Below are 288,358 nucleotides of genomic sequence, written 5' to 3' on the forward strand. Positions count from 1 at the left end.
TCACGCTTGGAAAGGCTTTGGACGTCAAAGTATGAACCGACAAAGCGCAAGAAATGTGAACACTTGCAAGGAAAGACGGAGAATGCGCTTTTACGCGTGACCAACATGTTTACTGCTGTCGGGATGAAAGGCATCTATAACATACTGTAGCAATATATCTCTGTCCAAACTGGCGACGCTTCAGAAATTGTAAAACTCAAACAGTTGTCTCGTCAAACGTGAGTCGAAAGTCAATTTAAGCGGGGAGTCAAAAGTCACTTAACCACAAGAAAATAATACAAAAGTAGTGATGCTGAGGTTGGTTCATTTCTCATAAAGGTCAGCAAGAAAAGCTTTTACTTTCATATTGTTTTTTCCCTTTCTTTCTTGGTTCATCCTTGCAGTTTTTTTATTTATTTTTCCCACCTTGTGATGCACTACTGCTAGGTTTAAGTTTTCAGAGTCAACCCCACCCACTAGGCTCCTGCATTAATTGCTCTCTAGAAAACACATCTTTTTGGAAATCAAATGCTTCTCCGTACATACAGTAATAGATGCATACTACTACGACTATTAATACTAATCAAAATAAACGTCATCCTCGCCTTTTATTTTTCTGTGGATATAGAAAGGTCTTCATTGAGTCAACAGCCACCTGTATCGAAGGGGTGGGTTTGTGCCACATGCTTGTTTGGCCAGTAATTAAGAGCTGCTGGAGTGAAGGATGGCTGCTCGCCTCTGACGTGGTTCCTCCTTGGACTTGGTGAGAAAGTGGGTCCACTCCTCCGTGGGACAGGACAGGACTGTGAATCAGTCTCAGCTTCACTCGCAACTTTACAAGGTGAGCAGAATTCAGTTTGTTGGGGGGTTAAGGAAGGGAGGGATTGTTGTACAGCAAAAAGCGACTTTTCTTTTTTTAAGGGGCATTTAGAAGCTGATTTACAACTGTGATTGTTTTACTGTCGCTTGTCATTTGGTTTGCAGAAATTACAATCGGGTTTAGGGTCACACTGTCCGGTGTGCAAGATGGGAACTAGCATGTGAAACTAGATTTGTTTTGCTTATGCACTTAAAAAAAAAAAAAAAAAAAAAAAAAAGCAAGAAAGGTACCGTGTGAGGGTCTTAATTGGGGCACTATTCGCCTTTTTGGATATATGGTGCCATGTACTTTTTGGGACCCTTGAGGGAACTTACTAATAGATTTATTTTTAAATAAATGATGAGCATGCTGGTGCTGCTTATTATTATTATTATTATTATTATTATTATTATTATTTGGGCAATATGGTAAAATCTCACTGCATGCTCAGTTTTGTGCGTCTTAGGCTATTTTCTCTTGCAGAACTCAGTGGATAATTCTAGAGGGTCGTGCGTAATTGTTTTAGTTATTTATTTCATATCGTACAAAATGGTTACACATGGTGGGAGCTGAAGAAACTGCTCATGAGATCTTGGACTCTCTGTCTTTGGGGATGATGTCATGATCAGTCCAGGACCTGTGAGACACTTTTCCTGGAACATGTCTAGAGTAAACGATACCAAGTTGCCAACGGGGAGTGTGTATTCTTTTTTTATATCTCCGATCAATACTATCCAGCGAGATTGTGCAGAATACACCATTGTACTGGTTAGCGCCTAATCTGGCCACCAGTTCATACAGAGTATAACTCAAGCCAAATCCGTCTGTCTTTCAAAATAATTACAGTATCACTTCTTTCGAAATGGCGAGACTGTTAACACATATTTCAGCTAAATAAAGAAAGCTTTTATGACCAATGCAAATAGGAGGTCTTAATAACCGAGTTTCAGAAAGTGATTCACAACTGTATGAAAACGTTCAGGGTTCTTATTCATCTTAAATACTCTGTAGTTTGCAATGTTTTATTTGTATTGGCATTTAAACTTGGATGCAACATGTGAACAAGATTCTTTAGATGTTGGGGTTTCACCAAACAGCTTTTGGAAAAGTAAAACATGTACTAGATTTGGTAACTGATAAAAACACATGAATTAGACTATTTTTTGTTTCAAAATACTGAAGAGGTTTGTGATTCCAGAAATGTATGAGTTTCTGAACATTTCTAGTTTCCCCCAATTACCTGGGAGTTCAAAAAGTGAGAGTCCAATTAATATAGACCCTTTTCAGCTCTCAGTTTGCTTCTGTTGATATGCAATGAATTGTGGGACTGTCTGGCTCCAGAGAAACCAGCACTGTATCTCACAGTCCAGTAACTGAAAAGACTGCTTGTAGTCCTTACGTTGAAATGTTCTTTTGGGGAGGATGGTCTTGGACAGCATTTACATAAGGCCCACTTCTATAAAGTTGAAGGAGTACTGGAGGAAACAGCTGACTAAACAAATATGGGGCAGAGCGTATGTAATGGTATAAATTAATAATGCAGTTCTTTATTTACTCTATGAATGGGGCATTTTGTGGTGTTAAGTGGGCTTAGTTTGCCATCTACTGGTTTGTAACAGGATCGCAATGCCTCATAGATTGTGCCTTGAATTGCAGTTTATCTGTGTGCGTGCATGTTGTGTGGATTTGCTGTGTAATTGGCAGCAAAAAAAAAGGCATTTTTTTTAAAAGGCGTTGCAGTTAAGACTCAGCTGGGCTGTAAAATATTACACAAGGACACACTGCACTTGAGCAAAGTCAGTTAAGGGTCCAATCTGTCAAAACTCTCATAATTATAACTATTAAAGAGTACTATTGTGTAACTGTGAAGTGTTTTTTCTTCTTCTTCTCCTTAGTCAAGACTAATTACAGATTTAAGGAAACAAATCATCCAGTGTAAGCAATTATCTAATTTAAACATGATTTTGTGAATGGACAATGTTGTTAAGTGGGTGTATCTCTGAATCTCTTAGTAAACACACATACACACACATATGTAAATGCTTGTGTAACACTCTGATTTTCCAGTAAATTAATTAACCTGTGACTTTTCCTTTTCAGCTATAAATACATTACAGAAATCAGTTATTATTAACAAAAGGTCTTATTTTTCCTCCTGATTAACGTAACGAGTGGAGTAGGTAGTGCAGCCAACAGAACAGCTTACTTTGGCACTTTTTCCTAATTGAATCAATTGTGCCCTCCAATGGAAATAAAGCTCTTACTGTACTGCTTTCTACTTCTGTAACGTATTTTTCCTTGTAACCGTCTTCTTCACCGCCTTGTGCCTTCAGGTTCTTGAGAACAATATTCAACAGTGTTCCCCTTTTACATATAATACTTCGCTCCATCGGCCAACTACCTGAAAATAAAATGTGTAAGTTGATAAATACACATAGGCGTACATATGTTTCCTTATATTGTATATTAAATGAATAACCTAATAAAAGTTACATTTTGTCATTTATAACTTGAGAAGAAGTACAATTATGTATGCCAGTTAATATGACTTACTTTCAGAGATACATGATATATGTTTCTCATGATCTTACAAAGTTTCACCAACATTGCCTTGACGGGGCAGTACCGTTCCCACAAGTTCTTGGCATTTGCATTTCAAGGGATACAAACTTCCCCAAATGAAGTGCCTGTAGCAATTCATGCAGGCATTTAACTGAGCTTGAAATCTGAGTTTTAAATTGAAAGTAAATCTCTTGAAAGATTAGAATTCGATAACCTGAGCTTATACAATCAATGGTGGGCAGAAACCTTGGGTTACTTTTTGTATTTGCTTGACAAATAGTCCAAATTGAGCTCAAAGCAACAGCCTGATCCTGGAACCCTTGAGCCTATAGACAAGCATCTACCAGGTGAGCCAATTGAGGATGCCTAGGTGACCTGTCATAGATTAGCATCTTCACCAGGTCCAGGAAAGTGTGTACGAGGCAAATCCCAATAGTCTAATGGTAAGAGTAATAATGCTTGTCTAGGCATGCTGGGAACAGCAGTAGGTAACAGCAGACTCATGTTCTGAGCTCTGAAATCTGAGCAGAAGAAGTAGTTAATCCATGGCCCAGAGTTTTAAAACCCTTGCAATATTATTAGACACAATGATTGTGGATAACCCTATAGTGCAGTATTGCAAAAAATCTAAACCAAAAACATGTACTGTGAAAGTATGTTGATAGTCTCTTGCATACTGGCAAATCTTTATCTATAAATGAACATGCTATATATGTGAGTATCTGATACCTTTCTGTCTATATTGAGATTATATCAGGCCAGTAACTGTATTGTCATGAGTTTTTTTAGTTCAGATTGATAATTTTTAAATTCACAGACTCCTCAGTCTGAAGGCTTACTGAAGTACACCTTGTTAGCGCTTGATCAGATCAGAGCCCCCATTCAAAAGATTACGTCCTGTCATTGTTAATGTAACGAGGTGTAGGTGGCCACTCTAGGTGTGTTTATTGAAACTATTTGTATGCATATTTTTGCCATTGAAGAGCCATTCCCAGCAGATAGTCTGTTTCAACACACTGCAGAGTATTATAGTCTTTCTGTAGTGTTGAACTCAGGTCAGGTCGTCCGTCCACCTGTGTAAACCCAGCTCCTCAGTCAGGGTTTAGCATTCTCGAGCATCAGATTATGAAGATTGCCTCTTTAACATCAGATAACATTGTTTGTTTTAAGATTGTGTCTTTGCCTCCTCTGATAAAACCATACTGCCTTCGTGAAATGACCTGGAGTCAAACCACTACAGGGTTGGCTGTTATTAGGTCTCAGAAATATCAGCTGGAATATGTCACAGCAGAGCCCTTAGGAAAGTTTCAATAAAAAGTTGAAAAAAGCTAAATTCCATTATCTACACCCAAAGCTATGTGGTTAGCAGGAAGTGCAGACAATGTGTGATGAAAATGCCAGCACAGGTTAAATTGCAATATTAAAAAATGCATAATACATATATAAAACCAAAATAAATAACTCCTAAACTTATGTATTATTATTATTATTATTATTATTATTATTATTATTATTATTGTTTTAACTTTTTAAATTTGTGAAAAAACTTGGGAAATTGTACTCAATGGGTGCTTATACACTGTCATATCTGAGCATCAGTAGCATTTGATCCGGATCAGGAATGGCAGTGTAAATGCACCAATTTAGATTGTAGTGCTGTAGGAGTCATTCAATCTTGGAACAAGAATGTAAATACACTCCACAAACATACCTGTATACATTGCTCTTCCCATGATCGAGTCTTCAAAATCAAGGTTTAAAGAACCTGGGAACCAAAAGAACAAGCTTTTTTCTTTTCTTTCTTTTCCACCCATCCTACTGAAGCTAAGAATAGTATTTTATATAATCATATATGTTTGTATTAAAGGCAAGGAAAGCAGTTAAAATGTCAAGCAAGAATCCATTAGTATAAACCAAGCCCAACTGAACCCCTTTCTTAATATCCTGGACAATGTATGCTGTTAACTTTCTGCAAGACATTGTAGTTGTTAGCTTCCCTCCAAGCCCAGTATTTCAGTATTTACAAGTTTAAAAGGACACTAGAAGGCTGTTTCAATTAATCTTAACGTGGGTGGTTTTCTTTTTAAGTAGTCCTTGAACTTGAGACTTGTAACCTTGCTGTGGCTGTCATTCTATCAAAGTACATTTGGTTACCCTGTAGTACATGGGGCCCACATACTTTTAATGGCACTATAGAGGATAATGCAGCTCAAGAGCAATATACTACGATGCAATTCCAATTAAAATGAGAGATAGAACAAAAGCACAGTGCGATGCTAGAGGCCTGTGCTATCAAAAGATCTGTAAGAATGAACTCATTGTTATTAATGTTATTTCCTTTATTCCCTGCTGATGTAATACTGGGGACAAAAATCTTGGATTAGAGGTTAGGCCTCTGGACACTTGAGAACAGGGTCGTGGGTTCAATCCCAGGTGGGAGACACTGCTGTTGTACCTTGATTGCTCCAGTAAAAATGCAGCTGTATAAATGGGTAATTGTATGTAAAAATACAACTTTAACAATTGTAATTTGCCCTGGATAAAGGTGTCAGCTAATTTATATCATAATAATAAATAAATCATTCCAGAATTGTACATTTCTGATAGCCAGTGTAGACCAACTATGTATAAATAAACCATACTATGTACTTCTTGCTTGGCCCCAGATAGAATCCTACAGGCACATGAACAACAGCAGCAGCTTTAGGAAATAGCTTAGCTGTCTCCTTTCTTTTAATTTTATCTTCTTCAAATCTATAAAGCTGGCGTTCACAGGCCCCCACCAAGACATTCTTTGTAGCAAATTGGCCTTTGGAAGCTGTTCTTGTACCAATTGGAGTCAGTTGATAGACTGTAATTGGAGTGTAGTTAAAAACACTGATTTAGACAGCCACTATTTTCTACTGTATGCATTTAGTGTATGTAGGCTACTTAAATACACAGTATATGAAATTTTGCATGTTAATTATGCTCAATACACTATTGCTTCGAGTTCCACTTAAAAATACATAAACATTGCAGAGGCACACAGTGTAAATAAACAGCAAGTAACTTGACAGGAAAACCACAGTCTGAAATCAAATGCACATAAACATATTTACAGTTAATGAAAAGCCCCTGAGACTGGGAGACTGCAGGAATTCCAATTAATCAAATTCTTCCTGAATGGACTGCTGTGGTTTTGTTTTCATAATAGTGGGAAAATAGATCTAAATAGCTTGGAACCCCCTTCTAAGGTTTTGAGGTTGCATTTACCCTGATTAAAAGTACCCAGGGTAATTTTAAATTAAGACATTGGCTTAATTGGCATCTAGCATCTAAATCCCCTACTGATTGTAACTTTTCTGCTGTTATTGTTTTCTTACAATTAAAAAGTGATTCTCAAGTATGAAAAAAAGTCTGCAAATGAATGAGCTCATAGAAAACCACTGAGAAAATACTTCTGTATTATATCCTACCAAAAATGACTGTTATACTCATTGCGATTTCTAGGTCATACTTCCAAGCCATTTATTTCATAACTTTATTCACATATTCAGTGTAGATGTTTAGTTTATATTATAATATATATCATAAGTTTTGTGACCATACAATTTAGCATTGGACATATATTTGCTACATATCTAAGGGGCAGCCAAGGATGCATACTGTAAAGTGGATCTCTGTTATCTATTAGGATGAGTATATTCTAAGAATAGTGTCATTGGGGATGTGAGAGGCAGAGAGACTCCAGATACCTAAATAGTTTTAAAGTAGAAAGACAATTTTGCTTTGTTGTTCTCTGAGTGTAGTGTATGTGTCTTTTTAGTGTGAGAAAGATGTTCAAAGATTGTGAAACCTAGCATCAGTATTATAACTTCCTATGGAGTTCATCTTGGTAAGGGCATGTTTTTTCTTTAAAGCATTTCATGGCTAAAAAATCATTACATTTCAAGTTGATACTTTCGTATTATCCAAGACATCTGTCGTGTTTGTTTTTGTTTTTGATCTGTCATAAACCTTTGTATATACTTAATATAAATTAAATATTGTTCATATACATTTTAAAATTAACATCAACATTATAGAACTGGAAAAACAACTGAAATTAAAAGTCATAGGCTTTCGACTTATTCAGTTAATGTAATGCAATGAATGTAAAAATCATTCAAATCTGGACAATGTTGCTTTGCAGAAAGCATGAAATGTGTGAGAATGGTAATACATGTTCTTTTGTTTAGAATTGAAGCATTAAAGACATTCTTTAAAGTTTCTTTTAAATCAAGTTATATACTTGATGGCAATTGATTCTGGAGGGAAGTGTGTGTAAAAGTCCAAGATAGCTGGTTTACCGAGTAAAACGTTATTTAAGTCAGTAATGGGGATAACATGAGAAGACAAACAATTAGTTAAATATCCAATGATAAACACCAAGAAAATCTGATAAGAATATATATTTTTAACTTTTTTGTAATCTGTCTGCAGATTCTGATGGAGTATTGTAAGAAGAGTGACATCTGTGTGGGAATGTCTTAAACACAATGGTGTTTATGTGCACCTGAATCCACCAACTTATGTGTTATAATGTAGGAGTTGAAAGTGCTGGAGTGTAAGTAGTAACTTCCATCCGACTGCTGTTTTATATCTGCCTTCATAAGTATTTTTTATACCTGTGCTGTACGAAACCATGAAAAGGTTTGAGGCCGTATGGTTTTAGAAGAATGTGAAATTCTTCAATTGGATTTGATTAATAAAATCTGCAGCTGGGTTTGTTGTTAAAGTAAACATGGATTTGCTTCCCAAAATGCATACCCTGTGCTCAGTGTTTAAATTGGCATTTCTAGCTTAACAGCTAAACACATGTAGTCCTGTTTTTGGGTTCTATTTTTAACATAAAGGGACGGAGATGTTTTCTTGCAAATAGGAATTTATGTAAGATTCTCATTAGCAGTTATTGTATGCCCACACATTTTTTTATGGGTACTGTCAAGCTTTTTTGTAAGGAAAGAAAAGCATACATATGTGAATTACACTTTACAAAACAGTGACCATTTGTGCTGGGTTTCTTTTTCGAGATTAACGAAATGCATTTGTGGTGTTCATACGCAAATATACAGTTTGTCAAAGAGTCTGCAGTTACATGCCTCACTTGACCGTGAGGCAATTTACTTTCATACTGTATTTCTTCAAGGTAGGGCTTTGTTTGTCTCTACCCTAAAATGGGAGTGGGACTGTTTTGAGAGGAAACTGAAAATGTACAGTGAACAAGACTGTAATGGTGCAAACTGTACGCTTAATGTTTTTAGAACAGTAGTCTTTATAAAATATGGAAATTTTAAATAGTGTCTTACAGTTTGTATTTAACTTGAAAGCAGTGGGATGGGATGTATTAAAAACTTGTTTTAATGAAATTCATTCAGATAAGATTGTAGACCTCTATTTACTTAAGAGACTGCTAGCCTTCCATAATAAAATTGGATTTATGTTTTTTTTTTCTGTGTTATGATATATATATGATATATACATATAAGAAGTTATCTTATCAGTGGATGGTTCTGGGAACCATAAGCATTTCCATATATCAACAGGAGCAAACATCTTTTTTTTTAAATCCACTCTTAAACATACAGAGTGAATTTATGTAGTAAGTGCCCTTGATGGATTGGATATACAGTTGTACTATAGGCCCTGTTTTCACATAAAGGCAGTTCTCATAAAGGTACAGTTGCGCCACATTATGATTAACTGCTATTATGACAAAACTGTTTACAAGAACTTTGGAACAGAACTTAATACATGAATAAATAAAATGATGAGAATATCTAGTTTGGTCGCTTTGGGACCAAGTTTAACTTCCTCAGAATGTCTTTCCCCATCACCAGTCTTCCAAAACCAAATCTGGGAGCAATTTAGATTTTCATTTCTCCCTTGAGAACAACTATCCTCGCAGTTTTATTCTCTCCTCTGATACAAATTGATTGCAAACATCCCTGTTTGTCACTGTAAGTAAACATGAATCAAATGTAATGTGTTGTCATCAAGCAGATAGGAATCTCTTTGCTTAGTTAGGGGACAAAAACAAAACTTAATTTGGTTAATTTGGTTTGCCAATATATTTAAAAGCAATTAGAAGTAACTTCTTTGTCCTTCCCCCTTTTTCACCCAAAATATTTGACCATTCATATATATTTTTTTCAATTATAATGTGTAGTTCTGCATCTCTCCAGTAAGCAATTTAAATAAAGTCTTAAAATAACTGTATTTTCTTGTTTCTTTATATATGGAAAAGGACTCGACCACTTTAAAGGGTTATGAATGAAATCAGGGCTCACAATTGATTTCTCCAAATATTAAAGGTGATTTGATATCCTCTCTGTATGTACAATTAGCTATGCTGTATAAGAATATTTCTCAAATTAAACATGACAAAACCAAGCAAAGCAATGCAAGGCAAGACTTTTCAGAGAACTCTATGTGAGCTTTCATCGGCTTCTCCTGATCTCTCAACAGTGCATAGTGTTAGAGCCCATTCCACTTCAGTGGAGTTCCCAAAAAGGCAGAGTTGAAGATTAAATCCCTGTTGTCTAGTACTCCATAGATTACATAGTGTTCCCATACACCAGCACCCCTCCACATGATATCTCTGCATCGTTTGACTTTGTTTTTAAATCAGTGTCCGGAACATGTGAACAGATGTTAACAGCTTGTTTGTATACCTTTGTTTTTTTCATTTCCTACAATGAATTTAAATTCCAGTCCAATCACAATCAAATGGGGGTAGTGTAAAGTTTTGCCCCTTTTCCCATTAGAAATAAATAAGAAACAGATTTTCTGGTGCTTTTTTAAAATATTGAATCTAAATATATTTTAAAAACACTGAACTAAATAAAAGTGATGCCAAAATCCAAACTGTCTTCTGACTTTCAAGTGGCAGCCAGGGTAATATCGAATAGGATGATGATGGTCTGCCTTTACTCGGCTTGAATCTGAGCCTTTGTCTTCCTGGGCCTTTACAGTGTTCATGTTGTTCCCATAGAAAACTTTAATCTAATACATGTGACATACTGTGATAATATCTCCCAAGAGCACTATCCTTCCTTTAATTACCAATAATGTGCCATTTTCAAAGGAAAGAAACTGAAAACATATTATTAACTAATGGGGAGAGAATTAAAAAAGGGACACGACCTTGAAGAGAACCATAAAATAAGCCCTTTGCGGGGCCCGCAAGACTGACATTGTTTACTATGAAACACTAATTGTTTATCTCTTGATTAGAAGTTGAATTTGAAATGTTTAGATGACACAAAGCTCTAAGTTAAGGGGTAGGCAATTTCAGACCTCGAGGGCCGGGATCCTGTAGGTTTTAGAGCTACCTTTCAATTAGCAACTGATTAAGACTTGGGATAAACAGATTATTTCACTTCTTATCCTAATAATGAGTTCAATTAAGTCATTTAGACTTAAGGTGGAATGAAAAGCCAAGCCACTGTGGCCCTTGATGATCGGAATTGTAATCTGATTTTAGCTCTATGTAATTGGGTCATTTGTTATGCTAACTAAAATCGCTGTACACCGAGTATTTAAAAAAACAAAACAAAAACACTTAGGTTCTATTTTGTCCTCAACCCAGACCAGCATTCCCCTACAGATTTACATTGGTGTCTGAAGTTGGGTTCAGCATAGAGAAGCTACCATGTATCTAGAACATGCAGTATACAAGAACATATATTAGAATGGTTAATTTGATTTTTTTTTTTTTTTTTAAGGATCAGTTCATATATCCTACAATGGGTAAGAATTATGGGATTTAAAAATGTCCCCCATTTCTAAACCACCGTGCACAACATTTGAGTACTTTGTAGTCCACTTCTGATTCTGAAAAATAAAACATTTTAAGCTACAGTCCATGAACATTTCATTCTACTGGCTCCAGAGTTGTGTAACTGTTGAATAGTTCCACCTGCTTCAGCTGGATATCACTAAATAGTCTGGATATCACTGGTTAGAATCTGGATTCTGTAAGAGTTAAACAAGAGCCAGATTGCCCAAGGGGTGGTGTACAATTGGCAGAGTATAGGTGGAGTTGAGTGATCTATAAAGGCAGCCATGGTTCCTTCAGCTTGTCATGCAAGAGCAAACTCTTTGGCTTACTGGGCTCATGTGAGCTGGCAGTGTTACCAGTGAGAGCTACAATACAGTTAGTACAGTCCAATAAATGTTTGGACAGAGACACAATTGTCATCATTTTGGCTCTGTATGCCACCACAATGGATTTGAAAGGAAACAATCAAGATGTCCTTTAAGTGTAGACTTTCTTCTTTAATTTGAGCATAGATACATCCAAATTGGGTGAACAATGTAGGAATTACATCAATTTTTATATGTGCCCCCCCCCAATTTTAGGGGCTCAAAAGTATTTGGACAAACTAACATAATCATGATTAAATTGTGAGTTTCAATACTTGGTTGCAAATCCTTTGCATTCAATGACTGCCTGAAGTCTGGAACCCATAGACATCACCAGATGCTGGGTTTCTTCCCTGGTGCTGCTCTGCCAGGCCTGCACTGCAGCTGTCTTTAGTTCCTGCTTGTTCTTGACTTCAGTTTTGCCCTCAGCAAGTGAAATGCATGCTTAATTGGATTCAGGTCAAGTGATTGACTTGGCCATTGCAGAACATTCCACTTCCACTGTCTTGGGTTGCTTTCACAGTATGCTTCGGGTCATTGTCCATCTGCACTGTGAAGCGCCGTCCAATTAGTTTTTAAGCATTTGGCTGAATCTAAGCAGATAATATAGCCCTAAACACTTCAGAATTCATCCTGCTGCTTTTGTCAGCAGTCAGATCATCAATAAATACAAGGGAACCAGTTCCCTTGGCAGCCATACATGCCAAATTCTCAATTTAAATCATTTGATCTCCTGTTTGTGCTTTGGGCTCGAATTGTGAAAAGAAGTTGATATGTCACCACTGGACATATTGAAGGATGGGACATTGCTTTAATCTCTCCCATACTGCTCTGTTCAAAACACTCTCTAAAATAAACATCTGCCATCATACCATAGTGCAATACTAATCTTGAAGATCTAACACATAAATATGTGTGCTTTTCCTGGACTATATTAAAACAAAAATTAGTATTACCAAATGGAAGAGTCTTATTGAGTCCAAGTACTGTTTCTGTCTGACTGAGGACTGAAACCTCTCCCAAGGTGTAAACATTATAAAAGATGGTTCTCTAGCTTCTTCTTTTTTTGTGGTTATTATAATGTAAAAATGTAGTGTAACATGATATATTCTGTTAACATTTAAACAGATACATTTGTACCTAGGTCCTTTTCCATTGTGTGCTTATGTTTGGGTACCTACAGAAGTGAATATTTTAATTTCAGTTTGGACAGAACGTGATATCGCTTCCAGTGGAAAATGTTTGTGTGCATTGGTATGCCAAAATACTGGAAGAAGAAACGGGTACTTCACTGCCATTAACGTTGACTTAATAATGACTTGCATTGCCTCGGGGAAGATGAATCCGGTGCTTTTGTATTTTTTCCGCTATGTTTCTGCTATCCAGGAAGTTATAACACGCTGAAAGAGCAGGTTTTTGACATCCGCCATTATTTGGTCAGTTTTAAATGTTAAAAATGTAAAAGTGCGATAGAAAATTATTACTCGAAACTGCTCTAGTTATCCATTAAAAAGCATCTACATATGGAACAATGGGTTAATCAAAAGCAACCTACAATGTGCTGAAAATAAATGGCAAACCTTCTCCTGTAGCTGTCACTTACTTGGATTTAGAGCTGTGTGAGGCAAGCCATAATTGCATAAGAGATTTATTTAATATGTTATTTTCTATATTAAATCTTTCCATTGCTGATCTTTATTCATCTCTCAGCCTAGTGCAGGGATAACTATTCTCTAGCTTGGCTGTTTTTGCATATTGTTGTTCTTCTCATATTTGCCAGAAAGATCAAACAAGATGTAATTGAAAATTCATGAACCAGGCCAAAGCAAATAAGTATTTGCTAGGATATAACCACCAATTTGCTTTTGTAAAATCACTAGAAATTTTTGTGATTTTCTTTATACAACAGCCCTATTATTGCATTACACCACAGCAAAAGCAATGTTATACAGCGTTTGCAATTTTTCTTGTATTTGACACAATAAAAGCACTTTGGTGTCTAAATTGAACTGAAATGAAACACAGCTTCACTTGTTTTTCAAAGTCTTTCCCTGTTCTGTTATTCTTGGCTGGCAACTCGCCGTATGATGTAATTAGGTCCAATTATAAAGTGCACCATGAAAACAGATTTGACAATTAAAACACTCCACTAGAAATCAGTCACTTTTCTGCTTGTAAAAAATAACCCCTGACCCTCAGAGAGTTGACCATTACATAAAACAGTCAACATGCTCTTCTGGTTAACATCACCAGAGTTGGGTGACACCTGTGTTTTAGCTTCGTCAAAGATTTATATTTGCATTGTAGTCTGGACCTATGTAACAGTAAAAAGCTTTTTACGGGTATTAAAATACTGAAATGGTAGAGCAGAATGAAGATTTGGGCTGGGTATTGTATATCCTTAGAACTGTACAAGTTACTGAAATGGAAGCTTCTGGTCTTTTTGAGTACATTTAGGATTTAATCCCTTGGTTTTATGAGCACTTCATTGTATTAGCAGATACTTTACAGTCAGACATATAGAAAACAGATGTGAATCCGTGCTTTTCTTAATCATTTTATGAAATACACAGAATTTATTTCAGGACTTTGGAGCAGTGCAGTAAGCTGCAGGTTCTGCACATGTAAGGAATGTCCTCAGACAACCTCCATGTGATCTGCCTTCTTTCTTTCCATCAATATATGGCACTGACCCAGGGAACAGCCATGCACAGGGATGATCAATACCCCCTGTGATGCTGTGCCAAGCCTACAGTGCCATGTAATAACAATTCTCAGTTCCCAGACATATTAGCTGTAGGTCCAGGGCTTTGTTCTACTTGATCAAAAATAAATGTTGTCTGTTTTTGGTTTTGGTTGATTAGCAAGGCATTCAAATACGTGGTGTAGTGTAAACATGCAATGGTTATTCCTCACCACAGTGAAACGTGGATAACAGAACGGGTACATTCTCTTCTGTATGAAGTCATGACCCCATCTATCCAAGCTTCAATCCAAGTGACATCTTCCCCATAGTCTGTAAGAGTCACAGACTGCACAAAGACTCGATTGGCATTGAAGGGAACCCAACCTAAACTGACTCAGCAGTGCAACAGTACACCTCGTTCTACACAGTGCTGGGCCTGAGCGAAGACCAGAGAGAACGTAATCCTCCCCGAGGAAGATTACTCAGCCAATTGGCCTCTTGAAAGAAGCTGCTCTGCAGTTTTAAGGAGGGGTAACCCTGCAAGAATATTTCTGCAGGAGTTTCACATCCTTTAAGGTCTCTCTGAACCACCTACTTTCTTTGACTTTGATAACTAATTAACTCCTAGAATCTCTGAAGGAGGTTTGTGTCACAATGGACCCACCCAATATTTAAAAGTACTGATTTTCGAATAAGGTTCCTGGAATTCCCCATTTGGATTTCTGTTCTGGTTTGTTATCACACAAGATCTCTCTCTCTCTGTTATATTTTATTATATTATTCACCCTGGCAGCAGGTCCTGTCTGATATATTTTTTTTGTGATTTTTCCAAAAACTTGCACTCTTCTGAGAATGACAGCTGTACTGAGTATTGCATTTTTTTATTTTTTTATTTTTTTCATGGAACATTTACCTGAAAATAAATCCTTACCATAAAAAGGCATATACTCTCTCAGCTGCAAAAAACTCTCTGTCATAAAGGGACACCTAAGGTTTATTTAATTGTGTAAATCAATGCAGTGTCCTCCCTCACTCTGCCTAATCTTGCATAGAATCAGTTTATTGATAGTGGAGGGAAATTCTGCATTGCCTGGTGTTGCAAAGAACTGTCATAAGATCCTCACATAAAGGGCACTGAACATAGGAAATTCCTTCTATAACTTTCAGTTTCCCAGACGAAAGAACATTTTTTTCTGTGTCCTTTTCTTATCTATTTTGGATCCTCATTTGCCTAATTACTATTCGCTGTCTGAAGAGTCGCTGTTCTGCAGCGCGCAGTTCTGCTGACTGCAGAAACACTACCTGGCACACTGAGTTAGTGCGTCAGCATTCTAGGTAGAAATGAATGAAAAATCAATCAGTGTGACTGCAGTGCGAGCCCTCACAACTCTAACCTAGTTTGTGCATGGCTCTCAACATACACCGGTCAGGTGCAAGTCCTCTTTAAGATGGTAAGTTTATATTTAGATATGTACATATTGCAGTTTAACATCAGGGGGGATATAATAGCGTAATGTGTAATGAGAGACTGTGCTTTGCAAGTTTTCTTTAGATTTACAAACTGACAAACATCAAATTAGTGTTGGTTGTTATTTGGTTATGTGTTTTCTTGCAGTAATGTTTTGGCAAAAATGTGCATAGTTGTACTGCTTTATGCTGCATAAAAGATGTTGTTTTGCCACAGCTTAAAGAGGGAACAAAAAAGATTTTTAAGCTTAGGATTTAACTTGAAAGTTTAATAGCTTTATTCATGTTAGATGTCAAAAGATAAGATAACATTGCTGTGGTGTTAATTTATCTTTGGCTCACTGTTTTGCTTCTTCCATATTATGACAGATTATGACAGTCGTTGAAGGACACAGTAAGGACTGCATTCTATCGCAAACCCGTAGTGCACTGGGATGATACTGCAGTTGAGTGTGTGTGTGTGTGTGTGTGTACATACGTATGTGTGTGTGTGTGCATTTTATACATAGCTGTGTAATATACAGAATGCAGTCTCACACCCTAAAGGTCTTGCTGTAATCAAGACCCATTTAAAAGGGGGACTATTCAAATGAAGTTGAAGAATGTGAAAACTTTTAAGTGTCCAAACAATGCTACTGGGATTAATGTGATACAAAAGTGGATATGTTAAAAGATACAATGCATTTTTTAGCTTTTTTTTCTTTCTTTGCAGTGAAGAAGACCCTTGGTGCTAAAATGAACTCCCTGCTTTTGTTAGCTTTGGTTTCCCTCTGCCTGGCTGATAGCTTTGATCAACAATTCTCAAACCTGGTGAATTACAGAACCATCTACATATCAGGTAGGATTATAATTGTATTTAATATATAGATTAATTCCATGTGTGCAAGACTGCAGTAAAGGACTAGTAGACTAATGCATCAAGCTCGAAGAGCAATCATTTAACTACTTACGCATGATACGGGTTGGGCTGTTGTCATCAAAGGGTTATAAAATAATTCCTCACCATAGAGAAACATCTGTTGCCTCTGATACCTTTTGCAAGAGTCTAAAGAAGGTATTGTGGCAAATGTTAAAAGCAAGAATTCTGAATTATCAAATTAATTATCAAACAAAACCAGACATCAATCCATGTAACTGTGCATTTTATATTATTCCGTTTGCCAGTTTGTTTCCCAGTCCATCTGCTTGAAAAGAAGAAGGGGGAAAAGCTATAGAAAACTTTGTGGAGGTATCAGATTATGTTAAACTGATGCATATCTATCTAATTTATATATCCATCTGTCGATCTATCTTTCTAATATTATCAGCATTTCTCTGACTATTTATACAAGACGCCCATGCTTCTTGGCTGCCTCCTGCCCTCCTCCTGGGTAATGGTGAGGTCATAGCAGTTCGGCTGGCCTGTGACACCGATACGCCCAGGTGGCCGTGGAACATGTGCCCTGCATGACTTCCTGATTCACTGAGGCTGGTATCTAGAAAAATAGACCGTCCATGTATTGGTGATAGCCTGGCAGAGCTGGCACGTCTTTCTCTATCGTGTTATTATGACTTTAATCCAGAGGAGCATCATTTAATTCTATACTGATGCACTCCAATTGACTTCAGATGCATTGTTGGATTTGCTTTATGTGGCTTTATAAAACAATCATGGTAGTTCAGCAGAAATGCCTGGTGTATAGAGGCAGAGGGGATGCTTCAGTGAAGTGTGGAGCTGTGTGTATTGTACCGAGTTTTTCTGTGGATTCTGTGGAGTTCTGTTGGTTAAGGGTGCAGACATGATGTTGGTATGCAGATGTGGAAATAGTGAGACCCTTGAATGATAACAAACCAAAAATGTTGCTACGATATAATACATACAAATTCTGTATTCAAATGTGTTATATATATATTTACATTTCTTCCTGTGTGTGGAATGTGTACATGTTATAAATATGATAGGTGTATATTTCCACAGGATTCAGTGAATTGTGAGCTGTGAACCTTCACCCAAAATGGCCGGAATTGCCCTCTCAGCTTGCATAATGAGGGAAAATCACATATGCCACATTCCCCTGTATTCTTATTAATGTTGAAACTGTGCTATTAGTGGACACTGAAAAGGCACCACAGCATTACATTATTCTGTTGACAATCCAAGTTTCCAAAAGTTGCATTAGGATATTTTGGTTAATGTCCAGTCTGACTTGGCTTGTAGAAACTTCACGCCCAATTCTCTCCAGTGAGGTGACTACCCCAAATGTTGGCTTGGGCTATTTGCAAAAAAACAAACAAAACAAAACAAAAAACTGATGATTTCTGAGAATCTGTAATTTAATTCTCACCATAGAAACATCATGATTTCAACAGCCATTAGACTGTCACAAAACCATTCTTCCAACAGGATGCCAGCAAAGAGTGAAGGTCCTGCAAAATATCTACAGGCATTCTGACAAAAGGTTTATTTAGAATATTTTAACAAATATTGTATAACTGTGATCTGTAGGTTAGCTTAGTGATTGATTGTCATCACTTCTATTCTTATTGAGTTTATTTAAAACAAGCAGTTGTTTTGAAATTAAGTTCCAAAATTTTACAGGAGCAAGATAATAATTTTCACTGAATAACATTAGAATCACTTTTCTGTTCTTTAGATATAATCAAAATATGCATATACAATATCAGAACTTTGAAATCATTATTAAGTTGTAACCAGCATTGAGTATTGTGACCATTACACATAGCACATTGCACCATAGAAAAGTAGCACAGAGTATTGTTCAGCTGATGATTAAATAAATGAGAAGTTTCAGTATCGTACCAAAAAGTCTCTTGTCCAGAGAGTCTGAGAAAGCATCTCAGGAGGAGTTTAGAGAAGTGTTGAATGTCCAGTGACACACTGGGGCTAGGATTTTGAACTGCAGGCATTAGAGTCTGGGACTGCACTGCTCTGCATTGCACCGTTACTCAGGGTTTTATTTTCTCCTGTAACATGCTCAGTGTTCATCTAGGAACCTCTAAAGAAGAATATGTTACTCTTCAGCTGAGATTAATACTGAAAGTTGTTCAGGATGTGAAAAATAAAGATTCCCACAATAGTATACCAAAACTGACATAGTGACGCTGCACTCCACATGAAGCACTACTGCACTGCAGTTATTTCACGGTTTCATGTACATTTAAAGGAACAGCTGTATAGGATGAATTATCAGTCTGAATATATTATTTTTTTAAGTATGGATGCCTGGTGTATAACATTTTCAACAGATATATTGTTCCTTATGTCTCATTTTTTTTTTTTTTACTTTAATATCGAATTCTTTTTTGGCTGACATATATTGACAATGTCTATCATCTTGCAAGAAATTTAAAGGATCTCTGTTTTATAATAATGCAGAAAATGTCCTATTTATTTCAGCTCTTCAAAATAAATGTGTGGAATTGTCTGACTTTATTCAAACTCCACTGATGTTTGAATATGATTTCGAAAACATATTTATACATGGAATGTATTTCAGGGAACCCAAGGACACTGTACACAGGGAATAAAAAAAAAGTAAAACAAAATAACTTGAACTACTATGTTAACTTAAGCTAGAGCTGAAAAAGGCTGAGCTAAACTGACGGGAAAGCCAGACTGAACAAGTCAGTTTTTAATCTTTTATTAAAGGTAGTAATAGAGTAAGAATTTCAGGTAACTAGAGTCAATATTAAAATTGCCAATTCAACATCGAATTACATACTGACTAAATTCAACATTTATTTCTGCTAAATAGCATTGTTAACTTCCCTGAAATCAAAGAGATTTGATCATGAATTTGGTATCTATAAATAATTCAGTTTCATTAAAATGCAGTGAGGTCTAATGAACAAATTATTCAGTGTGTCCTGCCTTAATTCTATGACATTTTGTTAGCCGAGATGTTTTTTGGGGAACAACTCAAGAGAGTTTTCACTGGAAGCATTATGCCAGGACACACGGACTTACTAGTTAAGTATTCTGCATTATGTCATTGCATTTTAATGGAAAGCCAGTATCAATAATCATCAAATCTCTGTTGTTTGGAAGTTTTTGGTTCATATTAATAATATGAGTAACATTAGAGGCTTAATTTGACTATACTCCAAATCTAGATTGAATCATTCAAGGGCTTTCAAAATTAATAAATTTAATAGGTAAACAAGCAGACCGATCAGAACAAAATCGCTGACTAAGGGCCAGATTAAATCAAAACTTTGACCCACCCGCTAATAGCAAACTACATACCTGTACATAATAGTGGTAACAAAGTTTGGATTTAAATCAGGATGGGTCCTATGGGGTAGTAGTTTCAGACCAACATTATGCCAGTAAGCAGCAGTGGTAGAGGAGCACACAATTAGTCAGTTGTTTCTGGGTCTGGGTGGAGTGGAGACAGTTGGCAAATGATCACCTAACTATGTTCCAAAGAGCCCTGTTTCTGGTCAGACATCCGTGAGGCTGGGCATTATGAGTAAGGGAGATCCTTCCTCTGGGTGACATTCCTCTGGTGTTTGCGTTCCTGGTTGGCAGTGCTTAAAACAGAAATTAAGGGCCTGGATATATATTCCCAACCTGATACATACGTTCAAGGAAATGAAACATCACTGCCTATCTGGTGATTAGTGTCTGTTTGAAAGGAGGTCCAAATACAGGTCAAGTGGGTTTCTGTTAGATGAGAAGTAGAAGAAATGTTGCATAAATGTTGAATAAAGTTAATTCATTATCTAAAAAAAAAAACTTGGAAGAGTAAATTCCATGAAATCCATGAAAGGCAGGTTTAACCAACTGTCAATGCTTACATTTAATAGAGACATTTTCTGTCATGAAACAATAAATGACACTTTTTCATTTCTTTTTTGTAAGCAGCACACTGATATTACTGATATAAAGTAAAGGAAAAAAACAACATAAAGTGTGTTTGGCACCACGAGCCGCCAGAACAGCTTCAATGCTCTTGGCACAGATTCTCAGAGTCTCTGAACTCTACTGGAGGGATGAACACCATTCTTCCAAAAGATATTCCCTCATTTGGGGTTTTGATGATGGTGGTGGAGAGCTCTCAGTCCAAAATCTCCCATAGGTGTTCAATTGGGTTGAGATCTGGTGACTGTGAAGGCCATAGCATATGATTCAAATCATTTTCAAACTCATGAAACCATTCAGTGCCCCCTTGTACCCTGTGGATGGGGCATTGTCATCCTGGAAGAGACCACTCCCATCAGGATAGAAGTGTTTCACCATAGGATAAAGGTGATCACTATGAAGAACATTGTAATGATTTGCAGTGACCCTTTCCCTCTAAGGGGACAAGTGGACCTAAACCATGCCAGGAAAATGCCCCCACAGCATAACAGAGCCTCCGGACCCCCTCACTGTAGGGGTCAACAGTCAGGCCTGTACCGTTCTCTTGGTGTCGCCACACATACACTCGCCCACTTGTCGAGAACACTATAGCCAGTTGAGCGTCTTTGTGACTGAAGCTCCTGCCATTCGTGCCCCAATAATGACCTCTCTTTCAAAGTCACCAAAATCGAGGTCAACTGGGCCTCCTCAGCATTTTTATACATGCCACAGAGCATGATAGGATGTGAATTGCTTAATTGTATCATGCAGTACACCTCTCTGGAGGCACCTGCATTCGTTATGTTCCTCGACTCATTTATTCAGCTTTTTCCATTAATTTGTCACCCCTCTGTGTATATGTTACAATTTATATTTTTCTGTGAATTCTTTATTTTTAACTCTTGTCAACTAATTATGCGTTCCACCTAGTTAACTAAAATGTTTAATTGATTTACATAGTCTAAGACATATTATTTAATAAAACATATTACAGATGTAATATGCACACCTATGCCCTAAATTGTTTTGCATATCTAGCATTTTACATGCAAAAAATGCCAGTTCAACATACCCATGAATATATTTTATTACTGGTGTTAGGTGGTATGCATTCCATGTTTTAATGTGAGCCGTGCTTGGTTATTCTTGTTGGAAATTGATTCTCCTTGCACTGATGGGTGCTAACATAAAATACATTGTGTTTGTTGAGAAACGCTGAGTAAGCCACTTAACTCCTCAGAAAATCCTACTGTATATTGTTTTCAAATGGATATCAAACGTTTGCCTAAGCCAGTGATTTTTTTGCAATTGAAGATTTCAGTATTAAATGCTGAGATATGCTTAGAATATTAGAATGGTGAATCCATTGTACTGTGTATTTACTTTTGAGTAAATGCTTTGTTCCCTTATAAATAAACGGCTGCTGTGGTCTGTTTAAATATAAATTATGAAAGTTTGGCTGATGTCCAGTGTTACATTTGTATCAGGGCCAAGGAAACATTTGGATGACAGAAAGCGTACAGCAGGGATATATTAATTCTGATTAATTTTATTATCAAAATATTTACAGATTTGTTGTGTGTGTGAATCATAACTGTTTTTCTTTTCCATGTTTAATAAATAATAGAACTTGACCTTACACTTTCACTTTTAGTTTCCATTTCCAGATACTGCAGTTCAAGTCTTTTCCAAACACCTGCTGTCCTTGGTGTAATTCTTACTGCAGGTGCTGCAAACACAAGAGCCATTCACAAAGCATGCAGCCCTGGAGCTAATGCTGTGCTAACTGGGGATTATGCACTGACAGACAAAATAACTTGTCTTTATTAGTAGCATGTCCGCAGTTCTTATTAAGATCTAACCCTGGAGTGTACTGGCAGCCATGATGTCAAGATTATAGCATGTGCATAGCTCCTTATCCACTGTGTGACCTGATTGATGTTGGGTAACCAAAGTGGGCTTTCTGCCTAAAATTCCTACAGATAAACCCAAATCTCAGTGTTAGTCTTATCAGCTGTTATACACACGTCATTGTGGTGCAATATAGTTGCTAATCCTGAATGTATTTTCATTGGAATTCCTCCTTTTTTAAGAGGGAAAGAACAGTATATCCTTTGTGATATGTATTCAATCATATATTTATGATTTTTATCACTCAGAGGCTCTTTCCCTCTACCTACTAAAAACTGCCATCAAGTCTTTCAATTGTGATTGAAGGCCGTGGGTCGAAGTTCTGACCTGGTTCAGGCACGGTGCTAAAGTGACGGCAAGCAATGCTAATAACAATAAGTCTTGTTTCCATTTCAGAAAATGGGCCTCGCCTGTCAGTGGTGACAGAGCAATCCAAAGTCATCTCTCATCGTGGTGGCAATGTCACCCTGCCTTGCAAGTTCTTCCGTGATTCCCAAGCGGCCCCCAACCCTAACCAAAAGATGAGGATCAAATGGACTAAGCTCACATCAGATTACCTCAAGGAGATCGATGTCTTTGTTTCCATGGGATACCACAAAAAGAGTTATGGCAGTTACCATGGCAGGGTGTTTCTCCAGCAGGCCAGTGACAATGACGCCTCCCTCGTCATCACTGACGTCACATTGGATGACTATGGGAAGTACAAGTGTGAAATCATAGATGGCCTCGAAGATGATACGGGTGTCGTAGCACTGGATCTGGAAGGTAATGTTTGTTTGGATTTTTTTGAAGTATAGGATTCAAACATATGTGACGTGTTCAGCACTGCAGAACCTATATAATATATTTCCAGAAATATTATTCTAAATCTTCCTGGAATCTTTGTGAAAATGTCATTTGTTTGCACTAGCTGTTGTATTGTTTAATTGCAATCCACTATCTTTGCATCCACAAAATGATTATATTCCAGTATGTGATAATATACACTCACCTAAAGGATTTTTAGGAACACCTGTTCAATTTCTCATTAATGCAATTATCTAACCAACCAATCACATGGCAGTTGCTTCAATGCATTTAGGGGTGTGGTCCTGGTCAAGACAATCTCCTGAACTCCAAACTGAATGTCTGAATGGGAAAGAAAGGTGATTTAAGCAATTTTGAGCGTGGCATGGTTGTTGGTGCCAGACGGGCCGGTCTGAGTATTTCACAATCTGCTCAGTTACTGGGATTTTCACACACAACCATTTCTAGGGTTTACAAAGAATGGTGTGAAAAGGGAAAAACATCCAGTATGCGGCAGTCCTGTGGGCGAAAATGCCTTGTTGATGCTAGAGGTCAGAGGAGAATGGGTCGACTGATTCAAGCTGATAGAAGAGCAACTTTGACTGAAATAACCACTCGTTACAACCGAGGTATGCAGCAAAGCATTTGTGAAGCCACAACACGTACAACCTTGAGGCGGATGGGCTACAACAGCAGAAGACCCCACCGGGTACCACTCATCTCCACTACAAATAGGAAAAAGAGGCTACAATTTGCACAAGCTCACCAAAATTGGACAGTTGAATACTGGAAAAATGTTGCCTGGTCTGATGAGTCTCGATTTCTGTTGAGACATTCAGATGGTAGAGTCAGAATTTGGCGTAAACAGAATGAGAACACGGATCCATCATGCCTGGTTACCACTGTGCAGGCTGGTGGTGGTGGTGTAATGGTGTGGGGGATGTTTTCTTGGCACACTTTAGGCCCCTTAGTGCCAATTGGGCATCGTTTAAATGCCACGGCCTACCTGAGCATTGTTTCTGACCATGTCCATCCCTTTATGACCACCATGTACCCATCCTCTGATGGCTACTTCCAGCAGGATAATGCACCATGTCACAAAGGTCGAATCATTTCAAATTGGTTTCTTGAACATGACAATGAGTTCACTGTACTAAACTGGCCCCCACAGTCACCAGATCTCAACCCAATAGAGCATCTTTGGGATGTGGTGGAACGGGAGCTTCGTGCCCTGGATGTGCATCCCACAAATCTCCATCAACTGCAAGATGCTATCCTATCAATATGGGCCAACATTTCTAAAGAATGCTTTCAGCACCTTGTTGAATCAATGCCACGTAGAATTAAGGCAGTTCTGAAGGTGAAAGGGGGTCAAACACAGTATTAGTATGGTGTTCCTAATAATCCTTTAGGTGAGTGTATAAAGAATAGCAGGATCAACATATTCTGAGTTCTGATTGGCTCGAGACAGTATGTTTAATGTTTGCCTTACAAAGAGGCCATTTGATTCCTAAAAAATCAGCTATATGGCTATAAACTTCTCTTTGTTTTTAGTTCTCTTTTTCCCAAACCCAAGGAGTACCTAAAAGCATCTGCCTTATTCAGTTTCTTCATTTCTTGCTTGATCCGTACTCTGTATATGTTCAGCTTTACTGCTGTTATACATATCTTCTCAAAAGAGCTCTTGATTCTGATGAATGAACTGAGTTGGAAAGGCAAGTTAATATTATACCGTATAGCAGAGAAAGCTGGATAAAACTAATATTGCTGCACAATATCCTAGATCCACTTACATCCTCAGGGAATTTCCAAACCATTTTCTTTACAATGTCAAGTAACAATCTAAACAAAAGACATATTTTATCAAAATAAAAAAGAAATACCCAGAATCCCCCGGAGTTCTGTTTTATTAGCACGTATTTCCCATTTCATAAACACTAGTCCGAATTACTAGATGTCTGCAAAGTACATCTCACCCTTAGTCTTTGCACCGATCTTTGCTAAATAAGGAGATTTATAAACCTCCTCTACTCAGGGTATAGACTTAAGTGATCAAAATGATTAGTGGCAGGAAATCCGATCCAATAAAAAATGTAGTGTGGCTCCACAATGTTGGCAGAACTGCCGGGCTAGTTTGGCAAAGAGGCGACCAAGGCAGCGCTCGGGATGAAAGTAGAAGTTAGAAATAGCTCAGACTATGACAATTAGGCTTTTTAAATATTGATATTAGATCCATCATTTTAATGAGATCCTTTTTTTAGACCTTCAGCGTTCAGTTCAAAGACGTGATTTAACAGTAAAGGGAAGAAAACTTTTTTTGGAAAATGACTAGGCTTGGATTTGCTTGGCTATTGCATTTAGTTATAGTATAGCGATCTGAGACTTTTAGGTGGATAGAGGGACTGCCGTAAGTGTGTGTCTGTCAGTTTGTTGTGTTGGAGGCTGGGGATCTGATTATTAAAGGGAATTATTGTAGCTTCCAGAGTTGAAAGTTAACCTGGCATGGTAACAGGGGGGACAAGGAGATACATAGAGGTTCCCCTGGTTTCCGTCAAGCTGAAGTACTTTAGACAGAGACAAAGTTCTGTGTGGTTCGTAAACTGCCTGAGAATAAAAACTGTTCCTTGCACCCCCGATTTTGTTCTCATTATTTGTTGTTTTGTTGGCACCGGTCAATCCAGTATCAAAAAGACTAAAATGCTACAATGGGGAGAGCCAAACTCTGACTAAGGAAAGGGTGGTATTGGGTTGGTCTCAATTCCAGCTCTTTAACAGTGTGGGATTAAACATTAAGGGGAGGAAACCTTGAGGGAATTAAATGATCGTCTATGTATTCAAAGCCTAAATTCCAATCAACCATAGATTGGCTTGTTTTTAAAATTCAGAATCAACTTGATGATGTTGTGTAATAATAACCTCTAGCTTCTTAACTGAAGTTTAACCTGGTACATTTTGTTTTTTGGTTCAGACCCAACAGTCTGAACAAACATCGAATGCATCCAAATAAACGACTAATTTAGCTTAAGAACAGAATATAGTTTTATCAGTCAAAGAAAATGGAAAGTCTCCACTGTTATATATGTGTTTGAATTTATAATAACAGAAAAAAGCTGAAGGCTAGTATGGCTTAGTTTATTTAGTTTTAAGAGTATTGTAAAACTTTGCCTTCTTTCAAGTTAGTAATAAGTAAATAACAGTTTGAACAGTCCTATTTCAATTATTATTTGTTGTACGTGATATCAACATTTTTCATGCTTTCATGACTAGAATCTCACTATTATCCTTAACATGCATTTGAGTGCATATGAGTAATGATCATAAAATATTGTTCATTTAAAAACCATTCATTTGTTCATTTTAAAAATTTAAAAATGTTCAAGTAGTGTCATATCATGTTGGAAGTGCTTGTGCTGATCCAGCTGGTGTCACATTTCCCTCAGCATCAGATAGTCCAAACCAGGGGTAGTCAATTATTTAGTGTCAGGGTCCAAATTTCTTGGTCAAGGTATAGTCAAGGTCCAGGCATCAGAGGGGGGGGGATCACACCTTCAATTGACCCTTTCCAACACATACACACAATTATGTGAATTAGTAATATACCTAGTTGCTTATATTTAGTATTCAACTGACTAATAAATGAAAATTTTAGTATTAAAATGGTTTCAGACCACTTTTAATTTTAATTTGTTAAAGATTATTGTAGGCATATAGATAAACATAATATGAACTTTTCAAGCATTTTGTGTCTTATTAGATTCAAGTCTTTACCATTCCCCTTCGCCCCACTATGCACTGCACAAAATTAATTTTGAAAAATGAGGGCAAAGAGGATTGAGAAATTGAGGGCAGGGGGTCTGGGGGTCCCCCACAAGATTTTGACAATTGGAGACCTAAAATGCGAAATTCTGTGTCATTTCGAAGTTGAAAAACATAGCTCAAAATCTCCATGAAATCAGGCAGATTTGGACTCAAACATATCTTTGCTTCACAACCACATATCACCAGCGTAAAATCACATATCAACCGACATTATGCAGGCAAACTAGATGCGGTTTCTGGTGCTTGTCAATCACAGAGATCTATTTCGGTGGAGCTCTGTAACTGAAACGGGTGAGGATGCACAATTCTCGATTTGTGAAATATGCATCTTCATTGGAAATCGTCTGTTTCTGCCGCTGATATAGGAGTTTCTAGATGAATACAAGCTATGTAACCGTTACCCCCCATTGGTCATGTGTTTGCACTTTTATATTTTGGAGGCAAGGTTGAAATATGTCCACATGACAAATGATCCGCAGTTTAGCTGTTTATTCATAGAAATCAGGAAAACAAACCGAATACCTGTGTTTTTGATGAGTATAAAGTGACACTCTTGCCCCAGTCCATAACGTGTATAGAAACGCCCAAACCGGGAATCTGTGAGCAATCAATCAACTAACTAACGGGAATACGAGCTCTATATAGGACATCCCATATTAATACGTAACATCCTATTGGCTAATAACCAGGAAGGGATGCTATTAAGTTCCACATAATAATACACACTGAGTGTAACAAACCTCCGTAACATTACATAAAAAAAAAAAAAATTATGATAATAAGTTAATTGAAATTATTCTCGCGGTCCAGTCGAAAGCGTCTGGCGGTCCGGATTTGGCCCGCGGTCCCCCTATTGACTACCCCTGGTCCAAACCAATGCTCCATTACATGCATAATGGTCAATATGATTAATTAATTAATTAATCAAATCCCCATTCTAAGTAAAAATTTGCTTCTTACTTTCTGTATTTCACCACATAGACAAATACATCCCACTATAATTTAGCTTGAAAGCGGTGGTATATTAGTCACCTGAAAACAAGGTTAAGACCTTTAAACATACCCTGCCACTGCAGAACAATAAAACGACTAAAGTAATGCTCCCTGTGCAGCACTGTTCATTCCCTTGTGTTTGGTCTAGAGATATTGAATGAATTATAATACGAAATATATATATATATATATATATAGATAGATATTAATTTATTTAAGGCTTTCTCATTAGAGATGCATCTGGTCTTTTTTGTATTTAAAGCAACACATTGAAAGGAGTCTTTCAATTTTTACTTACATGACAAATAAAAAGGTACATTTTTTATTCCAGAGAAATGCTAAAAGAGAAGTGTTATGCTCCAAGTTGACATTTCTGTTCAGCAATGGCAATGCTTTTGAGATTTGCTTTCTTATTAGCATTGCCCTATATTTCCCTTCTGATGCTCTAAACTGCTTTGTATTTCAGTGTCCTTAAGTTAACACACCAATTCTAATCAAAGCGCTTTACAATGTCTCTGTTAAAAAGGTTGCTTGCAAAAGTTTTTAATACAATTCTGAACATATTATAATACTGTTTAATGCACTTGTACTTTGTGAAAAATATTAGGGACTGCAGTATTTTCTGCTTCACTATAGATAAGATACAGTCTATTTCCCTGAGGAACTGCAGATAAAAGCGTGTATTTGGGCCAACACAAGGACAATGAGAAGGATGACGGCACAGCAGTCCACCTCACATTGGTTGACTGGAATATACCTGAATCCTTGAGAGTTTTTTTACTTCCAAATGTTCAAGTTTTCTTCTAAAAATCAGCAATGGCAAAGATCCTGCTGTGTAGGAAGGCATAGCTACGTCCCCAGTAACGTATCTCATCATTTTATTTCAACATCTGCTTACAAATCTCAAAGTCCCTTCCTACAGATTTCAGAAAAGACAAATGAATTAGTTTGTAATTCTGGCTTAATTTCAGCTGTAGCATTAGATCACTTGTATTTACACATGGGGCACCCTTTCCTCAAGTACTATCCTTAACAATTAAGCGACAAATCCGGGGATTTAAGCGACAAAAGCGACAAATCAGGGCATAATCATTTGTATTAAAAATATATCATAGTTAACTAAATAAATAATGATAAAATGTTTGTGCTTGTTCTTCCATATATTGCTGAAACTGTATCCTTACTTTGGAACAACCTGTTCATTAAAACGACACTTTCATCCGCAGGAGTCGTGTTTCCCTTTTTTCTCCGCATCGGGCGCTACAACCTGAACTTCGCTGATGCCGAGAAGGCTTGCTTGGATCAAGATGCCCGAGTGGCCTCCTTTGACCAGCTCTATGACGCATGGAGATCGGGCTTGGACTGGTGCAATGCAGGCTGGCTCAGTGATGGGTCTGTGCAGTACCCCATCACCCAACCCCGAGAACCCTGCGGAGGCAAAGATACGGTTCCCGGTGTGAGGAACTACGGCTTTCGCGATAGAGAGAAGAGCCGATATGATGTGTTCTGCTTTACATCAAACTACAAAGGTAAGAAGTACTTTGGAACACGAATTTGGTTTTGATATGCTGTTTGTTGAGCAGTATTTGCTGTTGAACCAATACTTTAGACTACTTGCATTCTTTATTGTAAAGCTACAGACTTAGATTATCTTTGCATGCATGCTGTTCTTTTTATCCCTTTCTTATTGCCATTTCAGCTGATAAAATGCAAACCCTGAGTAGATGCTTAGACTGAAACTCCACCGTGTTGCTTTGCAGGCCGTTTTTATTACTTAATACACCCAACCAAGTTCACCTATGATGAGGCCGTCCAGGCGTGCCAGAAGGATGGATCTGAGATTGCTAAAGTTGGCCAGATGTATGCCGCATGGAAACTGATGGGATACGACCGCTGCGATGGAGGCTGGCTTGCTGACGGCAGTGTCCGGTACCCCATCTCCAGGCCTCGCCGACGCTGCAGTCCCACCGAGGCAGCTGTGCGCTTTGTGGGCTTCCCCGACAAGAAACACAAGCTCTATGGCGTTTACTGCTTCAGAGCTTACAACTGAGAATTAATCTGAAAACCGATTCATTTACAAAACACATGTGGGACTTTCTCTTAACTAGTACGAACTCATAAAGTTACCAAAACTGTGATAACCTTTTTTTTTATTACTGTAAGAGAAAAATAAACCATTTTCATACAATAACAAACAAACAAACAAACAAAAAACATTTGATTTATTATTTGTTTGTCATAATGTTTATGTTTTGTAAACTTTACCAACATTATTTCATTTTTAATCATTCTCAGAAATTTTAAATTAATATAATTCTGGAGCTCTATATATAAAAAATGCATTATAGTAGAAAATAAAAAATAAAAAAACTATATAAAAACTAAAAAAAAAGATGAGTTTCATCATCCCAACAAAGATATACTTCCATTAATCAGAGGGGCATGCAGTTGCTGGGATCGCTAAAACAGTAAAGCTTCTCAAATAGGAAACTGATATTTTTTAAGGCGCTTAACCCTATTCAATGTAAAACTGCAGCATTAAGAGATTGAACTATCAGCTTATGATAAACGTAGTGCTATCTGAATACTTTTTATTACTGTCTTGTGGCCTGCATTAGCAATATCACTTAAAACTGCTGATGTGAATTACTGTTTTCATTCTGTGTTGCTTTTTAAATGGAAAAAAATCAAAGGGCTTTATGAGTTACTTAGCGCAGATACTTTTCCCCCATATTTTAGAGAAACTATATATATATATATATATATATATATATAATTCTAATGGGAGTAACGATAGCTACTCTTTTCATCAATTTGCTATTCGAGGTGCTAAACTACATACTAACCCCCCAGAATTTCCTGTATTACACAGAACTTAATTCTTAGGGACCAAACTGCCATCACCAAACTTACATCAAACAGATTTTGGAGGAAAAAAACAATCCTACATTATATATTGCTGTGATACAAATATGTGAAATGTATATGGTTTACACAAAAATAGAAATATTATATCACATGAATCTGTCAAATTCGGATGACAGTGGCAGTACTTTTTTTTCTGATACTTGATGTTTGTTTGTTTTTTATGTTCAGGTGAGGTCTTTCCCAGGTGTTAGGATGTGTTTGGTGCTCAGACGAATATTGGCCCTGAAATTGCTACAATAAATTGATTGTTTTAGTTTGAGAGGGAAGGGAAAAGGTGGTTAACCTGCCAACAGGGAGTATAGTGTCAATACCACCTGTGTTTGGAATGGTACTGTTACACAATGGGAAAGAAAAAATATTATTCAGAGCTGATCTTCATTTTAAACACCAGCAGCTGTGTAAAGAACTGGAACTAACTGTATATAGTCAATCTCTACAAAATGCTGCTGATCAAATATTTAAAGACACCTATTGACTGAACAACAGAGTGGATACACGAAAAATGCATACACTGAAAATATATAACCCTCATTCAGCAGAAAATCAAGCTCAAAAGCAAAACACAGTCTTATAACTGATCTCCTGGTAAAGCCTGAAAAGTATCCAGTTACCTTAGAGTAGCTTTTCTGTGATTATTTAAAACTTATCACAAAAAAAGGTAAAATATATAATAATAATTATATTAATAATAGCATTTGTTACGCAGCATCATCTACTCAGGGCAGTTACCACAAAGAACTGCTGGACAGAGAAAGTGTAAAATTAAGCAGCTTGGTTTTTAAGTTAGCCTTAAAAACTTGATAATCTTACCAAATATGTAACTATAGTATTTAATGTTTCTTTGCATCAGAATACTGTGAAGGTCACAGATTGGGAGATAAGGGCATGATCAAATAGCAATGCTCTCTGATGATTTTAGAACAATAGCCACTAAACTAGACATTAGGACATTATATTAACCAGAACAGGAACCTAGTAGCCAAATGACATTGCTGGCAATATCATGCATAATTATTGATAGGCATATTCATATTGCTTTGTTTTGCTGGTTTTGCTGTGGCAACTATACAGACAGTTAACTGGTTAATTGGCTAATAGGTACAGAAATCCCAAGTACAGGAAATAAAATGTCAAGTCATGGTCAAATTTGAAAACTGTGATCTAAGCTACATCAGATGTCAAACATAAGTTTCCCTATTTGGTTTGTGTACATAAAACCATTACTCTATGGAAGTATTGTTTGTATCTATATTTAAAATACTTTTTGACCCAAATTCCCAAAAGAAAATAAAAAGTTCGAAAAGAGAAAGCTTTATGTTTTTTTGTTTGTTTTAGTCTTTTTCCCCAGATGCATAATATTCAGAAATTATAGCCTATACTTTTGTTTTCTTGCAATCTTGGACAAATGTTTGCACACCCTTAGAAGAAGAGGTGTGCAAATGTTCTCTTCTTCTCATAGGAAACTATTAAATACTTTGTTAGGTTTAAATTGAGTTGTTTTCCTGTCTATTTGTTTGGTTTGTTTGTTTATTTGCTTTTTAGTTTTTCTGAGTGTGCAAACTGTTGTCCTTGAGTGTATTTATGAATGAATGTGGGTTCGAGAGAGAACAACTACAGCTCTGAAAAAAATTAAAAAGTTCAGAAATCAATGTTAAGTTGTCTCTTAATTATTTCCAGAGCTGTATATTAAGCTAAAATTAAAAAAGTAGATTAAATCCATTTGCTTTTGCAAATCAAAGGGGCATTGAGTTTTACCATATTTTACTGTGATAGTCTTTCACAACTATTTTCAAGACCTTCTTTGCTGAGAACTAAAAAAATGACATATTTGTTTGAGAACAAATTATAATTTTGTATTGACATAAATATCATGGTGTCCTATAAAGGAAATTCATAGATTACTGATTTTAAAATTATTAATTATGATTTTGAAATTCGTAGATTACCAGATTACTATATTTTTTCTTACCAGCAAAATTATATAAACAATATTTTAAGTTGTATACTTTCATTGTATTTTGCCACAATATAACACAATACTTTGATCCATGTTCTGTCTTTTTTTATTTGATTGTTTTTATTTATTATTATTTTCATGGGGGTAGGGGGAAACTGAGATGTCTTGGCTGACTGATGAATATGCAGTAAGGAAAGTATTCAATCACAATTAATAATTTTCATCACATTATTTTATCTAAAAAAACAGAACATCACATTGGAGCAGATGAAACCAGAGGAGAGTTTCTTTCAAATCTCTCCATATATTTCTAAAGCTATATGTGAAATACTTTTTACTTATTTTGATTTCATCATGTTCCTACTATACATTACATGCATAATACTTTTCCAGTGGGATAACACTGCTAGATACCAATACTACCAATATCTCCCTCACCCTCACATTCCCGGTGATAGTATGATTATCACAGGTAATTGTTGTACTGTAATGTACTGATTAAACTGCACATTTCTATTTATTGGACGGTTGTATAGTGAAAGTGACTTTTTGAAAGCAGAAGGTTGAGTACACACTACGGATGTCCCCAGGGTTGGCTGTGCGTCAGGGCTTTGATTTGAATAAATGCAGCTCAGTGTTGGAATTCAAGAGTGTCACTGTGGTGGGAGTTGCAGAATGTGACGCAGTTTGCAGGCCAAAATAAACAATTTCTCCAAGACCTTGTTATCCACTTCAACCAATCACAAATTCTACAGAGAGGGAGTCTCCCACAGAGCTTAATAGCTGGTTGTCCTGGTGAAATGGGTCATGTTTGGTCAGATTTGGTCCTAGTTTACATTATGTGTCATGTAATTCCACTCAAATGAAGCCACACACCGATTACTAATGATTATTCTAATTATAGACATTGTTTTCTCATCTTTTTTAAAAAAATCTAAAGGGTCTGTTTCAGGTGTTTAAGGGAGTGAAGAGCATTTTCCTATCAACAGCATTTCCTTTCCAAGTTTGAGCACATTCACAAACTGGTCCTACACAAATACAACCAGCTTTGATGCTTTAAGTCTCAAATACATAGCAAGGAAATACAGGTGAATCATTATCCGCCTTTAGAATAATAATTTAAAATGATGAGCACATTTGTAATTGAAGACAAATATATTTTGCCAGAAGATATTTTGAATGTATAAAAACAGGTTTGTACTACACATTCCCAATTAAATGTCCTTATTGAGACATTTGTATTGACTATATAACCAAGTGCAGCACTCCTTATTAGCATTCATTGGCAGATAAGCCACTGGGATCCTGATATAACAAAAAAAAATGCCAGCTGCTTGTGTCTAACCAGAGCCAAGATTTGCTGCATCAATCCTTCTCAAAGGGAGCAAGCTTTTACTTTTTTGCTGACTTCCAAACTTAGTCCATAGCACAGTATTAGTCCGATAACCACATGAGAACCCATTCTGAGCTAATACATATGCAATAATTTGCACATTAATAAAAGGGGAGGGATGGGGAGGAGTTTAAAAGTGTTAAAAGCAACTTCCACATGGGCATACTTGACCTGGACCCTCTCACAATCTCAGCCTTGTAGAAGACTTCCAATCTGTCTTACAACATCAGATCCAAACACGGCCAAGATAATTCTGTTCACATACACTTTCAAATTCTGTCCTTAGTTGAAAGTGAAAGGATTAATGGAAATTAAGAAATAATTACCTCTCACCAGTAGGTTGTTGCCAGTTCCTTCAGGCAAGAGTCTATTTGAAGGACAAAGTATGACAACTAGCAATGAATGACTTTCAACACAAATTCTGGAAGTCAAAAATGTAGTATTTACTTCAAGATACTTCTGAGAGGTCCCATGATACGAAATCCTGTAGCTTAGGCGAACTGTCTTTTTGAAAAAGAAACAGTACACAACTTAAAATACATATATTACAGGTTTTTTGCAATTGGTTACACACGTCTCAATTCTGAGTTCACTTTTTCAAAACTCTTCACGCAGTTCTCTTTACCAACATGCAGCTTGGCACAACAGTTAATCTCACATCCAAAATGCAGAAAAACTACCAAAACACTTCATACATGTCTCACAAACTAATTCTACCATAACAGTAGCAAAAGTTTTCTCCCAACAATAACACTTTGTCACTCACAATGACCGAAAAAACACTAACAACATTCCTTTACAAAATGGCACCTCTTTACTGGATAGACTGTACTGCAGTATGTGTTACAGGAATGAATCAGAAATGCTGCAGTATGCTTCAATATGTTTAATTTTTGCAGTTTTTTATTTTTATTTTTTGCATATAGTAATTCCAAAATACACAAAATGAAACTACAGTAATTCCAGTACTGTAATACCAAAAAATGTGTACACTATACATATACATAGGATATCTACCAATTGATAGAGATCTAGATTTAAAGCAATGCTAGTCAACCCTGTGTTCTCATCCACATCACACCTTATGTCCTCTCTTGCAATACACTGGGGAAAGAATGTCTTTGCATGCCTGATCCATCCCTGGCAATCTTCTGCAGATATCTCCAGGCATCCAGCATTCATTGCATCCAGGAGGGACATCTGATCATGTGGACAGTGGTCATAAACTTTCCACCTCCATGAGGAAAATAATTCCTCTATGGGTTTAAGGAATGGAGAGTAAGGTGGGAGGAAAAGTGACACCATCCTGGGATGGGCTGCAAACCACTCTGTGACTGCAAGGGAGTGGTGAAATGCCACAAAGATGATTCCAAAGACATTACAAAGATGTCCGCTTTTGTATAGATGGTAATGAACTTGAAAAACAAAACACATGGGTAGGTCTTCAGCTAAAATGGAAATCAGCTGTTGGTTGGTCAAATTTTTTAGATTTTAAATATATTTAAATATGGTATTACTGTAGAAATGTAGCAAATTGCTTTTTTTTGTGTTATGTTAAATTTATGTTTTGAAAGGAATATGTAAACGTGCAAAATTATGGAAGCTTTCTAGTGCCAAAATAAAAAACAATTCAATAGAAACATTATCGGCGTATTGCTTTACAGGATGTTGCAAATTTGTTGTGCCATAATTAAATACAATGCACAAATTTTTAAGCAATACAAACTTATGTCACAGGTGGGGTGTGACGGGCAATTTAGCACTTAATTGATTGCACCTCATTGATTTATTACAATTTATTTCGCTTATTTATTTAGACGTGTAAGAACAAAATAAAGTTTACAAACGAGAGGAGGCCATTCGACCCATCATGCTCTTTTGGTGTCCATTAATAAGTGAGTGATCCAAGGATCCTATCCAGTCTATTTTTAAATGTTCCCAAATTTTCAGCTTCAGCCACATTACACTTTGTTCCAGATTGTGACAACTCTCTGTGTGAAGAAGTGTCTCCTATTTTCAATTTTGAATGCCTTGAAGACCAATTTCCATTTGTGTCCCCGGGTATGTGTGTCCCTGCTGATCTGGAAAAGCTCCTCTGGTTTGATGTGGTCGATGCCTTTCATGATTTTGAAGACTTGAATCAAGTCCCCACGTAGTCTCTTCTGTTCCAGGGTGAAAAGGTTCATTTCCTCAGTCTCTCAGTAGGACATTCCCTTCAGACCTGGAATAAGTCTGGTTGCTCTCCTCTGCCTCTAGAGCAGCGATATCTTTCTTGAAGTGTGGAGTCCAGAACTGTCCACAGTATCCAGATGAGCTCTAACTAGTGCATTGTACAGTCTGAACATTACTGCCCTTGTTCTTAATTCTACACTTTTGACAATATACCCTAACATTCTGTTTGCCTTTTTTATTGCTTCCCCAAATTGTTTGGATGGAGAAAGTGAGGAGTCCATGTAGACTCCTAGGTCTTTCTCATGTGTTACTTCATCTAGTTCTATTCCTCCCATAGTGTAATTATAGTGGACATTTTTGTTACCTGCATGTAATACCTTGCACTTAACCAAGGTAGATCCACATTGAATTTCATCTGCCAGGTGTCAGCCCACAACTGAATATTATCTAAGTCCCTCTGAACAGCCTGTGCTGCCGAGATTGTATCTGCTGAGCCACCAATTTTAGTATCATCTGACAAGTTTGACGTTTGCTAACTATCCCTGTGTGCACTTATTATTTTTTTAAATCACAGTTGTCTTTTTCACTTATGAATTGTGTTTTCTTACTTCCTTATATTGTTGTTTACTTTTCTTTTGTATGATTGGGGTTGGGATTGGTTTATTGTTCTTATTGCCAAGCGCACGCCACCGGCTACATTCTCACCTGGACTTACCTGCATGTCTTCTCTTGATTGCCTTCACCTGGACCCCTGCCTCTTTGTTTTTAGTAATTAAGCGCAGAGACAGTGTTATTCGAGAGAGAAGCAACTGATCGAGCACACGGAGAGGATATATGGGGCGCAGCAAGCCCCTGACCGATATCCAAACCAGAAGGCACAGGGCTGGAGGGAAGTAAACAGGTTGATGTGGCAAAAGAATCTCTTCTGTTGGGTTGAGGAAAGGGCTGTACGGTAAGAAGTTCAGTGTTATATGGTTCCATGGCTGCATGATGGTGGAGAACCCCACAATTGCTTATGGCTGCACAAAGGGTGACATTGCCACCATGCTGGCCAGGGACTTCCACAATGGCATGTTGGCCAATTATGTTCCTGCCTCTCCTTCTCCTCTTTGCCAGATTGAACTATGCTTCAGCTACAAAAATGTATTCATGGTGCCTTTCCATGGAATCCAGTTCAAACACTCTCTCTCTATAAAAAAGATAAATAAGTAGTTTAGTAAGTGATACAGAAAGACTTCTGCAATAGTGTATTTGTATGCACTCCTGATTTACATACACTATGATATGGTGCAGTTTACAGTAACAGTAGGCTAGTAGCATAGAATTGTGCTGTAAGCATCACCGCTGAAAGTGTTATAAATTGTAGATCTTTGACCCTTTCTGAGTTGCGTTCAGAGGGTACTCTTTACACTTGCTTAATGCGTACCCTGTTGCGTTGGAGGACACGGTCAATGGTAGAAAGGCTGACACTGTTGATTCCTTCTAAGTTTACATTGTGTTCAACAACTCTTTGCTGTATTTCATGCAGTCGGATGGCATTGTTTTGAAGGACCATATCAACAATGAGAGCCTCTTGCTGTTGGGAGAACATAGTAGTCCTTCCACCCTCATGTGGTAGTCTTGCAATCCTCCATAAGGGAAGATGCATTTAAAAACGTATACATATATTAAAAATAGTAATGGGCATTACTAATATATGTAAAATGTTGTATGGTAAGAAAGGTTTTCTTTTTTCCCCAGTCCCCTTTCTATTGACAAAGTGATGTACTGAATCAAATGTATACAGTAAACTTTCAATGACCAAAATAAAAATAAACAATTACCTGTTCTCTTCTCTGAATGTCCTGATTATGGTGGCCACAGAGAATCTGCTCAAATTGGGTTGTACTCTTTGTCCTGCTTCCCTCATTGTCATTCCATGAACAAGAACATGTTCTATCACAGTTGCCCAAATTTAATCTGAAATTACTGTTCTTGGTCTTGGTCTTTCTCGTCCTCGTATTCTTCCCCCTCATCCATCACCTCTAACACGTACTCTTCCTCCTCTGCCTCTCAGATTGTTTCCATCCATTGTTGGTATCAACATTCAACACACGTGTGCCACCTGTGCACTCTGAACTGGCTTGTACACCGATCAGCCATAACATTATGACCACCTGCCTAATATTTGTAGGTCCCTCTTTTGCCACCAAAACAGCCCAGGCATGGACTCCACTAGACCTCTGAAGGTGTGCTGTAGTATCTGGCACCAAGACATTAGCAGCAGATCCTTTAAGTCCTGTAAGTTGTGAGGTGGGGCCTCCATGGATCGGACTTGTTTGTCCAGCACATCCCACAGATGCTCGATTGGATTGAGATCTGGGGAATTTGGAGGCCAAGTCAACACCTTGAACTCGTGATTCATCAGACCAGGCCACCTTCTTCCATTGCTCTGTGGTCCAGTTCTGATGCTCACGTGCCCATTGTAGGCGCTGTGGACAGGGGTCAGCATGGACACCCTGACTGGTCTACGGCTACGCAGCCCCATACGCAACAAACTGCGATGCACTGTGTGTTCTGACACCTTTCTATCAGAACCAGCATTAACTTTTTCAGCAATTTGAGCTACAGTAGCTCGTCTGTTGGATCGGACCACACGGGCCAGCCTTCGCTCCCCACGTGCATCAATGAGCCTTGGCCGCCCATGACCCTGTCGCCGGTTCACCGCTTTTCCTTCCTTGGACCACTTTTGATAGGTACTGACCACTGCAGACCGGGGACACCCCACAAGAGCTGCAGTTGTGGAGAGGCTCTGACCCAGTCGTCTAGCCATCACAATTTGGCCCTTGTCAAAGTCGCTCAGATCCTTACGCTTGCCCATTTTTCCTGCTTCTAACACATCAACTTTGAGGACAAAATGTTCACTTGCTGCCTAATATATCCCACCCACTGACAGGTTCCATGATAACGAGATTATCAGTGTTATTCACTTCACCTGTCAGTGGTCATAATGTTATGGCTGATCGGTGTATTCTGTACAATTGGTTTGATCACATCATTAGAAACAAGTGTGAACAGTTTTGAGTCAAGCTATAGTAGTGCTGCTATATATATGTATATATAAAGTTTATTTATTTCCAATAGTAAGTTGTAAATCAATCAGCGCATCACAATGGTTCAGCTTTGCGTTCAACGCAGGCAGCTATAACAAACACAAGCGAGCGCACCAGTTTCGAAAATAGCTCCAAAACTTTATTAAAATGACTTCTTTAATTATTTCCAGGCAACCCATACTGATATTGAGTGTTGCTTGTCTAAAACCCAAAGTACAGATTCCCTGAAAACTTAATTTTGATAGCGCTGAGATTCCGGGGTGAACCACACCTATAGCCCCACCCCCATATGCTAATCACATGCAGTCTCCATCCCTACATTGTATTTAATTTAGTCTCTCTTCACACGGAGCCATTGTGTAAAACAAAACACTGACGTGCTGCAATGCAATGTGTGTATTAGTGTGCAAAATTTGTGACCCGAATTATATTTCGGTTTGTCTGGGGGAGCAAAATGGAGAGGCTGAAAAGAGTGCAGATGGTGAAGGGTACCCTGGATGGAGGCAGGGGGGTCCCGGACGTTGTGCGGCTGATAAAGGCGCAGGGGCTGGCCTATGTGGTCAAGAACATCCAGGCTGCTGGCAAGAAAGTGAGTTTCATGAACCGCTTTTATTTTGCCAGCAGCCTGAGACCATTCGGCCTCTGCGCCATGGATAACACCAGGCCGCACTCGTGGGATCCCCCGCCGTTCTACAGGGCGCTCCGAGCCTTTGCGCTCGAAGTAGGCCTCCATAAAGTCGTGCTGGCCTCCTGGGATTATAAGACCATCTGTAGTCAGATGAGATCTACCCAGGAGACCAGCCAGATAGAAGATTTCCCTCCCGAAACCTGCCGGTTTATCTGGGCTAACGCTACGCACGTTTGCCTCACGAATACGCAGAAAGATGTCTCCTGGATGGCTGTGAGTCGCTGTCTCCCCACCCGAGTGTTCATGCACAGAAGGGGCATAGCTCCTTATGACACCTGCCCCTATAAGGGTTGCCTGGGGAAGGAGACGGAGGCTCACATCTTTAGAGATTGCCCATCCGCCTACAGGGTCTGGCTCCTGTTTTCTCCGTTCCTCCACAGGTTTGCCGTCCCTGCGCGGGTGACCGCCCAGCAGATCTTATATGGTCCTACCAGGGGATTAACATCTTCCACCCTGAGGTGCTGGTGGCGTGTCGTCTGCGCAGTGAAGCAGGCCCTGTGGGAGGGACGGAATATCTGTCTATTCAATAAGCAGGAGCTGGACCCGATTGTCATCGCGCGGAGGGGCATGGTGCTCGTGAGGGACTACGTCAATCTGGAGGTCCATCAGAGGGGCAAGGAGGAAGCCTATAAGAACTGGCATATACAAGATCTAGGGGAACTCAGGATCCCATGATGGGACCCACCTCCGGGGACGGTCAGTTCCCCCTGCTGGAGCCCGAGTCCAAGATCTTTTAACTATTTTATGAATGATTGATTTTAAAATGACTTTTAAAAATGAATTTTAACTGTTTTTAAAGATTTAGTTGTTTTTAAAACACTCATTGTTTAGGGTTTTTTTGGTTTAGTTTTGTTCTATTTTTTTGTCAAATACATTGTCCGTTTTGGATTTAATTTTAAATGCATTGGACCTTTTTTGTTTGTTTTTTATTTTTACCTTTTTAATTGTTTTTTTATTTTGTCCAGTGCATTTTCAGTTATTATCAATGTATTTGACCTTTTGTTGGTAGCAGTTTTGCTTTAATCACGTTTGTTTTGTTGTTTTGTGCACTTGTTTATTTGAAGATAAGTATTTTGTTTTCGTTAAATCACAAAGATTTTAAAAATTTTAAGTGATCTTAAGAATTGTTTATTTTTTTAATCATAAGTATTAAAAATTGAAATGTTTTTATTTGAAAATGTAAAATACTTTAAACAATAAAACAGTATTTAATGCAGTCACTGCCATCATGCTGCTTTAAGCAATGCAAAACATTAGTATTACATTTAATTGTGGCATTCAAACACTACGATGCTATGAAGCAAATTCAGCAGGGATAAAACACACAAACAAGCTTGTATTGTTTTACAACATGTGCATTGTATTTAATTATGGCACGACACATTCACAACATCCTGTAAAGCAATATTGATATACACTGATACTTTTTCTATTTCAACATATGTATTGTTTTGTATTTTGGCACTAGAAAGCTTCCATACAAAATGGGCTGTAGATACATAGAGTTTTGTTGATGGTGGTTTGAGTGAGAAAATAATTCATGAATTTAGAAAGATGTGGTCATTGAATGCATTTTGTGTGAAAGCAATGAAAAATGATCTACAGTTTAGTCCACATAGACTGCTGTTGTGCGAACTGTGCGAAGATTTTTGAAAAAGTTAACTAAAAGTATTGAGAACCAGGTATAAAAACTGTAAAAATAACTATTTCCAGTAACTGAAAATAACATATACATGTTCTTTGTTTACCTTAATATGAATTACAATCAGGGATGGGCAAAGATACATCAAAATGTATTTTAAAATAAGATACCAAATACCTTAATTTGAAGTGTATCAAAATAAACTACAAAATACAGCAGCCACACCATGTATCAAAATAAACTACTGTATTTTTGTGTTTTAAAAATATTAAAAATACTTTTACACAGGAGCATGAATTCACTTTGCAAACCTTCCTTCTATCAGCCTATTTGATCTATCCCAGTACAGTGACTCGGCTGATTAAGTAAACAATGTTTGATAGCAACAGCTTTCCTCTGCTTAGCGATAAATCTGACATATACAACCAGTTAACAGATCAAATATTCACATATACCTGTGATCACCCAGATGAAGGTTAGTTTTAAAGTAACCAACAGTTTAATGTTTAACTAACAGTTTGCTAATGACTCATAATTGTATCCTAATTTAGTTACTTAGGGTTTGGTAATGAAGGCCCTACTTTTCATCAGCAACACTGACTCAATGACAAACAAGTAATTCATAAGAAGACAACTGATGGCACCTTTATTCATAGCAACTAGTTTCTAAGTAATTAATCATTTGATTGTTAATCATAAATATAATAAATTATTATAGGATCCTTGGATCACTTAGTTATTAATGGACACCAAACAAGCATGATGGGTCGAATGACCTCCTCTTTCTTATGTTCTTATGTTCTATGTGTCAGGTAGTCATTCATGCAATGGTATGCAAAATCATGATCCTACTAAACAGCTACTTCAATTAGGGTACAATCATTTAGCATTCAATTATTTATTTATCAATCATTGGACACCTATTTCGAGGTTGAAAACAAATATTTTAGCACTTTGTCAACAATTATTAAATGTTCAATATGTTTTGATTTTAAATGTAGCCAAAAACGTAATCAGAAAGTAGCAACAGAGATTGCCAAGGAGTGGTGGATGGGTTGACAACCTGCTCTTTAATGGCGTTGCAGCACAACGTTGTTAATGACAATAAGGCACACGTGTGTGCATTTAACAAGTTACACCATATCGTGGCATTATAATGTAGTAGTGTACAAAACTGAAACGCTTTTATTTTTTTCGTGCACAACCAACAAAAACGTAACATAGGCTGAAAGTAGCAAGCTAACGTTAACCATGAGGGCTGCTACTCGGGTCAAATAGTTAGCTAGAACATTACGTAAATTGGTAAATTATTTAGCCTAGGCTACTAAAACGAACACCAAAACTTAACTTGAACTGTTATAAATTGTAGCAATTTATGCAAAAAAATCGATGGAAAGCTGGCAACCTACACGTTTCTCACCTTGACCTTCTTCTTCAGGTATGGATCAATTTTCTGTTCTGATCTCAACAAGTCTGGGCAAGTAGGCACCAATCAGAGGCAGCATTTTTATGATGTCATCATGTAGACTTCTCACAAAGTATTTTACAGTATTTTTAAACTACAAAATACAAAACACTAAAGTATTTTGATACAAAATATGAAGCCATTTCCATCAACCCTATCAAATACAAATTACAAAATACTATTTTGTATTTGAAATACGTATTTTAAATACATGTATTATAAATACTGCCCATCCCTGAATGTTGGGTTACATTTTTTTCCAGGCCAGTGTTCGGGTTAGAGTCCCCATTAAACTTGGACTTTCGTTGAGGTCATGGTTGTTTTTCTACTGGTTTAACTGAATTGGGTGTAGATTTATATGAGCTCAGTTTGACATTTTGGCACTGGCTAGGGCTGGGGTTCAGGCTGGTATTTGGGCCTAAAATGAGGCCCGTACCCTGTTGTTGTAATACAGTGGGTTATGGTGAATTGTCTCCTCTCCGCACTGTAATGGAGGCTAACGATTGAGCATGACTTGGAACTTAAGCTGATTCATTCCCGTATCAGCATCAACTGAAAATTTAGATGTTTAAGAAAACAATCACAATAAAAAAGGGAACATTGAAAATGATGAAAATTGCCCAACCAGTTAAAATCAGTTTAGTTTTAATATGCCATATACATGAAGATAGGAAAGGTCCAAATCCTGCATTATGATTGGCCAGAGCGAAATAGAGTTACATCACTGCCTTACTGTAACATGGTGCATTGTGACACATGCGGTATCCATGACAACAACTTTAGAATCCTTCACATGCATTCTAATGGTCAACCAGTCCATACAGAGAGAGCCACACCTTCTCATTGTTAACCAGACCATACAGAGAACCTAAAGAGAGCGCCAAGATGTGTAGAGTTTTTGTAACACAGAAAGTTAAAGATTTTCTTGGCCAATTCCATAAAAAACAGGCCCAGATGGCTACAGAAGTACCCATGGAGATCGATGAAATGGAAGAAGAACCCATGGAGATTGGTTTTAAATTTCCTGTAGATGTGGAAATGTTGACTGTGGCTCCCCTGGCTATTCCACTCAAGTACAAGTCCAGGAGAAGATGGAGCCACAGAATGCGCCCATACTGACACCGTTAACTGGGCATGGTCCTCTCCTTCAAGGCCAGGTCCATCTGCTGGCCTCCCTCCTCCATCCCCGAGGCTGTGCTGCTGGAGGCTCAGCCGGAGGGCTTCACGGAGGAGGAGGAGATGAAGATCTGGACCTCAATGTGCAGGCAGACAGCAACCTCCTGCTCATGCTCCTATCCTTCAAGGCCAGTCCCATCTGCTGGTCTCTCTCCTCCGTCCCCGAGGCTGTGCTGCTGGAGGCTCAGCCGGAGGGCTTCACGGAGGAGGAGGAGAAGAAGATCTTGACCTCACTGTGGAGGCAGACAGCAGCTTCCTTCTCTCCTTCAATGCCAGGCCCAGCTGCTGCCCTCCCTCCTCCGTCCCCGAGGCTGTGCAGCTGGAGGCTCAGCCGGAGGGCTTCACAGAGGAGGAGGAGATGAAGATCTGGACCTCACTGTGCAGGCAGACAGCAGCCTCCTGCCTTTTTCCAAGTCCAAGTGTATTCGACCCATGCTTTCTCTTTTGATGACACCTTTAGGATTTCCTTGATTGTCTTGTTCGTTCGATCGCCTGACCTGCCGACTGTGACTCCACTACGCCTCTTGCCTAGCCCTATTGTACCACGCACCGGATTCCTGACCCTCAGTCAGTTTTCTGACATATTCTCACTACCTGCACTTCAATCCCTTCTCCTGTCAATCGTGATCCCCAAGAGTGACAGAGGGGACGAGGGCTTCCTGGTGATGGCCTCTGCACTGCCTAACACCCTGATTGCCACCATTTGGCGGGCAGCACCTCCTGGATCTAGGCACTAGACATGTGCATGGGGCCCATGCTGCGGGGCTTCCTGCAGCAGAAGTGGAGTGCCTGTTTGGGGCAATAAATAGAAAAAACTAATGGAAAATCAAATCTCTAATAAAAGAGTAATATATATATATATATATTGTGGTTCTTGTTTTCCATCTTTGTTATTCCATTTTCTTGAACTGGTTTGATTACAAATGCATCCAACTATGTGTCCATAACCTGATTTTTAAAGGGGAATTTCAAAAGGTTTGTATTTTACATTTTATTTGTGTGTGGGGGGAGAAGGTGAGGATGGAACTGAACGGGCCTGTATTTACAAAAATCTCTTATACTTTTTATGCCTTCCTAGCGCATCCTGCCCCGATTCTTGTAACTTGTTGCGAGGTTCAATTTTGGAGTAAACATCTCAGTTTAGCACTAATTATGTTGTCCTGTGCAGTAGGGTAGGCAATGCTCCAGGTTTGCTGGCTCCGGCTCCGGGGTGGCTCCACGGTCTCAGTTCTAGCTCCAGGCTGGCTTAAATCAAATGGCGACATTTGCAAAAGTCAACACTGAGATCCCATCATTTGAAAAAACTGCTCCCCTGAACCCATATGAGTAATTTTACAAGTATGTGCCAGCTAAGATGATGGCATAGATCAGCAGTTCACAGCTCACAGCTCACTCCCACCCCCCATGTCTCACACGGTCATATTTATATTAACATTTATTTTTTGAAAGCCCTAATGCTTAACAAGGATGAATACACTTTAATACTTGTTTGCATTTCACAATTTATTTGGCCATTTACATTGGAATCTCTCTGCATGAACCTATTCTTACTCCATCTAGTGCTGCTCACTTGAATTAATGAGACGGGTGAGCCTGAAGATACAGTAACGCCCTCTTTCCATTTTGTATGATTTTACCCATTTTATATATATTTTCGACTGTTCAGTCTCATCCCTAATTTGATCCCCTGCTGATTTTGTAAGTTTGCCCACTGACAAAGAAATGATCAGTCTATAATTTTAATGGTAGGTGTATTTTTACAGTAAGAGACAGAATAACAACAAAAAAATCCAGAAGAACGCATTTCAAAAAAGTTATCAATTGATTTGCATGTTAATGAGGGAAATAAGTATTTGACCTCTTCGACTTAGTACTTGGTGGCAAAACCCTTCTTGGCAATCACAGAGGTCAGACGTTTCTTGTAGTTGGCCACCAGGTTTGCACACATCTCAGCAGGGATTTTGTCCCACTCCTCTTTGCAGATCCTCTCCAAGTCATTAAGGTTTCGAGGCTGACGTTTGGCAACTCGAACCTTCAGCTCCCTCCACAGATTTTCTATGGAATTAAGGTCTGGAGACTGGCTAGGCCACTCCAGGACCTTAATGTGCTTCTTCTTAAACCACTCCTTTGTTGCCTTGGCTGTGTGTTTTGGGTCATTGTCATGCTGGAATACCCATCCACGACCCATTTTCAATGCCCTGTCTGAGGGAAGGAGGTTCTCACCCAAGATTTGACGGTACTTGGCCCTGTCTATCGTCCCTTTGATGCGGTGCAGTTGTCCTGTCCCCTTAGCAGAAAAACACCCCCAAAGCATAATGTTTCCACCTCCATGATTTGATTTCAGTGGAGGGAAGCATTTTTGCAGTGTCCCAAGTGCTGCTCAATCAACATCAATGACAATAATTAGGAATATAATTATAATTGTTTCAAAATATTTCCTAATTCTCAAATTGTCTTAATTAAATGTTATCTTATGTATAGTAGTTTTATGTTAAATGCTGCACTTTTTATAAGTTGACTATTTTCTGTATGTCCTCAAAGTCACTGTCCACCCTGTTACATTGTGGTTACTGGCAAATCCCTTTTCTGCAATGACATGAAATGAAATATAATATTTTTAATATTAATAGTAGTTTACAGAATTAATGAATGAATATCCAAAATTAGAAATACATTGATAGTTGTACTTATTAATAAGTAACTGATTAAGGTCGGAATGGTCCGATGTTTATATTTAGTATTATGGTGAGTAATTTAGCTACATTATGCACTGAAATTAATTTTATTGACAAGTAATACTGGAAAGGTGTAATCTGGAATGGTTTTCAGTTTAAATCCAATATTCAAATACTTAACCTTAAAGTTAATGTATATCTATACATTAGTTGCTCACACTTTACAATAACGGGCACACAATTCAATTGATGTATGAAGAGTTCACAGCAAAACATTATAAGGAAGTGTAACAGTGGGCATGTCAAAAAAGCAGGAGAGAACAAGGTGGCAGAACCCTAATCAACAGTTGTGTAAGTACTAACTGACTTGTATCTTATTTTTTTACTATTCACAACACAAGGCAAAGAAGTCCCATATGTTCAGTCAACAAATTATACAAATAAGAAAACATGTTTGATATGAATACTTGTTGGCTTGTTTGTTTGTTTGACTTCCCAGTAGTTTGTAATCAGCATGCAAGCATTCCTTGATTACAGGGCAATAACCAACATTCAGTCAGGCAGTTTCTTGGAGTTCAGCTAATGAGGCAAATATAATTACCACACCCATACTGTAGAGACAAGCGCTCACAAAGAAATTAACTTTTCTGCTTAACTTTTCGGCTGCCAAAACAGTTATCTCTTGCCTGCGCTGTCCACCATTTCCCCCAGCATTAACTGTCCACTTCACTTTCCAAAAGCCGCCAGATCTGAGGCATTAAAAACTAATTACTCTCTTTACAATCTACTCTGGCAATAAATCCAACAAGGAATGGGCAGGTTTCCATATAAAGTAATCTAGAGTGCTCTGGAAAGCCACAGGGAAACAACTAATGGCAGCTCAATTGCTCATAACCTTTGAAATAATTTAGGCCCAAGAACCAAGCAACTGTGCCTACTTTCTCATTTGCAAAATTAAAGTGCACACTTTCTGGGAAATGTAAGACATTCTGTTACTGATGGAGGTGTGAAATTCATATGGGACGAAATCTGGCTTCATAATGGAAAATGTGAATATTCTTCACATGAATCAAATTGTTTATGCCGTATTCAGATTACACAACTATGTAACACAAGCCTATTTAATTTTGGTAAAGTAGTCAATCGCTTGAATAGTCAGGAAAACATTTGGTTAATTAATTAATATTTCTTAGAAAGTCTTACAGCTGTCACAAATTATACAAATACATACATACAAATACATACAATTAAATAAATACAATAACACATGACAGGGAAAATTGCATGTAAGATTAAGCCTTATGCAGCTAAACATTATGGATGAAACCTTGTGATTATATCAGTACTGATACTGTGAATATTTATGTGCATTTGGAACTGACAAATATTTGATTGTTGTGAATAAGTTGTATATGTCTTTAGTCTGTCACACTTGAACAGAAATCAAGATGGAAAATAGGAAAGAAAAGTAGATCAGTAAATGAATGTGTAACCCTTGGCCATTCCATTCACATTTTATGGACCATGTCCCCAAAACTCAAAAGGGACTTAACTGTGTAACTGAATTAAAGATTTGAGAAACCTCCCCTTCCATGTCAGGTTTAATCAGATTACAAAATAATGTAATATGCTTTCTGGCAACTGGAAACTATTAGGTGAGAGCACCACTAAATTATTTTAAATTGCAAATAAGTTCCTAAATCTTTGTTCCAACATTAGAAAGCAATTTGAAAATGATGAAGGTATATATACTGTGTCGAACAAATGCAAACTCAGTGACTGTAACAACATCTGAATGAGTGAACATGGTTTAAGTCAGGGGTTATGAAAGCCTAAATTATGCATGTAAACAGCCCTGCATAGCAACGAATGCAATACTTATACAAACGCGACAGTCTACATTTAATAAAAAATAAGCTTCTGTCAGGTCTGTCAGGAAGAATTGATCCCCCTTGACATCTTGACAGTGAATCTACAGGAACTCAGGCTGCAGAGAGATGTGATTGTCAGTGGAGAAATTAAATTAATTCCACAGAACATCTGTTTGTGCTACAGATCACAAAGCATTTAATCATCATATCTGGGGGTAACAAACCACTGTGCATTTAAATAAACCTAAAAAACATATAGGTTTGCACTATTAGAAAAATAAAAAAAACAGATGTATGTGTATCTTTATCTGGTAAATAAATAAATTAATTCAGTTTATAGAAAAGATATACGGTAGTCTTGAAACCTACTAATATGTAAGTGGGACACGTCTGGGTAACCTGATAGCTTCAACATGTAATAAGAAATAATTTACGAGTAGTTGTTGGGACTGTCCAACACGACAGTAGTAAGTAATGCTGGGTTTCTACTATGAACGTGCAGTGTTTTGGTTTGGATTGGATGATTGTCTTTATTAATTTGATGTCTCTGGAGTTTAATATTTATGTTAATATCACCCAGCTACTGGCACCAGTTGTATAAACAGCAGTGCACTTACAGAACCATCCTTTTAATGCCACAGGTCCCATGAAATCGAATGTACTAAATATGTGAAATTAAGTTTCACTGTGCCGGCTAAAACTCTTAGGATTTTGCTTCCAAAATGCCAAGACATTTAAAGTCTGGTCTCATGTGTAACATTCAACAGCACCATCTACTGCCATTAGTGTTTGTAGCACCCTGCGCCACCATCACTATTCTGTAACAAGAAAGGAAATATTTTCTGCTGATGTCTATTTTAGTAGCCTTAGAGCATAAAATAGAACAAAGTACAAAATTGATTTAAAGGTAAATATAGTCCAGTTTTTGGTTGGTTTCGTTTTCATATAAAATATAGGTTAACAAAATCACACCCTTTCAAATTGTGAGGAGTGTATATAAAATGTATAGTGTCTTTTCTGGAAGTGTGCTGCAATACATGCTATGCTCCATTTGCATGGCATCCTGAAAGTATTGTCATTAAAAACATGTAGATAAGGTACAATGTAACTGAAACATACAATATATTATCACACAATTCATGCAAGTGTGTTAAACATGGTTTTACTCCGGTTATAGTAGTTCTAATGTACTTTCACTGGGCTTAGTAAACAGTAATATATTTAATGGTATACCATGGTATTCCCAATATGCAGTTAAGTAAAATACAGTAAAAGCAGTTTGAACCTTTAGTAACCCACTGTAAAACTATGATAAAACCCTAGCAAAACACTTTATATAGACAGGGTAAATTTACATGAAGGACGTACTTAGACAACATACGAAATAGCAATAGGAAGCTACTGAAAATGTATTCAACAGCATGCCTGTCTTAAAGACTGTTGCGTTCATGGATGACTGGAGCAAGACAGTGACTTTTCATTGACTCTCGTTGTGCAGTGGACACCCTTGCAGACACACCTTGAGGTCGTTGGTCTCCTGAGTATTGGCTTTTAGGACAGACATTCACTTTGTCTACACCGCACATTTCCCAGTTTCGCTGTACATGATTCATGTTGTATTTGTATTTTAAGCCTTGCCCATTGAAACCCTGGTAACTAAAGCATCTATTAATACATGTTCTCTTGCAAATGTGTCTTAAAACAAGGTGGGCAGGAAAATAACTTTATTGCTCTATTCTAAGAGAGGGAAAACATTTTAGGCTCCTAGCGCCAAATATAGAAAAATGTTAAAGTATGATATCATTTTAAGTCTCTATAAATGTTTTGAGAATGCTCCACAGAATGACCATGAATGGAAAACAGTATTTGCCTGTTCCTTTTTGTGTAATCTTCCAAAAATGCACTTTCTTCAAAACACGTTTAAAAGTACCAGTAAACATTTTTGAAAATGTATTCAGTTTGTGATATATGGATTGTAAAATTTCACATATAGACACTGAAGCACTTATAAACCATTCATTTTGATGATTTATTTTCATTTTCATTTATTCAAAATCAAGCAGAAGTAGTAAACTGTATATTCATAAATAAATCATATGTAAAAATAATTTATCTGCGAATGGAAATATGTGATGTGGGTTTTACATGGTTGGGTTGTGTAAGATCACCGTGCTGAACACCCCTGCATAAGAGTAGAGCTGAATATTTGTCTGTGCCTTTATAACAGCAATGTGTCATAAATCATAAATCATAAATTAATATTATAATTTGTATTATCCGTATATTGACGTTGATGTATGAAACTGGATATTGATGCGTTTAAACAAATGGATATCACTTTTGGACTTCTGATTAACCAATTTTAATTTTCAGTTTGAATAAATAAGGATTCAACACTATTGCTATCTTGAGACATCCGACAACTTGGTCCCATTAAAGCTGAATAACATTGAGATGAAGATTAGTGCTAATCTGGGTCAGTTAAACTAGCCCTTTAATATTTGACTGAATGCTATCTTTGTGATGTTAAGGGTCACTTCTGCAGCCTTTCAGTGAGTGGCTGAGATTAGGTAACAGCTGTAAAAGGAGGTTGGTGGATGCAATCATCAATGAAACTGAGATTATTATTATTTTTTAAACTGCCCCTTCTATGTCAAGATGGAGGAGTTATTTTGTGATATTAACCACGAGGTCCCACAAAAAGCTCTTATGAATGGTTCACATCTATTTCACAATTTGGTTTCTATGTGGTCATATAAAGGTACCGTTCATATTTTTTAAAAGGATCTTTTATTTTTTATTGAAAACAAAAACCTACTTTTCAGACAGCTGATGCATTTACTATGATTTGGACAGTTTGCCAAAGGAAACAGAAGGACTAGGTTGAGCATGTATTATTATTATAGTTCTTAGCAGACACCCTTATTCCAGGGCAATTTACAATACATCACAATATTGTATACATACAATGTACTCAGCTGGGTTTTTACTGGACTGAATCCACAACCCCCCACTCAGGAGTCCAGAGCCCTGGATTACCATAAATGTCATTAGGATGTAGTTTAATTAACCAGAAGCTTATACGCATCAACTGACACTACCTTAATAAATACCCACACAGAATAATAGCATATAATTGATTTGACAATGTCTAAAAAGCCATTTAAAAAACATTCAATTTTTAAAAACCTTTGTGTGATTTTCCTATGAATTACTATTACTATTATTATTATTATTATTATTATTATTATTATTATTATTATTATTATTATTGATGCTGATGTTGAGGAATAGAAAAGAGACAAGACACAAAAGGATGTAGTAAAACTTTTTTGGTTTCTTTGGTGAAACATAGCATGTATAAAAAGTTTAAAAAGTTTAAAAAATAATAATAATAATAAAAAGAAATAATTCACAAACTTCCCAAACATTCACATTATACAATAAAAAGTTATAATATAAATATTTTTCAAAAATGTATTATGTGCATTTTAATGATAAAAAACAGAGAACAAAAAAAAAAGAAACAAACAAAAAAAAAAGGATCATAAAAAATGAGAAAAGAACAGATTTTCTACTTGGTATTTGACAATTTGGTGGTCTGTATAGAAAACACAATGTTTCAGTGGAGCCATAGCAGTGTTAACTGATGGATATCATATGTGCTGGTCCATTACCTTCCCCTGAATGCCTTCATATTTCCTATAAGTATTTCAGAGTAAATATAATACGATCCTCTTCATCACATTGAACAATGCTTTGCTTGTGTCATTCTCCTGCAATGCATATATAAATACTGCAAAAGAAACATTCGCAATGTTGTAGTGCGATTGCATCTCAGAATATGTAGCCATGTGAAAAAATAGAGCAGTTTAAAATAAATTATTTGAATCATCTTTCAAAAAGGCAATCATTCAAGTCTTTTGTAATGTTTCACATAGTACATTCTTTAAGTAGTAGTTTTAAGTTATGCGAATAGCACGAAAGCATAAGCAAAGGCAAGGTCTACACTGGGAATTGGAATTTATTGCCACAGATTAGGGAGAAAAGTAATCTAAGGTTGTCTGTAAACATATCAAGGAACTCAGGGGCCAAGTGTGGACATGAATAAGGTACATTTTCTCTTTCAGAAACCACCTTTCACTTCTGTAGGTCAACAGAATATATCCAGGAAATTAATTCTCTATGGCTTTTCTCATTCTCTTAATTTTTTTCTTTTCCAGGAAATCTTTCTAGCCGGAGCACTCAGACACACACATTCATCAACTTTTTTTTTTTTTTTTAACATTTTAATATATTTAAAAACAAAAGGATTAAAATGGTTATATATACAAAAATTAATTTATTTTTTACAATAAAAGTATCATTTAAAATGCAGTTCTCTAATTACATTTTAGTATGTGCTGGTGAGCTATTCAAAGCTGCCGTTTCAGAAATATGACTGTAAAAGCACTTTGACTTCCTGTGAATAAATCACACCCCATGTTAGATCCTCCTTTCAGTCTCAGAAATTTGTCTGGTTGATGTTGGCCTCTTTAAAGGAATAGCTCCTTGTTGCAGTCCTCAGCTCTGTCCTAATCCTATATTCCCATTTTGTTTTATTAAAAGAAAAAAATGTGCTTCAAAACGTATTGCATGGAAGGCTTCTGCATGCTTGATACAATTTCTGAAGGGAAAAAACCCTCAATTGAAAGCTAAATTACTCCCTTTCATTTACCTTGACATCAAACATTCAAGGATCTTAGCTCCTGGAATGTTTGATATATTTTTCCCACAATGCCTTGCTATTTTAAATATCCTTTCCTATAAAATGTAATTGCAGCTTTTCAAACAATTTCCAGCCTATACAAGGAGCAGCATAAACATTGGCTTTTAGACCTTTTGAATTCCAAAGTCTAATAAACCAGTATTAAACATCTGCTTAAATCTGATTATTTATTTACATTATTTAAGCATTAAACTGACACCTATTTACATGTTGTTGTTGTTGTTGTTGTTGTTGTTGTTGATGTCGAACCTTTTCGTTATTGTTGTTGCTTGCTGTTGTTTTCCCTCCCCGCTGAACATTTTTAATACAGTATTCATATGTGCTACTGGAGGCCAGCACAGGGACAGTGTCTTAGGCTGGAAATATGTTTACCAACTTAAATATGTTTACCAAAGTAAATACAAGAAAGAAGAAGAAAAAAAAAAAAGCAATGTTAAAAACCAAAACCAAAAGCAATGTTTATATCTATCAGCAAATGGATCTTGTCAGTCATCCAGATTGACAGGAGACAGATTTGTCAGTGACCAGCTGATTGTATTTTTCTTTTTTGTTTTGTTTTCCTTAATAAAGACAGTCTCTATCATTTAGAAAAATAAACACAAAAACAATTTAAACATGTTGAACATTTTACAGGCACTCATTTGTGGGGTGTTCCTTTTGCACTGAAAATGCTTCTTTTTTTTCTTTTCTTTTTTGAAAGACTCCCGGTATACGCTATTAAAGGCACTGTTCTCAAGGGCTTTGGCTGGATATGCATTGAGATGTTGTCTTCAGATGGTATGAGGGACCTCTGTGAGGCTCAGGGCCTGCTCTTTTCCGCCGTACTGACCCAACGATGGATGTGTCTCGGAGAGTCATTGGGATTCCTCTTGGCATTGTTGATGAAGTTGTTGTAATAGTATCTCTGGGAATAAGCCTTCTGGTATGTTGATGCTACAAAACAAAATGTGTACGTTAGGTAAATCAGTTAGTGAGTAAATAAATAAATATCACAGTGTAGTAAACTTTATTAATTAACTGGCTGTAAAACATTTTTACTCTTGGAACCAAAGCATCCGATTACTGCCTCCCTGTCATCACTTTATTTATATGCACATTCATATAATAAAGTCACATATAATGAGGCATATGCATCCCTATGCTGACCAGTTTTAAAATGCCCCCCTATGAAACTCGATAAACACCCGTGTCATTCTGGGATTCAAAACTTACGGCTCAGGCAGGAGATTTTGGGTTCGTCCCATATCCCGTCGCCTCTGCACTTAATGATCGGGACGTGTCGCTGGATGAACCCTTCTTTGCAGTGGTATCTCACAAGAGCGTTGATTTCATAGCGAGGCCTCATCCTGCCGAAGGTGTGAGCGTTTTGTACAATCGGGGGCTGACCACAGGCAACTGTGAGAAATGACACAGAAGACCCCTTAAAGCGACATACAAGAAGTTCCTGTTTTCTTTTGAGTTAATTTAATCTGTACCCTAATACAATCCATGGTTAACAAAATACAGATGTTTGTAATTTTTATCTTCAGTGCTACAATAAGAAACCTATGACTCATAATCGGGTGTAAATCCTAGCAGTAAGATATATTTATATTTAAATTCTCTTTTTGTTGCTCACTCGTATTCTTGCATTTTCTGAGATATAGTTGCCTGAAAGTAGATTTCACTCCTTAAATGTTGACATAAACCTACTGATGTACCATTTTTATTCACTTCATTTAATTACACCCCCCCACCCGCAAAAAATGTATTACATAAATAAATAAATAATATAATCTGATTACAATAGTAATAGTAAACACTTTTAGTGCAGTCTTTTCTGAACAATGGGAAGGATGGCTTGTGTGGAAGATACGAAGACAGTAAACAATAGATAATGTGGCCTATTTTTATACAGTGCATAGCAGATGCGTCAGGTCATGTATAGTTTAGAGAATTATTCATATTAAAATCATTTCAATATCAATTTCACTCATATTATTTTATTTTGGAGTGGTCCACATTTGTATTTGGAAAGACTATATTCAATTCCTCGATGACTCATAGGTTTTCGTTTAAAAAAAAAAAAAGAATTACAGCAAGTGCTTTACCTGTGCCCTTCTTGCAGGTATAGGTGAGGTGATAATTACACGGCACGTCATTCCACTGGCCGTTCTCGTGCCAGATCATCACCACACAGTCCTCTCCAGACGAGAAGAAGCTGTCAGGTTGGTTCGGTCTCCAGTTCTCATATTGCTGAAGAAAAAGTCAAAAGAGAAATGAAGGTTAATTACAACACCAGTATTTTGTTAATGGTTCAGATTCCCACTTTTGTTTTCCATTGTTTATTGTTATATAGTTTCTAACAGAGCACTTTATGACCAAAACAAGACTAACACATTTCTGAGATAAGAATATCTTTAATACGCTGTTCTGGTACTTCCACGGCGTAATAAATGTTAAATTACTGCAGAATCAATTTCCTCTCATTAACTCGATGTGATCAATATCACACTGCAGTTTTCTAAAATTAGACATTTGAATAATAGCCATTATAAGACTGTGCACTGCAAAGTCATGGGAACTCTAAAATATTTAACTGTGGTGCAGAGGTGAACACATTTCGCTAGGCTGTGGTTTGGCAGGAGACTTGAGTATCTCAAGGCATGACAAAACTGCTATGTTGGATCTGATAACTTCATTAAGTTGATTTGTTTTGGCGGGCTGTGAGAGTGAGTTCAATCTGAAATAGAAAAATTTGCTTCACTGGAATAAGTTCCATGTTTATAAGTAGTGCAACAGCGCTTCTTCTAGTTTGTCTAAGCTTTCTTAAAGCCTTATTTAGATACTGGGTTAAAGGTGGTAAATTCAATTGCAATAACTCTTCAACCCCTTTCCATTGGTGCAAATCTTTGAACCACCCATGTGAAAGACGCAGATGTGCCTTTTTTCGCAGACTGAGCAAGACTGCAGGAATTCTGCATGTAATATAAACGTCACAGTCTGATGACTAGCTTCTGTCACAGTCCTTTCTTTGAGGAATGTGCAGATGTCTGGATTTCAGATTGCCACGTTTCTTTAACCCGTGAGTGATATCTTTCTTCAATTACGAGAAGGAATCAAAAAAAAAAATGTTTTAAACAGTCAACTGCTGCTAGATAACCATCTCAAAACACACACCAGAAAGTACTCTTTTTCTATAATTTAAAGCTACGTGCTTATATGATTCCACCAGAATCCAGCACAAACTTCAGTATCATTATTAATAATACCAATACTATAAAACACACTTTTCTACTTTTGTTACACTTGCCAGACTGTTTAAATAGAATCCCCCTCCCCTGCCCTCTGCCAAATCTATGTCCTTCTCTATATAACCATTTAACACAGTTGACTAGATGTTAGCAACTCTGTGGGATTGCATATACAGATTACTGATCCACTGTGTTAATTACAGGGAGCTGCGCTGCAGAAACAGTTTTATGGTGTGTAGATTACTTTCAGCACCAGTTTCACACTGACAGTGGCCTTATCTCCCTCCAGCAGCCAGCAACCCGTATATTAATTCTAAAGAGCCCATTAAACTGCAGAGGCATTGCATTTAATAACCATACACCACCATACTACGGCACTGAAACGAGGATATGAGATTCTATTAACAGCTTTGGAAATGTAGTTGTTTATTTGAGAGAACAAGAGTCAAGAAATAAGACTATTTGAATCTTTACAGTGCTTTTAACTTTGCAATAGGAGTAGTTTAAAAAGTAATTTAATAAAAGAGGCTATGACTGCTTTTATTTCTTTCTATTTCCTGTTCCAAGAGTACTTTGAATTTAAGCAGGTTTCAAATTGAACCTATTACGTTCAGACTCTCTATACAGTTTGAACGAAGGAGGTAGGTTTAAACAGTTTTGGTATGTACATTTTCTAAAATACAACTTCCACCACTTCATGATGAACAATGTAGGATGGCAATCTATCCAGAAAAGATTTTAAAACAGCCACTTTCAGATGTATTCATAAGATGTTTGTCTTGTATAGAGCAAAATAAAATATTATACTACTACTCCATAACATGGATGCAGTAGATTGAAAACGTATTCTATTTCTATCAAATATTAAACATAAGACTACTTCATTCTGAATGCAGATTGATGAAGTTAATCTATATTAAGATCGCTACATACTTTAATTAAGTCTTTGGACATCAGGGTTGATGAAGGAAGATTTATTTCGTCAAGACGGCCACTTTAAGCAATTGATGATTTATTCATGCAAAGCATTACTTTCAACTTGATGCAGGCTCTCTTTTTTGGAGAACCTACAATACCAATAAGAAAGTAAAGCCAAAGCTAATATTCTGCTGCAGCAAATGCCCATTTCTTTTACAAGGCAGCAGTGAATTGTAAGGTATATGGGACACTTTAATATCATTATACAGCATAAAAGCACAAAGCTATAGAGATATATTTAAAATAAAGTCACAAATGCCTAAAATGCATGGTTAAAATACTATACAACCCCTCAGCATTCCACATGGGTGCGCTATTTCCTTATAAGTATGTATATTTTTATCTAAAAGCATTTATCTAAAGGTGTGTGAAAATTATGAGGTTTGGTCTCATTTACCAGCTCTAATTATTAAAGGGATATTTAAGAGACTTGAAGGTCATTGTTTTTCTGTTGTAAAACATCTTGGAGTATAATTCAGTTATTAGCAAAACCATGCACACTTTATTCCAATGTGGATACTTTTCTTCTGATAAATGAACACTTACTATGTGATGGATGCAAGTTATTCTAAAAGATGTATTGTGTAGAAAAAAAGGGAATCTATGAACCGATTGAGTGGATTTCCCAAAGACTGCAAAGATGGCATTTAACCCCTGCCCTTCCCTGGCAGTCCAACAATATGTGTCACAGATTTAAAATATTTCAATGTACTAGACAATCAGTCCATCCTAATGACATTGAAAAAGACAGGACACTCCAGCTGCTTGGGCCTTGGTTGCACTGCCCCACCTATGTAGTGAGGCTGTGTCTCATCCTTGTAAATATATTCTTTTCATATGGAAAAAAGAGAAGGAGCTAAATGAGAGTTTGGCAGCAGGAACTCAATGGAAGAGTGCCCAGATGTTCTCCTCTGTAGGCCTATGCATAGGACAGGCCAGTTGGCCATCACTGCTGGCTCAGACCCATGAGAAATGTCATTTCAGGTCTCTGAGGACTTGAAAGAGCCGACTTCACCACAACGCAACTGCAAAATTACTTCCAGAAGCCGTCCGGGCACTAACTCCCCTCTCAAGACTGCATATTACTGCACAGATCCAGAGCAGATGCAGGAATGATATCAGGTTGGAATTTCTCTGGAACAATTCCCAGGGAGAGAAATCTATTTAATGCTGCCGCAAAATGGTATATAGGCTTCTTTTAAAAGTTTAATTGAATTGATCAAATCTCTAACTAGACAATTACAAAAGCAAAACGTGAAAAAAGTAAAATATTTTTTTAAATCCTACGCTGCGTACTAATATCACAACATCACTCATATAATAAGGTAGCAACTGCTTCCCACAAATTGTCGATTCTGATGATGTTTCAGCTGGTAAGGGCAACATTAATATCGGAGTGAGAGAACAATGCCACTCCTTGCAATCTCAGCACCTCAAGCCAAATTTGCGGTTTGTTGTTGTAGTTGTCGTTGGGATTCTTCGACAAATTATACCAGCTGTGTGCCATTTTCCTCAGACCTGGGCTTAGAAATCAAGCTATCTCTAGCATTCTCACCAAGCCTGGGTGGTTCCTCTATGTCCACATGTCAACACAAGGCGTGTGACTTTACTGGCCTCCAGGGATGACTCATCATCTGCCTTTAGAATAACACACTGGGGCGTCTAGCACTTTTGTGGATGTTAAAATAAGCTCTTCCCCTAGTATATTTTCAGAAAACATTCTTCATGTGAAATTTGGCATTTGGTCTGCAAGCCTCCATTTAACTGTGTTGTGCATATTTGACAGGGCTGGGTTAATAAGAGAGAGTCCCTATAAGTGAAGGGTTTAGAGTTCCAGATCGGTTGGTGGCCATGAGAGAAAGTCTGCCAAACCTTTGCAAAGAATGGTAAAAAAACTGAGATATCTCATTTAATATCAAGACCCCCCACAAATATGGAAAAGGAAGGGACTGCTCATATGAAAAGTGTTAAAAAATGATATTAAGCAAGAGTTATGATGAGATTCTTGGTAGGTCTTCAGCTGCGTACTATTGCTTTTTTTTTTGCTTTTTGTTTTTTTTTACTTCTGAAGGAAACTGATGGCTTTTCCGTTGCTCTGCAGGGACTGTTTAAACGGCAGTTATTCCAAGCTTACTGCTGATGATTTTCAGCATGACAGGTGTTGTTCATCTGCTATGGCCATTTGTGCATTACTCTAACAAGCAACTCCTTAAACAGTCCCAGCGTACCTGTCCACACATGTCCTGTCTTTCCTGTTGACTAATTTATTTATTTGGATGGCGAGCTGAACTAACAGGCAGCAGATGGGTCCTGAGGCTTATCTCTGAGCCCTTAGGCCTTTTGTGTTGTTTCAACTTGTAACAACCAGATCCGAACTGCAGGCCATGAGCAGTAATTAGCCACTTTCCTGCTTACTTTAAGGAACTCTCATGTCAGGATGTTCTCTACTCCTGCTGGTCTGTTTGACAGGGAGCACTCAAATGGGTATTTGACACCAGGGGTCAATAGCATACTCTCTCTCACACACACACTAATACTCTCTCAGACAGATAAAGGTCCTGACTTTAGAGTTTTGACAGGCTCCACAAATCTCTTAATAATGAACATATTTCCATATTTCTACAAAGCTTCTTTCCTCTTTTATTGGCTCTTTCGCTGTTGTTTTGTATTGTAGCATAGCAACTTGTGTTCTCATACCTTTTGCATTCCCATTTTCCACACTGCAGTGTATCCTCTCCACAATGTTTGGAAGTGTATAAGTATTGGAAACCACCATTACCATGAGCAAACCGCTTTAGTGGACATGATTTTAGGTAAACAGATTTAATTGTATTTCTCATTTGGGGTATTTAGGAAATTGTGTGATGAAGTGATTTCAGATTTCCTACAGTGTATTTCTTTTGTGGTACACATCCAGTAAAAACAGCCTGGAACAATTTTATAATCATAGTATGTTTGTTTAACTACAATAAGATACACCCCACATTTTGTTAATAATTCAGAAAATACCACATTTAACCTAATAATTTTTAGAATTACAGCATCACAGTGAGAGCTTAACAGACTGAAAGGAAATAGCTTAAGTAATTTATATTATTGATCTATTTTTCTTTCATCAATCTAATAAATAAGGTGTTTCCCAGTGCCCTTTTAAAGTAGGCACCACACAAGTCACATAAGGCTATCTGTTACACACAGTATGATCATTTGCAATGTTTATAATCATTAAACATTTAAAAGGTATTTTTTGCTTCCTACATTGACTTACCAAAGTCTTGCCATCAGTCCAGCGGAAGTCCTGCTCAAACATCTTATCATTCAATCCAATCCATTGATAGTCATGTCCCAGACCTGGAGAGAAATTGTAGGCACAAGTAAAGCCTTTAATTCTTCTACCATATTAGGCTTTCAGTTGAATATAGAAAAATAAAAAAGAGAGACATTTTTATACTCATGAATCATGTTTCCTGTTCCCAAAGCCTGCGTTCTAACAGTATGTGCAATTTAGCAGACATCTTTTTTTGCCAAAATGTAGTCATTAACTCCAAAGTCTCATCTAGTTCATTTTAAATTATAATTGGAGATTAAGGAATACTGATCCTCCAGGAATCCTATTTGATGTTTGGGAAATGAGCATTGCTTAAGAAATCAGCTAGGATAGTTAGTTTTGGCACTACCTTATATCTTTGATGAATAGCAAGCAGTTTCGGGGAAGATTTCTAGCACAGAATTGAGAATTGTCTCAACGATCTTTATAAATTAAACAGCAATCAGCAATCAATCAATCGAACACGGCTATCCATGTGGTAGAGGTGAGAATCAAAGTTATCTGTTATTTGTTTGTTTTGTTAGAAAGTAGGCCAACAAGCTCTCTGAAGTTTCTCTCTGCTGTTTTGGTTTAAGTAGCTCACACAGCAGACCTCACCATGACTTTTCACTACTGGATAAAACAAACGCAGTCAGCACAGTAGCTCTGTCAACACCGTTGGATGGGTTTTGCTTCGCAGTGTTAGGCAAACGGATAAGACTCAGATTATCTCCACACATTATGTATATCTGAGCCCATCAGCCTCCAGGGTGAGAGTCTCCCTTTTGCTTTAAATTAGAAGCAGCCCCATGCTGCCTTCCTGTCAGCCCTGTGAACTAGAGCTAATAGCAGCACTTACGGTTCACGAACAGCTGCTCCTCATGTGAAAGAATGCTGGTCAGGTGAGCGCCCTGCAGACGGCATTCCCGCTCCGCCGTGTCCCACGTGCGCCGATGCGCGAAGTACTTATAGCAATGGCCCTGGAACTTGTGCCAGCCGTAATCACACGTCTCTGTATCTGTAAACAAAAGAAAGGCCATTTACAATCATCTCCTTTAATTAAAAGACTGAATTACATTTAAGCTTAAGCACCTTGAATTCAACTGGTAGCTTAAGGGTCCTCATGGTCCCATTGCTTTCTGATGTAATAATTATAAAAAGATATGTGTTTATATTGTATATTAGTGTAGCCCTCGATCTTGGTCCTCCTGTTTTTCCACCTGGGAACCTAACTAGCCAATTGTTAACAAATTATGAACTAATAATTATTGTCTTCAATGAACCAATTTAACTACTCTTCCCAGTTCTGATATTGTTAGTGATTTAAAGAGAGCTAGCAAACCTGCTGCAATATAGCCATTCTGTACCAAAGTATTATTGGGAATTAGTCAAAAATCTGCTTTAAGTCTACAAGGAAAACCTATACACAAAATCAATTGCAATCACATAAATTATCTGAAAGAGCCATTTTAATGCACAAAATCAAAATGACAGATGTGTGTGTGTTTTATACACATGGTTTAATTTACCATTTTAAGAACCAGAACTCCTCTTACATTCTTGGCAATCAGCTATTCTGCTTTTTTCTTTTTTAAACTAGTCACAACATTACTAAGATAAGGGATTTTTCTTTCTATTTTCATATAATATGTACGTAATCATGCTGGAGGGGAACCTATAAAAGCATTGGCTACAAATTGCAACTCTAACAGTAATCTTTTCAATTTTGGCAGCTTGAATTTAGCTCTTGGTTTAAAAAGGGAAAAAAAATGTTGACCTTTCTACAAAATGGAGACACTGACAGAAACTGGATTTTAATCCCCGCCTCAGGGAGACAAATCAAATGGGATACCCCAATACGAATAATAGGTTTCTGTTAATGAAGACAAACAAATGTATGGTAATTGAACCTATCAGAACAGAACAGGTTGGTGAAGACCTAATATTAAGACCATAATGACGCACTTCAGGAAAAACTAATTATATAGTAATCAGGCATTTGCTATTATTGTGTTCTGTGATGGGAATCTACATTTTTTGCTGATTTGATTGAATATTGTGTTTAAAGAGATTTCTCTGAAAGAGCAGTGTAATTACATGCCATAGCTGTTGAGTGATGGCAGCTTTCTTTATGTAAAACACAACACAACAACAGGCCAGCAGGGTGCAGTGTGTGCTTGTCTGTGCTGGTGTAGAAGCTATAGTAATGTACATAATGAAAACTTGAAGTGAAAACAGAATTTGTATTCAAAACATTTCTGTGGGATATGAGGGGATCACATATCTCTCCCTTGAAGCAGCATTTCTGTTCTTCCACTAGGTATGTACTCTGTATTAATGGACATCAGACTGAACGATTATTGGAATTTCTGAATTAGAGTATATCATTTGAAAAATAACTGGCGTTTGTGCATGGAAATGTAAGACATACGATGACACAGTGTACCAGGATGAACGTGTCACAAACCCCAGCGATGTGGTTGAAGACAACAATTTGGAAACATGAGGATAGGATCCTTGGATCACTTAGTTAATAATGGACACCAAACAAGCACCATGGGTCGAATGTCCTCCTCTCATTTGTAAACTTTCTTATGTTCTTCCGTGTAAACAGAGAAACAATGAAAGTCAAATCGAAAGAAACCAAATAGAATGTGTTTTTCCTGCATTAACTTAACAGCAAACTTTTCCCACAAAACTTCATGTACCTGAAACCACGCGAAGGGAGAGGGCGTGCTTGGAACACTTCACACCGAATATGACTTGCAGAGGGGATTCTCTGGTTAACTGAGCCTCTCTCACTGGAGGCTTTCGATTTTATAGCTGGGGACCTCCTGTTCTCACAGGAAGTCTGGAGTTGATGTGAGAGGGGTGGGACCGAAGGGGGACTGTACCTTGCTTGTGAATGTCCTGGGAGAGCCAACAGAAGTCTAGGAGAGGCCTAGCTCAATCCAAAATCAAGAGCAATTATATAAGAAATCTCAGATTGTTGATCTCATGACGAACGTCTGTAAAAGCCTAAAACAACAACACATGTATGTTTGCTGAACTACAGGCGGCTTGCCAGGAATCTATGGGTCATTAAAGATTTACTGCACTGTATTACACACTAAGTGCAGCTATTATAGGACTCTAGTAAGTCGCTTAAACAATAGGGAAAAACTTAGGTTCAGTCTACAAATACAGTGAAAGACCTCCACATTGTTTCTATAGTATTGCCAAGGCTCATTTACTATTTTAATGTCCTTGAAATTTGCTGTTAATGTTATCTGAAATATATTGTATTATTTATTCCTTTATTTTGAAATGCATGTCCAGTTGGGTTTCTGTGTCTTTTTGGTTTTGTTACTTCTGAAAATACTGTATTATTATTATTATTATTATTATAGTAAAAGTAACACAGAAATTATGGAAAACGCCCAATGTTGCCAATCAATACTTGTGGTTTAAGAATGGTCTTTTTTCATGCCCACAGTTGAATCTTCTTTAACTCACTCTCTGCTTTTTTGAAAGAAAAATGATGGTAACTGCCAAAGTTTCAACAAAAATTCACACAAAGCCCCTCAGAGAGCCACTCTTCTGAATCAGTGAGTATTGATATTCATAGAAGGAATGCCTCCAATGGAAGAAATACATCTAATTGTTTCCTCTTCCTACAGTACCACATGCATTAATAAGAAAACATTTGCTTTTAATGCAGATCTCTTTTTATTCATTAACCCTCACCACAGCTGCACCAGACTTGTTCTGATAAAAAAAGCTCCCCCCCTCTCTTGGCAGACAAGCCTGAGAACACAGCTGCATTGATGCAGTTAGAGACAGGGGGTGATCCGTTGCTGAGTAATTGTAAGGATTTTCTGGAAACTATTAGCTGGATTAAAAATGACCGGCATCACTGCATTGGAGGTCAGACAGATTTTAGGTACAGTAGACTGCCATCCATTGCTGTCCAGCAAGCTCCCATGTATTTGTTAAAGGAATTGACCAGACACAGTCCTATGTGTTGCATGAGCCAAACCATGACAAAAAAAAAAGAATTACATGGTTGTGAAAATGTGAAAACTAAGCTAAAGTTGTAAAGTGTGTGTGTGTGTGTGTGTGATCATCAGGTAACAAGAATATAGTTACCATAACCCACCAAAAAACAAACTTCTGCATTCCAGCAGCCAAGGTAAGATTGATTTAAACATTAACAATGTTCTCAAATTGATACCAGCTGGTTCATTACAGCAGACTGTGAACAATTGTATTCTTGAGGGTCTGAGAGACTTGGTCTCCTGGGAAAGTCCAGTTCACAAATACTTACCATCAATCAAAACCATTTACAGCCATACACAAGCCACAACTGAGGAATATTTTTATTGAATTAAATTCAGAAAAGCAGTGATTTATAATAGTGTATAAACAGTTTGGTCACTGTTTTCAATTTGTTTTGTGTTTCCTAGGGAAAAAACTAACAAATCCTGTATCTCTCTCTCTCTCTCTCTCTCTCTCTCTCTCTCTCTCTCTCTCTCTCTCTCTCTCTATCTATCTATCTATCTATGTATAAGCTATATAACCATGATAACAATATTCAATACTGACATGGCAATAAAGTCCTTAAACTCGGGGACCTGACAATTCTGTAATATTTAGTAAAACTTAAAATCATAAAATCTTGAAAGGTCTTTTCATTTCACACAAATGTTTTACAAAGAGCTCATTATTAGGACTGTGCAAAGCATAACATACTAATTAGCCCAGGCTTGTCATTTATGAAGGAGAATTCCCAGCACAACAGAAGTGGGATATTTATTGGATGTTCTATACGTTTCGACATACTGTGTTGCCATTTTTATACTGCAACCTTGTGGCAAAGATGAAAGAGCATATACTTTGCTAATGAATTAAATAAGATTTGTAGTGATTTAATAATGTATACTCAGAGAAGAACCCTTTCCACTGTAATGAAGATAGATTTTAAACAAACAATATTTAGATGTTTGTTGTTTACACAATCTGAAAAGAGGCATGATTTTATAGCCCTGCTTTTAAGGTTAATATCAAGGCCTTCTTTCAAAATTGCTGCAAAGGATAAGTTTCTAATAACAAGAATATGCATAGGGATAAACAATAACGCCCAAACATAGAACCACTCCCCTGTACACAGAGCCCTGTTTTACCAATTACCAGGGTTTTCTGTACATTATGCCCTGCTGTTAACTCCCATGAATTTAAGACCTTTGCCAGACGCATGTTAAACTGTGAGACACATGTGTCTGGATCTCTGGAAAGTTTGCCTATAGCACTTTTTTCCACAGGTCGGAAAAAAACCCTGAAAATATTAGTCTGGAAAATTCAAATGCTGAGTTCCATATTAGACCACCATCTGATCTGATAATACAGGAAACTATCACATTTTTGATTTAAGGATGACCTTTCAAGTGGAAGTCTATTAAAAAAATGAGAAACCTTTGTGTTATTACTCCAGGAATGTGCACTTGAGTGACTTGAGCCAACAAATAACAGTCCCATAACAATTTCAATGCAGATGTCTAGTACAGGGAATTATATATATAGTTTTTCTCAGCCATGTAAAATTACCTACTATAAAAACAAGCTCTTGGCTGAGGTTTAACCAACAATTAGCCAGATGATAAGGCACAAATGATTTACTTTTACAGTGTGTGCAGAAGGTTTTTCATTTGCTAAAACCACTATTAAAAAAGTTTCAATGTTGGATTGGTTCAGTGACTTAAAATAAATGTCAACATTTTGAAACATTTAAAAGGAAATGACAGACATGAAGCATCCCATAATCTTACCTTGTTCACAGAGTGCTCCGGCATAGCTAGGCAGGCACACACACGTATAGGAATTGAAGCTGTCAATGCAAGTGCCACCGTTGCGACAGGGGTTCGAGTGGCATTCATCAACATCTGTACTCCATAGAGAGACACAACATGGGTCAACGATCAATTCAAACTGAAACTAATTTGTGCAAACAAAACAGGTATATGTGATATAGAGGCACCGTACATCTCTGCATTAGAGAAACCAATATTTCCTTTTATAGTTCCTTATTACATTATTGTTAGGATAGTAAGAATACTACATTTCTAGAATAGTACATTTCTCTTAATTCCATGCACACCTATGAGTGCCTCGCAGCCTCAGCAGCAGAAAGACTCTGGACACTCTATCAGGATTTCGGTGATGATGTCACCATAACGAGCTCATACGCGATGGGCAACTTATTAATAATTGGAAAGGAAAACAACCTCATATTTTCCATTTGACGTCAACTGGGAGATTATCCCTGTTTTAAGTGGTAGCATACCTATTTCGCAGTGCTCTCCACTGTAACCTGCTGCACATGTGCACACGTAGGTGGAGTCCCTTGGGTAGCAAGATCCTCCATTTTGGCACAAATGTTCCTCACACGAATCCGGGCCTGCAGTCAGAAAGAACTACATTAGAAATAAACACATATGCAGACTGATCTTGCTGTGATTCTGTATCTGTAGGGTCAAATATGTGACATTTAACAACATACATAATATGATTTTTTTTCTCTACTATGTTGCCATGTTAACTTTCAAGTATTTGAGCAATGTTTTCACTTAAGAATGTAATTATTAATCCATACCTGGGACATGGACTAGTGGGTCATCAGTGGGTTGTCCTGAGTGTGTCTCCATCTCTGTTTCAGTGCCATTGTATTTTTTTCCTTTGGGAGGATCTACATGAACCGATATTTGTTCATCATAATGACCTTCCTCTGACACTGTGCTGGTGGCTAAAGTCTGCAACTGCTGGTCTACAGAGGACGTCATGGCAATGGATTCTGTTACTGAGGGAGTCTGAGTGGGTTTGAGATCCACATCATAAGCAGTGGTGAAAGGACCTTCTAGAATTTTTCCCTCAGGAGCTGTAGTGGATTTATCCATGGTTGCTGCTTTTTCTATGATGTACCTATCATCGGTGGGTGGCTCATGAATAATATCTTCTGTTTTAGATGATGTGGTATCAGACTTTGGCAAAATTGTGGTGCTTAAGTTAATCATTAGTTTAGGTTGTAGTGATGAATCACTTGTTGGATGGGAGTCAAGGTCAGTTTCTGTAGATGTATGTTCTTCCTTTGCTGAGGAAGATGGTGATGGAGCTATTTCTTTGTCATGGAATGTGGTGCCTGTCTCAGGGAGCTCATCTGTAGGAAGACTGCTTCCTGATGATGAAGTTGTTACTTTTGATTCTTCAAAGGGTAAGGATGGGGATGGGGTAATTAGTCCATCTTTCTCTTCAGTTGTATCAGATGGTTGTTCAGAAGTCAAACTTGGCATTGTTGTCTCATCTTCACTGGTGCCTGTTACCTTCACGCCCTCAGATGCTGTCTCCTCGGATGCTTGTACAGGAGCAGCTGTTGCTCCAAAAGTAACTGGGGTGTCTGGAGTGAAAGAAGCCAATGGATCTTCCCCAGATCCTTCAGGACCTGACATGGGTGGAGTAAATGTTACAGCTGTTACACCACTGACTTCTTCAGTCAGGATAGCTGGAGAATAAGGTGGGGAGGATTCCACAACTGGCGCCTGAGATCTATTATCAACATCGATGATGGTCTCTTCAGTTAAAATAACCATAGAACTTGTATGATCTACTATTGCACTATGTGTCACCGTTGAAAACAGTTCATCTTCATTCTGTCTTTCTTCAGTGAATATAATAACAGAAGGGGTAGCTTGTTTCTTTTCGTATGTCCCTGTGGTGGCTGAAAATTCCTCAATACTGGTTTTTGCTTGGCTGCTGGTTGGGCTTGGTAGTAAAACTTGATGCTCATCAATCTGCTGGTACACTACAGAAGGAGCCGGTGAAGCCACAGAGCTCTTTGTAACATCAGGAGAAGATGTTAGAATAACACTTCCATGTTCTGCCTCTGCAGAAATATGAGTCTGACTAGAAACAGCAGTACTCCCAATATCTGTAACAGAGGTTACATGATCCTCATCTGTGTGAATTGTACTAGGGACTGTTGGTTGAGGTACAACAGTAGTTAACACTACAACAGATTCAGTGTGTACTGGATCTTCACCAGACCCAACACTAGCTTCTGTGAAGTCTGTTTTTTCTTGTGCTTCTGTGTAGGTCTCTGAGATTTCAACTGGTGAAATAGATGAAGCAGTGCTTTTCACAGGAACACCTTCAATTCTAAGAACTGTGACTGTCTCCACACTTTCCAAACTTCCAATGGTAGTTTCTTTTGGTTGTCTAACCTCACTTTTGGTACTTACTTCTTGCATGGCATCAGCGGTAGCTTTTACGGATGGGAATGTTGCAACTAATGTTTTTTCACCTTTACTGGAAGACTCTGCTGTTTCACCCTCAGCAGAACCTTCAGTCCATGCAGTCAAGGAATCCAATGCAGTTACAGTGACTACAGCTCTCTTTTCATCTCCAGTAGCTGTCTGTGGAGAAGCTGTACTTGGCTCTTCTGTTTTGCCCTCAGATTTGATGGCAGGTTCATCTATTTTATCAGCAGAACCTTCAGTCACTGCTACAACGGATTCCTCTGAAGTAACAGTTCCTGCAGATTCTGTGAAATCTACCATCTTTTCATCTCCAGTAGTTGCCTGTGGAGAAGCTGTACTTGGCTCTTCTGTTTTGTGCTCAGATTTGATGGCAAGTTCATCTATTTTATCAGCAGAACCTTCAGTCACTGCTACAACGGATTCCTCTGAAGTAACAGTTCCTGCAGATTCTGTGACATCTACCATCTTTTCATCTCCAGTAGTTGCCTGTGGAGAAGCTGTACTTGGCTCTTCTGTTTTGTGCTCAGATTTGATGGCAAGTTCATCTATTTTATCAGCAGAACCTTCAGTCACTGCTACAACGGATTCCTCTGAAGTAACAGTTCCTGCAGATACTGTGACATCTAGCATCTTTTCATCTCCAGTAGTTGCCTGTGGAGAAGCTGTACTTGGCTCTTCTGTTTTGCCTGCAGATTTGATGGCAGGTTCATATATTTTATCAGCAGAACCTTCAGTCACTTCTACAATGGATTCCTCTGAAGTAACAGTTCCTGCAGATTCTGTGACATCTACCATCTTTTCATCTCCAGTAGTTGCCTGTGGAGAAGCTGTACTTGGCTCTTCTGTTTTGTGCTCAGATTTGATGGCAAGTTCATCTATTTTATCAGCAGAACCTTCAGTCACTGCTACAACGGATTCCTCTGAAGTAACAGTTCCTGCAGATTCTGTGACATCTACCATCTTTTCATCTCCAGTAGTTGCCTGTGGAGAAGCTGTACTTGGCTCTTCTGTTTTGTGCTCAGATTTGATGGCAAGTTCATCTATTTTATCAGCAGAACCTTCAGTCACTTCTACAATGGATTCCTCTGAAGTAACAGTTCCTGCAGATACTGTGACATCTAGCATCTTTTCATCTCCAGTAGTTGCCTGTGGAGAAGCTGTACTTGTAACTTTAGGTTCATCAATAGCTGGCTGTTCCTCATGGCCAGAACTTTCTTCTGTTGGAAACATAAATTCAGGTTTAAATGCAGTTGCGCTTTCCACTCTTACAGATAGAGTTGCTGATACATCTGATACAGCACTTGTTATGAATGTAGGAGATAAAGTGGTGCTTTGTAGAATGTCAGTACTTGATACTTCCAGTCCAGATCTTTCATCAACCACTCTAGCTGAAATAGAAATGGCTGTGCCCTCTCCACTATATTCATCTTTTACATCGCCAACTGGGGAAACAGTAATAGTATCCACTGAGGTTTCAGTATGAGTCCCCATTCCCAAACCATCTTCACCTGAAGTCTTCTCTGTGTCTGTAGTACCTGTGATTTGGCTGGATGATGTAGGTGCATGAGATGTTTCTTCTCCTGAGCCTTCTAGTTCTGTGAGAATGGAAGTTGTGCTCATACCAACATCAGGTGAAACTGTAACAGATGAAGCGGTCGCTTCAACATCTAGTTTGTGTGTTACTTCCTCCACCCCAGGTGTAAGGTGCATGTCTCCTTTTTCTTTGTCTCCTGGGGTAACACTGCTTACAGTTGGGAGCAGAGTGGTCTGGATATGTTGCACAAAATCAGTAACCTTCATTCCAGAGCCATCTTCCCCTGTTGACTCACTCGTATCTTTATCAGAGAGTAGGTCTTGAGAAACAGTTGTCTTTACATCAGAGGAGAAGTCTCCAGAGACCTCTTCATCAACTGTTCTACTTGCAGCTTCTGTTACTGAGGCAAAAACTGTGGTTGACACAACTGGCGGCTGGCTCTGTGTTTCTGAAAGGATGTCATTATCGGTGGTTGCTGTGGAAGACACAGTGAAAGGCAAAGTCATGCCCATTCCAGAAGTTTCTTCATGTGACTCTTCTTTCTGCAAATGAGTGCTATGGACTGATTCAACCCCAGTGCTTTCTCTAGAATCCACATAATCAGGTTCAGCTGATGGTGTGGAATCCTCTATGGCTTTGTATATTTCAAGAAGACTGTAGTCAGGCGTTGGTGATGTTGTTTTCTCAAGGATACAGTTTTCAGTTCCCAAAGCTGATAAATCACTTTCTGAATGGGAAATTTGAGGGGTAACACTTTCAAATTGTTTGCCTTGTAATTCTGCTACCCCTCCATGCGGTGATTCAAGTGTCACTTGTTGCTTTCCATTGATGAAACTAAGTGTTGGGGTATGGGTCACAGATGTAGAAGAAAATACATCTGGTTCTCCACTATAGTATGATACAATTTCACCATCTACAGGACTGGGAATAGGCTCATTGGAAACTGTTGGCACCATGGTCTCAGGAATCTGGGGTGGGAATTTTACATCTGGAGATCTTGAAGATTCATCATCAAAGGTTTTCCCAAGGATCTCTATTAGGGGTTCAACTGTAAGAAAGAAAAAATACAAAAGCATTTACAAAAATGTTCCCCCCCCCATAGGAAAGGGGTAAAGATCAAATCAGGTAAAGATTTCAAGCAAAGCTGTAGAAAATATACCATACAGGGTACCAGCAAGAAACATTATTTACCAAGTTAGACAGAGCACTTAGAATAACCACTGAACATTGTAACCTCAAGCTGTATGATTAAGCATTTGACTATTAGTTTTAGATGTAAGACAGCAGTTCTGGAAGGTTAAAGTGGAAATCCACATATGTCTAAGTTGGTTGTCTAGAAAACCCACACAGACATGGAGAGAACTTGAAAACTGCATGCAGAAAGACACCAGAAGTCAGAATTCAAGTGGGCTGCTGTGCAACTATATTTTAAGTTAGTACATATAGAACACAAACATAAAACTACATATGATTTATTTGTTTGCTTCTTTTATTTATAAAAAATAAAAAAATATAGCTAGAATATACAGAGAAACACTTTGGTTTTCATATAACAATCCATCACATTTGATAGAGCATAATTTGAGTATCTAAAATGGTTGAATTAATCCATGTCTTAGCAGAACCCTTATCCAGGGTTATCACATTATTATTATTGAATCTTGCTACCCGTCTCTGGTTAATAATAATAATAATAATAATAATAATAATAATAATAATAATAATAATAATAATAATAATAATAATAATAATAATAATAATAATAATAATAATAATAATAATAATAATAAGTATTATTATTATTAACCAGAGACGGGTAGCAAGATTCAATAATTTTGAAAGGAAAGATAATTAGTCAGTCCACATAGACAATCAAACTTTTGTGAAGTAAAATACAATGTCAATTGTTGCAGGCCAATGTATAATATCTGAATAACAGTATATCAACTGGGATAACCTTCTCTGACCTCTGTTTCAATCACTTGCAAATATTTAACTACCCAGGGCCAATGCTACTTATATCTTTTTTTCAGTTACCATGCTGTTTGGCTGATTTGGGGCACTGTGGCCGCATACACATAAAGGCTGCAATTGTTTAACTAAATGTTAAGTATAAAATTAAATGTGCAATTGGTATGGTTCTTTCTTTCTAAAAAAAACTGCAATAAAAGTCATTATTTTAATAGAAACACAGAGTAACCCCTAAGCATCATCCACCTGGTAACTCAATCCTCCAAGAGTGAAAGTTAGGCAGAAGTAATTAGCTGGGGTGATTAGGTCGTTGATTGATGTTTGAAGGGGATTGCCATTTGCCCTCAGGTTGTTTCTTCCTGCTGGAGCTAAGTCTCAGAAAGGCTTTTGTTCAAGTAGCCACCCAGGGCAGTCCTGTGACCTTAAGCCCCTCAGATAACAAATCTGTTTTAATGTGATTCTATAGCTCTCCTTCTCACCAGATAGTCACTATCATACATGATAACATTGAGTGGCGTTGGCATGTGCTTACACAATACAAGCTGCATTAGCATACTGACACGCCTCTTGTCTCCTCATACAATCTCAAAATATGTTGCCGATGTATTTATATAGTAAGCTTATTGAAACACTCCATGTAGTACCAGATGTTTCTGAAGGAAACAGTCTTCCAAGTATAGTAAAATTACTCCTCGGTGTCTTATCAGTTTAGCAAGTTATCTGTTGTGCCAAATGTTCTGGGGGAAGTTGAAACTGCACAGAAAAACAGGGGAGTTGAACAGTAATGTCTCCAGAGGTTCAGAAGAAAACAAAGAACACTTCAGTACAGAAAGATCCAATTTAATGTGTTTCACTGCCACCTTTATGTAATTGTTAACTGGAACTGAATTAAGAACGTATATATGCTCAACGTTCTCTACTACAAAGGCCCACCCACATATAAGAGGGTCACCTGGGGACACAGGAATAATTGGCATTATGCTGTTTCCATATTTTTATGTTCAATATTTTGTAAAGCCATTTTACATATAATGACAATCCAATTTAAAAATCAATATATGAAGAGCAGGGTTGATAAAAGGAAAATGTGTTATATTGTGGACGAACACAATCTCCCAAGTAACAGGCATGGTGGGTCACGAAATTTTCTTCCTATGCTGATGTATATCTTTATAGCTATCCCGAAGTGGGTGGCAACCGCTGGGACACACAGACTGAAATCTGGCTTTATATTCCCAAACAAGCCCCCATCTGTGTTCCCAATTCACTAACAATGGTTATTTACTAGCTACAATTAAATTGCATTCAATTATTGATGTGTAAATGCCTTCCCACAAGCTGTAGCCTGAAAAGATTAGTGATTCCAAATCGCAACACCTGCATTGATGGATTTTACAGGGGCGGACACCTGTTTCTGGTTGTGCTAGCCAGGGAACAGCTAAGAAGAGACCCCAATGATTACAAATGGCCAAAGTTCCTAGTGCCATATTAAGCATCTGTTAAATAAAAACAAGTTAGGGCACGATCTAAAAGGAAACTGAAGGTGTTCTGCCCCTCACAATAACCCTGTATTTGCAAATATTACCTCAACCACAGCAATCGCTACCCTTCAGAAAAATTCCAGTAGCTCTAAGGGAGAGCTTAAAGTCTTTTCTTCTCAGTTTGAGTAATTATTCTCATATATGTATATATGTATATGGTTTCAGAATTTACATTTCAAATTTGTTTTAAGCTGATACTAATATCTGTCCAAGGCTTATAAGAGGGATCATTTCAACAGGGAAAAGCCCAAACAGTCATCATACCTGAAATTGCACAAAAGCACATTTTCAGCTCATGCTTTCTTAATCACAGCAGTAGGTGTTTCATATTGGACACCTGACATGTATTTTGGTAAGCAATCCTATTAAGAGCGTGCAGCAGAAGTTATCATAGAATAAATCTGCCATGCTTTGCATCACACCTTTTGGGAATTATGCTTTGAATTATATTTACAAATCCAGCAGGATCATTTGGCATTATAAATTATATTTATAAATTATGTAGCAAGTAGTTATACTATTATACTACTCTCTGATAGTATAGATTATACTACATTATTATTGCTTGTAACAACATATCCTGTGTGAATCCTTCCTCATGTGACTGTTTCTTTCAAAGCTAAGTAAAAATTTATACGTTAATACGTAAAATAAAGATTAACACACAACTAGTACTTACAGTTACTAAAACACAGCACCTAGATATGAACCAAATGTTCATCAAATGTGGCAGCTGATGTACCATTTCCTTTTGTATCAATGAAATGACAAGTCGTTTGAGCAATGTGTTATTTCTCTTCACACAATGCAAAACACGGTGTTATAAGAGGAGCATCTGAGCAGCAGCAGGGAATGCATGGAGACTTGAAGAGACAAGATAGACATGTGCTCATTGTTACTGACAAATAGTTATGTTCCTTAAGTCTTTGTTCAGGAAAAACCTTTAGAGACACTTAGCAAGGGTTCAAATAATAACTACCGCGTAACATGCAACAGATATTTGTTCTGTTTCTAAAAAGAAAAAAGCATTAAAGGTAATGTCATATTTTCCAGAGGTTTTCCTTTTTGTAACAGGCTCCAGCAGGTCGGAGCAGTACCTAAGGATTTCATCAGTACATTCTCAGCTATACAACAGAAACTGATGCACTAACATACATATAAAAAGTCACTTTCTTGGCACCTTTCCAGCTGGTAAGCAGTCTTCACAGAGGCTGGCGGTTCCAAATGACATCATTTTCTGATGTGGCATCCTGCCTGCAGTGCCAATAGACATCTATATTTACACAGGTAAGAAGCCAACGTTTCTGAAGGCCGGCTGAGGGCCAGACTAAACAAAGAGAGGCAGTAGGTCATTATTTCTGTACAACCAGGCGATAATTGCACCAGTCTCAACACCAGCTAGTCCAAGACGTGCCACGATTGCTGCAGTCGCTTTTGATACAAACTGTCCCGAAGGCAGAGACAACGAGGAGGTGGGGCAGCTCTGACTGCAGCACAGCCCTCAAACAAAGAAACAAGTAATGCTCTGTGGTGTGCTTAACTGTTTTTATAGCGTAGGAATCTGTGATTCAACACTTTAACTGGTACATCTGATGCAACCATTACAACTGGAGCACTAGATCTGGGAATACACTAAGCAGACATAACTGTGACCCCCTCCCCACCCGCACATACACAAACACCCCAGCACTGCAACACTGCGCTCACACAACCCTCAGTCTGCAGACTCATGCGAAAAGCACGTAAGCTCTCTTGCTCCATCTTGCTTAAAATTCTGCACATCCGAAATGTTCAGGGTAAGGATGTTTAGGGACAACGTAGATGACAGAAGTCATAAAACTGAAAGATTTCAAATTCAAGTTAAAAGCTTATTCACATTTCCACAGAGACTATGTTTTTGTAAATGTTTCCAAATTTCCTAGATATTTTATTCCCCCAGTCTGGCAATTAATTTTATTTTCAGCATAATTTCAAAAAGTAATTCAAAGGATATGCATGCGGTCATAGCAAGCTTTCTTTTAGAAATGTGTTTTAACACTGAAACTTAAATGGGTGTCTTTAATCTTTCAGAAAACAACTAACAAATCAAACCTACTTATATATTACAATAGTCATTTTTGGAAAGGTCTAATTTAATAGCTGTCAGAAAGCCAAAAGACTGAATCATTTCTTTGTGAAAGCTAAAGAGCTTTGCTATAGGACTGAGCTATCTTTTGATGACATATTTTAACTGATTACCACAAGGTATCATGTAGACAAGTCTATTGCTTGCAGATTTCTGGACCATGCGCCAGTTTATGAGCACTTAATGAAATAAAATAACAAAGACCTGAAAGCCATGACTTGTTTTGCTGACCTAAAAATCGGTTAACTGAATGAGCAGCTGTTTGCAAAGTTCCACTTCTATTTCCTCTTTTCTTGTTTGTTTTATTGTTCATCCTCATGTGTCTGCATCTGTATAAACTAGGGTGGTCCTTGCAACTGAGCCTACTTTCCCAGAAGTTGTACAGAGCATATTTGGTGAAGAGATACAGATGAGCACAGAAAAACAGACCTCAAGCACAGGATACCAAGTTAAAAAAATTGGGGTCAAATGAATGTTCAAGTCCCGTCATCAGGAATTCTGTAGGGGCTTCCTAAGACTATACCTTTTTGTTTGCATTCCCTTTTCATTTGTAGACGTTTACTGAAATATACTCCAAGGAAGCTTAACATTACAAGATTTTTAATTTTCATTGAACTTTAAAAGTTTATTATCTGCGTTTTAAACTTATTATTTATTATTAAACTGCTTACTGTTTTAACAAGGCCAGCCTGCTATATAGTGCACTTAACTTATTTTTCAGGTTATCATTGTCATTGGAAACTTTGCTGAGCTGAGATAGCTAGGTAAATATTGACAGGACTGATTTAGCAAGGATAATACATGTATGTTTAAGAAACAATTCACATGTTAGAAGCACCTGGGGACTAAATTAAGACGTATTCATAAGTACTGCCCAAGCTGGAGGGAAATGTGAAGACAAAGAATTGAATCATGGGAAACAGATTGTTAATCTCTGTGAGTCTGGAAAAGAATGTGCTTCTTCAGAAATGTACACAATGAGGCTATACCGAGCTATCTTCTATCAGCTATATAACCCTTCAGTGATTCTTCAGTGATTTAAACATCTCATTTTGTCCTTGTTTGTTCAAGCCCCAAGGCATGTCTGTGTCTTGCTCAAGTAAGCCACTGAACTGACTGTACAGCTGCTTTCTTTCTTTATTCACCTTTCATTCCGAGTTTGTTACATATATATAAAAATAAATCTTAAGCTCAACTTTTAGACAATGACTATTCTGTGAAACTCCTGTTTCTTCTGACTCAGAACATGTGTCTCACAAATCTTACTCCACCCACCCAATAAAGTATGACATCGTGAAAAAGAACACTGTTTTAAAGAGAATTACAGAATGACATGTTCTAAATCCCGTGGCCTGGGAAAAATGTGTTTGCCTTAAACTTACTGCTGTAGTAAAATGGTTGTTCAAGTGTTGAGATTTATTACCTAAAGCAGAATTAGGTCACCCTAAAACAAGACTGTTCCCATAGTTACCAGTTATATCCAATAACTGTATTAGGATTTTATTAATTTAGTAGTCCAGAAGGATTACAAACTTACACTTACTATTAGTCCCTTTTCGTAAAAGCCAAAGTCATTTTAATTTTCCATCTTACTAGTGCAGTTCATAACCATTTGAGGGATTAGTCTTATGTGTATTGCGAGTAACTTTAAAGTCCCTAAACCAGCCAGCCTACTTATATGTGAAAAACTAATTTTGAGACTTCAATCTCTCATGGCATGCAATTTATCTTAATTCAAAACCTGTGAAATTGAAGCTTAACTTGCAGCACTGACAATCTGAATACATTTCAATAAATTTAAATAAATCTGAATATTAATGGACCGTGTACAGACATTTTTTTTAAGTGATAAACTAATAGCATCTGGTAGCCAATTCAAATTGAGAAGAGGCAAGACAGACAGAAAGAAAGAAAGAAAATGGTTCTTATAAAAGATGGTTGCGTACTTCAGCTCAATGGTATAAATGGATATTGATGGATGTGGATGGCTGGATATGAATATAATTGGCCAAAGGCTCTTTTCTTCTTCAAGACTGTCCTATGTTCTTCAAATCAGAGACTTTCTTGTGTAGAAAAACAAACTGATATCAGATTAGGAGTTTTGTGTATTTGTGCTTGCCTCACTATACAAGCCTGGCTCCAAATTCAGCACCTTGGACAGAGCCAAACCTTACAAAGTGGTAAACCATCAAAGCAGGATCTCCCATACTTGCATGGTCCACATTTATTGTCTTCTTATTAAAATGATTGGAGTATAGCACCTGATCATAAAATTAGACATTTGTAATTACTGTATTGTACTGTAATGCCCCGTGAATAAAAAACAACAGCTCTTTCTTTCTAGCATAGACCACAATCCCTATTAGATCTTATTCTCTCATTAGCTCTGCAGGGTTCTCAAAATAGTTGTTCCACAGTAACATAATTTAGATGAACCACAAAACAATTCCAAAATAAGGTGCACAGATGCATGCTCCCTCAACATATATTTCACTATACTGGCAGCTTGTTCTTAGAACTTGAATGTGCCAATATTTGTCCATTTCAGTGTTCCCTTCACCTCATAAGAATCTAAGCTGCTCCTGAAAAAAACAATTAAAGGCCTCCTACAGTTCAAGCTGGTGAGACAAGGGCCAACAGTCTGACCCAGTTGCTGTACACATGACCATGTAATCCTGTTTGGAACTGATCTTGGTTTCTTAAGGTGAAGGAATCTGTTTTCTAAAAAAAATATTCTCTTTTGAACCATGATAAATTGGCATGCTGGACAAACCAACTTGTGATGTGCTACTTACACTACTAATTAAGTGTTCAGTTCAGTCTGCTTTGAACTCAAAAAGGAGCAAGTTCTGGACAGAAAATGGTGTATGAAATCCTTTAGCTCAGAAATGTATGAATTTTAATAGGTGTATTTATATTGGATCAATGGGTCTGAAGAAAATACATGTATACCACAAATGTTTTCTGGTTCTGAAAAGACTACAATTTCACTGATTATGTGAGATTGTCTACAAAACTCTTTAAACTTTATAGCTCATAAGTGAATGAATACACCTGGTCATAGCTCTTTGAAGGATACAGTCAGAATAGTATTCTTGAATATAAAATATAAAAACAGAAATTAAACTATTATATTGAATAAGCAGCTCTTATCCTTAACCTATTTACCCTCCTTATACAGCATACATTTATTTACAGTAGTACAATTAAGAAAAAGTAAAAACTGCTCAGCAATCTCATGAACCTTTCGATTTGTTATGTTGTTGTCGTGAATAACGTAACCAAACAAATCAGAAAACGAGAATGAGGACCAAAGAACCAAACTCTGAAAATAGATCTAAGTCCAAAGTAAAAAAAAAAAAAAGGAATAAACTTACTTGATGCATTCTTCCCATGGATGGAGACAATGATGACATTTATCTGCCCACTGGGTTCAACCTGTATGCTGGTTTCATTTTCAGAAAGATGTTGTAACACAGGCGTTCCAGTAGGTTCCACTGCCTGTGGAAGCTGAGGTGGTTTCTCCACTGTATAGGGCCTGGTTGCTGTCGTAAAAAACTCAGTGTCAATTTCTGATATAGGTTCCTTTTCCATTTTGTCATCAAGGGGTGGCGATGTCATCATTGCAGACTCTTCGATTATGACTATGTCCTTTGTGGTGTCTTCGTCAATTTCACTTTCAGGGAGTACAGGGGTTCTTTCAGTCACTGCTGTTGTTTTGGGACGTGTGTCACTGCTGGTTACGGAAAGCGTAGCTGTCGGTGGGATCACAGACCCTGTTGAGCCTTCAGATGGATCTTTGAAAACAATTACAGGTTCTCCTGCATGTTGGACTGAAGCAGTGGGTTCTTTTTTAGCTACAGATTGTAGTTCAAGAGAGGGGCTTGTTGTTGGAGAGTGTGATTCAATTACAGAGCTGGTGGTTTGTAACATTATGTCTTTTCCATCAGCAGATGGTTTTGTTTCTACATATTCTGGAGCAGTGTGCCCCATACCCTGATCCTCTGTAGAAGTTAATGATGGCGGTTTTGAAACAGATGTCGTGCTTTCTCCTTGAGAAGTAGACTTGATTTCAGCAGCCTCTGTGATATCTGCAGGTTTTGATACAGTGATACTTGTACTTGTAGCAGTGAGAACCTCTTCAGAACCTGCTGCTGACCCATCTGTCTGTAATTCTTGAAGAGAAGTATAAACCGAATCAGGGAAAGGAGTTACATGTGCAAGTGTACTGGTTTCAGATATAGCAGAATCTTCCTCTTTTTCTCCTGTTTCTTTAATAAGAACAGATGAAGTAATGCTTTCAGGAGATGACCACACTTTTCCTGTTGTATACATAGCAGACCCTTCTGATACATATGTTCCTTCAGTGGGTTGTTCATCTCCTGGAATGAGAGGATGCTTACTTGGATCCACTTTAGAAGGTTCTGACACACTGGTGATAGCCTCTTCAGAAACACCAGATCCATCTTCATCAGAAATGCAATCTTCTGTGGTCTCTCCTGAATAAACAATTTGCTCTGTAGTATCTCTCTCGCTTGTGGTTGCAGAGCTAGATTCAGCATCCACCATTGGAACAGTGACTGTGGATGTCACATCTTCTGGAGAAGTTGTACTAGGAAGGATGTCCTCTCCCTGGGGAGGTCGGCCGGGTGGTTGTCCCTCCACCTGCAATATTGTTTCTACTTCATCCGCTGGAATAGTGGTCTCTTCCTGATCAACTTCTGGGACTGGTGTAGACTTAAAGTCTCTCTCCACAATTGTTTGAACTGTTGTGGGAAGTACTGATTCAGTCAATTGGCCTGTGGTACTTCGTTCTACATCTAAATAGTCTGCTGTGGTCATGATTTGCTTTTTCACATCTGCTGTCAGTGTGACCACAATTTCCTGTGGGGCCACTGTTGATGGAGACTCATCCACTCCTTTGGAAACATGCTCATCGGTCTCAGTTGAAGGTATCTTGGAATCAATGTGTTCGTGAGGTGCAGCAGTAGTTCCAGCTGCATCTTCAGGTCTACTGCCCAGTGCTGACTCCGTTACTATCTTGAATGTTGTAGAACCAGTAGGGCCTGCTGCTGAACTTAACTCAGAAGGTGTTTCTGGACTCATGCCACTGCCTTCCACACTAAAGGAAACTGGCTCCATCTTTGTGGCAGTAGGTATAATTTCCAATATGAATGATGATGGTGTATAAGAAATATGTGCAGGCTCAGAAAAAGCTCCTGTACTTATGGCTGATTCCTCAGGTTCTTCTTTGAGAAAACTTTCTTTAGTTGAAAGTTTGGTAGTAGTTTCATCTGTAGAGATCAGTACTGGGGATTTGGTTGCATCTGCTTCCAAACTAGACTTTTCAGTCATAGACACAGATTGGGTTGAAATTCTTGTGCTTGTTTTTTCGTTTTCTTGGGTGGATACAAGTTCAAATATAGTAGATGATTCTTCAGGTCGTACATAAACTGCTTTTGTTTCCTGTGGTGTTACTGTAGGGGATGCAGAAGATGTTTGCATTCCACTTCCTTCCACATCTGACAGGTCAGGTTTTGCCCATGCCGTTGTTTCCTCTGCCTCTCTGTCTGAAGCTATAGGTGATGTGCTATATGAATCTGTATATGAAACAGTAGGTTTAGTTGTGTCTTCTGTATACATAGCTGAACCTTCTACACTTTCAATAGATTTCTCTTCTACCTCAGTGCTTGGAGGCTGTGATACAGTGATAACTGTGGAAAAACTAGTGCTAGTGCTTTCGCTGGGTAAACCCACACCACTAGAGTCAGTCAGGAATTCATCAGTGGTCTGGAAAGAACTGACTGCATGTGATACCGGCAAAGTTGTAACATACTCATCGCTTTTGCCTTGCTGTTGTTCTTCTGTGGTTTCATCTCCATGAAGGATATCTTTAGTCCCAGTGACAAACGATACAACATCAGAGGAGTCAGTCTGAGCTGTTACATGATCAATTCTATCAGTCTGGGTCTCTGGGGCTGTTTCAGTGGTGAACATAGGGATTACTGGTGTTGTCTCCATTCTGATCTCTCCACTGATCTCTTTAGAACTGCCATCCTCTCCATCTTCTTGAGTTGAAGGAGAGGTAGGCAAGGAAGGCACTTCAGAAACTGTTGCAGTTTCATCTTCTTTCACAGAAGACAATGGGAGTGGCTGTGTTGTTAACTCATCAGAATAATCTGTTTTAGGCGTACTGACAGAATAAAATGTGTCACCTCTTGGGACAGCATGTACGTCACTTATCTTAGTATCTAACTCATAGTCTAAATCAGAAGATGTGGTGCCCATAGAAACCATATCTGTAGCTTGGGTTGGGGGCAGCACTGTCACAGTCTCAATAACTGTATCCAGTTCAACAGAGTCGGAAGGGACTGGTTTAAATGGACTAGCCATGCTTGTTGAGAACATTGAGGGATATTCCGTGGTAGTTTCTTCAGTAATGTCTACCTGTTTGGTTTTGGCCTCCTCCAAAATCTGCTGAGTGCCGTCTACAATTCCAGGTGCTAGGGTCCTGTCTGTTCTGCTCTCTGGAGTGACAGAAAACACTAAGATGTCTTTGTCAGAGATAACACTTGTCTTTTCTGAACTCTGAGGTGATCTAGGCTGGAACGTAGTAACAATGAAGCTGGCCTGTAAATTCTGAACACTTTCAGTTTCAATTATACTTTCAGGGTCTGCAGGTTTTGAACTTGGAGCCTTTGTTGTGCTGTCCTCAATCAATAAGTGTGTTGAACTAGGTTTCCCGGTGGTTTGCGATCCTTGTGGCAAGTCCATCCTTGGTAAAGCCGGAGTAACACCTTCCAGTGATACTTCAATATCAGTTAACTTTATTACAGAGTCTTTACCTGGGGAAAAAAAAGAATAGCATCCATTAATGTTCCATTCAACTGCACATGGACACTAAGCAAGGTTTAAAAAACTGATTAATAACTGGAGGACTCGCAAGTGTGTGCTCTTTGGCCTCTTTCACCAAAGGAATAACTAAAATAAATGCGTCATGTCTTTTGATAGGTACAACCAAATTAAAGCACTTCTTGGATACATTTGTTTACCTTCTTTTCTGAAAGGTAAAAGAGCATACCAGAGAATGGTGCCACTGGCATTGAAAACACAGCACATTGGCGAAGACATATTAACAAAAAAGAGTGAGATGGAAATTACCTATATGGAGAAAATATGACAGAAATATTACATAAACAGCTGCAGCAATGCATATAATGCCACATGTTTTGCAACCAACTGCTAGCTTATTAAGTGCACACTTGCACAAAACATTTTAGAATTTCGATTATTATATTCAGTTGCTGAGTTAAGGATTTTTCAAATACAAAGAAATAAACCAGTTGCTAGCAAATTATACATTTTTAGACATGCAATCAAGTAATGAAAACCTAATGCAGAAAACTCCAAATACAACAAGCTTCCCAAAGAATATGTGATCAAGCTTTGGTTCTTTTACTTTCTGAGAGCTAAGATTGCCTTTGAAGTCAGAATGGTGAGAGAAATGCTGAACAAGCAAATCTCCTTTGGCAGCAGAGTCTTATTTAAAGACGAGGCAATGATACATGATACAGCTTGGTTTTCAATTGTATTAAACCTCCCATTTTCCTTTTCTCAGGTATGAAATCTGCTGGAAAAGCAACCTGCACCTTGAAATCACACTGGACAGCCAGTCTTACTTTATTTCACACATGCAATACATACAACACTTTCTACTGTTGTATATCAAATATTAAAACAATAAAGCATACTTGTTGCAGTGAAGGAATATCCCTGTGTTTCAATACACTTTGACATTTTCTAGAAGCTCAGGTAAGAATCTGCATTCATAAACACAACATGCTATGACATACTTTCATAATCACAGATTTTGGACTTGGTTTTCACCTACAAACTAATAAAATATCGATCCCCTCTATGACCGCTTTCAACCTGCCAAACCTATAGTCCAAACAAACACTGGCTGACAACTGTAGTTAACTTGGTGTGTGACCACTGAAACAATTCCTGACAGAAACAAAAAAACATACTCTCTCAGGTAGGAGAGACTAAGGCTTTTTGAATGTTAAAGCACCAGAGAAACTTTTGACCATTTCCCCCATAGAAAGGATCTTGAATAAATCTAATTTTAGAAGCTTTTCTCAGTGGAAATTTACCTTTCAGCAACATTTTAGTAGTAGTATGCAATACACCGATCAACCATAACATTATGACCACCTGCCTAATATTGTGTAGGTCCCCCTTTTGCCACCAAACAGCCCTGACCCATCGAGGCATGGACTCCACTAGACCTCTGAAGGTGTGCTGTGGTATCTGGCATCAACACGTTAGCAGCAGATCCTTTAAGTCCTGTAAGTTGCGAGGTGGGATCTCCATGGATCGGACTTGTTTGTCCAGCACATCCCACAGATGCTCGATTGGATTGAGATCTGGGGAATTTGGAGGCCAAGTCAACACCTTGAGCTTGTGATTCATCAGACCAGGCCACCTTCTTCCATTGCTCCGTGGTCCAGTTCTGATGCTCACGGACCCATTGTAGGCGCTTTCGGCAGTGGACAAGGGATCAGCATGGGCACCCTGACTGGTCTGCGGCTACGCAGCCCCATACGCAACAAACTGCGATGCACTGTGTGTTCTGACACCTTTCTATCAGAACCAGCATTCACTTTTTCAGCAATTTGAGCTACAGTAGCTCGTCTGTTGGATCGGACCACACGGGCCAGCCTTCGCTCCCCACGTGCATCAATGAGCCTTGGCCGCCCATGACCCTGTCGCTGGTTCACCGCTTTTCCTTCCTTGGACCACTTTTGATAGGTACTGACCACGGCAGACTGGGAACACCCCACAAGAGCTGCAGTTTTGGAGATGCTCTGACCCAGTTGTCTAGCCATCACAATTTGTCCCTTGTCAAAGTCGCTCAGATCCTTACGCTTGCCCATTTTTCCTGCTTCTAACACATCAACTTTGAGGACAAAATGTTCACTTGCTGCCTAATATATCCCACCCACTGACAAGGTGCCATGATAACGAGATTATCAGTGTTATTCACTTCACCTGTCAGTGGTCATAATGTTATGGCTGATCGGTGTATAGCCTATTGAATGTACTGAAAAAAGGTAGTACTATATTAGATATTTTAAATGTATTTCAGTTTTGTTCCACAGCTTTTCAAACACTTCAGCAATACATCGTCTAATGAAGAATGTTAAGTCATTAATGCCTTTTCCATTACTTTTTGTTTTAGTCCATCCTGCTGTAATAATAATATTTTTCTAAAATTCTTTCAGCCATAAATGTCATACCATGTATGTGTTTATACTTTGTCAGTGAGACAATTAAGCTTTCATACAGATTGAGAGAGAGCCATGTATAAATTATGAAATTATGTCATATTTCTTGAAGTATTATATTGAAATTTTAGAACACTGCCAAAACAAGCATTTCCAGGGGGGGAACCATTTCCAGGTCTCAAGACTCCTTTTTGTGTCATATATATATATATTTTTTTTCCCATTGAATGGAAACACATAGGCCCCAGCCATTATTGTGGGTATTGTGTCAGTGAAATATGAAAAATAAACACGATGCCAATGATGCCGATGCATTTATGGCATTGAAAAAGCTAGTGCTGCATACAGACGTCCAGCACAACAGTATCAAGATCTATTTTATGCAGGAATACAATCCAACTTCTGTTTCATGTAACTTTTTAGTTCCTCAAACACCAGTGTGCAGTTGGTGTGCAGTTTTCATGTTCATTTCTAACATGTTATAGAACAACCTGTGTTTCCTCCATTCTATATAATACATATAAACTAAACATGTTTCTCACCAGGACCAACGGAGCTTAAATGTCTTGGGAACATAACAGAAAAACTTAAAATGTTTGTTCAGCTTAGGATGATTTCCTCCCAAAGATTTGTGCTTCACACCTTTATCCCACATAATTCAAATCATCTGCTTTCTTTAACTAAGGAAAATAATAATTAATTGTTTTGTGTAATTTTCATCTTCCTCTCTTTCACTTCTAACTTAAGAATTTTCTACTTTGAATTTTGTAATTTGTTTGGCTTTAAAAATGGAAAAGATTAAAGTGATGATGTATTGCCAATGGCTTTCAAACAAACAAATGCATGATGTTGGCTTGTCCTTTCTTCTATCTAATTCTCCATGTCAGCTGAATTACATAGTGACTTAACAATGCAATTGCCCTGATTCAGCTATTTAAGATCTGTAAGAAACATGTATACACATTGTTCATGTAGATCAAACACTCAGTTATATCACCTAAAACTGACCGAAAAGAGCTCTCTAGGTTGAGCTACTGCTGTCAATTATTTGAGGTGGTCAATCTAACCCTCTCCCCATAGTAGCATCCCATTCACTTTTGTGGTATGTCCACTTAAGATACATTCCTATCTGACTTAATAGGCTATCCGGATCCACAGCCAGCTGTTAGACATTAGAGAATTGCCTCCTTCTTTCTCGCAGCAGCTATCTCTGATGTAAGCCATGAGGCACATTTTCCTAATAAAAGTACAAGGATCTATTAACTGTGGAGAAAGCACATTATCTCAGCAGTGTCTGTGTGCTGTAAAGAGTCTTTGTTTTCTTTAGATCTTAGTAAAATCATTATCTTTTTTTGTTTTATTAACACTTAGCTTTATTTATTACTGTTGTGTTTTACTTTTTAGAGACACAGATAATCACCGGGCATAAAAAAGAGATTGCTCAATTGGAAAAACATTTGGAAGAAATAATCAAATTAATGGAATAGCCAGATACAAAGAAAGGGAAGACAGAAAAGTCATACCCTATTCAAAATTAGACTAAGTGTGTTATTTAGGACATGTGTAGGGATTAACAGGGAGGTCACTAAGCGATGTAGGCTGTATTTCTTTCCAGACAGGACTAGTTGGGCCCGAGTCTTAAGTAGGAATAGGAAGCTCAAATTCTGTAAACTATGCACAGATTCAGACTGTGAGAAGAAACTCAGACCAAATCCTGCCAAGTATGCTTCAGCTTTAAAAGTGAAAGAGAGAACAGTTAACTTCATATCCTCTGAAGTGTGGAATAAATCAACAAGCTTCGCCCAATCCCAGGATGTCTCTTCTTGGGGAAAAGAATAAGAAAAAAGTGTCCTACCAAGCTTTAGCAAATGTCCACTTGAAATGTAGTGATGCATACAAATTCATTTACATTTATGGAGGACTATCCATGCCAAAATGAAAAATACACAGAGAGAATAATAAATAAATACACGTTGAAATACATACACGAATACATAATATATGTTGAAATAAATAATACATGGACATTTATCTATTTATTTCAACATTTATTTATTTAGTCATGTATTTATTTCAACATCGATTTTGTTCCCTGGAACAGGGCGGTGGGACAATCTTTCTATGGCCAATAGCATACTTGATACCGCCCACTAGCTGACAGAGGGGTGGTTGTCACAGTGAAATGTAAAAAGAAATAGAGAACACGCTTCAAAATGTAAAAGCGCACTGAGAAATGTAAAAAGCAAAGAGGCAAACAGGAAATAAATAAATGTTGAAATAAATGAATACATACTTGTTGAAATAAATACATTAATAAATTAATATGTTTATATTTAGCATGGACCATCCTCCATATAAATAGATGAAGTTAAGAAAAATTAAGGTGGAAAATGTAAAGTGAGAGAAGCTGACACATAATTTTAGAAAGCTCACTACTGAATCAGAACTCTGTTTATCCAAGACATGCTATGATGTCATACTTGAGTCGTGTTATTTCATTCCTTTGGAATACCAAAAACACACCCTGTCCTAAACTGCAGTCATTTTAAATTCTGCTCCATGGCTTAACGCTCTGACCTTTTTTTCAGGCAAAACCATCTACTTATTAAGACTGTGTTAAAGATATCCTATAAAGCAATGTGCCAATAATGTAAAAAGCATTTTTTCAAGTTTATAATCTATAACCATATGTTCTTGTTTATGATATATTTGTACTATGAAACTTAACAACAAGGAGACATTAGGGTTTTACAGGAGACATTCTGGCAATGCTCCTAAGTTCTTTGTCTGCAATTGAGCACTGCCTTATTTAAAGGGATTTTATGTGTTCTACATTTTCTTGATTTTCTTAATTTTCTTAGTAAGCCCATAGGCTTCCATATATTTTCTTAATAATTCATAAAATGTACTGTAGATCCCTGCAACTGTCACTGGACCATTATTTGGCATGCAAAAGATTTAAATTACTCGACAAGTATGAGATTTAAAAAACATTTAAAAGTGTTTTTTTAATTTATTTTATGATATTTACTGGAAGAATCATCAAAATATGAATTTACGAAAATAAATGTAAAAGGTCATTCTCACTGAACTGAAAAAGAGAGTTTCTGAGATTCAATAGCTCCTAATCCATTAGATTCAAGTGATAAGATCCAGAGATATTGTCTGCAGCAGCCTCATATAATTTAGCTTTCCTGTCTAAGCTGGTTTCTACGGAAACGTCTCTAACCCCAGAGAGAATCAAAATGATGTCAGCGGACCACCAGGGAATGTATACACACCACAAGCGATATAGACTTGAACTCTCAGGGCAAGAGGATTTGTCTCACAAAAAAAAAGACATAGCATGAGCCATAAGATAAAATGTTTAACAGCAGCAGTGAAAAGAAATACAGATAGCAAATTGCTGGGCTGTTTTATGTCAAGTGGGTGTGCATGAGAACATGAGCAGTAAACGCAGGAGGAGGAAAATCTGGTTCCAGCAGGAGGTAAAGGAAACCCAAAGATGTGAAATCATTCACACTCTCTGGTCCGAACATGTGTTCTCCAGGACCCCAGACATGAAGTACCTGCTAATTCAATGCCAGACAAGATCACGTTGACGTGGAAAGTTCCCACTCTGCTGTTGTAACTGCACCTTCGTAAGACCCCCCCACCCACAATACAGACATTATTTCCAAGCCTCCAAACTATGGGACAGCTTCCAGACATGATTCTCAATTAAACTGCATCTTTTAGTGTTGGTAAATTTATAGATACTTGTATTGATATGTTGATTCCTTCTCCTCGCTATTCCCGCCACTGCCAAACTCTCTTGCACCAGCTGAGCTGATAAAAAGGGCCAAGTGCAGGTCCATGACAAGCAAAAGGCATGGTGAGTAAACAGCAAACAGCAATGGAGTCTTTCAAGAAAAGCAAACACCTGACATGATTCAAGAAAGCCCTGGAGGAATTTCTACACTGTGTGCATATTTAAGTGAGACAAAGAAGCTGATGTCAACAAACTGTTTGTTCAGAGGAGGGTCCACACGATCAGATCCCAGCTGCGATTGTAATTCCCTTGCACACCAGCTGAGCTCCTTATGTTACACTGCTCTCCTCCTCCTCAGCAATAACCAAAGTTCATGAATCCACCTTAAAATCTATTAGAAAGGCTTATCTGATACAAAACCCAACAGCAGTCTAAGTGGTCCCAATACACACAAAAGCATGACTCTCTCAGATCAATATATCTTCATCCACTTGGAAACCTTTACGTTCACACAATTAGCTTTTACTTTATATTACATAATTGGACTTTGCATGCACTTTGACAGCTCAGAGTATTTCTACTTCCAAATGGCATCCATTGACATGTTTCACACACAAACAGTATTGCTTCACAGGGAGCATGCCTGGATGGATTACCTCTGAAGCAGTAGGCACCAAACTTTTCCATGGCCCCAGGAAAGCCAGTTTGATTCCGGAAGCGGTAGAGGGTCCGGACTCCAAGCAGTCCTCCTCCGCACTGGGTCCTGGCCACCGCGATGGGATAGCGCACACTTCCATCTGAAAGCCATCCATAGTCACATCTGTCCAGACCTTTTCTCCAGGCTGAGTGCAAGTGCCCCGGGGTGGCCAGCACTGCCTTCTGACGGCTACACTCCCCTTTAGCCTCTTCGAGAGTCAGAGTGGAAGGGGCTGATGCAAAAAAGACTTCACCTGAAAATAAATAAATCTTCAGTGTCATGTACTCCACTGGTGCAATATTTCTTTAATTACTTCAGAAACAGTGTAGAAAGCACTGATTTAATAGCGTAGTAACAAAGTACTATATTTCAGGAACATTTTAATTTTAGAGTTTGGCTTTTGCATCTTAGAAATGTTATTTTTCCATTTTAATAATTAGATTTTCTATAATTATGCAATACTTCATAGACAAAATGTGTTAGCCTTCGTTTGAAACGAGCCACGATGTTCCACAGAGAGTCGAATGTAAACAAGTGATGACAACAGTCTTGAAAGCACAGCTAATGACTGCAGTAAGTGTTTTATTTTCATCATTTCTGTTAACTAGATTTGGGCGTCGCTTAGAGAATAACCACTAAACTTTCCACAATATTGAAGGGTTTACAATCTAATGATTTAAATATCCCATCATCTCTTATTGCACTTTAACAGGCTCGATACATATTTAACATATTGACTTACAAAAGAGCATTTGTATTTTGATAGCAACATCAGAGCCAAGAAAATACTGCAGTTAGCTAAGCATTTATCAAGTCTGTGACAGCGGCACACTTTAAAGGCATATACTTAGCATTTTCTTATTCTTGTTTGTTATTATTGCTGCTCTGCGTGATTTCTTTGTCACTTTTTCTGGTAAGGTTGTCAATGTCACAGACAGGAAGTGTATAGGAAAAAGTACAGGAATTCCATGATTTTGGAAGTCTCCTTTAATTGAAATTAATTGCAGCGCTGCCTGCTAATTGATAGAAGATCATCAAATAGGAATAAGGGGAGATTAAGATTCCAATGCACAGATGTCTTGAATGCTAAATTAACATTATTCTTCAGGTGGAGGGATGTCAGATTATTAACCATCCAACAGATGCTGCAAGAATTTCCGAGATTCTAGAAATGCCTTGTTCAAAAGATCTACTGCCGTTAGATATGCAGATGTAATTTTGGTTTGTTGTTTTCACTTTAGTTAGGATGGTTTGGGTTTCGTAGAAAATAAATAATGTTGCATGTGCACAAGGAATTTAACATTAAAACATCTATCCAATCAGTGTGAAATATCTTGCTTGGGATTTAATGTAAAAATATATCAGTTAAAGACTAAACTGTTTTGTACCTGAACAGCATCTATCTTCTTGTCCTGCATGGGCTTTAATTCACACTGTACAGCCATAGAATTGGCTTCATTTACAGTATACCCTTCAGTTATCTTTGGCCTAGATAGCTGGTTTTAATTAAGGCTGTTATTATTGTGTTCCCTTTCTGAAAGCCACATGTTGAGTTGAGCTTAGCGACTCAGTAAAGTCAACATCATGGAGAAAAAAACAAAGCGATAAATTGTTTGCCCATAAAGCTTTTCTTTATGGTGCCAGAAACAGTTAAAGCCTTCATTATCACATATTCATATGTATTTTTAAAGACTTTGGTATATTGAATTATAAAATGCTGCTCAGGAGATATTCAGTTTGTCTAGGTCTTGGTATGAGAGCGATTTTCTGGTGACCGCTCTTGTCAACTCTTATTATAATTATTATTATTTATTTCATAGCAGACGCCCTAGCCTATACCGACATGTAGTTGTCACAAAGTGTACTTATTTCAGAAAACACAGTGTAGTCAGAGCAAGAATATACAAAGGGCTGCTTTGATATGCGTAACGATTTATGACGATTTGTCGATGTAAAAAACCTAAACTCATAATTTCGATTCTGACACGGGGAGCCCCCTTTGAGCTAGCAGGGAGCCATCATCTTACCTTCCAATTTGTCTACATAACAATAGACATCATAGGTCTCTTTGGGGTTTCTGGTTCCATATGTTCTGACACCAGGCCGTCCCATTTTATCTCCATAGCAACCTGCCCTAGGTCGGGTGATGGGGTACCTACATGAGAAACAAAAATGTAAACATACTTTCATCCTTTATGGACTTACGCTATCATAGTCCCTTTGGAAATGTTGGTATATATGTACTGGCTAAGATATATCCTAAGAAACTCGTCAAGCTGTCTCTTGAGGGTTCCCACAGAACTGCAATCCAGACATTCACACACCACTCTCTATGTAAAGAGATTTCCCCTTCTATCAGTGCAGAATATGTATGTACTTAACGGCCATGTTTTGAGTTTGAAATATTTTGCTCGGTTGAATGGATGAATCCCTTCAAGTCCATGAATGGAATCTCCCCAATGCTTTATTTACATTAATACAGCAAAAATTTAAGGATTTACCTGACAGTCTGGTCAGCCATCCAGCCAGCATCACACTGGTCAAACCCATCTTCGTACGCAGCTCTGAGCTGGTCCACTGTGGCAATAGATGCTCCCACATCCTGACAGGTTTGCTTGGCCTCCTCAAAGTTCAGGGTGTATCTGCTGTGGGAGGCCCGGTAATGAAACACAACACCTACAGAAAACACAAAGCCACTTTCAGATTAAGATATTATAGTAAAATATTTTAAATTAGCCTTGTATGGTCTGGATTGTTAATCATTACTGATACGACTATATATTGAATGGGAAGCATTTGAAATGCGAGTGTGAATAGTTTATTCCTCTTGTTTGTAGTATTGTGCATATAACCTGTTCAGATGGACTCTTTTATTCAGTTGATTTTTTTTAATTGTATTATTAAAATGTACTTTGCAGGACAATGAATTAATAAATACAAATAATAAGATATACTGTCTGTATCATGAATGGATAAAAAAATGTAGGACTAATACCAGATGATGGGAAATGCATATTCAAGATGGTTTGAGTTTAAATACATGGGAATAACTCCTAATCACTATAGTAAGCTGACAAAAAACTAATGATCAAGTACTTATAATATAAATATGTTTATAACACTTCAGCAGTACCACAAAACTAATGGGTTTGTAAAGATGGTTACAAAAAAACGATTTTGATAGCTTAACCCAGAGAACTGCAACTTTTGTTTTGGTGAACATCCCCCCTTACATGAAAAAAAACTGTCCCAAAAAAGTTGTAAGCTGTAATGCAGCCCAACAGGGCATTTCATAGATTTAATAATGCCTGTTGGTGAAAATGTGTAAACTGTACTTTAATTGACCAATAAAAGTGTGGAAGTGCAGCCATTGTTCACAAATTGTATATGGAAACCTGAATGAAATGACCGATGTTTCAACATTGCCAAGCTTCCATACCATCTTAAATGCGCAGGATATACTGTCACATGCTCTCCGCCTGGTTACAAATGCCTGGTCTTTGCACTGTACATCTTCCCCAAGAATTGTATAGTACAGCATTGTGCCCCTGCTTTTCATTTCCCTATGTAACCAGTTGCCTCAGCAAATATTTTATCCTGGAACTACATTTTCCAGAGATCTAATGTTAACTGAATTCCTAACGATATTTGCAGAAAGCTAGGTGTTGGTCCAAGCAAGTAACTTCAATAAAAATACTAAAAATAAGTTGGTCTGTCACAGTATTTACAGTTTATGTCTTTGACCTAAAAGGAAATATAATTTGGCCTCTTTAAAAACAGCCACTGAAGTAAAGCAGTAAACATATTTCCATACCAGAGTACAGTCTCATTTTTCATTGTTTCAGCAGGCACTTCCTCGGATATCAGGCAAACTCGTTCAAATTAAGTTGTAAAGTGCCAAAAAGGCAAATGTAATAACTAGACCATGATGTTGAACTTTAGGCCAGGACTGCAGAGCGTTTGCATTAAATGGGAGTAATCGGAAACACGTGTACAGCTTTGATCATAATTTCAGGACAAATGTTAAAGAATCAAAAAGTTATCGCTGAGTCTGTTTTGCTAGTTTCCCCACTTTATATCTAAAGGTTTGTACTGCATCTTAAATTCAAGACCTTTTTTCGAATAAGTGTGCAGGGCATTGAAATGATTAATAGAGTAAAAACATTAATTATCCAGATTGAGTCCACTGCATGCTCATGTGTATGTATTGAATATAACTTTGTATTTTTTCTTCAATCGTTAAACGCTTCTGAAAAATGAAAAGGCTACATTACTCTTCAAATGATTTTCCTGATTTGATTACTGTAATAGCTTTACCAGCAGCACGCAAGTTGCCATGCTTCTCCTCAGTTGCCGTTCCCAGAAATAAAATCGTTCTACTTCCAATATCACTTCCCCAACCCTCCTCGCGGTGCACTAGTGTGTCTGTGTTCACAGTGTATAAATCTGGAAAGGGGACTGTAACTCACAGCAGGAGGACGCTCTGTTAACATTTAAGCCATTAGAGCTTGCTTACATTTGTCAGAATGCAAGAACGTCTCTAACATTTGCCATGAAAAAATGAAATCTCATGAACCAAACACACATCTGAAAAACAATGTCACTTCTTGAGAGCCCAGTCTAACAGCGGCAGTGTATAGCATTTGTAATTTCTTGATATTTAGTTGTTTTTTTGTACTTTGTTCTGTGTTCTGTGTGGGCACATCTTTTGCTTATAATGATATTCACTATCATTATAATAAAAGCCGCTTCTGAAAATAATTGTAAATGTCTTCGAATGTCTGCAGTGTAAGCCTTTTACCAAACCTAGTCTGTATGTGATTCCTTCCCACACATTTTGCTTTGAGATGTCATCTTAGCCTTGGTCGGTTGTGCACTTCTTTTTTTGCTGTGCTGGAATACTTTGGGAGCATGTCATGTTGAATAATCAGATTTGTATGCGTTTCATTTTCTTTGGCATGTTTGTTCCTTTGGGTTCCAAGGCCAAATAGAAGCACAATGTAAACTGGGATCTTTAAATATGCATTCCTCACCATTTGCTGAATCAGTGCATTCCCGTTTCACTAAAACCAGTTTACTCACATGGCCAGAGAATCCAGTTTCATGCTTTAACCGTAGGCATAGGTTTAGGGGTGGGGGTTGGCCTCCTATATTGACAGAGCGTCAATTTGTCCCCCTCAATCATAGACGCCGCCCCCCCCGCATTTGAATTCAAAGATGTTATTTATGAGGTTTACTGGTGAAATTGTCCTTCCCTCATAGACCCCCTCCAGCTCAACAAATTGGTAGCACCCCACCCCCACTCAAAAACTCAGCAGCACCCCTACCCCCACCGTTTGATTTGCAATAAACGCCCCCCAACCTTTTGAAATGATAGTTACAATGGATAGGATCCTTCATTATTAATGGACACCAAACGAGCACGATGGGTAGAATGGCCTTCTCTCATTTTTATACTTTCTTATATTCTTACATTATTTTTCTTTGCTACAACGTTAGGAGACTGTAGGAGGCACCAGCCAGCAGATTTTTTTCGAGCAAATCCTCCCAGGGTTTTTCAAATGTGTAAATGGATCTGGTTTAAATCCATATAATTGGGACCACAAACAAGTCATAAGACACAGTTTTTGTCACGGGAACCACCCCAAAAGCTCTGATGCTCCAGTTTGAAGTGCTGCTCAAAAGACAGTCTCATCACAATGAAGGCTTAAGAACCAGGCCTGTTTTTATCCAAATCAAATGACCACAATTAAGACATGTAAGTAAATGGCCTGGAACCGAATAGAAGCATTTGAAAACTGTGCTTCAGATTGTTATCTTCAGGAAACGTATCTTTTTTGTTATAAAGGAAATGCAATGTTTAACATTGTGGTCCATGTTGAATATTTACAAAGTCAACATTGGGAGAAAGACACATGGTCTCAGAATTTAACCCTCCAATAAGGGATGGACCTACCATGAGACAAACTTACCATTAACATCTAGTGTCACTGTGTCCTGTGTGTCTTCAATCCCATACATAACCTCGCAGCGGTAGGTGCCGGCATCACTAGCTCGTAGTTTAACAACGGTCAAGGAGGCGTCCCCGATGTCTTCAGGGTGGCTAGGAACTGACACCCTGTTCTTGTATCCTGCACCGATTTTAATCACACCATTCTGGGCGACCAGTACTGTCGTCTCTGCTTCATTCTCAATTTTGGTCCACTTAATTCTCAGATAGTCTGTGGTGGTGTTTTGGCTGGGGGACGTGGTGGGCATCGTTGAGAAATGGCACGGCAGCACCACTCTTCCAGACAGAGAACCACTGACGGGTGGACTCTTCTCTACTTTCAGTAACACTGACGTATCTGAGAAGAAAAAGAAAAAATGCATAATGTGTCGGAATCTATGGAGTTAGAAAATAAAGCTGATGTGTCAAAAAAGGAATGTTATGCATCATTTCCGTGACGGATGTTTGTTTAAGTGCGTACTTTGGGTTTGAAGGCTGAACCTTGTTTCCCTTATAAATACAAGCCTGGGTGATGAATTCCCAAGAAATATGCTCTCATGAGTTCATGCACTAAATATCCATATCATTTTATATTGTTGCAAAAGCAGTTATTAGTTACAGTGGAGCGCTGTTACTAATGATGCATGTGCTGCCCTCCTGGCCTGAGAGAACACCTATTTTCCCATTAATAGGATTACATGCATACGTGTTCAGTATGACATTTGTAAAGGATACCCAAAAAGTTTCTCATTTGCTGGAGCACACAGATGCCATAAAGTGTGAGAATGAAGTGGCGCAGCAGAAGTCATGGGAAATGTCATAGTTCTGTGGTGCTTTACAACCAGCACCACAATAACTCAAAACATCGGCCAGTCATAAATTAAAAACCCTCTATTTGAAGGCAGCTTTTTCCTCTGCCAAGCACTGACCAAGCAGCTTGCAATTTGTGCATGGGTTGAAGTATTCATTTAATCCACACTAGTCAGTTTAACTCCCCTAATGTTAGCTAATACATAATCTTACATGGACAGCCACTCTTACCTTGATGTTCTGCAGAGGATGTCACAATCACAGTGCTTGTGCAGCATAACCACAGGATGTGTTTGATATTAAACAACATTTTGAAGCTGAAAACATACAAAATGAAAGGGGGAAAAAGGGTTATTCTCTTGATCTCGAGAGCAAACGTCAAGTTTTAAAATATGCAGGAACCTTTACGAAAATGAGTCATTGTATGTAAACATAACACTTTTTCCCACAGCAATGTATATACTGCACAGCTGTATTCGATTGCTTTCCAATTGTCAGCTGCACTGAAAAAAGCTAAACAGCAGCTCTCTCTAATAAGAAAAACAGATTTCAATTAGTTTTAAAAAATGACCCCCTCATTTCCTTATTTGGCAGTGCTTCAAGCCCAGGGCTTCTCTCGGTGGTTACTCCAGTGCTCTTGATCATCTGGTGATCTTGGGCAATTTGTCATTTCCTCTAAGTGGGTGGTGAAATAAAGGACTCCAATTAATGTGCCGCTATGAGGTCAGTTCATAGAAGTGTGGGGCAGAGGGACAATGAACAGACATCAGACTGGCTTTTTCGCCCTGTGGAGATTTAGAAACTGCAGTGTTTCGAGTGACTCCCATAGTTAGGACAGAAGTATATGAATCTATACCTTGGTAATAAATATACTTTTAATATTGCTCTGATTGGAATTCTTTTCCTGTTCACCTATCTTTGTCTCAGTCAAGTGTCTTTTTGTCTTTTTAAAACCAATTGCACAGTTCTGTGTTTTACAGCATAATAAACATGCTCTTCTTATTCTTAGAAATATTATTGAGTAAAAAAATAAGTATACTGAATAAAAGCACTGAACAATTAATTCAAAAATGAATTTCAGAATTACCAGGGGCACTAAACAGGTTTCTTTAGGCCAACTGTGCTACTGCCTTATTGTTTATATGTTAATTAGTGAATGTATACTTAATTGACCATTGGAAAAATAAAACAAAAGGTTCAATTAAACTTTAAATGTTGTGCAAGATGGTTCATCAAGAGAAAATACACTCAAAATAGAGGCTACACCATTTATGTGAGTCTCTAAATAGAGAACACAAGCGCAGTAGTAACATAATAAGAGTGTATTTTCTAATTTAGGGTCTGAGTCTGTGTTATGAAGCCCATATGTCCGTCACACCTAGTACCTAGGACTCCCTCCCACCAGGACCCCAGCCAGGGTCTCTTCTGCTCAGTCCAATCTGTTGACACTAACCTGAAATGCGATCCAATGCAAAAGCTTCAAACTTCTGGCTGCTGGTGATTTTAATGGCCAGTGAATTTCACGCACGTCCTGGCAGTGTTTGCTTTCTTTTCTCACTTTTGATGGTGATTCCCTTTGAAAAGCGTCAACTCTGGCAGCAGACAGCAGACCCTGGATACCTGCAATCAATTCCCACCGTCATTTCCACAGTACAGCCATCCGCGTCAAAGGATTGACATGAGCCATGCTATATAGCTTCATGGTTTTCCTCAATGATAAGTTGGGTCAGTCCAACATAATACAAATAGAACACTAATCAATAACTGTATTAATAATACATACAGCCAAGTTTTAAAACTAATATATTGTTTTTGAATACAGCCAAAAAAGACGGATTAGTCATTTATCAAAATCAGAAGAGTCAATTACATTCTATGTCATTGTTAAAAATTCAAATGACTTGGTGCCCTAACACCGGCACTACACATTGTACATCGCTAGGGGGCGATATCCCAAGTGAGGCAAGATTAACACCAACAGGACAGCTTTCGGATGTATTGATAGTCCACAATACACCACCTATTCATTGTGCAAAAGACCTGTTACTGTTACTCAGTGAAAATGAAAACTGAATGTTTAATCAAAATTACACATACACATATACATACACATACATACATAAACACATACAGACATATAGATTGTACTCATTATAACTCATTATTATTCTTCATTTAAATATTATATGTTTATTTTAATATATATATATATTTTTTTTTATTTTCTTTTTTTTTTCTTTTAAGGTTTATTCTTGTAAATGTGCAATCAGTATCTTGTATTATGTTTTGTACTTAAGCTATGTTACCTTTGCTGTAAAGGCTTTGTCTAATCTTGTCATGCCAATAAAGCTCCTTTGAATTTATTTTAATTTAATGTATAGTTAGATAGATATAGAGATAGAGACAGATATATGGATGTCCATAGATAGATTGAGACAGATATAAACTGTTAAATAACACAATCCTATAGCTTTATACACAACTTCAAAATGAACACACACACACACACACTATATGTATGCTATTCTTCAGCGCAGTTTTCAACATCTGGTGTGGATCCTTTAAACGCCCTCATCCCGTGTGTTAACTGAGTCAGAACTGTGAAAAACATTTTCCCCAGCATTTTTTTTTTTTTTTAATATAACATACATACATGCGAGAGTCACACCCGTTAATGAAAACCGTACTATCTCCACACAAGTATCAATTCAAATCCCTATAATTGGTTGCAGGTTTCTGGAGCATCCGTGCGCCATGCTGGCCGTTTTGCGGGATTGTAGTGAGCAGCTGTAGTCCTAACTGGTACCCCACGCTGCGCCTCCTCTTTAATAACGAGATACGGTTAAGTTATGTCGGTCAGATTCATCAAGACATCTACTACTGGTATAGTTAACGTCGGGGATGGGATGTATTATGTTGTATATCATGTTTTAATAAATACATGCAAACATACTATGCATAGACTAAGTCAGTGCTGTCTCATTTAATGAATCTCTCTTCAATTAGGTGGTTGCTTTGTCTTAACATAATAGTGCATCCAGACTAAGACTGAGACAGCTTTTTGTCGACCTCTGGAGTGCCTACAAAAGAGAGGTCTTTGCTCTGTTTCTTCCCAGATTAAATCAGCATGGTAGGAAACTTTTCTTCCCCCTTCCACCCCCACCCACCCAACCCCTTCATCTTCTCTTTTCCTGCACAAGTGATGCTTCAGGAAACGTGTCCAGAAGTCACCAGTGAACGAAATAACAGAAATTGGAGACGCTTTCTAGGATCTGCTGGCAGGAAAAGCGATTCTCGAGAAACCACCCGTTTTCACTGGCTTTTCCACGTTCGTTAGTGGTGCAATTTCAAGGAAAGTGGATGTTAGGACAAAATCTTCATACCTGAAAGCTTTTATCATCAACCTTCAAGAAATTTGTGAGAAACATTTTTTTTTTTAAGCTGATGTTCTTCCATTTGTACATGTTTTAACCCATACTTTTAATAATGCTTTCAGATTCAACACTTTCCGCTCAATTAATCTGATTTAGTTAAAATGCAATTTTATTAATCAATTATATTATACAACTGATATTATTATTATTATTATTATTATTATTATTATTATTATTATTATTATTATCATTATTATTATTATTAATAATAATAATAATAATAATAATAATAATAATAATAATAATAATAATAATACAATTAATAACACACACATACATACCTCAAATAAGATTGTAATTCCAAAATTGGTGAAATCTTCAAATGATGCCCTTAATTCCACTATGGTCCAATATGAGTTTGCTTTAAAAAAAAAAAAGCTCCAGTGCCTGCCTTTCTTCACAATGTGATGTTAAAGGCTGTGTCTTCCTATGAGTGCTGTTAAGTCCTTGAGCAGTTCTTGTTGTAGGGGTCCGACCCCAGCGTGCTGCCTGTTCTGACCCGGACTGAAAGAAGCAAGGAGGCTGCCGGCAGCAAGTTCAAATCGACTTTACACCCCCTGTGCTTTCGTCATGGAAGAGGAGGGGCACACTTCCCAATCTTAAAACTGACTGGATACCCAAAAAAAAAAAAACGACATGCAATATATGGATCACCATTAGGGATTTTTTTTTTTTTTTTTTTTTAGGGGGGGGGGGGGGGGGTTCTTTGTATCACAAATACAGAAATTGCCATCAACTGTATTTATCCGCAAAGCAAGCACACAATTATATTTAATTATTTTGTATGGTCAATTGATCAAATCAGAATGTCACTAGGAAATATACCCTATACAATCTAACACATATTTTGGGATATATTGCATATATGAGCTGGTAAGCATTTGCAGTCGAAATATACTTAACCCTTTAGTAACATCTTTCTATTTTCCGAGCTCCACCCTACATTTTATCTGGGGGGGGGTGGGGGGGGATCCACTATTATGTCTTCCGATGCAATACACCCGTGCTGGGCTGGATATAGCCTTTTCTTTGCGTGGATAGCCCACTCAGTGTTCATGAGTGGTGGGTGGCAGAGCAAAGTTGAACGGAGGTCAGGGCATTTGCAAAGCTAATTGCGTCCAATTGCCCTAGCTTTGTGCATGCATTGCTATTCCCTCAGACTGATTGTTGTCTAAGGAGTCTGAAAAAAAAAAAAAAAGATTACTGTACCTGTGTGCGGATCTTTTGTCATTTAAACACACACACACACACACACACACACAATCTCAAAAAAGTTCATCCGATCCACTGCCTTCAGTAGAGCGGGGGAGATGCAGATGCAATTACATCAGTTCCTTTACACTCCAGCCAAAATGAAGATGTTTTGGAGGGGCTGGAAAGGGGTTTTGCTACACCTCCCAGTTACGCTGATTGTCACACGAAATCTAACTCAGGTTATCAGGGGGTTAGCAAAAGATCACCAGCAGTGGGAAAAGGCATGCGTGACGAGGTGCATTCACAACTGTTTCGGGTGCAGAATGTGCCAGGTGTCCGGCTAAAGCCACTTCTTAAAACCTATGTGAAGAACATCCATTGCGTGTGGATTAGTCTTCTGCTCCAATGCACACTCCTGTATCCCTGCAGAGGCTTTCCCTGGATGGCAGGCTGTGTGGGAGAGTCCCCGGATTTTCCACACGGGGGAGAAACTGGACCGCAGTTGGGTAAGAAAGGGCTGGGGCCAGCAATAGAAACGTGCCCATTCATACAGTAGCCTTGCGAGTAGATGGGTAGGAAAAAGAAACAATCAAGGAAAGAAAAGGAAAAAGCTCATCAAATTGTCTCTTCTATGAGGGGTGTAAGCTCTCCAATTCATTTAATTTCCTTTTAAAAACCTTAAAGGCCAATGGCAAACAAATAAAGTAGCCTAATTAGATGCAAATTAAATACATACATACATTTGCCAAAATCTGAAAATATATTAACCAATTTTAGCTATTGATTTAATTAACCCGCAGTTTGTTTAACGGGGGATACCTGGGTGCAAATCTTTATGCAAATGGATATATAAGAGACTTGGATTTATTAAAGGACAAAGGAAAACACGTAACACGCTTTTGAGAGATGTATTGCCTGCTTACATGCATGCATATATTATTCAGTAATTACATGGTCCATCTAGTCCCTAAATCAAACCGATTTAATACAGAATTCCAGCGATAAATATACGTTATTTATACGTAATACTTTATATGTACAGTGCAAACCTCTGATACAAGCTTTTATTGTGGATGCTATTAGATCAGTGGATTTGGGACAGTAATAGTAGTGGCCGCTTTTGATTATGAGATCATCGTGTGAACGACGCAAGCGGTCTCACTCCGGTTTACAGTGCCGACACCTGAACGCAAGGATGCAGCAGAGGTCGCTTGAGAGGCTTTTTAGTCAAGGGATTCACATTGGTGAATTGGTGGAAAACACGCATATAATAATATAAGGATAGATAGCACATTGCAGTACCATCTTGCGCTGGCAACGCTTCAAATGGGATGCGTCCAAAGCAAAACAGTGGGCTGAAGTAGCTACTCGATTTAGATGAATGAGAAAGAATGAGAATAGGTAAATATGTAATGTAATAAACTCTATAATCACCCAAGTTACCTTCATCATTTTTGTCTTTTAACACTTATTGTGTTTAGTGAATTGAAAAGCAGGGACACATTCTTAGGTGGAACAGTACAATATTATTTCAAATGCTAGATCCTGGTGCAAGTCAATAGAAAGCCAATAGGATTTTGTAATTGCGTAATTTTGTAATCACAGCCTTCAGTGTCAAAAAGGTTTGTTAATAAAATAAAACAAGTATGGACCTTAACAGTAATTGGACTTCTGTGGTGTTGTTCATAGCATATCTTTATCACAAATTTCAATTGATTAATAAATGTTAACATTTGTTAAGCACAATGGTTGTATTCATAAACATATGCACACAACATTATTCGCATGTGCTAAACATTTTCCTGTCTGTGTTGGCATGCTTCTCCTTATGGCCCAGAATAACACAGCATCAATATTCATTATCACATTAGTAGTAGGCTGATAATCCTTTAGCTTTCTGGACAAAATTGGGAAAGGAGCCAGACTGGGTTCCACCTAGGGGATATTCTACCAGACCCACTGGCCATTGATTAAGAGTGCTTCTGTTGTTTGAGAGATTTGAGTGATACAAATGGTTGTTTGAGGTTTCTGCACAAATGGTAATGGGTTACAACCTGGAATGCATTGAGATCGAACCAAAAAAAAAAAAAAAAAAAGACTAATTTATTGCATCAAGAAAATAGATGAAGAACAGATATTAACAAATACTCTCGAGTAAGCCACCATCAAGAGCAATGCAAGCATCATGCACAACGTGTATATAAATCTGGTAAATAGACTCGGGTGATTTAATTTAATTACATCATTATTAGTAATCATGACATTAAGAGGAGAAACAAATATTACTCTTACAATCATTCACTTCCAACATATGAAAATCAATGCAAATATACAAATAGTCTAAAAGGGCACAGCAGAGCAAATCTAGCTATTATAAGTCTGGATGAATACATTACACCAATATAAAAATAAACTATCTTTAGGATGTTGGATTGTTCTTGGGATAATAAAACAGTATTAATAGATAAGCCAGTTGGAGAATGAAAAAGATTGTTAGATTGCATACATATAGATGATATTTCCTAATAAATGAATATTGAATGTTGATATTGCTGCATGCTCTTTACCATTTGAAGCATTTCAAAAGAAAGTAGCTATTCCAGTTTGCATGCTGAAAAGTCATTTCTCTGAGCGCAGGGATTTTGAATTGCACTTCCATTAGCTCTGCAGACTGTGGATGGCTACCGACATGGCTATAGGATTACAGAGATCAAAAGAGAGCGAGCGCTTGGGTCCTGGTGATCAGTTAACACAATTTGAGTGCTATGTCAACCATGCCTGTCATGGAGCCTGGACTTTATTATATTTGATAGTCATTCTACACAACTGTCTGTCATGTACTGCGACAAATTGTCAACGTGAGGAGCTGATGGACTGAAACTCTACACAAGAGAAAATGCAACCAAAACATCTTTTGAGCCCACCTGTGTATTTTGGAGTCATACTGTACATAAAAACATATCAAAGAATGGGAGAAGACACCTAATTTATATGTCTGTAAATCTTGTTACTCACCTGCTAAATTCTATACCAAAAGAAACAGCACTTGAAGCCACAAAACACACTAATACAACCTTCCTTTTTGGTCTTAAAAGGTAATCATATTGTAGTTAGTATTCAAAATGTTCCTTTGCACCTATTTTTATTGCAACTGTAAAGAAAGACCAAATCAAATGCTACCATTTCATATAGAGATCAAGCTGAGTAGCAGGACTCTCTATAGATACATTAATTCTGTTCAGAAGAGATAGTCAGAAATATTCATATACCTCCCAGAAGCACAATAAAAGTTGCCATCCTAATTTATCAGTCTATAAAGCTTCAGACTGTAACACTGAATATTTTAAATCGAAACAAGTATTGTGAAGCAACTCAGCATCTAATTATGCTTCTGCTAAAAAGAAAAATCGAAGTCTGATTGTCGTTTCCTTTCTTCTTGTTTTAAAACCTGGGGATTAGAGTGAGGTTTTCAATGACTTTAATATTTATAACCATCGTAATATTTCCAAAATGCAATATGTGCAAGCGCATGTGTGGCATCGGGATGAAAGAAAATCCTAAATTCTGAATTACACCTGGCGTCGTGTAGACCTAATTATGATTTTATGTGCTCACTCCATGCAATTGTGTAAATGGTTTCTTACTCAGACAAATACCTCTTTAACAAAGCTGCAGCACATGCCTACGCGGACGACTTCCAAGTAGCTCAGTAATCCTGGCGAGATTACATTCCCCGAACGTTTCAAGTGTAACTTTAACAATGCCGTTTTCAATTTAGAAAGAATTTGACTGCTCCACCCACCACCAAACTGGGATATATACAAATACTCCTGGAAAAGATGCAATGCTACTCTGAGTTTTAAATCACTCAAGAAAAAAATACATTTTATGAATCCATCACTTAAAACAGGAAAAAAATGTACAGAGAAAAGCTATGATTCCATTTTCACCAAGTGGCCATGATTCTTGTAAAACACTTCAGAAAAGAGTGCCAGTATATAATAACAATTAGTTGGAGATGTTGTGCCCTGTTTTGAGGAACCAAAGCATCTGTCAAAGAAAACAAATGGATATCTCCTGAAGAAGCAGATAACGCCAGGAATGACATTTTCAGAGGTCAGAGTTTGAGAATTACTTATTATCAATCTTCTTATTCAAACCACCTACCATTCTTAATCAAGATAAATACATTTAAAATAACTGTTGTTCACGCACAACTTCACAACTCCAACACAAAAGGGTTAGGGAAATTTTTCAGACATTTTATTTCTTATTTGTATGTTCTGTGTGTTCTTGGCTTCTCTGGAATAGAAGGAAATTGCAATTAGATTGTGTGATTTTCTTCCCCTTCTAATTGACTCCCCTTTCCTTGTGACTAACAAATGTTACATGAAATTTCCAACTGAGCTACAAGTAAAACAGATTTTCTGAGCCAACAAACAAGAAACGTTTTTATTTAATTTTTTTACAAAATTCTACAAAAGCAAATCCTGTAAACGTTTTACCTCCACACACCTTGTTATTAAAATAGTTATTCTATAATTACAATTCATTACCTAAAGCAGATTTATTTAGCAGACAAACCACACACATTCATTTTATTAAAACAAATGGGGAAATGGGAATAACTCATTCTTTGATCTTCCTTTCCTGCCGAGAGATACTAGTTAATCCCACTACTGTGGAATAAGGATCTAACTTTTGGTTGTTCACTAGGATTTCTAAAGCCCATTATTCTCCTAGTTCCAAATGAAATATCAGCAGTACTAGGCTCTTATCTAAAAACAAGATACTTGTTAAATGTTTGTGTAATTGGTATGTTATTTCAAAAATAAAAGTTTAATTTTATATTTTTTAAAGCATCCTAAGGCACAGAATTCAGTGGTTAAATGTCATCAAAGAGATCCTCGGGCTCCGGGTCTTTCTCGGCGACACCTGGGGAGTCCTGTGGTGCCTCACTATTGGCTCCGGTCTCCTTTTGTGTTGATGAAACCCTGCAAGGAAAAGTCAGCATGATTTTTTTGAGCATTAAAAAACTTAAGCATCCAATCATTAATGCGAAAAAACAGGCGAAAGGTGATTTAATCAAATAAAAAAATACATCAAAGCCTGCAGCATCAGTATTCAGTATCACAACGCATCTTGTCAAAGTGTGTAACTTAATGTGGTTATACTTTAAGAAGCAAGCTGGGTACATTTGAAGAGTTTCTATACCAAAACAAAACTGAAAACAACTCATTCTCCTTTCTCTTTCAGTCTAAGTCATGATTGACTTCTGTCATTGTCAGCGTTGAAGTGCTTTCTCAAACCGTTTTGAATTGCATGCTTCATGATTAAAGATCACAGGATGAACAGGAGAATAAATAAAGTCCCCTATAAATCAGGCGATCTGTGACTCCTGATAAGACAAGGACCTAATCCCAAGGCAGTGGTTTGAAAGTCATTTTCATGTTGCCAGCTGTGTGCAGCCGCATTACAGTGAGAAAGCGTGTACCTGCTGGCAGTCTGGCATTTATCAGTATTCATGTGCAATTATCTGGAAGATATTCCCCCTGCCCCTTGACATTCAGAATATATTTGCATTAACAAAACAAAAAATAAATCACACACACACGCAATATAAATGAGATGCTGTATAAATACATAAAAATGGAAAGGCAAAAATTTCAGAATCAGAAAGATCAAAGATTATGTGGATGTCCCATTGTGCCATTTTTACACTGGTACATCAAGAAGAACAGAGATCAGTAACTAGGACCATCATCTTCAGTTCCCTTTACCCTGATATACCTAGCAAACATTAAAAACGGTCAATGACACACACCTCATGCACTGCAGCCACCCCAGACATCCAGACAAATTTAAACCACTTGAATGACCAATTTTGAGGTCTGCCACTGACTTTCCAAGCTCATCTCTGAAAATACACCTTGTGAAATCCTGCACTCTATGCAGGTTGCGGCAGTAATTGAGCAATGATACGCCAAAGACAAAGAACATATAAATTTACAAATAAATAAAGACTTTTAAGACTGAAGAAAATAGTTTTTGTAAACGTATCTATGTGCCACAAACTAAGCTACCAATCGTTGCATTAACAGTACATGCAGAGCAAACTAAAAAACAACCCCCCCCAGCAACTTCAGACCTTTTGTTGGCTTCCAGCACTTGTTCGCTTCACTTCAAGTCCTCCCACAGACGCAGTACAGGACAGAGAAGTGTAAAGGACTCAGAAACAATTTGCAAGTTTTCGACGTGGGCAAAAAAAGTCAATTGTGCGTATCTAGTGGGTGGTTACAGAATACCATAGACATTCTGGACAGCGATCCAACTTCTATCAATGGATATTTTATCTTCTTTTGTTCAAAGCACTGTTCATTTTACAGATGGAACACCATGCATTGGAAATTCCTTTTGTACTGAATTACAATATTTGCATTAAGCTTCCATTCTCCACAAAGGGTTTAGCTGAACTGAGTTGAACTTTGACAGAAGTTGTGAAAATATAGATGACCTCAACTCAAATGTTTTTATTTAGTATTCTGAGACAAAACTTGAGTAACTTCACTGTAAATAGTATGTATTTATCATATAATATTATACTTAATTAAATCCCTCCAACGATACTAATGACAACATATTATCATGTATATCATTGACATAATGGAATACATTTGCTTGCATTAACCTTTACTTAATTAAAGGATTCCTCTGATGTAACTCGAAGCAATAGTTTCAATGATGTAAAAGTGGTCTGTGAACAGGAAGAAATTAAAATGCGACTTTAACAGCAGACTATGATGTGCCTTTTCAAGTCTCAGAAGAAGGGGGAAAGGTTGAATAAAAGGGATTTTATAATCCACTTTCCCTGCAGAATTCAAGATGTGCTGCATATCATATGACTTACAAAGGAAGCTAATGTCCAGTATTGCCCTAGCTAACATACAAAAAAAAGAAAATACACCCAGAATAATTTTATAAAAAAAACAGCATCAAACAGACGCATGCCTCATTTTGTTTAAATGTAGTGAGCTTGAGATCTTATAAATGATTCAAGAGGTACAGAGGTATCTAGAATCACATTAGACTAGGAAACAAAAGCATGTGTTCCTGATGTTGTCAAACACTGAGAGAAAGACAGGCAGTAGTATGAACAAAGGCAGAGAAGGAGGATACTGTTGAAAATCATGCCAATGCAGTGTAAATCATTTTTGATACCACTTTAAATATAATAAAGCTGAAGGACCACTGATCCCCTCCATTCCCCTCTCTGGGGGCCTGTGGAACTGCCACTCAGCTTCCAACAAGGCTGACTTCATCTCCGCCTTCGCCTCCCGCCACTCTCTGGATTTCATCGCTCTCGCCGAGACATGGATCTCCCCTGAGAACTCAACCACCCCTGCTGCCCTATTCCTCTCTGTTTGTTCTGTCCCACTCCCCCCGTCTTACCGGGTGGGGAGGAGGAACAGGGCTCCTGCTCTACCCTTCTCTCCTCTTCTCTGTCCCCCCCTTTCTCTCCTCTATCACGACTAACAGCATTGAATTCCATGCAGTGGATCTCACCTCTCCCTCTCACCTCTTCCTTCTAGTTCTCTACCGTCCCCCCGACCCACTCGCCTCCTTCCTGGATGAACTCTACTTTCTTCTCTCCTCCCTCCCCTCGCTGTCCTAACCTACCATCCTCCTGGGAGACTTCAACATCCACCTCTCCAACCCCTCCCACTGTGCTGGATTTCTTCCTCTACTTCACTCCTTTAACTTCTCTCTCTCCCAGTCTCCCCCCACTCACAGGGCTGGTCGCCAGCTAGACCTCATCTTCTCTAGAGGCTGCTGCCCTTCAACACTCTCTGTGACACTCATGGACATCTCAGACCACCACTTCATCTCCTTCTCCCTTTCTCTCCCCTCCCTCTCCACTCCACCCACTCCCTCTGTCACCTTCCACCTCCACTGCTCTCACTCTCTTACCTTCCATTGACTGCTTTTCCCATCTGTCTGTTAACTGTGCTACCTCTTCTTTGTTCTCCTCCCTCACCTCCTCCCTTGATTCTCTCTGTCCTCTCACATCTCTGTCCGTCCCTCCCTCATCAGCCTTGGATCTCTTCTGTTCTCCACTCGACCCTATCCAATCTGCGTGCCGCTGAACAGTGGAAGAGGTCCAAACTCCCAGCTGCCCTCGAACTCTACCGCTCTCTACTGTCTACATTCTCCTCCTCACTCACCTCAGTCAAGAAATCTTACTTCCAATCAATCTTTGAATCCTCCGCCAACAACCCCCTCCCTCTCCTCCTCCTTCCTCTCTCCCTGCAGATGATTTTGCCTCCTTCTTCTTCTCCAAGATCACAGACATCCGCAAGCTCTTCAACAGTCCTTTCTCCTCTCCCTTGCCGCCCAAGTCTCCCACTGATCAAGCTTCCTTTTCTTCATTCTCACCTCTTTCATATTCACCTCTCTACTCCTAGGTCACAAACCCACATGTGCCCTGGACCCTCTCCCCACTCGCCTCCTCCAAGCGACTGCTCCTGATCTACTCCCCTTCATCTCCTCCATCCTCAACTCCTCACTCCTCTCTGGATGTTTCCCCTCTGCATTTAAACAAGCTGCTGTCATCCCATTCCTCAAGAAACCTACCCTTGACCCCACCTCTCCAAATCAGATCTCCTCTTTTTCCCTGCCTCTTCCTCACCTTCTGCCAACTTCTCCATTTCAATCCCCTTGGAATCTACGACACTCTCTCATTCCCACCAAAGTCAAAACAGCAGAGTCTCTGACCTCCTTCCGGCAATTACTCAAGGTGCATCTTTTAAGACTGTAATTTAGTCATTCATTCTCCTGTAAGATTGCACTTACAACATTTTGTCATACTCTTGCCTTTGCATTAATAGCACTTGTATTGTTTATTTTGATTTCCCCTACGCTCCCTCTCCCTTAGTTCTTAACTTTGACTTAACATCTTGTCTGCACTTATCAGCTTTTACAATCTAGGATGTAAGACCTTATATATTGCTTACTGTATCTCCTATACACTTGAGTAAATTCTAAATTTGTAAAATGTATTATGCCTGAACTGCACTGTATTATGATTGTATTGTACAGTATTGCACTTTGTATTGCTCTGATGTTTTGTACATCGCCCTGGACAAGGGCGTCTGCTAAGAAATAAATAATAATAATAATGAGACATAGGGGGAATTGCTTCTATCCCCGTAAGAGAGGCTTTGTTGAGAGAAAATGATATAAGACAGAAAACAGGTACAATTGCAGCTTTCAACTTCATAAGCCAGAACGCTTAAATACCTGGTATTTTACATTGAATGTAGACATTATAACTGTATAATATCTAAAAGCTGCCTTCTAATAATTTCTTGCTTCCTTATTTTGCTTCAGTTAAACACTGAATTTGATGACTGACACAAACGCTCTTACTGAATGAAATGTGAAGGGTGGCATAAAAAGCAGCCATTTCTGTAGGTGTGCCCACATCAATGGGCAGAGAGTTCAAGTGGGAAGGCAGATAAATGTCATGAGAGGTTGGCACACTGTGTGCCCTGACTGGAAACAAAGGTAACTAGCAACCCAGCTTGAGACGAGCAGGAGTTTTTCAACACAAAAGTCTCAATGAAGGCTGTTTCTCCTGGCTTTTTGTCCCTCTCAAACAAAATAGGTGAAAAGGTATTAACCTCAGTGTGCTCTTCCACAGTTCTCCACATCTTCACAATTACTGGGTGTACCAACATCCTTAAATATAACGTGTGTTGTTTTAAAGAATATAATTAATCAACTGTTGCACTGCACTGGATCAGAAGATAATCACAAGGCTTAGGCTATTATAATGGACATTTTTACTTTGGTGTATGAGACAAGCATGACATGTACACTCACCTAAAGGATTATTAGGAACACCTGTTCAATTTCTCATTAATGCAATTATCTAACCAACCAATCACATGGCAGTTGTTTCAATGCATTTAGGGGTGTGGTCCTGGTCAAGACAATCTCCTGAACTCCAAACTGAATGTCTGAATGGGAAAGAAAGGTGATTTAAGCAATTTTGAGCGTGGCATGGTTGTTGGTGCCAGACGGGCCGGTCTGAGTATTTCACAATCTGCTCAGTTACTGGGATTTTCACGCACAACCATTTCTAGGGTTTACAAAGAATGGTGTGAAAATGGAAAAACATCCAGTATGCGGCAGTCCTGTGGGCGAAAATGCCTTGTTGAGGCTAGAGGTCAGAGGAGAATGGGCCGACTGATTCAAGCTGATAGAAGAGCAACTTTGACTGAAATAACCACTAGTTACAACCGAGGTATGCAGCAAAGCATTTGTGAAGCCACAACACGTACAACCTTGAGGCGGATGGGCTACAACAGCAGAAGACCCCACCGGGTACCACTCATCTCCACTACAAATAGGAAAAAGAGGCTACAATTTGCACAAGCTCACCAAAATTGGACAGTTGAAGACTGGAAAAATGTTGCCTGGTCTGATGAGTCGCGATTTCTGTTGAGACATTCAGATGGTAGAGTCAGAATTTGGCGTAAACAGAATGAGAACATGGATCCATCATGCCTTGTTACCACTGTGCAGGCTGGTGGTGGTGGTGTAATGGTGTGGGGGATGTTTTCTTGGCACACTTTAGGCCCCTTAGTGCCAATTGGGCATCGTTTAAATGCCACGGCCTACCTGAGCATTGTTTCTGACCATGTCCATCCCTTTATGACCACCATGTACCCATCCTCTGATGGCTACTTCCAGCAGGATAATGCACCATGTCACAAAGGTCAAATAATTTCAAATTGGTTTCTTGAACATGACAATGAGTTCACTGTACTAAACTGGCCCCCACAGTCACCAGATCTCAACCCAATAGAGCATCTTTGGGATGTGGTGGAACGGGAGCTTCGTGCCCTGGATGTGCATCCCACAAATCTCCATCAACTGCAAGATGCTATCCTATCAATATGGGCCAACATTTCTAAAGAATGCTTTCAGCACCTTGTTGAATCAATGCCACGTAGAATTAAGGCAGTTCTCAAGGCGAAAGGGGGTCAAACACAGTATTAGTATGGTGTTCCTAATAATCCTTTAGGTGAGTGTACATTTTCCCAAAGCCATTCCATGACTAGTGCCACCATCAATGCCACTGGGCTGACCACAACACAGTGACATTTCATAGCACACTTGGGTAATCCAGAGCTGTTCTTCCTATTATTTGTAAATCCCTCCTCGGTATTATGAGAAGAGCACCTTTTGTTTCCAGCACCCACAAAGTGCAGTACGGAACAACGCGCATAAATTACACTTGATCTCACTGACAGTCCATTTATGTGTAGCTATGTTCCAGTTAAGAAACAGCTGCAGGGAACATTGTTGTGAACATCTAAATGCAGGGCTGGAAAAGAACAATATTATGCAAGGTGACCCTGTGTGCACATATATTTAATTGCAATCATTTAAATCAATTTAAAATTATTTTATCGTTACCAACTGAAGCCAGAGGAAGAGAGCAGCCCACCCAGACTATGCTTCATAGAGTTAAAACTAACAGGCTTCAGAGGCAATCTTAAGCTCCCATCCCATCATACTCTTTGCTCACATTCAAAGTTCACACTAGGCCTTGGACTGTACATTTCTTCATGTTCAGCTGGAATGGAAAACCAATATTGACATGTAATGGTTCTAATTTTATCACAGGGTGTTTTTTTGGCAAATCTCACAATGGCATACACTGAAGTGTACTTGATGTGCCAACTACCGAATTGAATAGGTAATGTCATAACTTTTTCATCTTAACACATTTCAATTGGTGTTGTGATCAACTCTGAAATCTTGTTTTTATTGCAAGTGACTGTAGCTCCAAACTCAAATGGTAGAGTATAATGAACTCCTCGATTACTTATCTCTGACGTTTTGCCACAGATATTACTATATTTGTACATCCTAGAAGTGTCAGAAACAAGACCCTATAGTTATTACATTTATAACATGAATCAAGACCATGTTTTCTACTTTATTTGTCATATCCTGATGTTTGAATGGATTATTATAATCATTATTATTTATTTCTTAGCAGACACCCTTGTCCAGAGTGACTTACAGTTTACATAAGAAATATTTTAAAGCATTACAAAGTGCAATAATATAATCAGTACAAAATACTATAAGCATACACCCTAGCATGATGAGCTAACAAGTGCAGACATAATACAGTTAAGTATGTGCTAAAGGGAGGGGCAGGCAATCATTATTCACATGCATATGTTAACAGATAATATTTTGGTAGCGTAAACTAGTTATACGTTTTTGCTCGAGTCAGTTCCGCTTTGGCACAGACATCGGAGAGAGTGGGAACATTTTGATGTGGATTTCTTGGTTACAGGACACTTTCATGTGTGTAACAGATTAATTAAATCACAAGAGATTTAACACATGGAGATCAAAAGTTATTCTAAACAAGGATGTGACAAAACAAAAAAGAGAATAAACAAACTGTTAACGCCAACTGTCTTTACAAGCAGTATTGTCACTTAACAATAACTTATAATAACTACTAGTGCTCTTTGCAATCTATTAATGAGAGACTTAACAACTCCAGCATTATAAGAGTTGTACATTTATTTATTTTTTGGTAATGGACAGTGGGAACTAAGCTGAGTAAAACTGAGCAGAAGATTCTTAGAGGATAGTCTGTATTGAGCATTGATACCAGCGGCAGTTCTAGATAATTGCATTGGGTGGGGAGCCGGGCTGGGACCAGTAGTAATATTAGGGTAGCCATCAATTTCCCCGCAGTGGATACCGGGGGGGGCTGGGATGGGGGCTGCTGATGGTGTATCATTCACGCTAGCGGGGGGGGCAGATGGTGTTTTGGTAACGCTAATGGGGGGGGGGGTGGGCGCTGACAGCGGTGCCCCTGATTGATACCCGACAATGAAAGAGTTAATGCGAGGTGAGTAACTAACTACTGCAGGGACAAATAGAACGGCTTCACTTGATCATAGGCTTGCGGACCAGTGTTACACATACATCCCTTGTGGTAACATTAATATTATTATTAGTAGTAGAATTAATAATAATAATTTTACAGCTACATGACAAAAACTATAAAAGGGAACACATTTTAGCTTAATTAATGTATATACCACAAGGAACCCTCCACTTATCCCACACATGAAGAGCCAGAGAAAAGACAAGTAGATCACAATGAACACCGTATTACTCTGTCGTTTTGTATAAGAGCTTACAAAAAGAATTAATATGGAAAATAACAAAGAAATGACAGAAGTGCATGTCTTCACAGGGTAAGAGGTACCACCACACATCTGGACATACAAAGCAGAACTGAGCTGTCAATTTTGCAGAGTACGTGGTATCCAGATGCTCCCAGTGGATAATAACCCAGGGTGTTATCAAGATGAATCACTGGAAACTTATTTACATATCACTTCATGCTATTAGATGTCTGGTCTCTTAGAGCAATCCCAGCTTGAGAATAGTTTGCAAAGAAATCCCCAGAAAACCTTATAAGGAGAGTGAATTTTGTGGACAGCTGTAATTATCCTGTGTTGTTGCTTTTTGTAACATTAAACTTATAGAACATAATCAAGATAGAACACTTGAACAGACTTCTAAGCTATGTCCCATTTGAAACGGTCACGTCATATTGAAATTTGGAAAAAGGTCTTCAATTCTAACTTGGAACTACTCTCTTATGATCCAATATGTCAAATTATACCAAATCATTTTGCAGTTCCTTAATGTAAAGTAGGATTTTTAGAAACTTCTCAAACAATGTCTCTTCATAATTTAAAAAGATCTTCAAGAGCTTCAATAGCGTATTACAAGGGTGAGCCTTAGATTGTATGAACCTCAAAAAGGACTCAGAATTCTTTCTTATAATATTCACAATGCTTGCGTGTTTTCAGCTGTTTGGGAAGGGATTTCAATGAAGTGTATTCTTCTGCAAGTCTAGTTTTGTTTCTGGAAACACAAACTAAATTGATGGTTAAATTAAAAGCCTTCCAGTCATGTCTTCAGCTCAACAGAATAAAGTCTAGGAGGATTATATTCAGTAGCAGTGATAGCACACAGAATCAGATGTGTTAATCAACCAGTCAGTTGACGAGTGCTTAATCTTAAGGTGCTGGAGGTCTGCAGAGTCTTCAGGTTTTCATTCCATGGGAGCTGTTAACTACCTACTTCAGTTTATACTTGGACCTATTTAAGTGGACATTTTCCACTCATTAAAGCGCTGATTATTCGCAGATACTTACAAAACCTACTGGACTGCAGCCCTCCAGCACCAAAGCTCTGCACCCCTGCACTTCGAACACGTCTTTCTTGCAGAGATGAACTCGATCAGTGATACTGTAGCAACTGCTCTCGAGAGTATCTAGCCCTGGTACATTTCCAAACCCAACAGCTGTATCATATGGGCTCGTGCCTAAAAGACAATAAACAGCATACACCGTTTTTTTGTAATATTATTAAATGAACACAGAAATAATACTTCTCTCATGCTTACCACCAGCGAGCTCCATGACGTTTGTGCTTAATAATAAAATAATACTCTAATAAATAAGACGATGGAGTCCATTAACAAGTTTACTGTACAAACGTAAACTATTAAATCAGTTTAAAAATGCTTCTGGCAACAAGGTTTTAATAATAAGAAACAGGTTTAAATTGCAAAAAGGGACTGCGTCAAGCTGCTGCTGCTGGCTCTTACAGTAAACGCAGTGCAGATCTGTGGAAGTCCATGTCTCATTAGCTAACAAATGAGCACTTATAGGAGCTCATAGTATTTATGTACTGTTTGCTAACTAATAGGACAAAGTAGGCCAATAACCTTCAAATACCACATACTTTGTCAAACCAAAAAACGTTTTTTTAGTCCAAACAATTCAACTCTTCTTTAGCACCGAAATATATACTATATTTCAATAAGTGATAACGGTGACTATACCTAACCTGCAATGAAATAGTTAATAACTCAAACAAATAGCACTCACTGGGTATAATACTTGCAAACCATTGAAGCCGTGTTTTGAAATAAAACATTGTTTATTCCACTGTTTAAAAACAGGGTGTAGACATTATTAATCTCTCATACTGGGAACAGTCTAGAGAAAACTTCATATTTGGCAAGAATGTTGTGAAATATACTAATGTGAGATATGACACACAGCATACACACTTTATTTCATTCATATAAAGCAAAGTGGATTTTTCACCTTTCCATTACTGAAGAATGAAAATAAACTAAGCTGAAGAATTGTGGAAACACTTTATCCAAGTCAAAAGCAGTATTATTGATGACTACAAAACATATAATTCATATTTTTCTAGCAGGAATAACTTTGATGGTATGCAACACTTAGTAACGAGACACATTTGGCCATTGCTGTTTAACAGTGCTTCATTTTGCTTATATGAGTTTAAAACATGAACCAGAAAGATTGAATGAAAAAATGAAATGCATATGTATAGTGATTTGGTATCTTTTATCAGCTGATGTTTAGTTTATTGATCAGCTGCTAAAGTTTCAACACTGATAATCAGGCAAAAGTTTAACTATTTCACTTACTGCCCTGCTAATGTGATTTATTTATTTATTTATTTTACAAGGCACTCACAAACAGTGCAGTAACTATTGGGGTGGTGCATTGTGGCTATATAGTACAAACACAGAAGAAAGGAAAACCAACATGTCAGGAGAGAATTCATGACAGCTGGTGGAATTCAGTCAAACTCCATTTTAATGGTCAGCTTTGTGTTTTGCAATGTCATTGGGTTTTGTGAACTGGCTGTTTTAACAGTTCCAAGAGATTGTTAATTTGCACTGCTTAGAAAGAACTCCTGCTAAGGCAAATATATATATATATATATATATATATATATATATATATATATATATATATATATATATATATATATATATATATATACACTTACCTAAAGGATTATTAGGAACACCTGTTCAATTTCTCATTAATGCAATTATCTAACCAACCAATCACATGGCAGTTGTTTCAATGCATTTAGGGGTGTGGTCCTGGTCAAGACAATCTCCTGAACTCCAAACTGAATGTCTGAATGGGAAAGAAAGGTGATTTAAGCAATTTTGAGCGTGGCATGGTTGTTGGTGCCAGACGGGCCGGTCTGAGTATTTCACAATCTGCTCAGTTACTAGGATTTTCACGCACAACCATTTCTAGGGTTTACAAAGAATGGTGTGAAAAGGGAAAAACATCCAGTATGCGGCAGTCCTGTGGGCGAAAATGCCTTGTTGATGCTAGAGGTCAGAGGAGAATGGGCCGACTGATTCAAGCTGATAGAAGAGCAACTTTGACTGAAATAACCACTCGTTACAACCGAGGTATGCAGCAAAGCATTTGTGAAGCCACAACACGTACAACCTTGAGGCGGATGGGCTACAACAGCAGAAGACCCCACCGGGTACCACTCATCTCCACTACAAATAGGAAAAAGATGCTACAATTTGCACAAGCTCACCAAAATTGGACAGTTGAAGACTGGAAAAATGTTGCCTGGTCTGATGAGTCGCGATTTCTGTTGAGACATTCAGATGGTAGAGTCAGAATTTGGCGTAAACAGAATGAGAACATGGATCCATCATGCCTTGTTACCACTGTGCAGGCTGGTGGTGGTGGTGTAATGGTGTGGGGGATGTTTTCTTGGCACACTTTAGGCCCCTTAGTGCCAATTGGGCATCGTTTAAATGCCACGGCCTACCTGAGCATTGTTTCTGACCATGTCCATCCCTTTATGACCACCATGTACCCATCCTCTGATGGCTACTTCCAGCAGGATAATGCACCATGTCACAAAGGTCAAATAATTTCAAATTGGTTTCTTGAACATGACAATGAGTTCACTGTACTAAACTGGCCCCCACAGTCACCAGATCTCAACCCAATAGAGCATCTTTGGGATGTGGTGGAACGGGAGCTTCGTGCCCTGGATGTGCATCCCACAAATCTCCATCAACTGCAAGATGCTATCCTATCAATATGGGCCAACATTTCTAAAGAATGCTTTCAGCACCTTGTTGAATCAATGCCACGTAGAATTAAGGCAGTTCTCAAGGCGAAAGGGGGTCAAACACAGTATTAGTATGGTGTTCCTAATAATCCTTTAGGTGAGTGTATATATATATATATATATATATATATATATATATATATATATATATATATGTATTTTTCCACAGTATTTTTAGATTACATTACCAATAAAAATCATTCACCATTTTTTCTCCCTGGGTTCTTATTCAAAAATATACTCAGTACACTGTTAATATTAGAGTCAGATTATGTTTCAACAATAAAGGGTCCTGTAAAGCTGTACTAGGCTGGCTTTTAAAACGACAATCAAGCACAGGCCATACATTTATGAATATTTGTACCATCTGACTAGGAAAGCTGTTTCTTCTCTACAAATGTTTCAATATATTTCACAATTGTTTGTTGGTCTAAAGCACAGATAGATTTTTAGTTTAGTTTTTTATAAACCTTCTGCACAGAGGAGAACAAAGCATTGGCAGGACGCCAGGCTTATCATTTTACAATACAACATAATGCTATAGAACATGATGTCATTTCTCATGTTGACTTTTTGTTTTTTAATTAAAATTTAATCAAGTTCAAAATGACATTTATTTTAAATCATTTATATGGAAATACAACAAACTTAATTACATCCAACTACATTAGCTCCCCTTGCTTCTTGTGCAAGAAATATAATCATTACAAAACCATCGTTGATCTTTCAGCAGGTGTAAATTGAGTACTAAATCAATTCTATATGCATGTAAAACCCATACACGTTACACTTATGGCACAGATCAATATCCATTAAATACTGACATATAGGAAAATGCTAGCTGACATTTTAGTGGGTACAAAACATGTTTGGAAGAGCATACTATACTGTATTTTGAAAAAGTTTAATTGTATGCATGATTTTATCCAAAAATGGCACACATTCCGCTAGATTGGAGAACCCCTGAATTTAATTGTCTAATTACCATGCGAGCTACTGGCAGCCCTATACAGTAGTGTCAGAGATGTGTGGCACGATTCAGCATGACAAATTGTGAACTTACATGGGTCATTATATTTGTTTTTCAGTTCTATGACTAGCATATACACCGATCAGCCATAACATTATGACCACTGACAGGTGAAGTGAATAACACTGATAATCTCATTATCATGGCACCTGTCAGTGGGTGGGATATATTAGGCAGCAAGTGAACATTTTGTCCTCAAAGTTGATGTGTTAGAAGCAGGAAAATTGGCAAGCGTAAGGATCTGAGCGACTTTGACAAGGGCCAAATTGTGATGGCTAGACGACTGCAGCTCTTGTGGGGTGTTCCCGGTCTGCAGTGGTCAGTACCTATCAAAAGTGGTCCAAGGAAGGAAAAGCGGTGAACCGGCGACAGAGTCATGGACGGCCAAGGCTCACTGATGCACGTGGGGAGCGAAGGCTGGCCCGTGTGGTCCGATCCAACAGATGAGCTACTGTAGCTCAAATTGCTGAAAAAGTTCATGCTGGTTCTGATAGAAAGGTGTCAGAACACACAGTGCATCGCAGGGCACGTGAGCATCAGAACTGCACCACGGAGCAATGGAAGAAGGTGGCCTGGTCTGATGAATCACGAGTTCAAGGTGTTGACTTGGCCTCCAAATTCCCCAGATCTCAATCCAATCGAGCATCTGTGGGATGTGCTGGACAAACAAGTCCGATCCATGGAGGCCCCGCCTCGCAACTCACAGGACTTAAAGGATCTGCTGCTAACGTCTTGGTGCCAGATACCAAAGCAACCTTCAGAGGTCTAGTGGAGTCCATGCCTTGACAGGTCAGGGCTGTTTTGGCAGCAAAAGGGGGACCTACTATAATATAATATTAAGCAGGTGGTCATAATGTTATGGCTGATAGGTGTATATTGAAAACTTGAATTAAAGTGTGTGTTGAGAGGTGTGAAGAGGGAACCCAGATGTATGGACTGAAAATACGACCATTTTTATTCCCAGAATAGCTCTCAAAGATCAGTTTATACCACACATGTTATTACTGTGTAATTACTATCTTAAGGAATCTACACCAAAGCCAAATCATATCATTGTGCTTATCCTAGTGAGTTTGTAGCTGTGGTTGATTCTCACTTTAAAAAAGCCAGTCTATATGATAGAGGATTAAAAGACATTGGTGCTGGGGTTGGGGGGGAAGTGTCAGAGATTGTTATTTATAGTATCAACATAATACCGAGTATAAAACAAAGGTGGCTAATATGTATGAAAGAAACTGTGTAAAGCTCCTAACAGTCGAGAAACACAAACATTCAAAGACAGGCATGGTTAGGCTAGGGTAGGCTAAAGCTAGAAAATCCATTCATAACCCTGACATCTAGTTTACTGTTTGAAATGGTTTAACAGTTTTTGGACCTAAGAAAATGTACATAAATATCAACATCTTCACTCCATACAGGCATAAAGATCACCTAAATGATATCCCAAATCCTAATGCTGAACTGTGCAGTGAATTGCAGTGTCGAATAGACTTAAAGCAATACTCAATTGTATTACATTGGTAGGCCCTGGCAACAGGCCAACCCTAGCCAACACCAATATTACAAGCTGGGCCCACAGATTTCAGTTAAGTCAGTAAAAATACAATTCTAATCTCAACAACAGTCTAAGTTCACTTAAAATGTAATTACTAAATTAAATTCAAAATATAATACTCTCTCAAGATAATTAAGAAATAAACAAACAAATAAAAATAACATGTCTTCGCTATGTTTTTTTGCATTTAAAGGCAATACCTGCAGAGCAGTCAAGGTAAATGGTTAATTAGGTCCAGTATAAACACAGTTCTTAGGTGACCTAAATAAGTCCGATAACCTATCTTGGATTACATCTCTGTGGAAGTCTGTCGGATCAAAAGGCCCAGTGCGGAGCTTAGAAGACAGTTACCCACGGTCTCTACCTCTGTAGACTAATAGGGACACCTTCCGCAGAAATGTAGCAGTAAAGGAGACTATTTAAATTGGGTTTACTCTGCAAAGCTTATTAAAATGTATGACATTACATGGACCATTCCTAAATCAGCCAATAAATAATCTGCTGCATATTTGTTTTGAGGTGGGGGTAGCAAATTATTAATTTTCTTTGAAAGTTACTCCATGGGGGTGGGCATTTTTTTTTTTCATGCATTATGTTAAAATATTTCTGCAGTCAACCATCACTGATTAAGGTTATTTTCCTACAACAGCATATCCCATACATTGAATATTACTTGGAGGCTTGGTGTGCTGTCTCAGTTATTTAAGATCTAAAAAAAAGTCAATAAAGAAACATCTAAGTCTTATGGCATGAAATTTAATGATTCATCACTGTAAAATATTGTTACATTTGGACATGTCCATTAGTTTGGATGACAAGTGCAGATATGATTTAAATAACATGGGCAGCACAGAAAAAAGTTCCCAGTGAGTTCATAAAGTGTTGCTATTATTCCATGAATGGAACAGTAACTCCATCAGTACTAAGTGACAATAATATCAAACCTTTCTGTCAAGAATAAATGTTTGCTTAAGACTCCGTTTTCAACCTAAATGTTGGTTTTACAGAAGTGCAAAATAATTTAAATGGAAATAAAACCTATATTTAAGCAGAGATTTTTACACTAGAGGAGAGCCCTAGTAGTCAGTTTTATTTGGGTAATTGATTTAAAAAATATAATTTTAAACCAGCCCAAGAGTGAATTATAAAATCCTTTGAAACTCTGAAACCCTTTTCTTTATGTGAAGTCAAAATCACTTGGTTTCGACTGAATGCTTAGTCTGCAAAGAACTCTGTAAAACAAAATATATTACGAGACCTGTTTATACACATCTGTATGGTAGCAGGAATTACGAGAACATACCACCAGCATCACAAGTTCAGGTCTCTGTAGGGGATTTTCGTTTTATTTTCATTTGGTGAATGAAGGCAGAAAAACCCAAATTAAAGCCAAAACTCTTCAGTAAAACGTCCTTATTACATTATGAAAAACAATGAATGCCAAAATGGTACCAGGCCCGAAATGGAATATACATCACCTGTTCTGCGTTAACTGCATATTTTCCTCATTGGGGTTGGTTTCAGTTTTATGCCTGGAGCTTTAATAAAACCAAATTTTGCCCATTTCTTAAATAGACAAAAAATAATGTTAATCTGCACACTCCTCCACAGTATATAAACTCAGTTGAAAATTATGTTCTTCCCAATTCTTTGAAAAATTATTATTATTATTATTATTATTAGAAAAAAGTCATATACAGTATAATTTTGTTGATAAGATCGCCGTACATTTCCAACAGGAATGACATAACCAATTTGAGAACTACAGCATGAATTTAACGTTTAATATATTTATATAATTACACATTTTTCCCCACTGGGTTTTTACTTGAACGTTCTACATGTGACAGCAACAACTGATAAGCATCCATGTTTGATCATGGTTTTGGGAAGTCATTTATACTGCCTGTAGTTGCCTGCAATTAATTTTTTATTTGATACTAACTATGATGTATGGCGTTCCCCTAAAGTCAAATGAGTTCTGTTTTCTGGATCACTTACTAAGAAAAAGAAAGAAAAGCTAAGAATACTCAATATATACTAAACTGACACAATCCGAAAATCCCCGCGAAAAATTAGCATGGTAGCAAAAAAACATTTCCAATTTGGTTTATCAAAAGTAGAGTACAGTTTTACTGGTGAAATGACTGCTTGGTTCAGCATTTCATAGTTGCCAAGTAAGAGATCTGGTTTTGTGTGTCAGTGTGCTAACAAGCAGTGCAGTGTCAACCACAATCATCTTAACGGACACTGTTAGTGTGTGGTGAGTAATTTGCAAATACCATAATCACAGCCATTTTCTGAAAGGATTACAAATAATCTGCCAATTTGCAAACCCTTACATTTATTACCAATCACCTGAAAAACAAATGGTTAATACAAAATTTGTTATAATCACCAAGTGTAACACCTAGACTAAGATCCTAATCCTCCAGGACAAAAGGGAACTCAAGCTGTGCTTTTACAATATCTGTTTCGTCAAGATGTACAACTAAATTAAGTTCTTATACATCACCTTTGAATAAAGTGGAAAGCTGCTGAATTCTTCATCACTGTAGTAAAAGAACTGACCCACACCCACAATAATCAATCAATAATAAACTTTCTAAATACTAGTCAGGATTACACTCACCTAAAGGATTATTAGGAACACCTGTTCAATTTCTCATTAATGCAATTATCTAATCAACCAATCACATGGCAGTTGCCACAATGCATTTAGGGGTGTGGTCCTGGTCAAGACAATCTCCTGAACTCCAAACTGAATGTCTGAATGGGAAAGAAAGGTGATTTAAGCAATTTTGAGCGTGGCATGGTTGTTGGTGCCAGACGGGCCAGTCTGAGTATTTCACAATCTGCTCAGTTACTGGGATTTTCACGCACAACCATTTCTAGGGTTTACAAAGAATGCTGTGAAAAGGGAAAAACATCCAGTATGCGGCAGTCCTGTGGGCAAAAATGCCTTGTTGATGCTAGAGGTCAGAGGAGAATGGGCCGACTGATTCAAGCTGATAGAAGAGCAACTTTGACTGAAATAACCACTCGTTACAACCGAGGTATGCAGCAAAGCATTTGTGAAGCCACAACACATACAACCTTGAGGCGGATGGGCTACAACAGCAGAAGACCCCACCGGGTACCACTCATCTCCACTACAAATAGGAAAAAGATGCTACAATTTGCACAAGCTCACCAAAATTGGACAGTTGAAGACTGGAAAAATGTTGCCTGGTCTGATGAGTCGCGATTTCTGTTGAGACATTCAGATGGTAGAGTCAGAATTTGGCGTAAACAGAATGAGAACATGGATCCATCATGCCTTGTTACCACTGTGCAGGCTGGTGGTGGTGGTGTAATGGTGTGGGGGATGTTTTCTTGGCACACTTTAGGCCCCTTAGTGCCAATTGGGCATCGTTTAAATGCCACGGCCTACCTGAGCATTGTTTCTGACCATGTCCATCCCTTTATGACCACCATGTACCCATCCTCTGATGGCTAATTCCAGCAGGATAATGCACCATGTCACAAAGGTCAAATAATTTCAAATTGGTTTCTTGAACATGACAATGAGTTCACTGTACTAAACTGGCCCCCACAGTCACCAGATCTCAACCCAATAGAGCATCTTTGGGATGTGGTGGAACGGGAGCTTCGTGCCCTGGATGTGCATCCCACAAATCTCCATCAACTGCAAGATGCTATCCTATCAATATGGGCCAACATTTCTAAAGAATGCTTTCAGCACCTTGTTGAATCAATGCCACGTAGAATTAAGGCAGTTCTCAAGGCGAAAGGGGGTCAAACACAGTATTAGTATGGTGTTCCTAATAATCCTTTAGGTGAGTGTATTTACACATACATCTTGAATGCTCAAACTGAAGACTTTTAAGAGTAAGATAAGTTACAGTAAATGTCAGCAAAAGCTAAAGCAAAAATTATGAAATGTTGATTGTGTAAGTATTCAGACACCTCAAAACTCAATATTTAGCAGAAATTACAGCCACAAGTCTTTTTGTGTAAGTTTCTTCCAACTTTGCACACTGGCTTGGTGCATTCTTGACCATTTTTCTTGGCAGTTTTGCTCAAGCTCTTTCAAGTTGCTTTGGGATCGCTTCTAGACAGCAGATTTCAAGTGTTGCCGCAGATTCTCAAAATAATTTAAGTAAATACATTGACTGGGCCACTCAAGGACATTCACTCTCTCATTCTTTAGCCACTCCAATGTAGCTTTGGCTGTGTGCTTTGGATCATTGTCCTGCTGAAAGGTGAATTTTCACCCCAGTTTTATGTCTTTAGCTGACACAGGTTTTTCTCTACTATTTGCCTGTACTTTGATTAATTCATTTTCCCTTTAATTCTAAGAAGCTTTCCAGTCCCAGCTGAAGTAACAAGCTGATGCTGCACCACCAGACTTGACTGGGGGGATGGTGTTGACTGGGAGATGTGTTGTGTTGGGTCTGAGCCAAACGTAATGCTCCATACAGGAATTAAGATGGGTATTTTTCTCGCCCACACAAGGGCCAGCTTTGTATGAACACTGACTCCTATCTCAGACATAGAACTTTACAAATCTTTCAAAGTCACTGTTGGCTTCATAGTGGCATCTTTAACCCATTTCCTGCTTGCCCAGCTGCTTAGTTTGAAAGGGTGGCAGGGGAGTGACTGGATGGTATGAAGCACAATCCAAACAGAAAGTCCTCTTTCTCAGGTTTCTCAAGAGTATTAGTCTGACACTCCAGCTTTGGAGAGCCACAATGTAGAATTAAAGAACTGGCACTGCAAATGGCATCCAAAACCTGGTAAAGTGCGAAAGAAAGGGGGGGGATAGGATAAGCTCAGTAGTTTTGTAAATTGTTATCCTCCATTGAAATGAAAATAGATTTTTCCATATTTCTTTTTAGCCGATACAACAACATCGTGGCTTAAGTAATAAAATCTGCCAAATGGTATAGTATATGAAAGGTCCTCAGCTAATTTTAGTTTTTTTTAACTCCTGTTGAATGACTTGCTTTCTTGCTTTCGGAGAACAGGGCAAACTTGTGTATAAATTCATCTGTTCATCAGTTTACTGAACCCACAATTTGACCTGTAGATGTATCTCTGGGCATGGGTATATTTTAAATTTGTAAAGAACAGTTTGCTGCTATAATAAAAAGTTGAAAATGAAATTATCACATATGAATAAATACACTGATCCCAGATTGTGCCTCTCCTCTTTGCATCTGTAGTTGCTTAAAAAAACACTGTAATGACATAAGCAAACCAAACTCACTAATTGGAAAATAAGAGCTGGCGTTGCAAAAGTTCTACACCGACAGAGAAAGGTGGTCATGACAAAGTACTGACATGCTATATGGGGCCTCCTCCGGTCACCAGCTTGAGATTACTTTGCTTTTTAGAAAGTAGGAATGGATAGAGGCACTTAACTCAGACCATGGGGTTCTGAAGAGATAAAGTGTTTGAATGGCTTTCAAAAGCACTGTGTGGTTTTAGTAGTGTGATAGGATCTCCTATATACTTTACATATTTTTCAATAATGTGTGTTAATGCCTAAAACACATCATATATATCACAAAATAAAAATGTAACCTTTAAAAGGTTGTATTAAATGTCTTTTTCTATTAGACTACAGTAACTTTATGCCATAGATTCTCCAAACTCTCCAACAGTGAGCACAGAAATACCTCTTTCTATGTACAATTTAGTAATTTGCGGGCTAGTTAATGTTTTCATTTGGTCTAGGCCAATCGTCTTATTATTGTGTACATTGCCTACAGAAGTTGGACGATTGCATTTGTTGTTTACCCTGGAGGGGAAACCAGTTTTCAGAATAGTTTACAGGAAGCAAATGACATGATGTCAGACTCCATGAGACCAGCTTCTTCACATTTGCAGAAGGGGCAGACATATTCAGACAAAGTTAAAGTGTGGCAGATTATTAAGCAGTTGGGTTAAAAACCTGAACAATTTTCAGTCTTAAAAATTACAGGATTAATTCACTAAGGGAGAGACAAAGAACCATTTGCCTTCTAACCCTGTGGGGGCAAGTGTGGGACAATTCTATGTGATATGAGGTAAAGCTATCAAGCAAAGGACTAACGATCCAGTTGTTGCGTGAGTGTAACAAGACAAGAATGGAGAACACATTAGTAATCCTGCCCACATGAGGATTATGCATCCTGCTCTTTTGGGAACCACCGATGGGAAGGTCTATGAAACGCATAACCTGTCATGTTGTTAAATTGTTGCCTTCTCTGGCCTATAAAACTATTTTATATGACATGGCTATAATGAACAGTAAAACTGCAGTTCCTGAGAACCAACTGAGTACTTCGTTCCTAAGGTCTGCTTTGAATTAGAAAGGTATATTTCTACATATGCAGTACAGTGTATATTACCTGCCCCCTGATATGCACAGGCAATATCCATTATCTTCAGAAATATGAATTAATTGACAGTAGGTGCTAGAATCATTATAATATATATATATATATATATATATATATATATATATATATATATATATATATATATATATATATATATATATAGAGAGAGAGAGAGAGAGAGAGAGAGAGAGAGAGAGAGATAATTTAATTTTCTTTTTGCACAGGAAAAACACTTCAGAAAGACAACCCAGTAGCAGAACGTCCTGCATATCAGTCAGTTACTTTTTACGACTGATAAGTCACAAAGAAAGGAGGGCTACTGAAATGGTGCTTTTGGGATTCAACAGATGTTATATAGAAACTCAGAAAGACATTGAAACACTTAACATGTAGAGATAAAATAGAGACATTTGTGGCAAGTATTTAAGCAGGTCTGCACAACTTGCAGGGCTGAATTGCTACTAAAAAGGAGGAATAAAAAAAAAAAATGTGACATGAGCTCATTGAATTTATGCACTATTTTGAATTTCCATCCAGTGAAGTGAAACAGCAAAATCTAGCAACAACCATTCTAATAACCAGAGAAAAACAAATGTCATATATACATTGCGTAGTAATAACAGACATATGGCAGAACTTCAAATTAATACATGTATGTAATCCAAAACCAATATGGTTCAATGTTTCTCTTTTGTTTGCCAGATCATAAGGAAAAAAAAAACTCCCATGTGAATAACTTGTGCCATGGGAGTTACAAAGACATACTGTTTTTGTTGTTGCTGCCGTTTATTCACTACACAATAAATTATTTTAAATAATGTATTACAGCTGTTATGAAATAAAAAGCCAATATGACACTGGGGATGTATAACATTGGAAGTAATATTTTTTTTTCCATTGTCACTATATTGAAGAGAAGGATGTGTTTAGGTTGACAAGGTGTGACTGTCTAATCCATTGCTAGACATATTAAAACCAAGTTAATCCTGTAACTCAATTCTTACAGGAGAGATCAGTAACTGGTTCTGCAGAAATATGTAATACTCCATTAATTTATTCATTTTTCTTTGTGGTTTTGAAATAAATTAAGACTAATGAAATCTATGTTGTGAATATAATTGGATTCTGCAGTTGTTGTTTTGTTTTCTGTTGTTGATTTTATCAGAGATGGTCTGAATAATTCCCCAAGTTGTATCACTGTATGTGGGATGTGATTGGATTAATTTACATTGAGGTGTTTTGTCAAAATGACTGAGATTGGGTTATGAAGGGAGGAGGGATACGTTTTTACGTACTGTGCAGAAAACATCGTCTTTTTTCACATTTGTTTCATTTTGATGATAAAAACAAAATGTGTGTGAACAGACAAGGAGAAAAAAAGACACATATGGATCTGACCAATGTATTTTTAGAACTAGGAACGTATTACAGACAGAAATAAAGAATTTTGACCGCAACAACTTATCCACAACCCACTGTGGTAAATGTTACCGTGGTGACTGTGGAACCAGAACCACTATACGTAGCTGCTAATGTCTGCCTTCCCCTGTGAATACAGACACTGTGGCTAAACTGCTTCCTCACAAAGAAATAAAGTCAACCTACAAAAGACACAAAGGACTGCAGAGGACAAGTCATTGATCTTCTTGGATGTAATGTTCCTGAAATGGCGTTTTTTTTTTTGTTTTTTTTTTTATAAGAAGACTACATTTTGGAAAACTCCATCCAGATGCTGCCAGGATGCATGCAGAGTGCGAACATTTTCAAATAACAATAGCAGCAGGCGATGGGCAGAAATATGGTCAAGTTTAGCTTACTATGTAGACTGTACTCTTCGGTGGATTATATAGTATATGTGAATTTTGTTTGTTTTAGAAGTTTTAGAATGTACAGGTTAGATAAATGACATTGTTTCTCTGACAATAGAATGCTCTAGATCTAGTTCATTATTGTTTTATTGAATTTTCTTACTTTCTATCATAGAAGCCTCCAGAGCTCAAAAATGTAAAGCATATGGGTCTGGTTTTAGGTTCATTGACTTGTATATAGAATAAGCTAGAATGTTCTTTAAATTAGCATATGGGAAGTCTTCTCAAGCCACAGTCAATATTTAGATTTCATCTGTCCATTCCACTCCAATCCACATGGAGCCTGAAGTGTCCACAGAACAGTTTGATTGCATGCACTGTTTCTAAAACTGGTTAAACTAGACAGGTAGTAAACCCATAAGCTACAAGGGTCCTTGTGCGATTAGGGCAGTAAGCAGGACCTGCCAGAAATTGGTGCTGTGAATTCTTCTCCTGCCACAGGGGGGAATATCAGTGGAGGCCCCCGCAGCAGGCACGGGAGATGAGAAAGGCTCACTGCAGAGTTTGTATTGCAGCAAAATTAATTTTATATTTTATTATGCCCTACCTGCTGCTTTACTCACATAGTTCTAGGCTCTGCTCAATTAATTGCTGCAGGCCCTGTGCTACCCTGTGCAGAGATGAGTAATGTGCACTGACATTAAACAGAGCCCAAGCAAGCCAATTACACTTTTGGAAAGGATAAAATATATATTTTTAAGACCAGGTGTTTCATCTTTGTTCCAATTAATATGTTGAAAGACTGTGGATACAGCAGAACCCTGGAGATGTCTTGCATACTTTGCAATTCCTCCAGATCCCAAGGTCTGATGATTTAGAGTTTGCTGTTGTCAAACTGTGGTCCAGGGATCTCTTGAGGAGGTGGTCTGAATGATACTTAGTGTAAGATCAACATTCTTAGTGCTTAATACAGTGGCGAGGATACGTTTGTGAACCCCTTAGGATTTCTGCATATTTCAAACTAAAAATGTAATGTTATTAGATCTTAATCTAAGTTCTAATAATGTATAAAGATAAACTGCTTCACAAAACTGCTACTTTCCATTCCACATTCAATATCCATGTGTGGAAAAGAATGTGAACTTTTAGATTCAGTAATTTGTGGCACACCCCTTGAGCAGCAATGACTGCAACTAAGCGTTTCCTGTAACTGTTGGTCAGTCTCTCTATTAGGTTTTGAGGAATTTTGTTCCATTCCTCTTTACGGGACTGCTTCAACTCGGTCACATTTAAGATCTTTCTTGCATGGAGAGCTCACTTGGTCCTACCATAAGATTTCATGACCCACTTTCGTTTCAGCTTCAGCTCATGAACGGATGACCTAACATTCTCTAGAATCTTCTGATACAATGCAGAATTCATGGTTGTGTCAATGATGGCAAGCCGTCCAGGCCCTGAGGCAGCAAATCAGCCACAAACCATCACACTCCCACACCATGCTTCACGGCTGTGACGAAGTTCTTCTGTTCGAACAGTGTTTGGTTTTCACCAAACATAATGTTTCTGTCTGAGGCCAAAAAGTTAGTCCAGAGAACATTGTTCCACAAGTCTTGTGGATCATCTATATGCTCTTTGGCAAAGTTCAGATGGGCAGAAATGTTGAATACCATTTCTTGTTTAGTCTGATAGTTGAGTAATGAACATTAACATTAACCTTGGATGTTACTCAGGGGTTCTTTGTGACTTCCTGGATCATTTGTTGGGTTGTTCTTGGAGAGATTTTACTCCTGGGGCGAGTGACTATGGTCTTGAACTTTCTTCATTTGAAAACTATCTGTCTGACATGGGATTAGTGGAGCCCCAAATCCTTAAAAATGGTTTATAACCTTTTCTAGACTGAAAAGCATCAATAACTGCTTCTCTACGGTCCTCAGAGATTTATTATGATTGTGGCATGATCAGTTTCCACACACCTGTATGGTAAAGGCTAAACTCATAATGTTTCTGATCTTTATATAGGGTGGGGCCTCTCAATGTCACCTCTGATCTACCTAATAATTGAAACACTAAAATAATTACACCCTTTAATTGAGCTGGTAAAAGCAAGATTCACTTACCTTTTCCACATACCCTGACTCTTAATTACTCATTGTTTGTCTAATTCATATATTTTATTTCTAAAGACATAGGATTGGTTAATATAAACCCTAAAAGATATCTACATTATCACATTATCACACTGAATTTAGATGTAGGATATGTAGAGATGTAGAGTAATATACTGTAAGGCTTAGGAAACATAACACAAACTTAAAATTTGGATAAAACAATTCTACCATTCCAATCACAAAATATACAGCTCTGGAAAAAATTAAGAGACCACTCCAAGTTCAGAAATCAGTGTTAAATGGTCTCTTAATTTTTTCCAGAGCTGTATTTAAGATCCATAACAGTGAATATACATGGAAACAGTAAACACACTCACACACACTGACAAAATGTTTACTACAATTGGGGGTGACCATTCAGTCTGTTAAGTGGCACTTCCTAGATAAATGTTTAATGTCATTAAAGAGTTTTAAAACAAAGGGAAACATGACATACCACTTTGATTAGCAACAAAAACATGCTCCTTAAATCACATACAGTGCGTTCTGAAAGTTAAATATTGTTCTTTGTTGTACTGAAAATAAATTATATTATCCGGGTCAAAGGTACTTGCAGTTTATTTGCTGCTGATTTAAGAGGCGCTTTGTCAATGACATCATTTTTTACAGTTCTTTTCCTGTGGAGCTGAAATTTCATCTCCACCTTCCTGCAGAGGTCTTGTGTACTACCAAAGGATTCATAAAAGCTTCTCCAGTTTTAAGCTCTCCAAAATGAACCTAACAACACAAAGTTCTGAAAAATGGCTTATGGAGAATTCCTAGAAATCTGCGGTCCCTGAGGCTGTCAGAAACAGTACATTATTGGTTTGGTTACAGCTACATTTAATTGTTGCTAAAAAGCACTAGAGCTATATTATGAAACGAATCACTTTCCCCAATATTATCAAAATTGAATATGTATAGTATCGGATTCCACTAGTATTTAAACATTTCCCCCCCTACATAACTCTCTTCCAAAAGTCTTGCCAAAACTCTTCAAACAACACGAGATATTAACAACTTTAATGTCCATTTCCGAAACCGTATTGCAGAAGTGAGGGCACTGGAGTTGCCCACAACGCAGAGTGCTGTGCATTGTGTAAAGGAAACAGTAGGCACTCTGTTTTATTGAATGCATATTGCAAGCATAAAAATAATACAAGCAATAAGCATGGTCTCATTCTTCACCCAAAGACGCTTTGCAGGTGCAGTTTTAAGTAGAAAATGATGATAACCTGGTAATTTGACATTTAATTTAGGTCCCACATAGCAATCAACACTATTTCAAGGCATGGTTGTAACCCTTTCAGTAACTGCCTACTGCATATCAAAGATTCTTCTCTTGACTACGTATTCGGTTGATCATTGAATGGAAATGTATTTAGTCATGTAGTATTGCAATGTTAAAGAGTAAAATTAAATTTAGTTAAGAAAAGAAAAACTAAAATTTCACTGAAATACAGTTAATGTAGTCCCCCCTTTTTCATTTACAGAAACAAAACAACCCATTACAAATCGGAAAGAACATTATTACTACGGTGCAGTTTAGAATACAGTTTATACAATTAATTAAAAACTAAGTAAGTAAACCAAATTTCTGCATTCAAAATATAATGTAATAAAAACGTATTTCCACCAGCTTGTCAGACACAATCAAACCAAGAACTTGATCATTTTGTTTGACAGAGGCTTCTTTACTGAACCTGAAACTTGCCATTAAGCACTAAGTTTGCAAATCACAATTGACAGGTCACTGGATCTACATGAATTACTGTAGCAGCATTATAAACTCGGCAGAATACTATCATAGAGCCAGGGAGAAAGCTGACAGAAGTCAAGGAAAACCATTTTTAAATATTGGATGTCAAAAGCTTAATTTGCCAGGATTAAACTTTCAAACAGACCACTGTTTTTGTGCTGTGTGAGTGAAGCTTTGCACATGATAATCAGGGGAGGAAATCCCTCACATCATTCCCCTTGGAGTCTGAGGCTGTAAAGATGCATAAAAAAAGCTTGGGCGCATTACATCATCCTCAAGAAGCTTATGCTATGATACACCTTCAAAATATGATTTATAACCACCTTCTGCTGCATGCAGTGGTGAAACATTCCTTTTCCTCACAGATGGCGAAACATTTTATTTTTTTTTATGACAAAAAGCAATAAATGTTTTACTTTTAATCAGAAGATCCTCAACCTATGTATCTCCATGCAAAGGAACCACTACATTTTCAAATTCACTTTATTTGGAAATGAATGCTGAAGGGAAATAGGAAACCTTTCCTCCATCAGGACAATGACAAGACAATGTAGAAGTGGTTGGTAATTGATGGTACAGTGTCAAAGTATCATAGTCACTTCTCTGTTTTTCTACAGGCTGAAATAAACCTAGCGTTCTGTAGCTTGGCAGCTTTGACAGCAAAGAGGTGCTGAAGAATGTGCTTAACTTACAAGACACTTACACATCCTCAGCCTGAGGGTGTGTGACTGATAGGAGTCCCATTAGGTCTTCCAGAGCCGGGGGGATTTAAGGGGTAGAGGGGAGACCGATGTATGAGAAAAGAGGAGAACACAACTGCAATAATGGGCTTAATTGTGCCCACTTTCCTGGTGATGACTGCTGCAGGTATCGAGGCTGAACCAGTGGAGTGGAGAGCTTAGGGCTTTCTGTAAGTCAGGCCTCTAATCTCCTGCCAAGGGATACAAATCAGGCTCCCAGGCACCCCTACAGCGTCCAACTCATTCTTCTAGGATCCCCATGAAAAGAACCTTGCATTAGAAGATGGGTAACCGAATACAATCTCCTTCATTTCCATTAGACTTGCACAGACATTCTGGCTTCAGAGTGGCCTAATAACTGCCTTCCAGGGACAAAAGCTTCATATCTTTCAGAAAACCTTTTTGCATCGAAGATGCCAGGCCATCTACTTTGTCGACATTGATTGTCTAATTGACCGCTGCAGGTTTCACCAGCTCCAGGACATTGCAGCAACCCTCCTGAAAAGGGGTTTCAATCCCAAAGCTATTTGCCTGGAATGTAATGTCACCCCTCTCCCTATCTGGGATTCCTGCTGATTTCGAACACCCTGGATGTTAAAAGACTCTAAGAAGCTTAGAAATACAGCAGTGCAGCACAGCTGAGTAGCATAACACATTGAGTTTATTTCATTTATTACTTATTATTATTAAAAATAGTTTTTCATTGCTACCCGTTTCTTCTGGGAATTGTCAGTTATGTTTCAAACTTTGCGGTTCAGTCAGAAACTATAACTATGAAAATATTAGTTTAAATTAGGAGAGACTTAATAATAGATTGCATTTATGAAGAAAATGAACGAAAAATATGTACAGTTTCCATTCCAGATACGAATGGTTAGTTATTACAGTAATTTCTCCTTGAAACTACGGCTTAGATAAAGAAATGCGTGGGTTTTCACCATAGACAGTTTCCCTGTGGATGTCCACTTAACATTTGCTAGATTATCCTGATTTATGAAAATAGCTAGAAGACATGCTTTTTCTAACTAAAAGATTATCTAATAGATGCATGTACACACAAACGTTTAAAATAGCAGTGCTTCAATGCTTAAACATATTTCCTATGTCTCTACCATAAATTGGACTGTACCCACCTTAATGATAATTTATATTAATAAACACTGCGTAGTTACTTGGCCCTGATTAAAAAGAAGGCAGCTCAAAGGTCAGGCAATCCATTCAAAGACACAGTGGCCCGTTGGTGCTAAATAGAATAAAGTCACCTCCGATTAACCTCCATTAATGAGTGAATGACCCACAACGAGGGAGATAGTCTCTTCAAGCTCTATTGATAAGTTAATAGTGATTCCTGCTCTTTCAAGTCTTGAGCTCCACTCCTCCCCCAGGGCTGTTCTGGATGTGATGGGCGCCAGCAGACGCAATAAAAGGCTACTTGTAACTTGCGACTTTATTTAAGCGGCACAATCGAGTTTCCAGGGCGACCGGCCCGCCAGATGCACTAGTCAGGGTAACTTTATTGAGAGAGGTGGTGGGTGGCAAATGGGATTGTCAGCAATGAGTAGATTAGCGGTAATTCATTTGACTTGCTTTTCCTCCGCTTTCACTCACTGTCCTCAGTCCCCCAGTCCTGAATATGATGCAGCTGAAGATTTTTCTTTTGAGCTGGAGATGCGCTCTGTGTGAGCAGATGTAGATGTCTGTACAGCTTGCCATATAAATTTCATTGATTTCTAAACACTTGGCTTGCGGGTAATACAGATAATACATCCAAGTGAGCGATCCTAAATGCTGTTCCTGTGGTTAATGTGTCTCCTCGGTCCTGTGCCTAAAGAAGTCATGTGCATGCAGCAGACAATGGCCTTAGTGTTGAAGTGAAAGTGTTTAACAGTGTTTACTGACAGCACATCCTATTGGATTGCACCTCTAAAGAACTGCAATATATATTGATTATGTAGACACGTTTCTGTCAAATACAAATGTCAACTTTAATCAGCGCCAAAGTTCAGCTCAAATGTTTTACCCTCTATGATATCATGATATGAAACTGTTTATTGCAAAATTAGCAAAGAATTTAAGGCTTTGTGGTAATCTACTTTGTTTTATATTCATTTTTGGAAAGTAGACATTTTAAATATTTATTTGTCCTAACAAACTACTCTTCAGGATTATATTTCCCCTATATTTCCTTTGTGTGTATTATAAAGTTCTAAGTAAATTTTGCAGCAGTTTTCTTAGCAATAAGGTTGTTTTTTGTGCTGTCAAACTCATTGAGATACACAGAGGATTTATGTGATAGCTTAGTTTAAATTCACACAGTGACAAAGCTTGGCCTTTGATAAGAAAACAAATACCATTTCAGTTTTGGGATTTTCATTTTCAAAAGCTTTTTGGTGTCCAAATTAAATGCCAGATTTGAACTTTGTCCACCACTGCATCACACCCTGAGACATTCATCTTTCCTATGTGAAAAATGTCTGGGTGAGCACTGTCCAGGAAGATGTGATCTAAAGCCAGTGGCAGCCTGTCTAGCCCAGCAGGGTGGAGACAGTACAACTTCTTTCCTTCGCAATTAAAGAATTGCACATTTTCTTATTGAATCTAAACAGGAACATCTTTTTTTATGTTTCAGTTTGAATGGGATAATCACACAAAAACGCACACACACGCACAAACAGTGTAAATAGTCTGAAGTGCGCACTTTACAGATATTGCAGGCTGATATAGCTTTCCCTACTGCCATTAAGTACCCATCTGGCTAAAATGAATGGAAAAGTGAACGATCAGACTGTGGAGAGTGCACCTGTTTTACATTAAGTTTATTAGAAAACTAGAGGATTTTTTTTTTTTTTTTTTTTTTTACCAAAAATGAAGGGACCCCCACATACTGACCAAACACTTTACCTAAAATCATAAATCACCCCCAACCAGTTCTCAGGTGAGGTTTTATGCACAGATTTAAAAAAAAAAGAAAGAATCTGGAGCATTTAAACTAAGACTTTTTGGATCAGCACACAGGACATACTTCATACAGTTTAATGACATTTCAGTAGTTCTCTCCAACAGCATTTCAAAGGCCAAAACAAGAAAAGAAAAAGCAATGCATGTGTCTGTAGTTGGAAAATAATATAATTTAAATCCCCCAAAAGATAAACCGGCACAAATGTCCTGTATGTCAGCACAGCTATCACTAAACAACTAAAACAAAGCACATGGAAAATCATGTTATCACTAGACATTTGTTCTTGAATTTATACTCCCCAGCACAGTTTGGTGAAAATTACAAATCAACAATAACACTTTTAAACAGGCACTTCATCACTATGTTAATGGGTGGACTACTGTTTTGCTCTCTAGTAATGCTTCCCAATTGAGAAATGGCTTTGAACGTGTAATGGGAGTTGGAATATCTGTGCAGATTGTCTGAAGGCTGCTTCTTTATCTTCAACAGGAAGTAGGAAGCCCAAAGCCTGTTGAAAATGCCTGGGACAAGCTACTGTAAGTGCCTTCCTGAACTGGGCACTGGGCTGCAGCTCCAGGGAGCCCTTAGCAAAGACCGGTCCCAGCTTCCACAACATGTGCCGACAGATAGGTCAGATGTACAGGCATTTCATAGTTATGCCTCTTGGGAGACTTGAAAACATGCCTATGATGACTTTGGCACACATTTAATGATATACAGCAAAGAAAATAATGGTCCAATATTCCCAATAAGTGGAAAAAAGTTCCTTCTTTAGCATCTTGCTTAGACAGTTGTAAAACAGAGGGATCTGGAATCCAAACTGACAGTGTATTTAGTGTTGCAATATCTATCCATATCCATAAAATACAATACAAATAAGCTGACACAAATCTGTCCTAAGTATGGCTGGTAATATTTCAAACCACAATCCTGTCTCTAGACTTATACCACCACTGTCTGGTGAAAAAAAAAGACAAAAAAGAACAAACATGTATATATACGTTATATGATTTAACTTTTCCTGTTGTCATGTAAACAATAAATTGTTTACTCAACTAATTATTTACTTTGTGAACAGCAAAGAAATATGACGTTATAAAAGAAGTATATACACAGATCTCCATAGAGCTTCCAAGCCAATACAGAACCGCATTAAAAACATGTCAATCTGTTAGAGTAAACAGTACTGAGAAACAGTGCCATAGCAAGTGGTTTTCACCCTTGTCCCTTCTCAAGTTTAGACATGCAAATCATATAGTGGAATATTAGGTTTTACTTGCATTAAAGGAAGTATGTATTTCTGATGCAATTAGCAAAAAAAACAAAGGATGACAAATGTAATAATCCTTAAATTTTTACAAATTATTGTATGCCTAAATACACTTTTAAACTTGAAACTGAAAAACTGTCTCATGCCCTAAACAGAGACTGACCTTTTCAATTTTGTTATATTGCTTTAAAAAATGGTTGAAAAATAAAACAGAAACCATACACAGAAATCTCATAAGGTGCTGGGTAAGTAAATACAAATAATAATACACACACACTTACATTTGCATTTGGGTTTAGTGTGATATATAATATGTTCTGTCAGTATAAACCCTGAAACCCACAGGAATAAAAGAGCTGCTCATATTTTTTCTTCTTGAATTTATGCAAGTACAATTAATTTAACATTGCTACAGTTCCCTATAAAAAAAGTGATCTTGCCTCAAACAGAATAGATACAGTTGTTAATTTTGTCTACACCTTTTCCCCACCCTTCACTTGAGTTCACTGTATATTGTTGTATAATGGTATAGTTTGTACAGAGTTCTATAACTAGTGTAATAGTTTAAATTACATTTTAATTAAATGCACTAGATTTATAACCTCCTATTAAAGTGAAAAAAAACATGCTTTTATGAAGGACGAAAATAAATGTAATTCACCAGGAAAAAGAAAGAAAATTAAACAGGGTAATTAGCATATTGGCGAGGTATTTATTTATTCATTTACTGTTAGATAATTTCTTCCCATAGTTTAGTATAAATTAAACAGCAGAAGACTTGGCAATTCTGGTGAGGATGAAGTAAAGTTTCAAAACTCTTTCCATGCCTTTGGCTAAAAAAAAAAAAAATAAGAATAATGCTTTAAAGTTCTTTATTTGAATGCATTTCTTCAGGAAACAGTCAAGACAATGAGCCACTGCCATAAGTACACCACAAATTTAAATATTAATGGCTAAGTGAAGGAATGATATTTACAGTAAGCAAAGCAAGATTATGCAATTAATACCATTGCTTATTCCAGATGGTTTCACATGAAAGTTGGAACTAATCACTTTTGACAGCTAAGATTGTGTTTATGATATTCAATGGTTTTATTGTTTCCTCTCTTTGCCATTGAACATCTGCCTACAGCTGGCATTAAAAGAATAATAGCAATATACTTCCCCTACTGTTGTTACAGCTGTTTAAATAGTATACCTTTCATTTCTCTTTCTGTATCTTCAAAACTTTATATTTATTATTCCCACTTGTGTTTCTGGTGTTCTGTGTTACCTATGACAGGATGTACAAAGTGCAAAAGTTTTAGGCAGGTGTGAAAAAATGCTGTAACGTAAGAATGATTTCAAAAATAGACATGTTAATAGATTATATTTATCAATTAACTACATGCAAAGTGAGTGAACAGAAGAAAAATCTAAATTAAATCCATATTTGGTGTGACCACCCTTTGCCTTCAAAACAGCATCAATTCTTCTAGGTACACTTGCACAAAGTCAGGGATTTTGTAGGCATATAGTCAGGTGTAACAATTATACCAAACAGGTGCTAATGATCATCAATTCAATATGTAGGATGAGACACAATCATTATCTGAAACAGAAACAGCTGTGCAGGAGGAATAAAACTGGGTGAGGAACAGCCAAACTCAGCTAACAAGGTGAGGTTGCTGAAGACAGTTTACTGTCAAAAGTCATACACCATGGCAAAACTGAGCACAGCAACAAGACACAAGGTAGTTATACTGCATCAGCAAGGTCTCTCCCAGGCAGAAATTTCAAGGCAGACAGGGGTTTCCAGATGTTCTGTCTAAGCTCTTTTGAAGAAGCACAAAGAAACGTTGAGGACCGTAGACGCAGTGGTCGGCCAAGGAAACTTACTGCAGCAGATGAAAGACACATCATGCTTACTTCCCTTTGCAATCGGAAGATGTCCAGCAGTGCCATCAGCTCAGAATTGGCAGAAAACAGTTGGACCCTGGTACACCCATCTACTGTCCGGAGAAGTCTTGTCAGAAGTGGCCTTCATGGAAGACTTGCAGCCAAAAAGCCATACCTCCGACGTGGCAACAAAGCCAAGGGACTCAACTATGCAAAAAAACACAGGAACTGGGGTGCACAAAAATGCCAGCAGGTGCTCTGGACTGATGAGTCAAAATGTGAAATATTTGGCTGTAGCAGAAATCAGTTTGTTCGCTGAAGGGCTTTAGAGCGGTACACGAATGAGTGTCTGCAGGCAAAACAGTGAAGCATGGTGGAGGATCCTTGCAAGTTTGGGGCTGCATTTCTGCAAATGGAGTTAGGGATTTGGTCAGAATGAATGGTCTCCTCAATGCTGAGAAGTACAGACAGATACTTTTCCATCATGCAATACCATCAGGGAGGCATCTGATTGGCCCCAAATTTATTCTGCAGCATGACAACGACCCCAAACATACAGCAAAAGTCATTAAAAAACTATCTTCAGTGTAAAGAAGAACAAGGAGTCCTGGAAGTGATGGTATGGCCCCCACAGAGCCCTGATCTCAACATCATCGAGTCTGTCTGGGATTACATGGAGAGAGAGAAGCAACTGAGGCTGCCTAAATCCACAGAAGAACTGTGGTTAGTTCTCCAAGATGTTTGGGCCAACCTACCTGCCGAGTTCCTTCAAAAACTGTGTGCAAATGTACCTAGAAGAATTTATGCTGTTTTGAAGGCAAAGGGTGGTCACACCAAATATGGATTTGATGGAGATATTTCTTCTGTTCACTCACTTTGCATTTAGTTAATTGATAAATATAATCTATTAACGTCTATTTTTGAAAGCACTCTTACTTTACAGCATTTTTTCACACCTGCCTAAAACATTTGCACAGTACTATATATCTATTGTATGGTTGTTTTTTGCTTCTGTTTGCTTTAAGACATCCCTCTGGAAATGTTTACATCCCATCCCTGCCCAAACAAAAGCAACAACAACAAATAAACTACGAGATCATTTCCATGTGCAGGTGTTATATGACGATCATGGAGGGCATTAGGACCATGTAAAAGTTGGGTGGGGCTCCAGATCAGATCCTGAAAAGGAGTTAATTTGGGTCTAAAATGTACAGTGCAACCATTTCCCCCAAAGGCAAACACATGTACAAAATGTAATTAAAATATTGAAGATATTTTATTACTAATTACTATTCATAATGTAAGCTTGCGTTAAAGAAAACTAACATTCTCACATTCCCCAGAGGATCCGTATTCTCTTTGTCTCTTACCCTATAATCATTCACATTCGCCAAAACAATCAAACAGAAACATATTAATAATCTTCTGTTCTTACTGTGAGAATCGCCTGAATTATGCAACAGTAACATTTTTTGGAGAGCTCTACCAATTTCAATAAAAACGTTTGGGGAATTTGAGGACAGAATTGGACTGATGACGTTTTTCCATTTAGAAGATTTTGAAAGATTCCACTAGCTAGGCTACAGAATTGTTTTCTTTTCCATACATGGCAGAGTTATTTTGCTATGGAATAGGACCTATGGAAAACTATAGCTCTTTACTAAAATAATACTAAAAAACTACTAGGGTGAGATTTGTGTGTGTGTAAAATTAACAGATTTGGCAACATCTAGGCTAATACATACATAACAGAAGCTTTATAAAACAGTAGTGTCAATGGTGGAGTTTACATGTGTGATTTGGCCTTAATCGAGACATTATGTTCAAGTCACAGATGAAATGCCCCTCTCCTTCTTGGGGTTTACATGGTTTTAGTTTATTGCACTCAGGACGAGCTGCTGTTTACCCGACGCCATGCAAATTAAGGGCAAGGAGTGAATTAATATGTAAATTAGCTCTACATACAGCTCTCACGCTGTTTTGGCATGAGAATCCCAGAAAGGGCGGTTTTCATGTGCAAGAATAATACTCGAGACACGTATGTCACAGAATCTATGGCTGTCATGTGACATTGTGTTCAAATTAAACAGTGTGCAGCTGTGGTTTAATACTTTGTTTTACTGATCTTACCTGAGTGGTTTTTCACGTCACTGATGGAGCAGCAAGTCGTGAATATAATTGTTTTATAAAGTGAGGATTACAACACGATGTATAGGATTGAACAGTGCACAACAGATCCACAACAATATAGAGAGCATAATGATTATATAAAATAAAATAAAACATTTTTCCGCATTGCCATTAACCTGAAATACACCATTGCTAACCATGAAATGTTCATCAGCAACTTGTTACCTTGAAACCCACAATAAACTGACCAGTATAATGCAGCCATTTAAGTATATATACGATTATTTCAGAAGCGTTTGCACGTAAAATGGGTGTGCTTTTTCCGCGTTTTTGTAATTTTTATGTCAGTTACTCGAGTATTTGGGAGTGACTCTGTCCTTCTCTGTGCCCACAAGCCTGATTCTCTCCTGAGGTTTCAAGCCAAATGTGCACACACATCATCACTTCATGAGTTAAAAACACTGCATGTAAACTCCCCAATGAGATAATTGTACCCTTTATTTAATGTATGGGCCTATATATTGGCTATTAACCATGGCTCATCAAAACTGAAGGAGTTCTGCAACTAAGTTATGACAAATGTCTTGAAGCAAATGTGGAAGTACATAGGCTCTGGGCCTTGAGAAACACGGGATGGTCAGTGCAACAGATGGTCTGTTTGCGTCTCATTCCACTCAAAGACAGTGCAACACAACACTGCTCTACAATCCACTCCAGGCGGGTGTCAGTACTAGACAACTTCTGTTCTGTGACTTCCATCTGACTCTCTCATCAGTACACCTCAAACAAGGGGGTTGATCTTTATTAAACTGATTTACTTTTCTCACGTTTTCAATATATCTGGGCTGTTTCTACTACAGATCGCAACTCACAACACAACGTAGGTCGTACTTAGGAGGGAGATGCCATTTCTACAAACTAAGGATGCCAGTCTGCACCCAGTCTGTGCAATAGGTTTATACAATTAAGAGATGCAGTGCTTCATTACACATCTTAGACTGTAACCATTCAAATATGTCTGACTGCGGAATGTTCCCGACAAAATGTAAAACCACTAAAATAAGAATTTTACAAGGACTTATTCCTTCTAAACAAAAAACTTCAGTCCTGGGGTATGACAAGTTTACTTTGATGAACTCCCATGTGCAGTCATAACTAACCTCAGCAAGTTTCTTTGGAAGAACAATCTATTTGCACATCACATTGCGATCCATGTACAGGTTTCTTTGCTGTTACGCCCTGTGATACTGGTTAGTGCATCTGCTCAATCACAACTTTCCTCCTCAGACTCCCAGGCTACAGCTGAGCTCTCTAATCCTGGAAGGCAAGGGGAATCCTAAGTGGCTATGTCTGTGGGCTTCAACCCGGCTTCTCTGTGTTTCTGATTAAAAGAGAGGAAGTGATTCAGCATCTTGGCCATAGATTGCAAACTTAAAAAACACAAGCATCTGATTAATGATACATGTTTTCTTGGACTGTCCTTTTATCTTTCACAGTCATTGAGTAAATCAACACGTGGTTTTGATTCTCAGTTCAGGGCTCTTTCCTAGGATAATTTAACTCCATTTTGAGTCAATTAATTTTCATTGCTGCCGGACAGCAATACTTTGCATTTGTTTGTACATCTCATCGGCCTGTTTGTTTATTTCCCAAGAACAAAACGCTAGGCCTCTCAGGGGTCTTCTGAAATGGCGTGATTGACAAAAAAAAAATAATAATAATAATTAAAACAAAAAATATATAATAATAATAATAATAATAATAATAATAATAATAATAATAATAATACATGAAAAAACAAAATCACTGATATTGCGTAACCAAATCCTTTGAATAAAATAAGGGGTTACGGCACATGGGAAGTAAATAAAATGCCAACATTTTGGTAGACCGTGCAAAAATGAAAATAATGATGCATCTTACTTTTGAAACGTCATATTTCTATTTGATATTACATTAGAAATCCCAGTGTCCTTGAACCACATGCACAGATGCATCTCTAGCATACACTCTAGCTTGTGCATTTGAATTTCTTGCCACTTCGGATAGAATGGATGAATTATGCTTTTGAAAAACAAATTAAGAAAAAATAACTTAGTTCAGAGAGTACTAGAGAGCTCAGTTGGAACATAAATCTCAGGACCATCACAAAAAAAGTTCCTAATACCAGGCACTTCATTTAAAGAGCTGGGAAAGTATGAAACAAAACTACCAGCCCATGTTTTTGATTTCATGTAATATTTCAAATGAAAGATCCTAATATTTGGATCAAGCCCAAAAAAGACCATCATGAAATACTGTCAAATCGAATCATATGTACCACAACCAAATAGTATCCAATGCATATGCAGTTATTTCTACAAAACTAGGTTAATTGATTTGTGGAAAATACTCGAATACATTCGAATGTTTCATAAAATTGACAAGGAGCACATAGTCTAAGCAAAATTAAGTGCAATAAGTAGTATGCTGTAGAATAAGCTAAGTGTTAACATGAAGATTGAAAAGCAGGCCAAGTCATTGCAGTCTAAGTTACAGAAAGACGCTTTGAAATGGAAGACCAATATTGTGGATATCTAACAACATAAAGGAAGTATATTTCTCTCTCTCTCTCTCCTCTCTATATCCATTCATATTTATACAATATTTTTGATATTTCTGAAGCTTAACTACAGTGCATATGGAACACATCAGCATTACAGAAAATAAATGTTCCATACATTAAACAATCGCAGTTGAAAGGGATTATATATTTAATTCCCCTCACTGAACGTAATCACCTAGCTAACGTTTGCAGATAATATTATGCATAAAACATGAACTCCGCCACATCTATCGGGCAGACTTGATTAATGCAATGCGCAGTGATTAAGTTTTGTATCTTGTTTCGCCATTTTGACGAAGCCCTGCTTGACGTTTTATGAACTTTGATATTTAATATTGACATCAATCAAAGGCTAATTGGTGCGGCGCATGAGACAAGTAAACAAAAACAACATTGATCGCTGATTTTATAGCCGGTGATTGGATGTCACGCTTTAAATCCTGCAGCTTGCTTGTTCTCTGCTTTCTTTTTCCTCATTGCAATTTGATGTGAACACAATTTCTTCTTACACTTTATTCATGTTCTCTCTTTTCTTTTCCAGATATATTTAAAAATATTTTGATGGGCTCGATTCATCCCAAATGTGTGCAGAAACGATCATTTTCTACTAGAGGTCAAATAATGTCCTTATGCCCCTTCAATTCATACTCATGCTATCAATGTGAATGTTCACAGCCTTTCTAAATAATATACATTGTGCTTTTAATCAAGTATATTTAGTTAACTAAATAAGAAAAACGTACTTAACTACACACCCGTCACTTTTATTTCCTAAGAGGACCATTTGCAGACAAGGAGAAAAAAAAAAGTGTTTGACAATTCCAATCCTACCTTGTTTTGTCCCGAGGCTCCTGGGATACCTTTTTGGCTCCTGACCCCTGACCTTTGATTCCCCGTTGCCGTCGTTTGCGGCTGGGCGCTATGTCTGGGATATCGGTCAGACTGCTGTCCGGGGAGCTGCATCCAGGCTTTTTTACTGAAGGGAAACGAGGGAATGTGATAGTCATGAGGGAGAATAAAAACAACGTGCTGTGAGCTTTTACAGTACAGTCAAAGCTGGAGCCTGCATTTCTTATCAGAGAGCATTTTTACAGCCAACAAATTGTGAGATTAGCATCCGATTATAATACAATTTTAAATGTATGGTTCCAATTAGGTACATGTTTTGGTGTCTGCGAACTTGCTTCAAGACATTCTAAATAAGGCAAAGAGTCTTCTTTAATGACAGCTGTCTAGAAGTATTGTAAGGTTTGCCAGGACTAGCATATGCAGCATGTTATCTGGTTGTCACTTCTGTTCCAGAGCAATCAAGTGTGATTAGACGGTCATTATGTGGGTGGGCAAGAAAGGCCGGACCTTGACACTCCTGAATCAACCCAGTTAATCAGAAGGAAGGCTATAGTATTTTTCCTTCAACAAAGCATTGTCTGATTTTTTTTTACGTGTAATCAGTCAAAGAATTAAACATAATTGTGTCATCTCATCGTATTACTCAGTGCAGAAACAAAATCCGCAAATTACAAGAGAATACATAGACATGGAGAATACAACATAAGAAGCAAAAGTATATATTTTGTACTGAAATGGTCCCCGCATTTATAACTACTAAACCAATCTAATCCCGTATTCTTCCTGTAATGAAGAATCGTGACTTCAGCTGCGCAACGCTGCTTATTTTGTTCATGTATATTAAGTTGCAGTTGCTTTAAATTAGTACAGTGATTAAAGAGATTGAAAAGCTGGCATGAATAGAAATACGATCGTTTATACCAGAGATACATACTTTTATCAGGATATAGTTATGGGAATGCAAGGGGGTGGGGGGTTCTGAAGATATGAAAACGTATGAAAGAAACAAAATACTATGTAATCTCTCTCTAAATGATTTGATTTTATATTCATTGGTTAAAATCCTTTGATTTCCTGGTTTATTTGCATCATGAGCTCAGGAGAGTATTCCACAATTAAGCTTAATTAGCTTTTTTGAGAGTAGACAGTCAATCCTTGCTCTGGCCTGGACTGGCCAAAGTCTAGTCAGATTTGTGGTGGTGCCGCCGCCCACCCACGTTTTGAGTCCACTGCACCATCAAGCCCCCAGGTAACTGTGCCGTACAAAGCTGGTCATTTAAACAGCAGCTCTCTCATTTCAGAGAAAACAGTACTGCTATGCACAGCTGCTGACATCATTGGAAAAGACCAGTGAGAGCATAAACCAGCAGTGCAGAAAGTGGGGTTCCTGAGCATGACGCAGACACGACCTTTCAAGTTCGGTCCAATGTGTTGACAGGCTGTTCACAGAGCCCTGCCAGTGCACACCTCAACTCTCCCAATGCGTGCAGGTTCAAAGCCACGGCACCACAATCTACTGAATTGATGTATTGTGATCCCACTTGCAAGACTGCACTCCTATAGGTAATGATTTAGTGGAGCCAAACTATGAAAACAAAAGTGAGATCTCTCTTCTCTCAGCCAGTCTCGTATCATGCTGTTGGAAGACCACTGGGAGCATGCAAAATAACACCACCCCTGTTTACTGCATCCATGATTTAACATCACATGTAAATATTCATTATATTTTGCAGATATGTGGTTTTATAAATAATTAGACAACCCATTACACTCAGCCCCATTGTATTAATAACTCCGGCATTATTATAGCCAGAAACACTGTTTTCACTGGAAACTAGAGACTTTGGGCTTTCAAATGATGTAAAGTAGGCAAAATATATAACAATGTTCGAACACAAGTTTTACATAAATAAAATGTTAAATAAGTTATCATAATTCCTTCAATTTGTATCCACTTTTCACCTAGTTTTTCTTAGAAGTTGAATTTTCACTAGTACTTTAAGTGAAAATTGTAAAAAAAATATTTATCTTGGCAAAAAAGGTGGTAGTGTTGCAATATAGTTTATCTAATCATGACCAACAATGCAGAAACTGATTCTGTAGTTCGTATGATTTCATTTGAATGGTCCCACATGCTTGTGGCCGTTATAATGGAGAAATTGACATTTATGCACGTATTTTGTGGTACAGATATTCTCTAAACCTTTCTGCATAGGCTAGGTTCTTTCAAATACACATTATTCCTTCATTTATTATGCTTTTTTCACCAAACAGCTTCTACAAATTTCAATTTGAGTGGTATTTCAACAAAATTTTCATAGACTTTAATGGAGGAAAAAGGGCAAAAAGGTCAACATTAAAAAAAACACATTTGTTTTTGTGGAAAAAAAAACTTGTTAGTACTGTAATATAATGTGTCTAATCATGATCAACACTGCAGAATATTATAGTACAGGTTGTCTAGTTTCATTTGATGGGTGTCAGATACCTGTACTCCTTATAATGTCCATAATAAACACATGTGCATCTAAGAAGTTCCAACCAGGTGAAAATGGGTCTGAGTGTAAAGTGATCATTTATGAATGTGTATATTAATTTGAAGAATATACCAGTAAAATGTTGGACAGATTTATTCCTACTGATAACCAAAAAACTACACAGAGAGTAAACTAACTGAATTGAATTGAATTTAAAAAATGTCTACAGAGATCTGTTTTCCCAGCATTCATCCAGATAGGATTCTTTGTAGTGCTCCCCAAAGCAGGAGAAAATTGATTGTATATCAATATTGATTCTTCAGAGAGATGAGGTTTCTGTGAGAGAAACTGAAAAGACTTAGTGGAATAGAGCCCACAATGGACAGATACAAAATAATGGTAGCCGTGGGGGGGGAAAAACAGACTGATTGTCTGGAAGTCCAAGGTTAATACTTTCCTACCCAGCTCTCAGTCTGCTGCTGATTTCAATTTCACATCCATTCTCTCAATATCAAAGGAAACAGTGCTGAGATCTCTTGAGAGGGTATTATGAATATAGTTCCATCTTTCCTGAGAATAGAAAAAAGTATGTGTATGTATACATATATCTATCCTCAAAGGGTACTAAAGCATGGAGATCGATGAAAGGGTTTGAGTGTAAGAACACATTAAAACATTTACAATTTCCTGATCCCTGGAAAAATACATGTAGTGAGCTTGTTCCACGGTTCTTCTATGATGTTTTATAGTTCCTACAATAAAACACGGAGCTCGTAATGTAAAAGTTCAGGATTACCCTGCACTTAAACAGTAAAGATACAGTAACTATTAAATTTTTAAGCCTCATGCAATACCCTCAAGAAGATAACCGATGGGCAAAGGGTTTGTTTTATAGCATGACCTGTTTTCAGCAGAAGAATGAAGATTGAATGATTTATCTTCATTAATTGCATTTCAGTATTTCTATCTTACCCCATAATTATGACCACAGTGTAAATATTTCAAAAGCACATTAACATTGCCTAATAGTGATGTCTTTTACACAAGTCATTTTCACTGTACACCTTGTGTAATTATTGTTTACACCTATTCAGACCTATTGTATACTCCATACTTCTTGTGTGTAACTAAAGCTAGCAAACTGTTAATCTAAAATGGGTTCAGTTTTTTGTATTTATTTTAATTTGGGTAAAATTAATTAAACAATTATGTCTGTATCATTAGAGGGGCACAAGGTTACATTTGAATGATCTTGTTTGTTTAATGTACTTGTATTCTTTGTAAATACAATTATTGGAATGAGTTTACTAATTATCCACAATGAAATACTGAATACTGTGAAAACTACAGAAGCAATTCTGATGAATAGTGCCATATTTTCTTTAATTGAATAACATGTATTCTTAATTTGGATTTATTGCCTTGCAAAAGCCAAAATCAGGCAAGTCATTCTGGTCCCTCCCTGCACTGTATGGTACACAAAAAACAGTCAATCTGTCCTACGAAAAGCAGAATATATTACTTCACTTTCAACATTTGTTCAAATGTCTCCTAAATGTCTTTCAACTCCTTCCAAATACTTCTTCCTGTAATAAACCCTCATTAAATTCTGGGGCCTAAACATTTTCTTTTGGCTGAAATGTTGTTAATTGAAATATGTGAGATCAGAGCTCAAACAATGGCTTTTGTTATAATCTCTGCAACTCAGATGCGCCTTTCCAAACTGTATATTGTGGCATGCCTGGGACGTCCTGTCAAATTGTACACCGTAGGGAGCCAAATGTCATTCAAACCATGCAAGTGTCTTTTAACTTGCAGTACTATAAGTGAGAGATGCTTTAGTACCCCCTACTAGGCTTTAGCTCTGCTGTTTTTCACGATTAAAAGGAAGCAAATTCATGTTTCGGAGGATGCATGTGTTCTGCCCTCATCTCTTACATACTAGTCTGATGGTTGGTAAGTTTATGAACAAACTCATCCCACAAAACATAATCATTCCCTATCCTTTCTGTCAGAAGAGTATGTGGGGGGGCATTGAGATGGGGTATATTTCAGCTCCCCCAAAAACTGCTGATTACCACTCAATAAAATGTTGCATTTGTTTCATGCTGAATTAAAGAAAAAAAAAATCACCCATTACTATTCATTTCCCAGATGTTTTTTCTTCCCATTACCCTAAATTACTTCTTGTAGCTGTATTGTTACCTGACTGATATTCTTTGATAATGACTCATACACTATTTTTCAATATGTCTAACAGGAGGGATAAGTCATTGTTCAAATTAATATCAAACTTTGTGCACCTTTACTTTCAAACCTGTATGCCGTAAGCTTCCTAAAATCAGGGAGATTTAATGAGGTTTGTGTTTTACAAGCTATTCTCTCTTGGTGGTCCCTCTCGCCTAGACCAGTAAATGAATACCAATACGCTATCTGGCATCAATCAATCACTATTCACCTTCTGTTTTCAGACTCCCTGGCTCTTTCTGCCCATCTCGCTGGGGGTCCACCTGCTCAATCCCATGAGGCAAGACTCCCTTTCTTTCAGTCTGTGTGAAATAGTTTTATTTTACTTTTTTGGCTGCATAAAAATGTGCGCTCATAAAGAGATGGAATGTTTGGTCTATGATTGGCAAAGGTTTTCCACTTTAGCCTTAATAAACGCCATGCCCTTTCTTTCCACAACTTAACTGCACTACCCTGTCACTCATAAGAGGAATGAAATTAATTGACTTCAGGAAACGGGCTTCGAATTGTGTTCATGGTGGAGGTACCACCAAAGCATTGCTGCTAATCATTCAAACAAATCCAGCACAATGTATTGACTTCAGCCAAGTAAAATATACACAGACCTCTGGATCCCCAATTCCATTTTTTTGCAGTTAGTTGAACGCTGAAGAGAAAGGGTTTACAGCCTTGTATTGATATACAGCCTGGAAATCCACATCTCTCCATGGACCATATGCAGTTTAGATAAGAACAGGCTTATTCAAATATTGTGAAGAAAAAGCAACATACATTGAATAACTGTCCATTATTTATTTAATAACCAAACATCAAAATAGAACTGCCTTAAATGAGACTTGTGAGACAAAAACACATTATTAAACACATACTATTTTAACATAAAATATTCTACGAAAAAGTGCTCACATGATTGTAAATAGGTGTACAGTTTGGAAAAAATAAACATGTAGCATGTAGATGTACATGATTATTTTAAGGATAAAAAAATAATAAAAACATCACATGATACCAGTCCCTATGTAATGTGTGACAGTAATGATTAATGGGCATTTAAGTTCTTGTTTTTAGTCATTACCACCAAGTATTCATATTCATATTCAATTTAGACTAACTGAATTTGCATGAGGATTGACATAACCTCTTCAATTTACTAGACACCTTTTTGTTAAAGTTGAGAAGAAACAAACAGCGAAGGACAATCTGGATGTCCCTAGTGCATTATATCCTGAAGCAAAGGTTTTTAAAGGACAATAAGAACATATCAATGATATCTAATAAGGTAGTATTGAGGAAACATTGGCAATACAAATAACTCACTGCTCAATTAACTGGAAATAGTGATCAGTACATTGTTAATTAGAAACTATAATAACAATATGATATCCCATATCATAACAAGATTTAAATTCAGATTTTCTTGGTTTGTAAGTTTTTCATTGTTAATGTTTAGTTCTTTGATCTTTTATAATTAACCTGGTCACCTGCTTTGCTTTGCAATAAACGTTTAGCCGTCGGGAAAAAAAGAGTGAAGTCTTCTAATCGCCAGTAAAACCACTGGTGTCTTTCACTACTAAAACATTGAAGTGCATAAGCCAGGACACACAACTAAGGCCAATGTTAATAACAATTGAGCAACCACTTTTAAGTACTTTTGTCTGCTGTATATACAATTCAAACTTTCACAGTAGTGCATTGACAAACACAGTATGAATCTGGCTGCTTCTGAGAGACCGACTGCTCTGCATTTAAGAGAATTAAAAAAAATGTATTTACTTTCTGATTTTTTGGCTTTTAATTACTCCCTGAGCGAGCTTCTTACTGCTTTAACACCTGTACATAATCAACAATGTCTTTCACAGCCATCACACCAACCTGTTTTTCTTGTTATCGGAGAAAGCCAAAAGAAAACATATCAATATTGCACGGCTTTCACAGTACTTGCACTGAGGGGGTTTACTTAAAGCATAAGTTGTTTAAGAAAATAGGCTTTGAGGATCATTGAACAAGGTCGATAAATCTGAGCTGCTTGACAAGATTTTCTTTTTTTTTTTTGGATGTAATCCAGCCATATACAGAATTTAATATGTACATCTTAAACTGGTTTGTTTGTAGATATATTTCACTAGTCTGAATGTAATTCAGTTCTGGAAATAAGGAAAAAGTGAAGAAGAAATAGTGGAAATGTTACAAACAATATATTATTTTACTGCAGACTCTTCACTGATGAGCAAATAAATCACCTCAGAGGGTTAACATTCAGTCTGTACCATCTTAAAAACTGCATTTAAAAAAACTGGTCCATGATGTATAACCCTATAAAAACCTTTCCCAATTTGAGGTAATCCACATATCCCGGAGATCACAGCTATCTATGTAAAGTAAAGGGATACACACACCAAGCAGCTGTAGTAGACTCTACTGGCATTCCCCAAACCCTGTATCTATCATGATGGGTTGTTAGCTCCATTATAGATCTGCTTTAATTCTCTGTAAGGTAGGCTTTTCTGATAATTACTAGCTACCCTGACCTCAATATTTCAGATTTAGTGCAGCCTTGGTAGTAAAATACCAGCTGCAACAACATGCTTTTAAGCTCACTTAAGAAGTCGGCCTTTTTTCAATTTATTTTTGCAGGTAAACACTTCACCTGCCTCCAGAACGCAGGTAGAGAAGGGTAATACAGTTCTGGATGAGCCAAACTACTCGGCTGGTGAACTTGGAGTCATCTGACCACAGAGTCAATTAAAATATAACCTATCAAATGTGTTATAAAAAAAACAAATACATTCCAGCACTACATTTCACTGTATCCCTTTAGGATGTTTTATGCTGCCAATCAGTTAGCTTTATTCAATAATAGTTTTGAGTCCTGCAGAGATGAACTGGGGAGAATATCTGATCCAGAAGTAAAATCCTAGCATTTGTGATACGCATCTTACCTCAATATGGTGTCCTTTAGTCAGTTTGGACATTTAGTTCTATAAAGATTTCTAAATCCTAACGACCTTTAACTTTTTTTGAGGTGTATAATTTGCCAGTGGGGCCAAATTGTCTTCTGTTTTTCAGTCCACTTAAGAAAAGCAAGCAGCCCCCTGCCCTTGCTTGGCTTATTACCAGCTCTCTGCAGTGGGGACTGTGAGTCACTTTCGTGATTGTGAAACAAACATTAAAAGCTGGAAACCTGCAAGCCTTTCTTCTTCTGCTGGCTATCAATCACAGCCTAGCATAATCTGACTAAAAGTCAGAGGTTTTCCATAGTTCAGGCAGTGAGACTTCAGATGTGAATGCAAATTCAGCAAAGCAATTGAAATGGAGTCAATGAACTGGGCAATCAGAAAAGAGACTTTGCATTGTAGAAACATGCTAACAACACAGTGTATAATAAACTACTGTTGCAGCACTATACAGCATTGCCAAGGCAAGGAGAAAGTGGTCATTTGTGAAAGCCCAGGAGAACGGTAAAATACTAGATATTACCTGCGTCCTCAGATTCACTTAACCACCGAAGGGGAGACCTCCACTGGGTAACAAGGGCTGTTCCAAGCACACAATTATAACTTTATTGTGATTTTCTGCTGTAAATTGAAAGCACATTCCACACAACCATTTCGTCCTGCAAACAAACAAACTTGGAAAAGTGCTTTCATTAACTGCACCTTCAACATGCCATCTCAAATTATAACTGTTTTAACTCCCTGTTGACTCTGAACAGAGAATAATAATAATAATAATAATAATAATAATAATAATAATAATAATAATAAATATTTATCCAGTGCTTTTCTTGCTGGTTTGCAAAGTACAATAAAACAGAAAAAGTCACAATCACAGAAGAAAACTGAAAATTTTAAAGAAGTAATAATAAAATCACAATAATACAAATATGTATTTAAAACGGTTTTAAAGGAAGATTCTGCTTCAATCTCTTCATGAAGACTGTTCCAGAGTCTAGGAGCCTTAACTGGAAATGCACAGTCTCCGTTGGATTTTAGCTTGGATCTGTAACAGTCAGAAGGGCTCAGTAATGTAATCAGGGACTATCCCAAGTCTTGCCTTCAAAGTAACTCATACAATTTTAAAATGGGGTGTCTGCAGTGATTTTACTTTTCTTTCCCTCCAGAATTCAACAAAGAGACTGTGGCTCAGTCAAAGCTGATGGTGGAAAAGATGGAAATCAAAGTAATTAACAGAACAGGACTGACTCAATGCAATACCTCTGATCTTGCCAAACTAGGATTATCAGTATTATAATTACAGTGGACACCACACAGCAAGTGTTTTTATCCGATATAAATTTATTAGTTCCTTCTAATAAATCAGAATAGCAGGGATACTAATTGGTAACAAACATTGCAGTGCTGGAAAATGGTGAAGAGATGTATATAACAACAAACTATACTTAATGATGTTGACATTATCTGAAGGAACACCCATTGGTTCTCAGCATTGACATCTTGGACTCCTTTTTACAATGTCTGACTCCACACATGTTCCCTACTCACTTAAAATTGTGGTTTTACTAAACAGATGACTTTGAAGAGATCTAAAGGTTTTAAACGAGGAAACAATTTGGGGGAAATATTGTTGTCCAGATGAACTAAAATCAAATACCTGTGAGAAGCACAACAATGATCAAAAAGTGCGAAATAAAAGCCTGAATATGTACAAAGAGGCAAAAAAATTATAATACAGAAAAAAAAAAAAAACACGCCCCAGACGACTCAATGGAGACGCAAAGCATTGTCAATCTCCTCAATTTCTTGTATGTTTAACCTTTCAAGGTGCCAGGGTTCTACCACAACAGTTTGTCTCAGGGGAACGCTGCAGTACAAGTCATGACCTCCTCCTTCCACAATAGGGCTCTTTGGAGTTAAACCACATGGGCCAAACTTTCAACTAAGCTGCTGTACGTTTTGTGCACAAGATGCTAATTAAAATACATGCAACTACAAACATAAACAGAGTGCACCTAATTCCCCTGACTATACCACTTTGTTGTAGGATATGTATTTGTTTTTCTTGAAAGACTTACTGAATCTAGACGCTGTTCACCAACAACGTTTTCATCAACTATTTGTGTTGTATTTATTACCCAACAGGTCTACAGTGAGGGAAAAAAGTATTTGATCCCCTGCTGATTTTGTACGTTTACCCACTGACAAAGAAATAATCCGTCTATAATTTTAATGGTAGGTGTATTTTAACAGTGAGACACAGAATAACAACAAAAAAATCCAGAAAAAAACGCATTTCAAAAAAGTTATACATTGATTTGCATGTTAATGAGGGAAATAAGTATTTGATCCCCTATCAATCAGCAAGATTTCTGGCTCCCAGGTGTCTTCTATACAGGTAACGAGCTGAGATTAGGAGCACTCTCTTAAAGGGAGTGCTCCTAATCTCAGCTCGTTACCTGTATAAAAGACACCTGTCCACAGAAGCAATCAATCAATCAGATTCCAAACTCTCCACCATGGCCAAGACCAAAGAGCTGTCCAAGGATGTCAGGGACAAGATTGTAGACCTACACAAGGCTGGAATGGGCTACAAGACCATCGCCAAGCAGCTTGGTGAGAAGGTGACAACAGTTGGAGCGATTATTCGCAAATGGAAGAAACACAAAATAACTGTCAGTCTCCCTCGGTCTGGGGCTCCACGCAAGATCTCACCTCGTGGAGTTTCGATGATCATGAGAACGGTGAGGAATCAGCCCAGAACTACACGGGAGGATCTTGTTAATGATCTCAAGGCAGCTGGGACCATAGTCACCAAGAAAACAATTGGTAACACACTACGCCGTGAAGGACTGAAATCCTGCAGCGCCCACAAGGTCCCCCTGCTCAAGAAAGCACATGTACAGGCCCGTCTGAAGTTTGCCAATGAACATCTGAATGATTCAGAGGAGAACTGGGTGAAAGTGTTGTGGTCAGATGAGACTAAAATCGAGCTCTTTGGCATCAACTCAACTCGCTGTGTTTGGAGGAGGAGGAATGCTGCCTATGACCCCAAGAACACCATCCCCACCGTCAAACATGGAGGTGGAAACATTATGCTTTGGGGGTGTTTTTCTGCTAAGGGGACAGGACAACTGTACCGCATCAAAGGGACGATGGACAGGGCCATGTACCATCAAATCTTGGGTGAGAACCTCCTTCCCTCAGCCAGGGCATTGAAAATGGGTCGTGGATGGGTATTCCAGCATGACAATGACCCAAAACACACAGCCAAGGCAACAAAGGAGTGGCTCAAGAAGAAGCACATTAAGGTCCTGGAGTGGCCTAGCCAGTCTCCAGACCTTAATCCCACAGAAAATCTGTGGAGGGAGCTGAAGGTTCGAGTTGCCAAACGTCAGCCTCGAAACCTTAATGACTTGGCGAGGATCTGCAAAGATGAGTGGGACAAAATCCCTCCTGAGATGTGTGCAAACCTGGTGGCCAACAAGGGTTTTGTACAAGTCGAAGGGGTCAAATACTTATTTCCCTCATTAACATGCAAATCAATTTATAACTTTTTTGAAATGCGTTTTTCTGGATTTTTTTGTTGTTATTCTGTCTCTCACTGTTAAAATACACCTACCATTAAAATTATAGACTGATCATTTCTTTGTCAGTGGGCAAACGTACAAAATCAGCAGGGGATCAAATACTTTTTTTCCCTCACTGTATATATCTGTACATGTAAACTTATTTGCAACAGCTAGGAGTTATGCTGAAATAATTATGAATTTTCTGAGCTAGATTCATTTTTTTTTTCATGTGAAACATTTGCCAACATTTGCAATTTGTTTCCTAACACGTGGTAATTACAGGTTCTGGAAGTCATCAGTGGCTTAACAAATTTACTTAAGACATTATGTATCCTTCATTTCTCAAGAATAAAGGGCAGTTGTCAGTTGTTTCAGAAATGGCTTAAATAAAATAGTAATCAAATTTTGGCAAATCAAAATGAATGTATCCTAGAAACATATAAAAACATAGATCCACTTGGACAGTTGAGCCAAATCCATGACAATAAAACTACTAGTAGAAGCAGGATCCAAAGACCGTCTGCCAAACTCTGCTGTAAACATAAAGGTGCCTAATTGAGTAAATGTTATCACAGAGATATTTTACGGACCTTTACCGATATCTTAGATGTACAATTGGGGATTTACCATGATCTCAATGCTCAGGTCTCATTCTGGAACATTTGACACTGTTCTGATTGGAGGAAATAAGGAAAAGCACTTAGCTGAGGTCATACATGGAGCCGACCTGGCGCTGAAGCTCCTACTTCTCTGATCCAGAGTTTCCTTCATTCTCACTCGTATTAATAATTTAATCTGGAGCACTTTACATCACCTTTCATGACCTTAAAATGTGTAAAAGCTAGGTAGAAACACCAAAGATGGTTAAGAAATATGGTTGGGGGCAAATGAAAATAATTATACAGTTGACATTGAGGTTGAACGTAAAGCAGGAAAATAGATAAGTGGTCAGACAGAGAGATGTTTATACTGGTGTACTTGTACTTGTTATGTGATTTTTTTGCAATTTTCTGGATGCGGCGATTTATTTTTGTTGGTTTTTGTCAAATAATTAGGGCATAGACAGAGGTGGGGTTTGAATACAGTCGTGAGGAGGCCAGTGAAAGCAGCCTGTGAGGATCACGTTGTGAGCGTGGTCCTGAGGGGCCGGCTGTGTGTCAAGGCTGAGAAGGGCAATTAAACCATGACCGGGGGGGCAACCTCTCTGCTCCTCTTCAGTAAAGTAGCAAGGGACGTTTAACACGTACCCAACAGATGGGGAATGTGGTTTTACATCTTCACCTCAAGGGCAGCAATTGAGCAGAAAAGGCCTCTCCCAGGACAGAGACATCAAGTGGAAGACACAAGCACATCCAGGCAGTCCTCAGGCTAAAGTCAAGCAATTGACCTTCTCCTGCTAAATTACATGGGGTCTCTCAGAGGCCCAATAGCATGAGCGATAATTATCATGCACTGCACAAGGCAAAGGGGATTTAATTCCTTAATTCAATGCATTGTTGCCTCTTGAAGTGGAATCGTTTTCTTATTTTCCTCTGATTTTCTTAATTTTAAGATGTTTTGTGTGCTAAATGTTGCTGTCCAAGTATAAGCCAAGATACAGAGAGCTTGAAACGATGTAAAAATCATTATAGTGCTACTGTAAGGTTCTCATCTTTTAATTGTTTTTGAAATATGAAAATATAACGCAAGTATATGTATTGATCATTGCTCAATCAGGGTATAACTGAAAAGATCAGCATACATATATCATCTATAAAAGAACAAAACAGAACTCTTTTAGGTTATACATCTTTTGAACAATTTTGAAAAAGCAAAAGAAAGAGAAACAAACTCCTGAGAAATCAGATTGAATGTAATGGTAATATACACACAATCTCATAGAGTAAAGCAATTGTCTACAAAAACAAATCTCCTAAATGGGATGTATTGAGGTTGCCTCCATAGCATTTTAAGTTGATAGCATAATAGTACCTAAAGTGTGGTTTAGGGGGAGAAAAAAAAAAAAACGATTTCTGTGGTATTGGTCTAATGCTAAGCCTCATTTTCTGGTTGGCACAGCATGACCAAAACCACCCAGCTTGCAAAAGAAAAAAAAGGTTCAACACCGAATATTGAATTACCAAGATATTCTTTTATAATTGTAGTTTGTATGTGCAAACAAACATAAGAGTTCTTTATTTTAGAGAGCCATAACATCTGATTGAATTTCAGCTTAAACACAAACCCGGGTCTTCTCTCGTTATACTCTCTGAGCTGTTTTGCAATCCCTGGGTTATTAAAGTTGCATAACTGACACATAGTAAACTCTCTAGAACGTGTTTTTGATGTTCATGATAAACTGAGCTGAAGAATGAAAGATCCGGATGGTATATAGGCAAAAAAAAAAAAAAATCCTCCTTCTCTTTAGAAGACTGTAAGAAAAGGCTTGGATTTTGTTCTGAGAGCCCCCAAAGTAAACTGCTGTTTGTAATTTCTTTGAGTAATGAGAAGCTAGTTCATATGGAAATGATTAATGCTGGTTTGGCTCTGTTGTGGTCCACCCTTACACATACAGTATCTGGTCATAATTTTGCCTGGAAAGGACAAAGGCCTTTTATCTACCTCTGGCTGATGCTGAGGTTTCGGAACACTCTTTGTTCTCTGCATTTTCCTCGTCGGTGCTGGCCTCGTAGGCTGGCTCTTTTGCATCATTGCTCTCAACAGTAGTTGTGTCTCTGGAAGATATAAATGAAAATCGGGAGCGTTCAGTCACCTAGCTCATCAATCACAAAACCAGAAGGATATTGTACTATGTGTACTGGCCACTGGTAATTTACACTCCATCCCTGAAGCGAAGTTCCTTCAGAATCTAAGTTGCTGGTTTTTATTAGCGTTTTGTTTGTTAAATTAAGATTCAAACAATGAAATAGTCACTAAACATGTTTTTTATTTGTTTTTTTTTTCTGTCTCACAGCTCATTAGCAACATACTAAATACAATTGGTCATGATTAATGAAGTCCATCTGCAGAATTGTGTCCATGGCTGTAAATATACCATTCAGCTGTCTCTTGCTACAGCAACTTCAGATTGTATGTTTTTTAATGACTGTTGCTACAATAATAAAAACATGTTCAGTGATGTAGTGAATCACAATCACTCCACTTAAATTATACGTGAGTGCAAGCAAACAAACAGGGTGACTGTATTCGATTCAATAACTGTCTGCACCCTGTAAATGCAGGTATACAACACTATCAGCATTGCCCACGTCATTGCCATTTCGTTTCTCCACCTTACCACCTTAGACTACTACAAGATAGACCCTGTGGTTAACATATGTTTGAAAAAACAGAGCAAGGCTATAAAACCTTTGCCGGAAAAACAAAACATGTAATCACGGACTGAAAACGCATGATAGATGAAGTGAATACATGTTCAAAGCTGATAAGTTGCTTTCGCTAAGTGACACAAGGGAAATGCTAGAATTCATTAGAGAGTAACCACCTGGTTTGAATGAATTGTGTTCATGTATAAGAAAGGAATGATAGACAGGAGGGGAAAATCAGACTGAGAAAGTCAATATACCCTCATTCCCAATTCTTTACTGTTATTATGTATGTTGAACAAACAACGAATGTAGTAAAAGTAAGCAACTGAATGCACCTAAAATGTATTGACCTTAAGTTATGATTTGACAAGAGAGGACAAACAAGAAAAACACAAAAAAATGTGTTTAGCAAGGTATTTAACAATCTCCTCCATCTTTGACAAAGACGCAAGGAGTACTAGGAAACCTTTAAGATACAATGTGTGTTTAAACCTGAACATTATCAATTCCACAGCCTTTTCATTTACAAAAAAATAAACATTCGCCTCAAATTGTATTTTGCAGTTGTTTAGCATTCATGCTTTGTTTTCCGTACAGGACTTAAGAGAGACTTATTTAAATCATTTGCAAAGGTTCGGGCCAAACGGTAATGCAACGCAGGAGATTCCATAGCATGAGTTTTGCCTTTACAACAGTAAGACGTTGCTCTCCCATATCAAAGTATGAGGCTCTAATTAATACTGGCAGTGAAGGAGAATGGTAATTTGTTCTCAACTGCGGGGCATTCTACATTCCCCCAAAATTAGAAAATTCCCCAATCAAGAGTTATTAATGAGCTGTTTACTTCTTGAGCAGTCATCTGAGACGGGGATGTGACTCATAAATTCATCAAATAAGAAAAAGAGGGTCCATGCTGGGATCACATGATGTAAATGCACCTCAGGACAGGCAGATATGTTTTTGGAAAAATAACATCAACTATAATGTCTCCCCTGCCAGATAAAACGCCCTTTAGAACCGTTTCTGAAACAACTCTTGAACTGAAAGTACAACAGGATGCATCGTAAAATATGCATCCAGCAACCTCGCATTAGCAAGTCACGTCTAGGAGAAAAGGGGATGAGTAATCAGGATTGCACGGAATCTGCCTAGGTGTAGGGAGTGAAGAAATAGATTTTGACATGGGGACAATACTGTACAGTGCTGAGAAAATGCAATTGGTTCTCGGCAAAGGGGTGATGTCAACAGCAATTGTGGAAAAACAAACAAAACTGGCACCCAGACCATGACAATATACGTTTTCGGCACTGTTGGAGCAAAGGAGTCAGGATTGGGGTTCATCAATAGGCAATTACACAAGCCCACGGGGGAGCTGACCATTTTTACAGGTTGTCTCTTCTGACGTCTACAGATTCCAGATTATTTTTCGTCCTAATGCGATGTTCTACATTTTTACGGCTCCACTTTTTCCTTTTATGCCGTGGTCTTCTCCAATAAAAGAGGCACTTCTTTAAAAAGCAGATGTTTCACAGTAGCAAGAAGCCATGGTGACCACAAACCACAAAACATCATAAGGTGTAAATGCCTCATCAGTTCTTTATGGGTTGCCATGTGAAAATAAATACACATAATGGAGAAATCAGTAGAAAAAAAATGCACATTTCTTCATTTTACTGTTCAGCCTGCCCACACACACAACACACACACACTCAAACACACATGCAGAAATGACTCAAAAGATCTCTAAAATTGACATTCGTCTGTTCAATTATTTTTCTACAACCACTTTATATTTTGCTTTTGAAAATGGAGGACATGTCTCAAGCATAAATTATACAAATAATTTGCGAAGCGAATGATCCGTTCAATAAAAATAGACAAGACGCACACAGGGTTGAAAATGTGAGAATGGTGACTAAATGCTCATGTAGATAAAACTATATCATATATGCAGTTGATTCGATACAGTTCACGTTTATAGTGAACACTAAAACATATATAAATTGCTCGTGTTATAGGGGGAATATAAAACAGGTACCTCTTCTCTTTCTCGGCTTCCATCTCCTCTTGGAATTCCTTTATCTTTTCCTGCAGGCTTCTTATCTTGGCCTTTTTCTCATTGAGGACAAGAACGAAGCGGTTGTACAGGTCCTTCTCCAGAGCCTCCTTAGCTTGAACATATTTCTCTAGTCTGCAGACAGGGAAGGAGAAACAAAAACGTCTCAGGTCAAATTCATACAGGTGCATACAGCATTAGCAAAGACTCCCGAGGTCGATTCAGGAACATCTGTGTTCACAGATACAACAATCTAGAGTTTGGAACCTCGCGGCATTCTCATTTTATTTCTGTAAGGGAAAAGTCGCTGTCGTGGTTAAAAAAAATCAGTCTCAGGAGAATAGCAGAAAAAGGGTTCTAAAAAGGGTTCTTTATTCACACTGAAGAGAAGAGCCTAAATCAACAAGAGACAAAGCTGTCGACTGATTTCAAACTTCCGATCAGCAGGCTTTATAGCACAAAGTACAAAGACACCCAACATTGGTATCATCCAATAGCATCATTCCGTTTCAATTACACGTATCCGGTTATAAAAAACATCACCGTATCACACCATATCACGTAGACCATGACCCAACATTCAAACATCTATGTGGTTAACTGGGATTAACACAGGAAATGGAGATCAGACACATAACACAGAAAAACAGACATATGATACATAACAAAGGTGATAAACAGAATGTAAATGTATGAAATAAATATTACTCAACTATATAAAAATAAACTCTTCAGTCACCTTCTACCATTCACATGCTACTATGTAATGCATTATTTATTGAGGACACAGTCAGGTGTGTGATTTATAGTATCTTTTACTTTGGCTGGTTATTTTTTTCCCCCATTATTAGATCTTCAAATGGAAAATGAATGAAAGATCTAGTAAAGCAGGAGAATTCCCAGAAAAGACAGACTAATGTGATTTCCATGATTGTGAGAAAAAAAAGAAAAAGAAAAAAGCACATTGGTTACCATCACATGTTTCAATCCTATTTTTAAAAAACAAAGGGAAATTCAAAAGTTACAGTGTCATTAATTACAGTTAACTCCCCTAAACTTCCTACTTTTTTCCCAATTTAGCGGACTTGGCCAGACAAGAACTAACCCTCCTGTCTGATCGCTGCCGCATGGCTCGGGATGTTTCCCTGCAAACACAGAAACGCCGAAAAAAGTCTCGACTCTTCAGAAATTCCCAGCGTTACGGTTTCTTGGGAGGGGTCGGGGAGCATTTGACATGGGCCATAATAGTGATGTAATTGTTGATCCAGAAGAAAGCATCCAGCTGGAGCAAGCTGGAAGGAATGCAGCTGCAGCTAAGGATACCATATAAACAGTGTGCCTAGAGCGCCGCAGCACGACGCTAAACAACTGCCCTTCACACAGGCTGAGGTCATCCACACAGTCTCCGAGCTGCATCACACCACACAGATCCACGTCACCTTCAGTAATGAAACATGCTATTAACGTGTTCACCACATAACACGTTTATACTCTACTGGGCTTCTGTATTTTCTTTAATTTACATCCCAAAATTCCTACCACTTAAAATACAGACTTATTGTGTTTCTGAGTGACGAGGTCTATTTTCCTAATGCGTCTGGCTCGTGACAAATCTGTAACGTGGGTTACACCCATCGCCCGCAGTGCAAATAATGAACAGTGCTTTATAGAATGAAGGGAGAATACTTTTATTCAGTGCATTTCTTTTGCTCACGTTAAAATCAAATTTACGATTTGGAATGCTAGTTAAAGAAAAAAAACAGTGCTGCTGTCTGAATTCTCAATTAAAAAAAGAGAGTTAAAACAGTAACCAAGTCTTATGGCCTTATGGTGTTGATGCACTTGTACCCTTGCTTAAGTTCTTGAGATGAGCTCAGAGTTATTTATAGACATGCACGTATGTCTGTCTGAAGAAGTCCAGGGATGCAGAGACCTGATTGGCTATCAGGTGTCACGTCCACTCTCACAACACAAGGAAGAGGACATAAGGCAACACTAACTTTGCCTTGACAGGTATGACTGTAAATCAACTCAATTCATATCTAAGGGGTTAATGCATTGTGTGTGTGTTAAAAAAGAAAACAATATAAATAAATGTGACCAGGCTCAATGCACATAATGTTCTGGATCTCCGCTCTGCCTTTAAGAGTGATGCACTTACTCTCCGTTCACGTAGTCCCACTCGCCCCTCAGGCGCTCGTTCTCTCCCTGCAGGTGTGCATTGCAGGCCTGTAGCTCGGCACTGTTGTCTAGGCCGTGGCAAATCAGCTCCTTAACCACCTCAACGGGCTTTGAAATGGTGTGGAGCTCGACCGATCCAAGTTTGAACTAGATGGATGAGAAGGAATAAAAAATTAAAGACCGTGTGCTACTGCACCTGCACAGCTGGCTGCCATGCAAGACCTGTGAGTCACATGGCAAGGCACACTGACCCTGACCAGCACTGAATCACACTGTGCGTCACCATCTTACTACAGATATGATGTCCGACAGACCAACACCCTTATGACAACCTTGAAATTACTAACCTGTTAAATATAGATGGGTGGGCCACAATATGTTGTTTTAAAATGTTAAGTGTGTCACTATAGTTGTACGATATGTAATTCGATTTAGAAAGAATAATTCATTATTGTCTGTTTAATTTCTATATTATTAATATCATAATTATCATTATTACTACTACTAAAAACAACACATTTAAACAATGTATTCACCTCAAAGTATAAAAAGGGTTTCCCCCAGAAATGAGCATGGCATGGCAGTCTGTTACTGAATTGTTGACGGGAGTGGGTGTGTGCGCTAGCCATTCTAACTGAAGAGTCAACTCTCTCTTACAAGGGCGGACGTTTGCATCCAGGAGCTGTTTTTCATCACTTGCAGGGCATTAGCCCCTGAGATGGATGAACATCTGAAATCCCCTTTGATCCACGCAGGAGTTATTTCCACTGGGGCCCAATAGAGATAAATGACACGGACACTTAGCCTCCCACCGGAACACTGACAAGCTAATGGTTACGAAAGCACTATCAGCCCCCATTTTGGATTTCGCCAGTCTGAATGGTACTGCGGAGATAACACGCTGTATGTATCTCAAGGGCTGTGTTGTCTGGTAAGTCAGTCCATGGACACACAGCTTTTCACTCCCAGATAAATCACATCTTTTGCTATTAGTCACAAGGTTTTCAAACCATCGGATCCACCTACACATGCTCGTCTCCTCAAATGTGATGTGGTGTACTGCTCGTAGAGGGGACAGGGGGACAGGGGGGATGTGACCCCCAAATGTTGAGAGCACATTCAGTTTGTCCCCCCTCAATAATGTATGGCAGGCTCTGTAACTATCCAACTCCGCAACCTCCCCCCCAGATCTACGGAGGACTCAAACTGACACCCTAAAAACCTACACGAAACCTACACCCCTGTTCCATGAGGCAATTTCAGTTAAGAATACCAAAAAATGAATATCCAAAAAAACTAGAACATTTTCCTTTCCTTAACAAGGCCTTTTCCAGTGTGTTTGCTTCCACGGTAGTGTGACACCGATAATTTACAACACATCAGGACTTTCCGGTTCTATATTAATAGCCTGGGGATTGTGACATAGCAGTTTGAAAGATTAAATAATAACTATTCTTGTCTGTGGAGGAAACAGAACATTTGCTGGAAGCAGTGAATGGTGTTCTACCTAGAATCATGTCTTTACCGCAATCCATCACTTGGGTTGTGTTTCTGTGAGCCTCCCCAGCACATTCATCAGTGGATATCACCTGCCCCAATCAAGCGGCTGCACTGACAGACTGGAGAATAAAAAGTAGCTAGTATGAACAGCCCATGAAACACTTTCTATAAATAAATCAAAATATGTTAAATTAACATTACAAGCACTCAAAATTAACCATAATGTATGGTTATTTTACATACAGCAACTTATATAGACTTCTTCTTAACCACAATAACTATGTTCCAAAAAGCTTTTTTTAATGAAAAAGTTAAATACTCCAGAAAACGCTTTACATTGATATAATATATTCGTAAGCACCATCAATATTTTCTTTCTTCAACTGCTGCCTTAAAAGTCTTGTTTCTTATTAACAGTCATTAATTAGCATCTTAAATCAAAACAGATCTAACATGAAAACTTCAGGCTATAATCCCAGCAGAACCTTATTTTTCTTAATAAAATGTCATGTATATAATAATATATATTTTATTAAGAGAGAAAACACATGGAAGGATGGAGTTGTAAGGGTGTAGTCAGTTGCATCTATAAAGATCACATTCACTGGTAGTGAGTGTCTGTCCTGGGACGCCAAGCACATTACTGCTGGGCATTAGAATGTGTGGCGTCTCTACAGCTCTTGCTAGTGATGTTTAAAATTGTGCTCAATTCGACAACGCAGAACAGGACAGAAGGGATACTAGACATTACACTGTTGTTAGTCAGCAGCATCACCCTTGATTGACCTCAAGACAGGCAGATTTCCACACTGATCAACCTGTTAACATCACAGATTCTGACAAAGAAAGGAGAAACGGATCTGCAACTACTAATATGGGTTTAGCACTACGCATTTCACTGGTAGCCATTTGACTTTCAAGCCATTGTTCCTACATTGACACCTGGATCCATTTTATTACTTGGAAAGTAGAACAAGTAACCTTGCAGTGTATTGTGTGAGGTTCCTGATTCACGTCACATGGTGATTAACCGCAGAAACCACTGTCTAAGCACACATTATGCAATCAGCAATGGGGGGGGAAATGAAGGTGATTAAGACTCGATGCTGCCAATGCATGCGCTCCTAATTGCATATTTCCTAATGACCTTTCACTCATGACAGTTGCACTCCTGCCTGGTTAAGACTGCTTAAACTCAAGTTTAAAGTCTACCAAGGGCAGAGACCAACGTGCACATTTCTTTAAAGGGGAAACAAAATAAATAACGTCAATTATATCAGCCTAATTTTCATCTAATCACCCCTTTCTTACCCTCTACTGTTGAAGGAACAATGCCAAATGTTTAAGCAGTTGGTGATACTGAACAGCAATAAGCACATATGATAATGCTTTAGCAGGCAGCTGCTGAGCAATGTGTTTTACTTGTTCAAACGTTTGGAGACTGAATCATTTCCATTTGTATTCTCAACATACATCATTTTCAAATTATCCTTACTTTTGCATGCGTAGAAAGGTTGAATTGGATGTATTTTTATGTATTTTTGTGTGTGTGTCTGCGTGTGTGTGTGTGTGTGTGTATGTGAGCAAGCATCTAGCTGTATTCCCTGCTTAGCTCCACATTTTAGAAAGTACAATTCAACCACTCTCTCTTCATACAACCCACACACCAGACAAGGCTAAACAGTCTTTCCTCAGACTTACACCCAAACAATCATCATGAATCACATGGAAAATGCTGTACACAAAGGGAACCCTCAGAAGGACCGCTAAGTGAGGTAAATGCCAATGCAGAATTTGTCAATACTTACTCTCCAAAAATACTAATAATAGTCTTCAGGATAAAAGGGATATATTCAATTTTGTTCTTGCCACAATTTAAAAACATACTCTTTGCTGTCTGTTTTTTTTTTTTTTTTTTTGGTGGGGGGGGGTTGGTGGATCGAAGAAGGAAAGTCTGAATGTACATTGAAATGAACAGAGAAACTAAATTCACTCAATTTAAATATATACAAACATACATGTGTTAGTGAAGTCATATGTTCTTGATTCTGACTAACACCTTCCAACTGAGTCATACACCTGACTGGCTTCTGGAGACTTTAAAACTCTTTTAGATTAATGCAGAATGAGGTTTTGGATTGGGTGACCCATCTAAATATGAACACTGTTCTGGTACAGCAACCTGAGCAATGTTAGAGAGAATAAAACATAAAAATACAGCTTAACATCAGAGATTGTTGAATTTACACTGATCAGCCATAACATTATGACCACTGACAGGTGAAGTGAATAACACTGATAATCTCGTTATCATGGCACCTGTCAGTGGGTGGGATATATTAGGCAGCAAGTGAACATTTTGTCCTCAAAGTTGATGTGTTAGAAGCAGGAAAAATGGGCAAGCGTAAGGATCTGAGTGACTTTGACAAGGGCCAAATTGTGATGGCTAGACGATTGGGTCAGAGCATCTCCAAAACTGCAGCTCTTGTGGGGTGTTCCTGGTCTGCCGTGGTCAGTACCTATCAAAAGTGGTCCAAGGAAGGAAAAGCGGTGAACCGGTGACAGGGTCATGGGCGGCCAAGGCTCATTGATGCACGTGGGGAGCGAAGGCTGGCCCATCTGGTCCGATCCAACAGACGAGCTACTGTAGCTCAAATTGCTGAAAAAGTTCATGCTGGTTCTGATAGAAAGGTGTCAGAACACACAGTGCATCACAGTTTGTTGCGTATGGGGCTGCGTAGCCACAGACCAGTCAGGGTGCACATGCTGACCCCTGTCCACTGCCGAAAGCACCATGGGGCAATGGAAGAAGGTGGCCTGGTCTGATGAATCACGAGTTCAAGGTGTTGACTTGGCCTCCAAATTCACCAGATCTCAATCCAATCGAGCATCTGTGGGATGTGCTGGACAAACAAGTCCGATCCATGGAGGCCCCACCTCGCAACTTACAGGACTTAAAGGATCTGCTGCTAACGTCTTGGTGCCAGATACCACAGCACACCTTCAGAGGTCTAGTGGAGTCCATGCCTTGAAGGGCTGTTTTGGTGGCAAAAGGGGGACCTACACAATATTAGGCAGGTGGTCATAATGTTATGGCTGATCGGTGTATATTAATATTTTTAATTTTATTTGATAACCTGCTGTGTCACAATTGGACAGTATAAAGGAAGGAAGGAAAGTGCCTTTAACCCAATCAATATTCTGCACAATATTCACAATCATATAGCCTACCTTTCTAAGCATACAAATTCATACTTGTATAATTGACAGATATGTATTTGTCTGTAAGTATTATTTAGGTTTTAAAGAAATCTTCTGAATCACAACTGTATAAAAGAGGGAAAAAAAGTGTGCAGTGTCCAAAGTCTAAGTTCATTAGACATTATTTTTGACCTTTTGTTGCTAACAAACAATAGCCCATGCCAACACATGGGTATACACTGATGGGGACTGTTCTTTCAACACATGTTAAAAGCTTTTACTGTGAAGAAAACAGTAATTGTTATTTTAAAAAAAATGGTTTCACTGCATTGACTAGAAATGTGAAGATTGGCTCTGTAGCAAATGTTTTAAATGTGAAGACTTCATGAAGAGTTGTCAGCTTTTCAAGGAAATCTACAGTGAGGGAAAAAAGTATTTGATCCCCTGCTGATTTTGTACGTTTGCCCACTGACAAAGAAATGATCAGTCTATAATTTTAATGGTAGGTGTATTTTAACAGTGAGAGACAGAATAACAACAAAAAAATCCAGAAAAACGCATTTCAAAAAAGTTATACATTGATTTGCATGTTAATGAGGGAAATAAGTATTTGATCCCATATCAATCAGCAAGATTTCTGGCTCCCAGGTGTCTTTTATACAGGTAACGAGCTGAGATTAGGAGCACTCTCTTAAAGGGAGTGCTCCTAATCTCAGCTCGTTACCTGTATAAAAGACACCTGTCCACAGAAGCAATCAATCAATCAGATTCCAAACTCTCCACCATGGCCAAGACCAAAGAGCTGTCCAAGGATGTCAGGGACAAGATTGTAGACCTACACAAGGCTGGAATGGGCTACAAGACCATTGCCAAGCAGCTTGGTGAGAAGGTAACAACAGTTTGTGCGATTATTCGCAAATGGAAGAAACACAAAATAACTGTCAGTCTCCCTCGGTCTGGGGCTCCATGCAAGATCTCACCTTGTGGAGTTTCAATGATCATGAGAACGGTGAGGAATCAGCCCAGAACTACACGGGAGGATCTTGTTAATGATCTCAAGGCAGCTGGGACCATAGTCACCAAGAAAACAATTGGTAACACACTACGCCGTGAAGGACTGAAATCCTGCAGCAACCGCAAGGTCCCCCTGCTCAAGAAAGCACATGTACAGGCCCGTCTGAAGTTTGCCAATGAACATCTGAATGATTCAGAGGAGAACTGGGTGAAAGTGTTGTGGTCAGATGAGACCAAAATCGAGCTCTTTGGCATCAACTCAACTCGCCGTGTTTGGAGGAGGAGGAATGACCCCAAGAACACCATCCCCACCGTCAAACATGGAGGTGGAAACATTATGCTTTGGGGGTGTTTTTCTGCTAAGGGGACAGGACAACTGCACCGCATCAAAGGGACGATGGACGGGGCCATGTACCGTCAAATCTTGGGTGAGAACCTACTTCCCTCAGCCAGGGCATTGAAAATGGGTCGTGGATGGGTATTCCAGCATGACAATGACCCAAAACACACAGCCAAGGCAACAAAGGAGTGGCTCAAGAAGAAGCACATTAAGGTCCTGGAGTGGCCTAGCCAGTCTCCAGACCTTAATCCCATAGAAAATCTGTGGAGGGAGCTGAAGGTTCGAGTTGCCAAACGTCAGCCTCAAAACCTTAATGACTTGGAGAGGATCTGCAAAGAGGAGTGGGACAAAATCCCTCCTGAGATGTGTGCAAACCTGGTGGCCAACTACAAGAAACGTCTGACCTCTGTGATTGCCAACAAGGGTTTTGCCACCAAGTACTAAGTCGAAGGGGTCAAATACTTATTTCCCTCATTAACATGCAAATCAATGTATAAGTTTTTTGAAATGCATTTTTCTGGATTTTTTTGTTGTTATTCTGTCTCTCACTGTTAAAATACACCTACCATTAAAATTATAGACTGATCATTTCTTTGTCAGTGGGCAAACGTACAAAATCAGCAGGGGATCAAATACTTTTTTCCCCCACTGTAATTTCAAAAAAAATCATTAAGCTCCTAATACACTTTCTTACTTGCGGAAGGGGGGGAAAAGCTAAAGAAGTATTTTGGCAAGTACAAAGGTACAACAAATGTCACATTAAAGGGATGTGACTTCACTTAGTACACCCTGTGATATACGTACCTTAATACGCAAAACAGAGTAGATATTAATGTGGTAATTACAGCCACGGGCACATTTGTTTTATAGAAGCCCTAACTAAGCTCATATTTGAAACACGGGATAATGAGATCACAAGCTTCACTTCACCATTAGTTGTGAGACATTGTGAAACATTAGCACAGCGATTGCATAATTTACACCAGCAAAAACTTAAAAACCTACATAAATCTAAAGATGTTTGTAAAATATAAGTGCGGTTTACAGGAAAGTCTTGAAAAGTGACGTTAAAAGGAGGATGTAATAATCCTAACTTCAACAAAAATATATTAATGGTAATTATGTAATGCTTAAAAGGACCTTTACCCTTTTTGTGCGTAAGGAAACAGATGGAGAACGAGATAACTCCTTAGATAACTCCTCCTACATGTATAAACCACAAACAGCAGCAAACAGAAATGTGAAGGTGTTGGAAGCACTGCGCTGATAGGAAAGCATGTTAGTGGAGCTAAACTAAGCTATTCTAGGTGTAAAAAAACCCAACATAAATTATTTGAAATTGTCAAGCCTCTATTATTAGTGGCCTAATAAGTCCTTTGTATTTCCAGATAACATCTGGAAGTCACATACAGGAATAATGCTGCTCACTCCAACCAGCAGCAAAGGTATTACATTCATTTCCACAGAATATTTGTTCCACTGGTTGTGGTCATGAAGAGGGTCTATAAATCACAAAACCTGCCTCTGAGGATCAAAGACAGATTACAGGTTTTACATTATCAAGTGGAATTTACTTTCAAGTTGCATTTAAGAAAGTGCAAGCAAAACACGTAAGATTCCCCCCTCCGCAAGAATGGGGCTGTTTGACAATACATTCAAACTGCACTGTATGAAAATACAGCTTTAATTCTTGACTTAAAACCACTGCCAGCCTCCCACTAGGATCAGTCAATACTTGGCTGTGATTTTTTTCTGCCGAAGTCCTGTAGCAGATCAACTCCAATCAATATATTGTAACGACTCCTGCTATTTGTGCCACTGATGAACTTGACAAGCAGTACATACAGGGGCTGGTTGCATAAACAGATTAAATATTACTAAATATCCTCAGATTGGTCTTACTTAGTCAATCATGTAATGCAATAAAAAAAAATAAAAAAAACAGCTCCCAGTTCACAGAAGACATTCCATTTAAGAAATCTAAGTTAGCCTGGGGGTGAGGAGGCTAATTTTGATGCAACTATCTAACGTGCATTAGACTAATTTAACTGTCAAATTAAGACTAGTCTAATGGTTAAGACTACTGTATTATAGTTTTAGGAAACCAGACACAGGTCTTTTAGCAAAAGGTGCTCAACAGTTGCGCAGAATACTAGTCCTTCCATCACCGAATGTACTCCAGGTATTCAATCCAAGATTAAATTGGTTTTCTATTATTAGTAATTTTTTCTAGTCTCACTTTTAACAATCAAAGAGCCTGTTCTCCGGTCTAATTTCTTCACACCAGGGTTTCACTTCCCTTCATCGATATCAGGGGAGTCTGTCCTGGTGACCACTTTACATGAAAATAATATTTTACAAAAATAATGAAATGAGGTTGATATTAATTCGATAAGGCAATTACTAATATTATTCTTCATATTAAGACCAAAGTTACAAATACATTTAGTAATTGATAGGATGTTGATTGATTCCAATTAAACACTTTCACTTAAACAGGTTATAAAATGATATAGGTAGGAACTTATTTTTGTATTTGTCTTTTCTAATTAACTGTTGTTAGTTTAGATACATGTAAAAGCAATGCCATCTGTATATCATATTGTATGCTATAATTTCAGATCAGATTGTTGGCCCTATTGATGTCCACTGCAATATTGCACCAAAGTTTCAAGACACATACATTATGTCTTTCTGATCAAGTAAAATGTTTTCATTTCGAGCTGTTAGTTACACGCAATTTCTCTTTTTCCAACAATAGCATATCTTCAGGTCTTTCCTTTGGAGCAAACCTAGAAAAGGGGTGAACAGGTAATGTCCTGCCATTCCCAAGTTGATGCACTGAAAGTTAAGTGGGAAAAGCACAACCCAAAAATTGGAACAGCTACGGGATGTGAAAGGGACACATGCCTTGGGTGATTTAAAAGGCCACAAGCTTAGTAATGAACGATAGTGACACTCTTGTAGGATACAGAGCCAGCATTGTTCCTTTAAGTGGCTAGTCTGGAAAGCATTAGAAGCTTGTATTACCATAATCAATCAACCCCACATACGAGATTTGTTCTGCTGATGCCATCTCCCTCTGGAGGGGAAATTGTGAAACACAATCCATGACGTTGCTGGGTGTATCGTGGAACCACCATCGGCTCTGACCCACGATGCCACACGGACTCCATTGTCACAAATCAGTTGACAGAAAACAGGGTTCAGAATATGCTGATAAAACTGGGATACAAGCCAGGAGTTTTACATCATTATATAAATAATAACGAAAAAAAAGATAGAGAAAAGAAACAAACCATAAAGAGCTCTTTAATTTAAAGAGACAAATATGTTCGTCATTGCCACGGTGATACAGACTGCAGTTACTTATACACGTCAAAAACCTTAATGACTTCCTATAAGTAATTGCTTTTATTGTCCATATTTGTTTGACAGACACGGTTGTTAAATCCATGTTTTAAATCCAAAAGGAGAAAAAAAATTTGACTTTTTACAAAGCATAGTTAATTTGCCTTAATCACACTGTGCAACTCTGATGGTGCTTGTTAAAATAATTAAACTTGTGATTAATCAAGCAAAACAATCACCAGTGCACTTTATTATGTACTTCATGTAATCTCATGCTTGAATGATAGAATAGGCTGTTTAAAAAGTACTTTTGGCATGCTGCAAATCTCCATATCAGTATTATTGATTGATTATTCTGTTAATTGTTCAATTTAAACTTAAATGCACTGAATTCTGCACAAATGGGCACAAAGCTGCTAATCGTAGCTTTGCTTTCAAAAGCCATGTTTGCAAGAGCAGTACTCTAATTTGACCACCAAACATCATTTGAGTAGAAAATGTAAACTACATTACTGAACATAATACCCTAAAATCAACATTTGCAATCAAACATGTGATTGGTGGTAGCACCCATCAATAAAAATGTCATCCAATCACGAAGCAGTATTATAGGAGGAAATACATAAATGACAGAACCCTCTTTCAGTGAGACATTTGTGTGCGTTCATATATATCATATCTGTGTCCATGTTATCAATTAGCCTTGTTCTGTACCAAGATAAATAATAAAAATTAACTGAAAAATATGTTTTGCATGTAATAAAGAAAGAGGTCAACGACATTCTTACCAAAACAAACCAGCAATAAGCAAAAAACAACGTACCTACTGCCCACCACAGCAATGAAAGACGCGATTTGAGGTGAGGAATCGCCATTACTATTAATATTCAAATACCAGTGGCCTTGAAATCCAAATGAACAAATCAACCTCTATTGTCAATGTGTCAAATATATGATGCATTACATCAGCCAACTAATAAGAGCAGCTGATAACCCTGATCTAGATTTGTATACCCTCAAGCAGCAGAGATGACAGATGCACATCTCAATTATAAGCAGAGTTGAGGGTTGGAGCCACTGACACCAAAATGCTCATGGGGATCATTTGATTAATCTGACTACCAGAGGTGTGCTTCTTTATTTAGAACATTAGAAAGTTTACAAACGAGAGGAGGCCATTTGACCCATCGTGCTCATTTGGTGTCCATTAATAACTAAGTGATCCAAGGATACTATCCTGTCTATTTTGAAATGTTCCCAAGTTTTCAGCTTCAGCCACATCACTGGGGAGTTTCTTCCAGATTGTAACGACTCTCTGTGTGAAGAAGTTTCTCCCGTTTTCAGTCTTGAATGCCTTGAAGCCCAATTTCCATTTGTGTCCCAGGGTCCATGTGTCCCTGCAGATCTGGAAAAGTTCCTCTGGTTTGATGTGGTCGATGCCTTGAATTTGGGAGACCAGTGTCCCTGAAGTGATTTGCGCAGCTCGAAATGTATTAAAACCTTCAGAAAAACAGCAGATGTACACAAACGTTTTGTGAGTAACCAAAGAAGGTAGTTTGCCAATCTTGATTTTAGCTTGTCTGGTTCTAGGAATCAAATCAAACATACATGAAACGTCAGATTAAACTTTGATGGATGAATAGGAACGTCCAATATTTTTCTGTTTATATACAAGTAATCAGCATCATATATTTCTATGAGAAGTGAAAAAAAGACTAGCAGTTCACTAGAGAGATTGTATAATCTTTGTCTAATGAGTTCTGTCCAATTCCCATGCATGATGGAGCACACTATGACTAGATATAATACAAACCGTTGAATATAACTATAAACATGATCATATAACAATATACACTATTATGCAAAGTAATTAATCTTACATAGAGCGGTGATGATCCTTCTGTGTCGGTGCATATTTCAAAGCATCAATTTACCATACCATTATCTGCTTCATCTCAAAATATAGAAGTAGTTTCCATGTAGTAGTAGTTTCCAGGCCGGCACCACACATTACCAATGACATTTAGTATTGGGAAATGTAGATTCACCCAGAAAGTTTATACAACAAAAGGAAACATACAATTATAGTACATCAAATCTGAAATAAATGACAATGCCAGAGAATATGAGGTATTTTCAACCAAATCAGGCAGAAGTGAACATCTATCTATAAACCTATTATGTCAAGGCCTGTCTGAGTATTCATAACCTCACTGTGAATTTGGGAGAATGTGGTTCACACATTCACACACACACACACACACAAATCGAAACACCCTTTTCACCTCATAATCTTATTACATGAACCTTACACTAACCCACAGCAAGGGTGAGAGCCAACCACACTATGAAAACAATATCAGTTTCAAGTGATCACCCTCAAAGCCCCTTACTTTCACTACAACTTAATTAAACATATTACTCTTCAAAGAGGCCCGAGGACCACAATAAGATATACGATTCACTTAAGCTAAAAGAAACAAAGTTGTCTAAGTAACTTTCATTTCATTTAATGCCACTGTGAAGTCAGTATTTTCAGCTTTACATTATGCTTATTCAAATACGAAAAATGTTTGTGTTCTGTGAAACACTTTCATAGCTGCTATGGGAGAAGTTAGTTAATAGACCAGAAGTTAGTTAGTGGAAGTGTGGTTTATGTTCAAACTATTCCATTAAAAAGCTCTCCAAGAACACTGTAGACACTAAAACTTCAGAGCTCAGATTATTCAATTGAACAATGAAACATTTTGCTGTGGTGGATGAGGCTATAGAGATAGAATCTTAGCTACACAATTATTCCAATCTTCTAGATTATAAACTACATGTGTTTTATATGTATTAATAAATACATAAGCAAATAAATATTGTAAATGCTACTTAACCAGATTGACACTACTTATATGAAGGCAGTTCCTGCAGTCTGCTGATTCATTGTGATAAATCTTTATAAACAAGTTATTTAACCCCTCCGTTTCTGTGTAATGATCAGTATATCTGTCTAATAACTACAATAAACCATAGATGAAAACATAAAATTGTCTGATATTTAAGGAAAAAGAATCCTGGCCCCGCAGCACTATGGAGAAAGCTCTCAGATGCTGTTTTAGAGAATCAGATTGAGTTTACAAAAGCACCCTTCTGAATAAATCCCTATTGGATGAATCTAGGACAAAACAAGATTTTTCCACAGTTTTTCTTGCCGGGAAGCAGAAATATAATGCAATATAGCAAAATCCATCTGAGACAAAGACAACTCCATGATTATTAACATGCTTATTCAGACTCCTATGATAACAGATCAGGAATTAATCAGAAACATAATATTTTGGATGTTTTAGGCTGTGTGCAGAACATTTTTGTCCTATTGTTATTCAATAATTATACTTCTCATTGTCCAAGATTCACATTAAAGTACAAACTCAAAAGTATTGTTTTCATTTACTCGGTTTCCCAACAATGTTGCTTGGCAAATATTATTGCTATTGTTATTATTACTTCAAATAAAAAAAATATGACTTTGCATTAGGGAGTATGGCAATGATTTAAATTTTTTCCAGTCACCACCTCACTTTACATAAGAGGACTTTCTCTCCATGGACTTTGCTGTCATTGGCTATGTTTACATGGAGCCTAATATTCAGTTAATAATCTAATTTATTAACAACAAATCTAGATTAAATCGGAACACGATACCCTCATATAAACACCTCAATCGGAACAGACTAATCAAATTGAGCTCGTTCTCAGTGAAATTTTTATATGATTGAAAGGGGTGGTGTAGAATATTAATATGTAAGAAATTAGAAATACAAGTATTGTGCACAGCACGTGATACATGTCACCGCTACCATTGGCAAGAATGGCATGAGCCTTTTGTTGTCATACTAACCTTGACGCTAAAGGGTGCTCTACGCATGTGCAAAAATGTATTCCGATGACATCCCTTATACATATAAACAAATACCTGCAACAGATTGCCATATGTTTGTGTTCATATAACCAGTTCATTCAGAATCTTCAATCAGAACGAATTCATTCGGATTGACAAAATTCTCTGCATGTACACATAGCCAATGTGAGCTGAGATAATCTGATCCCTATTTATATAGCTCTAATAAATATCAAATTCACATAATTGAAAGACCTTAACTCGTGTGAGGGAGACTACGTCCTAAGCTACCAAGCTGTGCGCAATTTAACTAGCTCTGGGGCCACTTTATTTTGATGGTACATGAGACCTTTAACTAGACAGCAAGGTTTACAGTCTCCTCACCAAACTGTGGATGCGGTCTGAATACTCGGTTAATAAACCTCCCTGTGGGTTTACCGTATTTGTTTGGCAGTTTGCATATTCCTCCTTAACGTAAGAATGAACCAAGAATTAGAACTCCAGACAGACTTTCAAATAAAAAACTATATAATAATAAAAAAAGTGGTAGTTCTTAGCAGCTCTGACAATGAACATCTGTTTCATGTTTGGGGATGAAGTGGGCTTGTGTGTGTTCAGCCTTACAAGGGGAGAGAAAAGGAAGAAAAATTAAAACAATGATGTCTTAAGGCAGAGCGAAGATGTATGGTGTGGAGGGGAGTTCCGAATTTCATTGAGAAGTATCATCTGACAATTCTGTATAACACAATAAAAAATTGCCCGCTTGGCATTATTTCACAAAAAAAGATGTCAAATAAAAAGCAACCTGCTATGGCTTGTCTGTTTCCAAACCCATGATAAGAAGTCTTTTTATCTCTCACATCAAAGGAAACAATATAGCTGGAAGCCATGGCAATTTACTTCAACCTAATTTTGTTGTTACCACTTCTCTTGGCCTTAAAGTATTAGGAGATGCGGCTGTTTTAACTTGTTCTCTGGGTTATATTATCCTACTCATTCATAAAGAACTAAAATAGTTAGTAAGGAATTTTTAAACTTTCTAAAAAAAAAAAAAAGACAAGGGTTTAAAAAAACAAAAACTAAAATATTCTGTTCATCATAAAATAGGGCATTTCTGTTAATGAATCCTCTAAAAGGCAATTTGACCTCACTATAGTAAAGTAAAGCTTTATGTTTATAAAATGTAACATAAAAAATATACAAGAATTTAATTACCCGTGCAATAAATAACACTTCCCAGATGCGCGCTGAAAAAGAAAATACTCGTTTTGCTAAATGTGTTTATGCAGCACAGCTAAAATTTACCTCACCATTATAAATGCAGGCATCTATCTTCAGTGTAACGATCCATTCTAAATCTTTTTGATCAGTTTTAAGTTTGTTTTAGTGAATTAGCCTATATCGTATATCTCCGTTTCCATATCGATCCATTATTGGGTTGAAACAATGTTATTGTATTGAAACCCATTTACTTTAGATATGTGTATCTGTCTTAGATGCTATATGTTGGCTTCCAAAACATTTAGAGTACATATTTTTTTCATTAACGGTTTAGCTATATCTTTTTTCTAAATCGGCATAATGGCCGATTTATGCCAATTTATAGAGGAAGATGTCACAAACAGCTTCAGGAATGCAGTACGTGGTCACTGGCAGTATCTTGAGTACAGTCCATCATTTAATCACAGCTCTGAGCAAGGGAAAGAAATTGAATTAGGGAGAAAGTCCTACTGGAACAGAACAATAAATTACAGCTAAGCAGATCACACTTAGAATTACCCAAGAACAAAAGCAGGAAAGCAACTTACTAATTTCTTATTGATGCTTTTAAAATACCCAACACCTATCCTATAAGTGCTCTGCCATATTTTATTGTTTATATCGCTCTTCCATTCCCCCCCACTCTCTTTTCCTCCATAGATTTTAAACAAATTCCACTTTGTTGAGATTACACTGAGGTCTAACGAGGGAATTGGGAAACCAGAAGTCAGGACTACCCTAAATCTTTGTAAGGTTACCGTGAGGTCGAGCCCCCACTGTAATAAACTCAAGGCTTCAAACGTCACTTCTCAATAGTTCTCATTCTTGTGACGGCTCTAGCTGTCGTGGCAGGCCACACAGCTGTTGTCTGCAAACCTTTGAGCATGTTTGAGTTTTCTGATTAGCATCAAAGAAATAAAGGTTCCCTAGGTTATCCTTTTTGATCCTTGGAATTGTTTGAAAACACAGATTTACCCCTAGAATTTCTACATGCTATATTTAGAAATTACAGCTTAAAAACCAAACAAAAACATGATGTTTATCAATTTACAAAGAACATTTAATAGTGCATAAAAAAGTCAAACCTGAAACTGGGAACAGCTAATAATTCTCTACATTTTGGAGTTTTAATGTTGACTGTTCCAAATAATTATTCATACGTATCTTATATTTCAAGTGCGATTTCAAAAAACAGTTTAGCATGAAACATTTATTTCTGAACTAGTTTAGGTATTGTGTCTGTATTTTGGTTGTTTTGTTGTTGTTGTTGTTGTTTTGTTGCTCACATCTGGACAACTTTTTTTTAAAATCTATATGAGGAGACTATCACATAGACTGTGGCTAAAAGGACATTTCCTGCAAGAATGCAACCTTACATCTCGAAAGTGATAATGATTTTGTAATATTCATTAATTAAAAAACTTGTGCATGTCTTTTTTATTGCTTTCCTGCTGTGCCTCGCTACCTCCCATTGATCTATAGAAGGAAAAGGAAGGGACCTAAAAATGAGCCTTGATGCACTCCAGATGAGCATTTATTTGAAAATAAATGCAATGGTATCTCAGAATACTCAAAAGAACTTCAGATAAAAATATTGCTGTTCTAAGAAATTACTTAACCTCTGCCAGCACTTCACTCCTACTTCTCCTTTGCACATAATTGTCAAAATAATGACTGTAGCAAGAACACAAATTAGGGAAATGTCCTTTATAATTTCTGCATAATTTCCCATGACCTAAAAGTGAAATTATGTAATATAACTCTCTCTGGATGTAAGGGTTGCATTAGTGATCTGGTTAAAATATCCTGTCAGTGTGTCAGTTTCAGTCCCCATTGACATAACCTTTTCTGGGTGTTGCTGTCTAAAACTGAATCTCACAGATATTTGCTGAGCAGCTTCAATATGTGACTGTCTGTGAATGTACAACGGGAGCCCCCTTGTAAATGACGCCTTTGCCTCAATTGGTTGATTCTCTGTATAAATAATTAATTTATAATGAAATGCCGATGCTAGAGTTTCAAACTCACAAATCCTATTTTGAGTTCCCCAGGTCTACAACAAAAACACATTAAGGCAAGACTTTTAAACAGTGACGGGGAAGGGGACCACCCTGATTTAAACATTAGAACAACATTTAACGGGATCTTTCAGCATTGTAAAATTAAGATGTCAATGAATGATCCTCTGCAGACAAGAAGAAACTGACAAGCTATTACAAAGGAGCACTTCATTTAAAAAAATATATATATATATTTACACTAATTCAGATCCATTAAGGACCTCCCCAGTCCTTGTTCAAGCTCTCTGCCAGTACAAAGACATTTTCCCATGGTCTATGACAGGGGGTGTAATAATACACCTGGAGCCTATGGTCCACTATAATCAGCTGGTAACATACCAGGCATTAAGTTCAAGGACACCCTGCTTAAACAAGCCTTTCCTCCCCTAGGATATAACTTGTAAACCAAACATACAATTGCAAATCGTTACATGAATTCTTATAGAAAGAACTCCAAAAAATCAGCGTGGCATACCCATAGATTACTTATAATGTGGGCTATTTAGCTAAAATCCTCATCATCCTTGTTATCAAGAAAGTTGTAGATTTTGTTGGTGTTGCCACAATTGAATAATTATAAGGCACTGTCTCAGAAGCTGCTGGGGGAAAGAAAAAGAAAAAATATATTTATTTATTTAAAAAAAAAGGTATTTCTTTCCCATACTATTTGAAGGAAACGTACATCTCGCTTAATAATTTATCTTCAGCGTGACAGCTCCCATTAAGGACCTACTACTGTTATTACTTTCAGCAACAGTATTTTTGTCTATGTGCCATGTCCTCCTGGCTGTCCTTGCAAAACAGTAGATGTTATAATTGAACAGTCTCTATACTATGGTCACTATTGGTTAATCTCACAAGACTGGATGGCTATAAAATGTCACAGCCTCAAGTTATGGTTGTTCCAGGATATTAATATATCTAGTTAATGATACAAATTCATATTAATCTCCTTACAACTTGAATGCAAAGCAGCCCAGACTAAATCATATCACCTTGATAGGTGGAGCCAGACTCACAATGCCATGGAGACCAGATTCATTCATGACCATTAAGTCCACTATAATATTGAAATCCGATTATCTATCAATATATTATTTTGCATAACACCTCAAGATGACTATTGTCTGAAGGCACTTAACAAGACATTCTGAGAGGACCTAGCAAAAGCACAAGTAGAATAGTTATATATAAATACACAAAAACACATCAAATGCATCCAATTACAAACTAAAGAACTGTACTGTACATTCAAAGAAGAAATTGGATAAGAATACACTTTGAAGAAACAATGATCGGTTTTCATTTTTTAAATTGATTTAATGTAATTTCAATTGTATAGTAATAAATGTGTAAAACTCACACAGAGCTTGTAATATAAATAGAATAATTTGCATAGTTAGAAAGATGACAACTGTCACAATACAATACAAAAAGACACTGGCTCACAAACGTCTCTGTGGATCTCGCCCAACAAGGTATCACAAAATAGATTAATGTTTTTTTGTTTGTGTTTTCCTTTCTGGACATCACCCATGGGTGAGATCCACACTGCAGGTCCTTATACATAGTTGTGGTTCAAAGATGTTAATGACAACCTTAAAGTCTGCTTTCCACTTCTTTTTCCTGCATAGATTGGCCAGTATACTTCCAAAGTCCAATAATCAGAGAGACTCTTGGGGACATATTTATTTTTCAGACTATTGAACTTATTGCATATTTATCTATTTATAAAGGAGGTTTAGCCTTCTCCACTGAATTAATATAACCCCCAACAGTAACATGTAGAAATACATATGTATTCAGCTGTAGCAAGCTATGACATTTCTGTCAGGCAGCACAAAAAGGCCTCCTAAACAGCTGCTGTGAATTTCACCAAGTAATACCAGTTTCCATGACCAAAAAAAAAAAACATATCATGTGGTTAATTACATGTGTTTCTGACTAAATCAGATTTCATTAGACAAGCAAAAACAATTGTGAATCGTTTCCCATAAACAATTTCAGCAAAGCATCACCGTATAGTAATCCAACCCTATTCATAGTAGCATGCGCCGATTTCTGTGATATTATTGATTTGAGGGGTTTCATTTCAGCTCAGTCTTCAGAGAGAAAAGCAGACGCAACAGTTTCGATTCCTTATTTAACAGATGCTCAGCTTTAATTTCAGTTTTCCATTCTGTCATTGTTGCTATAGCCACTAAACACAGTTGCTTGTATTGTATCCGTATACAGTGATTAAAGTCGATGGCCAGGAATAACCTTATCATGTTTTTTGGTTTGTTTCTTGTTAGTTTGTTTTTTGTGCTTCTGGCTTTGTTTGTTAATATTTGTTAGTTGTTTGTTTGTTAATATTGAGATATTTATTATTTAGAACTGTATTAGACTGTATTGCTAATGTTCTGAATAAAACCCTAAGCTTCCATCTTTAGATATGGTACCATTTGGACAACTGCCTCTTACACAGAACAAGAGGTAAAGACATCTGCCCGCCAAAAGTGTTGGAGGACATCATGGTAGTGCATAAGAAACTTAGAAATTTAGAGAAAAGCAATTGCTTTTATTTCCTGTCCAGATTAAAAAGACTAATCCATCACTAGAGCCAAAGCTGTTCATGGGGCTATATTGTAGATGGTGAGGCCTGTCTTTTGGAATATTCTCCCCTTTATTCAGGTATGAACCCATTGGGTCTGGAATTGTTCCTTTGCCCACAGTAATATGCGTCTCTGTGTGAGGTGGGAAAAACAGTCCAAGGGGTTAGTAATTCATAAGTGTATGAGTAACCTGATAAATCCTTGCATAAGTACATGTAATTTTACACTAGGGCAACTGATGTGCTCTTTGCGGTTCTCATAGCTGCTAAAATCTGGCTGATAGTCTTCTCCTGTTCTTCTGGAAATTCTTAAGCTACTGCATATGAACAGAATTACACGTAGGGCCTTGAGCTAACCTATGTTATGTATACTGAGTACAAAAGGCTTACTTAGCAGGCAAAAGCAGTCACAGGATTTTGTGCTTTATGGTGCATATTTAGTCAATGAAGATTGGAGTTAAAAAAGGGGAAAAGGCAGTTAAAGGGGTCAGTTGGATCCAGTACTTCAGGTCTAACTTTACAGTAAGTCAGAGGAATAGTGTTGCCCACCCAGGGCTGCAGAATGGCCAAAGTGATTGTAGTATTGACTGTGCCCAGTGACCAACAGCTAGGCCTGATGGGAAAGATTAATAAAAAAATAAACTTCTTCAGTCTTGACTAAAGGGTACTTCTGGGGGATCGGTTCGAGGTCCTTGGAAACTCTTAATTTTTAAAGGGGGTTTGATATTGTTGACGGCAGTCTCTTCTTGAAACTTAATACAGAGGCTGAGACCAGAGGACAAGGAGTAACTAAGTCAAGACAGATTCCAGACACAAACAAAGATGCTGCTACTTTGCTCAGGGAGACAGTGGCATGTGGAACAAGTTAGCAAGCCATCACTGAGGAACCAAAGGAAAGTGGATTAAAGGAACACTTGCCGTTACTTTAAGATAAATCGGTGTGGGAAGAAGACTAAAAGGAAAGAAAGGATCAAAGACAAATGTAGATGCAATGTAGTTCTGTAATTTATCTTATCCTTCTAGCTGGGCTGTGTGGATTTGTTTTCATCTCCCTAGTGCAACTCAGGTGGTAAAAAAACAAGGCTAGCTAACATCACCTATGTGGGTCTCCAAATTACCTCAAAAAAGGTCATGTTTGTGCCTAAGATCAAACTTTGCATAGCATAATTTTATATTAATTATCACTCCGGTGAGATGTTTAACACCTACCATTAAATGGACACAAATTATGTTCATTCGCATTTGTTTTGTAGTAAGAAAGTCTGAGCACTCATTACCTGAGTTTTTTGTTCTGTCTTCCCTCTACGAATCACTAATTTATGAATTGCCATGTATACAATACAGTTACAGACGACTGTTTATCACTTGCAAGCAAGATATATTTGTTCCGATTGCACTAAGACACCTAGATGACCTTCAAAAGATTTGTTTTGAGTATCTGTTCAATACCCTATAGGAATAAAATCAAACGACAAACCAGAAGGAAAGCATCATTAACAAACTAGCATTGTGGGTAAATACCTGAGGCTGTAAACTATTTAGACGAGGAATTTCACACTTCCTCAGCTGCAATGCCCAATCACTGTCACCTCCACTGAATGCAAGAGAGGCCGGTCTGAGGGCCTGTAATGGAACAGATGGGAAGGGCAGCTTGCCAACTCTCGTGTAGCCACTGGCAACTTTCCGACACTGTATTCTCCATCACAATCTTGAAATATTAAAAACTATGGATAAACATGACCCTAGAAGCATTATTAAGAAGATTAGAGTCATACACCCGGTGGTAGTGTGGCTTTGGAAAAATAACCTTTGGTTCCTCACCTCTAAAAACCTGCAGCCAATTAAAAAATAATATTATCCCAATCCCACTATTAGGTTATACTTGTCTGACGCTAACAGTGAGTGACAGCCACAGAACTTGTACCTACAGACACGTTTGCTTAACCCAGTGTTGACAGAAAACAGAATTAAGATGATGTAGGAATTTAGATAGTTTCTAAATCATCCACCTTTTGTGCAAGCATGCCCTGACGTTTGTTTTCTTTAAAGTGGAAATTGCAGGAGGGTATATATATTTAAAACACCAAATAAATACAAAAACAAAGGCCACCCATGAGAACATACAATAACACACAACAATACCCTCATATAAATACCCTCATTGTTTTCTTTTTTAATGCATTACAAAAGCAATTGAAAATCTGGGTCATCACTACTGCTAAGAGGCAGTCAAAAATGTCCCCAAAAAGAAACTGCACATTCTATATTAAAAGCAGCAGGATGTTGGCCACACTCGAATGATCAAAGAGCACAACATTTCCAGACAGATCCTTCACTAAGCGCCTGCATCGCCCCCTACACTCCTGATAACCTCGCTGCTCTCCGCCACTTCGCCACAGTGCACATATGGCCCTCTCTTAACCCCGGCCTATCAGTGTGACAGATAATGCCATTTCTTCCCTTTCGAAGCGATAAAACCAATTTTAAACATCCGAAAAGATAAATGTCTGCACCGTCGTATAGGCTAACCTTAAGTTTATACATCTGCTTCCCTTTACCACTTCCTCCAGTCACATCTTTACTGCAACCGTATGTGTTTTTGGTTCAAGTGGAGAGTAAAGCACTGAAGTCAGCGATAGATTTGCATTATAATTCACTAGGTATAATATGGCTAGGATCAGGAAACAAGAAACAGGGATTCTAAATTAGATCTGATTTGCTGCGAGACAAATGATGTCATTCCTGAAAAAGCAAAACGGAAGATTTCTTTGAAGAACAAACTCTTGTAGTTAAGACTATGAATGTCAGGAAAGGATGCTGTTGGATCCAGTGAAGATGCTGGTGCCCTAAAAAAAAATGGATCCCAGATCCCAAAACTGCAATACAACCAAAGGAACACATTACATTTGATTGTAATAGTTTTTCCTTTGAAATTCAAATACTTCCACCAAATGACAATCAAGTTGTTAGCATAGACAGATTCTCTGTGTTAATTTTATGTATCTCTGAGCTTAAAAGACCCAGATAAAACACCAACTACAACTGGACCTGTAAAGACCACATGTACCACAAAAACAATGATATGATGTTCTTCAGTTGTGTTTACTGTGCTGACTTTAAAGGGATTGTTCAGATTAGAACATTGAAATCAAATCTCCAAGATAAATAAATAACATTATTACAAATGAAACAAACCCTTCCAAATCACAAAACTATCTGTTGACTACAATACATTAATATTTTTTTTTTTCTTGTTTTGGAGTAATTCCAAACCTGCAGTGTTCTTCTTTGGGGATTTTTTAAACTCAAGTCTACACATTGTACTCCAAATGGGGTCTAACCACAACAATATACTGCTATAGCCTATTGTCCTACTGGGCATGTTTTACAGGCACACATGCAGTCTTTTAAATTACTTTCTCTCATCGTCTGATTTGTCAGCATTTGACAATTAACCCTTTTTGACTGGTTTTCTTCTCTGCATCATGTTCATCAGTATGCCAGGCTTGACACCTGCAAGACTGCAAAAACACCCCCTGTTCTGTTTTTTCAGGTTTGGGGAGGATCACAAACTGTTATTATAAGAGGGGTCATTGTGGACACAAGTCTTTTATAGTAGCATCACTCTTCCAAGACTTTCAGGAGAGTACAAACTCCCAAGGTTTGCAGACCAGCGCATTTTGAGAAGGTCTGTCTGAATAAGGAGCAAACTTTCTGCAAAATCCTACAAACTGAATTGTCATTCAAATGCAGAATTGTAGTTCAATTCTAGACCATTGTTCCTTATTCTACTGTATTAAAGGAATGAGTGGATGGCAACACTGGACGCTTTAGACCTGATCCTATCATTTAAATAAAATATTGTGAATAACAAAAACAATAATTATAATACTACTAATAATAACACATTCACTTTAAATGTATACTGGGAAAGATATACAAACTGACAAAGGTGTAGTGGGGAAATAAAAAAATCAAACGCAATACTCAAGCAACACAAACTACAGGAAGGAAAGGAAGAAATCTGGGAAATTAAAGTGATAGATGAAGACATGTTAATAGTTTCGCAATCTGTGTAAGCTTTCTGCCCTCGGGCGACAGGTCACTGCCATCACCATTAAAAGGCATCCTTTTCTCATTACCTGGCTAAAACAGCGAGTACAACTGACTAATATGTAGCATGACGTCAGTAGAAGTCACAGTCAGCCAGAACTGAAGAAATTACATTTGGCTGCTGTGGTTAATTAAAATATAAACTAATTAAAGACATCCATTAAGTCTTGCAGTGAATAATTACAAACAGCAAGGCAGGATAAGTCAGCTTTAAAGTAATCACGGAAATGTATGCTTGTGCCAGGGCCCTAGTCGGCTGCGAATCTAGATTATAGCAAGGGAAACGTAGCTGGGGAAGTTTTGAGCCAACCTAGACTTCCCACCTCACCCTCTTCCAGGCTGCCGTATCAGCTGGACAAGATAGCAGTGGAGGCGGGCATCAGGAGCGGCACTGCATCATCGTCTATGTAACTGATAGTTCTGCCCCCGCCCCCACGTTCCCTGCCTAATGGAGGCGTTGAAATGATAATGAGTGGAAATTCAGAAGGAGGCACAGTAGACTGATATCAAACGCTGCCAGCCAGGGTTTCCTGGTGCCGGTGGTGGGGGTGGGGGTGGGCTGGGAAAGAGAGTGCCAGGCTCCCTATGTCTGTATGTGGTACATCTTTGCTTCTTCTCCCCCCACACACACAATTTACAGTGACTACAGTCCAGGATTTCATACACTTGTAACACAAAAAACAACTTATTTTCGCTGGCAATAAAGACCCTGTTATAGTGGAAGTGTTTTATGTGAATACCATCTTACTGTGAGAACATGCGTCTGTGATTTAACGCAACTGAAACAGGGCACCACTTTTGTTGTCTGACAAAAAGGCAAACCTACAGCTACAGTGTGAGCCCTTAAAAATCCACACGCAGGAGTTTTTAATGCTAGCTCTCATTCACTGCCAGAACAGGAGCAGCTCCAGCTTGCTGCGAAGAACTGAGAGAGATCGACACGTCAGCATCTTTAAGTTTGCAGTAAAACTGCGAGTTGACGTTGAACCAGCAGCATCTGGTCGCAAGACAGAAAAGTGTGTAAACTGAAAGCAGAGAAAGCTCTGTGAGCCAAGTGATAGGATCTGTAGTGTTTAGGTTTAGTCCCAGGGATTCAAAATATTCACCTATTAGTTAAACAAGTCTCTTCCTCAAGTGTACAAACACGAGCTGATATTTAAAGAAATGTATTAGTTCACACTTATATGACACCCCCTCTATGTATCCTTGCATAAAGGCTACATAGCACAATATAATCACATTCATAAACATTATTCTATTACATAACAGGCACATAAGTACTAGAAACACGGGTTAAGGGATAGGTTAATTTGGCATTTTCCTAATTATTTTATAGTTTTATCAGCAGATATTAACACAATGCAGGATTTATGAATGTGATCATGTTATGTCACCATAATGAAGATGTTACAAAGGCTAGATGTAGACACAAACCAGGTCTAGAAGTCTCTTCAAGTATACATAGGTGCTATTTCCTCTCAAACACAAAGGATTTTTTTTTTATTCGGGTAATGTAGGCCAACAAATATAAAGCAGGTTGTATAGAAGTCTCTCTCTTTCACTCAGTATGGTCCATTATTTGGGTAGTTTGTCAAGAACATCCCAAAACTAGTATCTCCTCCCGATGAACTACTACCGATCTAAGGATTTCATGTGATTAAGTGTGTAATGTCTTGGGTACCGAGATGTCACATGCATTCAATTTGAATCCAAAGGGGAATAACATTTCAAATGGAGTTACATTATTTGATAATCGCTGACACTTAGTATGAATTTCTTGGTAAGGGGTCCGTTTCAAATGTCCCACTAAAGTCTCTGGAGGAGATGCACCGCATGGAAGTGGGTTCATTATTGCTCGTCAAGTTTGCGGTCTTCAAAATCCACCTAACGTAACCTGTCATCGTCAGTAGGTTATAAATCAGTGTAAGAATAATAATTTAACAGACCCCTATGCACTGCCCTGGGTAATTCTGTTGCATGAATTAAAAAGAATAAATCACCTTCAAAACAAGTTGCCTATAAAAGAAAAAGAAAATGAATGTATAGCAGCTTAATTGGTGTCTTGTTATTCACCAAATTCATGTGGCGACAGTGTATGTGTCACGGTTGCACTTCCTTAGTAATTAAGTATAGGATTTATAATTCAGTTGGTTGTTGTTTCTTTGTGAAGAGATGGGAACTGAAATAAATGCAAACAAATAAATACAGTAGGGTAGGCATAGCAACGTTTAAAGGTAGAGGAAGCAACAAAGGATGAATCGCTGATTGTTTACAGCTGGGCCGATGGTGGTCCGAGGTGTGAACTACAGTAGGGCAGAACTCCATTGGAAAGAAGTGGAAAGTGCATGAGCATTACAGTACAGCTCTGCGTCAATAATGACTGCATACCTGACACATGTACAGATTTTCTGGAGGAGCCGTAATCAGTGTTTGTGGGGCTTTGAGCTCCTGCTGGTTACATCGCTGCTGTTTTCAATCCATCAACATCAATTATGGTTAGCTGGGCAACCTTTAATAAGGCTGCCCTTAACAGGATTCCCTGAGACATTTACCATTATGTATTGAGTAAAATACATAGAAACGTATAGTGGCTTATGGTAGACACGTTGTCAAATGTCTTCTCTCAACAAACTGAGTAAAAATAGTTCTACATTAGCATTACAGAGTTTAATCCAGTTTTCTGATTTTCTGGTTTTACTGTTGCGTTATTAGTGCAAACTTTTACTTCTTCTTACTGATTGCAACACAATTGCATAGAATTGCTTCATGATTTCTTTCTTTTTTTGTGTGCAAAATACAGCTCTTCATTATTCAAGCTCCCTGCTTACTATTAAGTATAAAGATCTGTCAAAATACACATCGGTTCCAGAAAATTCATTTAACTTCACCAATTTCTTATTTAGCCCCTGGGTTTCCAAAACCATAACGGAAGAGTTATTTACCTAAAGCCCACGTCTCCTGAACGGCACAGATGCTCACGTCTATACTTCAGCGCTGAATGAGGTCGGCTGCACTTTGGTCATGTTCCAGATATACTTAGTGAGGGGATAACATTTTAAGACTACCTGCATTATTGTTCGTCTCCAGAGGCCTTTTTCTTTAAAACATTGTCAGTCCTGTCATTCTAAAATGCACTAAAAAGTTAATACTGCACATATTATTTTCTAATCCTAAAATGAGTCCAGTTTTTGCTCTTAATTGCCCTCTTTGTGGTTTTCACTTTAGTTGCCAAGTTACGCCTTGGCTGTGTCAAATAAAGGGAGAAACTGATGTATTACAATCTTATTTAATGTTCATTGACCACAAAATAAAAGTTGTACTGTTGAAGGGGAGAAACATTTTCATACAAAATATTGTGGATGGGGGGGAATTCATAATCTAGCACTGTATCAACTATAAACCATGCCAAGTCTATATAGTTTGTAAGCCTCGTCTTATGAGGTGACATTCAAATTGCAGGCTGTAATGTCTGGGTTTTACACCGTTTCCTGTTGGAGAATACAAAAGAATCCTAAGACTGAACATTGCTCCTCGAGACACCTTGAAGTTTCAAACGTTAGAAGCAGCAATTGACCCCTCAGTTATGTACCATTTTAAATATACCTTGTTCTAAACATTGTTCGGGACCATAAAACTGAAACAACCTTATAAAGTGCTGACCTGCAGTTCTGTAAAACCTGCTATACTTTCCACTGCTGCTTACCCTTACAGGTGCACAGGCTGACGGAGAAAAATTAATTAGTTATTCTGTTCGAGATCTTGTATTTTTCAAGTGACTCAGCTTTTAGGACGGTCTTTTTTTTTTTTTTTTTTTAAAGGACCAAAATCCATTATGTGCTATAATACAACGAGACTTTGTGTTGAGTTTGTTCTGTTGATATTATAAGACATTATAATCTGAGAAGTCAAAGGCATTGGGAGCTGTAGGTTGCTTAAAACAATCCAGTTTCCTCATGAAAGACAACTGAATTACAGTGTTCATTATTTTGTATTGATGCGATTCATTTATTTTAAAGGAAAGGAAAGTTCATCAAGATAAAATCTCAATTTCCTGTAAATACATTTCAGAACTGCACCGCCATTAATTATCTTCTCAATCATTGCTCCCTCTGATATTAATTTGAAAAACACATGGGGTCAACACATTTTCTTTATTTACCCCAATGGCCAAAGTAATAAGGGAATTATCTGCTACATGGCCAGAATAAAAATGAATTTCCTTCTGTAAACATCTGCGGATGTGTGGATTTAGCTGCTCAGCCTTGCATTATGTGGTCTTTTTTTAGATGAGACATTTTCCCAGGTTCTCTACTCAGTAACTGACCCTTTTCTGACTTTCTCACCCTATTCTTTAAGGGGATATACCCTCAAATATTAATCACCGGAAATAATGTATTAAAAATATGCCGTTTCCTGTTCTTAATTTGCCATTAGTGATGGTTCCCAGAGGAACAGGGCTCATATCTGACATATGTAAAAGTAGGCAAACTTTTGATTGGCAGGAATGGATGGAGTTAACAGCACCATAATTTCATGTAAAAGCTGGTTTCACTCTTTGCAACTTTTTTACGTATTTATTTTTAACTCCAACCCCAATATATTGTTCACTAATTTAATTTCAAGCAAAAATAAAAATAATCCTGAGAACTTCCGATTGCAAAGCAGAAATAACAATCCTTAAATCAGCAGGGATAATAACGCTACAATAAAAACAAGAATAGAATGCAGAATTTGATTTGATTTCATTCTAGAGTATTCAATAAACATCCCTTACTGTTACATTATTGTGCAATTGTACAAATTAATTTACAGCACAGAAGAATGCAAAAAAATACTTTGAAATAAAAAGTTTGGGAAGTATTAAACACAAAATCAAAATCCGCAGCATGTATACACTAACCTGTACAAATTAAAATTGCATGTCAAACATCAATCTTATTTTATTTCAATAAAGAAAAGTGTCAGGCATTACCAATTGTCACAGACCCATTTATGAATACATTATACAGCCCTTTACCACTTATAATTACTTTTAAATGGTACTGAAAAGATTGTAGTGCCTGTAGCCTGGTTCCCTTTTTCTTTGCTCAAATCTTCAACAGAGAGCTGGAAGTTAATTGCACGCAGTCGTTTCAAAATGTTGCTTCTTTCGTCCTTTTGTTGTTACAGGGTAATGAGCAACACATTTGGGTTCCCTGTCTATCCCCACCATGGCAATTTTTGGATTTCCTGAAAGGATGTAACTTGGATTCAAATCAAACGTGCAAATCTCACTATAGATCATAATGAAAGGTAGGTAGCTGAAAGCTCCCCAAACAGACACAAACTCTAGAGCAAAGGCAGGCCTCTTCCAGGAAAATGGTTGTCTAGTATATAAGAGGCAGAGAGACGTCCCTGAGTGGAATATTAGCTCACAAATGAGTGCGGGAGGCTGGAACTATGTCTACAGTTGTGGCAATATCACAGGGGGATTCGCCCCTTTTCAAACACTTCAAAATCTTAGCTACAAAAGTATGGCAGAAGTTTAATTAAACATTTCCTTTTAACATACCAAGGCACTATTATTACTGTATTAAATTACCATAGCTGCAAAGTTAATTACACACTACAAGAACCACCCACAATTTGATTCTTCTTGGCACTAAGTCCACGCTGCAGAATCTAGGTATACAGAACATGTGTGTTACTTGAGAATGTAGCTTCAGTTCTCCAGGGAGAATTTGTATGTTTTTGTGTCCATGCTATCAAACCCAGTTCAGTATAGTGTATGCATGTATGTCCAGAATTGGGACACACTTTCTGTTACAGTGCAAATGCACACATGACAGAAAAACTGTGAAACATGAAAGAAAGGAAAACAAATATGCCAGCTCTTTCTTCCATCACCACTTTTTTTATAATGACAAACTAATCAGAGAAAACAATTCACTTATAAGTTTACACCCCACCTAGTAATATACAAAGCAGCATTACTTGCTGAAAAGCTTTAGGGTGCAATTCTCATTTGTCTTCTGAATACATTTGTTTCCGATTAAAAAGCTGCGTTACAGAATAGTTAACACCAAACACTGTTTTTGTTTTATAAGGTTTTAAGGTTTGAATTCCACAGCCAAGAGATGCAGGTGACATGCGAAAACACAAAATCAAAACCCAACACAAACACTGTTTCTTATGAAGTTCAGAATGAATTCAGAATTAAAGCTAAATGATCTTGAGCCAAGCTGCTCACAAAGAAAACAAGGCTGCTGTTTTTTCAAAACCCAGAGACACTTGAGTTTTGTGGTGTCAATGGCTGATTCAGATGGAAGCACTAGGAGTCTCTGTTCTCCGCTGGAGCAGGTAGAAATGACATCACATAGAACTGTACATAGTCCAGTCAAATGGAATATAAGGTGAATAAAAAAACAGTATGTGAGCAATAAGAATATTAATTACAAGTGTCAAGTAGGTGGCCAATGCACTCGAACAGAGGGTGACAAGTAGACTGCACAGCACATGCTGACGAGTCAAAAGTTACTCTCCGAACTGTGGAACAGGACTCAACAATAATCGGTCCTTCATAGTCACTGCTAACCCTTACTGTTAGTTCTTATCCCTGTTGGAGTCTGTAGACTTCACTCAGCACGTGTCAGGACCCACACATCGTCACAATCACACACTAGATCTAGTTATTACTCATGTGTTAGAGATTCACAACCTAATATCACCCAAAAACAGATGATTTCTGACCATTGCCTTATTACATTTGAACTGCTTGGAGTAGCAGACACACAGGAGAGGAACATAGAAACTCGTTGCCTAAATCCTACTGCTATTCGTAAATGTATTACTCTGTTGCATAATGCAGAATCTGTAGATTAATTATTAAATAATTTCAACAATACACTAAGCACAGCTTTAGATACAGTAGCTCCATTAAGGACAAGACTAATTAAACCAACGAAAGGCTCACCATGGTTTAACGAGTCACTCGCTCAGAATGCCGAAGATATGAAGAGCATCAAATGGAGAGCATGAAAACTAGAGGTCTTCCACATGGCATGGAATGACAGTATAATAAGATAAAAGCAGGCCCTGTGCTCTGCTAGGTCTGCCTGCTACTCTAATTTAATAGAGACGCGTAAGAATAACCCACTTTTCTTTTTAACACAATAGCTATACTTACTAATCAACACATAAAGCCTTCATAGGTTATCCCCCCCATATCACCTGCAATGACTTTATGGATCATTTCAATAGCAAAGTTAACGGCATTACAAAACAGATAGAACTGGAAACATACTATAGCCGATGCATGCAGTCTTTCACAGTCCCTGCCTACCTTGGACTCGTTTAACGCAGTAAATATCAGGAATTAGTCTCCTTAATTAATACAATGAAAACTACAACCTGCACACTAGACCCTATACCCACTAAACTACTAAAACAATCTCTGCCATTAATTATTCACCTAATACACAATATTATCAATGCCTCTTTATCCTCAGGATCTGTTCCCAAATAAAATACCTGTAATTAAACCACTTCTTAAGAAATCCAGTGGCGACCTTAACTCACTTAAACACTACTGACCTATCTCAAACCTTCCCTTCCTTTCTAAGGTTCTAGAGAAAGTAGTTGAAAACCAATTGCAAGTTGTTGTTTTTTACTGATAACCATCTTTATGAAAAATTTCAATCAGGCTTCCGCTCTGGCCACAGTACAGAAACAGCCCTATTAAAAGTATTAAACGACGTGTTTCAGTCCTCCGATTTACGGCACGCCACTGTTATTATTTTATTAGACTTAATTGGGGCTTTTGACACAATTGACCACCAAATCTTGATGCACCGCTTAGAAAACCTTGTTGGCCTGTCTCACACTGTTCTATCATAGTTTAATTCTGTCAAACAGACTCCAATATGTACAGATTAATGAGAACCACTCAAATGTAACTGAGGTTAAGTACAGAGTCCCACAGGGCTCAGTCCTCGGACCTATACTTTCTTCATTGTACATGCTCCTTTTAGGCGATATCATTTGATGGCATAATATTAACTTTCACAGTTACGCAGACAGCACAATTATATTTGTCAGTAAATCCTAACAATACCATAGACCTAGAAACACTAATCTGCTGTCTGATGACAAGTCATTTTCTTATGCTTAAATTCTGAAATGGAAGTCCCTAATTTTAGGGGGCACAAATCTAATTGTTCATCAACTTAGATTTGTACCCATTTATACAGCTGGGCATTTTACTGGAGCAATCTAAGTGAAGTATCTTGCTCAAGGGTACAACAGCACTGCCCCACTCGGGATTTGAATCCACAACCTTCTAGTCATGAGTTAGAACCCTAAGCACTACTGCACAGTGCTGCCTAATCTATCCTTTGAATCACACATTCAGAATATGTCGAGATCTTCCTTCCTCCAGCTTAGAAACATCGCTAGACTGAGACAATTCCTCTCGTTACAGGACACTGAGAAACTGATACACGCATTTGTTACATGTAGATTGGATTACTGCAATGCCATTCTGTCAGGCAGCACAAACAGAGCTATTTCTGCACTTCAGTTAGTCCAAAATGCTGCTGCAAAAACACATGAACACATCACTCCAGTATTGGCTTCTCTTCACTGGCACCCCATGCGAACAGGATAGACTTTAAAGTTCTCTTACTAGCATTTAAAGCACTAAAGGGACTGGCTCCCCCCTACTTTAAAGATCTCCTTATCAAATACACTCCAGGTTGACGGTCCAACCCCCACCCCTTGAGGGCCGCACCAGAGGGAAGAGCACAGCCAGCAGCACCAATTAAGAACTTTCTGATCTCCTTGCTGCTGTAATAACTATACTACCCGGAGGGGAGGCAACCATTAGGCCTGGGCCTTAAGCCGTGGACCCTCAGAGATTTATTTTCTCCTACATGCCATCCATAGGAGTTTTTTGTTTTTCTATCCTCCGAGCCAAATGGTTTATTTATTTAATTTTCATTTACATTATTTTAGACCACTTAAATTGTTAATTGTCTATTTTTATTTTTTACTTTATTCTATTATTTATGTATTATTTATTTTGCTGTACGTTTGTTATATGTTTACCAGTCTGAAAAGTGCTCTGTGGCTACCCTGTGAAGGGTACTATACAAATAAGAATTGATTGATTGATTGATAGCTACCTCTGACAGCTTCCTGTGGGATTCTGTGGAAGACCACTGCCATAGGAGGGCTGTTGCATTCCCATGGTCCCAGTTACTAAGGGTAAACGCTGAGACTTTCAAATGGTACCTTTTCAGTCGGCACATTCATAAATCTAGTCGTAAATGTCTAACTATTGTAACGGTGCCCGGACTGGGAAGACGGACAGGTTCAATGTGCCATCTGTCAATCAACGACAGCCTTCCCGACGTCACTGCAGGCCTCGTGTCCGTTGTTCAGTTGGTTCTGCTGTAACAGGACCATATTTGACATAAACTAAGTGTTAATTATATTTATTTTGGACGCCTGGATTATTATTCCCCATCAGCAAGTTGGAGAGTCTTACCTAACTGAATGAAGTTAGAGGAATAGGCAGGCGGTGATTCAAACTACAAGCTGGCTTCATGGAAAGAAACCCAAAGAGGTGCAGCAAAATGCTATATCTGTAACTGCACAATCCCACAAACTGTTACAACTGGATGGATGATGCAGATGCAATTTTATTTTGGGAAGTGTAAGAAAGAGTTTTCACTGAGGTGGGAATGACTAAGAAAAGACACACACACACACACACACACACACACACACTATATATATTCCTTTGGCTACAGCAAAAGTGTTTGCGTTTCAGGAGACACACTGACAGATTTTCATGTAGACGTGTTTTCAGAGAGCCACTGCCAGGCGTCGGGAGACTGTCCCAAGCAAAACATTATTCTATCAAAGAGAACCATCTCCAAGTCAATCGGCAGACAAAAATAGCCCAATTACCCAAACTGGAGGGATTTACATTCAAATGGTGGGCGGTTCTGGCATCAGAAAGCTAAACACTCACGGGAGGGGCGGTTAATATTCAGATTCCAGAAGCCACTTCTCATTGTCTGTGAGGAAACGAAGATCGCTTTCACAGCTGCTTTTCAACTCAAATTATGTGATGTTATTATTGAACTTGAGTGTTTTTTAGGTTTTTCCCTCTAAAATGTGTCATATGTATTTGAGCACACCGGGATTGCTGTAGTGAGTAGATGAGATTCCTAGATAGGAGGGGAAATGTCTTAATAATGATTCTGTTATAAACATACAGTCTGCAACTGATCACATTTAAAGGGGAACATGCACTAAATTCCTAAAACTATGTTTTGATGTGTCTTTACGTGTTGCTATAGTGTAAAGGTAAGATGTACAGGCTATAAGCAATATTTTAAACTTATAACCAAATAATGGCAGATGTCAAACTCTGGAATGTAGCTCTGTCAGGGTTTAGTGGAAGCAGCAGAAAAACTACAAATCTTTGTATTCTCCGTGGCAAATGAAGTCAGCAGTGGTGCTTTAGTGTTAACATCTTACCCAAAAATAATAATAATATTGTGATTTTATTTTTTCCTTTACATAGTACAAACTCAGCCCTGTGTAAAAACAATATTCATTTAAAAAATTATTAAAAAGATAACTAATAAGATGACTTTGCAAGATTTTGTTAGCGGAAATTGAGTTTCTGTTAACATATAAACAAATCAAATTTGTACCTTGGTCTTTTATACTGTTTGAAGAAAACTTGATAAGCAATTATAATGACAAGTAATAATTATGACTGCTAAGGTGACATCACACACAAGTTTTTTCTTTTTTCGTAGGGGGCAATGTCACAGGTGGCTGGTGTTACATTACTAATTTACATTAGTCTTATACATACACACCAGCCTAGGCAAGTGAGATGATTCAAGTGATGCAAATTTGGGAATGCACTGTGATCGCTTTTTGAATTTGGGATTATTTAATTGTAACAATCTTCACTGTGCATTAATCTCCTCCGTTGTTGTGAAGGAGAGAAGAATAACACCAAATGTGATGCTGGATGTCGCAGACAAGGGAGTTTTTGCAAGAAGGGGGTGAAATAATTAAAAAGAAATAAGAATCAATGACAACTGTACAGGGTGACTTTGCCCCAGCTGTACAAGTAAGACTGGAGTCTCCTATGACAGAGGAAAGAGAGAGGAGGTCTGGGAGGGTGCGCAAGAGACATACAAAATGTGTTGATGCAAAGAAAAAAACCTGAAGAAAAACAATCTGGTTGTGTTCTCAGCTGCATAAACGACACGGGTAATAAACCACTAGCACCGGGGCTCCTCGCGGTTCAGGGGAGGAGGTGATGGCTGGGATTGAAAAAGGCACACCCCCAGACTCATGCTGAACAGGAGCACGTATCAGAGGAGGTGGAGCCGTCACACAGTGGCAGGCCTATGGGCAGGAGCCAAGGTGTGAAATCCGCAGGTGGCACGTGGGCAATGTGACGCGTCACTTTGCACACCTGCCGCATGCAGATTTCACACCTTGGCACTGTCAGAGTGGATGTTTGGACCAGACCGAACGATAACTGCTGCAAAACCCACCTATTATGCCCTAGTAGGCAACAGTGAAAATATTAATTGATTAAGAATCGGCCTCTAACCTCTTTGACTTGCAAATATATATTGAATTAAAATAAATACAATATTTAAATTAATAATACAAGTATAAGAAGCCAACAAACTTTGATGTTAACATGACCTAGGAAAACCACTTGATGAAGTAATTTGTTTGAGCGGACACAGGTAACTATTACATATTCAGTTTGTTACCTAATTTGGAAAATGATGGTCCTTAGGGATACATAAAATAACAGTCACATTTTAATTTTTTTTTAATTTCTTTCATTGTACAAGGCCGCAATTGCTCTCTGGAGCCACATGTCCTCTTACGGCAAGGTTTTTCTGTACTTTACAAACATGTGTACAGTGGAAAGAAATGAACGTCTGGGGCAAAAACTCTCATATGAGCTTTAAAAGCATGTAATTTAAAGAACAAAGTATAGCTTAGAATGTTTATGTATGTACCATAAATATTAGGTGTACTCTTTTACCTCACATATATATATATATATATATATATATATACACTCACCTAAAGGATTATTAGGAACACCTGTTCAATTTCTCATTAATGCAATTATCTAACCAACCAATCACATGGCAGTTGCTTCAATGCATTTAGGGGTGTGGTCCTGGTCAAGACAATCTCCTGAACTCCAAACTGAATGTCTGAATGGGATAGAAAGGTGATTTAAGCAATTTTGAGCGTGGCATGGTTGTTGGTGCCAGACGGGCCGGTCTGAGTATTTCACAATCTGCTCAGTTACTGGGATTTTCACGCACAACCATTTCTAGGGTTTACAAAGAATGGTGTGAAAAGGGAAAAACATCCAGTATGCGGCAGTCCTGTGGGCGAAAATGCCTTGTTGATGCTAGAGGTCAGAGGAGAATGGGCCGACTGATTCAAGCTGATAGAAGAGCAACTTTGACTGAAATAACCACTCGTTACAACCGAGGTATGCAGCAAAGCATTTGTGAAGCCACAACACGTACAACCTTGAGGTGGATGGGCTACAACAGCAGAAGACCCCACCGGGTACCACTCATCTCCACTACAAATAGGAAAAAGAGGCTACAATTTGCACAAGCTCACCAAAATTGGACAGTTGAAGACTGGAAAAATGTTGCCTGCTCTGATGAGTCTCGATTTCTGTTGAGACATTCAGATGGTAGAGTCAGAATTTGGCGTAAACAGAATGAGAACATGGATCCATCATGCCTTGTTACCACTGTGCAGGCTGGTGGTGGTGGTGTAATGGTGTGGGGGATGTTTTCTTGGCACACTTTAGGCCCCTTAGTGCCAATTGGGCATCGTTTAAATGCCACGGCCTACCTGAGCATTGTTTCTGACCATGTCCATCCCTTTATGACCACCATGTACCCATCCTCTGATGGCTACTTCCAGCAGGATATTGCACCATGTCACAAAGGTCGAATCATTTCAAATTGGTTTCTTGAACATGACAATGAGTTCACTGTACTAAACTGGCCCCCACAGTCACCAGATCTCAACCCAATAGAGCATCTTTGGGATGTGGTGGAACGGGAGCTTCGTGCCCTGGATGTGCATCCCACAAATCTCCATCAACTGCAAGATGCTATCCTATCAATATGGGCCAACATTTCTAAAGAATGCTTTCAGCACCTTGTTGAATCAATGCCACGTAGAATTAAGGCAGTTCTCAAGGCGAAAGGGGGTCAAACACAGTATTAGTATGGTGTTCCTAATAATCCTTTAGGTGAGTGTATATATATATATATATATATATATATATATATATATATATATATATATATATATATATATATACACACACACACACACACACACACACACACACACACACACACACACACTTAGGTGGAACACATTCGTGCTAATAAACAGTTCTCATATTCAAGTCTCTTACCTCCAGAGTTGAACATGAACCTGAATATAAACAGCAATGTACCCGGGGCCATTTTCAAATTAATTTCATTATGCTTTCAATGTTTTCTGAGAGTATGGTTAGCATTACCTGGAAGTTAAATGTCTACATTTATAAATGGATCGTTTTTTCTGAACTAAAAGTGCTTTTATGTCCACAGTGTTTGAACATACACATCCATTTCAGCAAACGAAGATAGCAATGGCTGTGTTTTAGCAACTCAATTAAACTCAAAGTAAACATCAGTGGATGTTAGCAAAACTAAACTAATTCAAATATCGCTTAAGAAATAAAGAATATATAGTTCTGCAAAACTGAATAAACACCCTGCAAGACCTTAGATACCTTGTTTCACATAATTATGTTGCTTTAATTAAAAACCATATTAATTTGCATCATGTTTTATTTCAACACAAAACAATCATAGATCTGTTCAAATGTACTGTATTTATGTCCACCAAACAGCTTGCGCATGCCAGCCCGAACACATTCACCTGAGAAAACAAAACCGATGCCTGCATTTTGTTCTGAAGTCAACTTGTATATTAAATATAACCTTAATAAAACCACATATATGCATACATTTTGAATGTCTTATATCTGATCATTTGTTTCTCCGAGTGTATTCTAAAAAAATATTATGTTTTTTAAGAAGACTTTAAACAAAAAACTATGCAAACATTATAGAATAGTAAGACTCTTTGTTAATTTTGGAAGAAGAAAAAAAGTCAGGAAATATGTGGCAGGGACAATTGATGAAAAAGCATTTTTTCATTGGATTTTGATGTATGCATGGCAAACACCTAGTTTATTTTTCAACACATACAAAACAACTTTCAGCTTTTAAGTGTGGTTTATTTCCCATGCACTATGTTGCATGATTTGCTCTGTCATCACTTGTTTAATGCCAAACTACAGACTGTCAAGAGATTTATTAAATCCCCTTCTGTGGAAAGCCGTCAGACCTCCAATACCTTTTAAGTCGACCAAATACTTAAAGAATGAATTGCAGCTGTGGTGAAAAGTAACAATGTAACATTGTGGTGAATTTCAATTTGCCAAGTATTTCCTTTATTGATGCTAGTTGCATTCCTTGATTTTTTATTTTTTTTTTCAAAAAAACAAATGCGTTTTCTTGTATGCTTCTTTTTCTTGTTTGTTTGGGGAGGTTTTCCCCTCCCCCAGCTAGATAAAAAAGTTTGTTAAAGGTTTTCCGAAAAAAGCAGTGTAGCTGGGATTGTTGACTTGCTCACTTTGAAACACAAAACACAAATCTCAAGTGAAGAACAGGACACCTCCCTATTTGCTTTCACTGTTTCTCAGGGCTAAAGTCAAGCAGATAAGGATCTGATTAGTCTCCATCACATTCTTCACCAAACAGAAACAGAAAAGATGTTAAGAATTGTTGGGTGTCATTTCTAAGATTTCACATTCTAAGACTGATAAATTCCCTTTCATCAGATCAAACCACATTCCCTCAGTTTATTTGCCAAGGTTCTGAAACTGGAAAACAATTCAGGTATCACCACTGTAGAGTCTTTACTACTGTATTTCAATAAGCCTACATAAAAAACAGACACTTCAGCTGAGATCGTTAAGTGACAATTCTGCCATCTTCCCCCACCACAGAAAAAAAATGACCATGTCATGGCATAAGACAGCTGCACAGGTTAACGTATTCAACACGCTGTCTTTTACAACTAGCTTGTCTGAGCTGAGGTGGAAAAAGCAGTGCTTTACAAGAGCATTACATATCTCAGTGATGGCTGCAGTTTCCATTCAGTCCTCTTCTGATAATTAAAATATATTCCAAAGGTCCATTTCCAGCAGAAGACTGAGGAAATCCAGACCCAGTCCTGACAGGCAACTGCAAATGGAAAAAATATTTGTCTTGCTTACAGGTGTCCGTGATACATGGTGTTCTTGGCTACTGACTGAGTGCCTATTCAAATAGTAGGTCTATAACTTACATTAGTAGATGTGGAGAAACATACAATAATTTTCCAAACCAGGCTTATGTCATACAGATAAGACCCCTTGTGAGATGAACTCCATCCAAAGAAATACATTTTTTATAAGCTCTGAGAGAAAGGTATGTCATAATAGTTCTCTCTCAGTTGCAAGTGTACAAACAATACAAATATATTTTAAACTATGCTGATATATTTCATAAACATTTACATTAAGAATACACTGATCTATGGTTCTGATTTTAGAGACATACATAAGACTAATTCTAGCCTACACCAAAATATAACCCTAAATTCAGCAAAAGATTTAGCTTAAATGTAAAATGTCTGTCATTTTCATGAAGAATAAATACCAAAAACACAGTATCAGACAATGATTCAGTGATCACAAAAACACACGACCTGGCCTAATAGACAGAGGATCTGGGTTTGATTTTCTGGGGAAACAGAAATTATACACTATGCTGTGAAACTGATGTTGCTCTAAGTGTCACATACAGTAAAGTGATTGTGGTTAGGTCTCAAGCAGTCCGTAATACAAGAGTAATTTTATACAAACACAAGACAATACCCAATTCAGCCTTAGTGTTTAGAGTCCTGGGATCTCAATTACTATCTCATCCCAGAGCAGGGTGGTCCCACTGCCGCCTATTGCCGTGATAGCAGTGGTGAAGGTTTTGGCTCCCAGCCAGGCCTACGCTTTCCTGCCGAAAATTCGACTATTCCTACCCAGACAGATTGAAATTCCATGATATTATTTTATGAAAGAGAAAAATATTAATCCAGCATGAACTTTTGGAGTTTGTAAGCTTCTTATATACACCCAAGCAATGATATTGTACGTGAATATTTATTTTGTCAGGACATGGATAGATTTAGTCTTACCAACACCTAGTTACTCATATGCTGCATAAACATTGGCATGTGAAAGAGGAAAGGAAACAAAAGAAAATTGTTTCAGGAGTATCTGTCTCATTTTTTTAAACAAAATCCCCTGCTGGTGTGCCAGATAGAAGTTTGCCAAAGTCAAGCTCAATCAGCTATGGCTAAATCCCTCTGCTTATGTAATGAAGACAAAATGTATCCAAGTTGCCTCTTGCATTCGATGACTGCTGCCCAGCGTCATGTCGCAGTGAGGGCATTGAGCTGGACGTCCCAAAGGGTGAAGAGAATGAGTAAATCCAGAACATATCAAACGAAATTGAATTTGAAACACTATCCTGGACACGAACTGCTGCAGTGAGAGACAGCAGAGAGATAAACGTTCCCGATGCTTCAATTACAATCAGGTGAACTGGCGGCAGGAACATCTGCCCTGACCTCATTGCCATTTAAAGATGGGTAATCTCCGAAACTGCCTGGCGGAACAGCTGGGGATAGTCAAAGGGGCGACCAACTGCACTTCACCGCCAATCTCTAAAAGAAAGTGAGGCTTAAATGGCTATGACAGTGGAAATGTGGAGCTGGGAAGACTATGAAGGCATCTTAATCCCCAGATTACAGATTGATTATTTCCTTTCCACCGAAGCAGTGACAGGCCCTTAACAGTGTGTCATCCTCGCTTTATTCTTCTGGCTAAGAAAAACAAAAAAGTTTATTGATGGATGGGGAGGGGTGGGGGGGGCATATAGAGTGCCTTACCTACTTAAATGGAAGAAAGAGACTCTGGGACTGTTTGTTTAGGTGTAGCTTCACCCTTTCTTTGGTAAAGCCCTCACTGGTCACACGGTGGGTGGCCCAGGCTGGCCTCCGCAGCTGCCACGGACACATGCGGTCCTCACTGTGTGCAAAGCCTTCTAAGGCTATTGCCATTTTATACGCCCCTTTACAGCGATCTGCTGACCCTTTGCTACCCAAACAGTACTCTATTCTGGTGGATACGTTTACAGTCTAATTGCTACAGGAGCAGGTAACAATGTTCAGTGTCACAAAAAAGGCTGATGGTCAAAAGTGCTCAATAGACGACTGTTAAATGCGGGGGCCCGAGATTATATGATAATGCATGTCGCGGTTATTAATTAATGAGAAATAGACGTCACCTGCTGTTGGTACCATTATAGCGCACAGGTTTATTGAACATTGACTGCAGGTGCAGGGGGTTTATTAATTCGGGCCAGATGGACTCTCTCAGACCTGTGAGGGGTCCTATACACTGTGGACTCGTGCTAAAACAAGGCCAGATTCAAACATGAGATTGAGCCACCTGCTAATAGAAAACTACAAATGTGCTTCACTTCTTGGCAGATGCTTCTTTCTACTCTTAAATATAAGTGCTATCAATTTCATGTTTGTAGTGTGCTATAAGGGGCTGGACCAGATTTGTGATTGAATCCAGCCCACAGTACTTAATGAACATGTGCTGCCAGTACCTATTTAACAAGTACGAACGTATACTCATCTACTCACTGTAATGACTTCATTACAGCATGCTGACAGTGACAGGTGAATAACAGATCTCAGAGAGCTTAAAAAACGCTCAGTGTGTGCAGCACAGCACAAATGTCAAAGTCCAGACACTACTGAATTGTAAAAAGGCTATTGTTTTCTCACCTGCACTTTTCTGGTGAGCTGTAAGTTGAAAGAGGATCTACTCCTGCCTTTACTGAACAATGCAAATGTGTCAAATCTTTACACCTTTCACTCCATCACCAGTAAACCCAGAATAAAAAAGAAAATTAAATTTGTATTCTTCCTATATGTCCTGTAAACTACATCTCTTCACAACTTATTATCCAAGGATATCAGATGCACAGCAATATAATATTCTATATAGTAGTTATATACAAGTCATCACCGGTTCAAATGTTTAAAACTCAGGTCTTACTAGAAACAGGTGGGCTTAGTTCTGCTTCACATGAGATGAAGCTGCTCCATTACCAGGCTCAGGAACTCCCCTCTTTAGCTATCAAATATAATACCGACGGCGTCTGACCACAACTCAGCGCTTCTTCTGCGAGGACCTGCACTTCAAATGACTCTGGCTAAAGAGGATGAGACGCTTCATCGCAGGATTTATGCTAGGGTGCCATGCCTCAAAAGCACAAAGCACGGTCTATGTGTAATTCAGAAGATTAATTTTAACACAAACATGCCAGGGTTACACAAACTGTATTTTAATTACACAGTCATGAACCCTGAGCACAGACAAGAGCACTCCTAGACTTTACATCCTTGGACCACACAGATAGGGTTTAGAGCCATTCCAGTCAGCCATTGCAGGGCTCATGTTTTGTTATATCTTGATAACATGGCAAAGGGGTTACATGCGATTCAGTGTTTTGACTAACCTAATAATGTCCGCATTCATAAGTGAAGGAACAAGGCTCTCTTGGGGACTGTATACAATATTAGGAACTACATCATATGTGTTGTTTTTCCCCCCTTTATTGTAAGCATCTCCCCCCTTTATTGTAAGCATCTGGGTGAATAGGCTTTTGGAAAAACAATATGGCAAAGCAGCACTTTAATAATAACACTAAAATGTAATGACGCTCGTAGATTATGAGCTACTCTTATTTTATGTGGAGTTTATTGATCAGTTGGAGAACACAGAAAAGGAGCAAATTAGGTCTCAAATACATATTTTTTAGAAAACTACGCACCGAGAGGTGATGCAATAACATGGAAAAACCATGTGTGGACTCCCTGTCAGAGACATTTAAAAAATGAATCCTTTCTTTATTCATCATGAGTAGAAAATGGTTGTGGAGTACAGAAGCGGTGCAACAGACCAAATCTATCAACCATAACCATTTATGCATGAGTTCTGAATATTGGCCCGTGCCCTTAAGTAAATGTACACACACACAACATATGGTTAAAGCTGCACAAAACACTCTTTGTTCCGATACAAGTACTGTAAATTGATTTGCGCTCAAAGAACATTTAATGAAAACTCAATGCCAATTCCGAGCGTATTTGGTGCCAAAAGATCAGACACAAAGCAAAAGACATGCTTGCAAGACCATTGCTGACAATGGTACTGAATGGAGCGCAGTCTCATAAAACAATTAAAAGCATGGGACAGGGGGAACAACATTCTTGATTTATTTCTTGGCTGTATCTTAAATATCCTTGAGGGAACAGGCTTTGACACGAGACATCATTCTGGCGAAACTATTCTGCCTTAAAATAACCTTGTATAAACATTGTGTTTAGACTTTCCATTCTTAATAGATCTGCACATTTTTGATATCTCCAGAACCAACTTAAATTTCAGAAAAAAAAACATGTTGGAAGTGGTTAATAACAATGCATAACTAAAATTATGTATTAACATTTTTTTGTTTGTTTTTTGTGAAGAATTATGGGCCCGGTTTCTCAATCTAAAAAGCCTACATTTACATTTCTCAGAAAATGGGTTTCAAATATATAATTTTTTATTATTATTACTATTCATAACATTGTTGTGTTGATATTAAAACAAATCCTTTAAGGGGTATGAAAGGATAACAGAGAACTATTGTGTTCACTTTAAGGTTGCACAAGACCTTGGAAACAGCAAATTAGAGGACAATCAGATTACAAAATATGCCTTTTCAGGATTATGATTTGCTCTCAGCACATGAAAAACAAAAACCGTAGATCTGTTTACATTTTGTAAAGGCATGCCTCAGCAATTTAGTGTCACTTTATACTGTTATCTCTTGATTAATTCTTCATTCAAATTAATGATATACACAATTTGAACAATTCTTTACAAATTCTGGAAGACCATAGGATCACACAGCAAATCTTTCACGAGGATATCTGTGCTAGCTATTGTACAGAGTGCTTTTGACATTCGTGTTATTGCTCAATGGAGATGAGACTTTATACTCCCTCTGTCAGCCAAGTTCTTTGAGTTTTATATGTGCCCATATGCCCAAGAGCATTCGAACATTACAGTCTCAATTACTCTCTGGCATTTCATTTAACCCACTGCACCTCTCTGTTCGGTGTATTCTGCTCTTTGTCTTGAGATAAAACCTTTTTAGAACTTGCACTCGAATAGGTATTTAATCTACACGTGCTTCTATACGTTACCACAAGACCACAGTCTGAAGACAAGTACAAGAAAGTGTCCAAGTGCATATAAACACTTTAATGTTCAGTTCAGGAGTTTAATCATCCAGGAATATAACAACAACCACCGAAGCTTCCCAAAATTTAATCGTAAAAATGATAGTAAACACTAGTACTTGCCGAGATGTCTTTCTGCACTTTTTCATAAGACAAATGAAGGGCACTGCCATCCACGCCATCTTCGGACAGATCAAAACTGTACCGAGAAGGTTCCTTTCCTCCATCAGTGAGAGCCTGGCGGAGGTCCTCCAAGTACTTCTCTCTCCTCATTTCCATCTCCTCAGCTTCTCTGGAGATGTCCTCTTCAGACACTATATAGAAATAAAGATGTTGTAAGCACCACATTGGGTAGAAGAACACTTGTTATAACATGAGCAGGTCACACGTCATACAGACAACATGAGAACCAACATACACTTAGGTCCTTCAGTCGTTGGAGTCTTAAAAGGTTTAATTCGTTCTCAAAGTTCTCGGTCAGAGAATTTCAAAAGTGTTTTTATTACAATATCACTAAATTCCCCTACCTATTACAAATCAATTCATAGAACACAAAGCATATCTAATGTACTGTGACAATTCCAAAAAAACAGAAGATCAGCCTTCGGTTTAGCCAGTAATAGTTCATTCAGCCTAAATATATTTCAGCTTTACCGATGTCTCTTTTCATTATACAATACACGAGAGTATTCAGGTTGCATTAGGGAACGTACATAGGCAGTTCTTGTTCCAGTGAATATTAGTACCCAAGTATTACATCCTGCAGAATCAATCAGTCAGGTACAGCTGTTCACATACCGTATTACATTAGCATCAAGAGTGATTGGACCAAGAGGCCAGACTGAGAGTTTCAGTCACCGCCAGCTATCACCAGATCCCCCATCATGTATCAACAGGTGCGCTTTATTGCAATTCAATCAAAGACTGCAATGTTTCGAGGAGGGCTGTCATTCAGATAAAATATATCGTCCGAGACCTTCGGTTGCAGGTGCCTTGTACATGCACCCTCCTGCACCTATGAATCATCTTGATTGGGAAAAAGCACTGCTAATCACGTTTCTTCTATGTGTTGCATTGCCCTTTCTGTAAAACATACAGGTGTGTGTCACTAACAGAAGTGTGCATACTGTCAAATGCTATTTAGTATTTCTAAGATCTGTTTTACGTTTCTTGCATACAGCAAGAAACAGGAACAGGAACAATTGTGTCCTTGATTGAATTTCGTTTTGTTTTAAGGGGGAGGTATATATATTTTCTTATGTAGCAGGATAAATTATAGAATGAAAGTATATGATGATATTTCAAATAATGTGCATGGAAAGCATGGATATATCACCTTTTTTCCCCACTGATATTTGTTCTTCAACAAGTGCGAATTTGCTCAATGTACAACATTCTCTCATTCTGCACGTAGACCCCATTCACCCAGGTCCTTTTTCTCAGATGACATGTTGATTTAACAAGAAGGTTAAACTGAGCTCCAGTAGCAGGACATTAAACTATTGAAAATGATAACACCAGTCTCGCAACTCCATGAGGTTAACCCTTTTTCAGCATACTGTTTTACCAGATGATGCACCAGCAGCAGAGGGTAATGAAACATGAAAAACAAACAACAGTGAGTACTCAGGACGTCTAATCGACATTTTCTTGGCATGGAAAGATTAACGTTAAAAACAGCTTTGGAATTGTGCTTCAGGGACCCAATACATTTACCCATTCCATCACAGGATAGGGAGTCTGAAGAAATGGAAAAGGACAACTGCTTTCTTCTTACCTTCACCACTCCAGGCGGATAGTCCATCGGAAAGGACAACGGTAAAACCAGACCCAACATCTTCCGCCCAGTTTACACGCAGGAAGAAGCTTTGGCTTGGTTGAGAAGAAATGTTGATTTGTCGCACACTGGTACCCATTTCTGCACAGGAACCCTGCGGTACACCAAGGAAATCCATCACATTCATTCTAGGATGAACAACTGCTGCTACAACACAAGGCCCTTGATTTGTGTTGGCCTGTTCGTGAAGTCACATGGTTATTTCAACAATGTTCAAATGAATTGGCAACAATTGTAATCATATCGGAATTAGGCATTAGTAGCACTTATTTGCCAGTGATTTGACTACGTGTCCTGCTTTAGCAGTCAAAGGGGTGATTTCCAATAGTTAATCTGTTGCCGAGGAAACATTGTTAAAAATGAAAAGCAGGGACCCAAATTGTTGTACTCTCTTCCACAACAGTGTTGTTAAGATCTTGTGAACTCATGCAATCATCAAAAATCACTAAAAAAATAAATTAATAATGTTCTACAAAGCTATAGAAGCTAAAAGCTAGTAGTGCTCAAAACCACATGAAAGGTTCAATTTAATTACAAAATAAGACATAGAATACAGTTAGTCATTTGAGTCGGTGTTGTTAAGCTATACAAACCCATAATATTTTGTTGTTGTATTCTTTTCCTTTTGTTTTTCATAACAAAAAAATATTTCATGGAAACACCCAGAGGAAACTTCATCATCCAACTATTTTCCTTTAGGTTCTCATGCTTTTAATTGCAGTCTGAGCCTTTTACAATGGTCACGCATACTTACTAACCACAAACCTCCACAGAATTGTAAATCCCAACAACGCTGCAGCTTGACGGCCCACGACTACTGACTTCTGCACAACTGAGTTAGGTAAAGACCCATGATAAAACGCCATCAGCAGAAGAGACCTCTGTAGTTTACGATGGGAGACTTGACTGACTGTTAAGTGACAGTTAACAGTGACAGTAGTAGTAGCACAATTTGATAAGACTGACAGGTGTATATAAACATGGTCATCCTACATACATCTACTACTGTAAAATACACCAAGACACAGCATGGTGCTGCAATAAAATACCCCTTGCAGCATATCTCAAACGTATATGTAACCACGAGGCAGACCCAATAGGTTTGGCAGCGAAATAAACTGGGATACCAGCCACAGTGTTAAATGACATGTAGGCCTACATTACAGTAAGCCTGTGTGTTTTCCCCATCTTCTTGTATTACTATTATAGTTATTAACAATTTTAACCCATGGAGTGCAGTGTATTGCTTGCAGACAGCCTATGATGTGTGTGTGTTTTCAGTGGAAATGAGTCGTTTATTAAGCACTTAAGCCTAATACATACAAAGAGAAAATAAAAGAGCTGTTACAATTGCTAGTTTAAACAGTGCTGTCGCATTCATCAGCACACTTCCTTCACTGTCCAATTCCCACGTGAGTCGGGACTCTGTATACCAAACCAGTACTTGAGGGTGACTTAGTAGTTATAATGGGGTAGAGAAAGGCCATGCTAAGAAGAAATAACAAGACCATGCTATGTCCACACCTGTACTTCAATAATACCACAACACGATGAAGTTGTAAAAGTATCACATATCTTTCAGCATGATAATCCTGCCCAGAGTATAAACCGTGTAAATGTTACTCTGATTGTGTAACATTGGGAGTTTGTTTTGTCTTTTTCCACTTTTAACAGAAAATCTATCACTGCACTGTCTCTGCCAGACATTCTTACTCACGAGAGAACTGAATTGCATTTCTCGTCTTTAAACAAGCATAGAGAGGAAAATGTAAAGCGGAAAACTGCTGAAAACTTTAGAGGAATAAAAATATACACATGATCTGCTTTAATGTATCCTAACGATCGCTGCAATGGGCTTTTCCAGTCCCCATATGACTTGCACTGTAACCTGTGGCCACTCTTTAATATTTTAGCTACATCACTATAGAAAATGACAGTTTGTCACATATAAATGTTCTATTGGATTTGGTATTTTAGACGGATGTACTTGTACTTGTGTCCTCTGCATCTCACAAGAAATACTTGTATACTTTACCCTCCCACTCTTGCTTGTAGAGGGAAAGCGACACTCATTCTTTTTGCAGTGGTAGTCTGTATTACAGGAATTTGTCATCACTCTCAAGATTAACAAGAGCCCAGGTGCTTCTACACTGTACTTAAGACATGATCCAGACCTAAACATCTTTCACCGGGACCAATCCCCTTCTGCTGAAAACTGCAGCTGCGTTCTGCATTATCAATCATGGTATCTTCAAGTCCAGCTACATTGGGATGCAGCAAGCCACTGCAGGAGTAAACCCCAGTGAGAAAAAATGACAGAAAGTCAATTCTCCAACTGCTCTTGCATCACCACTTTTTGATATTGTTTTAAAAACACAATTAGATGTTTGTACTTTCTACTGTGTTGGAAACCCGTTTCCTGTTGAAATCATGAAATAGACCTCAGAAAGAAAAGTCAACACATGACCAAATATCAAGCAGGTAGAGGAAACGACAGACATTTAGAGTACGTGTCTCAATATATCTCTGCTGAGTCTCTCTATAGATATAATCCATTTATCTTTGATCTGACATTGTATACAATTCTTTATGTTTACGTTGCAGTGGATATATTTAGACAAGTTCGTTTTCATAGCCTAATCATCAAATAGGCTAGTCCAAGGCGAGGCTTAGTTTACTGAAATGACGCCCACTACTGCACCAAATGAGTAGCCTAGAGAGCATACAAATAAAAATGAGCAAGGATTACACATGCATATCAAATGAAAGTCACCTTACCCAAAGGCACAGGGAACAACTAAAGGTGATTTAAAATGAAGGGCATAAATGACCAGATGACAGTCATCCTTCACATAGATGAAACCAGACTGTCCATGCTCTGGAAAAGATTAAACTTTAACCTCATAAAAGAGGATGGCTATTCATTAGGTACAGTAACATCTGCCAGCAGGACAATGACCCTCAGTAATGACAGACACATACCCAAATTAAACAAATATGCACCCGGGAGCTGCCACTGTGGCATGCAGGAATGGTTTCCAACTCACTGAAAGGGTCTAGCTGTATATATTTAAATGTATAAATGTGAATTACAAAAAATACACATTTCGCCCAAAAACTATTTTAAGAGGAGACTCTATACCTCTCAGTGAGACTATACTGATTTCTACCTACCAGCAGCAAGTTAGAGGAACCAGAAATCAGTTGCATATGGCAAAGAACTGTTTTGTGCCAAAAACTTAACTTTCCAATCTTCATGAGTTTCAGCATAAAGCAAACACTGCAGGGTCGTAACACTAACAAGGCGATTGAATGGTTAACATTGATATCTCCATGGCAAAGCTTCGCTCATCAGGAACACATTAAAGCAAGGGGCTGCTTTATCAATGCACTGCAAAACCAAACAGCATCCCAGACAATCCTGTAATCCTATTACATTTTCTAAATTGGTGACTTATAGTTGGGAATAGATGTGTTTCTCTCTTTTTCTGCTTGAAAAATGTAACAAATTTTAAAACCAAAGCTGTTAAAAGCGGTGACACTGATTTGCATGGTACAAGCACAGATGCCAAGAAGCTGTATGCATGAAAAGCAATTCAACGTTTATTATTAAATGCATATTGACACATTCTAGACATGAGCAGTACAGTCCCATGAGTGTTCAAATTAGGGTGACGCTGATCTGACTTGCATTGTAAAACATTTTGTGTCAGGGTTTGTCAAACTGGGTATTATGTGCACGAAAAGCAAGCGTGGGATCGTACATCAATATGTATTTCTGGAAGCTAGACAAAAATAGTACACAGACAAAATACTGTGGAACTGCATTTTATTTGTGAAAGATTTATGGCCTGTCAAACTGGATTAGGAGAAAATCTTGAAAACTACATTTGCAAGATTTATACCAGCGTTACATAAACCTGACAGAAGAGGTCACCTCTAATCTTTAACTGATAATCAGTTCACTTATTTTAACACATTGCCTATTTCACTCAGTCAGGGCACCTTCTTCCATAACTTCCAAAATAACAGTACGTAAATGCAGCAAAACAGGCAAGCTAAGGAGAAACAGAAACCGATATGTCTATCTACACAACAATCTTTAAGTTTCCTATGTGTGTGTGTAATAAAGTTCACTACAATGGCCGACTTCCTCCCCTTCTAATCCCAAACTATCAAAGTAAAAATACCTCAGGAAGATGGATGCATGTTAGATAATCATTTATACGTTTGGCATTTTATAAACTGTTTCCTTGTAAGGCTTTACAGTAAATAATAAGTAGGCAAAAGGCCACAGGCACACATCTTGAGGAATGGGCAGCAAATGGAAGAGAGACAAGAATATCTAATCAAGGGCAAATGCTAGCCAAGGCCCCCAGACAATAAAACTGCAATGGCTTCTTAAAGACTGCCATAAAGAAAGTAGCCTGAACAAAACTATCACTTCTGACCCCATTAAGGCAGCCCCCAGATGTGAGTAGGCACATCTATGCCAGCCAAAACAGTTGTGCTCCTTCCAAGCAGAAGTGCCAGGTTACTGCTTTTGCCCCTGGCTGCCTAATAAACATCATAATGGCCTAACACCAGAGAGACAAAGTGCTAAAGATAAACAGCTCAATCCCTGACTGTTGGAGCTTCTCAATAAAGCCACTGATTTACAAGTATGGTTTGGGAGACTCCATTGTTCCCACCTGCAGTCTGAGCTTGGATCTCCCGTGTCTCGTGGGGGGGGTTGGCTGTGGACTAGAGGCTGTGCACGCCCACCCAGGGTTGAACAACATGCTTGTTATCTTCCAACCCCCTATCAATCAGGGCTCGCTGGCAGCTCACAGTGTTGCGGTGGGAATAGATTGACTGTCACCATTCACTGCGACACTGAATAGGAACAGAAAGAAAAAAAAAAAAAGCAACATTGGCTGTTGCAAAAAAAGTAATCTCACTATACGTTTTGTCACCTCCTAAATTTAGAAGGTTAAACAAGTCCTGGGAGGCAGATAAGGAAGAAGCGGGGTGGGTGGGGGGGATTGGAGCTTTGAGTCATACAGTATTCCAGCACAAGTGTTTTACAGAAGAGGAAAAAAAACATCTAAAGAATTGGATTTTGTCTCAAATGGGACGCAGGCAACTAATAAATAAAATCGAGCCCAAATACCTTTAACTTGTCAGGAAGAAATGGCTTCTCTGGAAATGAGTGAAAGCTGATAACTGATTACCCCCTATAATCTACAGCATCCAATTTAAGTGAACTCGTCGCAAACCCAGGTCACCACACATCAATTAAAGGTCAGGCTGTCAGGGTCAGATTCATTCTTCTCAAACACTCTGTTAAATGCTGTGAAATCCTAGTCCCTAATCCCAAAGTGTCCACAGTGATAAGTGGCTTCCTAATTACATTGCCCGACACTGCTGTATGTCAGTAAGTGTGGTATAATTAAGATGCATTCTGTGCATGCTCTTCACTTGTAACCTACGTCCGCCTCAAGGCCAGACAGGAGAGAAAGCTAATCAAAGAGCCAAGCAGAGGGACATTCCAGAGCTAACAACACATCTTTTCGCACCAGTTCACTCACCGACTGATTTATATGAGAGTAGACTATGAGAAGCAACCGATTTTTAAGGACTGAACTCGTTTTCCCATGTAAGAACCCAAAACATGAATAAATAAGCATCTCTCTCTCCCAGATCACAGCACGCAAAATGTCCCGTTTTGTTAGTCCTAACCCTCTGACTACCGTAGTTGTTTCCCATGTCAGTCAGTCACCTGGTATTTCAACCTGTTAAAGGAATTCAGTAATGACAGAGATAAGTAGAGAGGGGAAAAAAGAAATGTAGTAAAATAACATACTACACTTTCACAAAGAATTTACTGCATGGGACACTTAGCACTGGTTGCTCCAGCTGTCTTAGTTTTGTTTTGTGTTTTCCACAAGATGGCAGAGTAGAGTGAATTTTATTTGTCACTAAAGTCTCAGTGTCTCTCTCTCTTACACAAACAAACCCAGGGGATAATTTAACATGTCCGTGTTACTGGTCAGGTGTATTTTAACGAACACTAAATGTTGTTTTCGGCCTTTAGATAAAACATATCTAATAAAATGGCACAGGTGGAAAACATTACTAAACCACGTGTTCATTCCCAACTCAAATGGGATGCACCAGGAACATGCTTTCATGTTTTCATGAATCATGATCTAGTACTGGGCTACTGTGAGAGATTTCCATTTGTCTTACTTCATGTCCACCTCTTGAATGATAAAAGCAGGGAAGCAATCTTTAAAAAAAAACATGAAAGGTCATGACGGCAGTCTGATTAATAGATTTTTAAAGTAGCTATTTTGGTTTCTCTCTCAAAAACCTGCTGGTACTGTAATCTGGGAAAGTGTCAAGAAGAAAGATGTAATACATATCCCAGGGACTCCTGCTGCGCTCTATTCAGTAACGCCTCTGTCATTTGGGAATTCCATTACGTGTCAATCATAAATTTCACAGGACTGACAACCTTACTGATTCGAAAGCTCCAACATCTGCTGTTAACTCGGTAAATCTTTGAGATGTTTTTGCTTAAAAAGTCGTTGTGTCCTTTTTACGACCTGCATCAGACATTAAAGATCTTGTAAAATGAAAACAACAAATTAAATACAAATATACCCACTGGTATATATTCAGATTATACCTACATTGTTCTTCATTATAAACAGAACAACCCTACTGATATGGAGAAAAGAAACCATAAAATAATCCATGACACCATCTATTTTTTCCGAGTCACAGCAAGGAAACCAGCCAAACGGAAAAAACACAGCTTGTGTACAAATGTATCTAGCTTCTGCAATAAAAAGACAATTTCTTGCAGATCGCAGTAAGTGGGAGGACTAATAGTAATACGCATCTGAACACTAGAAGTCTCAAGTAAGCTGAGGAAATTCATACAATGATGGGAGCAATAATTCTGTAGGAAAGAAAACAAATGACAATGAATGAATTTAAAAAAAAAAACTAAAAAGTGGATGGAACTTACATGACTGTGATATATAGAAAATTGCTGTCAACAATGCAGTGGCTATAGGAAGTATTCACCCCCCTTGGACATTTTGTTGTGTTACAACCTGAAATTCTTATGCATTCAAATGGGATTTTCCCCCTCTGATTTACACAACTTGCTCAACATTTATTTTTTTATTGCGAAACAACAGTTAATGGGGGGGAAAAAAAATTGGTTAAAGAATGATTCACCCCCAGGAGTCAATACTTGGTAGAACCATCTTTGGCAGCAATTACAGCTGTGAGTCTTTTGGGGTAAGTCTCTACCAGGTTTGCACTTCTGGTTTGTACAATTCTTGCAAAACTTGTTCAGGTTCTGTCAAGTTGGATGGGGATCATTGGTGGAAAGCAATCTTCAAGGCTCATCACATATTCTCAATCAGATTCAAGTCTGGGATTTGACCAAGCCACTCCAGGACATTACTTTACTGTTTTTAAGCCACTCCAGTGGAGCTTTGGCTGTGTGCTTGGGGTCATTGTGAATCACCGTCCCAGTCTTTGCGGACTGAAGGATTCGCCTGTCCTCCATTCATTTTGCCCTCCACGCTGACAAGCTTCACAGTCCCTGCCGATGCAAAGCATCCCCATATCATGAGATAATGCTTTGTATTTAGGCCAAGTAGTTCAAGTAGTCAAGTAGTTTAGTTTCATCACAACACAGAATCTTATGCCACATCTTCCTGCAAATTCCAAGCAGGATTTTACATGTTTTTTTCAGAAACAGCTTCCTTCTTGCCATTCTTCCATACAGGCCAGATTTGTGGAGTGCCTGAGCTATTGTTGACACATGAACAGTTCCTCCCATCTCAGCCATGCAATGCTTAAGGTCTTTCAGAGCTGTCATTGGTATCTTGGTGGCTTCTTTGACCAATGCCCTTCTTACCCAGCTGCTCAGTTTGCCTGCTCTAGAGAGATACTGGATTGTGCCCCATACCTTGCACTTTGTAATGATCGACTTGACTGTGCTCAAGGGGATATTCAGTGCTTTGGAAATGTTCTTAAACTGATCTGTGCCTTTCAACAACTTTATCCCAGAGTTGTTTTGAAAGCTTCTTACCCTTCATGGTGGTATCTTTGCTTTGAATAAACTACCCAACTGTGGGATCTTACAGAGACAGGTGAATAAAATCTTAAATCAAGTAAACCACTTTTATTGCACAGATAGACTCCATTCAAATATTGTGTGAATTCTGAAGGGAATTGGTTGCACCTGAGATTATTTAGGAGTGTCACTGCAAATGGGATGAATAGGTATTTAATGAAGACTCCAGAGGTTTGTATTTTTAATTGATTCTACCACGTTGAAAGTATGGAGTAGGTTGTGTACATCAAAGGAAGAAAATCCCATTTAAATGCACCAAGACGGGTTCAATACTCTTTGTGGCTATTTGCTTTTTATTATATGAAAATCAATGTGTGCAGCCTATACACACCTATGTGTATGGAACTGGACTCTGTGTCATAATGGATTACCACAATCATCAAAGCAGCAGGAACAATAGCACTGGTAATAAACAATGGTTGCTTGTATACTGGTAACTATAGATGGTATTTCGTGTTTTACATTCACACAAGGCCTGGATAAAAGCTGTATAGAAAACTTAGGTGCCTGATGGTGGGAGCGAATCTTGTTTTTGAACATATTTTCTGGCCTCAGATCGTGGCTAAAACAAGAAGTGTCCATTGGGTGAGCTATTCCCTTCACGTTAACACAGTTTTTGTATTAGATCTTATGGTTATGAAAAAACTAGCAAATCGATCAATCAATCATATGATTTAGACACTCAATGAGATGCATGAACTCTGAACATATAGTTTTGTGCCACAAAGGAAACTGACCGTCAATTCACAAACTAAAGCATAAACCGTCGAGTACAAAGAGTTGTTAAGACACTGCACTGTTGGTATCCATCTTCACTACTCTACACATTATACAATAGAATTAGATCTCTAAGAACCATATGACATGTTGAGAATAAATTCTAATAATATAGGCCTACTCATTCATTGGGCTTTGAAAACCATTTCCAACCAGTAATAAAAACAAGGGGTTTGTTCCAAGCGAGAAAGGATCCGCACAGTCAGTTAGAGAATAAATGACTGCACATAAATTGACCAACTTCTGATTAATGAAGTTCTGTCTGGGTAACATTAATGGCAGATTTGTAATAGAAAGAAAGTGCAACAATATTTTACTTTCATCTTAACATCATTAAAACAACATTTTCAAAGCAATACATAAATAAATACTGAACCACAAGTGAAACAGTTAATTTCTTGTGCTCAATGCAAAAATACAAGCAAAACAGTTCTTTAAAAATGGGAATACCTTCATAGAAAAGATTACTGCGAGAAGTAAATGGTAGCTGACAAAACATTGTATTTATTTCTGTCAGTGTTGTGTATTATGCTGAACATTTATAACACTGACAGGACACCAGACTCACATATAAATCAGCATTAATATTCCATCTGCTAAAAAGGCAGCAAAGACTCCAAAGCCAATTAATGAATCCCCACAGCTTATTAACATGATGCATTTTTTATTCATTTCTTCACTGTATTTTGATCAGAATGACATTCAGTAGTGAAAGACAGCCAAACCACCAAACCACAGTGAAATTGCTGTATTAAAGTGTCTTCCATCTTTACATTTAAACTAAATGGGTGGAATTTAGTTTTCTATAACACATAGCAAAATAAGAAAACACTACAGAGAAGGGGAAAAATATATGACAAAGAACTGTCCTGTTTTACAGCTACTCACAAAAGTCAACAAAATATACACAAAAACCCCAGTGTTATTGATATTTGTCAAGCATGTTACATATGTAGTAAGAGTCAGTGGGTCCGAGTCAATGGTTCTGAACAGACAAAATACTGATTTAAAGCAGTTTGCGTGCAAATTCAGACAAGAACCTCCGATTTTCCTTTTTAAAAACAACATTCAAGTCTTGTGTGTTCTTTATTTTCTTTAAGACTCGGGTTATTCTAATACAATTAGCTAGAAATGACATTTAATTAATTCCAAGGGCTTTGTGGATTTGGCCTTCCTGAATTCCCAGATTAATGTTCTATTAAATCAAAAGGCAATGTACTGTACTGGATCAAGCCTCTAAGCAACATCACATTGTGAAGTGAAACAATATACCCCTCCTTGACTCCCTCAGGTTAAACACGGGAAATCAGCCTGCTTGTTGTGATTTTATTAAGGAAAGTTTTAAACCTGGTAATATGTTAAAGGCTTTTGGAACAAGCCCAGGAGAGTGATGCCCTTAACTAATATGTAACAGGGCACCAAAGCTGGCGCAACAAAAAAGCAAAATAATGATGATAATAATAACAGCATATATAAATGAAAACAAAAAACATAAATACGGTTCAAATCCCCTATAAACAATTAAATTGAAATGTAAATCTACGCCTTTGTAAACCTGATCAAATTATCAAGTGAAGCTAAAAGGAAAAGGCTATGTTGTGTACAACTGCCAATTGTGTGTTTTTACATATTCCATTGTAATTTATTTGCAGTGGCATGTGTTGTTATTGTTATATTAAAAACAAATAACCAATCAAATCAATAAAAAAAATTAATACTGACTTTCATGCAGCAGGTTTAATAAATATTGACCATAGCAACCAGAAAAAGAAGAGGTTTAAATACACAAATAAAGAATCAACTGTAAATATCCGGAACAGTTCAAGTGATTTTGTGAAGAATGGTACAAATTTGGCGTGATGATTGCCAAAGTGGGTAATGCAGTTCAACAGAGCTTTCCTGCCTAGTGACAGTCACAGTTTTCTGTTATTACTGGATATTTGCAGCCTCTCTACAGGATTGTCTGAAAGCCTTACATTACTTCCCTCTTGCTACCACATTTTAGACATGTTGCCCATTCAAAGGACCAGCAGTAAAATGAAAATTAAAGCAATTATAATGAAACAAACATCAAAAGTGAATTTGTTAATGAGTCATGTCACAATTGGGCCTAATAGTGCACCAGAGCCCGGTGTCTCGAGAGACGTATCATGCCAAGGCATAAGAGGAGGCCCGAGATGGTTCCCCATTCAGCACAAATCTTTCCTCAGATTTTAATGCCCTTGCCTTGGTGAGTCTGATACAGCTCACTGCCCTTGGAAAGCCCAGCATTCCCTCTTCCTGTCCAGCTACTGTGTTGAAATGGGTGGCCTCTGAGCTCCTTTTGTACACGCCTAAATTAGCAGCCCATCTCTTTCCCCATCGTTTGGCTCATTTGTAAAAACAAGTCCCGACTTGTGCTCCCGATACCCCACTTCATTTTCACACTATCTCATTCATTATTTCGCCTCTCCGTAATAACAACGTGTAATTTGGCTAGCGCCCATCACTAATGCACAAGGGCTATCAATCTTAGTCAGGATGCAAGCGAATCATATACAGTGGAGACTGAGCCTTTTATACTTTTATTACAATCTCCACAGTGTCCCAAGAGGATTGTCCGTTTGAGGGAAGTCTGACTTGAAAACGACGGGCAAGTCTGTGGCACAGATGTAGGATTGTTTGTATTGTTCCAATGAGATAGTTCCCAGAGCCCTCAATCCCTCAATACCTAAAATCAGAGAGCCTTTAATATATTTTTCTGTGAACCTCACATAGGAATAATTGAGTCAAGACAAAACAAAACTAAAAAAGGCTTCTGAAAGTTTCTGGGACTGTTTTGTCAAAGTTACTCATGTACCCTTTGGTTGGGCAGGAAAGAGATTTGCTACAATGATTATTTTCTACAAAGGTCACTACTTTCTGGGGTGGCGGGGCATATATTACATAAATCACAGAATGTAGGAAGCCTCTTACAAAACACCATTTAGACAGTGTAAATATGGAATTTCAAAATGACACACAAGAATTTGTATTTCCGCCACAAATTATAAACAGAGAGGATCCGATATTAATATTTAAAAACATCCTTACCGTATTTGGATTTTTGTCAAGAATCCAGTTTCTTTGGCAAATACTGTCACAATGTGCTGATAAACTGCACCTGTCCTCCACAACAGCCACTAAATATAGTTTTAAACTGAAGTTAAACCTGGTACTAGCACTCTAGATATAACTTTGTTTACTTTTATCCAGTAGCTCTATAGCAATCCCTTTATCAAGAATAATCCTGTATTCATTTTAGAATCAAATTAAAACTAAATCTTCTCAGAGCAATTTCAGCCCAGCAAGGAAGCACAATTAGGTATCATTAGAATAAAGGCTTTATTTTTTGTTTTCATAATTTAAGTGGTAAAAAACGATTCCTCTAATGTGCTTTTCAAAGGACCCACTTGTTGCTGAAAAGAAATGCATTGTTTTCTACAATAATTGATGAGTATTGATAGCTCATAGATACACCGTAGCTAAATTAACACATTGAGTTTCCACCTTATTTTGTGTTACTTAACAAGGCAATACATCCCCAAGCCACAGAGGAAGGGAATCACAATTATAGAATTGTTGTCTAATGATTCCTGGATTGATTTGGCCTTCAATTACACTTGTCAATGGCCTCACAATAAGCTTGGACTGTAAAATGTAACTTGTGCTACTCAGGATTCATTTCCACCACACAACGGACTAAAAAGAACATTACATTTGCCAGCCGTGTCACTGACCAAAATAGGGCTCATCATCTCTATCAAAAAATACCTTTTATTGATACTACACTCTGTTATGGCTGATGGGAGATATCAAATGCAAAAAGTAAACAGAACAGGTTAAGTTTAAGTCACCTCCTCTGATTTAATGACTGATTAATATCATTAAACAAACAGCCCTCCACTAATGTGTTCACTGAAAACATTGCCGTAAATGTAGTCATTACTATACAGGAGAAACATTGTTCTATTCACAACTTGTATTTAATGTATTATTCTACCTCTTTAAATGTTTCATCCAGTTGTGTTTTATGAAGTCTAGTTGGAAAGTCCTCAAGCCAGATTTTCCTCTCCCAACACTTAAACAATTAGGCTCATTTAGCAAAGTGCCAGCACAATTTATTACAAGTTCGCAGGCCAGATCAAAAACTGAAACAAAAACAAAGCCTGCCAGAATTAATGAACATTGCAGCTTAAGCTATCTTGCTATTTCTCTCACTTCCCCTTCTAAATGAAGAAAAAGGACCTATTATTTTACAGAAACCATTAAAAAGCACATAATGCTATGTACAAAGCATCTTCTGATTGCCATCCAATCCCCTTTTCTGTCATGCTTAATTATCCAGTAATTGGTACTGTAATGAATGTGTGCATGTGTACAGTGTCAATAAATAACTTGTACTGACAAAGTGAATCTATGTGGGTCACAATATATTCTCATACAAATTGTATGAAACTGTAATTTCAGTTTTCACTTTTTCTCATAATAGGCTAATTGCTAGCTGAAGCCAAGTCTTCATTATTTTTGCAAAGCATTCATGAAGCACGTCAGAAAAACTATGCCAAACGCTGTGCTGAATGCCGAAAGTTGCCTTTGAAACTAAACCAAGAAATTGTTAATACCAATATCTGACTGATTCACTATTTACCCTGAATATGATGTGAATACTGTAGTTACACCGTAGTTAAATGAAAACATTGAGTTTACTTACACCTTATATATGGATTATAACTAACTGATAATATGATTTATTAGCATGTCACACTGAGCAAACTAACACCCTAATTGAAATATATAAGTCCCTACTGCTTTTCCAAATCACTGTGCATGCCATGATATCACCATATGTTAGAATGTTAATTTAATGTATTAATGTGTTTTCTTTTGTTTTAATTTCATTCACAATACTTCTTTTAAAATGTGGTGGTTGTATATAGCCAACAAAATAATAATAATCCATGCATATGAACTGTAGTTTATGATTTGAGGAAGACTGCCAATATATACCATTAAAATGCATATGTAGACTACATGAGCAAATATAATTACCCTAGGGTCTTTTTTAGCTTTCAAAATGTTATTCTGCACAGTGGTTATAAGCAATAAACTGTGTGAACTATAATGCAGTGTAAATTACAGGGAGTAAAGGACACATTCATTTACTTAAGGCAATGATGCGGTTTATTCGATGTCAATTATACAAAACCTCCAAATAATATACTGTTCAGCCAACATTGTGAATCGAGGTATTAAGTTGTGTACTTAAATAACTGATTATCAGAATATATCAGAATATGGCATTAGGCTCTTTAATACAATAACAAATTGAAAATACTTTCAACAGCATACAAGAACCACTTTAAACACTTCAGTGTTTATCTTGTTTCTCACTTGCCATCCATTTTAAAGTGTTTTACAGAAGCTCCTTCAACTATACAAAATAAAGTCAATGTCCACTTCAGTCACTGGACAGAAAAAAATATGATTAACGAGGACTGTCTGCTTTTCAGAAATGCCTTTAGCCTCAGGGAGAGAAATGCAAACTTCACAGTTGCATCGTTTTACTTTGAAGACTCCTGAGTTTTGCACGTTTTGTTACGCAAACTTGGCAAATTGTATTTAACACGAAGTGCCGACATAGTAGGTTTTACAATACTTCCTTCATGGCTGAAACGCCAAACATAAAAGGAAACCACACAATGATTACAATGCAAATAATCCGACTTCCCACTGTTTATCCACCCCTCACTCTACTTTCACTTTCCAGGATATTTCTGAACAGATCCGTATCTGTTACTAGCATAGCAACATAGTGTTAACTGTAGCAAGCATGACCACATACTGCATCCTCGCATTTAAAAATAAAAGCCATTAATAAGACAACTCGTTAAACAGAAACAGTCTGCAAAAATGCCATTACCACCTAAATAAACCTGTAATTAACGAGTTCACTTTTTGCTAGACACGTGGATTGAGTACCAACCCACAGTGAGGGAACAATCATCGATTTCCCGGTTTCTCTGATGACTGTTTCTCTGGGATTGCGATACTGAGGGGATGGAGGTGAAAACCAATCGTACTGAACAACTCCAGCACCGGTTTCTTATATTCCTGAAGCATAACGTGTCCATGTGTGCACTGCTCTTTTATACCCGCTTTGCATCAGTTATTTCAGCAATCGTTTGGGTCTGCGGCAGTTCTGAAGCTCATCACATGCGTCCTACCTCTAAATGCGGATTCTTCCGGGTACCTGTTAGTCACTGGTCAGTCCAAACAGAGGACCAATAAAAAAAATCCTACAGTCGAAGCATCATACAATATGGCAACGGCGGATATGGCTAAAGCAAAACCCTTTCGTCATCAGTTGCCTTTACGCACTTCTACACAGATCTGCTTGATTCCGCCGAGCCTATTGGTGGAGCCGCGCAGAGGTGCAGGAATCTGCGCACACGGCCGCCCTGTGATTCCGCGCCGATTTCCTCTTACGCTGGCAGCGCCTCTGGATCTGACGTCACTTCCAGGAGCACACAGGAAGTGTGATGTGGCTGTGAGAACAGTTTCATTATGGTAAGAGTTACTGTTCCTCTTTATAAAATAACCTTCGTTTAATGTTTTGATCTGTAAACATGCCATAGATTACAGATGTCTCTGAATGTATGTTTATGTCTTTATTTAAATAAATAAAAATAATGACAATGAACCCACACAACTCTTGAAATTTGGTAACCGATTGTTTACTTCTAGTCTACACGTTCAGGATTTAGTGTGCTACATATTTTTTGGCATTTACGTACATAAACCTTTATGATCGAAAACGGTTATTCTTTTACAAAACTGAATGGAACTGCGATGTAATGTAATGCAATTTGTCTTCACTGCAAACTATAACATTGTGTACGTCCGTTATACAACCAAGAATCCCTTATTTTTAATGTGATTAATAATAATGTTTAAAACAACTCTAATGTTCAGACTATGGATGTTTATTGTTGCAATGTAATAAAATCACATGTATTTTTCCATCATGAACACATTTAAAATAAAATAGTAATCATTTGCAATCTTACCTGGTTCAGAATTGCTCTGATACAGTAACACAGGCTAAGAGTAACCTAGGTTGTACCGTCCTAAGTCCTAGCATAAGAGCATGTACAAGAGATGTAAACTGTTTTGGGCTCATTCAGCAAATCACTGTGAGAAGATGATAGGAGCTCATGATTGGAAGTCAGTCTTCACCAAGCTAACCCAACAGGGTATTGCATGGATGGATGATGTAGTGATGTTTGCAGCAAATCATATTTTCATTTTGCATTGTACAACCCCTATCCCGAATGATGCACTTTCTGCAGCAGCAATTGCCCCGCTGAAGTTGACATGTGGGCAAGGGTTTTGTTCTTCTGCTTGTCAATGACCCTGAAAATCCTCAGTCAGCAGAAAGCTAAATTCCTCACATCAGAAAATCACATTTAAAAACAATCATTTAACTGGCAGTGCCTGAACTCGAACCCTTTTCACATGTAATGAGGTTAAGTTTAAGTGATATTAAAAAAGTATGAGTAAGTACTAAGTATTATGCTGTTATACCTTATTCAAATTGAGGTTTATTGTGCATATGATTGATTGTTTATACCGATTATTGTATTTCAGTTGTCCCTAGAATTATGACATAAATAAATACATAATGACATTTTCTGTCATTATTTATCAGGCAGAATGATTAGGCAGTTTAAGCCACTTCACTGTTTCTGTAGAAAAAGTATACACCTGGTCCAGTAGTAATAAATATAGACTGTGGCATTTTTGGGGTTCACTGAAAATATGCTGCTATTGGTGACTTAGCCTCACGGCACCCTAGATATGATACACACCATTTGTGGTCTCCAAAGTCAGTACTTATTTGCTTTAGGGTTTTTCTTCTATCTTTATGTCCTTGCCTTTAATTTGTGTTGTATTATGCCAAATAATAGTATTTACTATTTAGGTCCATGTTGTCTATGATCATGTCATTTTCATCCATTTGCCCACAGGCTAGTATGTCAGTTTGACCTGTATTACTCTGAACTCATAACAGGCAAGAGTGCAGCAGGATTCTTCCAAAGCCTTTTATTATCCTGAAAAAAAAGTAGGATGTGCAACTAAGCACCTGGAAAATGAAAAGGAACACATTTGACCTGTGACAGACTGTCCTTCTTTGCCTTAATACCACGTGTTGTTCCATAAAGCATCTTAAGTATGTCACTTAAAGTGACACATAATAATAAATACTTAGTAATAACTTAGCCAAACTACATGAATACAAAATCTATACATTTTTAATTGAGTTTCTGGAATAGACAAAAATCAACAGTTTTCTAACAGGCTTGTGTGTAGTCAATGGTATTGCTGTTAATTTAAAGTTATCTCAAATATGAAGTATGGTTACAGATTAATTATTCACTATATAAAATGATTATGGGACTTTTTGATATGCAGAATTTATAGAATATATGTGTTGTGTGTGTGAGTGAAAATGTTAAAATGGCGATGGGCCTCACACATTGCAAGAAGAACAGATCAAAGATGGACAAAGGAAGCTATGAATGGATCCCAAGAGATGAGAAAAGACCCAGAAAATGAATTGGAAAAGAGAAGTTGAAGATCGAAGCGGAGATGAAGTGGAGAAATCTTGGGGAGACTTCATCCAGCAGTGGATCAATATAGGCTGGTGGTGGTGGTGGTGATGATGATGATATATATATTTTAAGCAATTCGAAGATTTCTGTGGTACAAGTTGTGTAAGACAAATTGAATAACTCCTATGACATGCTTTGTGGATGTATTTGCTGTAGAGTTACTCTGATTCGTCCTTGAATATTCTAACTTTTAGTGCAGTTTCTGTAACATGGTTAATGGAAACCTGAGTCACCCTAATATTTATATAAATATTCAGTTACTTCAATGCATATGAGGTACGTTTTACAGCAGCACTTTCAATCCTTTGTTAGGTGGGGTGAGGGGGCTTATTGGCTTCCATGCAGCAAGTCCCAGGATTGCATATGTATGAATAGACAAAGCACTCGTTAAGGATAAATATATTGCAAAACAAATACAGGTTATGGATAACTAAGCAGATATGTACCTCAGTATCATGTTTCCCCTAAACTACCCATCTTGAAAAGCAAGAGGTTTGGCAGCTGAACTTTAACCCACGTCATCAGCTGTGACAACAGTGTATTAGGAAGAGTAATAGTGATGGCTGCAAGAAAAGGTAACAGATCTGCATAACAAGCCACTGGAGACTGAGAAACAGATGACTGATCATTCAGCCCTTTGAGTCCCATTCATCACTGGGATGTCTTTAATGAAGATCGGAGCACATCTGTTCCCTGCAGGGCCACTAGGGGCAACGAGAAATTAATGTGAGCGGCTGAGCCCATCTGAACAGAAGGGGATTTAAAGCAATGTCTGGCAGAAATTTGGATGGGGAAAAAAAATCATAATATATACATTTTCTGTATAAGAACACAAAACATGCCAACACCCAAACCATTTTTTCTGATAGTTCACCACAAAGAAAGGAAGCTCTTGACTGTTCTTTGTTCTTTCTTCTCCTCAGTCTTATTTGTTTTCCTGGCTTTTTTTTTGTTGGATAAATCATATTGTTCCTGTAATTATTTGAATGAAAATGAGGATTTTAAATGCTTTTGATTTTCTCTCATGCCTTTAGCAAATATTCTAGAGGACAATGCCACCTCCCTGCTTCTCAAGGATTCCAAGCTCCCACACCAATCAATTGAAGGATTAAACTCTGCCTCATTAATTTCTAGCACACAAATTTGTAACAATACCAAAAGAGTGCATCCTTATTTCTTTTTTTGTAAACCATGATATTGCTGTAACTTACCTCTGCCTTATTGTCTTGCAGTCTGCTATATTCAACTTCCAGAGCCTGCTGACAGTCATCCTGCTCCTGATTTGTACCTGTGCTTATATCAGAGCCTTGGCTCCCAGCATTCTTGATAAAAACAAAACCGGGTATGTATATTAACATGGCCTGCATTTAAAAGGAGAGGGGGAAAAGTATTATAATGATGTCACTAGTGGACACCTCTGTATCATGCATCTGGTGATGTCATTCTGAAAACATGACATCATACCTCGTGATAACACCGAATGTACATTATTGTTATCCTATTAAGGTAAAGTACAGAAAGTGCTGGCTCATGTTTGATGTAGATTGATTTTATTTTTTTATTTTTTGGCTGCTGACGTTGACAGTTTTTTGGAAAGCAGAAATGTACGGGAGAAGAAAGGGCTTTATCCTCAGCCAGTGATTCTGTCTTCGCAAATCAACCTTCTTCTTAAAAGCAGTGTTCTACAAATGTTTTAAGCATTCATTTCTGTCGCCGCCACTATTCAGGAGCTTTGAAATATTTGCCTAATTTATTGAACTTGTTGTTTTTAAGCAGTCCAGTGCCGTTCCCACAAGCCTCTGCTATTGAGGCACCATACGATTGATGTAAATTACTACAGATCATTAATTGAAATAGATTTCTTGGTTTATTTAGTCAAGCATACCACCAGTTTTTCTTTAATCAACGTGTTTTCTTTATTAAGGCTGGTCGTTTTCCATGTAAACCAGGAGTGCACAACATACTTGGCTTCATCCGGACCACGAATTAATTAGTAAAAAAATATATGTTATACATCCCCTTTCCCCAGTCTGCACTTCGTCTATAAGTTGTGCACCATTGCTTCTTATCAGTACAATCTTATTAGCTTGTTGGTGGTAGTATTTCACAGAAGAAGTAAGTTTAGTTGTTTTAATTCTGTAATCCATCTAAGACAAAGGCACCCTTTTTTTACACAGTGACAGTTTCCTATATTGTGATTCAATTATTGCAAAGCTGCAAGAATTCCGCCTTGAGAATTAATTGTATCTGACTATTTGGACGGTGGAAGGGTTATTTCAGAACCGCTCTTCTTAGACTGCAGATGTCACGAGTCGCCTAATTTTACCTTTCGACTTGCCTGACATATCTTTCCTACCCTTTCAGTTTTGATGTGAAGCTCTAAAGTTGGCTCAATATTGCTACAGAAAGTGATGGACTTTGGCATTTAGCGCAGGACCTTGCCAGGCTTCCAGTGTCAGTTTCCTGACAAAGAGATTGTGTTTTATTGTATCTAAACAAAGGTCCTGTGTTTATCAGATGTAGGCTGTTAAGTGCTGTTAATCAATGAGGTATTTTTAGTATAAGTCCTACACTAGCAGCTGCTACAGCTGCTCTGTTGTTCACACAGGAAATAAAGAGAGGTTTATATCGAGCACTTCACAAAACATTGGCCCCGAGTACTTCACTAATATACTGACCCCCAAACGTTCCTACTTGGTAACTAAGAGCCACAAATTCTGAACTACAGTTTGCTCAACTTCTTTGTCTAAGAGTGCTATACTAGAGGTACTCTGCTTCAGCTCTATTGCTTAGTACATCTTTGCCCAGGAGCATTCTGTCAATCAATGTAAAGGATCCTCTGCCTGCTCCTTTTATACACTTTGCTTTGTACAACTTTCACCTGTTAGCTTGACTCCCTTTAAATAGAGTTTGAGTGATGATTGGTGAACATGAATTAGTTGAAAACTGGCAATACATGAAGGTTTTTAAGAAACTGAAGTATAATCAATTCCCTGTTGATCTTGTTATAAAGCCCCAGCACTAAACATTTTTTTTCTAAATCCTGAGAACGTGACTTGACAGAAATGTTAATACCATAGTGGAAAAAGAAATGAAAGAGCCTTGAGGGGTCTTATTTATCATACTAGTACACAATGCCTACGCCAGAAATACTATAAAACTCGATTGCATTTAAGCGTAAATATATCTGCAGACTTGCTTTGGAAAGGTCTGAAGTACTGTAATGTGGTTTGAGTCCTGTAGCCAAACATTAAAACAGTACTCTGTAAGGCTTTTCACCAAGATTGACTTCAGTGCCAGCTTATTGCTGAATATTACTGAATATTGCTGGGAAGCAAATTATAAGTTGTGGATAGGGTTTGTTAGACAGCATGTCCAAAGCAGGTAAAGTTTCTTTGTTCCCCATGCCATTAATTATGTTGAATGGATCAGTGTTTCAAGTGATGCAGAAATTTCATCAATTTAAAATAAATTTAATTAAATAAATTCAAATTAACTAAATTCATGTGTTTCAATTTGATGAGATTGAAGATGTATTTTCTCCTGTTACTTGCCTACTGCTTAATGGTAATGTGGATCACTCTAATCACTTTTTATTTGCTGAAGATTTGTCCAAAAGTTTATTAGTTTAAACTTGTTTGTTAGCTGTTGCATTGAAGAAGATATTGGAGAGTCAATATAGTCTCACTGGTAAGAATTTACACAGGCATTATTTAAAGAAAGTTGGCTGGATGAATAGTAGCATTACAGGAAGCTGAGTTGACCCTACAAATTTGAGGGTGCTGTCAATCACCTTTTCACAGATGCCAGTGAATTTTTGTGAGTTAGCATTAATGTATCCATTTTCAGTTTCAGATCTATGAGGGGTTTTGTAATTTCATAAAATTGCTAACCCCAGAAAAGGAAGTTGCGAAAAGGTTTCTCATGATCCTGAGCTGAGATTTTGTCTGGGATAAGAGCCTTGAGTCAGTGTTAATCTAGATGTAACCTAAGTAAGATTCAGTGGCAAGACAGGAAGCAAGGCTTAGGATCTATGTGGAGAGTAATTTATTGGTTCTTTTTAACCACAGGTTTGACCAAATTACAAATACAGCACAGGAAGATTGAGATCAACTCCTTTGCAATTGGTAATAATTTAAAATCAGACCCTTGAGGCTTCACTCCCTTTGCTTGTGACCCATAAATTGTAAAAACACACTTTTTCAGATTGCAACTACATATAAATATGATTTTTTTTTCCAGTTTCCTGTCCTTTTCATAACTAATTTTATTTGGAGGGGTTAAGCATTGGGTTAAAGAGTGACCATATATTGTCTTTCCACATTATGGTTACATTGTACAGGATGTTTGAGGTTTTGCCCAGGGTGTAAAATGTAAATTTTTGTCTTTATTTGCAGAGTTTTGGGAATATTCTGGAAATGTGCGAGGATAGGTAAGCTATGAAAACATCTCTTACTTTAAGTTTGATTGGGTATAGATTGGGTATAGAGCAATCATTTATTTACAGAGTATTTCAAGTATAAACCGTAATTATGTATTTACCTTTTGGATTACGTAGTAGATAAATTATAACACTCGGAGGTTAAAACCTTATGAAATTAGATTTGATACTTTCTTGTTGCTTGTATATTGTCAGATTGCTTCCTATTATTATTATTATTATTATTATTATAAGTTAAAACATCAGTTCTGCCTCAGGCTGGAGTCCAGTAGCATAATTCATACAGGAACATTTACTCTACATAATGAAGTACTATCAATCAATGTGACACATTATTTGCATCCAGTATAATTTTGTCATCTCCAGTAGGGCTCACTTCAGTTTTTGAAAGAATGCATTATATGGTTGTTAAACATTGATATAATAGAGCTAATAACTCCCCACCTCCCCTAGATGTTGGGAGCAGTTTAATACCTGACTGAGACTTGTACTCCATTAATTCTGAAGCTCAAAGATTATTTTTTTGGGGGGGTTTGTTTTATTGCTTTACCTTTTGCATTTTTTTTTCTCCTGCATATTAACCCTTCACCTAACCTGGAATGATTTTCTCCAGGGGAATGACATAAAACCTCGTTCATATGTAATTGGAGTCCCATAAACATAAAACCTGAAAGCTTTCTATAATCTGATATACCAGTAGCACAGAACTGTTAACTCCATTATTCAAGTGGGAACCGAAGACCCGTCCTGGGAAACGCATTACTCAAAAAGAGTTTTGTAGGAGTAAGGTTAACAGCCACAGCCAGGACATTTCCGTGTTCCGAGATTAAGATGATTATTTTTGGCCAGTGATTGCCAAAAATGTAAACTGCATTTTATGTGCATTTATGACTTTCATCTTCAGTTTGATCATTTTAAAACTAACATAGGCAATTATTTTAAAATGGGATGAAGTATTTGTGTTCTTGTTTCCTGAATTGTAAGATAAAAACATAGATTTAAATTAATGTTCTTATAAAGTAAGCTTTCAAAAAGCATTCTTAAAACTGAATAATAAAGTGACATGGCAGATTACCATATGTTAGTAGAGCACTGCAATATCCAACTTTTAGTGCAATGATATAATTTCTTCAGTCGACTTTCAGAATTAATTTAGAGAATGTTTTCAGTATGTTTGCATGCAAAATAAAAATATAACCTGAAGTAAAAACAGACAAACTGAGAACACACATAATTGGATATGTAACATGAAATTAAATTACAAGAATACAAAATATATAATCTGTTACTGCCCTCCCCCATCCCCACGACTCTCCCCCGATGTGTCCTTGAACCACATTATAAGACATTGGAAGGAGATTAGTTTAACAGTGAATTTTAAATTGATTTGAAGTGGGTCATGTATTTAAAATTTAAATATAAAATATTTAAAACTCCCTTTGGATGTACTCCATCTTTCTTTCACCAAATATTTTTTCAGGGGATGTTTTAATAGTATGTCATAAAGTGATTATAATATATTGTATGGAATATTTCTTCAGTTGTAGCTTAATTAAGATCTATTGAATTGCATTTCCTCTTCTCTTGCAGGTGAACGTAAAAGCCCGTATGTGGCTTTGTGCTGTGTAGTAATGGCCTTCAGTATTTTATTTGCACAGTAACACAATGCATGCAGGGGCACTGGCGGGGGGGCTGGAGCTGGAGTCAGGGACAGCTGTCCCTGATGAGAAGCAGCAGAAAACAAAGAAGATGTCATCACAGAAATCAAGGTTGAAAATCCCTGTTAAGGACACATTTCGAAGGTGATCCTGTCTCTGCTTACAATCGCGCAGAGCTGTGGTTGGCATTGAATGCACTGCAGCTATGTGTTGGACCAAGGACATTTCTGAAGAATACAATGTACATTCTTCCCCATTGAACCCCAGTACCTTTATATTTCCCCCTGTAATGGTCTGTTTTATTGGATTTGCTTTAAACCACTGTCCTTTCAAATAAAATAAATGTCATATTCTTGTTTTCTGTTAACGAATTGTCACTTCTCATATTACTTATGTTTTGATGTCTTATGTTTTGATGTCATACTACTTCAGTGCAAATTATGAAAGACATAAACCTGAGAATATGTCCTGTATATGCTGTGACATATTCAAGTAATTGATCCTCAAGATTTAATGAAACAGGATTCTATTTAATAAACATGATTAGGGAGGTAGGGGATGTGGGGGGGTGAAGGCAAATGCTTGTTTTTATTTAGAGAAAAGTGTTCTTGCAATAATGGCAGAAAAATTGGCAGAAAAGACCTCTGGGATACTGAAGAGATTATGTGGTACTTTTACCAACAATGTCAGATTCTCTAAATTATAACAGATGTTCAGTATCATTTTCCAGGATTTAAAAACCCCTGTGTTGTTGTAATTAGCTTCCATTGGCAAACTTGTTTTTCAATGGTGGCCATTGTTATGAAATGCATTCTCTCTTAATTAGTTAACCTGGAGCAGAATGGGATTGATATTGAAGGAGACTGCAATCCTCCTTCCTAATATCTGCAGCACATGCTGAAGTTTCTATTTTCGAGAGACTGGAAAAATGAAATAGTGTTTGCAAACATTAACTTCTATGTGAAGCGTGGGCATGTTTTATACTTGTATATTGTCTGTGTGATATTGGTGTTATCCTTCCAAGCAAGAAAGTAGTCTGCAGTGTCATGAAAGCATCTTAATCCTGAATAAAATAGAAAAAGAAGACTGATAAAGTGTGGTTTTGTAGCATATAGCAGAAACTCAGCACAACATAGGTAACTATTCATTTTATAGCTAATAATTCAGAGGGGTGGATTTTATTTATTTGCTTCCCAAATTGTTAACACTCTTTGTATTGACTATATATTAAAGAAACAGACTGATTGAACCCCACCTGATATAAAGATTTGTTCTTTATCTGTACTTTACAAGATCATTTCAAGTCTGTTTTTGTCTCGTGATATCTGAATTAAAAAGGCATTTGAATGCCATTGAACAGAGGTGAAGTGGGTTTTTACTCTTGGTTCTTTAGCTCAAAGAAGGAAGCCAATGACGTGAAGAGTCAACTATTTGGTTCACTCAAAAGGACCTCCATTGCCTGGGAAACCCAAGCCTTTGTGAAGAAACCAAAGAGTTTGAGAGGATTTTGGAGTCCCCCAAAATGCCATCGATCTGAATGACCCCTTCCTTAAATAACAGAATTGTAGCTGAAGTAGGTTCAGCACATATAAGCATGGACAACCCCACGGCTGTGCTATTTTGGTCTCCTTTGGGGAAAATCTAAAAATGAGGGACTGGTGCTGAATGTTAATTCTCCAAGATTTTCCTACTTCCAGAAGGAGAAACAGGAGACCTTCCTTTTGAAAACTTTCTGAACTGCACTGCAGGCGGAAGCGCTGTAGCCAGCAATGACAGCGATCCTTCCCAAAACCCACTTTCATTCATAAGATCCAAGCAAAAACAGGGCAGGGGGAGGGGAGAGCTGCATGGAGATAAGAAGTGCTCTGTTAATGTCCCTCATAGACCGTTTAATTGAACATTTGTTTGATTGTTCACTGCATTGTCAGGCAAAGGCCAAGTGCGTCGGAATGAGGTTGGCTGCAGTTGTACTTGAGCAGTGGAAAGTATTACTCTGGCCCGGAGTCTCCCAGAGCAGCATCAATGGCCTGTTTCACTGTGGAGGGAATCAAATGGGACTGTGTTGGATTGCTACCTCTTCTCACACTGCACTGCACTGCCTTCCAAGGCCGGTGGAAGAAAAGGGCACCTCAATCTTAACTAAGATGGTTTTCAAGGGTATGATGAAACACTGGACTACATAATTAACTCTCTTGATGTAAGGGTTTGAAGTAAGACAGGAAATCAATAAGTTGCGATCTATAGGAAGTACAGTAACATTTCCAGGGCAAAGCAGGGGAATTGTTTAAGATTTTTGTCGTCTTATCGTTCTTCCCTCTGTTATGTTCTGTATGTACTTTTAACTTACATATTTGTACATACTTGTAAGGCATCAATATGTTTTAAAGCCTAAAGCCTGTTTTAAATCTTTCATACCTGGGCTGTACTCCCTTTGTACCAGAAAAAAATGTCGACTTAAGTATAATAATTTAAGTTATGGTTGGTCTCTGCATTAATGCAAAGTAACTATCACTGTTATGGCAAATAAAGTTGAAATGTTCTGCATTTGTTTTTAATTTAATCTTTATATTTAAACTTTATATATATATATAATTTGTATTTAATTGGACAGCTGACTTGCCCAATACAAATATAAATATATATTTATATATATATATATATATATATATATATATATATATATATAGACAGTTCAAGAACTTGTAAAACTTCATTCAGATCAATTGTTATTTATTGGAATACATACAGTGAGGGAAAAAAGTATTTGATCCTCTGCTGATTTTGTACATTTGCCCACTGACAAAGAAATGATCCGTCTATAATTTTAATGGTAGGTGTATTTTAACAGTGAGAGACAGAATAACAACAAAACAATCCGGAAAAACTCATTTCAAAAAAAGTTATGAATTGATTTGCATGTTAATGAAGGAAATAAGTATTTGACCCCTTCGCCTTAGTACTTGGTGGCAAAACCCTTGTTGGCAATCACAGAGGTCAGACGTTTCTTGTAGTTGGCCACCAGGTTTGCACACATCTCAGGAGGGATTTTGTCCCACTCCTCTTTGCAGATCCTCTCCAAGTCATTAAGGTTTCAAGGCTGACGTTTGGCAACTCGAACCTTCAGCTCCCTCCACAGATTTTCTATGGGATTAAGGTCTGGAGACTGGCTAGGCCACTCCAGGACCTTAATGTGCTTCTTCTTGAGCCACTCCTTTATTGCCTTGGCTGTGTGTTTTGGGTCATTGTCATGCTGGAATACCCATCCACGACCCATTTTCAATGCCCTAGCTGAGGGAAGGAGGTTCTCACCCAAGATTTGACGGTACATGGCCCCGTCCATCGTCCCTTTGATGCGGTGCAGTTGTCCTGTCCCCTTAGCAGAAAAACACCCCCAAAGCATAATGTTTCCACCTCCATGTTTGACGGTGGGGATGGTGTTCTTGGGGTCATAGGCAGCATTCCTCCTCCTCCAAACACGGCGAGTTGACTTGATGCCAAAGAGCTCGATTTTGGTCTCATCTGACCACAATACTTTCACCCAGTTCTTCTCCGAATCATTCAGATGTTCATTGGCAAACTTCAGACGGGCCTGTACATGTGCTTTCTTGAGCAGGGGGACCTTGCAGGCGCTGCAGGATTTCAGTCCTTCACAGCGTAGTGTGTTACCAATTGTTTTCTTGGGGACTATGGTCCCAGCTGCCTTGAGATCATTAACAATATCCTCCCGTGTAGGCCTGGGCTGATTCCTCACCATTCTCATGATCATTGAAACTCCACCAGGTGAGATCTTGCATGGAGCCCCAGACCGAGGGAGACTGACAGTTATTTTGTGTTTCTTCCATTTGCGAATAATCGCACCAACTGTTGTCACCTTCTCACCAAGCTGCTTGGCGATGGTCTTGTAGCCCATTCCAGCCTTGTGTAGGTCTACAATCTTGTCCCTGACATCCTTGGACAGCTCTTTGGTCTTGGCCATGGTGGAGAGTTTGGAATCTGATTGATTGATTGCTTGCTTCTGTGGACAGGTGTCTTTTATACAGGTAACGAGCTGAGATTAGGAGCACTCCCTTTAAGAGAGTGCTCCTAATCTCAGCTCGTTACCTGTATAGAAGACACCTGGGAGCCAGAAATCTTGCTGATTGATAGGGGATCAAATACTTATTTCCCTCATTAACATGCACATCAATTTATAACTTTTTTGAAATATGTTTTTCTGGATTTTTGTGTTGTTATTCTGTATCTCACTGTTAAAATACACCTACCATTAAAATTATAGACTGATCATTTCTTTGTCAGTGGGCAAACGTACAAAATCAGCAGGGGATCAAATACTTTTTTCGCTCACTGTAGTTTAGTGGTGGATGAATTGAGTCCCCTCCAAATTTTGAAGTGCTTTGGGATTCATGAACTACAAAGTAGCAAAACAAACATAGTTCCTCTTAATATCCACAGGTTTTATTACAGATAGCATAGCTTGGTGATTTTACTTAATTTTTCCCCGATTCTGTTTCATACAATCACAAGCACCCTGTTTGAAACATTACCCAAAGACAATTTGCCTTTCAAAAGTATCCACTGCTATCAAAAATAATTGTATGATCCAAAGATTGTCGCATGTAAATTTCCTCTGCACACCTTGAAGCTAAAGCTTGACAGGGAAATAAGGTCAATCTTGGCAGGAAAACCAAGAGCTGAAGTCAAAAGGGCAGTCAAATAATTAACACGTTTATGTTTGAGGTCGTTATAAATAAATTGGCAGATACTGACAAAAACCTATTTGAAATTACAGTTTTAATGACTAAGACAGTGTTGACTGAGAAGAAACAAGCCAGATGAGATGCTGGGCTACTTTTACTCTTCAGGACTGAGACATTGAAGTAGGTGAAAGATAAAAAGAGAAAGAATATGGCAAGTCACTTTTTAAACAGGCTTAGACAGTTCCTTTAAAGGCCAGCTATGCATTTGTATTTGTTCAGAATTGTCTAAGTGAGTGGGGAGAAAGTCCGAGGGATTGTGTGGTACTGAATGAAACCCTTTGTTAATCCGTATGTATGATAACTTAGGTCCTGTGTTTTCTGCTACTTGTTATTTCCATTGTAATTCACTTGCTATGCCTTAGATGTCCCTGTAGTCACTCATTCAATAGTTATCAAATTCACAATTAAGAAACCAACACATCACCTTTTGACTAATCAGGAAAATAAGTTATTACAATTACTATAAATGCTAATTGAATAAATTAATATTAATGTGTTAAAAGGAACATTGAGAAACCTAAATATGAAGTCAAAGACGTCACTATCAAAAAGCATTTCCCTATCCAACCAGTAATATCTACCTGGTGTTCTCTGCACCGATGGGTATAATTTATTTTGCACAAACTTGAAATGTATCTTTCGACCACATTCAAAAGTTAACAGACATTCATCATCACAAAAACACAGAAAACTAAAGGCTGAGATTGACAACTGCGAGACCACATCCTCCAGTAAAAAAAAGCACAAAAAAAACATAAGGGAAAGAAAGTTAACGCCAACTAAATGTTATTTTCATATTGACAGTCATTTATCATTTGTTTCTGCTAAAGCTGGGTAAATCATTTTCCACAAGAAGAAGGAGAAGGGAGGAGGGAGGGAAGTGAGAGGGGATGTGAGAGGAGATGTGAAAGTACCCCCTGTCCCAGGCACGGCACCAGCCGGAACAGAGCGGCAATGGCGGCGAGGACGGCCCCGGGGACAAGGAGCAGCCGGATGGGCACTATGAAAGTCCTCGATCAAGGCTGGGTCCAAGATATCAGTCGCCAATTCCCATGAACGCTCCTCAGGACCATAGCCTTCCCAATCAATGAGGTACTGCAGGTTTCCCTGGTGGCAACGGGTTTGAAGCAGGGACTGGACAATGTAGGCAGGACCATTACTGAGATCCAGAGGAGGAGGAGGAGGAGGAGGAGGTGGCGACGGGTCAGGGACGGCCTGAGTAGTGGGGAAGGAGGGATCCGAGACAACTGGCTTCAGGAGGGAGATGTGAAAAGAAGGAGATATCCTGTAGTGAGGAGGTAACTGTAATCTATAAGTGACTGGGATGATTTGTCGCAAGACTGGGAAAGGACCGATGAAGCGGAAAGTTTTCGTGAGGGGAGTTTTAACTTAATGTCCTGTGTGGATAACCAAACCAATTGTCCAGGTTGATATTGAGTGTCCGGTCGCCTGTGACAGTCTGCCAGAGTCTTTTGTCGGGATATGGCACGTTGGCGGTGGATGTGAGCAGCAGTCCAAACTTCTGTGCTGCGATGAAACCAGTCATCCACTGATGGAATGTCGGTGAGTTCTTCATCCCAGGGAAAGAGAGGCGGTTGGTATCCAAGAACACATTGGAATAGTGTGATGCTGGAGGAAGAACTGGTCAAGGAGTTTTGGGCGCATTCTGCCTAGGGTAGAACCCGTCTCCAGTCCATTTGTGCGGTGCCAGAGTATGAACGGACAAATCTGCCAATCTCTTGATTCAGGCATTCAGTTTGTCCATTAGACTGAGGGTGATATCCAGAAGTCAAACTGATGTTGATATTCAATGCTTTAAAAAAGGCAGTCCATACATGTGAAGTGAATTGAGGACCCCGATCCGAGACGATGTCTTCTGGTAATCTGTAATTGTGAAACACGTGATGAAAGAGTGTTTCCGCTGTCTCCAGAGCTGTGGGGAGCCCCTTCAGTGATACCAGCCAACACGCCTTAGAGAAACGATCAATGGCAGCCAGGATGGTGGTGTGACCCGTGGGACTTTGGGAGGTCAGTGACAAAGTCTATGGAGATACGGGACCATGGACTGTGTGGGATTGGACGCGGTTTCAGGAGACCAGCGGGACGAAGTTGGGAAAGTTTTGCTTGAGCACATGTGGTACAGGCATTGACAAACCAGGTTACATCCTGTCTCAGGGTGGGCCACCAGAATTGTCTTTGCACCAGGGCTATAGTGCAGTGAATCCCTGGATCTCCAGAGGTGAGGGAGCAATGCAGCCATCTCAGAAGTAAGGAACGCACAGATGAAGGAACATACAGTGCCTTGCGAATGTATTCACCCCACTTGGCATTTTTCCTATTTTGTTGCATTACAACCTGCAATTTAGATGGATTTTTATTTTGATTTTATGTAATGGAAATACACAGAATAGTCCAAAGTGAAATGAAAAAAATAACTTGTTTTAAAAAATTCTAAAAAATAAAAAGTGGTGCGTGCATATGTATTCACCCCCTTTGCTATGAAGCCCCTAAATAAGATCTGGTGCAACCAATTACCTTCAGAAGTCACATAATTAGTTTAATAAAGTCCACCGGTGTGCAATCTAAGTGTCACGTGATCTGTCACATGGTCTCAGTATATATACACCTGTTCTGAAAGCCCCCATGTCTGCAACACCACTGAGCACAGGGCACCACCAAGCAAGCGGCACCATGAAGACCAAGGAGCTCTCCAAACAGGTTAGGGACAAAGTTGTGGAGAAGTACAGATCAGGGTTGGGTTATAAAAAAATATCCAAAACTTTGAACATCCCACGGAGCACCATTAAATCCATTATTAAAAAATGGAAAGAAAATGGCACCACAACAAACATGCCAAGAGAGGGTCGCCCACCAAAACTCACGGACCAGGCAAGGAGAGCATTAATCAGAGAGGCAACAAAGAGACCAAAGATAACCCTGAAGGAGCTGCAAAGCTCCACAGTGGAGATTGGTGTATCTGTCCATAGAACCATTTTAAGCCATACACTCCACAGAGCTGGGCTATACGGAAGAGTGGCCAGAAAAAAGCCATTGCTTAAAGAAAAAAATTAGCAAACACGTTTGCTGTTCGCCAAAGGCATGTGGGAGACTCATACTCAAACATATGGAAGAAGGTACTCTGGTCAGATGAGACTAAAATTGAGCTTTTTGGCCATCAAGGAAAATGCTATGTCTGGCGCAAACCCAACACCTCTCATCACCCTGAGAACACCATCCCCACAGTGTAGCATGGTGGTGGCAGCATCATGCTGTGGGGATGTTTTTCATCGGCAGGGACTGGGAAACTGGTCAGAATTGAAGGAATGATGGATGGCGCTGAATACAGGGAAATATTTTAGGGAAACCTATTTCAGTCTTCCAGAGATTTGAGACTGGGACAGAGGTTCACCTTCCAGTAGGACAATGACCCTAAGCATACTGCTAAAGCAACACTCGAGTGGTGTAAGGGGAAACATTTAAATGTTAAACTGCCAGGAACTCGTGGTTTTCGTTGTCGTAGTTATGCTCTGCTGGGGAAAGTTTGCGAGAGAAGAAGGTGCAGGGATGGAGTTTGGCTAGCTGTCCCTACTCCAGTTTCAGATGCGTCCACCTCCACAACGAAGGGCAAATCAGGATCCAGATGCTTCAAGAGGGGGGCAGTCCTGAAAAGCATCTTCAATCGTGCGAATACGTCACCGGCAGCCTCAGTCCAGAGTAGTGTTGCGAGCGGAGCCTTTCAAGAGAAAGGTTAAAGGAGAGGCAATAGAGCTAAAGAGTTTCCCAGGAAACTCATATGCTGTCTGTGGAACTCGCATTTCTTGGCTTTTACGTAAAGACCATTTCGTAGGAAACATTGCAGGACCTGTCGTACCTGGGAGATATGTTCTGAGAGAGAATTGGAATATACAAGAATGTCAAGGTATTCATAATGTCCACTTGTGGTGAGAAATGCAGTTTTCCATTCATCCCCCTCTCTCACCCAGGTTAAATTGTAGGCACTGCGCAGGTCAAGTTTTGTGAAGTATCTGGCTCCTTGGAGTTGTTCCAGGGCAGCTGGCACTAGAGGCAAAGGATAGCGATATTTATAGAGCAGAGAAGAGACAAGAAGAGAAGCATGTCGACCCCCAGGAGACAATGTCCTTATTAGTCCAGGAGATGACCTGGTTGTGTTGCAGAGCCAGGGAAGTCCGAGTATAATATCGGCTCCAGGGGAATCTATTACCAACAAGAATTTGTTCAGTGTGCAGCAGGCAAATGGACATGGTTATGGGGCGAGTTCTCTGGGACACTGGATCTGAACCAATTGGGTTGATTGTTTACTGCCCGAAGGCACAGAGGAGGTGAACATGGTGAGAGAGGAATATTGAGACAAGTAACAGTTTGTCTGTCTATGAAGTTCCCCGTGGACCCCGGATCAAGCAATGCATACAAAAAGACAGGTGTTAACCCAAGCTGGACCCGTGCTTGGACAAGACATTGATCTGGCGTCACTAAGGGACAAAAATAAGTATTCAAGGAAGTCTCAGGGACGACAGGGGAAGAACCTGGACAATGGGTACATGTCTCACAGAAGTGACCTGGTTGTCCGTAATAGAAACACAGCAGCTGTTGAAATCTCCTCCGTCTCTCCTCCAGGGATAGACGGGTGCGTCCCAGTTGCATGGGATCCGGTTCGTGTATGCAGCTGGGTGATTGTTGTAGTTTGAGGGGAGATCGAGAGGCTGTGGACAGAGAAAGTTATCCAAGCGGACCACGAGCTGAATGAGTGCTTCCAAGTTGAGCTATTCATCTTTAAAGGCCAGTTCGGTTTGCAGGTCACTGTAAACCTCGACAAAAGACAGTAATCCGTGCCCACTCATCCCATCCACTGCTCTCACCCAGGGTTCATAACTTTAGGGCATATTCAGCGGTGGTAGAGGTGCCTTGATGTAGCGAGAGCAGCTGTTCCCAGCATCCCGTCTTGTTGCTGGATGATTGAATATATCCTTGAAATGTTTCAGGAAGGTAGGTAGGGATTTGGTGACTTCTCCCTGACGAGTTCAGACAGCCCATTGTGCCCAAGTGTCTTACCGGTAAGTACAGAAATAAAAGCAATTTTTGCTTTATCTGATGGAAAGGATGAGGGAAGATGTGCAAAGTACAGGGAGCATTGTATAACAAATACCTCACAGCAATCCGGAGAGCCATCATATTTTTCTGGGACAGCTAGCTGCACAGGTTGGACTAGACCAGTGCAAGGGCGGCTGTTTGAGCGAGAGCACTCGGGGTTTGAGGAGCTTGTACTGGGAGTCTCTTGAGCAGCCTGTCCAATGTATTCTCAACTAGTCGCAACATCCTCTCATGTTCTTCCAACATGTTTTCCTGCTGGGTCCATGTGTAACGGGGCTCATTCATGCATAATGAGCCCGTCACAAAGTGACGTAACCCCTCAGTAAAAGTAGTACAGTGTTAAGCCTCCCATGGTAGGAGGCCTGGCCTTTTAGCTTAACACTGTACTGCGCTGGAGCCACTGCGGTGTGGAGCACTCAGGGGCGCAGGCGGTCCACGGTTCAAATCCCGGGTGGGGAGCTCTGACCCGCATCGGCTACACATGGTAAGGTGAAGTTTTCTGTCACGGTTACCTGGACAGGGCAAGGGGAACCCAAGCAAACACTCAGTCACGGTAGTGAAACCAGGCAAACAAAGGGGAAAATCCAGAAGGCAGAATTAGTAAACAGTCCAGTGGTCAATCGAGGGAGCAAACAGACAAAACCAGGAAATCAGTAGTAGTCAAAGAAACAGAATACAAGAGTCAAGGCACAGACGGATGTAGATAATAAGAAGGCTCAGAGATGACTATCAAAGATAAGACAAAACTTCACAATAAGTTAAGGAAAGCAGGGAAGCAGGTAACAGAGGTAGGGAGTGGGAACCAATGGGAGAAGAGAGTGATGGAGGAAGTGCAAATGGTGACTTGGAATGTTAATTGGGTGATTGAGGAATGGTGGCGAGCTGGGAAATAGGAGGGAGCAGAAGTGAGAGGAGATGTGACAAAGACAAGCTGGTTGCAAACGTTAACATTTTTTTAAAACATTCTCCAAGCAGAAAACGAAGTGTTAAACTAAGAGGTCCACAGCACAGACACTACAAAAAACGAACTGTGTAAAAAAACCTTCCCTGACGTTTCTGAAAAAGTGACTAATTACTACAAGCTGGATCAATGTCAAAAGAAACCAAGTTTTACTCATAACTTTCCAATGCCAGTAAAGAGTTGACATACAGCAAGTGTGTAATTTGGATCTGGAAGCTGTCCCACTATATTCAATTCCAGGATTTGATGCTGACTGTAAATCAGAAATGGACAAACACCTACCATATGCAAAAGAAACTTGGAAACAATTCTGGATTAAAGCTGAAGAATGATTTCCCAATGAAAAGGTAAAATATATTCGTCAGTTGTTACCAATACTGTAGAAAGAAGTGTGAATTAAGTGTTTCTTTGTACTTCCAAGTTTTAAGAACAACGTCAATCTATGAAATAATTGAAAATGCTAAAATTGAATATCAAATTCATGATACAGTAAGTGAAACTCACATTATTATTATGTTATCGTTGTAATATATATGTTACAGCAGAGCTGTCATTGAATTGTGTTTAATGGCTTTGAAGTCATTTCCTTGCCTGAAGCCTGAACCATCGCTGCAGTAAGCTCAGAATCGATAAACAAAGCTCCATTTTGTTTTGTTTTCTATTCCAATACCAAAGAGATGCCATCATTTGTCTTTTATCTTCTTCAAGCAGCTATAGCTATTAAAGGAGTGCATTCAACACCCTGCCCATGAAGAGGAAGTGTCCCCGTTTGGTCAGTATGATAAAAAAAAACCTCATACAACCATGACATAGGTCATACTGACTGAGGATTGGATTTAGTCCTTACCATGGTTGTGTTATTATAAGCATACAATAATACTAGTCCGTTGAAAGCCCTGCCAGGATATTTTGATGTTCAATAGATGATTGTAAAAATGAACTTTGACTGACAGGACTGATTCAAATATCAAGCCATTATATCCAAAGTGCCACAGTGTTTTCACACCTCATCTGTGTGTGTGTTTGTGTGTGTGTAGCGCCGACATCACAGCTTTAGAAGACAACCCATATTTAAACAGATGCTTGATCCACATTCCTGTAAGATAACCCCAGCAGCTCTCTTCACATTAATGCATTGATTATCAGCATTAAAAAGATGCAGAATGCAGGGGTGCTGAGCTGACAAGTCTCAGCCACAGACATCGTTAATGTGATTATCTTACTGATATGGGCTTTAAGTACAAGGCTATATTGGACGGCTTATATTTATTATTATTTTGTAGGTGAGGTATTGGTTTTAGAACATATACATGGGGGATTTGTTTCAGTTGATGTTTCTTTAATTAAAAACCCAGTTTGGCAAATACACATCTGAAAATAATGAAAAATTATGTCTAAATATTTAAATGTTGAGACACTTAAAAACAACATTGTCTTTTGACTGAAATATGCATTAATTCTCTAACCCTGACATTCAATGTGTAACTTTTTATTAAAATTTGAGGAATTATAATAATTTTGTACATGTTTACTAGTAAATGGTACATTTAATGAGTACCCTTCGAGTGGGCGTTTGGATATCCTTAAACAAATACAGGCCTGGCATTGAACACTCCACGCCAACACGTCAGCATATTGTAGCTTGGCATTAAGCAGCCACAATGTTCTTTGATTAAAGTCATTTTACTACAGCTTTGTTTTCTTTCTCTCTTTATAAACTTACTTTAACAAGCTGAACCCTCAAGAGTTTCCGAACAAGGAAAGAAGGAATAAAAAATTAGGCCAGTAAGCGTATTTTTGAATCTAAGTAGCATAAAATAACATTTTAATTTACAATTTAAAGAAAAGAAAAGATCCCTTTGGAACCAAGAGGACTTAAAAAAAAATGCTGCCAGGCTATGGGTAATATATTTAAGTTGGCAGTCCCAAATTTACACACTGCTATGCCAAAGTGTAATGATCTGAAAAGAGAGGGAGAATATATTACTTTCCCCCTCTCGGAGTCTGAAATATGTCTCCAACTTGTCCATTTAACATCGTTACTAGTTTCCACCACAATCTGGAAAAAACACAATTGCGCAAGCCAATGCTTTTTGTCCGTAACACATGGACTTCAGACAAGATGGGCCTACAAAAACTCCAGGATTGTTAAGGGTTTGTTTTGCATCAAATCTCTCATATTTCCTTGATTTATTATCATTAATGTATTTATATTTGAAGTCCTTAAATAAACAAGTTCATCATCGCTGCCCTTCTTCAACTTTCTTTCTTACCAAGGTCTCCTGTGACAAGTCGCAGTGTTTTCAGCGTGTTTGATGGTAGTGCACCAAAGATGTCTCTCTGCCGTTTGTAAGGGAAGGCGCCAACCCTTCCCATTTAACTGACACTCTGAACATGGCTGACCTGTCAAAATGCAACAACACTTCCTTTTAGCTTCATTCAGGCTCGGTGATTGAGTGCTGGGTGTTATGGGTGAGTTACAACCCGACAAAGACCTCTCACACTGCCTAATTCTTTTTCACTATTATTTAGCTCAGACAGCCAAGAGCACGGACCTTGTTGTTTTCAGTTTACAGCGTGATCCTTGTCTTGTTCTTGAAAAGGATGTCAATCAAGAGACAGAGAGTGTGTGGTCCCATCTACCATGATTTTAAATGCAATTCTAAACCCCCCGAAATAACTCACTGCAAACCATATGTAAAAAAGTGAGCGACACTTTGTGTTTCTCTCTCTCATAACACCTTATTATGATTGTTTGTTTGTTGGGGCTCCAAAGCTGTGTCCTACAGTATGCAAGCCACGGTTTTCAGTCAGTTTAATTTAGATTATATTTTTTGCAGCCAGTAAGCAGTAAAATGTGTCAGTAAGTTTTGTATTGATCTGCTTTAATAATGGCAAAAATTGCATTGACAGAATTCGCAAGTGTGTGTATATAATATGAGTACTGCTAACGACATTATACATTTTAATAATCAAATATTTATTGAAAAAACAAATCAACACAAAAAGTTATAATGTATACAGTCCTCCCCGACTTATGTTGTCTTGTCTTATGTTGTTCCGCACTTATGTCGGCAACACTTCAGTGAGCATCGAGGGGCCCCAGAGCTTCATTCTGCAGTCAGCGCTTGTACCGAAATCATTTCTCTGCTCTCTAATAACATTTTTTTACAGTTAATTTAACTGTTTACTGTTTACTTCTGAGTTTTCATTATGACTTTGAATAGGGATCCTTCTGCTTCAACATCTGTCTCAACTTACGTTGTATTTTTCACATATATAGATTGATACATATATATTATTTTTCCTCTCTATTCTTTCTCTCTCTCCTCTCTCTCCATATATATATATATATATATATATATAGAGAGAGAGAGAGAGAGAGAGAGAGAGAGAGAGAGAATAGAGAGAGGAAAAATATATTTATATATATATGTTTTGCACATTTGTCCGTAATGTAGAAAATCAGGATGAAACGACACTGGTTTTGTTTTAAAAAAATATATCTTGTTCTCAGCACAAGTCTTGTGTCAGTGACACCCCGTGACAACACCTTCCAGCAGATATTCTGGTCCGGCTGTTCCCAGTGGATTCATTCCTCAAAGATTGTATGAGATTCGGCTCTTGTTGTACAGCACAAAGCAAGCCCATCTGTCATTATCGAAGTGATGTATCCATTCTGGATGTTGTTTTGAGAAAATGGCACTTGCAGTATTACTCTGTCTGCTAATTAGCACACGGACGAAGACATAATTCACCTGGAGGTTTGACTCACTCTTATAATGTTTGACTGGGTGTATGGTGTATTTAAGAATGTATCCCCTTCTCTGTACCTCAGAAAAAAACTGTCCCAAATATTATCATGATTTATTATTTTAGCACAACCATCAAATAAACACATTACTTCCCCATATTCACACAAGCCAAACCAAATAAAAAATAAATATATACAAATCAAATGAGGTATAAAGCTGTTTGGTGAACACAGCGCTACACAATTTGATTTTTTTATTATAAGCCTACCTTTTGAGTAATTGTTTTTCTCTTTAGTTGTTTACATTGCACAATTGTGAGGTCTCAATGTAGAAGACACATTTTTCAACACTTTTTATAAGTAATGAGAAAATGTTATACTTGTGGGGGAAATACATATTTCAATTTCATGTAACATGTGAAACAGATCATAATTTTGAATAACAGAGTAACTTTGCATAAGTTACATAATTAGTGTTGTGTCAAACATTTATTGAATAAATCCAATCAAGTGGAATCTTTACCATTGTCTCTATGCTGAAGTAGTTCAACAAACTCATGAAATATGTATTGCATAAAAACAATCTTTAATAATGTAAATGAATCACCAATTAAATGTGAACACTTTCTACTGTAATGATAATATATAATGTATAGCCAAAAAATAGATCTCTGTAAAATAACACTTGAAACCAACTACTTTTGATATGTGACTGAAGTGCTTGTATTGGCAGCATTAAATATTTGGCTGTACTGCCCACCACTGCATGTAAAGACTCGAATAATTCATTTGACAATTCCCACAGGACTGAAATGTGTAGTACAAAATAGCAGATGGTTATTGTAACAGCCAGCAGGCTCCCCAGGTCTGTTCATTACAAGAATATTTGTGTTCCTTTCATTGATATAGAATCAAGAAGGACAAAAGTAATTTGCATGTGTCCCCCATTTCAAATAATTAAATGCAACCAACTAAAAATGTTATTTAGTTCTATCTATCTATCTATCTATCTATCTATCTATCTATCTATCTATCTAAGTGTAAGTGTCCATTTTGTTGTTTACTTCCTGAATTATTATCACAGATCTAGACGAGGCTGTAGTTTTGGTGTTGATTCTATCATGTCACTGGGGTGGGGTTCGTCTTTGTAAAGAATGTGTAAATATTTTTGCCACAATTGCTTCCTCCTCCCTGCACCCAGCAAACGGAAGACGACTAAGGAAATGAACACACAGCTCTTTGTCAAGAAGCAGTGTGAGATATCACCTCAACAAGATCATGCAAATGACATTGCACTAGGGCACCCATTGATCTTCTTGATCTTCTCTCCACCTCCTCCCCCCCACCACCCACCTCCCCTTAATGAGGCAAAGATCTTGTTTTGGACTCTACATCATGCATGGTAATGGATTTTGAACGGGTGAAAGAGGACCTCTTTCCAAAGGCCAGACTCCTCTCCTTCCCTTCATCACATATGACCCATTAAGGTCTTCAAAGATGAATTGGTTAATAACTTTCCAACTGAAACCCTCAGCTCACAGTGGGAGGCTGTTCTTGCTTTGGCTTTCAAAGTGGTTCCTTTGGGAAGAAGGCTCTCCCTCATTGAAGATTGTATACTCAGCATTACAGACAAAGGGGAGGATAAAGGAACAAAAAACTAGCTTTAGGACAGGAAACCTGTACCCATCAACTCTTAACTGACCTCCTCTTCAGTCTTTAATTTTGAGTCTTTAACTCTTTAAGTACGGCAACTCGGATTAATACACTATTGCTGTCTGCTGTGAAGAAAGTCTTTCACATTTCAAATTAAAACTGAAACAGTCCTTGATTCTTCTGAGTAATCAAGAAAGGGAATCAGTTACTGCAGTCGTGTGGAATCCGCTCTTTGTCTGTGTTCTTAAGAAGAGATTTTGGAAACTAAACTAAAACTTATGCTGCATCACGTGTCAGATCAAAATGTCACCTCTCAAGGCAATGCAGGTGCCTCCAGTTAACCAACCCTAAGGATAAATATTCCAGTCAGCCAACGGGAATTGGCAACGACCCCAAGCGAAAGTTGTTCCGCTGAAAGGCAACGACATCCGATGTGCTGTAGATGCCCTCAGGACACCGTAAGGCAGTTTAATAAGACCTGCTGCAATGACCCATTACTTTACTAGCCCCCTTGTAACCGACTTCCTAGCTTCCACACCTTTAAAAGGAGCTGTCATCTCCCCTTACACATCCTCTTCAACTTCAGCAAACCGTTCATCCCTTTGAAGAGTCTGATGATGTTTATGCCGACCCCAATGAATCCTGCCCCTTCTGACTTCAGACACAGGCAATGAGTAAGTAGCACTTTTGTAGCAGCATGGGTTGGCCCCTCTAGTCTGCTAAAAGGAAAAGTGCCCAGGTTCAGCTGCAGCCTCCAGTCAGTGATAACCATCTCAGGGTGGATAGGAAGTGGAAATCACTATTCTGAAAAGGAAGCATAAAACATGACTTCAAGTATCTGTGCCCCGGTGGGATCAAGGTCACTGCCATATTTAAATGTAGAAATTCATCATTATCTCTCCTGGACATTTAACTCTTTGGGCTTAACCAAACAAGAGCAGGAGAGATCCTATTTGTCTCTTGGCAAGCAATCTTCTCTTCCCTCTCTGTCTTTCTGCTTAGTCCATCATTATAGGTTGTTTTTTCATGCAATGAGCTTGTAGGACTTTCATACTTGCTAATTTTTCCTTTGAAATTTTAATCCACAACTTGAATATGTGGATTTAATGGATACAGAATTTTAAATGCTGTAGATTTTTAAAAATATATCAAATTGCAATGTCTTGGTTTGTTAGTTAAAATATGATCATAATGAATACACGAACATTTCAAAGGCACTTTTTCCTTTCATTGTTCATTGATTGTTAAAACTGATATTTTAAAACATATATGGCAATACAAAAGTCACAGATTGCATTTATTGTTTCATAAGCCCCAGACATTTTAGAGACAATTGAAAACTATTATCAGAATAATATTTCATTTTTGCTGGAGCAGTCAACTTAATCCACCAATGCTTTGGTAATCCTATATGTACAGCGGGGGGTTTCCATGTGTAAATTGTTGTATATTTAATTTTAACGGAAAGTCTGTGTTTTGAAACAGAATACAACTAGCCCTCAATCTGAGAGAAACTGAATATCATCACTTACATCTGAAAGTGTCACAAGCGATATGCACTCGGCCTGTTTTGGTGATTTTGTTGTTGTTTGACAGGAATATACTTTGTATGAACTGAGTCAAATAAAACCATACTGTTTCCTTCACCCAGGACACTGTCCCGAGAAGGATGTTGGAGGAGTCATAGCAGACCACAAAGCAATTAAGGGAAAGCAACACTATGATATTGAGGTACTGTCATTCATATTTTTGTGTCTTTGAGTGTAACTGTCCTTGGCTCTGTTACACCCAGAATGTACAGCACACAGGCCAAACAATGACATTTAACTTCTAATTCCATGCTATGAAGTCAGGCTGAAGTGTTTTTTCTGCAGGAAATAAAAGTATTGCCCATAAAGCAGGGCCAGGTCAAGTTAAGTTTCCTCTTTTTGTACTTTAAATCTCTATACGTTTCTCCTCAAAAGAAACTAATTTGAGGCATGCGACTGGATTTTTGTGAATGCTATGCAGACTTGTAGCAGTGTTGGCTTTTTTATGTTTTAAAGGCAGTCAAGTTAAAGATCATTGGAGGGCTCCATCCCCACGCTAGATGGATAGATAAGGCCAAACAGTCGATTTAAATGCATTTCTTCAGGGACAGACTCCTGAGAAACTTAATTCCAAAGGACAACAGTGCAGGCAGAGAAACAGCAGTGAAAATAGACACGACAGCATGTCAAAGGGTTTCTCATAAAACAAAGGAAGCAGCCAGGGAGCAACAAATCATGGGTCAATTCAAGATCCTTTGGTGGATCACATACCTGATTAACCCCAAAGTGTGACGAAAAATATATCTCTTTATAATGGCAGGCTTCTCATATTTTAGTATTAGAAGTATGGTCAATATTTTGGCAAGTGTGATGAATATTGACTTGACTTCAAACTGTAAGGTAAACTAAGCTACATATATAGCTCACCGTTTAGATTTTTAAATACGCTTTGCTGACTTTATCTCACCTGCAGTGGAAGTATTGGGTTAAGTGGCATAGAGACTTTTGTGGTTTCGCGGACATAAAATCTGTTATGGGAGCATTACCAGGAATTCACATGCAAATAGTTATAAAACCATATAAATGATTTGCCCTGATTAAATTTGTGCTTACTGAAAATCCAGAGCTCCCCTTACATATTGAAAACAGATCGGTAATCTCTCCAATTGAGAACCACACAAACTAGCCATTGTGTGATGAAAACCATCAAATTAAACTAACTGCTGTAGAAGTTGATTCAGCCTAAAACTACTGTATGTGGTTTGGATCACACATTACTATTTATTATACAGTTATATAATTTATTTGATATATAGTAATCCACTGCCACTGGTGTAAGATGAAGTTTGTTTTATAAAATGAACCTTTCTAGATGTTAGTCCAGTTTGACTGTTCATTCATATGTCACAGAACTCCTGTCTTCTAAAGAGATGGAAATCAAATATAATCATATTCTCCACCCTCATTTTCATAATTAGCCATAAAATCATAATCGAAAAACTGGGGAACAGTTATTGACGTTATTGATCAATTAAGCAAATAACTTGTTCAATTAAGGGAACTCTGGTCATTGAGGGCTGAAAAGGGTAGTTCATTTTCCTTATAGTAAATCTCTAAATCTCTAAAACTTCATTTCACACATCACCTGCTTAATTGATCACAAGTAAACTGTTCCAGGTGTTAAGAATTTGATGATTAAAAGTTACTGGTCAGAGTCAGACCAGAACCGTGGTGGGGTTTCAGATTGGGAAAATAAAAGCTTGGCCCGAACAGTCTACAGGAGCAAAACTTTACAGCATCAGCAACTTAAGGAAATGGGCATTACATTACATAACAATTCTTATTCGCATCTCTTTGGGTGGCCCCGAAGGCTGTGAAACTGAACACAGGCTATGTTTGAAGCAGGTTACCTTCAGACACAAAGCCAGCGAAGGGGAGCACTGATGCTAAATCTGTGACTGACAGGTTTTTTGAAATGTCCTTAAAATGATGACATGCAGATTAAAATGTAGGGTTTTTTGAGAGAAAGCAAGAAACAAGGGACGCTCACAGTCGGGAATTCATTATACAAGCACTTCCACAGATTTCTCCAATGTGTCTTTTCTTCAGGGCCTGCCATACTTTTACAGCGCCATCATTAAAATTCAACTGATTGAGTGATAGTTAAAAACTCAGCTGGATCATAATGGAAATCAATGTACACAGTAGCCTGCTTAATACGCACCGGACACAGTTCTTACAGCTTGATTTACTGAATACTCCCACACGGCTCTTATTTATGAATCGCACTCTCGGACCAATGAATGACATTATATACCATGTATCTGATGGCACTGATGATGTTAGTCTCACTCAATGGATTGTTTTGTAATTCACAGATCTAGTGAAATCATTGTGCACTGTCTGTCATAGATTAAGAAAATTCATATGTATAATATGCAGACACATACATTGAAGAAACTGTGCATATGGATTAAATATATATACTATATATATACAAAGCCAGATATACTAAATGTATATGTATGTGTGAATGTGTATGTACATTTTATTTTGTCCACCATATACCATTTTGTTTTTACAAAGCAATTCATTTTGCTTTATTTAAAATGTATTTATATATATTTTTAAAAAAGCACCTCAACCCTGTGCTGAATGAAGCAGTTACATGGATGCATGGAAAGTGGATGGATGGATTGTTAACAATTATATGCAATAGAGATACAATTTCAGTCTTACTCATATATCTGGGGCATATTTTTTAATGTCTGCTTTTCCATATGGGAGTAATATTAATTTCAAAAATTGTTTCATACAGTTCTTCTGGCATGTCTATTGCTTTTTAACTCTTTAACATTACTCATACTGTTTATTGCTATTGTTATTATTATATATACAAAAAATCTGAATCTATGATCTATGGACATGCTTTTCTTCACAATGGAGTACAATAATCGGACCTTCTGATGACAGGATCACTTAGTCTCCCTTTCTCTCACACCCTGGTCTCCAGTTTTGTAGCAGATCCAATCTGGCAACACATATAAAAAAAAAGAAAAGAAAGACACTAACAAGCTGTAAAGAATTAGAATTTTGGTTGGCATCCATTAGACAATGGGTAAATCCTTTCATATAGTAGAATAACCCATGCAGCTTCAAAGATGGGATGAAAGGATTATGGTAATGATAACTCTAGTTTAATGGGCCCCAGGCAGTATCTAGTTCCATCAATATTTATTCAGTGGTCAGGGGAGGTGTTGATTAGTTTGACTTGTTTCATCTGGTACAGATTTGTTCTGGGAATATTTGTTCTGGGTTAGGCAGGGTGTTAATTGGTGGTACTTGTTTGATCTGCGCCTGGGTGAGGACAGCATAGGAGGCTGGAGGAGAGAGAGAGCAAATCCCTCTTGGTGGTTTGAATGGACCAGTCCCTCTCATTGACCTTCAATGAATTTTCATACTGAAAACAAAATAGCAGGGACATCCTTCCACATGTGGAAAGCAATAACAATGGATTTCCCAGACTGAGAACAGAGTCTGTGGTCACACAGCTGTCTTGGAGATTTGCTGTACTTTGTGAGGCTGTGCTTACATCCCATAAGGGCATATTGTACTTATTTTACGGTTTGTTAGACTGTTTGTTTCTCTTTGCATCCTCTTAATGTCTGAAATGCACATAAGAAATGCAAACAGTCATCTACAACCCTAACATCAGTATAGCTGTTGTAAAGGATTGTTTGGGATATGAGTTCAGCCTTGTTCTACTCAAACACAACGATTACAACATCTACTCAAATGTTTATACTTTTGTTTATGTCATAAATATTATCGAAATTTGGGGTACCAAGTGTTTCTTTTCTACTGAATTTCTTTCAGGCCTATCCCACATTACAAACTTATTTAAATTATCAATCAAGGTACACTACTTTCATCCAGCATTAGGGATCTTGTTAGAATCTTAATCCAGGTTAGAATAAGTAATGACTTTCAATGGAAGGGTCATTAAACATTCTTCGGGAAAAAGCAGACACCCTATATACGTTACTGCTGACCTGATCCTCTCACAGTAGGGCGGTAACCAATTAGGGACAAGGAAACTGCTGATTTGATCCAGACTCCCTGGGGGAAATCTTGAGTCACTCGTCACTTCGGAGTAGCGAGAGACAAGGGATTGAAAACGGGAAGGGTTAGAGTGATGGAGAGAACAGTAGGCAAGGCAACCTGATCTGTATTATTTCAGATGGAATCTAAATGCTTGAATGGCATTAAAAGGAAATTCGGACCACCACCATGACAGGAACAACCTGTGCTCAACTGATCACACAACCTTTCTGTAATATTTCTTGTAGTATGCAATCCAACAGAAGAACAACTCCATTCAGTCAGTCTCTGTGGCAGTTTTGGATAATTGAACAAATACGAGGAAAGCAGTAACTTGATACAATAAGGATGATCCTTCTTCTAACTCACTTAATTTCACAAACCAAAGTCAAACCAGAGACCGGCTTTCAGTTTAATGAGTGGTTTTCTGGTTAAAGTACGATGGGCAATAACCAGAGGTTCTGGATAGAGAAACACAAAATGGGTCTTTAATTGGTTATAATTAAAGCATATATTTGTAAAGCACAAATGTTTCTGGTGAAGTTTTCTAAATGTTAAGTACTTTTTGGTTTGATACAATTTTGCTTGACGTTAAAGTTTAACATTGTGTGCTTTCCAAGTTTTAGTTTCAAACGGTAAAAAACTGTTTTCCTCCCAAGACTCCTGCTGCCAAAAAAATGAACAATTCACTCAAGATTAAGTATAGTAGAGGAGTCTGTATTGAATTTTTGAGCTCAATTTCCAATTCAAATGGAAATGCTTGGTTCAGAATATTAATTTAGTGAAGATATTCCTTAAAAAAGGTGGATCAGAGATTGTAAAATTGGTAGATTTGGCCAATTACTACGACTGCCCATCTGATTACTAACGCTGACTGAAGTGAAAATCACCTCAGAAATAACATTTTTTTTAATATTAATATAATTGAATCAATTTTTAATGTATTTCTAGCAGATTAAAAAAAGCTGAAGATTGGAAAGAAGTGTTAAGAAAATCCCATTAAATCGTATGGTAACATATATCTCTGCTTGTGAACTGTGTATGCCCCCCTCCCACCTCAAAGAAAAAAAAAACTAAAGCTGAATTCTGAGACACCCCAACATCTGCAGCTTATCAAGGTTTTTTCTTTTTCTTTTTTTTGAGGAACCGTTAAAGTTTACAACTTGTGACTGCTGTTTAATGTTACCGGACTAGCATGTGAACTTTGGGGTCATCTTGCCAATGTTTAAATATTTATTACACCCTAGAGCTAAAAGAATTGCCACAAGCAGTGATTCAGTGCAACTGAAGCACCAACTGACACCTAACTAGGAGGCAATGAACAATAAGATCTCCATCATTGGTCCTGATCATGCTGAGAGATCATTCAATACAACTCTCAAATTTTTCATTTTATCTAGCTATTTTTAAAATGTGTACATGACAATTAAGGTTGTTGCCGTTGCTGAAAAATTACAACCTTGGGGTGTCACAGATTTATTTAAAGAAAATGGATACTTTCAGGAGGAGAGAGATGCTCTGAAAACATTTTACATTTGATATTTATTACCATGTGTTTTGAAAACCAGGAAAATATGAAGCTCTCTGGTCCATTGCAACACAGCTTTATGTTACACAATTATAAACTGTGCTAAAGCAGTATTTCTATTAAACAATTGGTAAAAGCAGCAATTTTTTAAACTTGATTTTCTGTATGGATGGATGAATTAAAGGTTTAATAGATATACACCTTATTTCAAAATTGGGGTTCTCTAATGTACGTCATAAACCAGTAGACCTGTAATAACTACTCAATAACATTTTAGGGCCTGAGACTACCATGAATCAGATGGTGTATATGTTTATTATTCACATTTCCTGGAAACAAACCACCTATAAAATATCTGATGAATTTTGATTTCTATTTTATGGACCCTCAGTTCACAAGGAAATTGAACATTTATCAAAGCCTGATTTATGACTCTCAGGGTGCAGGGTTATCATGTTTTCTTTGGGTTTATTGGTGACCCATTTGTTCAACAGTCTAACAGTGAAAGTTACTTTTTGACCTTTTAGTTTTCTTTTTTCCATTTGCAGTTAGTACTCTCGAACTTATAATTACTCAGAAACTAGCATCTAGAAGACTGACTGATTCTAAAGTAATAAATAAATGAGTAAATGCAAATGTACAAAGACAGTTTTCATCTTAAAATGTTGAGGAGATCTGTCCTGTTATTTTGGGGATCATTTTGAAATGAGCGAGCTTTCTATATGCTTGAAGTTCCAGTGGTTAAGGACCTGGACTTAAGATTCCAGGAGATTCCCACTTCAAACTCAGACTCACTGTGCATTAACCCTGGGCAAGTTACCAAAGCTCCTTATGCGCCATGCACAGTTAATCCTCTTTGGTGAGACAATGTAGATAAATATGTGTCTTAAAAACAGACATGTCCATTGTGTTGTCATATGGTGAGTTGTAGTGTGATGGTCTTGCAATTTTCCCAGCATCTAGAGGTTTACAGGCAACGAATATTAGGTTCCATGGAAGTAGTTGAATAAATAGAGATTTTAACACCAAAAATCCATCAAACTCTTCACCTTTGGACCTCACAGCCTTCAGCTACAACTAGATACAATCAGATGAAAACAAAGTCAGTACTGTAGCTCTGAGTAAGCGAATATGTACCATAAATACACCTCTTCCAGAGACATGGATAAATCCTTGGGATTTTAGAATCAGTAATGTAATATATTATCAGTGCAGGTAACTTTGTGTTGCAACACAAAACAGGCTTCTGTTTGTCTAAATATAGCATGCTGTAGCACACACGATAGTACTATAAACAGTGTCTTGCAATGTGGTGGTGGAAATGCAACAATAAATGTGGATTATGTTCGAAATGTCCTCTACTTTTCGACTTAAACTTTCATTTTTTATAATTCACTTTGTTTTAAATGTATGGTTTCACTAATCCAACTCAGAGCAAAATGTTGTTCCCTTGGGGACTTAATTGTATACAGACTGATAGAGATGGAGATATATTTTGGAAGCAGGACATACAATACAGACAAAATACAGGCTTTCCTCCCTTCAGGCATTTTACCTGGCAATCAGAGTAAACCACATTTTCATAGAGAAATCTCACATTATAATGAATTCTACTGTATTCTTTTATTTAAAAAAAATGCAATGGCAAACAACATATGAGAAACCTTGTTTCATATTAAGAAAACAAATGATTACTTGCTTGAATCTACTTAAAGTCAGTGTGGTTTCTTGAATGATACTCCCGAGGGAGGTAGAGCTAGCATACCATATTCTGTTAGAGCTGAGCTTTAAACTGCTGTCTAACAGACATCTCGTCAAGTAGCTACACAGTGCAAATGCAAATGCAACAAACCCTCTATCCCCAAAAGACCAAAAGGGGGGTTGAAAATGCTTCTGAAAATCTAAGCGAGCGACATCACTATAATAGATAGATATATGTATTTCTATAAACAACATTTACCACTGATGCGTCACACATAGTATTTATTTTACTCATTGAAGGAAAAAACACACATCATTTTCTGCCATTAATTTCAACTGTCATCATTTTCTTTTTTTGGTTTTGGAAGATCATGTTTGCATACTGTAGTAGTAGCTTGCTGTTAAAAGTTGTTAATTGTGAAAGTCATCGAAAGGAGGAAGGGAGACATTTTAAGCTGAAAAGACTAAGGTTGAGTACAATATCTTCAAATGTAATGCTCTCTTCACAATAACTACTGAATACCTAAATATTTGTGCGTGACAAATTTTCATGAACCTTCCAATTTTTCACCTTTTTGCGAGGAGAAATGTTTGCAGATGATGCACAGGAAAATAAAATGTAAATGTTCAGTGCATGGATGCTAAAGTGGCAATGCCTAATTCCATACCGGCTAACAGTGATTATATGCTATGCTATTTTCGTGAGGGCTATAGTAATTTGGCAATTGTCGATGCATTTATTACTGGTGAAAATATTTGTGTATACAATATCCTTTTCTCACTATGAATTAATCTAGGCTTTCTTACTTTACTTCAGATTATCAAGTGTTTCCCATAATTTCTCTGTGTACTTTTTGTATACCCAATCACCAGTATCCTGTGTGGTTTACTGTCATTCATTTCTGCCATTTTCATTTTCACTGGAGTTCAGGTACTGTGCTGAGGCGCTGCCCACACATGGTGATTGTATCCTCAGGGTGGGCACCATGACTGACATGCTTGAGCACTGCCTTTTTTTTCTCTGTCATGTTTGAGGCAAAAGCTATTTTTTGAAGGTACAGGGAGATCAAATTGCAGATTATGTGCTCAAACACAACAGCAGAAAAGCATTACCAGAATATACCGACAGAACAATGAAAAGCATTTGATACAATTACAAAGTTATGCTGTACTGTCAGTGACATAATATTCCTTACAATTAGACCCTTGTCTATGTATTTATTTATTTATTATGTTTAAAGTCCACAGAAAACTTAATACAGAAACAACAACATTTAGCATCACGTTTGGAGTCCTCTTGTGTTCACATTAGCATCATGTATTCTCTTTGCTAAGCATTGTGGAATGAAATGTTGGTATTTAAAATAAAGTTTGATTGGACTGTCAAAGAGTTAAAAAGTCTTAATTTGTTTGTTTATTCTGCCAGATGTTTCTAGTATCCAGCTATCATATGTAGACCCAATTCTGAAATATCTGTTTGCTGATTTTTTTTCTACACTGGACCATCTTGTGTCTCAGGGCATGAGCAGGAACCACTTATCTTTATTTCTAAACAAACAAACATGCCAGACATTAATAGTAGTAAAAAAAATCATTAAGCCATGACCTTTTGATCTATTGACAAATGAATAATGTGCTTGTCGTTTCAGTATGGTTAAAGCCAGCAGAGCCTATAATCACAGATGCTGACAAAGAAATAACAGCCATTGTAAATTATATATTTTTTAATTGTAATTGAAATGGATTGCTTGACACTGTTTTAAGTTAGAGATAAACCAAAGAGATAACACTGTAAATCTATAGAGATTTATGAAGGATTCCCATTCCAAGACCTGGACAGTAAATGTAGGGGTTAGTGGTTTCATTGTGTTGTGCGCTTCCAAAACTCCAAAAATCTTCTCCTCAGCACAACCCGCAGTTGAGTTATTTCAGACCAGGAGGGGTTGTTTATTCTCTTTGTTTTCCTGCCACTTCTAAGGATTGAAATGACTTTAAAGCAGCTCCTGTCACCTCAGGACCAGATGGCTGGCATATTCATATTGTGGGGGAGGGCTGATGTCGCTAATACCCGAATCAACAAAATCTGTTCAAAGTTTACTGTAAACCGAGCTGCGTCAGAACCGGAATAATACTGCATCTGCAAATCTCCTTTAAGCCTTTTTTGTTTATATTTGTTCCCAGTCAGAGGCTAGCCTCTGGGCCACCTAACGTTCTTATTATGCAAAAAAAAAAAAAAAAAAAGACAGGAAAGCGAGGACTCAGCTGAAAATCATTAACCTGTAGCTTGCGCTAAACTTGCAAAGGCTTTCTACCTCTGCAGAAACGGGAGGTAGCTGTTTATATTCTCTCAGGGCAACAGTGTATCCGGCTCAAACCACAGAGCAAAATCATAAAGAACATGCACAGAATATAAATCCTACCTGATTTTATTACTGGAAGAGTGTGACCATTGTGCTATGAATGTAATGGTACGTTTACATTCTCCAGGTTTTAAAACCTCTGAAATTCTGAACAATCAATACATAGCGTATTTTGAGGAAATGCTTTCCTTTCTTAAACATACCAGAAGGCAGTTTCTTAAAAAGTGAGATCTCCAGAGTGCTCCATGTTTTTGGTGTTTCTGTGCTCTGCTGGACTGTGGCTGTAGAAGACAGTGCCCTTGAGCACTCATTTGGGATAGACCTACAAAAGGAAGACGACCAAGAAATGAAGAAAAAGATGTTCAAAACTAGTAACAGTAAGTGGTCTAATGTGTAAAGTTGTGGGAGTTTGTCTCCAGGATCTGCACCTCTGAACGATGTGTCTCTGGGTTAAGTTGAGCTTTGGATGGTTCAGCTTATCAGTTTTGTACAGGACCTGAATGCTTGTGACAAGCAGAAAAGGTAAAACTACAAAGATTAACTATAGGGCTAAATAATAACCCAATTTAATACACTGTTAAGCAAGATTTTTAGCTTAGGTGTTTTATTGTAGTCTCAGTGATTTTTCTAGGCAAGGTGTGAAGAGAAGGCATGTTTCTGCCTGGATGATGGCCAAACTTTTTCTTATTGTTTTTGGCCCAAAGAGGCCCAAAACTTGATTTTTCAGCTCCCACCATCTATATTTAAAATCCATTTACATATTTTCTTTTTTGCTCTGAATGGAATAAGTGACTGCACATATTCCTCTGGGGGGTTTCCAAATGCTCAAACATCTGCACTTCAGCCCTCCTGTTCTTCCAAGATTTCTTCCAGGACTAGTCATCAATCGCTTTGTCTTCTAGAGCAATGTAAGCCTTTTTTTGGTTTTCTTCCCAATGCAGTTTTTCTGTATGTGCCATCATGACAGTGAACCCTCCAAAGACATCAAAAGCCCCTTTCTTGTCAGAGGAAGATGTGAGATAGCTGGAGGCTGAAGGCCAGCTCCTTTGGTCCCCCTCTCTCAAGTCAGTTGGAGCCCCAGCTGTCTCGGCTGTTTGTGCTTGCATGTCTGGGCGATGTCTGACTGCCACATTCATGTTTGTTTCATGTAAGCTGTCCCAGGGACTGTACTGAGCCAATAATCATGCAGCTGTTTGGTTTAGAATATGACATCTGCATTTATAAATAAAGGCAATGCCTCCAGAAGGTAATTAGACAGGTGACCCCCAAAACAGGGAGGCTGTGACAGCTAAAGGGCATTCCAATTAATCAGTTGTAAACCCCGTGGATTTTTGCCTTTCCTAGACTTAATCTGTGTTGTGGGTAACACCCTATATATGCAGCATTAGCTAAATGAGTTATTCATTATTATTTTTTTGCTTTTTAAGCATTTTGATCAGCTATCCCCATTCATCCACAGCAGAACAAAAAAAAAAGACTATCTACAATACCATCTAACAGTTGCAAGACCAAATATGATAAGGACTTAAAACCTTAATTACAGGCTCCATGACTCTATAACTTATACCTTTTGGAGGCTTATAATTATAAAGTGAGGGAAAGGGAGCCAGCACTAATCGGTGACTATACAATCAATATATTTATACAATCTATTTATACAGGTTATGCAATCATTTGTGGAGATGAAATAGACTATTCTGAAGCCCTTAAGGTTTGGTACTACTACAGTGCATTAGCAAAGGAATATATGACGTCATTTTTCTTTCCAATCTTCGCTGGACTGCAGACATAAAAATGAGTTACAATATCTAATCTGGGTATCTGAGATAAGTATATGAACAATAGAACCAGTCTTATTGTGTGATGAAAGCCTGGTGGTGGAAGCATTAAGCTATTGACTGTTCAGTTGGTGAACCAAAGAATAATCTATTGTAATAAGCTTTTTATAGTCATACATTCTCCTGCTGTACCTTAAATCTCCAGAAATTCAGATGTACATGCTCACCGTTTTAAATCACTGAGCATCAAGAATGAGGGAGCAAACCTTTTATGGGAGTCAATAATAAGGCTGACATTTGTTTGAGGACATGCAAAAAAGCCACACAGAAGGTTTGTCCCCAGTAATCGTTCTGAAGTATCTTCGCTATTGGAAGTGTTTCATACAAAGACTAATTGGTGGGAGACTTGAGTGACCTAGATTTAACAGATGTAGCCTGTAAATAAAACCATGATGTGACAGTATATTTCAAAATTGACTAAGACCGAAGACCAAAGATCTTCTGTGCAATCAGCCGACTGACTCTTTACAGTCTGAACAAAATAAATCAAGAATGACATCTAGTACAGGTGAGAACAAGTCTTCTGAGATGTTAGAGCTCTCTATTTCCTATACTCTTAAGTGTTTGTATTACAGCCTCAAGACTGACATTTAGTTTCACATGCTGAATGTGGTTTGACATAGCAACTGGAGTTAATTTCTTCTGTTCTCTTTAAAATAACAATAATAATAACTAATGTTCTTGCAACCCAGGCTCTTGAGCTTTGGAGTCTGGTTGTTATGCCTTCTACTTTCTCTAAGGTGTGACCTGCACTGGAACTCATCTTTATTTAAAACATCAATTTGGTCAGTCTTAGACAAATTAATCAAAATCTCATAAATGTGATTCCTGAGACAGTATAAAAGTTTAGAAAAACTAGAAAACCCAAGCCATAGTAACTTTATATTTGTGGGCTTCTTGTTTTCATACTTTGATTACTATTTTATTAATTTCCTGTGGCATGTTAAATGTATTCCTTCATTTACTTCAGTTTTACTGCATGGCAGGCCAAGCCTCTGTAAAATTCAGTGATAATGTTCGGCTTAAACCAGAAGCCATTCGATAACAATCTGTTTTTCATTTGATCAGCATATTAGCAACTACTGTTAACAATGGGCCTTCCAAGGAATAAAACGTAGAATAATTTAAAAAACAAATGCATAAATAAACATTACACAAGACATTTGAATATGATGGAAGTTTTTTTTTTAATCACTTCCTCAGAATGTGTTCAATGCCAACTTTCAATAAATCTTGCCATCATACTTAAACTGACATGCTGCCATAGCTATACTGACAAAAGTGCATAAATGAAAGACTGAAATAAATAATTTGGGGAAAATGGTGGAAAAAGGGCACAGTTTTACTGAAAGAAAACAAGCCATAGTTATATAAGCATTTAACATTTTTTCTTATCTGTCAGTTGAGTTGCATTAACCTAAGTTAGATAGTGTTCAGTCATGCCTTTATTATAAATTACATTCGCTGCACAATATTGCATCATGAACTGCATCATATTTACAAGGAACATGTTTTCAGCTATGAAATGTACAGAAGATTGATAGATTCACCAAGATACAGTTTGGGAAAAAGTATTTTCTTGTTTGGGAATGATCAATAAATAATGATTCAACATACCAGCAGATGTTTTAAAAGGAAAGGTCCTGACACATTTCAGAATCAGTTTTCCTTTTAATGTAAAGCAATGTACATAAAGTAGTAACTTTCATTTCCTAACCACTCTCTGATAAATAGCCAAAATCAAACCAACATAATTTATCATGTGCACACTGCACTGTATCCATATGGAGTGGAGAAGTTTATATAAGTTCCTGATTTGTCGTAGTTTTCTACAACCACCAGTTATCACAACCATCAAACTGTTTATACTTAACTACTAAAAATAATACACAACAGCAGCAAATTGGAAAACGAAGTGAAAATTAAAACCATACCATTGCAGACAAATCATAATAGGCCTCCACATATCCTTAGTAGACTGTGTTGGTCATAGCTGCCAAAGTCATAAAGAGTTACACCAATTTCGCACTGCTTCTTGCATTTAAAGACTATTAGAGCCTTGAATGTTTTTATTAACAACAAAGTCCTAATAAGTTGGAGTGGCAGAAGTGGTGGAAAAGTTAGGGGTTAAAGATTTTTTATTCATTCGTAAAATGGTTCTGCATGTAGCCCAATTTAACCATACACAGGTGCAAGGTACTTCTCAAAGTTTATTAGGATATTTTCCATCAGCTCCTTGATTTGTGATAGAAATTAGGCTAATGGCATGACGTCACGTAACTGCGACAGCCCTGGAAAACTGTGGGAGCATAATCCATGTCAGTCTGGTGCCATAGTAGTATGGAAAGATGCTTGCTCATAGAAACATCCATCACAGCATATCAGTACTGACACGAAACAATTCCACTTTTACGTTAATCAACAACATAATGAAGCGTTAAATTGGGTTAATTCAAACAATCTATGTGTCTGTTGCAGCTCACTTATTCACAGAGCAATCCCTTCCAAATGAAGTGGAGAACGTATCTAACTACAAGATAAATGCGTGTTCAGAAATTGACCTGAATTCGGAATGGTACGTTACATATATTTTCCATTAAAATCATTCATTGTGCTCCTCGGGTGCTGAATTGGACGTATGAGCTAACCTGGAAGCCTTCACTACAGTTCTTGCGCTTTTTTGTCTTGCATCCAACGATCACAAATGTTTCCACTGAAGCACTTAGAATAGAAGCCGCAATCCGATGGGCCCCAATCCAAACATGAAATGCAAGAGTGGGGCAGGACTAGGCGGATTAGAATATCTCTTTTCCAATATTTTTCCCTCGTCTGTCAACCCTCCTATAGGAACCGTTTTTTGAACGAGTAACACAATACTGGCGTCCATTTCGAATGCCCAAACGATGCAAATCCCTGCTGTGTATTTTTGAGCCCTTTCATGGGTACCGTCAGCCCTCCCGGCTGATAGATTGATTTTCAGTGTAGGATTATTGTATTCTCTTGCGGGCCCCCACTTCTCTGTACAAGAAATCTGCCACTTTTGCGGATTTGGTGAAAAAAGGCACATAACTGTGTGCTACGGCAGCTGCAAGGCTGAGAGGAGTTACCGGTTAGAGCTCAGTGTCTCACAGATCCACAACAGCTCGTGAAAGTACTGTAATGAGCTCAGGGGTCCCTTTCTAGTAAAGTCTTTGAATAAATAAATCATCCTGACGTTCAATGTATCCCTAAAGATGCATCAGCTGCCAAGGCCTGCAGATGATCTCTTTTTAATTTTCTGAGCTGGACTGAGGGCTATGTGAGTGGAGGGAGGGCTCCCCCAGGCTCTGACATGTCTGTTTTCCCACTCAGACAGATCTCACCTCTGTAATGCCTCTAATGGGATAATTGAGGCCTTTTTTCTGTTTGCTGAGAATACTATTTTTCCATAGTAGAAGTCAACCCCCCCCCCCACAGATGGAGGTAGGTCTCGGCCGTCTTGTGAGAACGGCTCAGAGTCGACACGCCACTGCTGGAATATCCTCTGCGAGTTCAATGAGGCATTCAGACATGTCAGGGCTGTCTTATCTTTTGAAGCCTCTGAGCTTTCACAGAACAAGGTTGCTGCTGTTCCAAGCTTTCATCTTGGAGAACGAACAATGGCTCCTTTTCTTCCTTTTCCTTTCCTTTATATCAATGGGCTGGCTGAAAAAAAATCTTATTGATTTGTCCTATAATACAGTATAGTCTGTAGCTCTTGAAAGTGGCTTCATTCGGCCTAGTTGATTCAAAGAGTGAAGTTAAGGGTTAAATCCATCCAATAGTTTGTGGAGACATTGTATCTTTTGAAGATGCTTCAATAGTTATCTCGGCAGCATGCATTCAAATAATCTATATAAAACCACAGTGCAAAGACATGACCTGGCCCTTCATGTCTCAGGCTGAGAAGACTTCAATGATTACTTTATAGAACCAGAGGTGAAATTCAAGGCAGACAGACGAGAATGTCATTTCAAAGCATTTGCTTTTCTCGCACAAAGGACTTCATTCCATGGTAATGTAGCGTAGGCCTGATGTATCTATTGATTGGACTTGATCAATAGAAGCTACAGCAGCATTATGAAGAGAAGTAATAATAATATTAATAATGGCACAGACATGGAAGGGCCATTTACCCTGTGTGGTCAGTAGAAAGCAATATTATATGAGGGCAGCATGAGTAATTGGGTGCTTCGGCCACTGGCATGTGATGACAGGCTGCAGGCTGCGTGTTTGTGGAGGCAGAGGGGGGTGTCAGCCTCACAGCACCACAGGACAACAGACAACCCCTCTGGACTGGAGAGCAGGCCTTACTGCTGGACCAGGGCCACGTGGGGGCTGCTGGGAAATGGGAGGGTGTGTGGGCAGAGCTGAGATTGTAGAAGAGCAAGTCAAGGAGAACCCACTAACAGAGTCCAGCATGGCATACCAGGAACCACAGCTGTGTGGCAAGATATAACGCAAGGATTGGGTTTGTCAAATAGGCCGCCCATATTATCTGTGCATGCCAAAGCCTGAAAAGGCTGTGCGGAGGCTTTTTCAATCAACATTTTTTTCTGGACTGCTTAACATTGAACTAGGAATTGCCATTTTGTTCCATTTACATTCCTTAAGGATAGGATACTATGCTTATCTCATTTATTTATTAGCAGACGTCCTTATCCAGGGCAACTTACAGTTTATACAAGAAACATTTTAAAGCATTACAAAAGTGCAGTAGTATAATCAGTCCGAAATACAATAAGCATCCTAGTACAATGAGGTAGTAAGTGCATATTTAATTCAGTTAAGTCCTTGATATGTGCTAAAGAGTGGGGGGGCATAGGAGTAGTTGCACTAAAAATATACAGTTACACACTTGTGGATCAATACTCTAATATAATTTGTTTTAATTATGTTAGATCATCTTATTTAAATGAAATAACAGAAAGAAAAATACAACATTATAATTGTAATGCACTGCAGTTCAGTTGGACAAAATGCACAGAAACTCTGAGTTCTTAACATTCTTCAAGTGCTTGCAGGAACTCATATTAGGGAGAATCATTCATGCTTATTTTCAGACTTTACAACACAGCTGTTCCGTTCCAATTCCTTATGAGGTAATCATAGGAGATAATTATACCAACTTATGGTTGTTCATTATTAACAAAGCTATAAAGTAGCCAAATTGGACAACATAAGTAAAAGCTTAAACTCCATTAAGGCTGTTTTTAGTTTTCAGTATATAAAATACCAATGAGTGGCTATCTATAAGTCTGCTTAAGAATGTGCCAACAAATGTTTATTTAAACCTTTCTCAAGAGAAAAGAGAGAAAGCATCAGCTGTAGGGCTGTTCCTGATTTATTCATCAGATAATTGTGTGTTTCTTGACTGGGAAAAACAAAAACTTACTTCCTATTCTATACTACAAGGTGGTTCCATATGAGAGTATGGTGCTAAGAAATCATGCTTCTTAAAAAAGCCACATTGCTTATTTTAACATAAACGTGATTATTTGGGGCATTGATTAAAATCCTTTCTTTGGAGCACAGGATAAGCCTGATAGTCAGAAACTTGCAAGTTAAAATTAATATGCTTCCTAAAGCCACTGAAATCCATTTTCCTAGTTGTTAGTCATGGCTGGGAAGAAAATGCTTACATTTCAGCTTTTGTTTTTAACTTTGATGAGACAGATAAAGGTTGTTGAAACAAAGTTTTGTTAATTGGAAGCAGGTAACAAAAAAGCTGTGTTTGCATGCTTATCCCATAATGTAATTAATCTTCTAGTTCTCAAATTTTTGCTGTGCTGCTAATTGATGTGTTAATAAAAAGACTTTGATTAATGACCTCAGCAAGAAGACGAAACAACCTGATGAGCTATAATGTTAAAATGGAATAAACAAAAATATTTGGAAATGTAGTTAAAAACATATTTCAGTACTGAAGAAGTTTCAATGTTGATTGAAATGTTAATTATATGGGTTCTGACAGTATATTTATATTAATTTTGTATTTATACCTACATGATCTACTCTTTCATTTTAATAGTTGCATTTTCTCATTTCAAGAAAGTTTTTGACAGCACAATGTGTCTTCTAAATGTCCTAGGATTACTGAGCCAGCCAAGTAATCCAAACATAGCCCATGTTGGATGTGACATAAAGGAGGGGTGAAGTAACACAAAATCACCACCTCTCCCTTTTCACAGAAGAAGTGAAGTCTCTAGTGTGAGTTTTTTTGCTGGTTTGCTATGCTTCTTGTTTCTATTTACTGCCCTGTGATGGGGTCAGCTCTGTATTTCTGGGATACATCAGAGGGACACAAAGAGAGTCCCTGGTGGAAACTGGTTGGAGACAAGAGCCTGCCAAACACGGACTAGCTCTACAGCAGATGGGGCCCACATGGAGAGGCCACATATCCCTCACTCCCTGGCTGTGTCTGCAGTAATGCTTTGGCGCTGACCTGGCCATTGGTTGGACAGTCTGCCAGGCACACCGCCCACAATGGCCACTCGCTGCCATCTCTGAGGAGGCTATGACTTCCAGATGACTTCATCTGGGCAGTTGGTTCCAATCCAGGCTACCTGACCTCTGACATAGCTGGAGACAAAGATTAGATTTGATAATTGTTTTAGGCATTATTAGTATTATTCTGCTCTTCTTGAATGATGTCATTTGTAAGCTGAGTTTCTAATAAAACCTGACGTAATCTCTATATGTTTATAAGTTTATTTTATTTTATTAAAGTACCAGTGATGTCAAGAAGGTACAGTGGCACAAAACATAACAAAGTAAACGGTAAGGTCCAGCTTCATTGCTTCTCACTCTGACTGATCTCTCATGTATACTCTAGTTTCTCCAATGTATATAAGTGTTTTTTTTTTATATTTTCTAATGTGTTTTTCGTGTGTTATGCACAATAAACCAAACCACAGGAGCAATGGAGACCTGCAATTCAATTACATTTCTGCAGCAGTTCCAATTTCTCCTTTAGCTTCTGCTAATGATATTTACTATTAGAGACAGAATTAGCAGGAGAAACAGTATAATTCCGTGAACTTTTACAGAATACATTTGCATGGCACCTCAGGGCATGAGTAATACACATGAAAATATGATACAGTGACATAAAAACACAACAGATTGGTTCCATGCTTTACTGCCCTGTTAAGTTGTTCAGTACCTAAGGGAAGACAAACAAAATCTTTTTCACATGTAAGGGATAAACATTTTCTTTCTCCATTGTGTCTTTTCTTTGGGGATTTTTCACAAACACAGAAAAAAACCTAATGTTTCTTTCTGACATGTAAAGATCCCATGAACCCCCAAATTGTAACTTATGTGTATATTAATGTGGAAAAAAGCCTAACATCTATTTTAACACATCAACTACCAAGTGTACATCAAATATTTCACCCCACTCACCGACTTGCTTTGACGGTAAACCATTACAGCATATTTAAATCTGGAAGTTATTTTCTTAATGCCTTCAAAATACAGCAAAAAAAAGCATTTTGAAATATTTAATGATTCTAGGCATTGTGCTTATAAATAAATATCTCATAACTCAAATCACATTTTATTTAATGGTCCACAGGAATCTCTCGAGAAAAAATAGCCAGTTTTCTAGTACTGTTATTTTTCTCACAGAATTGTAAGAATAATTTTGTGGAAAGAAAAAAAATATATAGCTTTCTATTTTTAGAGTTTCACAGAAGTTGGCTGATAAAACACTTATTCCTATAGATTTGCACACTACTCTCAATTTCCAGGTTATGAACAGGGTGGTTCTTGGCAATATCAAAATCCCAAAACAGCAGTGCGAATTCCTCTGCTTAGTAAGTCATTACTAATTACGTACTGTAATTATAGCCAAAATATGCTACATTCAATCTACACTATGTATTACTGATTTACTGATTTTAAAAATCATGCAAATAAAAGGTGTTAACTTATTTAATATCATGGCTTATTCTATAACTTTTTCTAAGCATTTAATAGATGTAATGAGTAAATTACATTCAACGCATTAGTTACGCATTATAAATCTGTTATTAAAATGCAGTAACATCATTAACAGAGGGAATTTACAAAGCGCAGAGTCCAAATAAAACCATCTACAGTTATAAAAATGCATTGCAGATTGAATTATTACATTTTACATGATTCAAGTCTAATGACTTATTAATAGAAAACATCTCATGTATTAAATAACTGGTTATTACATGTCTATAAAGCATTATAATCTGTTTAGGAATATGAAGTTTAAATGGTAATATCAAATCAAATAAAAATCATTTCATGCTTCTTCCTGATGACACAGCATATCCTTGTCAAATGAGTGCAGCGGGACAGCATCTGTGCTTACAAGGTCAGCCACATCACAGCAGGAGAAGAAACCTCACTACCGCTATACTTCACACAGCATGTTTTAAAGACCTCTGCAGATACATCGACTTGGCCCTCTCTCCACAACATCCTCTGCTTCTTTAGACAGCTAGGGAGTCTCAAATCTAGACACACACACACATATACATTTAGATTGTGTTACCAAGCCCTGCATGCGCTTGTTTGCACTGTGGTTCGGCATTCTTGCGCTGCTGTAGTGCTGGGGAATCACCAGCCCCCGGCGAGGCTGCTAGTTCACACCAGTGTCCTGCTGTTCTTTGTCTGCTATGCCTCCTCCTTTCCGGCCTGTAAAGACGTCTTCCCCTACTGCCATGATGTAACAAGAAAGGCAGGAGGAATACTATTGCAGAATATTTGCGAAAAAATCTGAAAAATATGGTATGGTCGTGCCTATATTCTAAGATGTCAATGTTGTGTTACATTTCTTTAGCTTTCTCAAACATATTTTCCTTTGATAAAGCAAGAAGTAAACACAAGCTATCAAGATTTTGTTTAAGTTAGAAAAAAGTCAATTTGGGAAAGAAAAGAATGACACAAAATCTTTTTGTATATTGGAAGCTATTACTAAAATTGGAATATTGCAACTTGAAACCATGACTTTTAGCCTGATTTCTTTTCCAGGATTATTGTTTGGAAAAATATAATTTAGGGACACTAGGGGTGAGTTTATAAATTAAAACTAGAAAATGATAGCCTATGAAGATCAATATTTACTTCTTGTAACCTAGCTACGCTCCAGGAATATGTTATTTCCTCTTAAGTTAATAAAATCTTCTAACTGTATTTGACGTGTTGCTTCATGTATCCAGTAGTGGTTTAGTTGAATTTCAACACATCTCTCAGGGGATATAACATGATTCTGGAGTTAATTGTCAGATTAAGTGTCAAACGTACCACTTTTTTACAAGCAAGTGACTCTTTGGTTTATGTCATAATCAGGTTGCCAATCGTGCTTCAGTCCAAGAATTTCAACAGACTATTTCCTGAAGTGAATTAACCTCAATTACATTGATTTCCAATCTGTGGCATCTGGTCCTGGTTTCCATGTTGCATTTCAATTAATGGTTTAGATTTACTCATTCATTTTCAGGGATTTCTGTTCATTTAGTTTAGGTTTTAAAGAGATACGTAAATAGATTTAGTTATTTTATGTCATCTGTGTATGTCGTATTCTAATTCGGCAACCTGATAAAGACCTTACACTCAATGTCAAAGTACGCCACCATCCTCCAACCTGAACCTACTCCATAGCCCAAGTTTCTCCCATGGCCTGGCTGTCTGTGCTGAGCAGGAAGCAAAGGGTAGGCTTAAGATTTGACTGTAAATCATCACTCACATAAATGTACAGATGTATTTATGTGTCACTTTAAATTGGTTTAGAATCTGTAACTCACGGAGCAGAGATCAGGCACTTGGTGCTTTGACAATTAACTGGCAAAGCCGTTGGTGAAGCGTGCCAGGTGTTTTCTCCACGGCCAAGGCACAGCTCAGCTCCATGTTCTATTTATCATAAGTGGCCTCTGATATTTGACTTGTTCAGCAGGAGAAAGGCTCTCTTCCAAAGGCCAATGAATGCTCTTTGTTTCAAGGAGGGCAGCTTAATGACTTTATTTACTGGGTTTGTACAGTGTTCACAAAGGAATCCTTTTGGATCATTTATTTATTTATTTATTTCCCCCCTCGGCTGAAAGAGTCTCTTCTGTTCAACTGAGTGAAAGGGTAATCAGTTCATTCCAGTTAAATAGCAGGTATAGTAACTGCACTGCTTTGCTGATTTAATTCTGCGCTAATTATACTGTCCAAACGCCACCCTGTTGAGTTCTTATTCTGGAGTACAGTAGACTTTTTTATTTTTATTTTAGATGGATATATCCTACCATCTTTCTTTTCTTTCTTTCAGCACATAATACCTCAATGCAATTTGTCACAATGACACACATTTGTTGAAAGCATCTTCAGAAATCTAGATCGAAGTGATCTCAAAGACACAGACAGAGCTAAAGGTATTACTCCATCTGGAATCTTATATCCCCTCCATGAAGTTGTTAAACAAAATGACAGAATACACTGTGAATTTATCACAAAAGATTTTGGTTAAGGAATTTTGGGTATACCATTTAACTGGACATCTCAAGAGTAGGTTCAAGAAATCAAGAAATGCATCTGGGATTGGATTTATGCGCCACTGTGGACTTAAACTTCCTGAGCATCCACAAACCACAAACTAAGTTTATGAGTCAACAAATTATGATGTTGCAATTAATGGATGATGTGCCCAGTGGGATAATTGATCTGCCTACAGCTGTGCCTATAGTGATTACGGATGTTGTGGCCTGACGTTTGAGTGTGGAGAGGGTGTCCCCACACTGCAAAGGGTGAAGGCACAGTCCTTGTACCTCATCACTGTTCAAAAATGTAGAAACCCTCCCTAAAAATGAGTCTAGACCCTCTGTCATAGCCACAGACCATTGTGGCCTGCAAGCTGACTGTTTTTACACTGAAGTATTGGAATTCTGCTTCAGTATGAACACTGAACAATCTGCAAACAACTCAAATCACTTCTTGCTGGCACGTATCTTGAAGTTTTATGATTTATTAAGACTAGTCCATTACAGACAAACAGAGACTCAATGGTTGAAGAAAGAAATAAATGTCCTGACACTCAATCATTTTAGTGTGAAACATACATAAGTTAAGTCATGAAACACAGTATTAAATGTTGTAATAAAAATAAGGCCAAAACAAACGCTAAGAGTAATAAGTCTTATCTTTCTCCATTTCCCTGTTATATGTTTTTTTACTTTAAATTACCTAGATTGTGTGTTCTAAAGAAGTATCATTTATATTGGAATGTCTAGATAGTTATCTTATCTTAGTTCTTCACAAAAATATACATGTAAAAATAAAACTCAGAGGACTTACAGGGATACATCAGATTAGTGTCACACATTAGTGTCACACACTGGTACACAGCCCATTTGTAAAGCATTATTCACTAAAGCCTGTGCAGCTCTGATCAATTTAGCCAGAACGTTTAATTTCCTTTTATCCCCCTTCCAGAAGCTGTTCTGTTGGAATATTTGGTAACCATGGCACCTGAAAACAGAATCACACAGACTATGCACAGAACAAGGCCTAAAACAAGTAAAGGCTGAAAGAGCCAGAAAGGGCAGGTGATATAAACTCATTATTTCATTGCATTAATTGAAAACAGGAGATGTGACGGCTTCACTTTCCGTGAATGCTTTCTCTGTCCTGTGTTGTGCAACCCTCTCGAAAAATTGAACTATCACTGAATTGTATAATAAACCTTCCACAGAGCACACTTGGCAAGGGTAACGCTCCTTGGCACAGGTCCCTTTGGGGTGTAGGTTTCCCTTTCCATGTGAGACTGTACTGAAGCTCCACGTCAAATATTGATTTCTAGCTTTGTGAAAATGCTGCAGTACGGCACGTTTCCCTGTGTTTTCCGCACTCCTCTGCGTTCAGAGTGATTCACATTGCTCTGCTCATTAGCACGTGACAGTTGGAGCTGGCAGTGGAAATAGTGATTTCACTCCACAGATCCCACAGGTTGAATTCATCTGTCTCCTCACTGGGGCTCCTGTAGTCAGTGGAGAGTCAATACTATCAACTACTGTAAACTAACTTCAAATCAGTGGTGTAGTTGAGGGCATTCACATGCATATGCCCTGTGCCCGTTTAATTTGAAGGGAACTTTGCGTCTGCCCATGTAACTTTGCATATACCCACGAAGATGTAGCGTATACCATTCTATAATTGCTATAAAGAATTCTGACATTTGTCCGCCATTCCCTGGTCGACAATATGCAACCCCATCGTTCACCGAATTGCCAGCATATACTGTAGATTATACCCACTACTCCAAATGAACTGTTGAGACCAGGTTAGATTCCTTTATGTAGTAGTTACGTGTTTTCATTGGAATGTACATCAATTTAATTAAAATCAGCGGAGGTGTAGCATGACACTAAAACGCCCAAACTATAGAAATCCTATATAGCCAATTCCTTCTTGGGCTTACTGCAGCTGAACCATTGCCCCTAGGCCCCAAATGGATGGGCCTGATCCTTTTCTCCACAGTTAATATCTTATTGAATACCATAACGTAGGAATTGTTCCAGGCGTAGAAAAAGTTTGTGGGTGATTGTCAGTCTGTAATTTCTGTGGCAGTGCAATATGTGAAATTACAAATGATCCTTTCCTTATATTCAGCTGTCACGGAGGGTAATAAGAAAAATATGACTTACATTTGGGTATGTAACTCATCCCCATGCACTTTACATGCCAATTGCAGAGACTAATGGAGTCTGGGAGACAGGGAGTCAAGCCAAAAGAAGCCAGTCTGAAGATCTGAGATTTCTGAGCCTTGGATGAAAATGATTTGACTTGCAGGACTAGCAGAAAATGTCTGTGGGCTATAACATTGTAAGTATGTAACTCAAGGTATTGTATTAAAGTGTATTATTAATATTTTCATTATAATTATTATTATTGATAATTTATGGTGTAATTAAGTAACCAAAGTAACTTTAAGAAAGAAACTGCAAGTCAGCAACATATTTTTTGTTTTTATTTATTGTTTTATAGCATAATATAATTATTATAATTATTAATTGTTATTTCAGTCTAAAAGTGAAACCTAGCAACTTTTGCACTAATTTGATTCATTCGTTATTTTCATAGAAAAGGGAAAAAAAGACAATAAAAGCAGTTGAAAATTATCTGACACACTGTGGATTTTTTTAACTGCACTTGATTTTGGAGCGGTACAGACAAACACAGGGACTCCACCAATCCCCCATAGCCTTCCTCATAAATCCTTCCATATGATTTCAGTAGAGAAAGTAACAGTGTAGCCAACAGTATTACTTTTTCTTTAGAAAGGCCTTCTTTGGTTTACCCTCCAGAGATCCCCTGTAGTAGCCAGTTGTAGTCAACAGTCCAGGAAAGTCTTAACATGCCCTCCCTAAAGGGCTGACACCAGCTCGACTCAAGGGTCAGTGCAACTCCATCCTCCTGACAGCCAAACACATGCTCTTCTGATTGCTTCTCTTTGTATTTGCCATGCTTATATAAAAAGAAAAAAACAAACGACATACAAACAACAAAACAAAGGGTGCTTTTTTTCTTTTTCTTGCTCCACAGCCACCCACGTGGCCTGTAACCTTGCCCCTTAAGACAAACATGCGGTAGGATTACCCCACAAAGAGAGGTCAGTATAGCTCTGCACGAAGTGGTCATAACGCCGCAGCAGAGGAGAGTTACCAGCCAACTAGGAGTCTGACGGCTTCCCAGGGTTGAAATCTCCTATACCCAGGAGCAGGTTAGGAGGCCAGTAGGTCAGGGTAAATTGAACATAATTGCACCAATGTATGTATTTTTTTTTCTACTACAATGTAATTTGCTCAGCTGTTGTAGAAGGAAAGGGAGGACACTGATGTCATGTGATGTTCCAATCTTCTGCGGGGAACACCCCAGGCGGACCCCCACCCACAAGCTCTAATGAGTCGCTTCTCACTGATTCTTAATCGCTGCCCGTGTTTATTTTTCTTCCACAACGTAATTGTCCAGCACAGAATGAAAAATGCTTTGATCAGCTCACAGGAAAGTGGAAGGAAGAGATTCAATGTTTTTCAAGTATGTTGGGGCTTAAAGTCATTCTATTTGGACAGACAGCAGGAAGCTCTTCTTTAAAAAGGGGAGTGTGCCACTTACCTCCTTGCTTTCACAATACTTCTAAACCAGACAGCTTCTCAAACATGCAACTGTTTATGCAATGTTTTTAAGTTGCCGTTAATTATATTTGAATGAATCCATAGCCCAGCCCTGCCGTTATTTGTAGTCATGTTTTCAAACCCTGATGTGTGAGTGTGTGTTCTGCCCCCCAGCACCCTCACCGTGACTTTTCGGATCATTTTCGGGAAAACATGATCCCATTGAAAATGTCCAATTTAACGAGCACCCTCCTCCCATGACGAGCGTGTCGCAAACTCCTGTGAAGGACCCCCCAAAACATACACCAGCTCATTAAAATTAATACAAGCGTCACAATATGGCTTTTTTAATAGACAAAGAAGACTGTAGATTGAGTATATGGACATATTTTGCCAATTCAAATCAGTTCGCAAGCTTTCTTTACACTAAAAACATATTTTAGACCTTAGCAACAAGAAGAGAATTGTGTTCACTGACATTTATTCTTCCTTCCTGAAAACTGTGAATGTATTTTTCTGCTCCTGACTTGAAATAGGGAATTTCTAGATGACCTTTGATGAGCTTGTTCTTGCAAATAGATTCACCATTTAGTTCCTAGAATTACAAAAAGGTAAGTAAATTTGGTAATGCACAAGGAATTTGGCTTTTTAAATGTATGTAGCATCTGGAACACTGGCAGGGGAGCTATTGAGAGCAACGGGGGTGAGAGGTGTTATGGGAGAGAGCAGCCAGACGGATAGTATTTATTTATGTATTTATTATTATTAAAAACAATAACAAATGGAGTAAAAATACCTATCATCCCACAGACACACAAAAAGACAGACCTGAGCAGTGCAGGTGAGAGGAGGCAGTGAGGGATCAATACATTCTCTTTTTTTCTTTTCATTCCTTATTCTACTTGCTGATTTAAATAACACATTGGGTGAATTTTTAAATCGAAATGAAAAAGAAAAGTCTCGAATCTAAGCAGTCAATCAAGGGGAAAGAATAGCCCAAGTAATACAGACTTTTTTATATTAATGGATAATGATACTGCATAATATGTTAAGTTACATCAGTTAAAGTGCATCATACTCCTTACCGCTTTCATAATGTTTTATGAAACATCACTTGAACCAATTGACCCACATATTGCCGTAAAAGCTCATTCAAAGTGCCAGCGATATATTAACTCACGGAATTCAATCTAAGCCAGTACTTCCTGAAACATCCAAGGCAGTCTGCTCATCAGAACAATGGCAGCAATTAAATTAAATAGCGAACCCATGCAGTAAAATTACAATCAAGTGAAAACTATAGTTGAAAAATGTTTAAAACACAGTTAGACGGTTAAATACCAGCAAAGTGCTACAACTTTATTAAGAGCATGGTCAATATGTTTGGCTGTCCAACTAAAAAACTATTAAAATAATTTAACACTGACTTTAAAAAATATAAATTCCCAGTCTTGTCATTTTTTTAGATTGATTTTGTATGTCGTATATCTACTTATATAGGGCATAGTAGGACAATAGACCCAATGTTCCCAGAGACACATTTAAAGCCTCAAAGCAGATGATTTACTGTTAATTACTGTAATGCTGGGATCCACAATGGTGTGCCGACATATTTCTGATAGTTCTGGGAATATTTTTTATTCTCATTCAATTACTTAATTTAATGTGATTTCATATAGTTTTACCTATGGGAATGATCTGAAAATTAAAATACTTACCGAAACTGTAGTACATTTTACTGTTGAAGGTTATGTAAAAGGAAAAAGTGATCTAATCTTTGTTTTTGCAGGTGATAATACTAGCCATCCAACATATATTGAATATTTGCTTCATCTAGTGGCATAATTTCTTATAGGAGATATTTGACACCTAAAAGAAAGCAAACCTGCAAAAAGGGTAAACACAAAAATGTTGTGTTGTGGATGCAACTTTGATTATCTGAAATGAAGAAACAGTTCCCAAGGGACTCTGCGACATCACCTTTCACATAGAAGCACATGAAAAGCCTTATAGCAAAGCTGCCGGGCCTCTGTGAGCAGTGACCCACTCCCTGCTCTATGGTGATGTTCCATAGTCCCTTGGGAAATCTCAAAATTGAACAATAACTGCAGTTACAGGCTAAAGTTGCAACTGTAGAATAACCTACTGAAGTTTCTTCCTTTATTAGATTTTTTTAACTGTTATTGTTGTTACTGTTTTTTAAAATGTCAATATTTCATTATTTAGTTAAATGAGAACTGCATTTACATTTATTGCACTGATTAAGTTCAAATGTTTGATGTGAAAAGATTTAGTATGGCAAGCCTTTGTGACATTTAATCCATCATTTCTGATATCACAAATACAATTGCTGATATCAGCAATTCATGGCATGCCATGTTAATTAGTATGCATTTTTGATATAAAAAATACAATTGTTGATATCCAGAATACAATTACTGATATCAAAGATACAGTTGCTGAGATCAAGAATTAACCAACAATTGTTGATATCAACACATGTATTTTTTATATAATATATATATATCAGCAATTGTATTTTTGATATCAGTAATTGTGGATTAAATGTCAGAACGGCTTGCCATAGTTTAGAGAAACACTCACAGCAATGGCAAATGTTGTCCAATTGCTGATGAAATACTTCAGCTAACACCTATTTATATTTGGTCACTTCATTTTTATAATCCTCATTAATTGCAACTACTTCCTTGTAACATTTTCTCATCTGATTTTTTTGTATATATAGATATAATTTACAGCTTTAAAAAAAATGCCTAAAGAAAATATGCATTATCCTTAATGAAATGGTTGTTCTCAGCATTTTTTAAGGCACAAATGCAGGTTGGAGTTCTCCTGTGTACTGTCAGATGTGGTGAGAACAAACACTGGTGTTAATGATTGAGTGACAAATAAACACTTCAGATCTGTGGTCCTGTTTCCAGTTATTTGCTACAGAAAGGTAGGGAGACTTGGGGGAGTAAAGGTGCTATACTAAAAGTTTTACACATGCCAGCACAGAAGCCCACCCTCCTTTCATCCTGTACCTGTTTGCACTCAATTGTAAAACTCATCCGAGATTGAATACGCTTCACTAGAGCCAGTGTCAAGGTAATTCATGTGACCTGGAAGTAATTTGTTTGATCATTGTCTTGTCAGGGTCTATTATCCGGCACTAGGCTAGAAAGTGGAATCAGCTGGGTTTGTTTACTAGCACACCTGTGATCTCTAAAGGAAGAGACCACCTACAAGGCCAATGCAATGGAGAGTGACCAAAATCTTCCTGGATTGAGCTGCCTGGGTAATTTTTATTTATTTATTGGTTTATGAAAAGCACTGATTGGCTGCATGGTATGACCAGAGGACACCCCCTGCTCTGCACTCCCCCTGTTCTGCAGCGATGAAGCATTGAATACCAGAACACAACCATTGTGAAATACTGAGGCTGATTGTCAGTGAAAGCATGTGGACTATACTGCTGTACCACTTTCACAATTATATTAATGTGGTTTGGTTGAATTCATTGTGATAATGTTATAATTGTAAGTTATAGACATTTAAGGTCTATAACTTAGTAATAACGATGAGAAATCTCTTTCTAGCAATTCATTCAGAGATTGGGAAGGTAATCAGAATGCGGAGGCAGTCAGATTGAAATAAAAAAGTAATGTGTTGATTTGGTTGAGATTTAGCATCAGTCAATGGCCACAACAGCTCTGATCCTCAGATTCTGCGTTACAAAATGTTTAAGAAGTGAATACAGAGGAGCCCTTGAGAGAGTGCATTGTAGTGGAGAGTCTTACTCTTATCAGACTTTCCCAACCTGTGGTCTGAGTGTGCCTTGGGGGTGCTCACTTCATGGTAGGGGGTCTGAGAGGCCTTATTAAAATCAAGGCCATTTCTTGAAAAACCCAGAGGACATGAAATGCTTTAATTATAAAACTGAACTGACAGACCTCTGACTCTGTAGAAAGGAAGAAAAAATAAATCTAATTTTAGTTTGAGGATATTGTAGGTGCATACGTAGGTCATCAAATGTTAAAAGAAATAAAATATTAGGAATTGATTTTCTAAAGTTTTGAGTTTCTAAAAAATGATTTCGTGAGTATTAAGATCTTATTCTCAGGAATGAAAATCATACCCTTATTATTAGTTATGTCTCGGCTTCATTGTATGTTTTCAGTGTAATTATGCATTATTACAATGTACTTAATGTGTAAGAAGTGGGCCATGCCTGGAATAGCTCCAAAGGTAGCCAAAGGGGTCCATGACAATTCATCCCCTTCAATTCGTCCCCAACAATTAAATTTGTATATCAGTTGGTGCAGTGGTTATGGAACAATGCTGTGAACCCAACAATCCAGGTTTGATTCCTGATCAGTGCATATAATTTTCTTATGTGTAGATTATTAATATTATTTTTTAAATATATAATTTCCTGGAGTTAAACAGTATCAGAGTAGAATTAACAATTAGAAGGCGATTAATAAGGATTAAGGATGATGCAGAAAAGTCCAATCAATCTATTATAATACAGATGCAAGACAATGCCAGTGATGGATACAAAGTCATCCATACTTGGAACACCTGTTCTTGTTGTGAGAAAATAAAACTAATGGGCAGAAACTTATAACCATGTTTATTTTGGTCTTACTGGTTTAACTATGTCTTGAGTTCACACATGATAAGAGACTATTGCACTGTAAAAAGGCAATCTCTTTTAAGGAAGAGTTGATACTTACACAACGTTACGGCTGATGCTGAGGCATTTACGGTAAAGGAAAAGTCAAGATTAATGTGACTCCCACTCTGAAAAAAGTAAAAAGAAAAACACATTGCCTAACATAATATTCTTACAAACTGTTTGATCTAATTTACTAAGTACATAAAAAGAACAAAGTACCTCAAGGGTTTTGGGGCGACTGTTTGACCGTTTGCCAGTGGCCACAAATTATAAACAGATAGGGTCTGTCCTTCATAAATCGTACCATGATTCACAGAGATTCCCAGGCTACTGGGACCTGGTTCTAGCAATGGTTGTTCCCGGTTCACTGAACTACAAGGGTCTGAAGACATCACTGGTAAACCAGCAGGCGGTGCACTACCATACTTTACTCATATTGCTTCTGGTCATGTTCCTGTTGTATTTCACAATACCAGGAAAATGTTTATTCAACTACCTTTTTTTTGTCTTGTATTATGATTATTGTTATCTATCCATTTTCTATAACTGTTTCATCCAGTACAGGTTTACAATGAGCCAAAGCCTAACCTGGTAGACACAGGCAGGGACAACAGTCCATCATGGAGCATATTATTATTAGTATTATTATTGTTGTTGTTGCTGTTGTTGTTGTTGTCACGTCTGTCATGGTGAACAGTCTGGGCGTAAGGGGACCCAGGTGCGGAGCGAACACAATCCAGGCAGGGAGGTCGAGAGCCGGCAGACAGGTATGACAAAGACAGTTCCATAATCGTGGTCAGTAGAACAAGCAGAGTTTGAGTCACAGGAAAACAGGGCAATACAGGAGTCCGAAGTTGTGGTCAAACACAGGCAGGCAAAAGGTCAGGTATCTGAAGAACAAGGCAAAAGGTGATCTGAAAAACAGTGGTCAAGAGGAAGGCAAGGGTCAAACACAATGGAGATTAGAGACAGGTACAAGGCTTGGAAATTGGTGCAGATGCAAACAATGACTTTGCAATGATCTGGGGTTTTAGCTGGGTTTAAATACACTGCGAGACGAGTGGGGGAAATCAGAAACAGGTGAAGGAGATAATAGAATAATGCCATGAAACAGGTGAAGGGTGACATCTGGCATTGAGCTGGGGAAGGTGCAGGTAGACAGCTTGACAGTACCCCCCTCCCGACGGCCATCCCGGGATGCTCCAAACTACCGTGGACGAGGACAACCACGGGGTCAGAGGGCAGGATCCCTCAGGTGGTCCTGAAGGAAATCAGCAATAAGGGAAGGGTCGAGAATGTCGGCGGCAGGGACCCAGGAGCGCTCCTCCGGACCATAGCCCTCCCAGTCCACAAGGTATTGCAAGCGTCCTCTGAGGTGACGAGACGTGTACAGGGACCGGACAGCATAAGTGGGACTGTCCTCCAGGTCAATGGGAGGTGTAGCACATCCATCTATTGTGACAGCAGCAGCGGAAGGATGAATAAGATCAGCCATGACTGGTTTGAGGAGAGAAACATGAAAAGATGGAGAGATACGAAAGTGTACAGGCAATTGAAGGCGATATATCACCGATTTGATTTGTCGTAGAATCTTGTAGGGACCAATATAACGTGGGCTCAACTTTCGGGATGATAGTCTGAGATGAATATTCCGGGTTGAAAGCCATACCTCTTGACCTAGCTAGTACTGTGGTGCTTGATGCCGATGTCGATCCGCCTGCGCCTTCTGATGCCGGACAGCCCATTGCAGCCGAACATGTGCCATCTGCCAGACTGCGTTGTTGCGGTGGTATCAGTCGTCAACAGCTGGGATGTCAGTAGAGCTTCCAGTCCCGGGAAACAAGGGTGGCTGGTATCTTAGGACACACTGGAACGGGTTGAGACCTGTAGAGGAGCTGACAAGGGAGTTTTGGGAAAACTCCGCCCATGGGAGATACAGTGAGGGAAAAAAGTATTTGATCCCTTGCTGATTTTGTACATTTGCCCACTGACAAAGAAATGATCAGTCTATAATTTTAATGGTAGGTGTATTTTAACAGTGAGAGACAGAATAACAACAAACAAATCCAGAAAAACGCATTTCAAAAAAAGTTATAAATTGATCTGCATGTTAATGAGGGAAATAAGTATTTGATCCCATATCAATCAGCAAGATTTCTGGCTTCCAGGTGTCTTTTATACAGGTAACGAGCTGAGATTTAGAGCACTCTCTTAAAGGGAGTGCTCCTAATCTCAGCTCGTTACCTGTATAGAAGACACCTGTCCACAGAAGCAATCTATCAATCAGATTCCAAACTCTCCACCATGGCCAAGACCAAAGAGCTGTCCAAGGATGTCAGGGACAAAATTGTAGACCTACACAAGGCTGGAATGGGCTACAAGACCATCACCAAGCAGCTTGGTGAGAAGGTGACAACAGTTGGTGAGATTATTCGCAAATGGAAGAAACAAAATAACTGTCAGTCTCCCTCGGTCTGGGGCTCCATGCAAGATCTCACCTCGTGGAGTTTCAATGATCATGAGAACGGTGAGGAATCAGCCCACAACTAAACGGGAGGATCTTGTTAATGATTTCAAGGCAGCTGGGACCATAGTCACCAAGAAAACAATTGGTAACACACTACGCCATGAAGGACTGAAATCCTGCAGCGCCCGCAAGGTCTCCCTGCTCAAGAAAGCACATGTACAGGCTCGTCTGAAGTTTGCCAATGAACATCTGAATGATTCAGAGGAGAACTGGGTGAAAGTGTTGTGGTCAGATGAGACCAAAATCGAGCTCTTTGGCATCAACTCAACTCACCGTGTTTGGAGGATGAGGAATGACCCCAAGAACACCATCCCCACCGTCAAACATGGAGGTGGAAACATTATGCTTTGGGGGTGTTTTTCTGCTAAGAGGACAGGACAACTGCACCGCATCAAAGGGACGATGGACGGGGCCATGTACCGTCAAATCTTGGGTGAGAACCTCCTTCCCTCAGCCAGGGCATTGAAAATGGGTCGTGGATGGGTATTCCAGCATGACAAACACCCTAAACACACAGCCAAGGCAACAAAGGAGTGGCTCAAGAAGAAGTACATTAAGGTCCTGGAGTGGCCTAGCCAGTCTCCAGACCTTAATCCCATAGAAAATCTGTGGAGGGAGCTGAAGGTTCGAGTTGCCAAACGTCAGCCTCGAAACCTTAATGACTTGGAGAGGATCTGCAAAGAGGAGTGGGACAAAATCCCTCCTGAGATGTGTGCAAACCTGGTGGCCAACTACAAGAAACGTCTGACCTCTGTGATTGCCAACAAGGGTTTTGCCACCAAGTACTAAGTCGAAGGGGTCAAATACTTATTTCCCTCATTAACATGCAAATCAATGTATAAGTTTTTTGAAATGCATTTTTCTGGATTTTTTTGTTGTTATTCTGTCTCTCACTGTTAAAATACACCTACCATTAAAATTATAGACTGATCATTTCTTTGTCAGTGGGCAAACTTACAAAATCAGCAGGGGATCAAATACTTTTTTCCCTCACTGTATGTACTCCATTCCTGTTGATGATGGCTGCAATATGTTCAGAGAAAGCGACCGATTGGTCTGTGGATGATAGTCTGAGGAAAGACTGATATTAATGTTTAAGGAACGAAAAAAGGCAGACCAAACCCGGGACATGAACTGGGGACCCCTATCTGACACTATGTCTTCTGGCAGCCCGTAGATGCGAAAAACCTGAGAAAAAATTTAATTAGCAGTCTCGAAAGCAGTGGGGAGTCCTTTGAGTGGTATTAACCTGCACAATTTAGAGAATCTGTAGACAGTGACCGAGATCGTGGTATAACTGTGGGAGCTGGGAAGGTCAGTGAGGAAGTCGATGGCAATGTGTGACCAGGGTCGCTGAGGAATGAGGAGTGGTTCGAGGACACCTGCAGGAGCTTGGCGAGGCGTTTTCGACTGGGCACAGGGTCCACATATGTTAACAAAGCGTATTACGTCAGAAACCAAAGTCTTCCACCAGAAAATCCTTTGTACTAAGGCTGTAGTGCATTTAACTCTGGGATGACCTAAGGCAGGGGACGAGTGCAACCAGTCAAGCAACTGAGGGCATACTGAGGTGGGTACATATGTGTGATTGACTGGGTTGGTAGACGGGGCTGGTTCTGTGGTGAGTGCTTGATGGATCTGGTCCATAATATTCCAGGAATAGGAGCCACTATGTTGGTGGATGGTAAGATTTGTTCTGTGGAGAAGGGAACTGAATGACTGTCAAACTGTCGAGAGAGGGCTTTTGTGTTCTTTGATCCAGGTTGGTAAGTGAGATGGAACTGAAACTGTGTAAAGAACAGAGCCCATCGAGCTTGACGTGGGTTGAGACGCTTTGCCGATTGTATATATTCCAAATTGCGGTGGTCTGTTAGGACTAGGAAGGGATGTGTAGAACCCTCCAGCCACTGCCGCCTTTCCTCCAGTGCCAATTTCATTGCCAGGAGTTCCCGATTTATGATATCATAATTTCTTTCTGCAGAAGAAAGTTTCCTGGAAAAGAAGGCGCATGGATAGATTTTGGGGGGCAGACCGTGTCGTTGGGATAGCACTGCACCCACTCCGGATTCCGATGCATCCACCTCCACCATAAAAGGGAGAGAGGGGTCAGGATGTTTCAAGATAGGAGCCAAGGTGAAAGCTGTCTTGAGAAGATGAAAAGTGTCTATAGCTGCCTTGGACCAGGAAAGAGAACGCGTAGCTCCTCGGAGAAGGGAAGTGAGAGGCAAGGCAATGGTGCTGTTATTACGAATGAAGTGCCGGTAGAAATTGGCAAATCCGAGAAAACTCTGCAACTCCTTGACTGTGTGAGGCTCTGGCCACTCTGACAGCTTGGACCTTGTCTGGATTCACGTGGACGTCTGCAGCATCAATGATGTGTCCCAGAAATGCGATATGCTGCCAGTTGAATTCACATTTTTCATCCTTGATGAAAAGTTATTTTTTTAGCAGACACTGGAGAACTTGGTGTACATGAGAACCATGCTCGGACAAGGTTGGGGAATAAATTAATATATCATCTATATACACTATAACAAAGCTATTTAGAAAAGGGCGCAGCACCTCATTAACGAAAGTTTGGAATACAGATGGGGCATTTGCCAGACCGAAGGGCATCACCAGGTATTCATAATGCCCGCTCTGAGTGATTATTATTATTATTATTATTATTATTATTTTTATTTCTTGGCAGATGCCCTTATCCAGGGTGACTTACAACATAAGTGCAAAACAAAGTGCAAAAATACAGTTAAGTAAAGACATCAAACAATACAAATTCAAATTACATAAAACATAGCAATTCAAAATATAATACATTTTACAACTTCCAATTTACACAGGCAAGTACAGTAAGTGAGGTCCTACATCCTGGACGGTAAAAGCTAACTGCTGTCAAGATGTAGGGTCACAGTCAAGGGCTACGTGAAAGGGAGCAAGGAGGAAAACAATCAAAAACGCAAGAAGCATAATAAAACTCTGTGAAGGATTTTACAATATATAATATTACATGTACTGTCTGAAAAGATGCGTCTTGAGTAAGCGCTGGAAGGACGTCAAGGACTCTGCTGTTTTGACTTCGGTGGGAAGGTTGTTCCACCATTTAGGGGCCAGGGATGAGAAGGAGCGAGTTGAGTGATGAAGGCTGTCTTCCACTCATCGCCTTCTCGGATTCTGATGAGGTTATAGGCGCTGCGCAGGTCCAGCTTAGTAAAGTATCAGGCTCCTCGAACTTGTTCCAGGGCAGCAGGGACCAAGGGCAAAGGGTATCGATATTTGA

General features: G+C 38.1%; 4 protein-coding genes across 7 annotated transcripts; 2 read left to right on the top strand and 2 right to left on the bottom strand.

Annotated features, from left to right (window-relative positions):
* The first annotated feature begins 607 nt into the window (after window positions 1–607).
* Window positions 608–32,651, top strand: hapln1b (hyaluronan and proteoglycan link protein 1b). 2 transcript variants are annotated; one of them, XM_066711887.1, is made up of 5 exons: window positions 608–820; window positions 16,435–16,560; window positions 22,873–23,241; window positions 29,301–29,603; window positions 29,835–32,651. In XM_066711887.1, the coding sequence occupies exons 2-5, from the start codon at window positions 16,458–16,460 to the stop codon at window positions 30,122–30,124; spliced, it is 1,065 nt and encodes a 354-aa protein (XP_066567984.1). In that variant the 5' UTR covers window positions 608–820; window positions 16,435–16,457; the 3' UTR covers window positions 30,125–32,651. The 2 variants fall into 2 exon arrangements, with proteins under 2 accessions (XP_066567984.1, XP_066567985.1); XM_066711888.1 differs by lacking the exon at window positions 608–820 and adding an exon at window positions 15,576–15,706.
* A 19,799-nt stretch (window positions 32,652–52,450) lies between these two features.
* Window positions 52,451–101,377, bottom strand: LOC136755362 (versican core protein). The gene is made up of 16 exons (XM_066711889.1): window positions 101,128–101,377; window positions 98,866–99,032; window positions 97,644–97,729; window positions 96,586–96,960; window positions 93,115–93,289; window positions 92,641–92,768; window positions 90,573–90,866; window positions 80,253–83,720; window positions 68,048–72,286; window positions 67,739–67,852; window positions 67,224–67,337; window positions 62,279–62,437; window positions 61,381–61,463; window positions 55,992–56,136; window positions 55,114–55,296; window positions 52,451–54,834 (listed from the first exon to the last, which is right to left on the bottom strand). Exons 3-16 carry the CDS (start codon window positions 97,720–97,722, stop codon window positions 54,701–54,703), a joined length of 9,690 nt encoding a protein of 3,229 aa, XP_066567986.1. The 5' UTR covers window positions 97,723–97,729; window positions 98,866–99,032; window positions 101,128–101,377; the 3' UTR covers window positions 52,451–54,700.
* A 4,959-nt stretch (window positions 101,378–106,336) lies between these two features.
* On the bottom strand, window positions 106,337–226,020 carry xrcc4 (X-ray repair complementing defective repair in Chinese hamster cells 4). 3 transcript variants are annotated; one of them, XM_066711891.1, is made up of 8 exons: window positions 225,915–225,991; window positions 210,664–210,817; window positions 209,010–209,200; window positions 164,999–165,165; window positions 162,820–162,972; window positions 160,075–160,187; window positions 146,206–146,350; window positions 106,337–107,034 (listed from the first exon to the last, which is right to left on the bottom strand). In XM_066711891.1, exons 2-8 carry the CDS (start codon window positions 210,800–210,802, stop codon window positions 106,926–106,928), a joined length of 1,017 nt encoding a protein of 338 aa, XP_066567988.1. In that variant the 5' UTR covers window positions 210,803–210,817; window positions 225,915–225,991; the 3' UTR covers window positions 106,337–106,925. The 3 variants fall into 3 exon arrangements, with proteins under 3 accessions (XP_066567988.1, XP_066567987.1, XP_066567989.1); XM_066711890.1 differs by having other exon boundaries at window positions 106,338–107,034; window positions 225,889–226,020; XM_066711892.1 differs by lacking the exon at window positions 106,337–107,034 and adding an exon at window positions 124,799–124,939 and having other exon boundaries at window positions 225,889–226,020.
* A 113-nt stretch (window positions 226,021–226,133) lies between these two features.
* tmem167a (transmembrane protein 167A) lies at window positions 226,134–235,689 on the top strand. Its single transcript, XM_066711894.1, has 4 exons — window positions 226,134–226,231; window positions 229,569–229,678; window positions 232,734–232,768; window positions 234,368–235,689. The coding sequence occupies exons 1-4, from the start codon at window positions 226,229–226,231 to the stop codon at window positions 234,436–234,438; spliced, it is 219 nt and encodes a 72-aa protein (XP_066567991.1). The 5' UTR covers window positions 226,134–226,228; the 3' UTR covers window positions 234,439–235,689.
* The last annotated feature ends 52,669 nt before the right edge of the window (window positions 235,690–288,358 follow it).

Source organism: Amia ocellicauda, chromosome 8, assembly GCF_036373705.1.
Source record: "Amia ocellicauda isolate fAmiCal2 chromosome 8, fAmiCal2.hap1, whole genome shotgun sequence".
Lineage (NCBI taxonomy): Eukaryota > Metazoa > Chordata > Actinopteri > Amiiformes > Amiidae > Amia > Amia ocellicauda.

Excerpts from the sequence above, each read along its gene's own strand:
- hapln1b (XM_066711887.1), top strand. The coding sequence starts at position 16,458 with ATGAACTCCCTGCTTTTGTTAGCTTTGGTTTCCCTCTGCCTGGCTGAT. Across the intron at positions 16,561-22,872 it reads CAGAACCATCTACATATCAG|AAAATGGGCCTCGCCTGTCA; the intron begins GTAGGATTATAA and ends TTTCCATTTCAG. Across the intron at positions 23,242-29,300 it reads CGTAGCACTGGATCTGGAAG|GAGTCGTGTTTCCCTTTTTT; the intron begins GTAATGTTTGTT and ends TTTCATCCGCAG.
- LOC136755362 (XM_066711889.1), bottom strand. The coding sequence starts at position 97,722 with ATGTTGTTTAATATCAAACACATCCTGTGGTTATGCTGCACAAGCACT. Across the intron at positions 96,961-97,643 it reads ATCCTCTGCAGAACATCAAG|ATACGTCAGTGTTACTGAAA; the intron begins GTAAGAGTGGCT and ends TTTTCTTCTCAG. Across the intron at positions 67,853-68,047 it reads CCCACTAGTCCATGTCCCAG|GCCCGGATTCGTGTGAGGAA; the intron begins GTATGGATTAAT and ends TTCTGACTGCAG.
- xrcc4 (XM_066711891.1), bottom strand. The coding sequence starts at position 210,802 with ATGGGTACCAGTGTGCGACAAATCAACATTTCTTCTCAACCAAGCCAA. Across the intron at positions 162,973-164,998 it reads TGGGACTACGTGAACGGAGA|ACTAGAGAAATATGTTCAAG; the intron begins GTAAGTGCATCA and ends CCCTGTCTGCAG. Across the intron at positions 146,351-160,074 it reads AACCTCAGCATCAGCCAGAG|TAAAAAAGCCTGGATGCAGC; the intron begins GTAGATAAAAGG and ends GTTTCCCTTCAG.
- tmem167a (XM_066711894.1), top strand. Across the intron at positions 229,679-232,733 it reads CTTGATAAAAACAAAACCGG|AGTTTTGGGAATATTCTGGA; the intron begins GTATGTATATTA and ends CTTTATTTGCAG. Across the intron at positions 232,769-234,367 it reads CTGGAAATGTGCGAGGATAG|GTGAACGTAAAAGCCCGTAT; the intron begins GTAAGCTATGAA and ends CTTCTCTTGCAG.